General features: G+C 39.0%; 8 protein-coding genes across 13 annotated transcripts in view; 2 read left to right on the top strand and 6 right to left on the bottom strand.

Annotated features, from left to right (window-relative positions):
- Nucleotides 1-1,776: 1,776 nt before the first annotated feature.
- On the bottom strand, nucleotides 1,777-4,926 carry LOC130428820 (tapasin-related protein-like). The gene is made up of 8 exons (XM_056757081.1): nucleotides 4,800-4,926; nucleotides 4,316-4,498; nucleotides 3,963-4,229; nucleotides 3,553-3,882; nucleotides 3,130-3,459; nucleotides 2,888-2,980; nucleotides 2,731-2,750; nucleotides 1,777-2,348 (listed from the first exon to the last, which is right to left on the bottom strand). The coding sequence occupies exons 1-8, from the start codon at nucleotides 4,870-4,872 to the stop codon at nucleotides 2,340-2,342; spliced, it is 1,305 nt and encodes a 434-aa protein (XP_056613059.1). The 5' UTR covers nucleotides 4,873-4,926; the 3' UTR covers nucleotides 1,777-2,339.
- Nucleotides 4,927-5,129: 203 nt separating this feature from the next.
- LOC130428841 (tapasin-related protein-like) lies at nucleotides 5,130-9,921 on the bottom strand. Its single transcript, XM_056757121.1, has 8 exons — nucleotides 9,810-9,921; nucleotides 9,381-9,563; nucleotides 8,425-8,697; nucleotides 7,562-7,891; nucleotides 7,151-7,480; nucleotides 6,575-6,667; nucleotides 6,400-6,419; nucleotides 5,130-5,999 (listed from the first exon to the last, which is right to left on the bottom strand). The coding sequence occupies exons 1-8, from the start codon at nucleotides 9,880-9,882 to the stop codon at nucleotides 5,991-5,993; spliced, it is 1,311 nt and encodes a 436-aa protein (XP_056613099.1). The 5' UTR covers nucleotides 9,883-9,921; the 3' UTR covers nucleotides 5,130-5,990.
- A 270-nt stretch (nucleotides 9,922-10,191) lies between these two features.
- gemin4 (gem (nuclear organelle) associated protein 4) lies at nucleotides 10,192-14,426 on the top strand. Its single transcript, XM_056756964.1, has 2 exons — nucleotides 10,192-10,527; nucleotides 11,168-14,426. The coding sequence occupies exons 1-2, from the start codon at nucleotides 10,518-10,520 to the stop codon at nucleotides 14,344-14,346; spliced, it is 3,189 nt and encodes a 1,062-aa protein (XP_056612942.1). The 5' UTR covers nucleotides 10,192-10,517; the 3' UTR covers nucleotides 14,347-14,426.
- Nucleotides 14,427-15,026: 600 nt separating this feature from the next.
- dhrs13b.1 (dehydrogenase/reductase (SDR family) member 13b.1) lies at nucleotides 15,027-17,161 on the bottom strand. The gene is made up of 5 exons (XM_056756966.1): nucleotides 16,786-17,161; nucleotides 16,542-16,660; nucleotides 16,195-16,318; nucleotides 15,705-16,031; nucleotides 15,027-15,600 (listed from the first exon to the last, which is right to left on the bottom strand). Exons 1-5 carry the CDS (start codon nucleotides 16,907-16,909, stop codon nucleotides 15,338-15,340), a joined length of 957 nt encoding a protein of 318 aa, XP_056612944.1. The 5' UTR covers nucleotides 16,910-17,161; the 3' UTR covers nucleotides 15,027-15,337.
- Nucleotides 17,162-17,465: 304 nt separating this feature from the next.
- On the bottom strand, nucleotides 17,466-26,212 carry phf12b (PHD finger protein 12b). Its single transcript, XM_056757612.1, has 15 exons — nucleotides 25,526-26,212; nucleotides 24,866-25,044; nucleotides 23,959-24,031; nucleotides 22,067-22,484; nucleotides 21,856-21,976; nucleotides 21,602-21,734; nucleotides 21,353-21,517; nucleotides 21,089-21,241; nucleotides 20,026-20,596; nucleotides 19,831-19,938; nucleotides 19,167-19,325; nucleotides 18,943-19,041; nucleotides 18,785-18,867; nucleotides 18,493-18,631; nucleotides 17,466-18,413 (listed from the first exon to the last, which is right to left on the bottom strand). The coding sequence occupies exons 1-15, from the start codon at nucleotides 25,589-25,591 to the stop codon at nucleotides 18,049-18,051; spliced, it is 2,832 nt and encodes a 943-aa protein (XP_056613590.1). The 5' UTR covers nucleotides 25,592-26,212; the 3' UTR covers nucleotides 17,466-18,048.
- Nucleotides 26,213-26,374: 162 nt separating this feature from the next.
- sez6b (seizure related 6 homolog b) lies at nucleotides 26,375-174,081 on the bottom strand. Its single transcript, XM_056757439.1, is given in 18 exon segments — nucleotides 26,375-27,835; nucleotides 30,137-30,236; nucleotides 30,679-30,787; nucleotides 30,874-30,912; nucleotides 31,101-31,295; nucleotides 31,520-31,711; nucleotides 33,916-34,110; nucleotides 36,129-36,325; nucleotides 43,701-43,839; nucleotides 45,143-45,337; nucleotides 48,409-48,575; nucleotides 49,167-49,335; nucleotides 52,426-52,444; nucleotides 52,446-52,612; nucleotides 74,792-74,981; nucleotides 98,116-98,249; nucleotides 100,651-101,385; nucleotides 173,812-174,081. Coding segments are annotated over 18 exon segments (3,057 nt in total). The 5' UTR covers nucleotides 173,897-174,081; the 3' UTR covers nucleotides 26,375-27,805.
- Nucleotides 174,082-187,031: 12,950 nt separating this feature from the next.
- Nucleotides 187,032-197,073, top strand: pipox (pipecolic acid oxidase). 2 transcript variants are annotated; one of them, XM_056756120.1, is made up of 8 exons: nucleotides 187,032-187,325; nucleotides 187,602-187,750; nucleotides 188,619-188,832; nucleotides 189,579-189,761; nucleotides 191,114-191,266; nucleotides 191,979-192,128; nucleotides 194,293-194,368; nucleotides 196,204-197,073. In XM_056756120.1, exons 1-8 carry the CDS (start codon nucleotides 187,056-187,058, stop codon nucleotides 196,332-196,334), a joined length of 1,326 nt encoding a protein of 441 aa, XP_056612098.1. In that variant the 5' UTR covers nucleotides 187,032-187,055; the 3' UTR covers nucleotides 196,335-197,073. The 2 variants fall into 2 exon arrangements, with proteins under 2 accessions (XP_056612098.1, XP_056612099.1); XM_056756121.1 differs by having other exon boundaries at nucleotides 195,019-196,317.
- Nucleotides 197,074-203,876: 6,803 nt separating this feature from the next.
- Nucleotides 203,877-243,793, bottom strand: part of myo18ab (myosin XVIIIA b) — a 91,520-nt gene continuing 51,603 nt past the window's right edge. For 4 of the 5 annotated variants that reach the window (XM_056757703.1, XM_056757701.1, XM_056757702.1 and 1 more), the window contains 22 exons: nucleotides 239,612-239,740; nucleotides 234,741-234,884; nucleotides 233,782-233,871; nucleotides 232,861-232,980; nucleotides 232,055-232,166; nucleotides 228,033-228,160; nucleotides 227,293-227,447; nucleotides 225,435-225,558; nucleotides 225,137-225,337; nucleotides 223,937-224,047; nucleotides 223,010-223,114; nucleotides 221,930-222,076; nucleotides 221,712-221,825; nucleotides 218,431-218,547; nucleotides 216,499-216,582; nucleotides 215,481-215,618; nucleotides 213,624-213,809; nucleotides 213,347-213,486; nucleotides 212,628-212,672; nucleotides 207,659-207,781; nucleotides 205,352-206,831; nucleotides 203,877-204,009 (listed from right to left, as the gene is read on the bottom strand). In XM_056757703.1, the coding sequence (XP_056613681.1) occupies nucleotides 205,364-206,831; nucleotides 207,659-207,781; nucleotides 212,628-212,672; nucleotides 213,347-213,486; nucleotides 213,624-213,809; nucleotides 215,481-215,618; nucleotides 216,499-216,582; nucleotides 218,431-218,547; nucleotides 221,712-221,825; nucleotides 221,930-222,076; nucleotides 223,010-223,114; nucleotides 223,937-224,047; nucleotides 225,137-225,337; nucleotides 225,435-225,558; nucleotides 227,293-227,447; nucleotides 228,033-228,160; nucleotides 232,055-232,166; nucleotides 232,861-232,980; nucleotides 233,782-233,871; nucleotides 234,741-234,884; nucleotides 239,612-239,740 (3,981 nt within the window). In that variant the 3' untranslated portion in view covers nucleotides 203,877-204,009; nucleotides 205,352-205,363. The remainder of the gene's footprint in view (nucleotides 204,010-205,351; nucleotides 206,832-207,658; nucleotides 207,782-212,627; nucleotides 212,673-213,346; nucleotides 213,487-213,623; nucleotides 213,810-215,480; nucleotides 215,619-216,498; nucleotides 216,583-218,430; nucleotides 218,548-221,711; nucleotides 221,826-221,929; nucleotides 222,077-223,009; nucleotides 223,115-223,936; nucleotides 224,048-225,136; nucleotides 225,338-225,434; nucleotides 225,559-227,292; nucleotides 227,448-228,032; nucleotides 228,161-232,054; nucleotides 232,167-232,860; nucleotides 232,981-233,781; nucleotides 233,872-234,740; nucleotides 234,885-239,611; nucleotides 239,741-243,793) is intronic. The other variant, XM_056757705.1, reaches the window with a different exon arrangement.

The raw sequence follows: 243,793 nt of genomic DNA, 5'->3' as shown, positions 1-243,793 counted from the left end.
TCTGGGGTTTGGAAAGAAAACAAGCTTTCCCCACAGTTCTCTTTGAATTATATTACACTCCCTGAGTGACCAGGCCTGTTTGTTTTTAAATCCCATCTGTGGGGAAGACGGACCCACATGGTCGCCTGCTGTGGCACGTGGAGGTCCGTGTAGGGAGAGGGTTAATAAACACAAATTATTCATCAAGCTCAGCTTGGCTCATTAAATTTGCTCTACGACTCTCTTTACCTAATTTTCATAAAAGGTTCGAAAAAATTACGTTGGTCAAAATGTCATTGGGTTGAATGGAAACGGGCAGAGCTAATAACAGATCAGACAGCCACTCATCACTACATTTGGTGTAATAGAGACTCTTGATTTCTCAAGGCATAAGCCTCACATGGTCCCCGGGCATCTGTTTCCGTAGAGCAGCAATGCTTGGCTGGGTATTGACCTTCCAATGGCTGGTGACCCACCAGGCATGCTAGTTTCCACTGAGCCCCTATGGCCACAACCTACAGCATCACAGCAGAGTCCAATGCATTCACACAACCAATGCATACAAAATCAAGCAGCTTGTGCATTTGAAGAAATGGTATTTCTCAGAAATTATAGCCCTGTCATAACTCAAACATTGGTTTAAGAATTAACTGGATCTCAGCTGTTTCCCCTAAAATTCCTCAAGGATAGACCGATAAAGGCAGATTATTGACATCATGTACAGTGGAGTAAAGAGCTATAAAATGAATATGGAGAGCATAGCTCAGATGATTTGCTGTTAGAAATAAAAATATGGCAGCACAATGTTGAAGAAAAATGTGATATGCCATAACTTGTTAAATAATGCAATATGTGGTACAATAATGCAGTAATTTTATCAAATTAAATAAATTATATTTAAAAAAAAAATTATAAATTGAAAATTTTATAACCAAAAAAAAAGTATAACAAACATACATGTTTTACATTCTTTCCTGGAAAGGAAAGCATTTTCTAACCTCTGAAAGCGAGCAGCCATTGTTGCACTACATAAAAACCTTTTTACAAACCATTGCAGTGTGCATATTACAACATTTTGATACTTTCTATATATTGTGCAGCCTTTAAAATCATGAGAAATGAGGAGATCATTTGCAAAAGATGTTCATGGTTTTTTGTGTTATTATGTTTTTATTGTGTTGTGAAACCACAATAAAATAACAAGATTTTTGAAAATGTTAAAAAATTGAGTTCTATCTATTTTTGCATACAAACACTTTATATTGAAGACACAAACTTCTGATTTTTTGACATATGAAAGTTGAGACATTGTATCTCTTCTGAAACTGTTAGGTGTGACCATAGTCCAGATTGAACTACAGTTCAGTTTGAGGCCAGGGAAAAAATAGAATGACAGAGGAGCTACCTCCTAATCTCCATCTAATCTCATTTTTTTATTTTTATTTCTAATGGGTAGATGGTATAAACCAGAATAGGAAAGGGTAAGGGAGAAATGGTTAGGGTACTTTGGGAGAAGGGGAATGTACCAAGTGCCATTTGGGAACAGCTGCCATTTCTGAGTGACGTGTTTATAGTGTGGCTAACTGGGAGTCAGGGAGAAGCCCCACAGTAGCTACATGTGGACCAGAGAGTATTTATCCAAGAATACTTCAAAACCTGACAGGCCTCATCGCGACACTGGTGTTGCCTTTCACTGTGATATGAAAACAACGAGCACTTCGCAAACATCACACCCAACATGTGTCCCCTGAAGATTGATGTATACCAATATAATGCTATAATAATACAAATACAAAATCAATCCCAAATATTTTATTTTGTCAACACAATTCTCAAATGAATGCAAATAGTTAAAGTTAAAGTAAAAAAAATTCAAACAGCAGAGGCAGATTTATAAGAGTTCTTCTTGAATGAAATCAACTTTGAATAGAAGTTTTAAGGAATTACATAAATTAGAATGGTAATTTACAATTTACATTATATATCTTGTTTTCATTTAAAGCAAATAAAATGTTTGTAAAATATTTGTATAAATTAAGATTCATAAATTGTTTTGGTAATTAGGGTGGCAGTCCATTAGGAAGGATTTATGAATCTTCTAAATTGTTTATTATAAAAAGAGATTTAATAAGAAGGCCTCATTTAATTCTTCTGTCAAGGGAGCCTAAAAAATAGTGATGGCTTCACAGCCTTTGTAAACGACATAAACTGTAAGATCTGGAAATATGCTTCACACCCGACTCCTCTTTTCCCATGAAGACCACCTGATCTTGGAATCAGCAGAAAGAGACAGGCGTGAGAGGAGGAGGATGTGTTGTCGGTTTCCATGACGCCGTACTGAAATCCAAGGGCATGAGCTCTCAGAACCTCTGCACACAAGAGACACAATCTAAACATACAGTGTGTGAGACTTTACATTTGGAAAAAATCGCACACACTTACGTCACACTTCAACATAAGTCAACACTTACAAATACTGGCACACAGGCACATATAAAACACATACACACATAACAAACAGCACAGAGAGAGCATTCATCTCATTCAAATTTAATGAAAGTGACCTTAAAAGTGAAAGTGAAGTAGGGGTAAGGTGCCTTGCTCAAGGGCACCTCAGTCGTTACCCGCCGGCCCTGAGAATCAAACCGGCAACTTTCTGGTCACAAGTTCGATTCTCTAACATTAGGCCACGACTGCCCTACAATGTACAATTGGGGTCATTGTCAATTATTTGTCCTAGAAATTCCTCACCTTCTTTGCAGCGTTTCGAGCTAAAAGAGAAAAAAAGAGCAATATAGTTTCAACAGGTATGAAATAATAAGATAAACAACCACAATTATGTTCAAGAGAAAGTTGACTATACATAAATAGGCGAAATGAGGGAAGTGATGAATAACAAATGACTTACCAGCAATAAACTGAGGCAGCAGCCAAAACAGAATCCCTAACATCACAATTATAAATACAAAGACTGTGATATACCACAGAGTTGAGTCAGGTTCTGTGGACAAAATGAATTTAAAAGCATAAAAAATGATGTTTATGGCAATACACCACGTCTGCCACCTAGTGGTCAGAATAAATATTTCATTTATAGGATATTAAGGTGTTTTCCATACAATAGAATATTTGCATTTGCATCTGATTCACCTGTGACTGAGAGAATAAAGCTTTTGCGGATGGGAGTGAGCAAGGACTTATGGGATACCCTGCAAGTGTACTTATATCCCGAGTCCTCCAGGCCAGGCTGCAAAAGAAAAAAAGCTGAGAGAGAGTACGTGCCATCCTGGTGAACCCGATGACTGGAGTACAGAACATTCTTTAGAAACACAGGTGTAGGGCTACCACCGACTGGTTCACGTAACCATTCCATGGTTACATCCAGTGGGTAGTATCCCTCTGCATCACACACAACCTTCTTGTCCTCGCCAAGTGTCAAAGAATACGTCGAGCCCACATTCAAAGACACGCGGGGTTGTTCTGTGGAATAGATAAAGACATTACATGACATTACATTACACATGAAATATTCTCTTTTTTTATTTACAAGCATGCAAAAGTTTGACATCTCACCGCTGAGGGTAACAGGGATATCATGGGTGCCATAGAGAGGGGGGATGAGAACAGAGCAGATGTATGTGCCCTCGGATGTTTTTCTGGTGGGTGGAAGTTTAAAGGAGGCATTTCCAGCACCGATGGCTTTGATGGACACTCCGGTACCCTCAGATTTCCCTGTGCGACTGGAGTAGCTAAACAGCTTGCTGCGTTCCCCGTGTCGCTGAAGTCGCCATTCCACTGTTAGATTAGCCTGCTTGTGATCCACAGCAAACTGACAGTCCAGAGTGGGTTCAGTCAGGAAGCCCACTTCCGCAGAGGGGGTCCGTGTCAGGATAACCATCCCAGCTGGAAAACACATGAACACAGCATTGCTTAAAGCGATGGGTGCAATTCAATGGCCATTATATTGTTATTGATTCTGTTACCTGATGTTTTCAGGAGGTCTTTATCATTTACTGTTAGCCGCTGTAGAGAGTCTCCCTGTCCCCTGACAGGAGCAGAAGGTGTGTGTCTCAGGAAGGTGGTGATGGTGCTTTTAGAATGACGTAACGTACAGGTGAACCAGACGTCATGCTCTTGTGCTCCCGAAGCAGGCCAACGCATAAAAATCCCTCCAGTGTTGTGTCTCCGGATCTCACAGTTTAATGAGTCCTCCCCTCCCTCAAAATAACGCCTCATTTCAACTTTAAAAGCTGCATGAGACACAACAAATGAAAACACACTCTTTCATTATTGAAAGAACAAATATATGAGTTATAGTGAGGTAACGTTCACTTACCTGTAATAAGGAAGGTTATAGTGGGGTATAAAGGACCTTCACCATCATTACCAAACTGGATCACAGCCTCTCTGTGGATATACTGAGTCTCTATGTGGCCCTCTTCATTCATTTGAACTTTCTCATCCACAAACTGACAAGGAAGCCATTGAAGATCAGCAACAGATTGAGATCCATTTAAACCTGGTGACAGAAAAAAGGTTTTGGAGCTCAAGGTTAAACAAAAAACAAAGTACAAACAAGCAATCTTCAAAACACGAGTGTTTCCTTTGTGTTGTTTTTAAATATAGAGCCTGCTTTCATTACACGCACATGATAAATGAATTTGTAATATATTACATAAATGTAACAAAAAAGAAGCTAGACTTGATACAAGTTAACTTGCTATGTTAAGGACTTGAGCGATATCAGATCGTATAGCAACAAGGAAATGAATGATGAAACATTTAGGTGATTCTAAAGTCACCATAAATACATAACTTACGTAAGTTTAAAAGCGCAAAGATAAGAAGCCCCGAACTCCTAATCATGTCTAATGTCGTCCTTAGGACGGCCATCCCAGTTTCCTATAAAAGCCATGCAAGCGAAAACTACTTTCACTTTCGTTTCGCTGAATTAACTAGTAACAGTGACGACAACGATACTTTTGGAATCACAAACTGCATTTAAGTCGTTCATTCTTTGGCCACATGATGTCGCTAGACAGATGCGGTGGCTAGCAAGACAGGTATCCGTTTATCAAATCCGACTTATTCTTTAAAAGACATCACATGTAACAATGTGGGCTGCTAGCTGTGTCAAAAAAAAACACTAGTTTACAGGTAGTATATTTATTTTGGGTTGCATTTATTTAAAGAGACAATAAATCCATAAAATTCCTTTTTTATTTACATTGACCCACAACTATAAATAAATACAAACAATATGAACAAAATTTAGATCATGTAATTTTAAATTAAATTATTTGACAGTCAATATTCACACAGAGTTAGGCTATATATGATATTTTATATCATGGGTATTTATTGTCCAATTCAGAGAGAAGAAACATTCATTGATTCTATAGATCAAACTTTCAAACTTGTTTTAGGAAAAGAATTACTGATACCAAGGCACAACTGTCAAATCAACACGTTTTAATTATAATTTATTGCAACCAGACAAAAAATCAGCACTTCCTAATTCTCAGAATAATAAACAATAATCTACCCACTGGAACACTATACTGGCTGATTTTGGTTTTTGTGATATGGTTCAGCAGCACATAAAGTGCTAATAAAAAACAATGAATAAGAAAAAGGACAATAAATAAAAAAGGATACAATATTCAAATAGAAGCTCCAACATATATTTTGTGCATTAGTTTAAGAAGACGTTTTTGCCTCTAAAATTGCTGAAAATTACAATTACAAATTAAAATTAAATAAAGAGAACTAATGCATACTGCACAAACAAAGAAAAGCCTTAAATTATTCTGTCAATTAGCCTAAAAAATAATGATGGCCTTAACAGCCGCTGTAAAAACGATATAAACCATGAGATCTGGAAATATACACAGCATTTTCCTCTGAAGAACACCTGATCTTGGTTTCAGCAGGATGAGATGGGCGTGAGAGGAGGAGTTGCCCATGTGTTGTCAATTTCCATGACGGCGTACTGAAATCCTCGTGAGCTCTTAGATTCTCTGCACACAAGAGACACAGTATAATTATAGATAATTATAGCATACAGTCTATAACACTTTAGGCTATGGCAAATAAACACAAATACGTAACACGCCAACACTTAGACATTCTAGCACACATATAAAAAAAAAACACACATAACACACAGCACATGTGAGCTCATTCATGGTATTCACATTGATATTACACGGCATGTGGCAAGTAACCGTGTAATAAGAGGGATAATGTACAAGCAGCCTTTAGCGTGGCTTATACTCGTGCGTAGGACATACGCCGTAGCCTACGCAGAGCAGCATACCTATACTGTTATGCACCTCTCCTAAAATGTAGAATCTAAGTCATTTTTAATGTGCACAGGAAATTTAGGTCGCATCATTATTCATCATAGTGATTCCTCACCTTACTAGCAGCTTTTCGAGCTAAAAGAGAGAGAAAATTTACATTACAGTTTGCACAGGGCAGGTAGGTTAGTACAATAATGAAAGAAACAACCCATATTGACTAAGAAGAATAAACAAGCAAAATGATGAAAAGTGCAGTAATCACATGAAGAGATCAACAACTAATGACTTACCAGCAATGAACTGAGGTAGGTACTGATAGAGAAATCGTAACATCAGAACTATAGACCCAAAGAATATGATATACTCCATAGTCGAGTATGGTGCTGTGGTAAGAAAGTGAATTGAAAAAAGTGTTGAAAATGAATAACACTGTTTATGATAATACATAATTCTGCCTAGTGGTGATGTAGAGATCCTTATTCATGTTTCAATTTTACTTTTATTGTAAACCAACAGTTTTACTTGGCATAAAAAATAATAAAAAAATACAACATTAATAATAAACCATCTTGTGGAAAGAAAATCTTCTTGGCTAACTGAACATAAACATCCACGTAAGAAAGGGTGTTCTACTTTAATCTATTGCAAAAGGTCTCATACAACGTAAGTGATGCCATACATCCGAATGCACGAGACAGAAGCATGCTAAGTAAATAAAATATGGCCTTAAACTCAGCCTAAAAAATGTCAGGCATGTAGCTTAACTCTACAGAAAAGCGACCCTCCAGGACTGAGCTTCAAGACCCTTGCTATAAGACAAAAGTTTCAAGAACAAAATGTGTGTGTTTGAATTGCATCTGGTTCACCTGTGACTGAGAGGATAAAGCTTTTTCGAATGGGAGTGAGCAAGGACTTATGGGACACTTTACAAGTGTACTTATATCCCGAGTCCTCCAGACCAGGCTTCAGATAAAAGGAAGCTGAGAGAGAGAATAAGCCATCATTGTCATGCTTATGACTGGAGTGTAGAACATTGTCTAGTAACAAAGGCTTGGGGATGACTCCGACGTGTTCTCGCCACCACTCTATGTTTACATCCAGTGGGTAGTATCTCTCGGCATCACACATAACCTTCTTGTACTCGCCAAGTGTCAAAGATAACGTGGAGTCCACATTCAAAGACACGTGGGGTTGTTCTGTGGATTTATAGAAAAAATAACATTAAACCCATCAAATGTTGTTTTCTTTGATTTACATACAAAAGTTTAACATCTCACCTCTTAGGCTAACAAGAATATTTAAGCTGCCATTGAGAGGAGGGACACGAATTGAGCAGATGTATGTGCCCTCAGATGTTTTTCTGGTGGGTGGAAGTTTAAGGGAAGCGTTTCCAGCAACGATGTCTTTAATGGACACTCCGGTACCTTTAGTTATTGCTGTGTGACTGGGGTAGCTAAAGAGTGTCCTGCGTTCTCCGTGTCTCTGAAAAATCCACTCCACTCTTACATTAGCTTTCTTGTGATCCACTGCAAACTGACAGTGCAAAGTGGGTTCCTTCAGGAGGCCCACTTCCACATAAGGGGTCCGTGTCAGAACAGCCATCACAGCTGGCAAACACATACGGAACACACTTAAATTAAAAATGATCAAAGTAAAATACAATAGCTAATAAAAATAACAGTGAGAACATTTGTCATGATTCTGTCCTCCTTGAGAGGAGTTTAGTTCTGTGGACAGGGTCGTGACAGTACCACGTCTTTCGTGCTTGTTGTGTTCTGAAGCACATTGCCTTTGTTGTTGGTTTGTGCCATGTGCTCTCCTGTCGAGTATCTTGGCCCGCCCCCTAGTCATATCTTCCCGTTAGCTGTTCATTCCCCTCACCTGCCCATTGTTATTATTCCTCGTTAGTTTCCCCCATTTAAGGCACTCGTGTTCACTGTCCTGTGGCGGTTCGTTAAGTACATGTGCAGTTATCTCCCGCGTTAAGTTTACCCTGTTCCAGTCTTGCCCATCTTTTGAAGTGGACTATTTATTCTTGTAGTTTTGATATCATTTGTTTTGCCTCCTCGTAGGAAGTATTTGTTTTGAGACCTTTATTTATTTTCCTCTAGGCTTGACCCCTTCAATAACTTTAATTTACCTGATGTTGTAAGGAGGTCTTTATCATGAATTTTTAGCCTCTGTAGAAAGTCCACCTTTCCTCCGGCAGGAGGAGAAGGTGTGTGTCTGAGGAAGGTGGTGATGTTGAAAGCTCCCTTAGTGTGATGTAATGTACAGGTGAAAAAGATGTCATACTCTTGTGATCCAACAGCAGGCCAACGCATTACAATCCGTCCAATGTTATATCTACGGATTATACAGTTTAATGTGTCCTTGTCTCCCTCCAAATAATGTCTCATATCAACTCTAGAAGCTGTGTGAGGAACAACAAAAGGAAACGAAGTTAAAAATCTCAGTATTTAAAGTCCCCATGCAGTATTTAATTTTATGAACCAAAATTGATCTTTGCACCGAAATAACATATTTAAAAGTGTTTTTCTTGAACAGATGATTTTAAAATAGTATCAATGTAATTCTACACTCTTGTCTCAGTAAGTATACATGGATCCAAAAATATTTAAATACATCAACACTCAGTCACACCAGCTCGGATAACCTGATATGATGAGATAACTTTATGACATGATAGGTTATATATTTGTGATGTAGAAAATGGGTCATTTCAAAGAGCGTTTCTCTCTTTGGTAAACTTAATGGAATACCCAAAAATACAATTCTCTCACTCAAATAATTTATTCATGCAAATATCATTAAAAACCTGTATGATTATCTCTTCTGTGAAACACAGGTCTGGAATGACACGAGGGTGAGTATATACAGTAACAAAAACTGTTCCTTTAAGATAAAAAAACATTCAACAATAGTGTTGACTAATCTGCACATGGTCTTTCTTAAAACATATTAAAACACATCATAGACATATAGACAACACCAAAATCAGATTTTCACCACAGGCGGGATTTTATAGAAATAAGAAATATTATGTTAGTATGCATAACTAGGTTAGCAAAGTTTCATTATGAAACCTTCACTCACCTGTAACAAGGAAGGTAATATTTGGATATAAAGGTCTGTCACCATCATAACCAAACTGAATAATAGCCTTTTTGTAGATATACTGAGTCTCTATGTGGCCCTCTTCATTCAAATAAACGTTCTCATCCACAAACTCACAAGGAAGCCATTGAAGATCAGCAACAGATTCAGACCCATTCACGACTGCGGAAAGACAGACAAACAGACAGACAAGAAAGTAAATTAGCCTACATACGTAAATTACGTAAATTACGTAAATTATTAGCGCTGGTGGATATTATTTTCTGCTGTTAGAGTTATTTAAAAATGTTGTTTCTTCTTTTAATATATTATAAATATAACAAGTCAACACAGCGTCACGCGGTAAAACATCATGTAAGTAAATACAGAGGAAATATTGAGAAAACTCTAAACAGGTATATTAATCACCTAAGCATAAAAGCGTAAGGATAAAACACGCCAAACCCCAAATCATAAGGTATAATTTCCTTGGGACGATCATCTTTCTTAAAACCAGAATAAAAGCGCAGTCTACTTTCAGTTTCGCTTGACTACTGAATAAGTAAGTGACGACAACAGCCTTAAAACGTGATTGGTCTGCCATCTGTAAAATGGCAAATAGAGTTGTATATAAAAAAATACTATTTCTTTCGATCCTTCATATTCTATGGGCGGACTAGGATATAAAATCGCGTCTAAATAAGCGATTAAAAACACATTTAAATTTATTTACATTTAAATGGTATGGGGTATTGTGATTAGTTAATTTAATTAATAACAATATAAGGGACAAGATAAAAGAAAACAACATTAAAGAGAATGATAAAATACTTTTTCAATCGATTATGTAAATGAGACACCGCATGGGGGCGCTAAAGAAACAGCGACGTCCTTCTTTCACTTTGACACGGAAGCACACACACAAGAATTCCTCGTTTGAATTCTTACACGATGGGTGGTTTGTCACGCATCGCTCTTTGATATTACGATTTGCCTATAAACGTAAAACGTGAAAAGGGTTAAAATAAACTGAGACATTACAGAAGCAGAACTTACATTTTACAGCGCGGTCATTCAGTGGAGATGAGTTAAGTTTGCGTTAACTTACTTTAGCTGGTGTCATTTCTTCAAGCAACAATGGACCAAGGTACTTTTCTCAAGCCTTCAATAAGCATGTCTTATATGTAGTTTAAAGTCGTCGTGGTAAAATTTTATTTTCTGCTCAAAGATTCCATACGTGCATTTTTGCTTATAAAAGAATACCATGGTTATCATAATTACTACAAGTATATCACTATAATAGCATGTATGACAAGACTGTTGTTTTAAAACATATCAAAAGGACAAAATTGATGCTTCAGGTCATGTTATTTTATAATTTAATTAACTGTCTTTAAGTATTATGTTATTTAAATTATGCCTGGAAGAAGCGGTGTTTAAAGGAATAGTTCACCCCAAATATATTTTTGCTTATCATTTATTCACCCTTTATTTGCCAGAAGTATGTAACTTTTCTCCAGCTGAACAAAAACTGACTTATTAAAAAAAATCTTTCTGTAGGATGGACTTCACTTTTTGAAGCTCTAAAAAGCACATAATTATAATCAATAATTTATTAAAGAAAATATATTATTAAATGTCTTCTGAAGTAAAAGTAACTGGTTTGTGAAAAAATAAATAAATTATTACTACGAACATTAGTTTTAATTAAGAGGTTTATTCGTGCTAGTCGAGTTCTGAGTCGAGCATGACGACTTACATTAATAATACACCTCTTTTGTTTTCAGAACCATGGCTGAGCTGTGAGAAGACTGCTGTGCTGCAGGGTGGATTCCTACTGGCCAGTCAGATCTGCGAACCTGAGCCACTCTCCTCCCTGAAAAAAGAGGACTGGAATCAGATTGGAAGTCCAATTGTAAACGCAGTCAAAGAGATATGTGGACATCCACTGAAACACACCAAAGACACACTCTTCTGGAGAAAGAAAATTATCTGTATCGTGTGGAGTAAGCTCCTAGAGATTAGGAACACAGAAGACATTGATATTAGATGGAAGGATGACCCATTATTTGCTGTACAGAACAGTCTTCCTGACATTAATCATACCTTATTGTTCGAGTTGGTCAAGTCAATGAGCTTCTCAACTATCTATGTGGAGCTGCTGATGTGCTTTCAACCTTCTGAACGGTGTAAAGAGCTTGAGCTGCTGGTTAATCATGTGATAAGCAACAGCACCGAAGCAGATGTCAAACTTTTTATGGAGGTGTGGTGGGAGCTACTGAAGGGGAGGAGAGGACCTCTTGATACGCTAGACCAGCTTTTTACAATTCAATGTTCACGCTTGTTGACATCCACAAAAGAGCCATCACCACTGGCATCAAAACGATTCAAACCCGACCCAGAATCCTCCTCCACGTGTATGTTAAATGTGCTCTTTGAAGGGCTGAGGGAAATTAAAGAGCGTTTGACTTCCACTGAGTTTTGTTACTTTGCCCTCTCAAATTGCCTGGACACACTCTACACCTGCTACCTTTTAAACAGTGCATCAGACCTCCCAATAGAACTTAAACTCCAAAATGTGTCTTGCACAGTGAAGCTCAGAATGAAAAATGAATCGGTGGATGGATTTGATTTGGTTGAGGTCATACGTGAGGTTGAGAGAGACCTCGCTGCCGCTCTGACTCCTGCTGATACAAAACCATGTGGAATGACATTCATCCAAACCATGCAAATTACACTGGAGATTATATGCTCATGGGAGGTTTTGGGGCTTTTGAAGACGCCCATCAATGATCCGAGTGCTATATCAATCCGTCTGAAGGAAAGCCTGAGTAGAGTTCTAGCATCTCTAGAGAAGCTGTCTCATGCTAAGGACCTGATTGGTAATGGACAGACTTTGAATAATCTGAGAGTTAGTTTAAAAGGATTACTGACCTCTTTATCATTCAATGTCCCTGAAAGCTCTACGGCAGAATTAGCAAATATTTCCATGGTCATCATAGACAATCATCTCAATGGATTTCAAGGCCTTCCTGAACTATTCGCCTCCAAACTCAGCCAAGATTTCAATGAGGCTGAATGGATCGAGTGCCTTGAGAGAAATAAGAGCATGTTCCAAACCAAACATCTCGTGATGACGTTGATCTCCACACTCATAGCTAAAAGTCAAAGCGATGCTGACGTGCAGCACTGCAAAAAGCTGAAGGATGTTATTGTGGACATATTCTGCCAGCTTTCCCTACCCGATAAAAATTCAACTCTTTCTCAAATACTCTCCATCTCCAAAAAAGGCCTTCACGGGTTCCTGCCCAGTTCTGTGACTGCAGGCTTTGCCGAAGAACTCAATTTATCCTTCAACAGTATCATTCAAAGCGGTACAAACAGCAGCCTCGATGCAGCAGTCTCTGCTGTGGCCCAAGTAGCTTTCCAAAACCCTGAAGCCGCCCTGCGTCGATGCTGCCAAATGGCTGTGGTCAACCTTGGATCTCACACCCTGATCGCTAAGATCCTTCAGCATCTCCCCGGTCTCATATCCTCACCAAACGTTCACAAAGACACCAGAGACAACCTCATGTGTAGATGTCTGCAAGACACGGTGTGGAGCAAGTTATCTTCAACTCAAGAGGAGAACCAGTTCCTCCAGTTTGTGACTGAGCTGATGAAGTGTAACCTTATTGGATCTGAAGGAGAAAAGCAGAGTTTTCTTCCTCCCCAAGAGGTTTTGCGTGTGTTTGTCCAGCCGTACCTCTTTTCTGCCAGCTCATGTAACCTGGAGTTGTGTCTGCGTCTTTTGCGGTCCACCCTGACCCAGGACAGTCAGAGTGAATCTGTACATTGGGTAATGAGCTGTTCTCCGTTTCCACTTCTTTACTGTTTAGCACAGCTGTTGAATGAATGCTGTAGATGCTGGGAGCCGCCGGTAGAGGGCGACACACCCCTTTTAATAGAATCCAAAGAGTTGCTTTTATCCATCGTGCACACTTTGGGGACAATCGTTGGGAAGGAGGTTGTCCGTGCTCCTAATGACTGGTCCAGAGCTCTTTTTTGGCTTTACAGTCAAGTCGAGGAACTCGATTGGACCGTGCGTCTTTGCCTGAAGGAAGTTTGGGGAGAACATTTCAAGTATGAAGCCCCAAACTCGCTGTTAGCTGTGTGTGATCTTCCTGAACAAGAGTGGTCTGGCCTTCACTTGCCTCAGTATGGACAAGGCACTGGACTTTTAGCATGGTTGGAGTGCTGCACTCTGTCAGATAGTGTTCACAAGACAATGATGGATGCTCTCTCTCTAAACCTGCTGAAACCAGATGAGGTCAACATGTTTAGCAAAGGCTTGTTAGTGGCGGTGTCTCAAATCCTCCCCTGGTGCACTGCCGGGGAATGGGACAGACTTTTAAAAGTATTACAAGAGCTCTTACAATCCAACAAGCTATACGTACCCTTCTCTTTAGAGTACGTCGACTTTCTCCCATTACTTGATCTCAGATCGTTCTCCGTCGAATTGCGTCTTTCAGTGTTCCTGCTGCGAATCTTCCAGCTACTGTGTAGTCCCAGCTGTTCTGATTGGCTGTTGCCTAAAGGCTGGGTGCATACAGGACGTCTTTATGCCACCGCGATGAGGGGCGTCATCAATGTGGTCTGTGAGAAGTTGCCTATGCCATCCACCACAGGGTCACCTAAAAGTACTGTGGAGAAAAGTGGAGCTTGCAGTCAGGAGGTCCTGTTTGTGTTGGGTCAGTTATTCTGTCACGTACTGCACGTACAGGTGATGATACCAGGCCAGCCAGAGGCACTGTTTCTATGTGCCCTGGAGATTCTGACTCACTATGAAGCCGTGCTCTCTGCGTTTCCAGACAGCTGCACCGCCCTGCAGGGACTCAACACACGACACTTCTTCACTACAATCGCAGACAATTTGCAGTGCACCGATATGAAAGCTGTTCTCCACCAGAAGATAGCTCAGCTATGAAATCACACTTGTACAACATCATTTTGATCTGATTTTCTTTTGTTCATGACAGAATAGTAAATAAACACTTGTGCATAACAGTAATGTGTTTATCATTAATATTTTAGAGGATATAAGATCGTAAAGCTACCGTCTCAAATCTTTTCCCCAAAATATAAGGTTTAGCATGAATTAACTGGATATCTAGACGTAATGTTATGATAAGCTTATGTACCCATTTTCCTAAAACCAAAGTAGATCACAAATCCTCTTTTTTGCGACATGCACGTTATCATGGGTAGCATTTATAGAAAATTGTGATGCATTTCTCTAGAATTTGATGAAAATAAAAGTAACTTTTTCCCTGGGCAATAATTGGTTTTAAGAGAAACTTAGTCAAAATTAATGAAACCGGTTTGTCATTCATTCAGCGCTCCAGCAATAACATCTTCCACAATACATCTGTCAGCCACAGGTATTACCTGTTTATATATGCTGTACTAGCTTTCGGATAGCATAAGTAAACAAAAGGCAGACTCCAATTTGACAATGTGGAATATTTTATTCTTATGAAGTTTATGATCAAACAAAAGCAAACACACAGACCCACTGTATCAATAACGATATGGCAACGTATACCATACACAAATAAATCTCTTGCTACATACATATCCACTCCTATTGTTCTATAAAGTAACCCCTTGGTGATATTACTTTTATTTATACCTGTAACGAACAGTACAATGTTATGAGCCAATATATACCATCAAATCCATCCAAATAAAGAAAAAAATTAAAGACAAGTCCAATGTAACATTAGATAGGTTAAAATTCTTCAGGACAAATCGTTACAACAATAAAACACAGAGACAATGATAGCTGCTGAAAATATAACGTGATTGAAGCGGAATTACTAATTATGTTTAAGAACTATAAACAGTGCATCTTCACATTACGACTGTGGGACCGTGACAGCTGTGTTCACGATCTGATCTTAAGTAACTGAAACCACTCATGACAAACCACTTAATGTCTCGCTCACTTCCCACAGCTTCTTGGCCACAGCATCATCCTGAGCTTTGGCTGCCACCTTCTGCACTGCACAATTGGAGAAATACCTGCCGCTCAGGGATTCGATGCCCTCTTGCAGGGCACAGTGTAGAGTTGTCTGGGCACCAGCTTCTATGTCCTTGAAGAACATGGCTGCAATGGGCCTGTATATAAACCTCCTAATCTTTTTATTCGTGTAACGACCCAGATCAGAATCTACAGCACCTGGTGAAACACGTGCATCGGCACAATTGGTTAGACAATGCCGAGAATATACGTAGGTTTACATATGTGAATGCAACAAAAAATGATGTTTGTGAGATACAGACCTGGATGAAGGCTGTAACAGGTCACATTGGTTCCCTGCAGCTTCTTTGCAAGCTCGTGTGTAAACAGGACGTTGCACAGCTTGCTGTGGGAATAGATCTTAAAGACATCGATGAAACTATCGCCCACTCCAAACTCCTTGTGTGTGCGAAGACAGTCGAAGTCAATGGTACCCAAGTTGTGTAAATACGAAGACACGGTGACAATACGGCTTGGTGCACATTCTTTCATTCTTTCCAGCAGCAAGTTAGTCAGGAGGAAGTGACCGATGTGATTGACACCAAACATAAGACCAAGACCATCCTCTGTGGTGCCCTGCGCATAGACCCCTGAAATATTAAGGGCATTTATTATGAATTATGTTCATTGCATAAGTCATCATCAGTACCATGGCAGTGAATAAAAACTTAAAACAATACTCTGGTATTATTGAAGTAAAAGCATGGCACGTTTTTGTTAGGGAATGAATTGTGGCATAAAATATATTTGAACCTGCGTTGTTGATGAGAATATCCAGTCTTTCCTCCGTCTTAAGGAAAGTTTGTGCAAAGGAGCGCACGGATTTCAGACTGGCTAGATCCAGCTTCATGAAAACCACATTTTTACTCCCGCTTTCCTGTGTTAAAACAAGAAAACACGTGACGTGTCCAACGCTGCGAAGCATGATCAGTGACATCAAGTATCGCGATAGCGTCTCAAGGTCAGACAGAAACGAACGGCTCTCGCGGTACTTTGACGTCGTTCGCCGTTTGGTCAGCGTACTTACAGAACCACATGAACTCAAAACACACACATATTTAGATAAATAACGTTTTGGGAAAAGTAGATTATTTCCATACTCGTTTTACAACCGCAACAGCCGCCTCGCCGAGCACTTGGTTCCGACATGCCAGAATGACTCTCGCTCCTCTCATTGCTAACTCCACAGCCGTCGCTTTACCTATGCCTGTATTACTGCCTGTACACAACCCAAATGGTTTTAAACAACCGGAATCAAACATGTTGTTAAGCTTGACACACGTTTTTGTCATTTTTTAAGTGTAAAATAATACGATCTACATCAAAAAATGGACTTGACGTTACCTGTTACGATGACCGTTTTACCATGCAGTTTAGTCTTGCTTTTGCATTGTGCCCCACGTACAAGTTGACGAAAAAATATCAGCACGGCGATAAAAATACCGGCGATCAACAGAAGCTCATTCATTATTCCTGTAAAACTTACCACAGGCTAGACATGCGGAAGTACCACCACCAGTCGTTAAAGTACGATGCTTAATACGAGACCATTTGCCATTCAAATACACGTTGTGTAATGTTTGTTTCAACCGGATGAACAAGATGCTTTGGTAGGAGCAACGGTGTTAAATGTGTTTGAATAAAGTTCAAATTTATTTCACTAAATAAATTCACTTCAAGTCTGGTTTTAAACTTATGTAAATCTTCACGTTTTCGAAACTGTGTATGTCGCAGTTCCGCAAGTGTACACAACTGTGTGTAGTGTATTTCTTCTTTCTATTGCAACCAGTGTTTTGTTGACTGAGCAAACGGTGTAAACTTAGCTTAAATAAAGTTGACATCAAATGTGGCTTAAGTTCACTAAATAAATTCACTTAAAAGTTTGAAACTTATGTACATCTTCATGTTTTCAAGACTGTGTTACACTTTGGGAAGAGTGCTGTACTTACTGTATTTTTTTACAAGGACCACCGACAAATTCACTTGAACATACCTATGTTCATACACAAACACCATAAAAGTACTCTTATTTAAAAATCTTTATATATTTACAATGTAATGACATACATGTCAGACTTTATCTTGCTGACTCAATAGAACTTCAGTCTCGTGTACATGACCCGAATTTTTAGAGTTGGACAGCTGTCTTTATACAATGAACTTCACAACTAAGGTCACGGGGGCTCTATGACTACAGAGAAACGGAGGGTTTCAGAAGAAAACTAGAACGATCGATGATCCGGTTAGTAAATCCTACAAAGGTATTTGTACGTGTATGCATCTCTGCATATAGTTGCCTAAGGTGCAAAAACTGCAGAAAAAACAACAATACATTCTTATAACAAAATAAAATATTCTGAGTAAATACACTGTTCAAAAGAGTACATAAAAACTTGTACGAACACAAAAGTTTACGGAGTGCAGTGCCGTTGAGTTCCCAAGTTCAAACATCTGCTCCTCAGTCATTGCATAAAAAAATGGTAGAAATGTGAATGTGCAAACACTGTCCGTAACACCAGGACACCAAAATACCTCAGTACCAACTTAAAGTTCTTTCCCCTCCAGTTCAACTTTATTGTCCATTGGTTTTAAGAAGCAAAAGAGGGGTTATGATAAAGACTTGGACTGCAGCACTGGCATTTGGTGGAGTTTCGTTGTCTGTGTGTCAACCACTACTGTCCCTCCTTGGATAGCGGTGACCGTCTCTTCCTTTTTTGGCGGGTTGCTAGCAAATTCTGTGATGGTGAACAGAAACTGCATGCAGCCCACTTTGATGCAGCTGCTGTGGTGGAGCAACGCTGTTCCCTCCCATCCCGCTCCGCTGCCCCCTATCAGACTGGAGCTGCTGGCTTTGCAGTTACAGGGAGACTTGAGACCTCCTTGAGCCTGGCAGCTCATCGTACCGCCTGCAGGTATCACCTTCACCACTTCGGTGCACACCTCCCCCAGTGGCTTCCTTGACCTATTTCCTTCTGCAGATTTACCAAAATTAGGAAATGTGTTGTGACATCAAACAGCATTAAAACAGAAAATCTTTGTGGTGATACTCACTAATGCTGTTTCGTATTTTGGACGCAACCATGCTGGGTGAAGAGACGTTCGGTTTGTTGGAGAAGTCGCACGAGTACAGCACGTTATCCACGGTCGTCCCGTGCTCGCTGTAGTTGAGAAGCTCATAATGCTTTGTGTTCTGTTGAAAGATACAATTACATTTGGCTTAACCAACACTCATCTCTTTTAATTTGGTAAATCTAGACAATTAAAATGGCTGTCAAGGATCATGGAATTATGCATAATTAATAATGTTGCACATTTATTACATTTCTCACTGGAATCAACTCACTTCATCATAAAAGATGCAGGCATGTTTCCCAGAAACATAATTGCAATGACCATAGTTTGTAAGGCACACATCCATTTCAGCACCTGAAAGACAAAACCCATTAGGTTTCCAAGCTCATGCACATTCATCAATCTCCTTATCGCTGTAGTAAACCATACCTGTTCCTATGTAAAGAGTTCTATAGCACATGTTGACAGCTGCCCCCTTCCCTGTTAAAGGACACAGTACTGCTCGAGCTTGCACTTCCCTTTTCTGTACTGAATAAGAGCACAAATAAAGAGGCCATTAGCATAGCTACAGTAAAACAGCACAGCATGATGTGTGGTCTGAAACGAAGTTGATCAGTGAGCTGTGAAAGAGAGTAGGAGTGCTGAGCTCTTACTGTCTGTGTGAGAGGAGGGTTTGGACAGAGCGACGGTGACGGAAGGAGGGATCCCACATTTACTGGTAGGATGAAGCGATTTGGGGGAATAGAGCTGCTGGATCCTCTGCCAGGCAAGGAGTCTGATCAATTCCCCATCCAGCTTATTCATCTCCACTTCTGCAAGAAACACATAGCGAAATAATTATCACACACACGTTGATTTTTATTTCATGGTTTTTCGAAATAATCTGCAACGTACAGTTTGCAAATTAAAAGCTGCAAGCTCAATTCTAAGCAACAAAGGCGCCAATGTTGTCTGTTTTTGAAGGGGTGGTTCACCCAAAAATAACAAAGCTATGTATGCTATGTAAACTTGTATACATTTATTTTGTTCTGATGAACACAAAAGAATATATTTTAAAGAATGGGGAAAGCCAAACTGAAGAATTGGGCACTAATCACTACCATAGTAGTTTTTTTCTACTATAGTAGTCAATAGTGCCCCAAAACTGTTTGGTTACAAACACCTTTCTTTGTGTCAAGCAAAACAATGCAATTTATACAGGTTCGGAACAACTTGAGGGTGAGTAAATGATCAAATTTTCCTTTTCATTTGCTTAAGTCTGACAACCATTCAAAAAATGCCTTAAACAAATCAAATGAGAAAACACATTTAACATACCTCCATCCCCTTGAACCACATTCTTGATGTAGTTATATAAGCTGCCTATAGAAGTGGGCTGCGCTGAGCCTTTTCCAGCAGACATCCCATCGGGGCTCACTTTGATTTCTGAGAACATGAGCAGATTTAGATGAGATGATATAGATTGATCTAATAAAACCGCTGGTTTGACTATAGTTATACAAGATCAAATACCTTTAGTTTGAGATGTCAAGCTACTGTTTGGCCCTGAAGAATTCCCTGTAGCCGATTCATGATGAAGCCTGTTTAAATCTGAAGCGAGGCTGGCGGTTGTATCTTTCTGCATACAGGAGCTATTTGGACTATTACTCTCAGTTTTAATGTCTACGTGGTTGGGCAGGGCTGTTTTTGACAGCGTTAGAGTTTGTAATCTAGAGGGATCCTTAGGCTCGTGTTGTGTTTTGGTTTCAAGCGTCATGCAGGATTTATCCTCACACACCACTGGCCCATTCACTCCAAGAGCCTTTTCCACAGGACCGCCAGCATCACCGCGACAGCTTTCAGGTGTCTGAGAGGGCAGCAAAGGGGCCCCTTGGGGGCCATCCTGTGTTCCGCTGGGCTGGAGGCTGCTAGCGGGTAGTGCAGCATTCTGAGAGCTGAGCTCCTGTGTCTCCATACACTCCTGTGTCTTTACATCCACTGTATCTATTTGCTCCGAGTCCCGGAGGGATGATGACGGCGATATCTGCTTAGCAGACAAATGTTTGACAATACTGCACTGAAGTGCAATGACATGACGGAGCCACTGTAGGAGAAGGATGTATGGAGAAGGCTTTTACAATCATAATACGGACAAAAGTTCAGAGTTTTAGTTTTGCTCGGGGGATTACTAACATAAAACCTCCACTAATCCGGCAAATTCTGTGTTTTTATCAAATTATGTCATCATTTACTCACCATTATGTAATTTAAGACCTGTATGACTTTCAATCTTCTACAGAACACAAAAGAAGGTGTTTTGAAGAACATTGGTTACCGAACAAATACGGCACCGATTGACTTGTATTGGTTTCATGTCCCTACAATAAAAGTGAATAAGTACATCCATGGTTCGGTTACCGACATTCTTCTAAATATCTTCTTTTGTGTTGAGAAAGAAAGTCTAAAGGTTGGAAATGACAAGAGACAAAAATGATGACAGAATTTTCTTTTCTTTTTGACCATACCTAGTGTTTATGGTATTATTTCAATCTTAAAGGAGAGGACATTTGCCATTTTAAAAAATTGAAATGTATACCTCCTCTTGTTCTTCTTGACTAGTTAATTGCTGGGTAGGTGAACACTGTCCTTGCACCATGAAGCCATTTGGGAGCAGCTCTCCATTTCGAAGGCTTACTTGGTCCATCAGCATAGGGGGGTTTTGATAGTGACTTTTAATGGCATTGGGGACCTATTAACACATCACAATGACAGACAATTTACTCACAGCCGTTGTGTATTTGGGAAGGGACTTTCTAAAAAGTTGTGAAGATTCATATCATGTAGCTGTATGGGACTCGACCTTCAGCTTCTTCTTCTTGACATGGCGAGCACCTCTGCGGTTGGGATGGTTTTGCCGGTGAACCCACCGCAGGAAGTCCACTTTTACAGCGTGTTGGGATAGTCGGTCTTGAAATTGATCAAAAAGCTGGCAACGAGTGCTGAGGGTCATGTTCTTTTGGTTTAGCTGGAATGGCAATAATTTGGCTTAAATTGGGATTCTACCTATTCATTTAATTACACTTGGATTAAAATGAAAAAAAAGTCTTACCACCATGTGTTCTACGTGGTTGGGACACATCCATCTACCAGTGGGCATGGCAGTGAGAGGGGGGTCCAGGCAGTCCATGTGGAACAGGAGCATGCAGTAATCACACTGGATCAGAGGGGCTACCCTACAGCTCCTGTGAAGGAAGAGGAACTTGATGTTCAACAATCACAAGGATAAATGGTTTGTCAAATCATGGAACGTGTTTTGATGTCAAACCTTATTTCCCTATTCAAATGTTTTAGTGCGATTCTTACTTGCCACAGGTGAAGCACACTTTAACTGGCAGAGGGACCAGCCCACTGGGATCCAGTTCGTGTTGTGGCCTCTTGACATTCTTGCCTATCGCCTCCTCCTTCCTCCTGCGCTTACTGCTGCCTGTAGACACATGCACAGAAAGGGTTATTAAACACATAAAAATAACGTAACCAGCACACCTTTCTATCCTCAAATGTGCACTGTGCATACCTGGCAGTGAAGTGGTACAGGTGAGTTCGCTGGGAAGTTGGAACTGCGTGGGATTTCTCTCCATGGCCGCAGCAATCAAAAGCTGGAAAGGTTTCTTCAGGTGAGGCGTGGCGCTCTCGGGCTCGGAGCCCTGCACCTCCTCTTCGACATCCATTAGGTCCTCATCCACATCATTGTGTTCTGATGGCGTGGGCGTGTCGGTGGAGGCGTTTGAGGTGGGTGTTCCTGGACGGCTGCTCGCGCGGCGTTCCAGAAGACGAACCTGCGCAACTGCCAGCCTCAGACCTCCTGACGTGGCAGAAGGAAGGCCATCCAGACGCAGCGTGCCCAGCTCCAACTCTGGTGCAGGGGAGGAGGAGCGTTTGGAGAGTTGCCGCTCTAACGTCCCATTCACTTGCTCCGCCTTCTGCTCACGCTTCTAAAGAGCAGAAGAATCACAAACTATAACTTCTTCACTTCAACAAAATTGCAATGTAATTAAACTTCTCTGGTACATCAGCAAATGGTTCAACAGTCCAGTGATGTACAAACAAACAAACAAAAACGTCTACAGAAATATCAGAGAGCATTGCAAATTTAATTATCATTTCTATATGTATTGTGGTCATTCCAGTCCATTTCAACAAAATGATCAAACAGCAATGTGAAAGATTGACAGCATGACAAGATACATGAAAACTGTGATAAAATCCAGGGGCTTCATTTACCAACAGTGCATACACTCAGATGTGTGCATAGTGAGCGCGTAAGAACAGTTTCATTCCATGTGTGGGTTTAACCAATTTGAGCACCTCTGAGCATGCTTACGCAGAAAACCTAGTGGAAGAGAAGTGATACTACAAAAAGAAAGTGCCACCATGTGTTTCCTTTGTCCTTCATTTGCAAATACTCAACTAGTTAATTCATAGTTCAAGCTAGACATTTGTCTAATTAGTGTGAGAAGCTAAAAAAGACGGATGGGAAATCATTTGAAATGATTTTGCTGGATGATTTGGCAAATCTTTTTTTGAAAGCACAATGTAAAAGACACACTTAACAGAACAATATATGAAAAAATAAATAAAAGAAAAACCATTGAAACAAACAGAAAATAACAAAAAGCGGTTTGCATATGAATCATTATTACTAAAATTATATAAATATTTTTTAACATCTTACTGCTTTATCAAATCATAATAACATTGCAATTTCACCAGAAAAAGAACTGCAAATTCGGTTTCTGTTCTGAACATTTTTATGTATGCAACATAAATCTCGTATAAATAATTATTATCAATAAAAACCAAATTGAGCAAAACATGCATTGTGTTTTCAAAGACCACTGTGTTCAGAGCACAGAGTATTTTCACGTGATTTATCCATATATGGTTTATTGGGGTCGTTTCCGAAAGCAAATGACCATGAACGTGAATGAGCTTCGCGTTTAAGAACATGTGGGATTTATCAACAAGGTTTACTCTTTTTTTGTACATAGACACATTATAAATTTCATTCGTAGGACAAAATATAGAACCTTTTCTACGCACTGTTGATAAATGAGGCCCAAGGTTATTACTTAATAAAAAAAATCAACTTTTCCTAAATACATGTACAATGTTACTGTTGTATTGTCCAAAAGTGAATATGAACTTGATTTCTTAGCCGTTTAAAAAGTAAAGTTATTTTGACCCGTTTCTCCAGTTTTCTATTTGTTTAAAACAAATGCAAATACTTTTATTTGAAATTTGGGTTTGTAGTTCAAATATCAAAACAAAAAGCTATCAATCAATTTACCAACCACATACCTATGAATAGCAAATTCGGAAAAACTAAAAACAATTGTGAAAGTGTTTGTTTCTTATTTTTTCCTGCGGCTGTATACAAACTAAGTTAAAGAAATATACTTGACCAACCTTCTTGCGGACACTGCAGCGATGACACATCCATTCACCAGGGGGCAGCATTTCTCTGCTCAATGGCGGATCGCTGTGAAGAGTTTTTAAAAAGAGAATTTAGAAAACCTGACGTCTCTTTCTACAAATATTTTTGTAATTAAAATAATTTCTGCATGGTATAATCTAACAAAAGCTTTTTTGTTATCTCTCAGGATTTCTTCACTGTGCTAGACGAAGAAAAATCATGATATATGCATGTATACATCACATACCTAATCTAAAAGTTAAAACAAGTTTAACCACAGGGATTAATTAAAAGATTTAGGCTATGGCATAGTTCAGTTGTGAAAAAAACAGTGCATTTCCTACTGAAGTATAATTCTGGGGTAAAACTGTAGACAAGCTCTTCATCAGCTAAGAGAGTCTGATACATTTAACACAATGCACAATGAAAAGCATCTCCCTCGGAAGACAGATAATGACAGTGCACTTCCTCTTCAGGGCTAAGCACAGGACAATAGCAGTAACTGGCTGTCAGGAAACAAATATACAACTCTAACTAAAATAAAACATGATAATACCTAACAATAACAAACAAACAAGAAATGCTAAGCACAAATCAGTGGCTTCAGAATAAGACAAACAGCTTTATTGTGTTATTGCAAGCTCCAGTAACTAGGCAGACAATAAGCGTTGGGTTCACGTGGATTGACCTTTGCACTCTTTACGGTAAATGTGCAATATTACATTAATTCAGTTGCAGGATGTATCCAAATATTCTCAAAACATTGTAAAGCCCTTTTCAGTGCCTGTAGATGTTGCGTGAGGAAGTGGTGATACTCGCGTGCGTGACACAACATGCCACGTTTGCAGCCATGCAACTACAGCGATTCTGTGCAATAAGCTTCGAGCACAACACACGTACCAGCACTGCAGATGAAAAGCAGCCGGACAGTGATCGCAGCAAAGGAGATCTCCTCCTTCGCGACAGCTATCGCAGGTGTCGTGGTTTGTGGCTCGACCTCCTCTCCGGGTCTCCCTCTCCGCTTTCCGTCTTTTCTCTCCATCCTCAGAGCGCGGAGGAGCGAGGAGCTGTTGAATTTGCTGCAACAGGTTGAAAAACACATCTTAGAACACGTGTCACTGAGAGAGAGTCACATTTATGAGCTCCTCGTGTGCCAAAACTATTACATCAACATTCACGAGCAAATGAGTTTCATTTCGAATGGAGTATTAAGCACGGATTGCTTCAACTTTGAGAAGGTCATTACAGTTCCGTGCATGTCAAATTAACATCACGACGTCTTTTCAGACCATCTAACTTGGATAGGAGTAATAAATTAAGGCAGTTTTCTCGTCATTTCCTGTTTCCAGTCAGGCACATTTCTGAAACGGGCTGGGAAAGGCCCACAAGAGTTGGCGCTGATTCCAGAGCTGCACAAACTCGCCAGATTTACATTACGCAGCTTACATCCATTCTGACACAGTCACGTGAATCCCGATTAAACATTTATAACCTCCACACGCCCTCACAAGCTATATTAAGCAGTGATATGTGGCGAAGCTGAAGGGCAGACGGGCTTACCTCCATTAGGCCCCCAGACGTGTCCAAATCGTACAGAATCTTTGGGGTCTCCATTTTGTCCCACATTCACGCCGCTAACGTGCAGCATCAACACGCGACCCGTCAACAGTGCACGAATTTCTCCGTTCCGACTCGGTGTGTTTGATGCCTTTGTGTCGTGTTAAAAAATAAACTAAAGTCTAACAAGTGAAGGCAGTGGTGGGGTCGGCTGTTCGGTCTTAATCTAGCCAGCGGCTATCAGTATCAACAAACAAAAGCGCACGGGCAACGTTAGCTGGAGAACTGATTTACCGCAGGAGCTGGTGTATCGCTCAAAGCTCCGGTTTAAGTGCAAATATCGCTTCTATTTTGAATCCAGGTTGCTGTCTGGTGCAGTATTAAAGCGTTTCCGTTGAATGCAAAGGCCTTAGCTAGCTAGCCTAGTAGCATCCTCTGCTTCAGCAGTAGCCGCCTGCAAAGATGCGTGTAAAAATCCACAGCTGTCTGTCCCCATCGCATAGCGGCTCACGAAGCGCGATGCGTCGCAATGTAAGTGTACGCTGGTTCGCTCGTAGGCTGTTAGTTCCTCATGTGCGAGAAGACTCGTGGGTTGTGTCCAGATGACAGCAGCGCGGAGCAAAAGTGTTGTTATGAAAAGCCATTGCTAGAAGCTATGCTAACTGGCTGGCGTTACCCTCCTCTCGACTCAAGCGGGATGGAATGGAGTTTGCGCATGCGCACGGAGAAAAGAAGGGGGAAGGCGCCTTCTAGCGGAACGATACAACACTGCCGGTTGTTTCCAACGAGTTGAGGAAAAGAAGACAATTATATATATTTTTAAAATACTTAAATAAAACAGTAGAGTTTAATGGAATATCGATTTTAATTGAACATATGCGTTGACAATGTTGTGGTAAATAATTACAGTACAGTACAACAAAGCAAAAATAATCTTGTAATAGGATTATTTCAGAATGAAGACTGTCAGGAGATGAATAGATGCTGCTGTGAAAATACTCTACTAAGTATAAAGTTCAAAAGGACTGTTGTACATTTAATGTTGTATAGGCTCCTAAAATTCTGATGCGGAGATGGCGAAGTACTGCAACAAACACTCGCAATGCAAGTCTGACACGTGTCAAATGTTTTTTTGGCAGCTTTTGCTAATTACATTGAAAGACAAGTTTTTCAAATCAGTACAGACAACATTCATATGGAGAACATGTACATAATTGGCTTAGGTGATCCATATCATTGATGTTAACAGACAGGGTCAAATAATGAACAATGATCTATTCTATAATAGATAAACCTCATATATACAGACATAAGCCATATCTAATACAAATTGTATGTACATTCTACTATATTTATAGATTAGGACTGTGCGCTGAAGTGTTATTCTGTTCCTTAATGTGTATAAAAACCATACAAAAATAAACTGAAAGCAAAAAAAACAGAGCCAATTGATCAGCGAAGGATGGATGAACAAGAACGTCCTGTACATGTAGTTGAACTTTTGGCTTATTCATTCAAAGCTGTTGTTTAGAGCAGGTAAACACCACTTGCCCAACAATCTGACACTGTGCACAAAGACTGCTCCAAATGAAGAATAATGTTAATTTGATACAACCCTAAAAAAAGGGAACTATTAAACATTGGATGAACAATGTACATGTTCCCATGAACAGCACTACGTGTGTTTCAAGGGTTGATACAGTTAGCCAATTTTGTAATTACATTTTTTATGTGTACTGGAATGGAATAAAATAATACAAAATGAATAAACTGTAACCCATACAAGAATAGCCATGTTTCACTTTTTTAATTTAGTCCTGCATAGAATTTAGGTGCAGTTATGATTATCATTACATTTGCTGCAATTTCATCTTCTCAAGTCCCAAACCGTATTTTATATTCCAGGTGCTTCAAATTATTTGGGGTTATTTATTTATTTTGAAAAAAATTTGAAGTAAATAAATGAATCTATCATTTTAGAGAGACATCAGTCACCTCAAAGCCTTGACTTGCCCATTTCCATTCATTTTTAACTACTTACTGAATTTGGCTCAGATACGAGTAAAAACTGTACAAGCAATTCTGCTAGGCCAAAAAAATAATATTACGTCATCCACACTCTCCACTTGTGGAAGTCCTCAGAAGCACGACGGTATTTACAGCAGATGGGAAAGGACGAGAAGAAGATTAAGAGCAGAGGTGGCTACAGAAGATGTGAGAAGAAATCTTCCACAAGGCAGAGAAAGGCTTGCGGTCCTCCATGCGAAATGAGCTTTGTTTCTTTTAAATGGACACTTCGTATTCTCTTGTATCCTGAAAACCAAACAAACAAAAACATAAAGTAAAATATACATCATTTCTAAATACGACAGCAGTGTACAAACTTATGAGGGGGTTGGAACACGTAACAAATGGAGCCAGCTGAAAAATGATCTATAAAGTAATACACAGACACTTAAGATGGAGACAGCCTATACCGATGTTTCAAACCTTCTCGGCGTCGTCCATGTGATGCTATTCCATTATCAACTCTCCTTACAGGTTTTTTCTTTACAACAGAATCCTAGAGAGTACTTCTGGTGGCCGGTTTGAATCATAGGTCTCTGTACAAACCAAAAATGCAACTTAAGCGTGAAATTAACTTAAAGAATAATCAGCAATGAAAACATGATGAAGGCTGGAGGAAATACCAACACTTCTGAGTAATTTTGTTGAAAAAACAATGTGTGGTTTAAGAAGTGCAATTGTGATGTCACAACAAATGTCATAACAAAAAGTTGATGACTATGGTAAGCATTAAAATGTGTTAGTACACCCAAAAACTAAAATTCTTGCATCATTTACTCACTTCCAACCTGCATAATGTTCGTTCTTATGCAGAACACAAAGAAGATATTTCGAAAAATGTTGGAAACCAAACAACATTGTGCCCCTTTGACTTCCATTGTATAGAGAAAAAAAAATGTCTACTTTGGGGTTCCACAGAAGAAAGAGTCATACACAGGTATGGAATGACATGAGGGTGAATAAATGACAGATACATATTTATTTTTTGAGTGAACTATCCATTTAAGACCAGTTTAATTAAGCTCATGCCAGTTCATTCTATGTATATTGTGAACCCTAAAACAGGTTAATACTTGCACTACAACCATTAGAAAACCATAAAATCAAAGCCCATCCGCATAAGCAGATGAAGGATAAAGTAGACTTTATAGTGAGTCAACTTTATATATAGATGAGAGAGCTGCTCATGAGCTTCTGTTTGCATCATCTGTCTTTACTGAAATGCTTAAAATGAGTACATGGCTTCAGGGCATTAGTGCAGACTGAACAGTCACCGATCAACACACACACAAACGGACGTACGCACGCACGCATGCAAGCACGCACGCACGCACGCACACACACAAACACACAAACACAGGCCTAGCCACACACTTACATACAGTCTGACAAAGACTGGGCCCCAGGGGCCAGAGACAGTTATTGAGATGTTTAGTATATACAGGCGGCGAGTGCTGCTGGGACTGTGTTATGAGAACTATACCACAGAAAAGTCTGGAGAGACACTAGCACAGCACATACTTCAAGAGGTGTGAATAACCTGCGGTCTGTACGCCAGAACCAGGACCTCATAGTAGTTTAGTGTTATTGACAGATGGTTTTTCAGAAATTCTCACCTCGTTGTTCTTCAGGGACGCAGAAACAAAGAAAGAAATGTAAAAAAAGAAAAAGAGAGAAAAAGAGAGAAAAGCAACGTAAGTGACTGAACAAGTAAAATGAAGCCACTAATATTAAACCTTTTGTCATCATTTACCCCTTGTCGGACTTGTAAGATGTTTCTTTTTTTTCTCAAACAAAACTATTGTGTGGCTTCATTTAAAGGTGCAGTGTATGAAATTTGGTGGCATCTAGTGGTGTGGTTGCGAACTGCAATGGCTCACTCCACCCCTCCCTTTTGGATCGCTAGGGTGGCTGACATAGAACAAAGATATTCTCACGTTTTCACCTCTTTGCTGAAGGAGATAAAGTATTTCCGAAAGCACTCTGTAGAACAGTTTGTTCGTTTAGGGTAGTGGTTCTCAACTCAGGTCTGCGAGATCCATTTTCCTGCCGAGTTTAGCCCCAACTCTGATAAAACACCTGAAGAAGCTAATCAGCGACTTCAGGAACAACTTAACGGGGGGCTGCGCAGATTGTTTGGCATATCACATTAAAGTACAGCGAATGTGATTCAAATTCGTACAGAGAAATCGGCACGTGAATGACCATCACCATTGAATCAAAAATCAAAGCCTGTGACCGCTAATGATAAAATGAAGAGATGATGAGGGTGTGGCTCTGCGCGCCACTTCATTTCAACTCCAGAATGGTTTTTCCAGGTAATTAGGTAACAGAAATGAACCCCCAATATGGTATCACAGATGGTGTTCAAAGTGCAGATGTGCAGCAGTAAGACTTTACACCTGAGTACCTCTCACTCCTGCCACCAAAATCACCACAAATGGATTCGATACGTGTGAGAAGATTCTATTAATAGTAATGAGGAGGACAAGAATGCTTTTTTAGAAATCCTTTGGGATCGTGCCGGGGATCAACCACTGTACTTACTGCTGTGTCGTAAGTGGGGTTTTCGAAAGCTGACTCTCCTCTGATGTGGTCGTATTGTGGTGATGCTGTCAATGACAAGCGTAGAGATTTCCCCTGCACCCTGAAATGACAAATGCATCAACAATAATTTGTGCTTTGGTCTGAACCGGACGAGAGATTTATGAAATGATCTGCAGATTCACATTTTATGACCCCCAAAATTGTCAAGAAAATACATTTGGACACTAAAGATGCACAAAATGTTTCACTAGATTAGATATTAAAGTATTAAATAAATGTAATTAATTTAGAATGGTAATTGTTTTAAAATATGGATATTATGTGTAAATGTATGAATAAGTCCGTTCAGGTGCTAACACAAAAGAAACTTTTATTTTATCATTCAAAACCCAATGAACCACTTTTTGTGAAACATTTTGCTAGAAAAATGGGCTTGTGCAACTACCTTGACATTTAATTTTTAATACTGCATCCACATTCATGCATTTTTTAAGGACAGCATATGTGTCCAAACACATTTGAGGACCACTGTAGCAACTTACCTTGAAAAGTAGAAATATATTGACAAGATGATGATAAGAATTATGGCTACTGGGATGAAAATCGAAACAGCCACACTTGCTCCCTCAATACTGAAGTCTGCATTTGCAACTGTAAGGCCAAATTAGGAAATATACATGAACATTTTGTTTATCTGGAATGACATGTACATCGATTTCATAGGTGGAAGTTCTTACCATCTAACCTGCGCTCATCTATATATTCCAATCTTCCAGCTGGGAGAAAAGGAACAGCTTTAAACACATGAGAAAAGGTGGCCTGTCATACCAATTATACAAAACAAACACCGTCTGAAGATAAAATACTTAAATAACTAAACACACATTACAGAATGGTAAGTAGTTTTATAAATTATATACTATATGGAGCACACAACATAAACGTTGCATTACACAAACTCTACCTTTGCACAGCGGGGGTGGATGGCTCCATTTGGACGGATGCCCGGGGACACAACGGAGAACAGGCTCACCCTGGAGCTGATATCCATTCAGACAGGAAAATCTCACAGTTTCTCCTGCCTGATACACATGTTTTTCTGAGCTCTGGATGCTGTAGGCGGGAGTCCCAGGGTTCCTACATGGCTCATACGAATCAGCTGGATAACACAAATACACAGTCTTCATGTACAAAATAACAAATGTCACATAAAATAACAGGACACATTGTCAAACAATACAGGACATATTATTAGGCAACTACTCATTAATAAACAAAAAAGTTATTTTGATACATTTTTATCATCATTATAGATTTATAGATATTATAGCTCACAATGCAAATCATCATTTGAGGATTGTGTATCTGTAGGTTTGTACTCACACATGCATTTGGGCAGTTTCTCGCTCCACTTTGGTCCAGTGGAGTCGCGGTGATAGCAGGACAGGAGGCTGTTGCCCGAGAGCGAGTAGCCTTTGTTACAGATGAACTGCACTGTAGAGCCCACGATGAGACGTGGCCCTGACATCACCCTGCGACTGTGCTCCACTGTGCCCGGGTCTGGGCATGATAGAACTGGTAAAGCCAAAACAAATATCACACCAACTATTGTTTATCTTGAATAGAAAAACATGATCAGTATTGTTTGGACTTGTCCTGACTGAGATTTTGTATTGAAATTACTTTTTTCTGTTTTAATGGGCTAAAGTGCAGTGGCGGAAAAATTAAGAGTCCATTTCAAAATTATTTTCATTTTTTCAGAATTTCCTATTTATAGGCATGTCTTTAGGAAAAATAGTCATTTCATTCTGTGAACTAGCCTACTAACCAACAAATATTTTCCCAAAATTTTAAATAAAAATCTATTTGCATTTATTTTTCTTAAAAGACAACTGTAGAAACAGTTAAAACAACTTAATAGGTATTATGTATTTTTCACAGCTCAAATACTGAAAAGACAACACGTTCATATACACTTTATGTATTTTAAAGTATTTGAATTTAGGAAAAGCTCAATTTTTTTTTCTGAGATAACCTTGATTTTTATCATTATCATTATTTTGTCTCATTATGCTGTCAGTCTTACACATTGCTGTTGAAGGACTTAATGTCACTCCTGAGTTTTAATTTTGTTGAAATTCAACAGACACTGGACTGGAATAGCCACAACACACCTAGAAATGCTGATATAATGAACATTTTAAAAGGTCTTTTATTTTTGCTTCGTGTCTGTCAATGTGCAAAATATTAATATGTTAAAACCCAGTATTTAAGAAAGATATTGTCGCTGTCCTTCCAGAACCTTGTATGCACAAATTCACAGTTTTTCTTGAAATGGAAAATCACTATACTTTTTAAAAGCTTAAATACTGTGTCGTCAAAATGAACAAGCATTTATAATACTTTTGAAAGGATTGCCTTTTGCAAAACCCAGTGACAAAAATGTAGGGTGACTAATAATTAAGATTTATGACAAAAATAAAAATCACAAAATATGGAGATATGAGGTTTCAAAAGGACTGCGACGATATGATATGACAGCTAAGTTGACTTGTATTGTAGTTCTCCCTTCCACCTCTGGGTGGCAGTAACGAATTAAAGTACAAATGTTTGTCCAAAAGAGAAATGGCTTCAAATCAGAATTATTAAACATTTTTATTTGTTGTATAATGAATATTTAATGCATTTTTTAGTTGAAACTTTTAACCAAAGCAACATCCAGTTAATTCAAGTTAAACCTTTTTGCTTATGTTCCCGTGACCTTGATGTGGACCTCTAGAAGGAATCTGAATCCAAATGATACAATGAATCATCTGTGATAAAGGTGCTAAAAAAACTTGGATCTTACTAAATGTGTTAACTGCTTACATCATGCATGTGGTTCCACAAAATGACAAATGCTTTTGGACAGTGTGAAGCGACTGACATTATAGCCGGTGGGAGGAAAGAACATGTGACTTTGATCCGAGGGCAGCATACGGGCACACAGTGAAGTATAATGAAAAGATTACTACGCTCTAGCTTTCCCAGCCGCAAACCCAATTCTCTCCTCAGCAGTAGAGGTGAAGAGAAAGGGAACGGGAGAGGCGAGCGAGTTAATGATGTTTGCGTTGCGGGTGAAAGCTTTGAACCAGGTAAAGGTCCCGCTGCTTCCGGCTGGTTGTTTTTGCAAGGGACAACGCTGGGGCCCGGGTCTCAGGGTCACCGAGTCTTCTGGTTTCAAGCAATGAATGTCTTTGGATGTCCTGGGAGATAGGCCTCCAACTATTACTGCAGCTGTAACCATTCACACAGAGCAAGTCCAGGCAACACAATAGCCAGGTGATGTGATTCAATTTCAAGCACTCGGGCGACTTTGGCTACAACAAAAGAAAGTTGCGAAGTACAGATTTCACCTCTGATGGAACGCTCGCTGTATCAGCTATGTGCTGTCAGGGCTTCATCGGGGGGTATACAGTGAAATGAAAATTCTTGCAAAACTAGTTCACCAAGGTGTCATGAGGTACAAGCAAAGGGAGAGATGCAGAGAGGCTGTGAATTGAATCAGCATCCGCTTCATCCGTGAAGTCGCACTCAAAATAAAAGTGAGTGATTACCCACAAAGCCCTTGTTCACTCCCGTTCGTTCTTGAATGGGACTGAGTTGGAGAGAATGGAATTTAAAAGCTCATCTCCTTTTGGAGCAGAGCATCTCTCTTGATCAATAGCTATTGAATGCTGGTTTGGTGGATGGGACGAAAATGGATTTGACAAAGAATGTGTGAACGTGTGAGGTGTCACCTCTTTCACAGCTGGGCAGATCTCCACTCCAGGTCAGGTCCCACTGACACATGAGCATTTCGGTGCCCACCAATTCGAAGCCCGGGTAACATTGATAGGTCACCACCGTGCCGTGCACCAGGTCAGGGTGAGATGTGGTCTTCCAGCCGTTAGAGATCTCTGGAAGCTCTGGACACGTGTCATTGCGGGGAACCTCTGAAAAGACAAACACAAAAGGTCAATCAAACTTCAGGAGACTTCTCCCAAAACTAATAATTTATTCACCCTTATGTCATGTATATTGCTCTTTTTTTCTGTGGTACACAAAAGCAGATATTTTGAGAAAGGTCTCAGTGGTTTTGTGTCTATACAATGGAAGTCATTCAGGTTTGAAACGACATGAGGGTGAGTAAATAAAGACAGAATCTCTTTAATGGAGTCTCTTTTAATATTTTTTTTATTATTAACTTTAATATAAATAAATGAGAGAATTGACAGTTAAGAACTGAAAAAAAACTGAGTTGATCAGAATATTTCATTTTGGAGAAAGAGATGAAAGATATTTGAGAAAAAACTGCACATTTTAACCATTTTCTGAGCACATTTTAGTATCCAGGCAAAGCAGAGCACGGTTTCAGACAACGTTGGACCTCCTTTCTGATGGCCTAAAGAGAAATGACTAGGGGTCTTTTTCTCAGGTACAAAATTTGAGAAGAAGGATATTTAAATGAACTGTTCACCCAAAAATTAAAATTCTTTCTTCATTTGCTCACTCTGGAGTTGTTCCAAATCTGTATATATTTCTTTGTTCTGATGAACACAGAGTAAGATATTTGCCACAATGCTTGTAACCGAGCAGATATTGACCACCATAGACTACTATAGTAGGAAACAACTTCTCTGTGAATTTCTTTGTTCTGTTGAACACAAATGAAGATATTTTGAAGAATGTAGGAAAGCAAACAGTTCTGAGACACTTTTGACTACCACTGTAATTTTTCCTACTTTGATAGTCATTGGTGGCCAAGAACTGTTTGGTAACAAGCATTCTTCCAAATATCTTTCTCCGTGTTCATCAGAACAAAGAAATTTACACAGATTTACACAACTCGCCGAGTAAAGGACGACAGAATTTCCCCTCACTGTCCCTCACAGCTTTTTAAGAGAAACAACTGAGACATTAAAGAGATCTCATGCCTGATGCTAATAAAAAGAGAACTAAATTAGTTTAATCAGTGCAACAATAGAGAGAGAAAAGAGAGGAAGGGAGAGACAGAATGTTCAATAATGTATGCAAACAATTTCTTTGTTTCTCATCATGTCCCTGAACAAACCACAGGTGTTGTGTCTAATGACTGATAAATCAAATGGTAGGAATCAGCTCAGCTGTGATTAAAAATGTGAGTGGAGGAAAACAGACAGCTGGCAGGCTTTTCGCTGATGTCCGTTCTAAGTGCGGTAAAGCTGGGGAGGGCACGACACCCAGCAAATGCGGCTAATGAGTACAAACATGCACGATAATTGTCTGTGCCGTCGCAGGGCCAAACCCCCTGCACCTGCGAAAGCTGGCTTGGGTTTTTTACCCGCTGTGCTGCGTGAAGCAAATGCAAAACATTTCATTTTGGCTTGCATTCCAGCATCTTCGCTCTATATGGAACTCATTACATTTTATCTGATATTGTGCGCTAGTTGGCCACAGAGAAAGTCTAGTGGAATGACCTTCCCTTTATCCACAGGAGAGGTGAGCGGGGACTAAACCAGCTGTGTCTCTCTTCCCATAACTCTCTCTCTGTCTCTCTCTGGGGTTCAATCTCTTCACCACCTTTCCCAAGTCTATGATCGAATAACTAGGAGACAGTGTGTGTGTGTGTTCTCACTTTTTGCGATACACTATGGACTGAGATGAGTGATCCCTATGGCGTTTCAAATAAATCTCATGAGCGGCTAATTAATGAGCTTCATCCAGTAACATTTTTGAATAATGAGATGGAGGTTAGCATGCATGCTTGACGCTCTTTAAATACTGTTCCCATAACGCATTTAAGGGTGGATTCTGTCGCATTTCCTATATCTTATTTACTGTACATCTGCATTTCAGTTGAATCAGGGGCATTTAATAATTATGCGTTTTGCACACACTTATTTTTCAATTGACATTCAAACTATATATTCTATCAGTGTTCCCGTCTAGAGATGCTGAAGCAGGGACTAAAAGGGGTTGAATTGGGCATTACCGAAAAAGTGCACCACAAATCCGTTGTTGTAGCCGTAGATGTTGGTGGCAGGGTCTGACTGGAACTGGATGGTGACATCAGCCATAGAGGTGTAGAGTTTGAATCGAGGACGGGAGCCACCGTACTGGCCCAGTATCTTTGCTGTCAGGTCATCACCATCATAGAAGGTCAGCAGGTCATTCTTCCCCAAATGGAGACTGTGAGCAGATAAAACATTGCTGGTTAAATTCCAGTTTAAACCTCTGTCACTGATGTTCAGGGTTTAGTTCATAACAGTACTTCTTTTCATCTCCTCTCTATAACTTTTTATCTTTTGTCCCTGCGGCAAACAATACAATTTCTCTTCTTTAATGTTTTGATACAGCTTTTGTTAGCCACTTTTGGACAGAGTTTGATGTGTGCAATCATCAACCACATTCAATTTTGAGTATAAGAGTGATTCTGCAGCATGGGAAACTATTGCACTGTGTTTCCTGATACAAACCAAGGAGAGAAAATCTGTAAGTTTCCATGTGGCATACAAGAGAATCATGTACGTATTTTTTTATGAAATCATTATTAGAATTAACTAGAAATGCTATGTCTATTGCATAGTATGTAGTGCTGTCAAACAATTTCAAAATAAATGTTTGAAATAAGATATTACATACATATATGAATATATACAACTAATCTTTATTAAATATATACATTTATGTTTGTGTTTGATTTGACAGCAATAAAAGTCTTATATTTAACACTATACAGACACTTCAAAACATTTTTTTATTACTTGATAATAAGTTTTAGTTTAATTAAGCTATAAGTTATTAGGGATGCTGTATACCCCACTACTGTGAACAAAATAAAAGTTTATGTGTGCTAGACACCATCATGATATTTTTACATTGATCACGCTACACAAATACAACCTTTCCATTCAATATTGGCAGGAGTTTTCCAGTCCTTAACTGAAATCAATAACATTAATCAATCTTTATTTGTTCAATACATTTCAGATTACATCAAGTATGAAACAATCTTTTGAACCAGAGACTAATCAAAATGTGATGTTGTAAGCCCTGGGCAATACGTCCTTCAGAACTTTTAGAAATTCCTTGATGAAACCTGACAGCCTTACATAAAGGTGACAAAAGACCCAGAACTACAATTGAAACGTCATTTAATGAAAAGTGGTACCTTGACACGTTCAATTTCAATCATCTTCAGCACCGCCGTACTGAAATGTGCCACAAATAATTGCCCTGTATTACAAAGGCCAGTTTTCGACTACCCTATATCACAATACATATAAGTCCTGTAACTCTGTCTGGCATGTACAAGAACCAGACGTCTGGCCAATCGCTGGCGAAGGGAAAGTGGGATTCAGTCAGGCAGGGAGGTGGCACACACAGTCTATCTTGTCACTAATTAATCACAAGTGGGCAGTAATGGAAGTCATTACTGAGGACAGAGAAATAATTCATCATCTCTGTTCTGCTGTAGCAAGATACTGAATGCTTACATTCAGGCAAAATGAAGACAGGATGTTTAAATGATGGCCCGGACGCGCACACTCATATGCATTCACGCATAGGCTCGAAGACAGCCAGTCATTGCAGTGCAGGCACACCTTAGAACACGTAAAGATTGAATATATATTATTCAATTGTCAACAGGCCCGTAATACTGTTTGCCTCTGGCCGCAAGAGAATCTGCGTATCTTCTTTGACTCCAAGGCACATTTTAACCAGAAGAGCCTTGACACAGGAGAGAGCGAAACAGTGTCAGCCCTTATTGGATTTGTTGTGATAAAGTTAAACAAGCCTTTGAGTAGCCGCACACCGTATCTGCCGAGAAAATCAATCATGCTTTCCATTTGCTGGCAGTAATTTCATTTTGTTTAATCACAAAAACAGGCTCAGCTTGACTTGGCCAACAACACGGCAGCCATCGAAATGCATTAAAGTCTCATATAGAGCTCACAGAGATGCCGTTCTCTGTGAGAAAGAAGAGAAAGAAGTGATAAATGAGATTGAAAAAAACTTGAATCACGTTTTTGTTGTCTGTATCACAGGGGTGTTTAAAACACATTTTGGAGATACTTTACAGCATGTTGCATGGTGCTCCCCTTGAGTGTGTGCAACCCTTTTCTGACTCCACACCCCATCACTTCCATCCCCTCTTAACTGTCCTATACCGACACAAGTATCATTCTGTATCATTCTGTTTGCTGGAGAGATAAATGTGAGTATTTTGCAGGTGATTTTGTGTCTGGTGTTTCTTCAGAAATTAATTCATAATGAGCCATCATCTGTCAAGAAGACCAAGCCTATATCAGTAATTCACATGGATGACAGATAGAAGAAACTCTCAAACCGCATAGAAAAGCTTCTCCTCTCTTCCTTTACATATATATATTTAATAGATATTCATCTAATTGTACAAATGATTGACAGGCTGAAAACTAGAACACTTCTAAACAAATCCCTTTTGTTGAGGGCTGGACACGGTGGACCTGACGTAATATAAATTAAAGCATCCAGAGCATAGCATGTGTTATAAAAAATTGACACCGGTACGTGCGTACGTGTGTTCTTTTATCTTTGTTTAGCTGTATTTATGCCGAATTCTATGACCGTTTGTCATTCACTTCGAGTTTTCACGTACCTATTCTGGTATGACTTTGGCACACTTTAGCATCATAACTTTCTATCTCATGAAACTGATGTTCAAAGAATTCCACAATACCACAATGCAGGCTTTATAAGCTCCAGAAAAAATGTGTGAGAGCAATTCCACACGCATTAAACGCCACCTGAGCCGCAAGAGCCCTGGGCTTGGTCTTTAGTCCAGATCCATTTGTTTAAACTGGACTCAGTACAGAAGTGGGAAATTAACACAGGGCTTTCCTGTGATGAAAGCGGATAAGCTCCAGTTGCTTCTGCACAAAGAGCCATGCAATGTTGGCTCTGGGGGAAGACAGACAAACAGAGAAGACTAAACTATCATTTGGGTTGTCAACATTTTCAGAGAGACTTACAGAGGATGAGGCTTTCTCTAAATAAAGAGGAAAATGAGTTCTTCTGTTTTTGCACAGTTCTTCTTAATTAGAAAGTTAAATATTGGTCTGGGTTCTGGCTCAGCGACCTGGGGGGATGAAACAGCCTTGATTTATTACCAGCCTGCTAAAGGCGGTGACTCTCTGAGGGACAGTGCACACACGCACCATACAGAGACACGCATCCCTATGCCAAAAAAGGGGAAAGAAGACAATAACAGAGAAAGACTGAAAAAAACAGATAGGGAATGGAAGAAAGAGGAGGACAACACATAATTAAAAGCAGTCGCAGTCAATTATGATGATATCTTATTTAGATGGATTTAATTACAGATGCAGTGCATTGTAGGGGGGGTTAATTAAAATCATATGGAAATCAAATCCTATTGAAAAAGTCACATATACACTCACCTAAAGGATTATTAGGAACCCCATACTAATACTGAGTTTGACCCCCTTTCGCCTTCAGAACTGCCTTAATTCTATGTGGCATTGATTCAACAAGGTGCTGAAAGCATTCTTTAGAAATGTTGGCCCATATTGATAGGATAGCATCTTGCAGTTGATGGAATTTGTGGGATGCACGAAGCTCCCGTTCCACCACATCCCAAAGATGCTCTATTAGGTTGAGATCTGGTGACTGTCTGGGGCCATTTTAGTACAGTGAACTCATTGTCATGTTCAAGAAACCAATTTGAAATGATTGGAGCTTTGTGACATGCTGCATTATCCTGCTGGAAGTAGCCATCAGAGGATGGGTACATGGTGGTCATAAAGGGATGGACATGGTCAGAAACATTGCTCAGGTAGGCCAAGGCATTTAAACGATGCCCAATTGGCACTAAAGGGCCTAAAGTGTGCCAAGAAAACATCCCCCACACCATTACACCACCACCATAATTGCATTAATGAGAAATTGATCAGGTGTTCCTAATAATCCTTTAGGTGAGTGTATATATAATTTATAAATAGAATATCTATGTTGCCAAAGTAATACCAGTATTCACATAAAGCAGCAAGCAGCGTTAAGTCTTGTGTTAAGTTTCTCAAACAAAACTGTTATCAAACCACTTCTCTGATTTAAGTGTAACCCTTATAATTGTTCAAGACCAAAAGATGTTGACCCAAACTCAAAACAGGTGACTAAAGCTGCACTAGAACTCCAGTAGGGGGCAGTAGAGCGCACTTATGAGACTGATAAGAGGACTTTGATTGGGTCTCATACACTGAACGTTCCCCGCTGTGCAGCTAGGTCTATGAACGGCTGTGTTCAGGTGTGCCAGCTGTCACCTGTGCATCTTCCTCCCTCCCTTCTCCTACTCACCGCACGGCACGCACAGCGCAAGAACCCCTCCCTGCTAAATGAATTCATCAGCCTTCATTACGGTCCATGTTCACAGGTAATTGGGAGTGCGTGGAACATTGATGAATGATTACAGAGGGCTGGGTGCATATTCATTACCGGGCTAAAATGTTCTTACAGCCCCATAATGAGTCTCCAGCAGAGGACCAGGCCCTCGTATTACGTCTCTCAGATTCAATACGCACCAAACGGCTCTACGGGAGGCCACCGTAGCAATGAGGACTTGCGCTGGGTCAATGATCGCTAGTTAGATGCATGCATGAATATAAGGACAGAACCCAGTTTGCTTCATAATTAATCCGGGTCTAAGAATGCCAGATTTCTTCAACATCTCTCCATTTCTCTCAGGATTGAACAGCTGGGCTCACCTCCCTCCTCGCTCATTTTTTCTGTCTATACATCTCATTTGCTGTGGCTGGTTGATAATGTCCCATATGTCCTTTGACAAATTTGGTCATTTGAAGATTGAAGTGTGGGGGTGGAGAATTTACAGTGAACCAGTGATCCAGACACACCTGAGACGACCCTTCTTGTTACCTCTGCACCTCCATTAAGACCTACACTACCATTCAAAGGTCTAGGGTACTTAACTGAAATGTTTTTCATGATCTTATAAGCCTTTTTAACTGAAGGCATTATGCTTAAATGTTGTATATAGGTTTTATAGACAATAAAATTGTTTGGCAAGCAAATTAATGTCTTCTACAACACATTATTGCGGCCAGAAGAACATAATTTTGAATTCAATAATGAAACAAAATAGATGTTATCGCAAGGAGGCAGAAAGCGAGATAAATTTTGCAACCACTGTCTCTTTTAAGGTGAAACCTTCCTGGGCACCGAATTATTTAGTATATTATCATTTGTGTAGGATTAACAATTGATAAACGTGGATTTTAATATCACGGTTATTGTCAAAACCGGTTGTGGTGAGGAAGGAGGGACGGGAGGCGTGAGGCGGGTTCTTTTACTTCCGTGTTATTGTTTATTAATGTTTGATTAAACTTTATTTAAATGTTCGCCTCCTTCCTTCCTTTTATTGAACCTTGTTTCACATGTATATATGATACATTTTGAAAAATGTTGGGAACATAAAACCGCTGGTTCCAGTTGACTGCCTTTGTATGGACACAAAACCAATGCAAGTTAATGGCGACCAACGGTTTTCTCTTACCAAGATTTTTCACAATACAAAATATCTTCTTTTGTGTTCTGCAGTAAAAAGAAAGCAACTTATGTACATATTTATTTACTTAAAAAAAAAATATATATATATATATATATATATATATATATATAATTAAAAAAGTAAGTGACCCTAAACTTTGGAACGATAGTATACATACTAACATATGAGAAGCGTATGCTGCCTCATCCCAACCAGCAGCGTTTACAGCACACAAAGAACATCCAGCGATCTCTGAATTCTGTCACAACCTCCCTCCATTACCTCCACCGCAAAATAAATGGAAAATTAATTATGTTGACTGCATCTTCTGTGAAAAATCCAGGACGTAATTTATTACACAGTCACACAATGTAGCGCTGCAGTTGGGACACTCAGAACGAGGGATAGAGAAAATATGAAAAATGCGAAAGGAGCCATATGCAAATGAGTGAATCTTAATTAAGGGAGACAAATGATTAAATGCATGAATAATCTATCTGGGTCTGACACGGCAGGGCCTCGTGTTTCCCGCCTCACCTGAAGAAGCAATCACACTCTACACTTGTTTTCCTGCTCGCATAATTGATTTCACATTCACAAAAACACCCAATAAAATAATTGTTTCTCTGTTCAGATTATTAACCTTTATTCAACAGTTAGTTCCAGTCCCTTAATTTGATCGGGCAGGAGGGATCTCAAGAGTGCTGGTATTTAGCATAACAACACTGGGATGCTGGGCAGAAACCACATTTCTTAATTTTATGTTTTATTAATCATTACTATTGGTCACCTTTCATGTTTTTGGGTTTTACAAATATTTAACCTTTAAAAAGTATTAAAACTAACTTGTCACAGTGTTAAATTATTTAATAATATAAAATTATAAAAACGTTTTTTTCCAGGAAAGTAGGTTTTAGAGATAACTGAACACATTTATGAACTGGTATTTCAGTTCATATCAACTTTAAAAAAAATAGAAAAGCACTTTTACAATGACAGTCGTGCTGTTGTACTAAACATTACAAGGTGTGATTTGACATCTGCATCCTCTTCAACTCTTATCTCTTTGCACTTTTTACCATTTCATCACTCCGTTTTAGAATGACCCTCAGTTTCCCTGAGAGCGAAGCATGATAATCTGGTTTATATCTTCAAGCAGTTTGAGTCTCTTATCCCCCATAAGGAACTGCAGAGAAAACAACTCTCTTTACCTATCTTGCTGTCTTTCAATCTCTTTGCCAGCGCTGCCTGTGATTTTCCACAGAGTGTGAACTTCAGCACAAACAACTAATATTTTCAACCTAAAGATGCTGTAACCGTAAATAAAGCCTGAACTTACTTTACCACATTTTCCCACGTAATTATTAATGCAACGTAGAGAAATGTCACATTGTTTTTATGTTTATACAGATGAAGGTTCGAGCTGAAAAGGTTGAACGACTGTGTTGCGGCAGATGTTGTACGCTGTTGGAAATCTTCAGAAAAGCAAATCAAGGTCTTTGAGTTTTGGGTCACTGCAGTTCAAGTGAAATCTCTGAAAATGCCCAGAGCGATGGCGGACATTTCGTTTGGGTGTTGAGGGAGTGAAACAGAGCTGAATCGGTCAGCGGGGAGATGACGCAAAAACCCAAAAGTTAAGGTGTAATCTCAGCCACATCAAGGACAACTAACTAGAGACTGTCAGCCCCATGGTAATACATGTTTCAGGCCACAAAAACAGAGTTACGGTCTGATGGATGAACAGGGACTTTGTGGAAGCTTTTTGTGAAGCCACAGAAGATTTGATCCACACTGTTTTTCCAGCGTTAGAGAAAAACAGAGCAGATGTATCGGCTGTATTCTCTTGGGATGAAACATTAAAAGCTCAGCCACAGTTGCTGAGACACTGTGAAGAGGACAAACTGCAAGATTTGCAGGGAATAAAAATGCATTCAGGCTTGTATACAGTGTAACAGCAACTATTTTGATCGACAGGAAATGATGTTGTTTATATAGACGTACACTTGGATGTCTAGCATGATTCTCTTGTCCTCTTCGACGTGGATCCCCCAGATGCAGTCCTGGCCCTTGTCATAGGCCTCAGGCCAGTTTGGGGACAACACCACACCTGCTGAATCTGTGATCTCTCCACTGCATACAGCTGCAACACAACCGTGGATGAAGAAAGACATCATGTTAACTAACACACACACACACACATTTACCCAGAAATATTTAAACAATAATCTTTTATTACATTTATAAAAATCCCATTAAACATTCAATCCCTTTTTAAAGGAAGCTCAATATAATGCATAAGTATAACGTTCTATCTACTGTATATAAAGACTCTGAAAATCAATTTGGATAAAAGCATATATTAAATGAATAGATGTACATGTAACATCTACTGAACTTAATGCAAATCTGCTATTATTAAATAATACTTCCATCGCTTTAGGAAATTCATTTTATTAGTTTAATAATGTGCAACTACAGTGATCTAATCCTCTTCATATTTACATTTTTCTAATGTAACAGTCAAAGACAAAGTTAAATATTCTTTATTAATCCAATGCTTAACATATTGTCTTTGTTTTTTACGATTCGTGTTGTGTCAACTTCAACAACACAATGTTTAAAGTGACATAAAACCAACTTTTGTCCATTTCCTCAAAAGTAGCTGTTTTCAACATTTATTTGGCAGTCCAAAAATTCTCCCCAGATTAAAATAAACAACATCAATTCCTGTTTTCATTTCCCCTCATTCCACATCTCTAAACTGGCTCAACAGGACGTAAACACATTTTCAAATAGAAAAGCTGTTGTCTTGACCCTCTACTGGAGCCGGTGCGATTAAATCCTTTCAATCCTGACTCTATTGTGAAGCGGGAGAAATGTACTTGAGCACCGGGTCAGATAAGATGCCACCGCATCTGGTTTATGAGTGAGGCATTCTCTCACATTCTTACACCGTGTGCTTCTGGTTCCAGCCTTCATGGCTTAATGCTTTTAGTGCTGCTACGAGCGTTTGACTGTGGGTAAGAGTGTCTGAAACTCCTCCAGGTGACACAGGATGTAGTGGATTATATGGAAAAGGCACTAAAAGGATGTGAGCTGCTTGTACTGTATCTGCACATGATGCCTGTAGAGCTCTTCAGCAGCTGACTAATGCAGTCAAATGTGTCGCAGTTACATGAACACCTGCTTACAATATACATGTATTAACAGTGTGTACGTATAGCCAAGTCACACCGTAGTGCACACTGTTTTAGTGCACAACAATTATGCAAATTAGATAGCAGCACGCCGACAAATATAATGCTGAATGCAATTTTCACACTAAATTTTCCATCTAGGAGGGCTTTGAGTGCTAACTTGTAGAAGCATACATCCATACATACTACAATGTGGCTGTATTTATTCATCTAAGCGTGTAAGCATTCTTGAACGCACACACACACCTCTGCAGGCGGGCTCAGTCTCATTCCATTGCGGGTTGCTGGGATCCATGCACTCGATAATGACGGAGCCCTGCTCCAGGGTGTAGCCCAGGTCACAGGTGAACTCCACAACCGCGCCCACAGCGTGTGCGCTGTCAGTGGTGGTGAAGTTGCCGTACTTGACGAAAGGCTCGTAGCAGTGCCCCGCCGCAAAAGCTGAGAAAACACACAAACAACACCATAAATCACCTGCTCCTAGACAAACATCACAGTCCAAGCACCATCACCGAGCATCTGAGTTCACAAACACATAAAGCACAGAGACAAGGGGTCCGCTCGGATTAGTCTATAACCGCTTCATGTAATAATCTGTCCAAAACACAGAGGACGCCACGAAATCCGAATTTTAAAGCGCTTCGAGGCGGGGGTCTAAAGCAATTTGAGTATGGCAGAGCTCTGTGCACTGCTTATACATTTCTACCTATCGAAATCCTCAAGGATGTAAATCTTAGGTTTCGGTTGTCCTTGGAAGGAGATTGTTGGTTTATCAACCTTAGCCAGACTTGCAAGGCCACTTACGGGCGTATAGGCAATATGAATAAATACGAATTAATAAATCCACGAAGGGGAACAACAAACTGATACGCCTGGCAGGACCGTTATTGGTCGTTGTGCTTGTTTGAGAATGTAGAATGGAGATTAGAAGTGAGGGAGGAGACTGGCGTTGATGTCCCTCTGGGTCTGGCCTTATTCAAGCATGCGCTATTGAGCCTACCGTTCAGCTCTGCTTTCTGTTTACGAAAACAAAAGTGATTTTGCCAATTACCAATGACCCCCCCATCACACTCCACCATTCCCAAATTCCCCAGACACATGCATTATTCAGCTTTGGCTTATTCGCAACAAGTAGGATTGAGCTATTTTAATCATTTGTTCATCATCTCCCACATAACAACAGTATCAATCACGGTTTGGATGCCTTCAACGTGAGCGTGAGATTGATATGGAAATTTGCATTCTAAGTAGTCCATATCTGAACGTGGAATGTACGTTTTCTGTCATTGGTGTAAGCGAAAGCATTATGAAAAGTGAAGGAATGTCATTCGACTACACATTGCATTCTTCGAAGTGAATAAAAATGCTGGCAACCTGATTCTGAAAATGTGTGATTGTTCAATGGTTACTGAAAGGGATACTTTAAGAAACATCTTTGTCTATACAATGAAAGCCAAATGGCGCCTGTGTTTGCTTAACAACATTCTTCTGCAGAAGAAAGAAAGTCATACAGGTTTGTAATGACAAGAAGGTGAGTAAATGATGAACACATCTTTTAAGGGGTCATATGACACAGCTTAAAGGAATATTATTGTTTGTTTAAGATATAATGAATGTGTATGCACAATTTAAGGTTAACAAACGCTGTATTTTCCACATACATGTGGATTGTTTGTATCTCCTCTTTGCCCAGCCTCTCTGAAATGCGTGGATCTTTTACAAAATCGAGGTGTACTACGATTGGCCAGTAAACCAGTGCATAGTGATTGGTCGAATACTGCAAGTGTGTGACGGAAATCAGAGCCATTGATAGAGAGAGTCGCGTCTTCTACATTGACTCCAATGGAAGAGTTTTTTCAATAGTTCCCGGAAGTTATTAGTAACGCATGGAGCTGCGAATAAACAGACCAACTGAGGTAAACATCTAACACATTTAAAGACGAAAGCCATTTAATTAATAAAAAAATGAAAGAAATAGAGCAATTTTAGAGAAAACATAACTTCCTGCAACTATCTGAAGGCTCCATGAATCACGTGACACGGGATCTCAATAGTTCCCCCGGAAGTTACCAATTACGCATGGAGCTGCGACTAAACAGACCAACTGACGTAATTTTGTAACCAATCTAAAGACAAAAGCCATTTATCTAATAAAAAATGAAAGAAATAAAGCATTTTAAGAGAAAACATAACTTCCTCGAACTATCTGAAGGCTCCATGAATCATGTGACGCTCCAGCGTTTGGAATTCCGTTGGAAGAACTCTCACTAACAATGGCTCTGATGGAAATGTAACGCTTCTTACCATATTCGGAACTTCAGGTTCCTAAACAATTGTACTGACAGGTACGCCCAGCTTACTTGCGTATACATTTAGTCAAAACATACCATGAATTGATGTAGATTTGTGGGGTTGTGGAAACAAAAGCCATTTCAGGCAGGTCTGGGTGAGCATTCGCTTTTAGATAGAGGAATATTTTGTTCGGACACTTTTTTGCATTTTTACGTGTCTAATACATGCATGGGCAACTTAAAACAAACCAAAGACACATAAAAACCCATATTCGCGCCATATGACCCCTTTAAATGTCCTGGGAGGTTTGTATTCCATTGCAAGAAATGACTCTGGTCAGATTAAACCCACATGAAGATAATTGTAATACTACGTATAAATTCATCTCGAATAGATTGAATTTGACCTAATATGAACATATTTATATTAAATAACTAGAAAGTTCAAATTCTTTCTGAAAAATTCAATTTTGTGCATGAGCGTGTACTAGAGTGCCAGATGATTATGTTTGCCACTGTAATAAAAATGAGTCAATCTTTTTTAAGATGGCACAGACAGGAGAGAAGGGCTTCACCTTTGAACAGACAGAGAGGTATCAGGAGCAGACAAGCTACATTGTTACAGGCACATTAGTACATTGCAGATAGCGTAATCGGATTGTGCCATGGTAAATGAGATCAGATTGATCTCTCTGGGAAATGATTACGAGGTTCCCTGTGAACAAATGCACCTGAGTGCATTTGACTGACTTGTCAAGGGATAGAAATACGATATTTGTACACAATAATAAAATGATGCTAATGCACCATGTTTAAAGTAAAAACTCATCATAATGACCTTGACAAGTCGCATTTGCCTTCTTCATTCGATTTCCATTTCAGAGAATCTGAATTAATCTAATTTCAGGAGAGTGTTTAGCGAGAAACAATCTTAGGTGCGAATCGAAGCAACAAGGGGAATTTGAAGGAAGAAAGATACTTCGACCAACAGCCCTGAGGCTCAGTATAAGACATGTGTTTTTCAAACAACGTTTGAACCCGGTAACTGTTACCAAGTATGGCCCTGGATGAGATGTCGGATGGTAAGTTCTGTGCTATTTCGTCCATTGACCCTTGCCGTAAGGTAGCAAATGTGATTTTGAATGGAGGTTCACATGCTAAAATCTGGTTCAGTCGAATGTGAACATGCAGATGTGAGCACCTGTGTCCCTGGATCGGTACCTTCATATCTGATGGCTACCCCTGTGTTTGTGCCAAAGCCATCCGTTGAAAACTCCACAAAGAGATGCCTGGAGGAGCCGGCGATACCCTCATTCGGGAGGTATTCCACCTCATACGAGTCGTACAGGATAGTCGAGTCGATGTGGTTCCCATCTTTTATGAGTAACCTGTGGATATGAACAGCACATGAAGATTAGTTTTGTTTTTCCGCTATGGCATTAAATATCTCACAGAGATCTGTTTGGCAGCAGATTTAACGTTCCTCTGAAATCTCGTAGAGTCTTTTGGCAGTTTGCATAATAATTGCCTGATATGATTTTGAATAGCTGAGCAGCAAGTGACCTCATTAAAAGTCCATTTGTTAGCAAAGCCCGCAGAAAAAGCGGATACAGCTAATAAAAATAACTTAATCCCCCTCCTGAGGGCCCGGAGTGTGCTGTAATCGCTCTCTCCGCGCCTGCACGAGAGGATTTGATTCTTCTAAATTATTTTAAAGGGGAGCAAGTGTCTGATCTCAGAAACTTTCATCTACTTTCACCCGCGCTCTCGCAACTGTTCGTATCACGCCTCGCTCGCCGCGGCGGATAATGCCCTCAAGAGGGACGCCGCATTTGGAGTGTGACTGCTCTGTGAAAAGACTCAGCTTTCTGTTTCTCTTTGAACGTCAGATGATTAATGAACGTGCGAATCGAAACACAAAGTGCCAGACAAAGAACTGACAAGCAGAGTACTGACAAGCAGAGTACTGTGGCACAAACCTGTCGTCGTCTTCGGCGAGGGCCACTTTCTCAAAGTGCACGTGAAGCCGTTGGTCCTCGGGGGCCTGCAGCACCCAGTGGCAGGTTAGGTTGTTGCTGTAGTTGCCGGGGAAACCGGGGGACACGATGCGACCGAACGTTGCGTTCTTCAGCATTCCACCGCAAGACACTGTTTTCAAGACATTATTTTTATGGAATGAAACAATGGCAAACAATTTATTTGCAAAAATAAGAAACCTGAATTTACAATAAATATTTAGTTTAGGAAAAATTATCGTTTTTGTTTCATTCTGTGGCCTTCAAACAATATTTATCCCAAATTTCAAATATTGTTTCTATTTACATTTATTTCCAGAAAACGAAACTGGAAGAAACGTATAACTAAAAGAAATAATAGAAAAGACACTTTGTATTTTTTCAGACCTTAAATACTGCAAAGAAAACAAGTTCATATTTACTTTCAAGCAATACAACAAAAATATTTTTGTTGTATTGCTATAGTAAAAAAGTACAAACACTTTTCTAAATGATATTCTCGCATTGCTGTTGTATGACATTGCTACTCCTGAGGTTTGATCTTAATAAAATGTAACAGACACAAGACTCGAATTGCCACAATACATCTAGAAATGCTGATTAAATTAAAATTATTTTTATTCTGCAGCTGTTTCTCCTTTAAATGGTGATTCTGTATCCGTCAACAAAATTAAACAGAAAATAAACTAAAGAAAAGTGGAATAGGGGGTAAAGAAAGCATTGCTTAATTTTAGATATACAACCAGACACAAATAAGACAACTACTGACATACGAAAATAATGTAATCCTTTAAATGTATGTGGATTGTATAGAAAAACGAAACCGAAAGTTACTGAAATCCTAAACTTTTGATTTAAGACTCTGGTATTTTGCTTTGAGCAGATTACTGGGACTCAGGAAAACATCTGATAAACAGAAGAATTGAGAAAACTCCAAATTCATGAGAAAAAGACCCAGTAATCCCTCAGTTGTCTCATTTAGTTTCAGCAGACATCTTCCAGACATGTCTTCAACAGAAAGCAAATCTGAATAAAGTTCATCTCCTCCATCATTTTTCTCGTACAGGTAGACATTTGTCATAAACACAATAATACAACGATATAACAGAAAGAAGATATTAAACATTAACATTTCATCCCAATGGCAAATATGTCAAAGAGAATTTCAGACAAGAATAATAAGAACCTTCAGATCACGGTGCAGAAACGATTTGTACGGGGAAAGATAGCTTTTAACAAATTGTCTTTGTTAAAAGCAACTGAAAAAGAGAGGAACTAAGCGAAGAAGAGGCTGGATGGTTTCTGAGCTTGAAGGCTGAAGGTTAGTCACGCGGGCAGAGTGTAATTAAAGTAAACCCAGAGCCCGGCTCTCCGGCCGCCTGCCCATGCTGATCAGTATTCAGACTCTGATGGTCTGGTCCAGCCCCACATCAGCATGGCAGCGACACGTTTCTTAAATAGCACATTTATGCAATTTCACTCGGAATCGCTGCTGAGACTAAGAAACCCCAGGTTCTGTAGGCAGCGCCTGGCAGCCGCAGGCAATCCGAGCCTCCTCATGATTCACACTGCAGCCGCGCCTCCGAACCGCTAAATGAGATCCTTCATCAAAACATGCCTCCTTCAGGGAGCTCAGCCTTGTTTGGATTCACAGATCTCTGTTTGTCATGCAAGAGGAAAAGTTCTCCATCTCTGGGATTCGGCTCTCCGACGAGACGGCGACACGTAAAGTCCTTATTTATGCAGAGGAGGCAGGATTGTCAATCAGGCTGTCACACCGGGCTGCCTTGAGGGGGCACGGCTGTTAATATTCACCACCTTGAAGCACAAACACTTCTGTTCCAAACATTCTAACTAAAATCAATGATCAAACCCCAATTAACTTGAAAGGAGAGGGGAGCAAGCGCGCTGGGAGATTCTCCTCCGCCAAGTTAAATCGCACCTGTGTGGACAAAATATTTACACAGGCGTGAGATTTGTTTTGCGCGTCGGGCGCTAAGCAGAGTGTGTCTGAATGACACAATGACTTGTGGGTGTATGTTGATGGTGAGAAGCAGAAAATGGGGAGGATAATTGCTACTGAGCAGGTCCAGGGCGGATTCACAATGATGCAAATCAGCTGGTGTGAGAAGGCTGTGTTTATGATTGGCAGGCAGCTCGTCAGCGAAACCCAACATTTACGGCACCTTGCATCTATATGCAAATGAAATAAGGTTAATTTAAAGTTAAAGCTACTATTTTATACACTCGCACGGTCTTGAGATGTTCACATGCTTCTTAAGATAGCAACGCTGCTTGCTTCTGCTGCTGTAAGCCGGATTTATAATTAAATTTCTTAGGGGCAGAGATCATACACTGCAGATTTGGTAATTAAACGTCATTTAGCTGACGCTTTTGTAAGAGTGAACTCAACACATGGCCAATCCCTCCGGGTTAACGTATGATTAAGAGTCTAGCCTAAAGCCAAAATGTTGATGGGCATGCTAGTCTCACATAGCTATGTGTTTGACTTGCAGCAAAGAGTCTGAGGGGCCTTTTACACCAGACCGTTTTCAACTGAAAAAAATGATGTGTCTTGGCTGTTCATTTAGACGGAAACAGCGTGTTGAGGGACTGAAATAGAAAACTTTTGATGACAAAGTGCAAAGTGTAAAGGATTACATTATTTTCGTATGTCAGTAGTTGTCTTACTTGTGTCTGCTTATATATAAAATCAAGCAATGCTTTCTTTTTCTTATCCACGTAATTTAATTCTCATCAAGAACTACCCACCAAGATAAGAAGATGCTGTATGTAAAAGAACCAGCAAATTGTTTGGTTTTACATGCATAACAGTCACCAGATCATTGCCAAAAACGATGTCCAACATTGAAAAACGGCTTTACTTAAACATATTATTGTATTAAACATTTTGTATACATGTTGCAAAGTTGTGCTCAGAGTATAAACCGAAGCTTAACTTTGAGAAGACGTTCCCCAAACAAAAGCAAACGTTTTTAATAAAAAACGAACCAAATATTAATAACTTAGTCATTATACACTGTAAAAGAACAGAAATAAATGGAAAATGTACTTTCTGCCAGAACATCATTCATTATTTTACTGAACATATCTGTGAACCGCAAAACAACACAATGCACAAAATTCAGAATGCTGACAAAAGTGCTATTAAAAAAATGACACTTTAACACAAACAATGGGTTTGATTGCAGTTAAGTCTTACCTAGACATCTGGGCACCTTTTCCGTTCCAGTAGGGTGTGGTAGCATTACGGCACGTCAGGGTGGAGGGACCCTGGATTTGGTATCCATTGAAGCAGTAGAAGTAAGCCTCTCCCCCTGCATGCAGGCTGGTCACAGAAACATCCCCGTATGCCGGTCTGTCAGGAAAGTTACAACTCAACACAAATGCTGGAAAGGAGAGAAGAAAAACATAATGAATGATTAGGCAAACAATTAAAACTGCAGCACTGCGTAACACTTTCTAACACTATCATTAGCTGGTATCTGTACTGAGACTGAAGTCTACTGGGAATCTATGAATATTGCATTATGGTGACTCCAACTTGTTTCAAAAAGACTTATTATCTCAACAAATTCCATCTGTCTTTCTTTTTCTCAGTTTAGTATGGTCTCTGAGGGTCTGTCCACAATGCATGTCTGTTCTCCGTGTCCTTCAGCACTGCGGACCAACGTCAAACTTTTCTCTGTGAATGTGAAAATGACAAGAAAGCCTAAATTCTGAACACTGTCCCTGTCCTTTTCTCCAGCCAGACTCAGGACATCTGAGGCTTTGAAATATCTGACTGAAGCAAACTGCAAAGCTAAGATTTTTCATTTGTTATCGAGTTTTTACTTTCTGCTCACCCCGTAACTCAAGTTAAACTAACAGTCTCAATATGGCGTCTTACATAAGCTTTGGTCATTTGGTTGGGCTGTGAAGTGAGTCTTTATTGACTATTGTCTTTTCAGGCTTTCAGTACTAAACCACTGTCAATACTTCTTCAAGCAAAGGCCACAGAAGACTTTTTAACCGTTATCACTGCTGGCTAGACAGTTCCTTTCCTTTCAAGCCTTCTAAAAGCCTGAAGAAGTTCTTTGAATCGAACATTGCCATTTCATAAAGATTTGAAGTCTGCAGGACTAACCTATGAAAGCCAACAAGCCACAACACAGTGAATATGGATATTGAATAAGATGTGAAAGGCATAGATCATTTCTATGAAATGAAACAGGTCAAAATTCAAGGCTGTACAGGGAATTTCAATCACGTCTGCAAATGTACAGGCTTTGATAAGCAAGTGGCCGTCTTTTCCATCCTTATACCGTAGAAGTCCATGTGCGCCCACTGAACTGTTTCCCGGCATAAATTTTGCTTCCCCTACCTATTCGGAGAATGTTTTCGCAATTTATGACAGACATTTCAGAGCTCATTTCTCCCCATCTCAATATGGTTCTGGCAGCCTTATTGTTAGCTGTGGAAATTCAGAACCGAGTGTGGGCGTTCATATTGTCAAGACTGACAAAACTGAGCCGGAGGCCAGAAAATATGCACAGGGCGATATATTACAACCTTTGACCTGGCTCACATCCATGTCACGACATGTTGACTGGCCACAGGCTGAGCACAAATCTGTTAAAATAGAGATACAGCTGGCACCTGACATGTACATTTTACAATTCGATCACCAAGTCTAAAGAGCTGACATGAGCCCTTGCACAGCTGCACACAGCCAGCAAAAGCTCTCGATGAGCCATCGGCTCCCAGCTAACACAAGGTCTTTAATTACATCCTGTAAAAAATCGGAAAAGGTGTCAAGTAGTACACCACCAACACCGTGATGACAATGCTATCCTTTCCCAAAAGAAACGTTATCTCACATTAGCGGCCATAAGAGCCAGTTATGAACGGGTCTTTTCTGAAATATTACAGCAATTTTTCACTTGTCAGGCATTAATTAAACCGTGCCGCCTTCAGTGACCTCCAGTATTGCTTCCATATCGCAGATTCTTCCTATCTGATCCTAAACCAACAGCAACGGTGAATAACCGCCATGTTTCAGGAAAAAACCACTCCGCTATGCTCCGTGATCCTGTGGTGCTGTTTAGAGAGGTAGAGGGCCTTGTCAAACAGAATTAATGTTTTTGTTTAAGTTTTTTTCCTCCACTGGATCAGGTTGGATTCCCGCGTCTAAGAAAGCCACAGTTTGATAAATCACTGCAATTCTTTTCCTTCACCGACCGGCTAGGAGCTGCGTAAAAGGGTGGTGCACCTTGACAACAATATAGGAGCAGGTGAATAGGAGTTGTACAGTGCGACTTAAATCCACAGTGCTTTTAAGGCATTTTAAAGACACCTTAATTGCAGATTTCTGTTTGCGTGTATTTTGCAGCAATGTAGCTTTTGACACAACTGCAAATGGACCATGAAAAAAAAAATTACTTGCCACGATTTTTTTGTTTGGTATATATTTTGTGCTTGTAACTCGACTGCTTTCATTTCAAGACCTTAAGACAAAAAATGATCACAGCAAATGAAAAATGTTCAAGAATTATGAAGAATGTTGGTAACCAAACAATGCCGGTACCCATTGACTTGCCTTGGTTTTGTGTCCATGCAATACAAGTGAATGGGTACCGCCATTGTTCGGTTGCCAAGTACAAGTACGAGTACGGCAACTGACAGTGCATATGCTGTGGGCACGATTGTGGAGTTCACCCGTGACATTGGCTACACCCTGGAGCAGGTCTCCATTATTCTTCAAAATATCTTAATTTGTGTTCTGCAGGTTTAAAATGACAAGAGTGTGAGTAAATGATGACACAATTTTCATTTTTATTCATGAAACTATCCATTTAACATCAGCGACAGACTATCACTTTCCATTTAAGCAAATTGACCAGCCACTGGAGTTTTATCTAGCCTTTCATATTTCAGCATTAATGTTAGATCCTGTATTCCAGTATTTGATGAGTCAGTTGTGCATCTTCACTCTCTCCTATAGCCTGAAAACAGATTATCTTAAGTCACAGTACTTACACCCTGCTCATAAATGCTGCCTTGCCTTCCATCCTCACACTGGCGCACATGCGTAAGAGCTCAGTGCCTGCAGCGACGGGGCATGCGGAGAGGGTCTCTGGCCCTGATGACTGTCTAATCTCCGCGCTGAGAGGGAGGGGGGCACTCCTCTCACCGACTCAATGAGCCGACACGTAGGGGGCCCTCTGCTGCCTCCGCCATCTATTTTATTTATGGTTTATTAGCGCTGTTTCAGCACAGCGGGGCCGTGTGCCAGCATTGCCGAGTTGTTATAGCATTATTACCCCTCTGCTTCTATTTCAATTAGACTTATACTGAGGGGGCACCAGAGGCCGGTTTAATGTGGAGCTGCTCGGACGACATTAAATCACATGCTAGCTAGTCGCCTCGTGGCATCGAAAGCCATAAAGCCCAACTGCTGTAATGCAACCTGAAGATGACTGTCGCAGCCGGCACGGTCATGATTAGCTGGCGAACGCTTAGACGGCAACAGATGCAGTGCTAATGTGCTCCATTAGCAGCCCTGGAGGCCCATGTTTGGACGCGGTGAGGCAAGGAGGCGTAAGGCCGGCCATCATGATGATCATCATATTAACCATTGACTTGCATTGGTTTTGTGCCCATACAGTTTAAATGATCGGGTACCGCCATTGTTCGGTTACCAACATTCTTCAAAATAACTAAAGAAAGTCAAACAGGTTTGAAATGACAAGAGACTGAATAAATGATGACATCATTTTTATTTTTGGTTGAACAATCCCTTTTAGAAAATGAAAGGTGAAATGAAGACCATGCAGTAATTCAACAGGAACCAACTGATAGATTCATTTGTTCCCTTTCAGTTATATAATATACAGTATAAACATACCAAACTGACTTCCATCCACATAGACTATTTACTACTGGAATACCCTGAAGGGTAGAGTTGAGAGCTTGACTACTGTAGTTGCCTGTGGCTCAATGCATCTTTAACTGTAAACATACCAAAGACTTGAGTGTATGCGGTGTGCTCATAAAAACTCTCCGCACATTCTGAAGGAATGCCAAAGAAAGCTATAGAATGGTGAAAGACTATTCCCACGATGCATCAGAATAGATATTAGCCAAGTGCAGAGGTGGTTGTCTATGGCAACATAAGCTAAGAATGATCGCTGCATAAACAATGCTGGTGGTTTGGGCAAACGTTCACAATACAGGTCACCGCTTGAGAGCCAGATTGTGCATACTGAGCACTGAGATAAAAATGTACAGTAGGTGATTTATTATATATGCTGAAAATCTTTTTTTGTTTACATGCTTGAGTTCTCTACAGAGGTTTATTGACCACCAGTTTTATAAAGAACCACTGAAAGAATAAGTCTAATTACCATAGTAGGAAAAAACAATGGTATAGTCAAAAGTGCCCCAGAAGTGTTTGATGTCCTACATTCTTCAAAATGTCTTCTTTTGTTTTCAACGGAACAAAAAATGTATTCATCATAACAAAGAAATTGATACACATTTGGATCAACTCGAAGGTGAGTAAAGTATGATATTTAAATTTTTGGGTGAACTACAGTATCCCTTAAATTCAAACAATCTTTGCATTTAACTCATAAGGCAACATAATCCTTTAAGTCTGTTACGTTTTCAAGTTCTTTAATAATTTACAAATACAAGCTCAATTTCTTAAAAAAACTTAATAAATCATAAGGACAAAAACCTTTATTTGCATGAGTGTAATTGCCACATAATGGATTTCATACTTCTAGCAGATGCTCTGAGATAAGCTGGCAGAGGTGGTCTCGCTGAGGTGACACATGCTGAGTGAATATTTGCTATCTTTATAGTGGACACTGTGTGCTGTCTGATAAGGGTTCAGTGACCAGCTGTGTGTCAGGCTATTCTGACAGCATGTCAAGAAATACTGGAGCTGCTCACGTCCATAAACTCCTGGACCTCTACTCCGACATCGCTGGTACACGTTCACGGTCTACATAACCGCAAAACTTCACTGATAAGCAGGGCTTCATCTCTGATTCTGAGCATAAAATGTGTGTGTTTATAGACTCACACGGGACACACCGAAATGATGCCACTTCTAAACCTTGCAGTTTTCTCAGTAGCAGTATAGTAGTACGCTAAGTGAAACGAGTGGACTTTCAAATCTCATGTATATTGCAGGAGCTAATAAAACACATCCTCTTTCATGTGAGCTTTTATTTATGAAGTACAGGAAGGGATTGAAGGACGCAAAGCTCATCATGTGAGGGGCTCGATGTGCAAGGACGCGGACGCAAGGGAAATCTCTCTCAATTTAAGACCGCATTCTACATCGCTTTTATTAACCTGATCGACGTAGGGGGTGGAACCAACCTCTTAAAGGTTATGACCATGATGGGAATCACATAGAAATCTGACGCTGGTGCCTGAAGACAATTCAATTAAAATGACAGCCGGGCAACATTTAAGTCTGAAGGTCTAAAAACCTTTAAACTCCTCCAGGATGTACAGCGAGAAAGAGTTAACCGTGTAATAAAAACATTATTGTCTGAAAGCCACTTCAATTTACAGCATTCCTGTTCAATTTTAAAGGTACAGCGATATCACAGGTGGCAGTAAAATAAAAAAGCGAGAGGAGCAGAGAGCAGTGATTTCACCAGCCAAGAAAAATCTGCCTTGTTCCCATGGAAATAAAACCAACCCACACCTTTTTTATTTGCACCGACACCTCGAGTGACAAAACACAGAGACGGTGAAAATCCTTTGCTTCATTAAATGTACGACTCGCTGTCAGACTGTCTAGTTTATAGAAGTGTTGAAGTATAATTCATGTCATCTAGATGTCTTGCGCCAGCACGCCCCCGAAACTCAGTGCCAGTGTGTATAATCTCATAAAAACAAACAGACGGTCGGTGGCAGAGTGCAGATCGCGTTCATGCTGGCATGTTTTTCATACCGTCCTGCTAATGATCAGAGTGCATCGAAAGGGGTCAATAAATGACAAAACAATGGCGTGTCAATGCACGGCTGAACAGCTGAGCAGGAGAGTCATTATGCGGTCGAACTGAAGCACAACTCTCAGAGTTTAACATCCCGTGGCTCTGCAAACATTAAATGACTTCAGAAAATGGTGGGTGAGTATAATAGCATGATTTGATTGAGGTTTGTTCACTGACGCACGCTTGCTGAATGAAGATTTTACATTTTTTCAGAGAGATCACCAGGTCGCTCCAGTAACGCTATTGGTGGGCTGCGCAACTGACATTTACATTTGACATTTATGCATTTTGCAGTAAGTGTCTTAGAATGCTTTTAGCCTATAGAATTCATTTTATCAGTGCTTTCCTGGGTTTCGAACCCATGACCATTGCGTTACTAGCCTATGGTGGAAAGCTGGCCAAAGCTTTCGAAAAAATCTGATCACAAGATCGTGTTTAGGAAAAATTATCATTTTGTTTCATTGTGTGAACTACTTATTTCTTCCTAATTTCAAGTAAAAATATTGTTTCTATTTGCATTTATTGGCAGAAAATGAAAACTGGAAAACAGGTCAAAATAACAGAAAGATGCTCTGTATTTTTTTCAAAGCTCAAATACTGCAAAGAAAAACAAGTTCATATTCATGTTCAATGCAATACAACAGTAATATTTGTACATGTGTTTATTTTTATCGCAGTATTGACCACAATACATGCTTGATCAAATAACAAATTTGGAATGGTCTCTTAACTTTTTACCACCGCAGTATATGAAGACCAGATTTCTGATTCTATCACAATATGAATGACGTGCGTTTATATCACGATATCGTATTTTTCACTACACGGTTATCATGATCAAAGGAATTTTTGACATTGACATCATTGGGATATCTTTTGAACTTTAAACAGTGCTTTCAGTCAAATTCATCTTTAATTGAATTAAATTTTTGAACTTTCTCTTTTTGACCAATGAATCACACTCAAAATATGAGTGTAGCGAGGCAGAGAGACAGTGTTATTAACCAATAACTGTTGTAATAACACAATACAGACAGTCATGATTTTTTATATTAATGATAATCTGAAACATTTGTCAGATGCACTTAGATCCCTTCCTGGAGTGGTCTTTCATTGTGGTTATACAGAGAAAGAGATAGTTATGACACAACAGCTCAGGTTCATTCCTTCAGATCAACTGTACTAAAATGTTACCTTTTAGACAGCCATTCATCTGCATCACTCAACTTCCAGACCATGGGCAGACACTCTGTATAGCTAAATTGCTTATTTCCTTCGTATCCTGAGATCTTAATTTTTGCATGGGTAATATCATTTCTTGTAATTGCTTTGGGTCCTCTTAATGAACGCTGTTTGATAGTTAACGGGCAGATGAGCAGGTGGTCTGCGTTATCAATCAATTACACTGCACGCCCTGCCAACCCCCTAAAACAACTTCAATTTAATTCCACGTGCCGCTGTTTGATTTCACGGTGTATCACTTCCATTAAATGGAAATGAAAGTGCAGCTGTCTGTCTGTTTATAATTGAAATCCTTTCTTAATAATTATCTGATAAATTATTACCAATAACAACGCGGACACATATTCATTTAGTTCGAGCTCCTGCATATTTGTGATTAAGACAATGACTTTATTCATTTTAAATGAAAAGGTCCCTGGGCCCTATTCAAGTGTTGCCAGGGGTTTATAAGCTGTACAAATTCAGACTCGACATTAAATAATCTCAAATTTAACAACTGGTATCTTGAACTACAGAATTTCAAACACCTTGAAAATAGGACAATCATTGTCCAATTGCATTTGCTCATTCTACCATCACATTTTCAAACCAATAATTACAAGCCGCTCGCTACACAGCAAACAATATAATTTTACGCTACAGCAGCGCTAATGGGCCGTGCACAAAATCTCAAGCGAAAAGCACCATTTGGTCCAGAGGAAGATACTGGGTTAATGGATACCACCGCTTTTTTTCGGTTACCATCATTCTTCAAAACATGATGACTCAATTTTTGTTTTTGGGTGAACTGCCCTTTAAAACAAAGTTCTGAATTCACGACAGGAGTGCAAAGACTGTCCTGAAAGATTTGCTAGGTGCACTGTGTATCATGCGGTAGACAGGAGACACTGCCAGACACCTCGACAGCATCCCAGAATCCCTTTCTGTGTCTGACAGGTCATCACAGCAGTCATGTGCTTTCAATAAAACCCTGAACGTTCCCCCAAGCTCTAATAGCACTGCTTGCATTCACTCCCTCCATCATTTCTGTCTGCGTCAGACCTTCACAATACAGCGACAGATTATCTTCAGTGCGCCCAGTGATGTGAATGCATCTTTCTTAGTACGTAGCGGACAAAATTGAACACTTTTTTTTTTAACATCCATTGTATTTGGGATGAGGAGAGACTACAGTACAGAAGGTAGCCTTTTCATGCAATAAGTAAACAACTGTGGCAGTGTAATTGTTTTGTAAACAACAGTGCATGGTGATATTTGAAATCCAATGGATTGTTTCAAGCTGTGGATCAATCCTCAGAAAGTGTTCTAGGAGGCAATTACACGGAATAAAACGTGCACTTCAGAGCCGTACGTGTGCTCATTGAGATAGGATTCACATATGAAACTGGATGTCAAACTTCATTCACGGTCAAGGGGAAAGAAATCTGCCGAGCAGAGGCTTTCCAAGTCAAATATGAATGAAAAGATCTACATCTCACATCAAAAAGGCATCTGAAAACAGCGAATAGGAACGCATGTATTCACAGGCATGGGTCTGCAAACGGGTGCGTAAAAAGTCTTGATGTTTTCTCCCTCCCTCTGGTACACGCTGACATCACGCTCCATTGTTAAACCATCTGCACTGACATGCACCCTGTGTCACAGCCAATCATTAATGTAATTACTGGGGTTTTGCATCATTACTGTTATTCACGGCTCTGAAGTAGGAGGGAACAGCTTTTAGTGGAAGAAGGAAACAATGGCAACCGTAACCCAGACAACCTCAGGGACTTCACTGCTTTTAAATCTGCTGTCAATGATTATGTTGCCGCATTGTACAGCTTGAGGAAGATGTTGAACTTTTGAAACAGGTCACTGTATTTGTTTTGCGCTGCACATATTACATTTTCTGTATTTTTTAATAATTTTATAAATTTATAAAAACTATATTTTTGTGTATATTTGCCTCACCTTCCTTAAAGGAGCCATTCTTTCGCGGATTTGAGGCTTTGATTATGTTTTTTGGGTGTTTAACAATGGATGTTCATGTTTCTAATTTCAAAAAACGCTTTATGTTTCACATATGACACCGGTCAGACCGGTTATATTAATTAACACTAATAACAAAAGCATTAGTTTTGCCTTTTTTAATAAAACAATCAGATTGATCAGGAGACACTTGCAAGCTGGACTTCAAAGGACGTTTCATAGAGGTGTTTTAGAGGAAGGTTAAGGCGCACGCACAGACATACACACACACACACACACACACAATATCAGTGTGTTACACAGAACAGCTTTCCCAGCCGATGTTTAAGTCATGGAAGTTGTTGTTCGACCTTTGGTTGTCTTAGAATATGTCTAGCGGAATTCTTATTACCAACTGTAGCAATGTGATGAAAATGAAAGTAGTTTAGTGCGCCCCTCAGTCAAATGTTTACAATCTCTGATAACCGAACAGTACTCCAGCGGAAACTGGATTGTTTCATGAAATATTGCAGCGTCTATAGTAAATACCTTATCAATGTGGGTAATTTTCATTTTTAAATTCATGAAAATGCATTTCCGAGCTGAAATGAATTTCCATCTCAAATGACGAAAATTAGAGGGCTTTGGCCTTCGACTGGCAGTCTGCTGACAGCTTCATTTCAAAGTCAATCATTTTGGCCGATAACAATAACCGATAATTCTTTAACATTGGAAGCCCGATTACCGATATATGGCTGATATACAGCATCTTTGTAAATATACAATTCCCTAAGACTGAAACAAAAGGGAAAAGGTGGACAACAGCTTTTATTAGAAAACATTGCAGAAAACAAGGTAACCACTAGTTCTCTTTTTTCCCCTGAAAATCATGTACCATGCCTACTTTGCAGTAGTTAACAATTCTTTAACCTTCAAACTTTTCTGGTACATTTTTTTATGATAAACAAATTATAGATTCTTGCTCCAGAGCAACCCAGAAATGTTTTCTTTATAGCCACACGTGAAACAGGTCTCAAAACAGAAAGCATTCAGACAACATGAAAGTGACCTATTTGTCAGGTATGTGACCCATACCCAGGGCCGGCGCCAAGGGGGGGCACTCGCAGGCCATTCCCCCCACAGGGTTGTCGTGCCCCCCACACGACACAGTTTTAAATTCATGTAATACATATTGAAAATAATTAAGAAAAAGCTTTAACGTTTAAAGAATCATTAACAAAGTGGAAATGAAAATGGTAGCCTATGTGTTTACTTTGTAAAAAAGATGAATGTAGTCCCGTTGTTGTGATGATGCGTCATTACGCAACATATTAATGTATCTATATGTGTGGAGTGAAGCCGTTAGCAATTAGCAAAGTTACAGACGCTTCACAAACAGAAGGCTTAGTTGGTTCATCTTTGGAAAAGGAAAAATTTACAACCGAATGGAAGGACACAGTTTTAAGGATGTTTAATGTTCGCACCCGGCGCCTTCAGCTTTTTTAAAAGGTACGGGTGTTTCATATACTTTAACCAAGTCTTGGTGCAAACCAATGATAGAGCAAACTAATGATAGATACCTGTTGTTTCCATAACAACATGCGAGGAACGTGATTGGTCCAGAAGGCTCAAGCTCGAAAAAATAAAATGGAGGCCGAAACGCCCTTCGGAGGATAGTTTTGTATAAATGTAAGTTTAATGTTCAATTTCAGCAACTTCTCTAGCTAGTAAATAAGTATTGTTTGTTTAAATATGTGATTAGTTATTGCAAGACGTACTCTGTTTCTAATTCAAATATACTTCTGTTACGCTGTCTATCTGTTTCTGTGGGCTCTCTTCTCTCAGACCTCTAACCCTTAGGCCACAACTGCCCCGATTTGCCACAATCTATAATTTCCACAATTATAAATACTTTATCAACATACTGTAACTATCACATTTATTTTGCTAATAACAGTAAGTGAATGATCACGACAGAAAGAGACTGTACTGTACTGTACTGTTTTTTAACTGTGAGCAGCGTGCAGCTGAAAAACTTTAACCAGAGGAAATTATTTAGGATTATCGATTATAATATATCGGTCTAAATTTTATTATCGCCGATAACAATAAAAATGATCATTTATTGGCCGATGCCGATATTGCCCAAATTTTATTGTGCATCCTTAGTTTGTTCACATTGAAACTCAGCCAACATTGTGGAACTGAAGTGTGTGAGTGAACGTAACAGTGCTGCTTTCACTTCTGTTCCTTTATTCTTGTCCAATGTGAATGTACACCGCTGCCTTTAGCCGATAAGAAGCGGAATATGGAAAATGTAAGACACACTTCATTTCAATACTTAAAGTCCCTCGCATTTAATAATTGCAAATCATTGTCTGTAAGAGCGCACTGATCTGTTCTCTGTCATCCAGGCACTTCTCTAATTGGCTGCGAGGATTCTGCCTATGTTGTTTCTCATTTCTGTCTAATAAAGCACACAGCGTGACGTACTTCTCGTGAACGTTTTGTTACATTCAGATCATTCTTATGAGATCACTCTTCAAGCGTGAAAGCTCTTCAGATTTGATTGTAGAGGAGGCGTTTGCTGTGATCATTGGTTTTCATGCTTAAGCTCATTTAACATTGATGAAGAACACAGTACTGCCTGACTCTGGAGGACGAACAGCAGGTCCGTGCAGAGACCCTTTAAAGGGGCAGGTGCTCAAAGTGTAAAAGGGGCACATGGAACAAGGCTTTAAATATGGCTGTGCTCAAAACATCAATACAGCAATACTGTATGTGGCGATACATTGATTGCTGATTCGTGTATCGATACGGATGTGCCATGATACTGTTTTGAAAAAGAAACTGAACAGAAAAGACCACTCTAATGTTTAAACATTTTTTTATATTTTATTTGCACCTATTAACAAGTCTGGGATTAGACACTACGTGAATAAAGTTGTGCGAACCTTGAAGTGATAGTTCACCCAAAAAAATTAATTTTGTCATCATTTACTCACCCTCAGATTATTCCAAACCTGTATAAATGTTTTTGTTCAGTTGAACACAACAAAATATATTTGGAAGAATGTCAGTAACCAAACAGGTTACATAATAATCTAATCCCCCATTTACTGCCATGGTATGGAAAATAAATATAATGGGAGCCAATGGGGGATGAGATCTGTCTAGTTACTGACATTCTTCCAAATATCTTAGCTGATGTTGAGGGGGCTGCTGAGGATGTTGCTGTCTTTGCTGTTGTAGAAAAAATGGTTTTGTCATATTAAAAATATAATTCTGTTCTAACCCTATTCTGCATTTTTTTAAATGATAATGATAATAAAAACAGTGCTGATAAGCAAAATTCGGAGGATGAGAAAATCAGAATTAGGCAATGTTCAGGCTTGACTCCATTTTCGAAGCTGCTAGCGTCTGTTTTACATTAAACTCCTATGTTATAAAATGTGTTTTCCAAAAAAGTGCTTAGCGCTTTTTTAAACTCCAGTGCCGGCATCTTTTTCTGAAGCTCAGGGCGTCTTTTGAGGTTGAAAATAAGTTCAACCTTTCTGAAAAAACACCCTACAACAAGCTCCTTTATCACAGCAAACCAATGATAGAGACCTATCGTTTCAACAACAACAGGCAAGGAATGTGATTGGTCGAGAAGGCTCTAGCTCGAAAAAATAAAATGGCTGCCGAAACGCCTGTTGGAGGATAGTTTTGTATAAATGTAAGTTTAATGTTCACTTTCAGCAACTTCTGATTGCATTTCTAGCGAGAAATAGGTATGGTAGTTTTTATATATGTGATTAGTTATTGCAAGACGTTCTCTGTTTCTAATTCAAATAAACTTCTGTTACGCTGTCTATCTGTTTCTCTAGGCTGCCTTAGTGCCTCCGAAGTCATGACAGTATGTAGGCTATCCTGTAAATGCGCTAATCTATTGAAGGTGTTTTAATATTAGGAGTCCTCCCGTTGAGGTCGTCAGGTGAAAGGTCATCACGTGAGTAATTTATTAAGGGTTAATTTATTATTCATTCATTTGACTAATAGTTAGATTGAGCAGGCCTTCACAAAATGGCCTTTAATTACAAAAAATGTTTTGCCTTGACAAAAGGGCACTTTCGGCATTAAGGGCCAAAGAGGTGGGTGCTCAAGGACCCTCCGCTCCCCCACCCCCCCTCTGCGTGTGCCTATATTGTACAGATATTGAGAGCTTTGGTCGTTGAACTGTAAGGACGGATGCGGTCAGCGTTTCATTTAAAATTAAACGCTTCTAAAATAGGCACTTTTCAGATATTAACTAACCTGAGACATGCCAACCTCATTATCTGCTACTGTCAGGGACAGAGAGAAGGACATGTTCTGCCAACGGGTATAATTAAAATGGCTTCTTATATTTTTCCTCTTCTTCTTCACATGGCTGAATCTTCTGCTTAGCAAAGTCAACCATTGTGTATTTTTGTTTGTATGTTATTGTATTGTGACCAAACGAGCAAACAGGACTATGGAGATATGTTTGAAACCAAAAAAGCTGCTGGCTGGTCAGTGACAATGAGAAAAAAATCATGGGACTTTGTTTGACACAGTACGCCTGTTTTATTTCTTATTGCCTGTGCACTTGACACATGTATCTATAAATAAAACATGTGTAGGCCTATGCCACCAGGTTTGAATAGGAATATCTTAATCTTATGAATTTGCCCTCAGTGGCAGATGTAGGTGAATGCTTACACACCCTCATACATTTCTCAGTTCTTGCTGGGCTCCTGAAATTTGATGGATAAGAGAAATGTTTGGCTTCATGCTCCAGAGAGGTGTGGCTGAATTCTGAATGTTTTAAAAGTGTCCTCCTGTCTGGAACATCACAGCAGGTGTTTCAGGGAGGATGGGGAAGGCTTATAAATAAATAGAGAGAAGGTCTGGAGCCACCGCTGCAGCAACATCCTGTAGTTGATTTAGAACTTGTCAAAACACCTTCTGCCACACCTTCATACACAAGATCTCTCTTTGTCGCTATAAACTTTCCGCCACCATCAGCTTGAATGTTACACAACACATGTGATGTGAAACAGCTGTTAAAGTAAAGATTGTGTTTATAATTACAAATATATGGTAGGTGGTATGAAAGTATATAGAGTGGTGACACTATGAAATGTCAGATACATCAGAGACTACTTTGGAAAACGCTGGTGTAACGCTGGTGCAGCGCTTGTTCAGAAGAACCTGATGTTTCAGTTTTTTAACACTACACAAACCAACAGAATATTTATATATTACAGTTATAAAATGTTTCAAGATATTTAAAATATCTTTAAGATTTAACTATATAATATGTAAGATTAAAAAATAAATAAATAAAACCAGAAGTGCTGCTTGACAAGTATCTTAACTTATGACCAGCAATAAATGAGATGCTGTGCGTAAAAGAACCCTCATACATATACACAAATACAGCAGACCCACAAATAATATAGTGAAATATAAGTTCTAGGAATAATTTGCACAGTTTTATTACTGTACAGTGGTGTGTTTTGTCGAATTGGGAGAAGAAACCAGTCAAAAGCAGTTGAGTACCAGTTCTGTGATTCTGATTTTACAGCACATCACATTGTTAATTATTATCAACAGATTTTTTTATACGGGCGAAACTGGCATTGCCATGCTTTCATATTCATAGTCATCCAAATACAGAGCCCCATGGAAACTTTGGTATAATTATAACCCTGGCTGTGGGTTAACTAACAGCTGCCAAAAAGTGTCCGGGCAAGACCGTTATCATCACAATCATCATCAAGTGGATGGGGTGTTACTCAATGGAACTCATAGTCATTTATACTCTAATTCTATTGATCAGCCTCCAAGAATGGCTGGCAAGCATAGTGGAGTGACTGAATAAATGGTAGCAGCACAGTCTATCCTGCCTCTAAAAAGCTATTTGCATGCAATTACTGCACTTAGGACAGATTGACAACTGTACAGTGGAGATATACTTCCAACAAGTCAACAAGAAATCAAAATGTACCCTGTTTCTTTACTTAACATGTTCCTTGGTCTTTTTATGGATGTTTATCAAAAGAAAAACATTTATTTGTAATCTTTTATCCAAATGGACCCATCAAACAACTTTCCTTTAAAGCTGACATCACCAGTCCTTCATTAGAGGTATTTACACTAAACTCACACAAGGTCACAGAGTCTGTGTGGTTTATTACTAGCAGCGGTTCCTACTCGATGATATCAATAATGATATATACTGTACTGTATATGCACACACTCATGCACACACACACACTTTTGGGAAGATGAAGAAAGAACAATGAAGCAAAATGAAAATCCATCATAAATCTCCTATAGACACGAGCACGAGGGCAGTTTGGTCTTTTATTATTGGCTGTCTGACGGCAGCGGAGCACAAAAATTAATGTAGCAGAAATGAGACTGCTTCAGGCAGAGGTGAGGCTGGAATAAAGGTGAAATACAGCAGACGCTTAAACCGGTCTGACACCTCAACCGCCGAACGCTCTGACGCCGCTAAATGTCAAAGCTCTTTTACAGAAACTCCGCCTGTCAAAGACACTGATGCATCCAGACGTTTATCACTGAGAAGGGCGATATTTGTCCCGAGTCTTAGACCTGCAAATTGGAACACGGGACACATGAGACGAGTTCCTAATCAGGTGGGACAGGTGACATACGACGAGGTGAAGATGAGGTGATAAAGAAGGTTCTATAATGGGGAAGAAAAGAATTACTGCCGTTAGGGAAGGGTGAAATCTCCGTGCCCCCTGAAACGTCTCTTATTCGACTAACGCAGAACCAGCATGGCACCATCTTTCTCTGTCGACCCACTGACTCTTAAAATGTTAAAGCAATTTCCAGAGAAGTCGAGGACGAGCGCTTGGCTCTTAACTGTGGAGGCTTTTCACAGGAAAATCTTTTCTTTGGAAATTTCTTATTTCATGAATGGCTCTTTTTTCATCTATCAGTCTGGACGGCCTCGCCCCATTGTTCTCCCTTAAAGCCGTGCTTTGAAATGACCTGGCGTGACTCCTCTTGCGGGTCATTTTTTTCCGGATGACTCTTAGGCGTAACTATGATGAGAGGGCAGTATTCATTAGCCTGTCAAATTCTCAAAAGAGGCGGCTCATTATGTGGAAATTAATTAGCTATTCTCTTGAAGACAGCGTGTCCATCCATAATCAGATCTGGCTCGTCCGCCGTGCCTGTCTTAATGAAAACGTTTTCACTTTCTCCACGCCAGACAAGGTGAACCCTGCGATCAAAGGGAATGGAATATCAAAGCTCCCAGATCTTTCAGGAGTGGAACCTTCTACAACAGGGAATGAAAAAATATCTGATATCACACCGAGAAAGGTTTGAGGGTAAAAAAATTCAATAATTATAGAATTTTGCTTCACAGCTTTTGACGGTATTCCAACTCGCCTGCAAAATGGTTAAGTTCACCCTGGGATCTGTAATAGCTAACTTTACTTTTCTCCAGCGTAATATAAACTGCCAGAGCGGAACTAAAAATAATCCTTTGGGAACTTAAGATAATTTGGCATTCAGGGTCTAAGCACAGGGTCAGTGTCAACATGAGACAGAAAAGTGTGGAAGAGTCAAGGCAGAGAAGATCTAGATACATAAAAATGCCACATTACCATCTATCATACAAAGCATATCAGCAAACAACTTTGTTTATAGGGCATCAATGAAGACCTTGCTGTAGAATAATGTCAAAGTACAAGTTAGCGCATATCTTATCATAAAATGCCTTGATTTAGACTTAACGGCCATGCTGCAAAATAAACTTGTACTATTGAGAAAGCAAGAACATCTGATCTGTCAGTGCCAGGTTATTTTTGTTTTTTTTGTCTAAAATTAAAACTTTGAACATGTTCCTGTTGTTGAAATCAAATCAAATTGAAAAATGTAAATGTTAACTCAAAAATAAACAAAAAAAAGTTTAAAGCACTTAAACTATAATAATAAACAAAAATAAAATAAATAAAAAATAATTAATAATAAATTTACACAAGTTTATGCCAAAATTAATACAATTGTAGTTTAACTAATATTAAACTACAAATCTACAAATAAAAGTTAATTTAAAATTATAAATATTGTTTTGAATTTCCTGACTTCTTTGTTCCCCAAACTTCGCATATTATTACCCGTTACCACCAGATATGGACTGTAGAGGTCAATTTTTATTACAATTAGTTACTCTGTAAATTTTGTTTAGTTATGCAGTACATTGAGGGCTGTAATCTAAAGCGTTACCAAATATTACACAGCGGTTTTTATATATTCATCCAAAACCTGTGTTAAGCAGGCTGGTTTATCTATCGAGTACAATAACAGTCAGAAGATATAGCACATCCCCAAAATGTTAGAGGCGGGGTGTTTGATTTCTCTTAGCCATCGTTGATGTTCAAATCACCAAAACAAACACCCCTTCCCCATCTTTGGTTTCGTCAGCGCTCGGCTCGACTAATGTCTGGCCTGTGTACTGTGCACCTCACTACTGATTGGCTACAAGGTTGTTTTGCTACTCTGCCCGACTTTGTCTAAACAAGCGTAATTCGGAAATCGGACAACCCGCCTTTAAGAGCAGTTCAGAGAAAAGTACAAACAGAGTAAAATAAGAAATTCTTTCACTGAGGATGTGTGTCAGTGGGTAAGAGTGTACATCTCGGCAGGTGATCCTTTGCCCCGCCGGTTAATCTCCTCTGGGAGGGGCAAGCAGCAGGGTAAAGGATATCATAGCGGCTTCCTCCGCCGTCACTGCGCACAGCCAGCCACCCGTCACGCACGACTAGACTCAGCCCAGATCAGCTGAGTTTATCTGCGCTCAGCTACACAACTGAGGCTTTACTGAAGCAAGACTTCAATCCTTAGCTCATAATTCGCCCTCTAAACCATTCTCTCAGTCACTTTTAACACTGCACATACTGTACTGTACACACACGCAGGTAAATTAGGGTAAACTGAGAAATTCCTGCTCTTTCAAATTCAGCGGTTAATTTTGATTCAACCATTAAGCACAAACTAAAAAGACCATGTCCACACATGAAACAATGCAACCGAGAGGTTTTTTACGCAAAGCTGTGTGAGATCAAAGTGTGTGACATCATCTCGGCTTGTGACATTTGAGTGGTGGGGTGAGATCGGTGCGGTGAAGGGGGTTATTACCTGTTGAAAGGCCAGTCTGAACCCACAGCCTCTATTTCTGACTTCACTCCATCAGTCCTGTCTTGTTTGTGTTTAACCTTTATCCAGACTTGAAAGTGGGCGGCAAGGGTGGCCACAGCATCCTTTTATTGTGATCTGAATTATTGAGAGGACTAAATCTTTAATGTGTGTGCCTGTGATGGAGGTACCCATTTGGAGAATCTATCATCTGTCAAATTGCACGGACTACTGCCAGTGTTGATATAGCACCGGTGCCTTGTGTTAGAACCATCCGGCAGGTGGGCAATACAACAGCCTTGCTACAGATACTGTACGTAAAAAGAAATCCGAGGTGGATGTGCCATGCAAACACACTATCGTTTATACGTTTACATTTACGCATTTGGCAGACACTTTTTTCCAAAGCAACTCACAGTGTATTATCCTATACATTTAAACATAGGTATGTGCAATCCCCTAGGATCGAACCCACAACCTTATGTTGTTGACGCAATGCTCTTACCACTGCGCTACAGGAAAGCATAGCACATATGTTACTTTCCATCCTTACCGGGCACATTTATCAAAACTAAGCTCTGAGAATCAGGCATTCAGAAATCAAAAGGTTGGCGAATCAGAACAGAGGACATCAGATACAGAACATATGTAATATCTAGCCAAGGTAATTACAGCTTACTAAAAGTAAAACTATTAAAACATTTCTGTGTATTTAAAAAAGAATAAAACATCCGTGTAAAAATGTGTTTTACACTTTTACCTAGAAAATAAACACATTTAAACAAACAAAATGTTACCTCGGCTATAAACTAAAATAAATGTGAAGCAGTAGAGTAAATAAAAACTACATTAAAAGTAAACTGAAATAAAAATAAATTATACAATTTAAATAGCAAAATAAAAAATATACTAATAATTACAGATCCGATAATAAACTTTTCCACCAATATGATAGCCGATTATTCAGAGTGAAATCTGCTGATACCAATTATGAAGATTAAATTAATATTTCACTTTCTGAATGTTATCCATTAATAGAATGACTATTTCTTAACATTTTCTATATACAGAGCACAAATTCATTGCATTTCCCTGTCCTCATTTGATCGACAGAATACCGGCCCTGATCATCGGCTGTCAGTGTTATCAGTGTAACAGTTTTCCCGCACAATTGGGCTTTTTAAAAATGCAGCTGTGGGAAATATGATGGAGCCGGTTGCACGTTTTTGAGCTAGTTTCTAAATGTGTTTTCATACACAGTGTGAATACCTGGCAACTCAAGGACCAGTTCTTTCAAAAGTGTGGGGAATGAGACAGGTAGCCTACGGGAGGGACGCGTTGTTATAAACTCCATTTTCTACCGCTTTATCCGAACTACCTCGGGTCACGGGGAGCCTGCGCCTTCTCAGGAGTCATCGGGCATCAAGGCAGGATACACCCTGGATGGAGTGCCAACCCATCGCAAACTATAAACATAAATATATTTAAAAAAAAGGGATTGTTGACGTGACATGGCGTTTTCACTGTCACACAAGATAAAAATGAATATGATTATTATTGTCATTAAGCATCTTTATCTTACATGGAAATGTTGTAATAACACTGCTTTGTTGTTAGATGTTTTAAAATTTTGAGCCAAATCTCAAAATGGTCCTATGGTGTGACTGCCTCAAGCATGGTTGAAAAATGTTAATAAATACACCAGGCATAATTGTATTGCTTATTTTAGTACATGGCAATCTTTTTTTTCAAACCATCCATCCATCCATCCATTTTCTACCGCTTATCCGAACTACCTCGGGTCACGGGGAGCCTGCGCCTATCTCAGGAGTCATCGGGCATCAAGGCAGGATACACCCTGGATGGAGTGCCAACCCATCGCAGGGCTTTTTTCAAACCATATATTTCTAAAAGCGTTTTGAACACATTTTGTCACTGAAAACCATGTCCTCTGGAGTGACACCAGATCCTGAATTTAAATCAGGCAAATCCACAAACAAAATTAATTTGCTAAAAATATCCCATTCAAGATCATGTTACTGAAGCCTCTGTGATGCACATGACATGTTTACATGATAAGTTTATCAAAAAACTGTTTTTTTAATACTACAAAAAGTGTTAAGTTGAAACGTCTTTCGGTGAGACAGATATTATTCACACAATAGGACAAGGTCTTTTTTAAGAAGTATTTTTTGCTTTTTTGAGCATTTGAGGTTCTCAAGTTTAATAGTTACATTAATTCATTTTTTTCTGATGTTTTTGCAGAATATGTAATGTTGTATGTGTCATGAAAAAAAATACAATTTGATTCTTCTTTGGTTTTGAAATTAAATGGAAGAGAGAGAATATGGATCTATAGAGAGAAAAATATCAATGATTCACACAGAAGGGAGGGGATCCTGAGAGAATGGCAGCCGTATCTTTTATAAAATGAATACACATCTTAATGAATATAGGTTGAATAACAATAACCTGTGCTGTGCAGTGCAGTAGGGAGACACTTAAAAAGTTTCAGTAACATACTGTTTGACCAACATACTGTTTCAATGTCCTTGTGACATTATGATAATAATCATCACTCATTTTAAAATTGAATAATTTTCAGCAGATTTGAAAGGATAAGAGCAAAGTTCATCTGATATTTATTAGATTTATTATACTAGTCATTTCATACTAAATAAATAACACTTATGATGAGTCTTATGATGAAAATAGATCTCTCTCATGATGTTTGTATATTTTAATTATATTTAAATAATTTATATTTTATAATACATAAAGTCTTGCCACGTCAGACCATAGGACATTTTACTAAAAATGCTCAAACTAATTTAGTGATACATTATATATGTGTATTTTTCCTCAGAAATGGTGTTATATATATGATTAAAGACAATAAAGTGAACCATCATTAAATTTAACTTCTTACATATTAAAATTCTCTCTATGGCTTGTTCTCTCTCAAGTCTGTTGCAATATGAAGAAATACTATCGACATTGTGAAAAATAGCAATTTTATTGTGGTCACATGACTGTATGAAACGATATTAGATCTTACCAATTTGTCAAGGTCCATGTGGTGCAATTATTTTATTTTATTAAAAGGATTTCTAGGTCTTTTGACCAAAGCCACAGTTATGATTACAGGAGAAAGAAAAAAGGATGCTTTTGCATTTGTCATTTTAAATATTGCATTAAATATTGTACCGCAGGCTTTATACCGAGGTATTTCCATACAGCGAGATTTCGATATTGTTACATCCCTAGCAGTTACGGTTCACCAGAATCCTTGTTCTCTGCTTTTCATCCCCCCCTTCCTGAATGTAAACCCAGCAGCAAAATTAGCTGCTCTTGCGTGTGCACATCTACCCGTTCCAACAGCTGGAGCACATGAAATTGAACCGGAAACAGGGAAAGCAGGACATACCGAGAAAAATAATTGGAAGTTTTGTTAAGAAACAGAAAGCCATTATAAAAGATGTGCTGTCTAGCCCTGGCGGATGAACGGATCATGGATCTAAAAGGGGAATGTGAATATGAACCATTAAAAGGCCGAATGCCATCAAATACCCCCACACACAACCATAAAGATACAGAAACACAGGCATGAGTGGGTAAACAACTTTCTTCTTCGGCAGGCATAAAGGATCAGCTATAATGCTAATACTTTACTGCAAACCTGTCACAGTTCATTAGCCCCCAGAAACAAAAATAATTCATCTGTATACAATCATTTGTCACCGTGTCGCCCGGCGCAATGATGGATAAATAATGTCGCTGTACGGGCGGGACGCATCTGCGCTCAGTAACCTTTCCTGTAATGCCAATCTCCTTTTGATGACTCTGTTAAAAGACTATTAGCAGAGAATTATCCAAGTCATTTTCTGTTGTAATTATGTGGCCTATTGACAGCAGCTGTCATTTTCAGGCTAACACGAGCATATTATGTTGACATGAGATAACAAGGAGTGTTTCCCCTTCAGTGCGCAGAGAGGCTATCCTAATGGAAAGCAATGATTGAGAGCTCCCTACTCCCCGGCTCCTAATCGTTTGTGCCAATCTAATCAGTAAGTGTACACTCATAAACAGGTTTGTCTGAAGCTCTGGAGATGTGCCAGCCTGAGATGCTGGCATAGACGCAATTAGAAAGAAGTAGATTCGGCAGATGTTTAGAGGTTGATGTGTAGGACGGCTCACCTTGGTAACGCAGCAGTAAGAAGCTGGATTGAGGCTGCTGGCTTCGGAATTGGATGGAGATTTGGTTGCTCCAGCTGCGTACCACCAGACCTTTCAGCAAGATGGACTCATTAGCCAGCACGGAAGGCTCCCGACCACCCAGGTCTTCGAATCGGACCACGTCTCCTTCAAGCAGGCTCACGTTCATCACCTTGATGATGCAAGAGATGAAGAGGAGAGAAGGAGAATAGGACCACATTAAAGGAGAGCTAAAACACAGATGTGTGTTACAGATACATGTATGCAATACTATTTCTAATAATAACAGACTCTAAACAGTTCAGCATTTAGTAAAATGCTTCATATTATATTAAGTAAGACAAAAGAACAAAACGAGTAGTGGAACAGCAAAAACCTTAAAAAAATGTATAATGCAGAGGCCCCATACAGAACAGTGCAAAATGTGCAATATACAGCAGAACTAGCTTCGATATAAACCTATCTCCAGTACATTCTAAGATCCATCTGCATTTATTTATTTCTAACATATTACTGTGACATTAATCCGACACTGGACTTTGGCATGGAAAAATATGATAAAGACATACAATAATATGTCTTAAATTGATTAGAATCTCACAAATATATGTCCAAAATATATTCAATAAATATTACAAAGAAATCATAGAAATGATTCTCTTACATTCACTGTTCTGATAATATAATGTTCCATTTCAATATAAATACATATGCCACTTTTGTATGTGTATTTTAATAAATAAATAAATAGACATTATAGAAATTATTATAGACAAAAAATGAATGAATAATATAATTCCTGATTCATGCCTAAAGGGAATAAACAAAAATTCGTAGACGTAAATGGATGGCAATTCAAATTCAAATACATCTTTCTAGTTATGCCATACTTATGCCATACTGTGTATTCGCACCAGCAAATACACAGAAATTCTGTAACATCACTGAAAAGTCTCAGTACAGAAAACCAGGCTAAAGTCTCAAAATGAGAGTATGAGACTTTAGTCTGGTTTTCACTAGAGTATGGCATAACTAGAAAGAGGTATTTGAAGTTTTATTTCAAACATTCATTTCAACATGATTTTAACCTTCAACATGACAATATTTAAGATGATTACATTATTCACAGAATGTTCTTTACATTATGACTTTATGTAGAAAAAAATTATTTGGCTGGGTCTTCACACAGGCAGGGCCACATATTGTATTGAGTGTGTCTGTGTTCTACAATGATAAGTCCATTTGCTATTTAAAAAGCATGTCAAGTGATTTTATGGAAGAGTCATAAGACAAGGAAGTCACATGTAAAACTTTGGACAATACCCCCCCACACAAAAACCATTCGAACAGACTGACATGTTTTTGAATATGCTGAGATGGTATCGAGGTGACATATTCTGCCACACCGACTGCACTCATAATGCTTTTGGCCTGTCTTTCTGCCAACCTGCATGGTAATTGCACCACGGACAATCTCCCGTCTGTCGAAAGCCAGCGTGCATATCCTCACCTGTCACTAATAGAAACCCACAGCTACCCATTACATCTCCTTCGGCCCATTTTCCCCTTTAGTCAACACATGCATGAGCCAATACCCCATACAGCAGCGTGGGAGAAAGACGTGACATGGACCAAATAAAATAGTGGGAGTCTGAAGAATAATTACAGCCGAGCTGAATGAAAAAGTCAAATGTGTTCAACTTGTGCGTCGTGCTGAAAAAGTGCCACCGTGGCTGATCTGGGATCAACTGGAATGTGCCCCGTGCTCTTCTCGGGTAATGGAAGTGTCTTTAATCAGATGAAGGCAAATGAATATGACCCTAGCCAGAAACGGGTCAATGAGACCCACCTTGTCATGTTCCCGTCGCCCTCAATCTAGACGCACAGAATTCCATATAGACAGAAAGTCTGACCATCAAAACACGACAGAATTTCTTAAAAGCACAACAATTCAAATCAGGTTTGCTAGAAAATCATGCTTAGATCGAACCCAAGGTCCCTGAGTGCTGTGAAAGCAACAGGTGACAACCTGAGGATGCACGCTTCAGGAATAAATTCACGCTTAATAAAGCCAGAGCCGCGATGTGCTGAAGCAGTCTATAAAACAAAAGTGCATTACAAAGTAATCACATTACACTAAAAGCCCTCGGATAATAAAATGTTTCCAGAATATTGCTCGCCATAATCCAATTTGAGTTGGCACCGGGCCCGTGTGTCTACCCCACGCATGTAATCCCTCGCATAAACACGACTGTCAGTCAAACGCAGAGGTTGGCATGTAAACGTGCAACCGTGAAGTCATTCTGGGTCAGTGTTGATTCACACATTTGTTTCTTTAAACACAGAGCACAACAGACAGGTTTAGAATAAAGGGAAATTACATCAATTATCTCTGCACTTCAGGCCAGCCCGGAGGACCCATATGCCTTAAAGGGGGCCTTAAAGGGACATTACACATAAAGAGAAATGTGAAATATAGATATGAACATTTTACACTCGCATCTTGCAGATTTTTGTCTACTTTTATTCGACTAGTAAGTAGAAAATCATGGATTATTGGTTTTACGTAACTATAAAGCCTATTTTACTATTAAAAGCCGCAGCACAATGAATTCAGGAGGTGAACTCAGTTGTCATGCCTGTAAATTCCTTATGAGTATACAGAACAAGATTAAAGGTCCAATGTGTCTTTTTTTGGAGGATCTATTAACTGAAATGTAATATATTATCCATTACTATGTATGTTTTCAGAGGTGTATAAAGACCTTACCTAATGTAGCGTTATGTTTTTCTATTTATTACCTTAGCATGAGCTATTTCTATCTACATACCCTGCGGGTCTCCTTACATGGAATTCACGAAGTTGTTTCCACATTAGCCCTAAAGGGACAAACTGCTCTACAGGGCACAATACGTTATCTCCTTCAGTGCTTCACAGTGCAACCTAGTCCCTAGATGCTTCTAAATGTCATACACTGGACCTTTAAGCTTTTAAACGATGTGTTATTTCCAGATATTAGCAGTGTAGGCTATATGCAGGCCGTTTTCACACTTTACTTCTTTTTTGAAGCTGCTAGCGTCTGTTTTACATTATAGTCCTATGGAGTGCACTGTGTTTTCAAAAAGTCCTGAATGCCGGCGTATTTTTCTGCAGCCTAGAGCGTCTTTTGAGGTTGAATAAAGCTAAACTTTCTGGAGAAAAAAAACGCCCTACGTCAAGCACCTTTTTCACAGCTAACCAATCACAGAGACCTGTTGTTTTCATAACAACATGTGAGAAACGTGATTGGTCGAAAAGGCTTACGCTCGAAAAAATAAAATAGCGGCTGAAACGCCCGTTGTAGCATAGTTTTGTTTAATTTTCACTTTCAATAACATTTGATTGCATTTCTAGCGATTGTAGTTTTTAAATATGAGATGATTGCAAAGGCGCTCTCTGTTTAAAATTAGAATAGATTTCTGTTATGCTAACTAAGAAGCCTGTCTCTCTTACCTGCATTCGTGCACAAATGCTGACTCTGAAAATTGCCAGCCGCTATTGTCAACTTTTTCTTGTCAGAAAAGAAGTTAAGTGTGAACACGGCCTAAGACAGTCTCACACGTACAGTGACTGTATCAGCACTCTGAGGGCAGGATAATTAAAATAGAGATACATGCTGAGTCACATTAACAGAGAATTAACAAAAAACCCTTCAGCTACGAGTTAAAAAAAGACTCCAGCTCTGGACTCTTCTTCCTGCACTGTACATAATCAGATGTCCTGTTACAGCGATCAAAAAATAGAAAAGTTGAAATGACGCATCAGACCAAGTTGCTTTATTTGTGTGGGTCACCCTTGAGATCTGAGTAAGAGAGAGAGGTGGACCAAAAAAGTCTCTCTAATGCACACTCTCACTCACATAAACCTAGCACACCCCACGAATGTTAACAGACTGACACATATTGAGACTACTTTACAAGCATTTCAATGTGAAATTAAATCCATCTAGGATCAGTGTACTGAAGTGCGTAAACAAATCGATGAGTGCATTCAGCATCAAGGCATCTGAGAACCGCACCAGCAAATACACAGAAATTCTGTAACATCACTGAAAAGTCTCAGTACAGAATTTATGACATTCAGAGGGTGAGCACATCACTGCTTATGTGGGTCACATATGCCTGCAAGCTCTCCCAACAAGGACAGATGTCAATCATGATATGATATAAATTGGTCACCACTCATTCATCAAATTGCAAATAATACCATGTAAACAATATACAATATATTTACAGAATATCTTTAACAGCTACATTACAATTTTTTGTCTTATCTGGGGCTGTGAGTCACTTGCAAACACTACCCTGCATTTCCAACATTTCTATTGATTCCTATTTTTATTGAGAATATAACATCTATGGGTAGTTGACGAATAAATCATACATGTGTCCTATGGTGTGACATAGCAAAACTTAGAAAACCTATCGTTAATATAACATTGTTTTATATTTTTCATATTTATGATATAAAATAGCAAAAGGGATTTATCTTTTAGGGTGTCAACTGCCCATACATATGTAAGCGGAACGCTCGGCACCGCTCTAGGCAGGCCTCAAACCGGGTCAGTACGGCATGGGAGTCGGGCGCTCTAGCGTCTGTCGCTAGAGTGTCTTTGAGGCTGGGGAGTGAGGTTTACATACTGGACAGCACTTCACTAGCTTGCCTCCGTTACACATATATACACTGACCAGAATTATAAACGCAACACTTTTGTTTTTGCCCCCATTTTTCATGAGCTGAACACAAAGATCTAAGGCTTTTTCTATGTACACAAAAAGGCCTTTTTCTCTCAAATATTGTTCACAAATCTGTCTAAATCTGTGTTAGTGAGCACTTCTCCTTTGCCGAGATAATCCATCCACCTCACAGGTGTGGCATATCAAAATGCTGATTACATAGCATGATTATTGCACAGGTGTTATTGCTGGCCACCATAAAAGGCCACTCTAAAATGTGCAGTTTTACTGTATCGGGGGGGTCTGGGGGGTCTGAAAATCGGTCAGTATCTGGTGTGACCACCATTTGCCTAACATAGTGCAACACATCTCCTTCACATAAAGTTGATCAGGTTGTTACTTGTGGCCTGTGGAATGTTGGTCCAGTCATCTTCAATGGCTGTGCGAAGTTGCTGGATATTGGCAGGAACTGTCGTAAACACCGATCCAGAGCATCCCAAACATGTTCAATGGTTGACATGTCCAGTGAGTATGCTTGCCATTCAAGAATCAGAAAGAGCTTTATTGCCAAGTATGTTTGCAAATACAAGGAATTTGTTTTGGTGACACGAGCATCTAGTACACAGAAACAGCAACAACAGTACACAGAGACCATAACACAATAGAATACAGTACACATATGATTTAAATAAGGGCCTATGGGTATAACAAATTAAGAAATAGAATACAATAAACATAAGATAAAGATATAGAGAGTAAAGCTATGTGTTTGTAAATATGTACAAGTAAAAAATAAGAATAGACTATTGTAGTACAAAGGTATGTGCTATATACAGCAAAATGAATGAAATATAATTTACAGAATAAATTGTATAAAATAGATAGTGTATTATCTAGAGGATATTATTAATATTGCACTTAATTATTATTGCACAGAGTTATAAATTGTACAGTGGGTAAAAAATTTGGCTCCTTTATTGCCGACCAGACAGCAGCATTGTGAAGAGATGATGGCTTGAGCCCTTTACCTCTCTCTGGATGTGTACAGTTCCTGGAGGGTGGGCAGGGGAGCACCAATGATCTTCTCAGCAGTCCGAACTGTCCTCTGTAGTCTTCTGATGTCTGAGCCTGGTCTGAGCCAAACCAGACAGTTATGGATGTGCAGAGGACAGACTCTATGCCATCTGGGTAAAACTGTTTTAATAGAGATTGTTGTAGGTTGAACTTCTTCAGCTGATGTAACAAGTACAACCTCTGCTGGGCATTTTTATCAATGGAGCCAATGTGATTGTATTACTTCAGGTTCTGAGGGGTGGTGGTGTACAGGAACCTGAATGACTTCACTGCTGCCCCAGTGCTGTTCATGATGGTGTGAGGGGGGAGTGCAGGGCGGTTTCTCTTGAGGTCCACAATCGTCTCCACTGTTTTAAGCATGTTCAGATCCAAGTTGTTATGACTGCACCAGACAGCAAGCTGGTCAACCTCCTGTGAAGACCAGCTCTGTTTCGTTGGTCCATCTTTTAAGAGTCCTTCCCATAGGTTTGGCAGCTTTTAGTTTCTGCGTGTATGCTGGGTTAAGGTGAACCAGGCAGTGATCAGACAGTCCTAAGTTGCTCTAGGGACTGAGCGATATGCGTTCTTCATTGTGGTGTAGCAATGGTCCAAAATATTTTTGTCTCTGGTAGGGCATGTGATGGGTTGTCTGTATATTGGCAGCTCGAGTGTAAGTTTTGGCTGATTAAAGTCGCCAAGAGTAATAATAACAGAACTGGGATGTTTTTAGCTTCCAGGAATTTTGCACAGATCCTTGCAACATGTGGGTGTGCATTATCATGCTGCAACATGAGGTGATGGTCGTGGATGAATGGCACAAAAATGGGTCTCAGGATCTCATCACGGTATCTCTGTGCATTCAAAATGCCATCAATAAAATGCACCCGTGTTCGTTGTCCATAACATACGCCTACCATAACCTGCCACCATGGGCCACTCGATCCACAACGTTGACATCAGCAAACCACTCACCCACACGACGCCATACACGCTGTCTGCCATCTGCCCTGTGCGGTGAAAACCGGGATTCATCCGTGAAGAGAACTCTTCTCCAAAGTGCCAGACGCCATTGAATGTGAGCATTTGCCAACAAGTCGGTTACGACGACAAACCGCAGTCAGGTCGAGACCCCGATGAGGACACAAGTATGCAGATAAATTCCCTGGAGACGGTTTCTGACAGTTTATGCAGAATTCTTTGGTTATGCAAAACGATTGTTGCAGCAGCTGTCCGGTTGGCTGGTCTCAAACGATCTTGGTGGTGAAGATGCTGGATGTGGAGGTCCTGGGCTGGTGTGGTCACACGTGGTCTTTGGTTGCGAGGCCGGTTGGATGTACTGCCAAATTCTTTGAAACGCCTTTGGAGACGGCTTATGGTAGAGAAATGAGCATTCAATTCACGGGCAACAGCTCTAGTGGACATTCCAGCAGTCAGCATGCCAATTGCATGCTCCCTCAAAACTTGCGACATCTGTGGCACTGTGTGATAAAATGCACATTTTAGAGTGGCCTATTATTGTGGCCAGCCTAAGGCACACCTATGCATAATCATGCTAATCAGCATCTTGATATGCCACGCCTGTGAGGTGAATAGATCATCTCAGCAAAGGAGAAGTGCTCACTAACGCAGATTTGTGGACAATATTTGAGAGAAATAGGCCTTTTGAGTACATACAAGTCTTGGATGTAAATGTTTGTATGTTTGTATGCTTATTTTTGTAAAAAAAGAAAATTATTTGATTTTGAAAATAAACTTTTTATTTCTAACTATTTTGATACATTAGTAGCAATAATGTTAGTTATTTTTGTCTCTGGCCAACTAGTATTAACATATTGATATTCATTTGGGGTTTAGGCATGTAAGGGAAATAAGTTGAAAGTACCAGTTGTTTTTGAGTTTTTAATAATTATTCCCTATTAAAAACCCTTTTGTGTATAAAAAGCACGTTTAAAATGACTGTGGAGTTTTCTATTTGACCGATTTTGCTTGCATATTTAGTTCACTTGTGTGAATTCTCAAGGAGCTTCTCCCCAATGCAAACCTAAGCCGGAATGTAAAAGCCGAATATTCCCTCCCTCCCTTCTCTGCATAAGAATAGAACACCCCCAAAAGCCCTCTGTGTTGGGACTCTTTCTCTCTCTCTCATTGCCTGCCGCTTTCTGTTCATCCAATCCCATGGCTCCAATTCTCTAGGATAAGAGGAAGGAAGAAAATCTCCCCTAATTAGCAGGGTCCATTCCTCAGGAGGCGTGAGAGCGAGCGGAGGGAGAGAGAGAGGACAGAGTATTCCGACTTCTAATTAAAGCCTGCAATTAAGAGTAAACAGGAAATGATGTAGCACTCTTACACTCTGCTTAGCTGTATAGATCTGGGGCATAGGTGTGGATAGAGGAATAGAGTCACCCTGCTCGCAGTGAGAGATCAGGGCGTGACTACTATATTTAGGGGCGCCTCAAGTGTAGAAGAGATGTAGAGACCCATCTGTGCCATCTGGAGGGGCCATACCTAGGCAATCCATCTGACAGCCGTGTGAAAATCCGCAGATGGACCCCAGCTCTGACGGCCCTTATCTCTCACACCTCTCCCCCTCACATATTACCGAGGAAAATACGAGCCTCATACAGCGCATATACCAATGTGCCAGAAATCAGACAATGTCCTTCACCCATCAAATGACCTTCCTTAATAAAGCACCGTCCATACAGACCCAGACACAGTCATGAGATTAACACTCGCTGACGGACAGAATCTTTTGTCAGGCCATACAAAGATGACACTCATTATTTTTCATTCTGTTCACGCACCTCAATAATCCACGATGAGCAGGCACTGTGAATACTGATGTTATTCAGAAGATTCTCTCAGACCCGGCCAACCACGAGTGGACAGGCATAGCGGAAGAGAACCTTTGTGGATAACAGCTAAAAACGAGAGTACTGAATGAGAAATGCTCTCATTATGCAACAGAAAGAGAAGTCACAAATGAGCGGTCAAATGAGCAAATATGCGGTCAGGCCCTTCAGGGGAAGAAGGGACGAAAATGGGAATCGAAACGTTGTTTAAGAGTTATGAATGTTCTTGCTACTGTTATATAAAAACTATGGAATAGTCAAATGACAATAAATTACTTTTTTGTTTCTCATGATTTGCAAAGAGTGAAAAGTTACTACATAGTTTAATAAGGGGGCAAATGAGATCTATTTTAAACATCGACCGTTTCCCCAAAGGAGGAATGACGGAGTTATGACATTGAGAGAAAATAGGCAAGTCTCCTTCTTTTTATGTTTTTACCGGCCCCCGGTCCTTGATTCTGATTGGCTGAGCAGAGTTGTAAGGCGTTATAAAATACCTCGATTTATTATGGCTGACTGCATTACATAGCCCTAAAATAAAACTTAATTTATTTTATTTTGTGAAAGCTTGCTACACATATGGAATAACCATTTAATAAAAGCAATAACCCCTCGAAGCAGTGGGTTACAGTGCATTTTATAACAGCTAAGGCTGTTTTAGGCACTCTGCTTCGCTTTGCATCGTGCCACAAAGCCCTTACCTGTTATAAAATGCATTGTAACCTGCTACTTCTTGGGGCTTATTGCTTTAATAGATTCTGTATATTATATGTACATTTTAGGAAATCACCCATTATAAACTCATCCTAAAAAAGGAAAGCTTTGAAACTTCTGAGCAAGTTTTATATATATATTAGAAAATTCCTACAACCTTTATAATCTCATGTGATGCGATTCAACCGCAAATGACAAATACTGCCCAACAAAATATGCCACCCCCTAATGTGACTCTCAGATTAATGTGACATATGAACCCAAACTATATAGGCCATAATAGCCCTCCACTGTAATGTCCATCCAGCCCTGAAAATATGCATCTCCATATGTGTGTAATATGTGCAACATACTTACGGCACAGACTTTATCAGCTTCCAATTACCCTGCTGTTGTTCTCACACGGGAGGAACAAAGTGTCATGGGGGGAGCAGCGCTGGCCTCCCCACTGACTGTACATTCACACACTCTCTGTGTCGGCGCTTATCTCGTTTTAACATTCACCTCAGCCAGTTTCTTTTTCATTATCACTACAATCCCCCTGCACGCCGACCAGAAATTGGTTTTATGGGATGCGGCTGAATAACGATGGGGAAATTGCAGAGGATGGCAAATCTTGACAACATGAAAACAAGGGCAGGGTTGGAAAAAGGGATTACCCATAGAGCATAAATAAGGGTAAGGGAGGGGTGAGCAGTCTATAATGAAAGTTGAATAATGATTTTCTTTGGAAACAGAAACAGATGAAGTTAATTTGGGTACAGTATCGAGCTCAGCTTTGAAGATATTTTCATATTAGTGGGGGAAGGAGTTTCCGATCTTGGCATTGAAGGAGTCTCCAGAGATATTAGTCAGCAGGAAAAATACTTCATGCAGCAATTTTTCTTTCATTGGAAAATATTGTTTGACTTTAAAGTTTCCCTGAAGATTAATCATCCTCTTATCGTTTGGCTCCAGGTGTTTCATTTAGTCAAAACAACTGCAGTGTTTCGGGTTGAAATGAATAAAACAAGTACAGAATTTCATCATCGGTATCTTTTTCTTTCTGTCTGTGCACAGTCCATCATTTCACCATAAAAGAAAAGAAAAAAGTACATAATCTCAACATTAAAAAAACGAATAGCTTTAAACCAGAACAATTGTGACAGACATTTTCAATAATCGTTGCCCAATATTAGTTAAAGATTCTTTTTGATACCATTTGGAAACCATTAGATACATACTAGATTGAACAAACAACATTTGACTGCATCGGCCTACGTTTTGTAATACAAACCACATCTGCTTTGTTTGTGCAATCTACATGACAAATGATCAAAGCATTCCAAACAGACGAGTAAAAGCTGACATTTCACTGAAATATTGATTCTATTTCTTCATTAGATTTGTCTGCCTGAGCAAAAAAGGGAACATTTATAATCGCGACATGGGCAGTACGGCTAGGAACACATGTCATCTGTTCTTCTAAAATCCTATGAGAAATGTCTCACATGCTCTCTAAAAAACAAATCTGTAATTTGATTTGATTAAAGTAACCGGGTAATTTCTTACTGTTAGGTGTGAAGATAATAGATCATGTATTTGTGTGTGTGTGAGACACACTTTGCTTAATTACTTTTACATTTTTACAGTGTTTTAACAAAATTTGAAAAAATGATTAAACAAAAGTTTTCAAAAAATCTTTCTTTTTTACCTTTTACTTTCAGTTACTAATAAGAGTCAGCTCAGCTCTTTTTTAATGCATTGTATTAGATCCTCACTGACATTTTTCATGATTTGTATTTTTTTATTAATCATCACTATTGGTCACCCTTCATTTAATCATTTAACAAACCTTCATGTTTGTCTATGGGTTTTGTGAATAATTAACCAATTAAACGTATTGAAAAGAGCTTGTCAACTTTGACAACAGTGTCTTATTATAAAAAATAATGCTGTTTATTCATTTTCTGTAAAGTGGTAGTTTTGGATATGCAAGCTTGTGGAAAAGGAGATCAAATTCAGTTTTATTCTATTCATTTCTATTAAATTTCAGCTGTAGATAAAGCTGTGCATTTAGTGACAAATGTTCAGTCTGGGCTTTATTATGTTAACAGGAAGGCCCGACAGGCCCATTGATCTGAAAAGAGTGGTTCAGATAGAAGACAATGAAGAATACCTGGTGAGAGCACCGAGAAACTTCTCAGAAAAACAAAGAATTATATCCAAACAAATTACACATTGATCCTAGCAATCTGGCATGAGAATCTGCACTAAACTTCACTAGAATGAAATCAATTGAATGTTGTACCTAATCCAAGAAAAACTATCGACAAGCTGTGCATATCCACCAAGCAAAAAACATTCTTAAAACCATCGTTCGTAAAACAATCAATCCAGAATTGCATGCTGCCATCAAAATCTGAGGCGTCTAGTGAAAACCCTTCATTGTTTACAGCAATAAGTTTTAAACAATGAACAGCTTGATAGACAGACAGACAGATTCAGTTTGTTTGTATAATACTATGTTAATTGTACTGATGCAATTGAATTTCAACATGATGTCTGCCAATAGCGTGCCTTTAAATAATACACAACAAAGCACTTACAAACGTCACTTTGGCATTCAGTTCAGTCTTTAGTGAAGTCCATTAATCTCCATTGCATCCTTCTCCAATTCCTTTCCATTAATCAAAAGCCTAAGAGTTTCTTTTTGTAAAATGGATTGAATAATGAACTAACAACCCGTTTCCTCCGTTCACACCCCTTTCTCTTTTCTTTCCATCTTCTGGACTTCTCTCTTCAAAAACTCTTCTCATCTAAATTTTCTCTCAGACCAATTCTCTCTTTCTTGCTGAAAAGAGCGAAGATACCTAGATGTGCATTTTAAAGGGTGCAGAAAATTGAGGCTGAAATCTTCCCAAAGGTGACCCTCTGGAAGACCTTGGGCGAGCCCTCGCAACAGAATAAATCAAAGCGAGCCGAGAGGAGCTGCAGAGAGCTGATAGCTGACCTGCCGAGGCCAAATCACCACAAAATAACCCACATACACACAGACACAAGCACGCTCACACCTAAAAAGCTTCTAAAGTACAGCGCTGCACTCTCGACATCTAAAAAACCCCGCCTGGAAAAACTTCAAATCCCTCGCAACAATAACATGCTACAAAAGAGACCTGCAGGAGAGGCGCGGGACTGATGATGAGTTCTGGACTCCCTCATCTTTCTGCACATTATTGTTAAATCTCTCTGTCTCTCTATCACTTTTCCGTACATGCTTTTCTGTATCAACATGTATATTAGGGGTGACCTAATAGTTGAAGATTCGTTGCTTCGATAGGGATCCCTTATTCGACCACCAATCTCACAGAATTGTTAGGCAGTGGGGATCATGCCATTTTGGTTATATGGGCAGTGGTGTAGAAGACGAGCAGAAATATTATTTTTGATGTAGAGACATTGGGACATTTTTAGGGATGATTACCGAAACCCCAGGCGCATATGAGCGCGAGGTCTGGTTATGACCCAGCGCAGGATCGCGTCTCTCCACGCCTTCTGTGCTGTGAGACCGGTAAAGAAAGGCAGCATGTTTCCAAACATTTGTCACTTACTTAAGGTTTAGCCATATAAATATGAATTAACACTTTGTCTGTAAATGCACGTAGTTCGTTACTTAGACTGAACTTTGCTCTGCATGATACATACAAATAATAAAGTAATATATGCAAAATAAAAGCATATAGCAAGCACAGCACAGACTTTCGGAACTTGTCATTCCTGCACTGAAATCCAGCGTGCGTTTCAGGAGAAAGAGTGCGCAGGAAATAAAGGAGAAAGGGACTTTTGACTCTCTAAATGGTAATATACTTTATTGCATTCCTCCTTTACATGCGGTAAATAAAGTAACTTTATTGGTAGTTCATTGGTAATGAAAACCATATGTAAAAATTTATTCATTATTATAGTAGTTTTAAAAAGGTCTGGCGAGATCTGGTCTAGTAAGTGGCACAGCATTTTAAGGAAAATGTCCATTAATTTGACTATTTGTGGGTTGTGTTTAGACAATATCTTCCCCTGCAGTTCAGACATTTTGCCTTAAAACATTTATTTTGCACATTGTGACTTTATTTATTATATAGGTATATTCTGTTCTAAACAAATTTTGTAAATTACGGTTTTATTGTTTTTTTTTGGTGCATCAATGTTGCGCTGCACTTTGCGCTGTACCCTTGTTAAACACCTGGTGTCGTCCCAACATGTCGGTGCACAAAATTCGACTACCAGTCGACTATAGCCAAGACGTATAAATCCTGAATCGACATATAAATCTTTAGTCTTGGACTCCCCTAATCTATAAAAAGCGATTTTTCAAGATTCAAGTAGCTTTATAAAGTAAACATGACAAAAAAAGGTTAATGCTGACAGAACATCATTACCAGAAACAGCAGACATTTATTTGCTGTATGTGATTGAGAGATAAATGAAGACATTGCTTGGAATTTTAAGAGAACATCTTCAAATCTCACTATCCTCCGCGGGATGACTCGTGTAAGGTCTGGGTCGTGCCACGACCCAGCGGCACAAGGTGGAGCTGCTGTGGAGCAGATCCAGAACTCACAGCTGCTTCATGGGCTGCACAGATTAAAACCATTTAATGAAAGTAGATCTGAGCCAGACACAGAGCTGATATGACAGACGCCCGATGTCCCCTGCCAAGTCATCCTTATAAATCTATTATCAAACAGCAGACAAGTGGGTCATTGGTGAGCGCTGAGAAGCTGGTATCCAGTGAACCCTCAAGAGTGTACCAAGCGTCTTCATAAACTATCAATTGTTATTTAGCAATGCAGGTTAAATATACATGAAATGATCATATCACCCTCCACCAGCATCAATGAATGTGTTTCGTAAACATGCTTTAAAAAAACAATTTTGATTCAAATGCATTCACAGAGGCCTTTCAATATTATTAATGCTATGTCAAACAACACACTGAGGAAATGCAGATAACATTTCGCTCTCCTTCGCACCTCATTGCTTGCCTTGTGATACATGTGTGAAGATTCATTAAATGATCAAATGAGGCTTTGGGATTTCACATTTGTATTATTTAATGCATCCATCAATCAAACGAATAAGAAATCTGTTAGGGTTTCCTCAAGCGCAGCACACAACAGAAGCTCTCTCTAACGTCTAGCGCGCACGTCTTTATAGTAAGCAAAGTGGGGTAGACAGTAGTTTTCTCTCTTTGAGCGAAAACGGCACTGAAGCGGTGTCAAAACAGATTACACGCAGGAGAACTCGCCCTTGGTGGCCAGCGACCTTCAGTAGGGGAGGGTGAGAACGGCCTGATGTTCAAAAGAATGACGTGCACGTAAAGAGCCTGCGGGCTCAGACAGGAAAGGTGGAAGACTATAGTCATCGCCGTCATTCTTGCTTTTTTTGCAACATCTCACAGGTGTGCTGGAAAAATGCCGAGCGCGGTTCGCAAGCTGTATTTAGCGGATATCCCTTGTGTGCCTTGTCGTAATTTGATAATTGCATACGTCTGAAACATCGCAAAACCAGAAGCACGATTAAAACACAGAAGTGTGGCGAGAGAGAAGGCATTGAGTAAAAGTGGCATGTGTGGACGCAGGTGATAGAGGTGCAAAGGGGTAGTTGACAAAATACACTATTCATGTGTCCTATGACCGCACAATTTTGAAAACAAACTGTTTAAGGGAAAGAAATGTACACAGGTCTGGAACAACTTGAGGGTGAGTAGATGAAGACATAGTTTTCATTTTGGGGTAAACTATAACTTTAATAATATATTCTTCTTTAGTAATAATATTTATAATGTAAAGACTATATGACCAAAGACGGGTTGGTACTCATGTTAAAATCTCTGTATGCTTACTAAACAGACTATGAGGTAAAAATGTTACATTTAATTGTCATGAATTTCGGTGAGACATGGACAAAGGACCCAAGTGCAGACAGCGGTTATTAACAGATTTTAATAAATAATAAAGACAAAACCAAAAAAACAACGAGGGGTACCATAACAAAACAGGGGACTATAACAACATGACAGGACTAAGACTAAATACACTAAAACAAGACTAAAGTAAAACATGACATAACTACAAATATCTAGACTAGACTAGACTAGACTAGACTAGACTAGACTAGACTAGAATAGAATAGACTAGACTACAATCAACAGGGACTCACCACAATGACACAATAACAAGTGACAATTAACCATCACAGGACAAGAAACACGAGGTCAATAAAAAGGGAGAATAATCAATAGGGGACATGAGTGGGGCTTAACTAATTAACAAAAAATAACGAGATGAAAGGGCGGGAAACACAGACGAGACTCAGAGAGAGAGTATGGCGTTCAAAGAGGCCCAAAAACATCTCTCTCTCTCTCTACAAGAAACAAGGGATCCTGTCCTGGCTCTACCACAAGACCACGAAATATAAGACATGATGAGGCAGAACCCTGACATTTAATATAAAAGAAACGAATTAATTAATGATGTCACAACTCATTACTTACATTTTATATATAACATTAGTAATATTATGACTGCATGTCAGTACAAGATTTTCTTTTCATCTCTGATTAACTTGACCTGTAGCTACTTTACATCACATCATTCATAGAGACAGATAGCAACAGATGTAGGAAAAAGTGGAACGGAGATGATGCACAACTTGTCAAACAGCCACTGATGGGTAACAGAGAAGTGGAGGGTATTTCTAAGATCCATATGCCTGCTACCTACATCCTCTTTGCCAGGATTCACCACCGTCCATGATTTTTGAAGCAAAGTACCTACTAAGTACTTTGTATTTTTGGCCCTTTACTTTGCTTGAGAAACCCAGCCAGCTTGTTCTCATTTTAGAACAAATCATCGCCAGTTGCATAGCTTGTTAGAAAGTGTGTGGGTGAGTGATATGAATCATAAAGTTGGCTGTATGGACGATGAAAGTGTAAGAACACGCTCAAGACTTCCTTATGGTCAATATGCGTCCCAATATGCAACACAAGTTTCAATGAATCATCCAACTCGTCACTTTACTTTAATTCTCCATATGCAGCCATTTTACATTTATCGACAGGTCTGGGCCCGTCAAATACTTTAATGGGCACGAGCGGGTGGATAACACCCATTCAATCACATTCTCTTTAGACCTGTTCCTAGTTTCCAAGTCCCCCCTCCCGTTCAATTTAATGCAATTCCAATTTTAACCTCGCGAAAGCAATCCACCAAGCCAGAGAAGTTTTAATAGGCGTTGGAGAGAATTTGCTGGAAGGCATGAGTCGCTCACGACTGCCTGACTTTCATTCCGCGGCCCTTTTCATTCCTTGCATGGAGGCGTACGCTGAATGAGAGCGGCAATAAAATGAGACGAACAAGACAGTGGCATCTGAAATGTGCTGTTTGCATGCCCATTATGTCTAAAGGCCCTGGTCAGAGGGCACAGAAAGAAAACAGTATTTTGATTGGATGAGGAAGGAGTTAAGACAAACTAAAGGCTGTAATCTAGAGCGCGATGGAGCTGAAAGTATGTGACAAAAAATGCAGCATGTGGGGTGTGTGATTGTTTGTTTCCAAGAGAAACATTACGTATTGCAAGCGGAGCATCGGACACACGAGGCAAGAGTGACCCTGAGTAATAAGGAATCATCATCAATCGGTCCGTCAATGTCTGTTCCCATCTATTAACAAAACACCCCAAGACACATGGTAGATACCATGGAAACAAGAGCGCAGGTCTGCAGAAATAAAACGTTCTTTCAGAGGTAATGCAGGTATGAAAAAAATGAAAATAAGAATAAATTAGAAGCGAAAAAAGGGAGAATGAAAGGAAAAAATGTTAACAAAAAATGAAAAAACATGAATGCTCAATACTTTTTAAATTCACGATGATTGCAGAGTTGTGACATTTTAACACGTTGTGATAAAAACTATAGCTTCAAACATTCCTTTGTAACATTTTAAAGTGTTTTTCAATATTTAATCAAAATATTTTGCCTTAATTTCTGAGGTGAATATGCACTTAAACCTAAAAACAACTAAAACTAGTCATCACCTTCAGGCCTGCAATACATGATACAAAAAAAGTATTCGTGAAAAGGACATTTTTCGATTCAGCTCTTGTTCGCAGTAAATATTTGCTCTCCGTGTGAACAGATTTCAACCCAGAACAGCATTCTGGTGAATATCAGAAAATGAAGTTGCTGAGTTTCCACAGAAAGCCCTCTGAAACGTTGCAGATAAGTGCAGATAAAGCAGACCGTGTTTGCTGAACACACCTCAGTAAAAAGACAAAAAAACACACCATCCTCCACCCAGATGTTCCTCTTCAGATATCAGAAAGACACAGCAAATCGTTCAAAGAAAAAATAAATGTTGTCAGGACAAACACAATTAGTCAAGAACAGAATTGCACGGCGGTGCACTAACACTTGTTTGGGATAAGCCACAGGGCGGTCCGCCTTCAAACAAATGACGCCGCTGTGGGACATGGTGCTCATGCGAAAAGGCACGACTGACTTTCACACTCCGGATCTGTAATTAATTCTGATGGACGCTGATAAATTAACTGAGTTCCCTCACTCAGGTGCCCCTGCATTCTAATGCATGAAGCTTATTGTGCAATAGATGCCCTGCATTAATCAAGGGCAATGGAAGATGACATTGCAGTAAACATTCAAGGGTGTTTTCTAGATGGAATGTGATCCTGCACGCACATCATTATAAGATTTACATGCTTCATGTTCATCATTAGAGTTTATTTAGGTACACACTCGCTTTTTACTGGCTGCAATAAGATAAATGGATCAGTTTGTTACTTTGTCTTTTATGCTTTTGTGTAATTATAAATTGGAACAACAAGCAAATAGCAAAAAAGGAGAAATGTCTCCCCTTCCCATTACCTGAAATCACGTAATTGGGTAAATCACATAAAAAATATATATGATATACAAATATACTGTACAGTATACCAATTCAAATATTTACAGTATGTCGCATATTTCAACCCAGAATTTAAAATAAGAAAATACATATTTGGAATAAATAAAATGCAAACCATGCCCATTGCGATGCATTATGTTTTGCAGTCTAAATTATGAACACATTGATTTTTGATTTAGTCAATATAATTTAAATGCAGATGTATAAGCACTCTTTTTTGCATTACAGTAAATATATTTTTGAAATGAGAAAGTTAGTTGAATAGTGTTTAAAATAAGTCAAAAGAAAATATTTAAAAAGCATCCTTTCCTTTAAGCATATTTCCATCTTTAGATATTCAGGTTATGTATGACACAAGGATGTCAGGTTTTGTATGATTCATGCTATGAGAGAATGGTTATTTTATATGAGTAACAACATAATTTTTGTAGGCTACAATAAAAACCTAAACCTTTCAGTAGTTCTCTTTCTCGTGTTATTTAAACCTTTTTGACTTTATCATATTTTGAAGAATGTGGGTAACCAAACAACATTGATCCCCTTTGACTTCCATTGTATGAACACAAAACCACTCTGTCTTTCGCAAAGTATCTTCTTTTGTGTTCCACAGAGGAAAGAGTCAAATACAGTTTTTGAAAAACATGAGAGTAAATAAGGAATGTCAAAATAGTAACGTTTTGATGAACTATGCCTTTAGCCCACTCCATTCTTTTGTTGAAATGTGTCTAATTTTTAGGCAGTAAAGTAAACCATGCATAAGTATTATAAATGACAGAACACAAAATGAACTATTCCACTATTACTATCATAAAATACTTTGTCGTGTTCTCCATCATGAAACAGAGGAACGCTCCTGGCTGCTTTGAGGAAACAGGAAAAGCCTTGTTATAACCTCATCCCTCTGCTGAAGTGCACTGTTCAAATTTAAATGAGTTTAGCACAAATCTCTCCTGGCTGGTTAAAGTCTTTACTTTATGTGTTAAATCTACAAAAGATTAAGCACACTGAAGTTCACCCTGCAGGGGATAACTTGGAATAATATCGGAGGGGAAGCACTCTGAAACAAAAGGATACAGTTTCAACATATCTACTCGCAGTGCATGTACAGTGTCCTATAAAGGCACCATAACAAACTCTGTCAGCATAGAGGACAGAGCCCACAAAAACAAGTGACAGGCTATTAATAAAGCTTGACCATTAGCCCTCCAGTTATAAGTGAAATGTTGAGGAGGGCAGATGAAATTGTGCTGTCTGAGTTTATTGATCCGTGCCGTTGTGGAGAATGATATCTCAAACACTGTCGAGTCAGGTGACTTGGCTCAAAGCCTCGGGAAGATGGACTGAGAGCGACTTTCAAAAAGATATTAAAATAGCTCAGCTTCACATGCAAACAGGTGTGGATATTTATAGATTGGCATCTTGAATATGGCGGAGGAGGACATTTGATTTTCAAAAGCAAATTATGAGATTCACTCGAACAGAGAATGTAATTTCACTCCAATAGATCTCTCAAAAAGCAAAATGCTTCATAAAAAAACTGTATAGCATCAGTCCTGAACTTTTTGCAACACCACAGAAATGCATGACTTTATTAGCCAAAAAGACTCTTTTCAGCATAGCAAAACTCTCCACGACTTTCCAGGGGGCGATACTAACAGACCTCTGGGTGTTTAACTGTCCAGGATGACAAATGCACCCGGATCAATCTCAGCTATCAGCTCAGACAGGCTGGAGAGTAAACTATATTTTATTGAACTGTACACAGGACCCACTTAATCCAAAGCAGTTGAGAGTATCGACCCCAAGTCGATATCCATGCGCCACCCCATGGTTCTGGAGACGACTTATGGATCTCTCTCACTCCAGTGCACATCTGCTTGAGTTTTGACCCCCACGCGGCTCGCGGCGCTGTTTAAGCGTGCGATCCATATCGCCGTATCAACTCGTGAAGTGCATTGACCGTGCTGAGTTCCGCATGCACTCGGGCATGTCTGCGGTTCCATTTAGGCGAGAACTATCTGGACTCTGGATGCATTATCACAAGACTGATGAGTCAGCGTGAGGGGAGATTGAGTCAAGCGCGGTAAAGAGGACTAAATTGAATGGGAAGCAAAGAAAAGTGTAACTGTAATAACCCAAGTGCTCGACCAAAGAGCAGAGGATGAATTATATAAAAGCAGAAAGATCTACAAACTGTGAAGGAGATAACACCATCTATTTTAATACCGGTTGCTTTATTCCTCACAAAATAGCCGTTGACAATGCATTCAAATAACTATTTCAGTGTTACAAAAGCCAGTTAACTGTTCTGGCTGAAACATAACATCCATTAAATTTCCTGAAAAAATACGTCATTTAATGTATCTGTAATGAATAAATTATTTTTTGCTTTGGTTACCAAGGACAAACCTTGCACAGCTATATATTACATCAGGTGTTGACACCGTCTTATTTTTTTTCATCATGTAGGTGGGACGACAACTAAGACACACAAGAAAATAAAAGAGATTCTGAGTCAACACCTCAAAAGGCTGCATAAACAGCAGGAAACAAAACAACTGAATTGAGGAGCAAGATGTTTTTCAGGCGATAGCCAGACAAACACAGGCTGTTTTTGCACAATTTTTGCCACAAACTAGGTGAGAATAGCTCCAGGTTGCCTTGTGCTCTGAAGCAAGATTAAGATTCATTGGATTCCCAATGTACCACCTTGCTTTCCTAATAACTTTGTAATTGTTTACAAGCAGTGATAACACCCAGAGTCATAGCAACTGTCATGGCTGAATGGACAGAAGTGATCTCGCAACACCGGGGCGCCATATCAAACATCTACTTTGTGTCCAAAACAGAAATGAGTATGAAGGGGAGTAATACATTCTGCTCTGTCCTAATAGAGACGATATGTCTTGCTTGCGGGCAACATCAGTGTAAAGATCATTATACTAAACTGAACGTTCACGCACTGATACTTGAGGAGCTGAACTTCAAAACACTTAAAAGAATAATGCTAGTTTTTATGATTGTCACAATTTAGAGGCATTTGGATAAACAAATTTATGAGGTAGTTTAAGGATGTCATGAGTTTTTTTTTTAAAGGTAGAGCTGGTGAGAGAAGATATTACAACAGAAATAAAACAATTACACTATACAATAAAATATACAATAAACAGTAACAATTTATTAGTTTAAAGCATTTATATCTTGCAGTATAATCTTCATCTACGCAGCAAAAGGACCCAATTTTGAATCTCGAATAAATATCTGTTTCTACTTTGCTCAAATTTCTTCTTTTTCACTTGAATATTTTTTAACCTTATGGAGCTTTTTCAAAAGCCATTGATGAGGCGAGATTGCATTGTAAATCCTCCAAAGTTGTATTTATTTTAAATGTATGTATGTTTATAACACTATACATATTGTTTTGTTACCTTTACATCAAATTACAAAAAATAGTTAACTCTAATGCAAGGGTGTTTCTTATACAGCGTCTATGGAGTCACAGTAAATTTGATATTATTCTCTCTTATGACTGCCGTTCTCAGACTATCTCTATTCTTTTCATTTTCAACAAATACATCCTTGCTTTAAAGTGTTACCAACATTTTTTTTAAACATAAAGACAATCACAGGTGACTCAATGACACAATGCATCAATGACATGCATCCAATGCTACTGAAACGATATGTTTCATAACAAAAAAGGTTAATTCGATCAAACAAGATCAAACTCAATCCAAACATTGATCTTGTTCAGTTGTGGATCCTTAAACCCCAGAAAAACCTAGACCCCTGCCGCTGCTACATTTCATCAAAGACTCATCTCCATCACACAAAGAGACTTCAGTTGGATGTTCCTCTCAGGGGAGATGGAGACTAAAGTTCAGCATGTGGGTATTAAAGGAAGATCGAGGCCTGAACTCCCCCCACTGATCTCAGACTGAGGGTTTAACCATTAACCGTTAAGCCACATCACCTGTAATACCTGACTCCCAGAGGACCGCAGCAGGTGAAGGCCACGGCCACACAGTATGAAAATACCACGATACACATCTTCTAAAGAGCCTTTTCTAACCATTTAATGCTGGTTTAAATGCCGTTTAACTTTCCTAAAGATCCATTGGGGGATCTAGAGATTAAAGCCTTTATCCCCAAAATCTTTAAAACGGCCAGATCACAATACAGCCACGGACCCACGATCAGAGGAAGGCTCAGCCCTTCGAAGCCTCTAAGACTTTACCTTTAGATATATTTGACCGTGTTACCGCAATATATGCAAAGCGGGCCCTCGCATTGTCCGAATTAAACATTATTTTGTCTATCAGCAGAAAGATGAGGCGGCTTTAATTAAGTTAACAGTTGCCTCAGAGACAGTTTAACAGCAGCGCATAAAAGAATACCGTAAACAAACAAAAGAGTGGACAGATAATCCATAAGCAATTAATTAGAGGAGGAACCATGTGGCTTCCGCACATATCAGTCAGGTTGAATAATCGCTGGAAAAGAGAGATATTTATACACTGTTTCAGGTTAACCAGACGTTCCTCCCATCTCTGCGGGTTTAAAGGCCACACCAGCTACCACGTATGGCTGACGGTGATTTGATATGCTTAATCTTTATTATAAAAGATATGTTAGCCAAGCCATCTGGAAGGGCAGAGATGTTATGGCTATTGTAAATTTGATGAAAGAAGCCTGCAGTTAATCATATGGTTAAAGGTGACATCATGGCTCTATGTCTGCTGACTTCCAGTCTATATAGGCAACCACTTTTTTCGCATCTTTAATCATTTCAATGATCTCATTATCTTAAAAATTCAAAATGTACTTAAAAAACTGTCTTCAGGACTGTTTAATATACATTGTGAATAATAAGAACGCTCTGTGTGATGTGTTTTGCTGAAACACTTCTTTAAGGATTAAAAACAGCGAGAGGATTACCACAGCAATTTAGTTCATTTCCAGAGACTCAGTTGTTTTGGTCAATAACAGCACCAGCGTGACATTCATTTACCTGGATTTCCACCCCATAGCCCATGTAGACGGTCACGGTGTACGTGCAGTCCACGTTTGTATTGTAGCCGCTCCTGGCGTGCTGTGGTGTCTCTATGTAGCCCCCCGGTGCTGTGAAATTGGTGCTGCATGGAGCTGCATCAGAAAAAGGTAGAGAGAAATAGAGAGAGAGAGCGAGAGAGACAATAGTATCAGTAGAAGCCAGCCTTTTCTTTTCATCTCCCATCATTGCATTCTGTCCCATCTTTAATTGTTTTTCAAGGTTTTCTCATTTTCTTTCTGAATCAACAGGGTCAGTTCTCCTGGCCTGATCTGTAGGGCGCAGGAGGACAATTCTGGTGAAATGGCAGGTGAAAGAGTCTTTTTCTGGTAGCCTTGAGGTCTTTCTGCTCTGCTGGCTCCTTTATCTCTCCCCAGAGTTAAGCGCTGCTGGTCATGAGATATGCTCTCTGTAGACCATGTGTACTCACTCCACATAGAATCATAAGCTTGGCTCGGTTATGATGGAAAACCGGATCATTTAGTTCTACAGCAATACTTACAAACTCAGCCATCGCCATTTAACACAAACATATTCAGAGCAGGAAAACATGTGAAGAGCAATCACGACATCCAGTTTTGTCATTAGACAAACACTACTTTCAAGGTTTGTAAATCTTTTTTAAAACAGAGTGAACTTGCAAGTCATAAGTAATGTGCACCTGCATTTACAGTAACCTGCTTGCAGTCTGGTTTAAAGGGATACAGTAATGAAAGGGTTACTCTATGTGTGCATTAGTTAATGTACCACGGACAAACATGAATTAAAACAATAACATTAACAAAGATCAATAAATACTGTAAAAGTATATTGTTCATTGTTAGTTCATGTTACTTAGTGCATTAACTAATGTTAAAAATGTGACATTATGCTCTATAAGCGTTTTAGATGTTTTAAATGATCTGTAGGCATTTGTGAAATAATTACATAAATCTATATTACCAGTAGAGTACATGTTAACTTATTCTATGTCAACTTATTGCAAACAGTCACAGCAGATAGATAGTTACACTGTAAAACTTTTTAAAGTAACTTGCTGTAGATTGAATCACTACTTAATACTACTTTCCAATAATACTGTTTTCAGTTTGAGTTAAACTTGACTTTAGTCTAAATTAAAACACTTCAAAATGAGCATGAAGAGACTGGCATAAACACAGCAACACTGTAAACGCTCTTGTTTTCTAGTAAATCTATTCAAAACTTCTTCAATTACGATATATTTACATAGCAAGAAAAGTGACCTTAGATATTCAGTCTTGTTTTATGAACGACAATATAAGAACGAGGTAAGTTTATGTTTAAAACAAAATCATAAATGCAGCCTACAGTAATTTACTGGCAATCCTGCTACAAAATTACAGCAAAGTTCTACAGTGTAGGATTAAAAGATTTCTTAGCCTTACTCAATCTAGTGGGTAACCCTGAATAATAATAACAAAAATCCTTATGTGAACAAGAGGACCCTGCGCCATTCGTGGCTTGAGCCCTAATTAAAAAATTTTTTGCTCTATTTACAATTAACGTTTTGCTTTTCATTAACTTTTTTTAATTGTAAACTGTTTTGTTTGCACGGTAACTGTTTGAATGATTAGTGTTTCATTTGGTGAACTTGGGCCCTGTTTAATTAAAGTCATTTCTTAACACATGAACACAATGCAACAAAAGTGGATTTTGAGAAAAGGTCTTTACCATCAATATCCTCGCTGCTTATAAGTATACTACACCTAAAAATGAAAATTCTGTCTTAATTTATTGAACCTTTTTCTTTTGAGTTCTGCAGAAGTGTGAAAGTCATAAAAGTTAGAAATACAAGAGGGTAAGTAAATGATGATGGAATTTTCTTTTTTGGGTGAACATGCCTATAAGTCAACTTTAAAGAGAATGTACAACACTGTAAAAAAGTATACTGTATTAATTTGAAGTCGTTTTTACATGTTGATTTTTACAACGGCATTGTGTTGTTTTAGAATGAATGGAAACATTCGTCACGTTAATGTATAATGTCCTGGCTGAAAAATACCATTTTTCTCTAGTAGTTTTTTACAGTGTGCTGTAGTTGTCAAAACCTTTAAATTCACCTTGACGTTTTAAGAGTGCTCAATGATGCATCAAAAAGTTGTGCAAAATATACAAGGGTTGGACAAAATAATATGAAAACCGTTTGTTATAGGGATTGATATTAATTGTATGGGCTACTGTGAAAACGAGTTGTGGTTATTTTGCTACTTTTCATTAGATGCCATTTAGCAGGAGGTTACCTGCTCCAACCTCTTTAAAGTAACTGTCAGATGTTCTAATGGAAGAATGGTTTAACATTTTACTGGAGACTTTAAAGTTGAATAAATCTATTGCAAGATGTATTAAAGCTGTATCAAAGAAAAGCAGGGGCCCACTACCTTATTTATAAATCAAAATGTTCTTGTGTTCTCATAATTTTGTCCATCCCCTATATGTAATTATCAGTTTAACTAATGCCAATCATTTAAACATTACCTGGCATTTGCATGTTCGTTATAACAGTTGTTGTGATGATGGTGGAGGTGGTGGTCTCATCATCCAAATCCCTAGACAAAGAAGATGCAGTTCCAGTGACATCACTTCCTGTAGCAACGTGTTCCCCCTTATTCTGTTTCAACTTTTCTTTGCTTTTCTTCGCATGGAAACTTGCATCTCTGGCCCTGACATTGGAGGACACAGTGACACCATCATCTAAATGTTTGTCACTGGAAGAAGAAGGGGCTGCAGATGTGAGCGCATCTGTGGTGGTCAGTGATCGTATAGTCACGTGAGGATCCTCTGAGACTCTTCTTTGTGTTTCTGTTGAGGGTCCATGTCGGATGTTAGACATGTATGGCTGTGTGAGGGCAGCAGAGGATGTAGCCGACGTGGTGGGTCTGGAAGCCCCTACATCTGAGAATGGCGGAGCATCCTCATGTGGGACCAATTGGGTGGAGGCATCTCGGAGATGATGGGATCTAGAGGACGGTATTGTGGGATGGTGAGACGCCCCTCCGCTGTCGTGAAAGTACTCCTCATGGTTTTGGGGCCTTGGGTCATAAGGCAGGAAGGGCTTGAAAGGAGGGTGGTGGTCGAGGCTACTGAAGGGCGGAGCTGTGGTGAACAGGGGCCGTTCTCTCTTAGGGTCCTGTGTAGTGTGATATGAACTGTCTTCTCCTTCCTGCTGACCTCCTCTTTGGGTGACTGCTAATCTCCCATTCATAAAATATCCTGGAGAGGTGTAATAAGAGATACAGATGGTTAGATAAAAACAACCAATTGTCAAAATCTTTCAAGGGTCACAACAATCAGCATCTTGGTCAATTCCAGCGTTATGGATGAAATTTTCAGTCATAAATTGAAATATAAATTCTCAGAGAATCTAATTATCACTATAATAATAGACCATGGGTTTTTATTTTACTAAACCCCTTATTAGTCCAAAATATCAGTCTATGGAGAAGTTTTCTGTTTTAAAAGATGGAAAAATTCATGGGTATGGATGTGACAGAAAGAAAGCACATTTTTAAGAGACAACATATTTTGGAGTATTTCTGTGAATCAAAATGTGCAAAGCAGACAATTTCCTAACAACTGGAGAAGGAATGGCTCTTTAAAATACATAAAATAGTTACTATATAAAAATTTTGATGTGCCCAATTATTAGGAATATGGACTGTTATGGATTTGACAATTCACTCTTCTGAAAATGGAAAACTATGCTTTAAAAACACATAAAAATGCTTTAAAAATGTCAGACTATACATGGATACTTTAAAAACAAATATTGACATCTGACCTAAATAGTGAAAACCTTCGGTAAAAACTTAATTTTTATCTTAAGGGTGACGTTTGCATTGAATTCTCTACATGTAAAACAAGCACAACTTTTTTTAAGTACGGTTACAGTAAGGTCCAGTAAGGTTAAAACTATATCAACTCTCCTATTCAAACAGACCTTTGAAAATATGTTAAAGCCCTTGTGTAAATACCAGACTCGTCCTAAACCACCTGTCCTTTTCTATTGCACACGAGAAGAACGGCATTGAAAATATAAAGCCATTGATGCTTCCTGCCATACGCAACTGCAAAGCATTCAAACCGTGGGGTCAGAACCTTTAGCATATTAACAAAATGGATAAGTATCCACTAAATGGATTATTGGATACTCTTTCAAAGCCCCGCAGAGGGAAAAAGACAAACTCCATCTCTGTAATTGATCATTTTAATATTCTCTCTCCTCCCTTTGCCAATTAACGGGTCCAAACCTTCATGTTGTAATGAGTGGATTTGAGAAGTGTAGCGAGGAGAATGGGTCTCCCCCACCTGCACCTGGTGAGATGTAATCAGCCGGCCTTCAGGAGGCTGCTTTGTGCCGGGGAAAGTTTTCATTTCACAGTGCTTTATTTCCACCCTAATAGCTCTCTCTGTGTTCCTCGATTACTAATAACAATCTGATTCCAACAATGAAGCACGATGTATCGAGTGCACATTCCCACGAGCGAATGTTTTAGCAGCCTATGTTTCAAAATGTACCCTATACCCCTTATAAGAATAAAGAGCCCCAACCCACACAAAAAGAAATGACGGAGGGTCACTTTATATTTGGGTCGATATGAAAAATAGTAACTGGTTTTTATTTATCCAACATTTCTTAGTAGAGGGCTTTGTTTTACCCTCTACTGCTTTCCTGAAGTGCTTTACATATTATTTTAGATTTTTTTACATATTTTCATAGGTGTATTTTAGTAAGTTAGTTTTCCTAAAGAGAACCTGGAGGCAACAGTATAACACCAGACTGCTTTAAGAAGATTGTCTTTAAATTTAAATGGCAAGAATATTGTTATACTCAGTATGCATTTGCCATCCTGAATCCATGTTCACCTTTCATAATTCAAATAGTGGACTGACGAGCATTTTTTCCCTGTATCCTAAAGTGTCAGAAGCAAAGATATCCAGCACATCTTTTCACTGGAGGTGATGTGTGTTTTATCTGAAATCGACGGTTCTCGAAGGATAACATCACATTGACATCTAACATGTCAGTCAGACGCAAATGACACATGAGAGACAAAGCACAGGGCGGGAAGTCCATAACCTCTGTCATCTATTTACAAGTCTAAACATTTATATGGCAAATACTAAAAGCTTTTGTTCTGACAACACCAACAAAGTGTACGTCTTTAGAATTAATTTAATAGCAAAGTGTGAAATGTCAAATTTCAAGGTTGTTAAACTAGACAGGCTGAATGTAAGGAACATTTTTGAACAGCACTGAAAAAAACAGATGCCATTGAAAGGTTGTATCTTTGGAAATACTTTCTTTGAAAAAAAATGCTTCAAGAGTGAGAAACACGATGATGTTCCGTCTATTCATATCTATGCATGTCACACTCAATGTCATGGGAATTTCGTGTCAGAACAACAAGTTTCAAAATGCTTCCGAGTGGAAAGTCCCATATACCCCCTGCACTTCATATATAACCCTGAGTTCAGGCTCTTCCAAAAGACCAAACACACTCGGCGAACCGAGGCTGTGAGTAAAAGCGTCTGTGGGCTCTGTTTGATTTGCACCATTAGTGCTGCTGAAGTATAAACAGAATCTCTCCGACCGACTTTGCTGTCTGTTCAAAGGTCCCTCAGTGCTGTGCTCTTCAATGGCTGGATTTGACTTTTAAATGACCATGAGTCTGCCTTAGAAGCTTTTACAAACGCCAGCGGGGGAGCGCGGGCTTTGTTTTACCCTCTACTGCATTTTCTCTTAACTTGCAAATAGGTATGTTAACTGAACTCCTATTTAAATAGCGTCTTTTATGGGCGAAGCTAAAACTAACCGCAGATAACGACTAGAAAGTGAAGTGGGGCGACACTCCACTTTTAGCCTGAAGAACGCACTCTCACATTACATCTTTAAAGTAGTACTTCATTTAGGAGTCATCCTTTCGCAGATAGTTTGGCCAAGAAACTTATTTGGCATATGAAGACAATCTTCTTTAAGCAGTCTGGTGTTGTACTGTTGCCTCCAGGTTCTCCTAGGTTCTATTAGAGCAAAAGTGAAGGACATGAGTAAAAGACAATACTTTTTGCATTTGTATAGCCACAGTTTAATTACAAATATCAAGATTAAACTATTGTTACCGCAGCAAAATGTAAACAGCACTGATTCACTAGCACTTTCTTGTTTCAGATTTATACCAATAACAAATGTTAGATTAAAATACAAACAACGGATAATTTAGAACTGATACAAAACAGCATTTTAGGCATTATTATATATATAAAATAAAAATAACTGTAACAAGTGCTCACTGTAATAACTCACATAAATATAACTGGCAGCTAGGGGCGCATTATGTATTTTTTCGTGTTTTTCCTACTTGTAAATCTGCATTTTTTTCTGTAATTTAATTTATTTATCCACATTTAAAAAATATGTGAAAATTAAACAGAAAAATTCTGTGAAATTGAAATTGTAGTTAGATCTAATACAATGTGTTTACACGTTTTTAAAGCAAAAAATGATGTATTTTCCACATACCGTGCATGTTTGTATCTCCTCTTTGCTCCGCCTCTCTGAAACGTGTTGATATTTTACAAAGCTCATTACTCTGAAAAGCGACGTGTGCTATGATTGGCCAGTTCACAAGTGCGTAGTGATTGGTCGAATACTGCACGGAATTGTAACGCCTCTTACCCTATTTGGAACATCAGGTTCCAAAGCAATTGTACTGACAGGTATGCCCACCTTACTTACGTATACATTGGGGCGATCTTTGTCTAATCGTGTTACGAACCTAAGTAGATTTGCCGGGGTGCAGCTATTGGCGTTTCAGGCAGGTCTGGGTGAGCATTCGCTTCTAGAAAAATAACATCTTTTGTTCCGACACTCTAATTTTTGCAATTTTACATGTCTAATACATGCATGGGCAACTAATAACAAACCAAAGACAAAGAAAAACACGTATTTCCAGCGAATCACCCCTTTAATTCTAAACCATAGTTAATTTTCAAGGACCTCCACAGAAAACCATACATTAAAACTCTGAACATAATTAAATTTGATTTAAACAAGATACTGGAATTACACGTTAATGTAAACACTTAGCTGGGAAGCATACTGCTCTGGGTGTGTGTTCACGGTGTATGTGTTACACACTGCTGTGTGTGTGCGCACTTGAATGGGTTAAATTCTGAGTATGGCAACTATACTTGGCCTCACATCACTCGCTTATCGCTCACTCACATACTTAGCTAAAATAATGACCCCAAACAATCAATAAACAAAGACCTGAAGGGGAGGAAGATGACAGAACTTTGTAAGAAATGAGAAAGCAAATTCTTTTGTGGGTCTTGTGGGTGCAGATTCAGTGTAGGGCTGCCGCTGACTCATGGTTCTCTCTTCCAATTACCAGCTTAACCTTTATCCACTACACCACACTACCCCATAATGCAATATTCATGTGGCCCCATTTTACTATAACAACATGTGACAGATGATTGTTTGGTGATTCTGAGCTCACGTCTCAGGCAGCTGTGGGGTTACGGAGGTCCGCATGTTTATTGCAGGTCTACAGGACAGACGAAAGATCATCTGTCAGATTATTGCAGGTCTACAGGGTAGGATTAATAGTGCACTGCAGAAATTTCAATGTTCAGCATACATACTATTTCTTCCAAGATCAAATAGAATCCGTTCCATTTCAGCCACTGGAGAACATGGCAGCAAAGTAAAACCCTTCAAGACACCAAAGGAAATTGCTTCATCTCATGTCTGAGAGCTTGTGTGTCACCAACATGATTGGAGGCGGGAGTGTATTGCTTTGACAGCAAAGGTTGACGCGTAGCAGACCGACACTTTTCTATGTCATCTTTCCACTCAGCAAATCCTAAACTCGATTTTTCCCTGGCACCATTTGCATTGATGAAGGCTTTTCTGTGACCTTGGAATGAAGTTTCTTTGTCCCAGTGCCAAATGAGATTTGATAACTGCAAAGCTAGTGTGTGAAGCATGTTTTAAGAGAATGAGGCTGACAGTAGGGTTGTGCTCCATTCAGAAGTCAGATTCAAATCAATTTGAGGTACAAAAGTAAAAAGCAACATTTAAGTTGAAAAGAAATAAATGTGTTGTTTTTAACTATTTTATTTAGTAATGTCTTACACATGTTTTAGGGGTTTCACTGTATAGGAATTAAAGGACCAATGTATGAAATTTAGCGGCATCTAGTGGTAAGGTTGTGAATTGCAACCAACGTCTCACTCCCTTTTCGAAGCATTATGGCGGCTGATACGGGATTAAGATGTCGTCACGTTTTCGGTTCTTTGCCGAAGGTGATAGCGTATTTATGAAACGCACTCTTTAGAGCAGTTTGTCCCTTTAGGGCTACTGTAAAAACAACATGGTGAATTCCATATAAGGAGACCCACAGTGTATGTAGATAGAAATAGCTCGTTCTAAGGTAATCAAAACATAACGCTTCATTATGTAAGGTCTTTATACACCTCTGATGACATAGTTATGTAGAATATATTGCATTTCTGTCAATAGATCCTCCAAAAAATTACAGATTGGACCTTTAATAAATAAGATTTACAAAAAAGTGTATCATGCAATTCATTTTGTCACAAAACATGGATGAATTAAATTTCTCTTTTGTGTAAATTCCTCCGAATTGCTATTTAGTAAATTCTTCCAGTCAATCCAATAGACTACTTGCCACGTGACGTACTTCCGACTTGAAACCGTACGACTCACTTGCTATATTAACTGCTCCCTGTGAAACCTAAACGTTAGATATACGATTTATACGCACATACATTGTCAGTGAAATAAGGAGAAATATTCTAAACATCACAAGGGACAAAATCTTCAACAGATCTGAGAAAGTAATGGCTGGACAAAGATAGCGTTTCTCTTTTTCTCCTCACACACAGCTCTGTTGCAAACATTTAGCGGCCAAACGCAAATCACAGAAGGCATTAAATCTGCTCCATCTAAACAGTGCTTTGTTTAAAATACTCATATTTTGAAATATTTTGCAATGTGAATGAACGGCAAATTAAGTAAAATCCACATCATTGTATGGTATCATTTTATTGTCGTTTAAATGTATGAAATATAATCTACGAATGTTAAGTCGTTAGTAAACAGCGTTATAAAACATATTAGAAGGTGAACTTCTGCTAATTTAAGGTCTGTCATAAAGACATGTTAACATCGCAAACCAGATTTTTTGTTTAAATGAAGTGACCGTCCTAAAAATACGCTTCACACTGTTACCGGAAATGACTGAGTCGCATCGAGGACAACGCTGAAGACTACGTCCAAGTAGCACATTAGATTTCCAATAACACATCCTGCGGGGAGCGGCCAGTACAATTCACTTCAACTCAAAGGGAGCTAATCCACATAATCTGAATTCTGTTCTTTCCTAACAGACAGAAGGGGGGAGATGGAGAAAGTGAGAGAGAGGGAGGGAAAACCACAAGCCAGAAAATAATAGAGAAAACTGTAGAAAAAAGACTAAGACTGCGAGGCACAGCTCTCTTCTTCCCATTGTGTCCAGCATCAATAATGCACCAGGGAAACAAACACAGCACCTCCCTCACAGCTATACGTCTGCTACAGTTCCCTGTATCTCAACAAGGGATCCGCACTGTAAAAAAACACCAAAAGCTCTGTGAAGAAGCTCATTTCCAGCTCAAAGTTAAAGTATGAAGAAGGAAAGAAGAGTCAAAGGCAAAACAAATCAAACTTTGTACTTCAGCCGAAAAAATGGTGACATCCCTCATTTAAGATGCTTCATTAGTTCACTAGAAATGACGGTAGTGAGTTATCGCATACTTTATTGATGAAGGAGTTTTAATGACATGAGAGACAGATGACAGAAGAGAGGCAATGGAACTTCCTCTCTTTCATCAAGACTCTATTCATCCAGCTCTCTGTCGAGCTCTTTCTTTTCTTTCTATTTAGACTCGCTCCTCCTTCTTTTACATGTCTCTCCCTCTATCCTGATACACCTCATCCTTTCAGCAAATGTCAGGAGTCAAAACTCTGAGAGACACAGAAGCCATCTGTGAGCGACAGAGAACCGCTCCAAGAGCCACTTTGATGTTTATCATTGAGCTTTTCAAAGACTGTAAGTGAAAATGGGGCTTATCTTGAACAAACCCCAGAATTCTAAATAAACGGAGCTGATTACATTTCTGAGCGTGGGTTTTCAGTGCAGAAAGGCCCAAAAATCACTATTTGTTCAACATTTTCTCTTATGAAAAATAAAGATTGGATAGTTGGTTTTGAGTTGAATGCTTTTTTATTATCATAACTCTAATTCCATTTATCAAACAAAGTATTACGCAGGCTTTCAAAACACAATGGCATTGATTATTAAAATGCTTTCTAAAGCGCTGAACAATAAAAGCAGACAAAAATAAAAGCATAAACGTTTTTACACAAAAAATGATATTTCTGTCAATATTTAATAGTCCTCATGTTGTTCCAAACCTGTTACTGGTTTCAAAAGGAATAATAAGACTCACTGTGTTAAACATTTTTGCTTTCTGCAGAAAGTAAATAATTGACAATTTTGAGAACCAAAATTTGTGCTTTCGTCTCGAATCCATGTACAAGCAACATGCATCTATATACACGAAACAGCCACACTACAGAGGGAACTTGACAAAATGTCATTCCATTTATGATGAGCCCTTTCAGGAAACACGGGGGAAATTAAAGGGAAAGTGAGATGAGGTGGCTACATAGCCCCCTAAATTGATTTTCTTTGATTCGTGTCTTCCCCACTCACAGTTCACCACTTACACTCCACACACACAAGGCTTCATAATTAATCTATTTGGATGGCAGAGAGCCGGCCATGTGCTGCATGCACACTCCAATTATATGGAGAGAAAAAGTGCAAGAGAGAGAGAGATAAGAGGCTGAGTAAAGGTTTCCATTGCATTTAGTTCTTACTGTGCTGTCTTCACACACACACACAAAGTGAACTTTTGTCACGCACATGCAAACACACAGACACTTGTTTTTGTATCTTCATTGGGACCCCTATTGTTTTTGTGTTGACCTATTACAAGACATTTCTATCCTCTGTCCTTACATTTTTAAAGGGTTGTTGCAACGATGTGTAATGCATTCTGACTTCTTTACAATGTTAAACGTGCTGTCTTCTCATGCTTAACATGGTCAACTTGTCAAAAATGAGTTGGGCGTATTATGTAGTATTTCTGTGCTCAATATTCCCCAGCGATCGTATAGGCTTCGGAAAGTTTTTTCGAACATATAAAACTGTTTTGTAGCAATTTTTCTTAGTCCATTATTGGACAATTCTCCCGGAAAAGCATGCGGCACGGCCACAGGAGAGCAGGAGAAGGAGTATGCGCAGACGTCACTTTCACTTGTGTGCAGGAGAGAGTGAGTTCAGCGGTTTGTTTGTTCACTGCATTTAGGTGATGAATGTAGGCCTAATATAAACGGTGGATATAATGCTGGATTTGGAGATCGTTTGAAACTGATATATATGGAGCCGTCCCAGTGCTAAAAGATGCCGGACATGAACCGTTTGCAGTGAGTGAAACTGATGTCTGTGTTTTGTTGACAATGGGTGTGCATGTGCTTTGGTTCACCCTACCCCTCTCCCCCACACATGCCATATGATTTCGGAAGTAATCGTACAGCTGTATCTATCTTTTATAATTGTGATCAAACTGAATACTAGATACGAAGTATGCAATTCTACTCTATAGGTACTCAAGATTAATATGAGATTGGCAGAAACCCTGTGTGTATTGGCCAGCATAATTTCCTTCATGGGAACTGCTGGCTGCTCCCCAAAATGAAGGCTATAGCAGTACACACACAACAAACAATAACTACATTTTGGGATAGTTCACCCTAATAATGACAATGCTTCATCTCATGTCATTTCAAAACTGTACGACTTTCTTTCTTCTGTAGAACACAAAAGAAGACATTTTGAAGAATAATATACCAAACAACAGTGGTGCCCTTTCACTTCTATTGTATAGAAACAAAACCAATGCAAGTCAATGGGTACCACCCAAAAATGAAATTTCTGTTTCAATTACTCATTGTTACTTCCAGCCTTGCAGTCAATATTGTTGATGAAAATTGATTTTTTGTCAGAATGCAAAGAACCACTGAAAATGATACCAGAATATATCCCTAAAGTATAAATTAGGCCATTTTGGCAGAACTGTGTCACAATGGATTCCATTCACTCTGAAATTTTGAATATGACAATCATCGTGCTTTCATTCATTCCTTTACTTAAGTACTTAAGTAACTATGGTAACTGAAGGGTCTTAGGGCCAAAACATTGAAAGGGAAAATTCACAAACTTGCAGCATTGACATAGACATGGCAATGTTGGGAATATTTGTTAAGTATAGGTGTTCTATACAGTAAAGTTTCAAAATTGATAAATCACAATTCCTTTTCTGTCACTTATTTCTAAAAGTAAATCAATATGTGTTAAAACACTCTTTTTACACACAATTATTTGCACAATGCTCTAAAATAAACATGAATTACAAACACCATGAAAACGGATAACCTATTCACATTCTCAAACAACGGCTGCCAAGGATGCATCTCCAAACACACGGCACAGAAAGCACACACAAGCGCAGACGTTTTAATCTACAAAACTAAATAATGAAGACGTGAAACGCTTTTTCAGCGCGGCACCAGTCTGACAAATCCTGCAGCATCGCTCTGACATGTCCCAACACCCTTCATTATCTTCAACCCCGACACACATAATTCAAAGGCCCTCTGAAACTTCAAGCTGGGAGAGAAAGCATTCTCTTTCAGTCCTATTCTGTCACAACAGAGAGCAATCCAAGTAACCAGCAAAAGCATACCGAGTTGGTTTGACATCTTTCACAATTCATCAGAGATAACAAAGGCAATTTGCAGTACCTGCCAAACACAAAGACGCTGCACAATCTCCCAGCTGAAATAAACACCACGATAAAGTAATATGCGCATTAAAAGGTCAAAGAAAACACATCCTTGGTTGCATTCAACTGGGGCCTTGGTTTTAACTGAGTGGGAACGTGAATAACAGCCTGTCTATCAAACATTCCCAAGACTTAGTTGGGTACAGTATGCTGTGCTTGCTTCTGACAGAATTGTGATTGCTCCAATAGTTTACATTGGATTGCTTCACAATTGTGATGAAACAAGCAGGTATTTGTAAGCTACTTTCATGTTTGCCTTGAGAAAGACCTGTTGTGAATTGGAAGACGCCGTAAAGTGTTGTGGACCGAGTGGTGAGCGTAATGGTGATTGCTGTGGCACTCCAGTAACTTTGAGTGCATCTGAATGGCTCTAATCTTCACATTCTAATAACAAGTAAAAGAAGGCACACAAACAATTCCTCCCAAGGGTCTGTGAAAATCTAATAGTGTGCTAATTGCTTGATCGCTGTGGTGTTTTACTGCACATGGGTTTGAAACACAACCATTTGTTCTGGTTATAATGCAATTTGACAGGGTGAATTAATTTGTTGTTTTCATGTAATTTTTCTACATGTGGAAAGGCATGACTACATCACGTATATCCCCAGTGCTGTGCTGTACTGTACTAAACAACAACAAGAAGCGACATCATATCAAAGGTGTAAAAATGAATCCATATACTGTATACAAGGTAATACTGCTGATTCAAACAGTGATGTTATTTTTGGGCAATTTCTGGTCCTCTAAACTGTAAAAAAACTTAAAACCTTAAACAGCTTAATTTTATTTTTATGCAACTCTAATTAGAGTTAACTTATATTAAATATTAATAATAATTTATTAAATATTCTACAATAACTGAACAAAAAAACTTAGTTGTATTTTACAATTTGACTTTTTAAGTCAGCTCAATATACTTATGTTCAATTGACTCATGAAGCTCATTTTATCTAAATCAAACATTTATGGCAGCTGAAATTGGTGAATTGGTGAAAACTTTATTATTTCTTTCTTCCTGCATGACTTAAATAAAAACATTTGACCATGAAGTACATGAGAAACAAGTGATTCTGTTCCTTAATTTAAAAAAAATGCAACTTCACTCTAAAATCTAAAGAAATAAGACCTGGTAATAGCTCTTATAGCAACTATAATTTTTTATTATGATTAATCGGTTCCAAAATTGTGATTTTATCATATGTGTTTGTGGTATATATAATATATATAAATGCATGCACTTACATGTATACTACACATATTTACATAAATATACAATAATATATTTATATTTATTAGAGATGCACAGATACAAAATTTCTCCACCGATACTAATTATTGAGTGATATCTGCCGATACCAATACCGATTTTGGGTTGTTATATTTACTTGCATTTAATACTTATTTAACTATTTTGAATGTTAAATGAATATTTCTTAACTTTCTGAATGTAACTAATTCATAACAAGACTATTAATATTGAACATCAAATTAGTGATAGGTGATAGTGTGACAATTTTATATATATATATATCGGTGCATCTCTGATATTTACATATAATATAAATTATATATGAATACACATTTATTTATATTACACATATTTGTTAAATATATACATGTATGTTTGTGCATTTATATATACATAAACATACACACCACACACATAGATTATTTAAACACATTTATTTTGGAATCCATTAATCGTGATTTGAGAGTCCTTATATATACACATTACATTCTATTTTATAGGATCTGGAATCCTGTCTGCCCCCCTTTTCCCTCACACAGTGATATCTATCTCGCAGTTATAAATACACATATATCCTTTAGCTCCCCTCCTGTATGACTTCATCCATGATTTAGAATCACAGACACCGCTGAACTGACAAGCACTCAGCTCTTTATCTGTCACTCCCTGGTGACATTGTGAGAAGTCTGAAGGTTCACCTGGTTACATCTAAGGCTAGAGGCTGCACCGCCTGGTTCAGCGCAGTAGTGTGGTCGCCTCCAGCCCATTGCTCTCGGCCTTTATTCCATTTTGCACAGCACCGTGGAAAGGTCACTCTCACATCTCCATAATGACCAGAGACAAAGAACAAGCTGGGAGGATCAATGCAAGGACACCTGGTATCAGTGGCTGCTTATCGACCGGTGGCCGAGAGGAGCCAGCGATGCACTCAGGCGAGCATCACCTACTCTGTTCCAGCAGAGAAACAACGGGAGCAAAAGAGAGAAAGAGAGATATACAGCACTACTCAAGCCAATGTATTGATCGTTTCCCTTTCCTTTATGTGTTAAGACAATCAACATGCCAGATACAAAAAGGTAGAGAAGTGGCAAAGGTGGGAGTATTAGCAGGGATGCATGATTTTAGTCACCTATCTGTTGTCACCAAATTCATGTTTCCATTACTGAACATTATTGTTATAATTCAGATAAAGGAATTAAATAAAATATTTTCATCATCTGCTCACCCTAATGTCAGTTTAAGCAAAACACAAAAGAAGATATTTTTAAGAACGCTGGACAGCATTGACTTCCATTGTAAGGACACAAACCAATGAGACATTTCTCAAAATATCTTCTTTTGTGTTCCACAGATCAAAGAGCAATATACAGGTTCTGAACAGCATGTGCAGGGTACAGACCCTCACCAGTTTCAGTCTCCATATGGAGAGACACATCACAAGCCTTTAACCTTTATTACACTGAGCTTGTCAACAAAGAACAACCCGGAGTACAAATACCTAGTAACTGATGCAATAGATAAACCAGTATGTAAAATATCAGCATCAAACATCATTTTGAGCTATGAGACCTCAATATGTCACATTTTTGAAGACAGCAGTCTGAAAGAGATCACTGTGAAAATCTGACATTGCTGCATAAATAAGAAAAAACTTACTGTCAGAGAGTTGAGAAGCTCACTGACCTGATAATACCGCAAACCAGTGTCCTCAAAGCACTGTTTATACACAGGACTCAGTCAATGAGCTTATCTAGCTTACAAGACAAACAACTGTGGGAAAGCTCAGAGGGAAAAGAGATTCCAGACTGTAACTAACTATGTGACACAATGCAGCTGGATATTGTAAGGGTCAGACTTGTGAAACACTGAAAACAGAATTCGCTCTGCTCGTGCATCTTTTGTACATGAAGCCCTCCAGAGGAAAGCCATGTGGGCCAAAGAGGAGCTGATCCGGAACTGAGGAATGTAGAAACTGAATGATCGGTACATCATATCATTAAATGGATAAAGCTTTTAGGAAAAAAAAACAACACAATTAGTAAATACAGAAGCATAAAGTATTTTATTTTATTTACCTAACAGTATGAATGCTAGTACATCTGTTTCACTAATTCATTCTAGATAAAGAAGATTATTTTAATATTTTAATTTTTGATTAGTTTCATTTCAATGTTTTTTTCTGATTACAATCCTACAGATATATATTTTTTTGTACAGTTAAAATAATAATAATTATTATAATCAATTGTTACATTTATATAGCTCTCAAAGCGCTTTACATGGAAGGGGGAATCTCCTCAACCACCACCAATGTGCAGCATCCACCTGGATGATATATACAGCAGCCTATATGTAAAAAGCTATTATATAAATATAATAATGCACATCTAATGGGAAATTTGCAATAATATCGTGTTTTATGATATCATGTATTCTATAGGTTTTTTAGCCTTTATGTCTGTCTATGCTATTTTACAATAACACAAAAGTGTAAGATTTTACTAAATATCAAGACTTTTTCAAGATTATCAAGATTTTTTCTGTAGATAATTTAGTAGAACATGGTGCTTGTGACACTAGAACTGAAATTTAAACTATTAATTTAGCTTTCCAGGGTTTGACGCCTAGAAAACGCATTAATACGGTATAAACAGTCATGTCAATGTAAATCAGGGTTGTCAAACGATTAATCACATCCAGAATATAAATCTGTGTACACATAATATATGTCTGTGTACCGTGCATATTAACTTTGTATTTATAAACACATGCATGCATACATATTTGGAAAATATGTACATGTATTTATTAATTTATCAACAATTAAAATAATTAGATATTTACCAATAATTAATAATAGAAATGTTCATTAATTTTCATACTTTATATTTTTCTCAAATATATGCATGTATGCGTATGTTTTTATAAATACAAAAGTAATATGTATGGTACACAGACATATAAAATGTTAACACAAACTTTTATTCAGAATGTCCTGTATGAAAATCCTTTTTTGGCTCGAAAACCCATACGTACATTTCACCGATATATAGCTCATTAAAAATAACACTAATATCAAATACTCGCTTCTGGATATTAAAACCGGCAACAATATGATACCTACCTGACCCATCAAAGAACAAACTTTCACAAAATAAAGACGACAGCAGTGATTAATGCCCCCCTTTGTTTCCAATTGACAGCACCTAAAAAAAGGACCTCTCACCCTCATTCACTCAGTCCGTATTTCTCCTTTTACACCCAAGAGAATTTTAGTCCAATTATTTAGACCCTACTGGAATACAGGTTCTTTGTCTTCCTGTTTAAAAATTGCCTTTTGTTTGGATGCAGAAAACATTCACCCTTGAGCAACAGATTAGAAATGCTGGCTCTTTGTGTGGCTGTACAAAGCCAGAGCAATTAAGGCTCTTCTTCCTCTTAACAAGCTTTAATCCAGACATGCTTTCCTTTCATCTTTCTCTGCTTGTGCCAGCAAGACTGAGAGCTACTCCCCTGTGCTTTATATACAGTAAAACGCCTCCTAAATCCATGTCATCTGTACGCTGAGGAATTCTGCTATACTGCATTAACACAGCTGCAATGGCTCTGTTTTACGGTATGTTTTAGAATTTGGCAACATGATGTTTTCTAAGTACACTTAATTATGTAGGGAATTCGGAGCAAGAGTAATTTTTCTTTTAGACTGAAAAAGCTTTAAAGAGACCGTTTACCCCAAAATAAAAATACTGTCATCATTTGTCATCATTTGAGTTCAAATCTGTATACTAACCAAGACTGCGTTTCCCGAAACTTTCTTTTTGCTTTAACATTTACCCATTAACAACCATAGGAAATTTCCTGTATAGAAAGAAAAATAGAAATAAGATATTATTTGAAGAGCAAATTAATGAGTTGCATACACTTTGGAGCAATAATATGTACTGGGTTTCGAAGTTTGTTGCATGAATTGGTGTAGCCCTAAGCTCTGTGTTTAAGTAATTATTATTAAAAGTCCTATATGTCCTTTTTGGAGGATCTATAAAACATGCAATATAATATACATAACTATGAGGTGTATAAAGACCTTACAGAATGATACCTTTTGGTTTTATTACCTTAGAATGAGCTATTTCTATCTACATATGCCGCGGATCCACTCACATAGAATTCACCATTTTATTTCTACAGTAGACAGACAAACTGCTCTACAGAGCGCATTTTGTAAATACGTTATCTCCTTCAGGGAAAGAAGCAAAAACGTGACGAGTATTACTTTGTACTATTATAGGCATATTGATATTATACATATTTACTTTTTACTTTACATGAACTTTAAAATGCCATCCGGTGTCAAAGATTATAACTAGGGGTTATCAATATCCACATTCTTACCCAGTAGTTTTCCACAAAACACTAGCAGCATATCAATTGAGTGTTGGAACACTTTGCGATGGAAAACAAGCTAATCAGCCTCTTCAGGCAATACACAGGAGGAGACGTTGAATGACATTAGACTCTAATTTCCAACCGTCATTATCTCATTACTCTGAGAAGGCAAAACAGAAAAACAAGATCCCATTTCTCTTCAATCCAGGATAAGGAATGCAGAACGCAGCATTATCTGCTCTCGTATAGCACTTCTGCACTTTCTGTGGACTTTGTTCCAACTGGGTCTAATTTATAAACCACCTGCTATCCAGTTTAACCAGGTGCTAAATGTGCTAAAATAGTGCTGTATAGTGAGCATTTGAAGTCACTGACAATATATTCTGGAAGATACTATAAAAAGTTTACAATAGAGTGCTCCTTTGTCCACTGCTACTGTTGTTGTGTCCAATTAAAAAAAAAAAAAAAAATCTGGGAATCAAGTGCAACAAGTATATAAATAAATAAATACTAGTGAATTCAAGGCATTTAAGTGAACCCCTCCTGTGGTAATGGATGCTATCCATTATGCTTGATTTCTGTCTTTTGTATTTCAAAGTACAATTGAGAAAAGTCATGACACACAGCATCTACTACACGGCATATAATACATCTTCCCTCCATCACCTGTTTCAAAGATCTTTGTTTTTGCCAGTTGGATAGTCTGTGCCACCTGACGCCATGTTGTCTCAGTCAGCCCGTTCATTTCCCTTCATTAACAGCTGCTAAAACAGCACTTTAAGCTCCGTGCCTCCATGCCTCCGTGCTCCTCAATCTTGATTGCTTGCGCGGCTCTTCGGGGATTGAAAAATAGCTGCATCCTAATGGTTCCAGTGGGCTCATACACATGACCTTTCGTTAAAGCCAGAAAACCGCCTCCTAAACGCACATTAGCATGATGTAAGTCCTCGCCACCGCTACCCTTCGAAGCCTGCCAAATGCCCATCCCTACGGAATAGCTGTCGCTAATGTAGATGTCCTACTAAAAATCATCTTCAAGCTAGGTGATAAAAATGCAGCAATAGAACAGAATGGCTTCCGTTTCAGCCTGAATAGAGTTAGCCTGCTTATTCAAACGTAATTATAATGAGGTGATAACAAAGACATTCAAAGCAGATATGTCTATACATAAATGTATATAAACATTGTGTGAATGGATAAAATCATAATTCTAAATAAGGCAGTAAAAACTCAAGCAGCTTTTTGATATCAGCATCTCAAAGCTCAACGTGGCTAATGTAATGTACAGTTGGTTATCTCTCTAAAACTAGCTTGAATTTACTGGTCCAGCTTGAAAATATCCCATTTTGAATGATTTAAAATAAAGAAGATTGACTTATGAAACTTTACAATAAGGTTGATGTTAATGTAGTTTAATGTCAATAAAGGTCCGTTGTATGAAATTTTGCCACATCTAGCGGTGAGGTTGCAAATTGCAACCAATGGCTCACTCCACCCCTCTATTTCGAATCACTACGGTGGCTGATACAGGACTAAGATGTTGTTACGTTTTCGCTTCTTTGCCGAAGGAGATAACTTATTTCTGAAACACGCTCTGTAGAGATATCCTTGAACAAAAGTTTTTTATCTTTTCTCATTCAAGTAGCTAGAAGCTGTACTCGCATGAATGGAAACAGCTGCCAAGTGAACTGACTGGCTTTACCCTGCAGTATTAACTAAACAGCACATCTCCGGTTTCAAAAGAACTACAACATCATTCACAAACACAGAACAACGGAACCATTTGGCTGAGTTACATATATTCATCTGACTCTGCAGTCAGGGGCAGATCACTGTGTTCTCCTCTTTCACAGCCCAATGGCCAGGCCACAGAGATCAGCCATCCACCTCATGGGTAACTCTTTCTCTCTGCCTCATTCACTGGCACTGTAAAAGTTAATGAGTTTATTCAGAGAGGGCTGCCAAAACAGCATTTATGTTTTAATCAGGATTAACAGTGGCATGGGCTCTTGCACTGATTTTTTATTAATCGCTCTCTTTACACTTCATTACTCTCTCCCTGGCTTCCTCTCAGAAACTCATTCCCCGCCCAAACCCACAACAGACTTATTTGTTAGAGGGCTCACTAGGATCCAAAGCATTGCACTTAAAAGCCTATTTTAGAACAATGTATCTCTCGGAGACAATCGTTTAAATTGTATCTTCTTATTGTTTCAGAAACATAACCCAGTTTTTGACTCAAATGGTCAAATGCAATACCCAGGACTACACAAAACCTGTCAAGTTTTACACATTCTTATCCCTCATGAATGTCCCAACCTTCCAAACTTTTTATATCATGGATACCTTGTTTCTAACTACTGTAATCTCTCACCTATTCTTTTTGCTATTTAGGAGCAGCAGGCCCTGAACAAAAACAAGTCTCTCCGCTCTCTTTGAAAGCTCATTACTTACGACAGCTTTGCCCAGATACTTTAATGCTGATAAACATGTTAGCATGCGCTTCTAGCACCGCTGAAACGCAGCCAAGCAGACGGCAGATGGAAAGTGTCAGTGAAGGTGTGGGATGCTAGAGGAAACCGCAGCACAATGCCGCTGCCTGTCAAAATTACTACACACATCACATATCACGCTACACAAGCACCCTCGCTCATCCCCGTACGACGGCGGCATCGTAAACACACAAAAGCGCAATGAAGACAGAAGAGACAGAAATATGCACGCTGTCAAATTGAAAGGGAAATTACCCCAATGGTTATTCAAAGTTATTGTAATGGTTTGTTTTAAAAGTAGTCGTGTTAAACCGCTGCGCTTTTGCTTTGACGTTTTCATGTCTCCTGAAAGAGCAATTTGGTGGTAAATAACGTCTGAGGTAATGTGCTGTGAAAATAGTCTAGGAGCATCAAAATCACATCACCGCATAAAAGCATGTGCGTCGTTTAGCAAAATTTCCAGCTTATGTGACTTTTTTAGTTTAATATTAGCTTTTACCAGGATGAAGACCTGGTAAACATATATCAGTTTGTGAAGAAGGGCTTTTTTTAGGCAAAGGGAATTAAGGAACTGTTCACCCAAAAATGAAAATAATGTCATGAATTACTCTGCTGTTGTTCCAAAGCCGTATACATTTCTTTGTTTGGTTGAACATAGAGATATTTGGAGTGATGCTTGTAAAAAAATTGTTCCTGGCCACCATTTTACATACTATACTATAAATTATAATGGCAGTTTTGCCTGTTTTCCTACATTCTTTCAAATATTTTATTTGTGTTCAACAGAACAAAGAAATGTATAGAGCTATTTTCCTACTATGGTAGTCAATGGTGGCCAAGAACTGTTTGGCTACAAAATTTCTTCCAAATATCTTTCTCTGTGTTCATCAGAACAAAGACATTTGTACAGATTAGGAACAACTCAAGAGTGAATAAATGATGATACAATTTTCATTTTTGGATCAACTGTTCCTTTAAAATCATATTTTATACAGTATATAGGTTGGATTAGACAGCAGAATAAAGCAGGATTTATAATTTAGGCCAAGTGTTTTTGGCGCCGTGATCTGACAATTATATATAATTATAAAAAAGAGTGTTTAGTGAAAAAGCATTATTCAGTAACTGCAGGAAAAACTGCAGCTTTGTTGCCCAGAAAGTTGATATGTCAAGCTCGGGCAGAAATAAATGCAGGATAGCTCTGGGTGAACCAAAACCAGTCAAATGAAAAAGGAGGTGTAAAAAATGTTGAACATGATAACAAAACTCCTGAAAACTTCCCTTCAACTGCCAACAAACCTGAATTTCAATATGGGATTTGGAATGAGCTCTCTCATGCATACTAACAAAGTAGCTTTTTCCGCAAAGCATAAACTCTCAAGATTTCTCAAGGCTTTTCAATCTCATGAAGATGATCAGTGATGTTAAGTTTTTTATCACTTGATAGATGGCAGCGTGGGTTATAGGAGTGATAGTGTTAATGCTCTTAGATTAGAGGAGATTCATATCAGCGGCCTTCAGAATTTTAGACCACCTTGGTAGAAAACGCTCCTGAAATGACAAGGCAGAAAAGTGAGATTTATACCAAAGCTGTACAGTGAAACTTGTGTGCCGATAGAGTCCTACTGATGTCAAACATCTGACCAAAGAGATGCTCTGTAAATCAGAAAAGGATCTGTTATCATCAGGATTATTTAACAAAATCGTCACACATGATGTATTAACTTGACAGAGCATGCTAAACTCATGGGTTCGATTCGTAAGAAATGTATGTAGTATATAGACTGAACTCCCCTGTAATTCACTTCAGATAAGAATGTTGCCAAATCCAGAACTGCAAAAAAATCATTTAATAAAAACTGAATTTCAGGGACTCAAAAGCCCAGAACCACTGTGTCCTATCAGGGTAGATGCCTCGGTCATGCTACACAAACTGACACTATTTAGCAGTTCAGTGATGATCTACTGTCTGCTAGTCAGTGGAAAAACAGTAGGCCAGGCATAAATACCAGCACAGTCCGTCTACCACCATTCCAATGCTGTCAGCTTCAATACCAGCTCCCCTTATCACTGCTCAGCAGAGGAACATCGCATAATGACAGAGACCCATCACCAGGTTTACATGCCACAATAAATGGACAGGGCTGGCAGGATGTGGCAGGACCACTGGGCTGTGTCCACAAAGAACTACATACATACAGAAAGCAAAAATGGCCTCTGCAAAGCCAGAAAACAGGCTACCTCAGGACCAGCTCTGGGGGAGATGTTGCCCGGGCTGCAAATTGGATCCTGACAGGCCGCAATCCTATTAAATGAAGAAATATGGAGGCAGGAGAATGGAGATGCAGCGGTGGCTGGCAGATTCACGGAAGATCAAGCAGCCATGGCTCCCTCCGCTCGCCGTCCCCTTCTCTCCACATTGGGCGGTTGATGAATTGTCTAAAGCAGCCGATCCATTTTGCTAAAATATACTGAATTGCTGTCAGAAAACGTACAGAATGGTATTATATCCCAGATTCTGTGCATTTTATACAGCTTACATGGTGGAAACATGATAAATGTGCACATCCTCAATGAGTTTTAGCAGGCGATGGATGTGTGTAATGTCTTCAGTCCTATTCCAGCTAAATGTGCAGACGCAGCGTACACTGTATAAAACAGTAAAAAAGTCATATTCCAGCAGTGAGTTGCAGGAATAACGTAAAATAAAAAAGTAATTTTTACTTGTTATTTTACACCTGACCTTTGCTGTCTTTTTCTATAAAACAAATTCAGCATTTCGAAAATAGGTTAATATTTAAATTGTACTGCTTTATTCTGCAAATTTAAAGCCTACTTTAAATATTACTTAATATTACTAGCCACTAGTCAGACCGATAACCAAATACAAATGCACGTGTGTCCAAACAAACTGTCTATTATAAAACTACAATATAACAGAAACATGGCAAAACAATCACATTAAGTTTATTTTTCATTTCTGTTAGGTGCTACTGAACACAGAAATTACACACTTCCCCTTTAAATTGCGCGTAAAATGTGTGCATTGTCACTCTATAGCACACAACAGTAACATTGAAGGCTTTGATTCTAAACGAGAAAACATAACCAACCTTTAAATGCTCAAATAACGCATGGACTGGATTCTCTACAAGTGTGTGCAGAAAGAAATTCAATATCGGTCTTCTGTCTACCGTCTGTCCCTCTTCACGTATAGGGTAGTGTGATACCACAAGAGCCATTAATTTTCAAGAAAGTGGTGGAGATGAGAGCAGGAGAGAGTGGCCATCGTTTCTCTCCTCACCTGATCCCCACGCAAAGCAGCCTCTTTTGACTGGCGCAGACCCAAGAGATAGCATCTCTGTGCCACAGAAAGCAATTTCTCCCCGCCATTAGGGGATGGAATGAAGGCTTTTGGCGAGACAGGGGCCGATGAAGTGCATCTACTGTTCACGTTTGTAGGGGTCGAGCTGCGAAAGGGGCACTAGCGAAGCTTGCGCAGATGAGCCACTTTAGTTTGGCCTGGATGAAGAGCTGGAGGACTCGAGCTGTAGAAGTCTGATACTGAAAGCTGGCGTCAGACTCTGATTTCAGTCTGCCAATGAATTGCAGCTGAATTCCACACTGTTCTTTGAGGGACAATGGCACAATCATGTAATTGTAGGAAAAGGGGTGTAAAGCATTCAGATTTTTTGCATTTAAACGTTTCTTGCCTGTGTGTAAAGTGTCCTATTCTTTCACATGAAGGTGTCAATTGTCTACTTAAACGAATAAACATTCCTAAATGGGATAACCAACACTTTTGACTAAATAACGTAACTGTTTCTTTCAGTTTTGTTTTACAAAGCTTGCAGCTGTGCAATTTGCTCCTGTGTGCTGGAAGACCACCTGGATTGAAGTGATGCTGTTATAAAGGAGGACAGCCTCCACTTGACAGAGCAATTTTCCCCAGGTCCAACAACACGCTGGAGGGAAGAAAATGTGAGACTTCGTACTGTGTAAACAGTGAAAACTAAATCAAATGGGAATTTCTTTCAAGTCTCAGGAAAAACATTAATTCCTCAAACTGTATGGATCATGGAAGGAAAACAAAATAAGGATAAGCAACACAAAAAAGACACAGTATAATAGATGAACTTAAGGTACAGTCTTGTTCTGTTGCTCTGAAGGCAGGTTTAAATACTGTGGATGCCATTTTCACCAAAGAAGGTGTAGTGGATACGGCCATGTCCCATGCAATGGTCAGCCTTCAGAAAACTGACAGCCGGGAAAATGAAAATTTACTGCTGCAGGCAGAGGTGAGATTAAACCTGCAGATGGGTCTCTGCATTTCAGCAGTGGAAATCAAAGAGGAGTGCCATATGAAAATATGTGGACAAAAGTGTTTCCCAGCCATCTCTGTTTAAAATTTATAAAAAGTGTATGTGTGGGTGGGTGGATGTGCATGTACAGGTTTCTAAACATTGTGGGGACATTTCGAAAAGTCTTAACCACCTTTACCTTATGTAATGGATAGCTGAAGGGGAGACAATACATTTTTTTTTAAATATCTATAATAAAATATAAATGACAATTAACTCTATAGAAAGTCCTCGCAATTAAAGCAAACCAGTGAGTGTGTGTGTGTGTTTTCTATAATACTTGTAAACATGTAATACATGAACATAAAATGCAACATTTCAAAGATATGAATGTTGTATTTTTGAAACATTTAACCAATTAAAATTAAAAAAGATTATATTAAAAGATTATTTTAACTTTTATTTTTGCATTAACTTTTATTAACTTTGCATTGCATTAATAACTGTCAATTAATGTGACTAAGTTCAGTTTTTGTTCAATAAATAAATAAACGAATATACATTACAGTACCACTTAAAAGTTTTTTGAAACACTTGATTGAAATGATCTTAAAAATATTTTTATCTCAAGGTGTATGATTAAATGTGTGAAACTGACTCTTATAGACATAAATATAATTGTGTCAGCATATTAATTTCAAAAATATATTTTTGAAATAGATGACTAAGATAAAGTAATGAAGAAAAAGCAGCCAATAAAAGCCCCTGAATAACTTGAGAACTGAAAATAATTGGGAACTCCTTCACCTTCCCAGGGTTAGGGAACAATTTTGCCAACTCTTATCTAGTGTGGCCATTTTGAAGATGCTAAAATCTACCATAGTTTTGGTTTATTTAGATGCTTTTTGTCACAGTTTCATCTGTGCTAGTTCATAGTTTTGATGAGTTCACAATTATTCCAAAAGGTGGAAAACCCCTAAATAGAGAATGAGTATGTCAGGATATGCATAAGAAAGGACTCAAAGCAGACAGCTCTCAACAAAAAAAACATTGTATTGACATAGAGGACAAAATATAACTCAAAATCCCTGGAGGGGGGAAACAAGAACAAGATGACAAAACAACTAACTTAACTTGACTTGACTTGAAAAAAAGAGGCATAACGAGGGCAACAGTTGAAGGGCGTGAACTGATAAAGGGAATGAACATGGTAACAAGGGGGTGGGGCTATGACGCAAGTCAGGAGAGCACATGGCACAAAAAACAAACAATGGACGTGTGCTTCCAAACACAAGCACAAGACATTGGACTGTCATGATCCTGTCACTCCAACCTAGAAAACAACCACAAGAAGGACAGGATCATGACAGAGCAAGTAAGTGTTTTCAAACTCTGGTAGTGTAGCCTACTAAATAGCAATACAATAAATATTTATTTATTAAAAAAATTCAGCTTCTAATGTTCCTTACATGTCTAAATGGAAACACGCTGAATGTATCCGCAAGTAAGCTACACAATGGCGGATACCCATAGTTCAAGTTTGTCGTATGCCAATCAAACTCTCCCCAGACTCTCCATACATGACTGGTCACACAGAGAGCCATTGAGATGTGTTAGCCCACTGTGTCCACCTTACAGGGGTGGCAGGTGTGAAATCTATGTGTGCAGTGGAGTGGAAGGAGGAAAATATCACCGAGATGTCAAGTGAAATGACAGGAAGGCAGTCTCCGGTCTTTAAATATAAGCAGTACAACAACCTTTGAACTTGAGGAACTATCCAGAATACAAGAGCTTTCGACAGAGAGAGAGAGAGAGAGAGAGAGAGAGAGAGAAGACAGAGAGTAATACTTTTTCCAATGTTGTCGACTGTCACAGTTTTGCTTTCTCTTGATTTTCCCATGTGGAAGTTTAATCAGTACAGTGTGAAAAAAGCAAAATTGACCATGGGAATAATGCAATAACCGCACACCCCCTCCCTCCCTCCCTCCCTCCCTCCCAACAAAGCACAATGTCTAAAGGCACTTTTATGGAAGGCTGATGATTAGAATTGAAAAAAAATGCAGTATATACGAAACTGGAAATTATTCTATTAATGTGATTAAACTTTCCGCTCAAAGTTTGCTGTGCATCAATAATATGAGCTAAGTGACAAACAATAGCCGAGAGAACGCAAGGCCTCGGGGGAGTATTTCTGCTAGGATTTTCAGCATGACCGTGCCTGTCATTTGCACAGATTCACATTCCTCAAAAATATAATAAACGGATTAAAGCACAAAATTTGCATTAAAACCAAATATTTGGATTTTAAATATAATCACATCTGGCAACTTTTTTTGTATATGGATCATCTGTGTACCTGGTAGTTTCACCTAGTGTGAAAGCTACCAAGCTTTTCACCTTATCAATTTTTTTTAAAAAGTATTTTTAATGCTTCCCTGAATCTGTAGATCAGACGGGAGCCCGAGGACTGACAGGGTCCCATCGAAGTGGTGTTAAACCACTGAGCTGTAATTGTGTCGTGTGGCAGCTAGCCATAGTTTATCTGGCAGACAGACGGGTGGGACAAGTGACACCTGCGAGGCCCCGTTTCCCAGACACATCTCGATAACCAAAACAAGCCCGGGACAGATTCAATCTCAGATTTCCTCTATCCTCCAGACGTTTGCACACCCATGGGTGGCAAGACACCCGCTGTCGAGAGAGCACCGAGCTGGGAGGAAGCTTTTTCTACATGCTACGGTTGAAAAACATCAACCGTCATGATATATCCCAGTTGAAGCAGCAGGTGACAGAGTACCTTCACGTGTCTGATTACAGGTGCCAATGCGTTAAAGTGTCAAAATAACAATAAGGTTTAATTTGTCACTTTGCTTTGGCAGCATGCCGCTGATTTTGATGAATTTTTCTGTTAATTTGACACAAATGAAACCCCAGGGACAACTTCTCAAATAAGTGAGTTGCAAAAAGCAAAAGCCTCTAGTGACATTCACTAAAGGGCCCCACCTGGATGTAATCCAAATGTCATCAGAAAAGGATCGATGCTTTAGATGGCTCATACCGCAGCAAATCGGCAGGAGACTAGACACCGGGAGAATGACACTCGCATTTAAAAGTGAATCTGATCGTTCACTTTTTTCCTATTCTGCCAGCAGCAATACATTCTTTATAACACACATTTACTCCATTGTAAGAGCTGCAGTTAGTCTATATAAGGATGTACTTAAAAATAAGAAAACTTTCACTAAAAAGTTTTACCAACTTTTCTATAAACCGACTGAACCATTAATGTTTGCTGCAAATGTCAAGAGTAACAACTGAAGTAATCTTGTTGTTTTAATGAAAGTGCTGGAGTTTTCTATCTACAAGTAATTATGCTAATGAAGAGACATAAAACTGAAGTACTATTGCAGTGGAGGACATTTCGTTACTGAAAAACATATAACTGGCATGGAATTCAACACAAACAGTAAATAAAATTGGTTTTGGGAATTTAAAGGAGCAATATGGAGATGTTAGCGTAGTCTAGTGGCGAGGTTGTGAATTGCAACCAACAGTTCACTCCACCCCTCCCTTTCAAAGCACTACGGCGTCTCTCACAGGACAAAGATGTTCTATTGTAATAAAAACATAAAGCTTCATTATCTAAGGTCTTTACACCTCTGAAGACACAGTTATGTATATTATATTGCATTTCTGTCAATAGATCCAATATTACACACAGCACATTTTAAAGTAATTGTAGTGATATTCCAATCTTGAAACAACTGAATATGCTTTAATATAATTCTAATACAACATACATTTAATCAAATCTGTAATGCAATAACATCATCTTATCTATGCAGGCAACTGTCAAAACACAACGATAGCAACCCCAAGGTCATTGCTTTAATATTGCACATACTTCTATTACTTTAAATAAAGATGTCTTACAAACTCATAGATATAAATTTCACCTGTATTCAAGATTTTATTCTAAATAAATGACTGATTTTAATAGATATAGATATAAACCGATACAGAATTAATAGAGACAGACAGAAAGATGAAGCAGTAACCTAGAGATTACACCAGCACAAACACCTCTCTCACACACGGGCAGAGGCCCATTTCACAGAAAAGATTAGGCGTCACCTCCCGTTTGCACGCGCGTCCTTACCAACGGCCTCAATTAAAAGCGACGGAGGGGAAACTCTTGGCGGGATTGTTTCAAACATCACGAAGAGAGCGGGAGAAGGCGGCAGAATAAATAAACAGAGGTAGAGGGGTGATGGACCGCCGAAGCGCTGACAGTAAGTGATGTGTGGTTTACTCTCTAGAAGCAGCAGGGAGAAGAAATCACTTCCCAGGAAATAATAAACATGATCTGCAGCCCCCAGTGGCACGTCTAGAGCTGGCCTCTCCCTCTCTCCAATAGAAATGTCAAGACGTCCAAGCAGGGGAGGTTATTCCAAAATAGAAGCTCATCGGTCTCACCTCCACACTTTATTACAGTCTGCACACTTAACCCTTAAGGCTGCTTCACATGTGTGCTATTTGCAACAAGCGAGTGTACAATAACTCTATCTACACAGACTGAAATGTGACATCACAATTTGCAAGCTCTGTGTAGTCGATAAAGTAATCTATAGTGTGCCGCTTTGAATATTTTCTTTGAAAGCATTCACATTTGTGTGCTTTAATGCATAATGAGTTGTACTGCGTGCAGGCTTTACATTTCGTCTGAATGTGCATAGAGTGGAAATTGAACCCATGACCCTGGCATCATTAATGCTATGCCCTTGCAGTTGAGATACATGAAAGCTAGTGCTTAAAGGTATCACTTATGAAATGGTTATCAGGAGTAGGGCCGAGATCCCATTAATAACCAAAGGGTTATTCATTTTCATGAAGCCCAATCGCCAACGAAGTGTAAACTGTAAACTTCTCATAACTTCATCTACTAAAACTACTCAAAGGTGTAACTTTTACATGTCAGTTTGTGCTATATGACCATAAGAAGATTTTAGACCATAATGCTTTCATATACTAAGATTTACTTGCAGCTTGTGCAGCACAAACACCTTTTGGTGTAAAACAACTACTGTGTGTATTTACTAAAGACATAGCGCTGAAGAGGTGTGGATACAGCTGTTTTTGCGACTGACCTTATTGTGTATGCATTTGAGTGTCCTCTTCAGACGCAAACTTTATGGGAGGAGAGTATTTCAAATGAATCACGCAACGCTAAGGTTTGCTTATACGCTCATCATTGTATGGTATTTGTGCTTTATTTAACGCCCAAAAAAGCATCCCTGCTTTCCAATCCGCATATACTCTCCGTCCTAACAATATTCAAAAGTACAATTAGTATGTCCCAAATCGAAGTATGTTGAAAATGGTATTCCAAAGATTCCCCGATGGTCCATTATCTCCGGTAGAAATTTTAAAGTGCAGAATGATGCACACTCTAATGCTGATATTTCCCACAACTCACTGCGAGTAGGCTGAGTTTAGTTAACAAATTAACAATAGTAAGTATACAGTAAATATTTCATGTGAAAAAATGAATGAATAAATACTCTAATGGAAAGAGGGGCTGTATCTTGATGTGTGTGACAGTTATTGGCCATAGTGTTGTCTAGGCCAAACGGCCACTTCCGCTTCCTGTTAGTACTGTATGTCTCAGTGTGTGCAATCTCTTTTTCCATGCACTCAAAACTACTATTCCAACACAAAAACAGTACCTACTATTAGGCCTAGAATAAGTATGCGAATTGGAAACGCAGGGCATGTCTTAAACCCTGCGCTACTTTGCGCTGCTCTTAGTAGATTGTGTTGGTCATTATGGGAATGAGATATTGAGCCTTCTAAGTAAATCATCCACAGTCAATTCTCACTCTTTTTGGCTTTTTTTCAATTTTTGCATTGATTGGTAAATCTGGCCCAAATAATGTTATCGATTGGATACAATCTCTCTCTATCACACGGGCCTTTTACAATTACTATAAAGTAAATAAACTTCCGAAATCAAGTAGACACTATTGCTCTCAACTTGCTGTAATAATAAACCCCAAATGTCACACACAGGTGATGCACTGATAAGTTGAGATCTGAAGTGTGCGTTACTGTAATGATCTTTCCAAATTGAAGATTTCTATTTTTGAATGGCTTTGAAGTCATTAAGAGCTAATAAACAACATACTGTGATGATAATTCTAACTCATAAACTATTATCTTCACAGTATGTTGTTCATTGAATCTTAATGACACAAATTTCTTGGAAAACTATTGTTTAAACACAAAACTGATGGCTTTGATACACACAGTAACTTCTGCTCTGTTCTCATTATTGTGTGTAACATCTTGTGCATAAAGATCGCACACTTTTTTTGTGCAGGTCTTGTTTTGTTCACCCTTTAGAAAAAAAAGCAATTCTGTGATCTGCAGGTCTGTCTCAGGATGCAAACACAGTTAAAAATCCATTAACTTATTTTGATTGGCTTCCATTCGTAATTGCATAGCTCTGCCCACTCACGTTTGGCTTTCATGCATTATATTTTTACCTAAAAGGCTGATGGACAGATGGCACTTTTCAATTTATTTGTATTGCAAGTGCACAGCCTTGGTGCCACAGGACACACACATTTTTCATTATATACTGTATAGTGTACATTATATAGAAATGTTCTAAATCTTCTGAAGGTTAGGCTGAAGGTATTTTGCTGCAGATTTGAACACTGTTTTATCCTCACATTTGTACAACCAGTAGTTTTATTAGTAAAAATATTTCAACGGAAAACAGAGACAGGCTGCCAAGGACAGACAAACAAAAGCAGAATCTTTCCTTTCCACAGCGAGTCACGTTCTGCTAGTGTGGGTTGCATGTTAAACGTGTGTTCTGTATGGAGTTTAGTTTCGAGTTAGGAGATTAAATCGTTTTAGCATCTGCACCGCTGTCCTCAGCTGTCAGTGTTAGCCATGAGCTGGCAGCTGAAGGTGAAGCTGTGAATTGTGGTTTAAGGGAAGTAATTTTAAAGAGGGGCCGGAACGGGATTCTTCAGAAAGGAACAGGCACAGAAACGCTGAGGCTCAGGCCCCGTGGCAAACATTTGATTAGTTTTGCCCTTGATGTGCTATAATACACACACTGATGATTCAGTACTAGGACGAAACAAGCTACAAAAATGAAAAATAAAACTTATTTCAGATTACCCTGACATCGGCAAAATGTTATTCTGTCGACATCAGCAGAGAGTAAGGTAATAAGGTATCAGGTGCATGTTTGAGAGCAGCCTCCTGATCCCTTTTTTGTTTTTTCATGTATTTTTATTCCCTATTACTCAGAATGGTAAAACCTGTGAAATATTCTAATTACAGTATTTATTTTAAATACTGACATTAATATTAAACATTTATAATATAATTGATACTACTAAAGGGGTTTTAACTGATTTCCACAACAGAAAATCTATATGCTATGATCAAAAGTACAAAAAGGCCCATTTAAAAATAAAATATAACAAAAAATACCACATGCAATCTGAAAGTCTGTTTGACCTTGATGATGTTCCCGTACTGTAGCTCAATATAAAAAGCAAATGCCAAACTTATGGGTTCAGTTCCAAGTAAACAAACAAACTGATAAGAAAAAAATATTTTCTATATAAAATGTAAAAGTGCTATTTTATAAAGCTAATATCTGAAATCCAGAAAGTAGGGCTTGTAGTCCTTGACATTACAGGGTAGTATGACATTGTGACATTCATTTAATAAAAAACACATTAAAATGTTCTTGTCAGAGTATGTGTGAATGCTAAAAATTTAAAGAATTTGTAATGAAGGTAAAAATCCGCTCACCTGCTTGTTGTGTCCGCAGGCAGTCATAAAACAGCGTGATAGAGAGAGAGAGAGAGAGAGAGAAATTTCATTAATTTCCTGAATACTGGTTTGAATAAAAAAATTGAATCAGGGTTTATATTCAAATAAAGAAAATGCTTAATCCACCCTAAGAATATAACATCATAGTAAATGCTGCCTCAGTTGAAGACCTGATGTATATTTAACTCCTCCATAAATTATCTCTTATTGTAGATTCAAGTACAACTATTATCATTTGTGATGCCGAGAGAGTAGACATGCCGAGCCAATGAGGTACAAAGAGCAAGCGCACAATTGAATAAGCCAGGAGGTGTGTCTGCTCTGTGGCAAAGCTCGTGTTTGTTCATTGTGCCTGGCACGCTGTTCTAAGAAGTGACATCTTCAAGTGAAGAACTTTAGCACACACGCATGAAAAATGCATGGGCGTGAGCTCCCTATTTGATACGAGCCTTTTGAAACGAGATCGCTGGAGAAATGCTCTATGCCTCTAGGGCTGGAAGCCTTTCTCATGTCTGCATAATGTAGTTGGATTGCATATTCGCCTCCTTCGCATAAACAAATGTTGATCTGCGCATTAGGGCAGGCCAGAGGGAACTTACTGGAGAATCTCATACAGGTTTACACTGTGCCATACAGAGTAAGCTTACAGGATAACCATAAGGATTTAAAGGGACAGTTCACCTTAAAATTTAAATTCCTTAGTCTTCATTTATTCATCATTTACTCACCTTCTTTTCATTTAAAACCTGTGTGGCTGTTCTTTTTTTGGCAGAAGATATAAAAAAAAAATGTAGGATACTGACCCGTGGCTGGTACCCATTAACTTTGGCATTGGTTTTGTGTCCATTCAATAGAAGTCAATGGGTACAGCCGTTTTCGGTTTACAACATTCTTCAAAATATCTTCTTTTGTGTTCTGTACAAGAAAATCATACAGATTTGAAATAACAAGAGAGTGAGTCAATTTTTGGGTAAACTATTCCTTAAAGTTGGAAAACAAAATAATATCCTATATAGCGTACACTTTTTCATTTTTAATAAAATTATATATATTTTAATGACTTTAAATATTTTTTCCTCTAATCTCACTGGTCCAGTGATCTAAAAGGGCCGATATGATATTTAGTATAACATCACTTGGAAGCTTCATTGTAAACATCACTCCGCTTGTCTGTGTTCACAGCATACAGGACGGGCTGTCAGTCTGTGCGTTGCTTGGCAACAAACAATGCTTGAAACTGCTTTGGATTCATTTTAACCAATTTTTAATAGTACACCAACAGAACAAAGAACTGGCATATTGCATCTAAAAGCAAAATATTACTCTATTTACTCTTATTTATAGAGCTGTTGTACAAGAATTTAAAAACAGTCAAGCAGAATCTACAGTACACTTTTTATTCAATGAACCACAAACTGAACCAAATTTATACGAAAAAAGAATCAGGGGGCTGAATTTACGAAATGTTCTTAAGACAAAATCTAAGATGGTTCTTTGGAAGTTCTTAAGAATGTTCATGAGAGCGATTCTCATACATACTTAAAACATTCTCAAATAATTCCTTAAGAACATCTTCATTTTAGTCGAAAGAATAAAATTATATGACTACACACGCTTGCTCAAGTGGTATCTGTAGATATTTATTTTATAAACTTTATGTATGTAACAGGCACATTGCATACTTATATAGCATATATATACATTGTAGTAGAGTAGGCGGGGCGAGACCGTGGTTCGAGTCCGGTGAGTAATTGTGAATTAGCGCCAGCTGTGCGCACACCGGGCTCGAATCACGTAGGAGATGGGAGCATAAAAGGAACGAGCGACCGGACCGTCGAAGAGAGAGGACCGGGCCCGAACTTATGTTATGTTTGTATTTATATTATGTTTTGTTCGCCGGCGGTCGTCTGTGAGGGGCCGCCGGCTGTTATATTACTTTATTAAATGTTTAAATGTTTGCCGGTTCCCGCCTCCTTCCTTCCATTTTATTGAGATTTGTTACATACATATACTGTATTAGCATTAAACAGCATTTACGACTGCATATTAGCGAGCGTAAAAAAATATACGTTTTAAAATACATTTAAAGAAATTGTGTTACTACGACATAAGATCTATCTTGAGAATTTTTCTTTAAAAGATTTTTCTTCAGGAATACGTAACATTCCTAACTTCTTTCTTAAAATTGAATATAAGAAAAAACACGTCAGTTAAGAAGAATTTTCTTCTTAAGAATGTTTTGTGAATCCGGGCCCAGAATTATATTTAGAAAACCTTCATCATAAATCACATTCTGTAAACAAAAAGCAGTGACATTTCAAAGTGGAAGATGAAACCAGAAGGCATGTGATAAGGCATGTGCGGGGTGTTCAAATGTGAAGCCCAAGAAAGTCCAGATGTGTTAAGCTTGAAGCAGATGAAAGTAGCTGAACTGATAAGCTGATCGATTTGCCAGATACACTGACCGGCAGATGCCCTTGAGTGATGTGATTTGATAACCAGCGTATTGGATTTTCAAGGTTCTTGATGAAAATAACCCTGACATGGTGAGTCAGTCTGGAAGCAAACAAGTAACAATGATTCGAGTAGGGAGCTGGACGTGTATTCTACATTATTTAAAGAAAAATTACACTAATAATCATAATCTCAGCCAAATTCTCTTTAAACCATTGTGTGAGTTTGACTTTTTAACAGAACAAGCATTACTGTACATCTGCTATGTGTTATTCCTCTACAGTAGATTATTTGTATATACAGACAACTGTGCTTCTATTGATTATTTGTGCTTTTATTGATTATTTGTGACCCTGGACAACAAAACCAGTCTTTTGGGTCAATCTTTCGAAATAGAGATTTTTATATAATCTGAAAGATGAATAAATAAGATTTCTATTGGTTTACGAGTTGTTAGAATTGGACAACATCTGGCTGAGATACAACCGTTTAAAACTCTGGAATCTGTGAGTGCAAAAAAATCGTAATATTGAGAAAATTGCCTTTGAAGTTGTTAATCAGAGGCGCTGTTAATGATTTTTGTCATAAAAGAAAAATATTCAAATTTTGACCCATACAATGTATTTTTGTCTTTTACTACAAATGCTACTTAAGACTGGTTTTGTGATCCAGGGTCACATTTGTGCTTTTTTATTCTTTTTTTTATTTATTTATTCATATTTTGTCTGACTGTCCACAACAGTTGAATGTAGGTAACCATTCAAAAATAGAATAATGATCAGTACTTTAAAAAAGACTCGATTTAGAGGATTTTAGTATGTATTGTGTAAGGGCATCCAAAATACACTTTCAGACTACTATGCAACATTTCAGCAGATAAAAATTAGTAGAGGCTAATAAATAAATGTGAAAATGACATCTGATATATAGCACATACAGAAATGGTTTATCGAGAGATAAGATGAACTAGTTGCATGTTTCTAAACCGAATAAAATACATCCCACAACCAAGTAAACTACAATCTGCTTTAATGTTTTATTTAATCTTTCATTCCGCTGAATTTAGAGCTTCAAATCTGATGTCATCGCAGTCCGCCCCGGCAATAACTGAATTGTTGTTTTGAGACTAAATACAGAACAATGGCCCTCCGTTCTCAGTTTGTTTATTCAGAGATCAAAACCGAATTTGTGAGGATGTGACTGGTGCTACACCTTCTCTGGACATTTGTCCCCTTTCAATGATTTTAATTTCTTCTCACAGATTTGTAAACAGATTCCCTCTCCTTGGCTTGAAGCAATTATCTCTCGTATTAACCCACAACCCGGTAAAGGCTCGGAGACAGCTGTGTGGGTCTAGAGGCAGGAAGCCGTTGCAAGAAGCGAAATTAATTAACATGTAGTTGCTCAAGCAATTTCTACGCTGATATGAGTCACGGAGGCTTCACTCAAGTTACTACAAACTGCTGTCAAATTCAATAATAAACTAAAATAGTTTTCCTATTGATGCTAATGGATGTATCAGATTTTTTCAAGGCGTCTTAATGCTGATTGGTGAATTGTTGCGTTCTGCAGTCGCATATTTTTGTATTTGTATCAATTTGTATTATGATCACTAGACTGTATATTTGATTGTTTTCTCTGGTACACAATTCTCTACATATCTGTGCTAGAAAAAGCTTCAAACTTCTCTAACATACTGCATCCCACAAAAATCTAACACAGTCTAAGTTGGAATCTTTCTACTTCTGTTTGTACTATAGTGCTGCCATCACAAGAAATACATCAACATTGGAGGTATAAACTTAGTGACAGTATCCCTCCACCAGGGTGTTGTCCTGAGGTTCTTAAGGGATATTACTGTGAGTAATGATCCAGCCTATTCTTAAACGTCATATTCATCACTCCTTAAATGATCCCATGAGGTGTCTTCATTTACTCAAGCTAACCTTGACTATCCCAGTATTTGTAAGTGATGGGTATATCTGTAGACAGCAAATTCCCCTGTTTTCGTGAGCAGGACATACATACAGGGTTCAATTTATCTTAGTTACAACTCTCTGACACAAGGAATCCTTGAGACTCAGTATCTGGCTTCTCACAACCACAAATCGTCCATTCAATCACAAAAATATGACCTTGTTATAGCTATTGTAAACTGAATTGTAATGAATAATGTTTAATATATAAATGATAATGCAAAGGACGTGTGTTATAATTCTTTATATACTGTAGAACGTTTTGCATACGGTAAGAGGAATTATTGAAGCTCCAATTCAGTGTTATCTCTCAGTATTTCCGAAAGACATCTAAAAATCACATTCCTTTTTCAAAACCATTAAAAAGAAAGTGGGCTGACCTAAGGCAGATTCCTCTGGCTGTTCAGAATTCTACAGAGACCTGCGTCTGGAGGCAAGTCTCAATAAAGTAACAATTTGTGACAGTTTTGGGCGTTTTTTCATGCCCCCTTAATCTTCGTGGGAAATAACAATGCTGTCAAAGTTGTCAGAATTTGTGCCCAAAGTAAAGCTCTGAGCAAGAGAACAACTGTAATAGTTCAACTAAATCTCAAGGCAGTTTGTGACATAGGCAGGGAATTTGGAATCTTTTGATTCTTGTTCATGGACACGAATTTCCCCCTTTTTTCGTGTCAGTCAGCACAACTTTTTTCATGTCACTCCGCACCACTTTTTTTCGTGTAACTCAGCATGACTTTTCAAACATATTTTAGTTGGTGGCTAACCAACTCCTTACCTCACCCAATCACAGCTGCAAAGGCTAAATACACGAGTTTCATGAGGTGGCAAAGCAATGATAAATGTCTTCTCTAACCCCGCCTCTAAATCTAACATCACAGGGGCAAAGTCAAAACAAAGCAAAACTTACCAATGAGATTGTAGGAAGTAGGAATTTACACAAATAATCCACTTTATAAAAAAGGGTATGAATTCCCATCAGATTGGGTTTGATATTCATTTATACATATGAAAGATACAATGTGATCAAATACGTTAGACTAAAATCGTGCAGGGTGATACAAAAACAGTTTTTGCTGACTGACACGAAAAGGGGGAAAATCGTGTCCATGAACAGATTACAGTTTGTGACAATTTTATGAATTCTGTCAGAGGATGCAGGCGTGTCGTGACTTCCATTGACAAACGATGCATTTTTCGTTTTCTTTCAATTGGATAGCGTCTACTCTGGCGGGAGCTTTTGTCACCGCCATTTGCCGAAAAAACAAGCCATTTTTTGGAGCTTCAATAAGTCAACATCCATTCACTCCTTTTCTATACCGCTTTTAAACGTGGTATTATGATATTATTCTTCAAGAAGAAACCAATATTCAGTTAGGAAGCCTTGAGGGTGAGTGAAACATGGGGAAAGTCTAATTCAGGGGTGAAGTACTGCTTTTAAGTCTCTTCAAATCTCTGCATATAACAGAAAAAGTAGAAAGCACTTAAATTCAATTATTCACTTCCGGCTTTAATCCCAATAAATGGTAAAGCAGAAGATGTTAACTATTTATTTACTCCAACAGCATCGCATTTTCTTCAGGACTCTTTCTCAATCCACTGAACACCATAATCCTGTGAGATTGAGGCAGCGCTGGTGTGTCAACGGGGCTGTCAAGGCCTCACCGTGGCAACGTGCATCACATCCAGTGAAGTTTGTGAGTGGGATCAGTGATGCTGACTGAGATAATGTATGAAGTCACACTGTGATCGATGACGGCGTGCTAATCTGCTTGTGAGATAGCGAGCCCGCTGCCATCCTCACGCTCTCCTCAACCCTCTTTGTTTGAGAATCACAGCCATTATGTATGTGTTAAAGGGTTATTGCATTAAAGGACAGAGGCCACGAAACACTATCATATCAGAATCTATAAAGACATTTAAAGAGTGATTTTTATATCTTGTTTTGAGATTTATCAGGTAAAGGTTTCCTTTAGTACTTACAGGTATTAATGGGCATTTTCACACAAAAGCACACTAAAACCATCTGTTCCAAGAACACTGACCTTATCTTTGTACACGCTTGGACTGTGAAAGAATGAAATCGATTAGATATTTCACAACTGTTTAAGTGAATAATTCTAGATTTTAAAAGCATTTCCAACATCTTGAAGTCAGATCAATGTTCCTTCACTGCTGCCATGCGGCTGAATAAAACGAAGCCCTTAAAAGAGAGAATTTCATTCCGAGCTCATCCGCACTTCATTTACACCTGACACACATAGACGTCACACTGTTGCCTTTGATTATCCACATCCCCTCCCACCAGCTCACCTTCTGACCTTGTGCTGTCCACTTACTGAATACACGACAAGCCTCCTGATGTCTAGTGCTTGCCTACATCGCCGAAACCATGAAGGAGAATTATATCAATGAGAAATGACGGCCCCAACCAGCGCACTTGACATAAAAGCTTGTTCACATGGAAAAGGTGTGCGGATTCCTTTCGTTCCTCTGATGCATATCTGCGAGATTGTAAATGAGATGACAGATAATTTAAGCATAATGTCTGTCATCATGTACTCATGTCCGTCATTTACTAATCCTTATATTGTTGCAAGAGGCTTATACACAGAGATTGAAAAATGGTGGGAACTAGAGACAGCCTATATTGCAATCTTATTCAATTGTTACTTTAAAGGGTTAGTTTGTCCAAAAAGGAAGATTCTGTCAAACCTGTATGTTTCTTCTTCTTCTGGAGAACACAAAAATGATATTTTAAAGAACGTTTTAACCGGCACCCAATTGGAATTAGTTTTGTGTCTATACAAGAGAAGTGAATGGGTGAATGGTTTGTTCGGTTACCAACATTCTTCAAAATATCTTATTTTGAGTCTGGAGAAAGAAAGCCATACAAGTTCAGAATGACAAGATGGTTAGTAAATAATTACGTTGCTTTTATTTTGGGGTGCACTATCCATTTTTTGTACTGCAAGAACAAAAGCCGCACATCTTCGAGAAGTCATTAGGGTTAGTAAATTATAACAAAATATTATGAATTATTGCTTTAAATGTCACCGTCTAATATTTACTGTAGCTTGACCCAAAGCAGGAGTGAATCCCTTCCTAAAGGGACCATTTTATCCAGTCAGGACATTCTGAGCACAATCCCAGACACCACCATCATCCCTTATTTAATCCTCACGTCTTGGAAACCACAGAGGGGGAAGATCTGTAGGATAAACTCTTCGTCCCTGGAATTATAGTTATCCCACGCAATATCCAAAAAACATATAAAAGATGCATTCAGCTGCAAATTCAATGTTGACAGCTGAAAAACAGGGATACTGTATATTTTAAAGACACGTTTATCAAGCAGCGTTATCTCACCAAAACTTATTTATCCTGCCATCCCCTTTTGTTATAAATTTATGCTTAAAGAGACACAGGAAGAAAGCGGATATTTGGCTGCAGTCCTTATCTATATTGGAAAACCATTAGGAGCTTTCATGTGAGTAAACTCTTGATCAAGATTACAAAAACTCAAAGATTAAAACGTAGGGGTCTAAAACATCTAAGTGACCTAATTACCTATAATTTACCACAGATCAGAGAATTTCTCATCAAGACGGATTGAATTTAAGGGTCTTTAAGAAAACCAAGCACTGCCGTCTAAAGAAAAATCAACACAGGTAAGAGCGATCTCCTGCAGGCCTCAGTCAGATAAAGCAGTTTTCTATTGTAGTGAGTATCAGATTGTGTTTGAAACTCGCTGAGAGTCTTTATAAAGTGAGAAATTCATAGACGTTCAACCCCCTCACAATTACAATAGCAGTCTTTCTGGCTTTCAGATCATAATCCAGGCCGCTACAGGATTTGCATGCAAAACTGATGAAAGTATTCAGCCCAAGATAAATCAGGAAAGAAGCTGGAGGGAGTATATTGTTAACAGATCCAAATGCTGGCCAGGACACCCTTGCTCCTTATCTCCTCAAAACCCATACATTTCCACAAATCATTTCAATTATCACCCAGCAAAAAAATCTGTTTAGGTAAATGTGCACTCTGACTGAAAACAGCTGCTGTATTTATGCCATAAATAGGATCTTTCCTTTGTAATTGGCCAACCTTTTCCCACAAAACTGAAAGGTTGAGGTCACGAGATACATATTTCTGTATAATAAGATGTGAAGCATCTTCCAGGACGAGGCCGGGCCTTTCACACTAAGGTGAAGCCAATACGATTAATTAAAATGTGACTTAAGAGAACCAAAACAAAGCACAACATTAACCTCTAATGCCCTATGGTCTTGTTTTCTTTTCAATTCGTGGATCAGTTTCTGTTCCAGTGTTCATTATATAGCGAGTAATAATGGGTGGCGTGGGTTTCAGCCATTTTATTGAAGACTTGAAAGATCTGAGCCGCACAACGTTGAGTTACGAAAGAGTTTTGTCTCAGGAAACATAGGCGGCTTAATGTGATTTTACAGTTCTCCTCTCGAGGTACAAACTGCAAATCTTCTCCACGCCCCTGCGGCGAGACCCAAATGATAATGACTAGACCGAAGAGATACTCTAAACGCATGGAAAAGCCCGCCACATCTGCGCCTATACAGATGCCTGGGCCAAAAGCTAACGTTCAGCGATATACTTTATGCCAACATGATGCTCATTATGAGTGATTACAAGTGCGCAAATTGCAGAACAGCGGCACGATTCATCATCATTGATCCCTGGAGGGGGAGAAATATTCCACATAAGAAAAAAATCAATTTGTCATTCATCGAGAGAGCAGCCATTCATTCAACTATAATCAAAACGTGTTATATTCACAACACTGGGAGATTTGTTCTGGTTTCTTTATGACTCATTGTTTTAGAACTGTTATTTCAGAGTCCCAACGTTCACTGAAAATCACATCCATGCTCAGTCATACAAAAGAATCAGCCATATACTTATTCTTTAATGGTGGCCAAGTTAGTGATTGGATTTCCCTTTCTGCGCTTCACCAAGCAATAAATTGTTGGCCGTCTTTGCTTGGCTATGCTAATTGAAGCATTAAAGCCTGACTTCAGGATATCCGCTCCAGAGGAGTCTCATCTCATTATGTATATATGGAGTCCAACAGGGTTCCACATCGTTGTGGTTTGCTTGCCTAACATGTCTAAAAACAGCACGGTGTCTTGGTTTTAGACTTCTTTTATGCATGACGTACACCAAGACATTTTGATATATTACTCCTCATTTTCAGGGAATTTCAGGGATAAATGGGGCTCAGATGGCCCTCGCTGGGATTAGTGGAGAAGCATTACTCCCCAGAATGGGCTCAACTGGCCTGCTTCTGCAGCTGAATCCTGTTGACATTTTAATGCCGCTCCCCGTTCTCCATCCAAGCCCTGGGAGCCCAGGTCCTTTTGTACCAAAATTATTAATCATCACGTTCTAGCCTGTCAATGGCACCGGCTGTAGTCGGGGTCCTCCATTCAGCTGCCATTTGCTTTCCCCTCATCCATTTCGTTTTCCAGAGGTGCTTTTCGTCATTATTCACCATGAGCGATCCCAGAGAGGCAGATTAGAAGTGGGGCTGCTGAGAGATACTCTTAATAGAGGCAGATTTCTCAATCGGATTTGCTGGTCGGGGGGGAAAGATGACTTACTCATATCGTCAGGCTTTGCCGATGATTAAATTCAGCGGATGGGGGAAGTGACTGAGCATAAAGCTGCATTAGATATAAGATGCGGGTGTTAAAGAGCGCACGGCTACGGATCTGTAACGATTCATCACCGAGAGTGGATTAATTTGAGCAAAGCTTCATCCCGCACATTACGTGTCCATCATTTTGGTCTCTGTTGCCCTTTCTCACTCCTGTGATCGAAAGCATCACTGTTTGTCCCAGGCAGGTGCCTCAGGGAGGCATTATAGTTAAGGCTGTGTTTGGTCGAATTGCTCGGTTCGATTCCATCTCCTCCCGGTACAGGTTCACTGTGTGTTTTTGGATTTTTAGATCATCGGTGTGAATACTGTCATAAGCAGAAGCAGCAGCGGCAGATAGCACAGTACCGATAGACAAACAATTTTAAACGCGTAATTTCAACGTGTAAACTCCCTACTGAAAAAAACATAGGAACCCAATAGAAACCATGACAGATATTCTAATGGTTTCCATTAGAATACCACTACAACCCAATTCCTTTTTCATTAAAACCATTACGAAATGGTTTCTATTGTTTTTTTTTAAGCAGGGCAGATAATCAACAGAATCCATCACATTACCAGTAGATAACATTACAGTTCACATTCCCATTTTAACAATTTTCTATTGTGTTTCGGGGAGCGTTTTCTTTTTTTCAGCAGGTAGGCAACATTTTTGCAATAGTAATTGCTGTGCAGATACACATACATCTCTGAGCTGCATTAATGTCACTTCAGTATGATTTTCTGTAAAGCTGCTTTGAAACTGTTTTGTGAAAGCCCTATACAAATAAACCCATTTATCTCTGGATTTGCCACCCAAACGAAGCTGCTGTCTGTCAGCCACGCCTGTACTGCTCAAGAATTTGTTCATAGACAAACAATGAGACATGCACATCATTTTGAATAACAAAATATTGGAAGCATGTCAATAATAATGTACCTATTACAAACCAGATCACTAACTTTCTAAACTGTCATTTTCTAGTGCACACCTGGGTTCAAAGAAACACGCTTTTTACATTTAAAGGCATCTATAGACTCAAGTCGGCAACTCATGCTCTCGTGTGAAAATGCTCTAAACAACTTCAGTGAAATTCAGCGTCACTTTCATACTCTAAACTATTTAGTTAAGTCTTCCGGTTCGCTCTGCTGGGCAATGATTTCCTCTAATTAAACAACCCCTGGAGCTGTCCATGGCTCCCCGGGGAGGCCAGCCTTTCCACGGCCCACACAGACGCATCTCTTAAACTTTATGAATACGGCTAAGTCATTTCCTCATCTCCCAGAGGGCTATTAGGATTTGGCTCAACTTATTTTCCTCACAGGCTCATTCGGCTTCAGGGTAATCCAGCAGGAAATGCATCCCGTGGCCCTCGTGACAATACAAAAGGGAGCTTATGGTGTCAGACACAAAGAACCAGAAATGTGGGAATCAGATATGTACGGACTATTAAAAAATCTTCAAACCAAGACCATGTGAGGTAACAGGAAGTTCATGTCTAAATGGTGACACAGGTTCCTCTGATCAAGTATGAGCTATATGACATTCCTCAGGGCATTTAGACAGCTCAGCTTCACTATACAGACACGCTTGGAAGTCTGACCCACCCCTATCAAACTCCCAAGCATCTGTCAGGTCTGTTCCAAAGGGCAATCCAAACAACTGACCTTGAGCCGGCTCTTCCAACTAATGCGCAGAGAGAGATTCCCCACCCATAAAGGTTGTCTCAAGGTCTGCATCCGACAGCCCTCTGCATGGACAGCTTTGCAATATCGATCAAATCGTTTAGGTTTGTCTATGTTGTTGACATATTAATAATGCACTGATTTTCCTGTCTCTGATAATGCTGTCTGTTTTTGCCGAATGTTTTAACATGGTGCTTTAAAACTCCACTTTTAATTAACACGCAAGTCAATCATGTTGCCTGGAAACATAGAAATAGTAGAGATTTGGAAAAAGGACGAAAAATTTGATGCAACCAAAAATAATTCACACTTTTATTTAACTCACATTAGATGGATCGGATTGTTATTGGCTAGTTATTTTAACATTTAGAAGATAGTACTGGTTCAAAAAACTGACATGCGTTTAAAGAGAAAGAGCAAGTTTGGCCACTAGGAATCACAAGTCCTTGGAGGGAGAACAGCAATACATCCACATCAGAACGAAAGCTATCTAGTAGAAATTGCTACTAACTTGTTCTAATAAATCTAATTCGTTTCATCTGATTTGATTTCGGAGCAGCAGTGCGGGGACGGCGATAGGATGCGGCAAGATTTGGACAATTTTCGCATATCAAAAGATCTTCGAATTTAAATCCAATTCAGATCACTGTCTCTGTAATTGTTCTTCCACGGCACCCCCAGCATGCGGAAGATTTTAATTGCCCGTGGAGAAAGCAAAACAGAGCCCCATTCCTCACTCTCTTCTCGCGCATGTCCCAGCTTGCAGCCACTCGTGTATCACAGTGATGGAAACAAATGTTGTCGCATGCCGTTCGCATCCCCCGCGCAAATTGGAACCCCCCTGCAGTTATTAATGAAATTCCCCGTAAATATGCGCCATTACTTATGCTCGGCGTATCATAATCAGGATGTCTCTGATTAAAAACGAGCCGCTCCTCGTGAAGTGAGATCCTCGGGATCGTTCGAATAAAATACTTGCCGAGTGTTGAAATGAAATTATGTTTGTTGTGACTCTTTCTGCTTTTTCACAGTATAATGACTTCTGTGAAATTGCAATCTGTGAGAAGTTCTCCAGACTGAGTGTAGTAAACCGTGGACCTTCTCTATACTGCAACATTTATCTTATTTATGGCCTAACAATATATACACTGCATGTACACAAAAACTAAAGCAATCGCTATGATTAATCGTTATTAATATCCGTAAATATTTTCAAATAAAATCCACCCTGAGCCCAGCACAATCCTTTAATCGGTGTGGGTATATTTATCAAGCAGCCGTTTCATTTCTGTAAGCTTTGCGGTGGCTGCATAAACAAAAGCACACAAAAACCTCACACAATGCTGTCACCGAGGAGTGTGTAGCATACCATACTCTACTGTAAGTGTGTCAGATCCCTGCAATAAAATCCAATTATAAACCCGTAAGCACGTGCAGATGAATTGCGTGTGAATGAATGTCTTCACCGCAAATGTGCAATCAATGCCAGAAGCACGTCTCGGTGCCTGGGACATGGCCCACTGAAGGCATTTTGATAAACGGCCTGTTCTCTGGGCATCCGTATCTCTGCGGGGGACTCAGGGGACCGTCTACGTCTCGAGGGGTATGTAGAGACATCTGTGTGGAGGGAGGGGGCGTCTCTGCCGCACCACACCACGCCTTTCTGCTGATTACAGCCGCAAGAGAAATTACTCTGCAGTATGTGGGAGGACTGAATCAGTCTCGTATTCAAGGTAAGAATCTGATTTGCAAATTCAAGTGTTATGTGCCACTACTCATGTGAATGGCTCTTTAAGTCTGTGTCTGACTCTCCTCGTATGATCTAGTCTCTCACTTGCTGCGCCAGCAGAAAAACTCCAAATCCAAGTAAGAGCACACAACTGCTATGTCCTGAGTATAAGTATATTAACATACAATGATACTATATAAATCAAAAATGGGGAATAGGAGGTTTTAAGAGTATAGTATGCGAAATTTCTGCATGCAGAGAATAACTATATTTTTCAATTTGTGCAGTGTTTAGTAGTGTACAAAAATTACGATTTTTGTACAATATGCTTTTAAAAACCCTTCAGGTTAGAAAATAAATAAATAACATGTGAGTTGCATGGTGCAAATGGAGAAAAACACAAAACTTTTAAAGTATTGCACAAAATGATTTGGCAAAAAGACAAATCACCACAGGGAATAATGTTTTTTATACTATACCAAATAATTAACAAAAAAACTAAAAGCTTGCAAGAAATAAAGCAAACAGTGACTATAATTTTACATGTTATTAATATTTCTTGATCCTCTCTTGTAGTAATACTTTAAAACCATTCTGCTGAGCTTTGACCTGATAAACTTTGCGAAGCCTTCTCAGGTATATTCTGCCCAAAAATGAAAATTCTGTCACGATTTACTGAATACTGTAATTGTTCTGTTGAACACAAAAAAAGATATTTGGAAAAATGTTAGCAATTGACAGTTCTGGGGCATCATTGAATAACTCAGTAGAAAAAAATGATAGTCAAAGGTTTTGAGTTTAACAGAACAAAATATTGTACAATATTGTTTCCTACTATAGTAGTCAATGGTGCCCCAAAACTGTCAACTGCTCAAATTCTTCCAAATATTTTTCTTTGTGTTCAACCGAACTAAGAAATTAAACAGGTTTGGAACATCATGACAATTCATGGCAGAATATTTGGGTGGACTTTCCCTTTAAACCATTATTAAAGCTAAGCCTCAGTTTATACTCTTAACACACCGATGCAACATGCGTGCAACATTCTGAATGCATCTTTCATAAAAATTTAAATAGAGCAAGGATGTCAATTGTCAAAAGTTAAACATCACTTTAGGCCACTACAGCGCAAACACGGGATGGATGCTGTAATTTTACTCTGTATTTCATCAGGCTGTGTCTTTTGCCAAAATGAGACCTGGACGCAGCACACAGAATAAAAACGAAAGAAAGAGAGAAAAAGAGCAACACGTGTGTATCAGTCGTGACATGTCTACTCTGGTAATCAATAGCTGTTCCTTACTATCATATCATTTGTTACTGTGGTGGAGTGATACAAAACAATAAAGCACCCGGGTTCTGTTCTTGTCATGCACTGCACTATTGGAATGTCTCTCAGCCAATCAGAATCAAGAACTGGATCTAACTGTTCTATAATGACAATGTATACATGTCAAGACAGGATTTCCCATGTGTAAACATTTGAAGAGCTCTTTTCCAAAACGCATTAAGTGCCAAATTTAAAAAAAAAAGTTTTTCATGCCATTTTGCTGTGTACAAAACCTATTCACTGCTCCCTCAATGTTTCATGCCAAATAGCTATATTTCCTTGTTTAAAATGTACTGCAAGATGCAGTTTCTTTCCAAAACGCTATAAATCCCGAACCTAAATGCGATATATCCTCTCGACCAATCAGAATTCGCTCGTTAGTGGTATTAGTGGTATAGTGGTATGTGTTATTACTAAATTATTTTCTTGTATGTGGTGGAAAATATTGAAAACTGAAATTGAAAAATATTTATTTTATTTTAGTATTTAGTTTGTTACTATATATTTTATTTGGCTGTTATTTATTTCATGCATTTGCATTTATTTGATTTATATTAATTTATAGTATGAGTCCCTGATGGCACATGTTTCATGTTCTCTTGATTTTTTGTTTTTAAAAAGAAATAAACCAACATTTTTTTTAAAAAAGGATGGATTTGTAGCGTTTTGAAAAAAATAAAACAATATTGTTGTTAAATTTAACAATCATTGTTTACATGTTCAGACTGAGCCAACAGTCCATTTTAACAGGATAAATTGAATATTAACAATATGTATGGGTCTAGGTAAAAAAATGAAAACTATTAAAATGGATTTATTGCGTTTTGGAAAAGAGCTCTTCATTTGGACATGTATCTCCAGAGCCATATTAACATGCGGGTGACATGACTATGCTTTCATGTCAGCCTTTGACTTTCCAGACATTGAATTAATATTCCTTGTCATAAGGATTCAATTCTCCAATTGAGTGAATGGACAAATCTCATTTGAGCAACTGCTAATAACCTTAAACTGTCAATACGTAAGTGAGGATTAAATCAGGGGATATTGTATCATTATTATGGATCTCATTAATTAGCCACAATGGCTTTCACCGTTCACGTGAACACATGGACTTTCCACCGTAAATATGCATGTCATTGCCCACATTTATTTCCCTCAGCATTCATGCTGTTTGGTGCTACATTAAGTAGCAAACAAAGACAAATGCTGTTTTCTAACTTCATAAGACAAAACCACTGTCAAACATCAGATGTAAATTCATACAGTGACAACAAGCACCCTCAAAATCGAATTTCTGATGCTCTGTGTACTTGCACTATGTTACATCATCATTTACATTACAAAAAACACATCACTGAATGAATCAACTCACTGAGAACTAAAAAATAACTCCAAATTAGTAAGCAATTATCCACAATCTCGAGCCGAGTGAAGAGGCCATTTTTTCGTCATTAATTGAATTATAAAAGCAATTTTATCTCCATCTCTCTAGATAAAGTGCTAGGTAAAAGCACGGCTCCCTTGTTTGAAAAGACTTGGCTCCTTGACTTCAATCAACCCCGACCGCCGTCCTCTCTGAGCGGTAAAGGGCTTATTTGACGATGTTAATGTTTCAGTTGCATTGCATTCTTTCCCAAACATCCCCCGACTGCACTGCACTGAACACTAAACCATGGAGAAGGAGAAGGCCGTAAAACCATATTATGCTAAGAGGTGATGCTACATTAAGCTGCTACATTAGCACAATCACGCTGTGCTGGCACCTCTTTGCTATGTTCGGTGATCAACAGCAATGATTCTGCCAAAAAAAGATTATGTATGTCCTCCTTATTTCTCCTCGAGTGTGTGTTTTAGCCTAACGCTTAGCTCCTGAGAGAGCAGTCAACACAGTCCATTCAGACAGCACAGTAGGAATTAGATCCAGGAAAGTATTGTCCGAAATGAAGCAAGAATCTTGTTTACAAGCGATTAAAGTGAAGTTTCTTGAACCAGCGGTGTAGTCTGTCATGCTATGGATTTAACATATGCCTGCTGTGAATGAACTGTGTTCAATTTACATACAGCACGCAAACAATAAATAACATGTTTATTGTTAATTACCGTTAAGATTTAAAGTAATTCATCTTTCAGGTTAAAATCAAACATTATTAGGTTAATTTAAATACTACGAAACTACTGCAGGTAAATATTTTTTCAATTAAAATGCAAATTCATGAAGTCAAACTTAAAGGGATACTTCACCCAAAAATGAAAATTCTGTCATCATTTACTCACCTTCGAGTTGTTCCAAATCTGTATTAATTTCTATGTTCTGATGTTCACAGAGAAGATATTTGGAATAATGCTTATGACCAAGCAGATCACAACACCCATTGACTACCATAAAAAACAATGGTAGTCAATAGTGCCCCAGAACTGTTTGCTGTCCTACATTTTACAAAATGTCTTCTTGCGTGTTCAACAGAACAAAAAAAAAAGATTAGGTAATTTATCCTGCTATGGGAGTCAGTGGGTGTTGAGATCTGTTTGGTTATAAGCATTCTTCCAAATATCTTTCTCTGTGTTCATCAGAACAAATGTGATACACATTTGAAACAACTCGAAGGTGAGTAAATGGACTTTTCTGGGTGAAGTATCAATTTAAGTTGTAAGGCGAGACTCATGAAAGAGTTGACAGTAAAGTGTGGGCATGTAGAATAATGTCTGTTTTATAGTACTGACAGTGATTCAGATTCATAATTCTAAACAGAATCGAGATGTATAATTACACCCCTGTTCATTACTTATAGCTTGAGTGCATTCACTCACATGAATAAACTTCAATTAATTCACTTCGCAATTTGATTATATTGCCATTTTAACCGCAATCATAGATAATTGGATACATGACTTAAATGATCTGATATATGCTGACTAGATTATATAAAGACAGCAAAACAGGAACATTTTTACAGATAAAAATCAAGCCACAGGCAAACTGATACCACAAGCCTTTTTCTAAACCTGTGATCAAAGGCTTTACTCATACTATGGTAGTCAATGGTTTCAAGCAGTTAAGAAATGTGGACACATTTGGAAAAAAACTCGAGGGTGAGTAAATGATGACAGATTTTTTTGGCGGGGTAAACTGACCGTTTAAAGGGAAAAAGTATTTTCTTTCAAAGATATTTTGGAGAACTTTTGTAACCCAACAACATTGCTCTGACCATTGTATGAACACAAAACCATCTGGATATTTCTCAAAACATCTTTTGTGTTCTACTGAAAAAATAGTCAACATTACTTAATTACACGAGTGTGAATAAATGATCGTTATAGTTTTTTGGTGAACCATCCCTTTAACATAATGAGTTCAGTAACATATAAATAATTAATTCCATATATCAGTATGCTAAATACCTAAATACTGTCCTAGGACACATTACAGGAACATTATTGCTGTAACATTCAGTTTCCTTTGTGAGTAAACTAAGCAACAAACCTTTGCTACAAAGGAGCGTGTTTTAGTGCTGACAAATGTTAAGTGGCTCACCTAAGGTACACACCACAACTGAGAGGCCTAAAGTCAATGGCAAAATATTTTATTTATCATAGTAGACAATAAGTGACCAGCCTTAAATGAGGTCCCAGCAGACAGGCAGTGTCATTGAAAGACCATGAGGGGGCAGCCCGCAGACGGGTGACAACGCTCACTCAAGACCCTTGGAGGAATGTTGAGTGCTGACTGATTGCTGTTGTTGACAGACTCGCACTGCACCTCAGGTACTGCCATGGATCTGTCAGCTGTCTAATATATTCAGAGCCATCTTCTCACACCTCCTACATTAAATTGTAGCCATAAGCACTTCCATGATCTACAGTAAATAATTCAGACATGTATGACATGGGGGAATATAAATTCTGAGCGGTCTAAAAACCCCAAAAAACAATGAACACCAAAATTGTTTGCCTATTAGCTTGGACTCCATTTGTAAACTAGTCTATTACTCAAAAGATATCACATTTAATTTTCACAGACATATGGATTTTTATTTCTTCTATGAGAAAAAAGACCAAAATTCTTGAACTACGCCAAATGTTGTCCAATCAAATGCTGTCTGGATCCATAATGACATGAACTCCAATGCACTATTAAGAACAATTATGGATAGTTTTTCAGTTTAATTCAATGGAGTAGTTCACTTCAAAATTTGCCCCCATTGACTTTCCATAGTAGGAACAAAATTACTATGGAAAGTGAATGGGGGCAAATTATGAAGTGAACTACTCCTCTAACCTGGCTTTGAGAAACCAAAAACAAATTGGCTCCTTAGAAAAACACCTCCCAATATGCCCCACCTACACTTTCTGCATCAATACAAATGTGTCAATACTTGCCATATGAATTCATGGGGTCTTCAATTGTTACCCTCTTTCACAAAAGACAGCGATGGAATATGATCATTGCACTCACCACTGCCACCACCTTATGTTGGTTGATCCCCAGTTCAAAGGGTTCACTTATACAATGGAGTCATTTCTATGCCTGTCTCCCTGCCCACCCTCAAACCAGTCCTCCTCTTTCCAATATTCCAATCCACAGCTGCTCTGAAACCACACGCTTTGATCTGAGGGCCAACTTGAGGCCAGCACGACAAATGGAGATCAAGAGCAAGCTTTGAAAGTCATTGAGCCTCTGAGACCATAGGCAAAGCCCTACTTCACTTTGATAGACCTGATCTCCATCCCGGGACTCTTCCCTCTATCCAGTTTGAGCGGTAATCAAAACATCTATCTAAATCTTAAAGGATAGCCACTATCAGATGACAACCTTGTTCTGGGGGGTCACAAGTAATAACCAGGATTTAAAAGTAAATATGCTGAACGCTGCGGAGAGCTCGTGTTGACACCGTATTGATCACATTAAGCTACCGGCACTTCACTCAGTTGAACGTGAAACAAGATGAGAGTTAAGATTTCTGAAAAAGAGTAAACCACGTCTAAGTGCATATCAGACCTTATAAAAGAAAACATTATGGCAGAGTTCCACTCCTCAATTTCCTTGTTAGGTGTAACCAATGAAAAGAAAAAGGCGAGTCGCGTTTTCAGACAAATTACATTGTAATGGGGAATTGATAACGCTGTTTGCCCCCCAGTCCGGGTGGACTGCATGTCCCCCCCACACTCCTGTGTAAGCATGGAACTAATGTGGCGTGAAATGCAGGCTAATTGCCGTTTGAATGCAAGTGTGTAAAAACAGCCATTATTCCGCTCCGTCCTCCCTTTAGCACTGAGCTGAGGGTTAAATGTGCTGTGTGCCAGATGACAAGAAATGTAGCATGAAATACAAAGACAACTTGGCCTTCAAAGCTCACATGAACCAGCGCCATTGGAAAAAACATTGCCTTGACAAACATAATGTGTTTCAGCATCATAATAGCATTTTACATAATAGGAACGTTTATGATGTCATATAAATCAACCTCGACATAACAGTGCAAGAGTCCCATGACATATTTTATTATACCCTACAATCGAATCAATAGAAAGGATGCTAATGTGGAACCATCTCATTTCCAGACGGGCTTACGCGCATTCTCTACAATAAATACAGTTTATATACACTGCGGATGTGAAAAATAAGCAGAGTGAATTTCTGGTTGTAAATCATTCGTAAAAACCATCCTTGGGAAATTCAATTCAATGCAGTAATTTACGTAAGAATGGATCTAGAAGCCTTTTGTACGAAGACTTCAGCTTGTGTCTCATGAATGAGTCCCTATGATCATTTTTATGCAGCCATCCTCCATCAAACACACACAAGCATTCGGAGCAGCGCCATAACATCAGAAGTGCCCACATAAAGAGAGTTTGTGTTATAAGGAAAGCGAACGCTGCCGTTCTGATGAGCTTCGACCCTGAACATCTTGCAGACACTAGTAGATAATAGATCCAGAAACCGCAATCTGTACAAACATGTTCGCTGATGGATAATGCTTATTTTTATGCCGCATGCTGAAAAGCATACCCAAATGAATTTCACATGCAGGATGAAGAAATTCACATTGCATCAGCACTCTCAGACTTGCGTGCCTTCCAATGTCCAATTTGCAAATATTTCTATGCCAGCACTTGACAAAATACCTGTTCTGTGCTTTGCATATGAAGTACTCTGGGGACTTGTATTTATAGGCCCATGGCAGGCGGGATATTCAGTTGTTTTTATGTAAAAAATATATTTAAATATCCTGCACCTATGGAGACTCCAGCTGTTTTCATAATACCTTTATTGCTTTATGGCAGCCACTGTAAATATGAGTCCCAAGATGGATTTTGCAGTCAGCCACTAGAAAGACCAAAGAACGATGACTAGGTTTGAGTGCGCAGAAGAAAGTATGAGTTTGTATTCATAAAGTCCATAAAGACAGTTGAGATGATACAGCTGTGACTCCTTTTCAACTCTGTTCTGTAAATACAGAGTTTGCTTATTTATATTTAGAGGGACTAAATAATTATTATAGTGATAAATTTAAGCTTGTTGTTATCTGACTCACCCCAGGTAAAGATCAGTATCCACTGTAACGTTACACTCATGCAATTTCAAGCATTTATGACTTTCCAACTTCGTCAGCAAACAAAAGAAGATCTTTCGAAAAACGCCACCATAAAACACTGGCCCACATTGACTTCCATTGTATGGACACAAAACTGCTGACATACAGTATTTCTCGCATCTTTTGTGTCATACAGAAAAAAGTCATATTCAGGTTTTAAAAAACGTAAGGATGAATAAATGATGTGTGAATTTCATTTTTGGGTGAACTATCCATTGGCGTATTTAAAAATGCATTTGAGACAAACTTACTAAACACAAAATTGACCAGTATGTGGACATACTGGTAAGCTTTCCTATGTAGCAGGTAATGCGTAAATTCATTTTCTCTGCAAACGGCGGTTGCCCTCATACATGGCAAGTGGCATCCCGCCATTCAATCCTGTTCTTATTAAATGAACAGCTTCTAGTGATTGGTAGAATAATGGAGTTAGAGCTGACGGGGCCTCGGGTTAACTTTCTCTCTGTGGCCAGCACTGACACCGCAAAGGAATTAACAGTCGCTCAGTTTCATCTTAAAGGTCAAGCACTGGCTCTAGCCCTGGGAAACTGCTGATAGTACAGAAGCATTCTTACAGTAGATCCAGTTCACAGGAACACAAGACTTCCCACACAATGATACAAACCTCCAGTTCATTAGTTTCATCATGCCTTCCCTATTGTTCGGTTCTGATAACGTTCTGGCTTGGAAACTCAAACCGCATTTAACTCTCATGAACTCTATAACAGTTTATCAACACCATCCTCTGGGCCAGATGTAGTATTTGTTACATCAGCACTCGACTTTCCACGTAGTTCTTTGTGCTCCCTAGGGGCACTTTCCTCTGACTGCATCTTATTCTTCATTTACAACTGGGCAAGTGCCTGGGGTGAGAGGGTCTGAGATTTATTTAAACATAAAATACCCCGGATACTGTCTGGGTAATCGCTATACATACCAGCCTGCAATGTTTGGAGCCTTTTGACATCACTACCTTAATTCTTCGAGAAGCCATTAATTTAAATGACGTTATGAGGACAGCGCTGGCGAGCTGAGTAAGCGTTGCATGCCTTTCTCTTTTATTATGAAGTGCTTTCAGAGATGAGAAGAAAGAGGGTGCACGTGCACCTTCTTTCAAGTTTCAACCTAGCCTAAAACCATCAGAATATTGTGAATTCATGTGGCTTATCTACTGCCTAAAACCCAAGTGTTCGACGTATATGCTTGTCCATTGTTCGAACACACAGCGTCCACCTCAGCAGGAGTAGAGTTTTACAGGACAAGACCACTGTCAGGGATAAACTACAGCTCAGCAAAGAAGCACTAATCCGCATCTCTGGCAGCTGTTAGCCTTCAGAATATAAACTGCTTCACAGAGTTTCAAAACACAAGCCTATACCTGCAGCAGCGTCAAACGTAAGCCCACGTTCAATGAAATCTACAATACGGAAAGCAACAAAGTTTTGCTCGCAAGGTCAGCGGCTCGCTCGGGTATTCCCCCCACGCGCTGTGATAATCCTCAACTCTGAGTGGGGTCAGAGGGTGAAATGGTTGTGTAGGGTGGAGAAGTAGGGCTACAGGAGGAACCAATACTGCGTGGACTACACAGGCTTAAGAGGAGGAAGGCTAGGCCAGGGGCCAGGGAACTGCTAATGCCGGCCCAAATTGTCAACGGCTTCAGATGCTTGCATTTGAAGGCCACGGAAAAGAGGTGAAGAGGTCGAGAGAGGACGGGATGGAGTTAAGCTGGGGAGTTAAAACATGTTCTGAGAACGAAAGAAAGAAAGAAAGAAAGAAAGGAAGGAAGGAAGGAAGAGAAAGAAAGAAAGAAAGGAAGAGAAAGAAAGAAAGAAAGAAAGAAAGGAAGAAAGAAAGAAAGAAAGAAAGAAAGGAAGAAAGGAAGGAAGGAAGGAAGGAAGGAAGAGAAAGAAAGAAAAAGAAAGAAAGAAAGGAAGGAAGGAAGGAAGGAAGGAAGGAAGGAAGGAAGAGAAAGAAAGGAAGGAAGGAAGGAAGAGAAAGAAAGAAAGAAAGAAAGAAAGAAAGAAAGAAAGGAAGAGAAAGAAAGAAAGAAAGAAAGAAAGAAAGGAAGAAAGAAAGAAAAATGCTACAGAAACTCAAGGAAACACAAAAAGATTTTCCTGGAATGGTTGGGATTCAACTGAGATTCTGAAATTGCTTTCTTGAAAGGTGTGCTCACCCATTACCAAACAAGTTACTTCTTACTGTCAAGCTCTAAATAAATTAGTAAGACGCTTCATCGTTTGAGCGAATAGGCTTGAATGGAGTTGAAATAAGGTGTAGACAAAAGCCTGTCTGAAAACATACCTTACTTTTGAACCTTGATGCCAGTTGCATAACCTTCGATGTAAAATGATTTAGCATTTATATAATCACTTAAGGATTAAAGGTACAATGTGTAGCATTTTGAAGGATTTATTTACCAAAATGTAATATATAACACAAAACTATGTTGTGAGTGGTGAAGAAATACCTTACAAAATGAACCGAAATGTTTATATTACCTTACAATGAGCGATTTTATGTATATACACCGCGGGCACACCCTTACATGCAATTTATCAAATTGCACAGCCATGTTTCTATAGTAGCACTACACGGACAAACTGAGCGCGTTTCGTAGAAGGAAGGATGCACGGGACTATGTTCTTCTTCTTCGGCTGTGTTTTGAAGGCAGCTTGCAAAGCCACTACATAGAAGGATTAGCAAAAGAAGAGGAAGAATAATATCAAAATTTACTTATCGTGTTTTTTATTAGAAATAGAAACGGTTCTTTGTTGCAGTAAGAAGTGAAATTTGCACTAATGACGGACCACACATACTCTGCACACGAGCTGACAGAGCGTCGACCTGTGTCGTCAAAAATTTAATATATGATGCAGCAAGGCGAGGTCGAGAGAAAAAACGGCAGAAAACCTGAATAAACATCGGCGTGGTTCTTTTAAAAAAGGTGGGCACTGAAGCAGGAAATGGGTTTGCTATGCGACGCCGAAGTCGCCAACTTTCTGCTGGACCGCAAAATAAGTGTTTATATAATATAAACTGTTTGTTTGATAGATGAGCTGATCATCAAGTGAAGTAGCTATTTTCCTTGTAAATGTGCAAATCAAGTTAGAAATCATGTTAACAATCATAATTTGAATCGGGTGTAAGTTATTATAATACTGCTTAGCTTCCACATCCTCTCTTGTGCGGTCCTCGCGGGTAACGTTAGCTCTTCTGCCTCACCTCGCCCTGCCTGCATCTCCAACACCCCTACCTCTCCGAACTCTATCTCTTACTACCTGTGTTAAGTCCTCTGATTGACTCTGTGATGATGAGTTAAACTTCTGCTTAGTCTTTCGCGTTTAGATTACACGCCTTTAGCATTAGCAAGTCATTTCAATATGCTGTAAATTACGAACCAAGTTACCGTGCCAAAAAATGCTATGCAAAATAAGCAAATAAATCACTGACACAATGTTAAAAAAGTAACAATAACATTCACTATAACGATTAGAGTAAATTTAATTTATTTATCTTTCTTTGTAAATAAACCCCGTCACTTGACTTGCAAAGGTTACTCTCTGCTGTCTCAGACGATGACATCTCTGTCCTGTGTCCGTAACTTCAGTCTGTTGTTCGCCTGTGAGACGTAGATTGCAATTATCAACACCACCGATAATGGCAGCTATCACTTACGGAAACCTTTTGTCCTGTGACGGCAACCGTAGCTTCCCTTACGGGAGGGAGAGGGGGGTAGCGGAGCTGTAGGTTGCAATTTCCTACATCGCCAATAGTGGCCTCTGAAATTTACACACAGAACCTTTAAAACATACAGAATGAAGAAATCCCCAAAAGCTGATATATAAAGGATGATTCTCAGAAGAATCGAAACTAAAGAACAGACAGAGTTTAGAAGAGGATGTGCCGGGTTTGCACGTTTCTTTTTATTTACTCGTACTGTCAACACCGCTGGATTAAGCCAAGCTGAGGAGATTTGTACTCACCCTGTCTGAGAGGAGCTCATGGAGGGCAAGAAAAAAGAGACAGAAACAGAGATAGAGGGAGAGAGAGCCCAACACACAGCTATCTCTCCTGCCTTCACCTAAAGCTCCCTGCAGAAAAACAAGAAGCTGCTGGTCCAGGGCCAAAAGCAGCTCAGCAGGTAGTGTACACTTCATCAAGCTCACTTATCTCTCATGAGCACATCCATTCTCCACAGATTAGAAAGAGAACCAGGCTGAAGATTTTAATGAATTTTCAACAATGCATTTGTTTTGAGGCAACCTGACAATGTAACTCCCAAACATTATTCCCTAACGCTGGTCCGAAACAGCATGCAGTTGCTGATAAATGCCTGACAGGTACACACATACTGTATGAGGAAGACATGCCAATGGAAAATGCCAACTAGGAAAATAGAGAAAAAAGAAAGTAGCAGTCTATTTTCAAAATCTGTGGCTCGTAATAGGATTTGTAAGAATGGCAGTTATGACAAACGTAAGAGGTTGTTAATTGAAAGTGAATGGCTGATGTCCACCCAGACTGCTCTCCGGCTCATTTGCTTCACCAACAAATCCCTCCATTAAGTAAAAGACGGAGGCGCTTCATAATTATGATAAAGCAAATCAAAACTCAAGCGAAGACTGAGGTCAAGGACAATTTCTTTGTCATCTCGAGTTCTACAGTATATGACTGTGTATAATACATGCCAAAGAACGAAGACGATTTTATAGAAAGATGAGCCATTAAAAAGTTGCCCCTGAAATACATTCACAGGCACTGGTTCATTCTCTTCTGTAATATTGCTCTTTGACTTTCACAAATTGATTAAAACCTGCCCAGTCAAGAAGGGCAGTCTGGCAGTTTCCTCCACCTTACAACATCAAGAAGTGTGATTGGAGCATTGCGATAATTTGATTAAGATTTGCTCATCATTTTCAGCTTTTGGTTATGTGGTATTTCAAGGTAAAACGTATAAAAAATGTAAACGTCTGACAAGACATTTCATGTCTGTCAGTATAATTTCATACTACGTTTTTTTATTCAGACATTGTGACACATAGTGTGCTTTGAACAAGTTCCTGTAGGTCAATTGGTAGCGAAACAAAGGTCATCATGGGTTCGATTCCAAGGGAGCACATACGGATAAAACATATATAGCTTGAAAAAAACTGTAAGTGGCATTTCCACGTGAAAAAAGTACACTTTAAAATACACTTAAACATATTTAAAGTGCGTTATTTTCCCATAAAAGGTTTTGTACTTAATATACAAAAACTTCGTCTTTGGTATTTTTAAAGATAAACTAAGTTCACATTTCTAGTTCGGTTCTTTTGGTCCGTACCAAAAATTAAAAATAATTATTTAGTCCTGATTCGCTTAGTGTTCAGACTGGCCTTTTAACAGCAAACCTAAAGATATCGAACCTAACAGCTTACATGTTAAGTCGCAATGTGATTGGACAGCTTTTATGATTCATTTTATATGAACACACCCTTAAGAAGATCTTGAGTGCGATTGTTCCCGCCGCCCCCCGCAGCGTTGGTTGGTTTCAGACTCTACTTGATTCTGTCGAACCCTGGCGAGTTTGCGTTCGTCTTACGTCATCAAAAATGTGCGCTGCGCATGACAGATAACAGAACATTATACTGTATGTGCGTTGCATGCAGACGGCTTTCTGCTGCTTGCAAACAGACTATTTTGAGGAAACAGTGGATTACCATTGACCTGCCACTCTGATTCCACTCGCATGCAGCCTGCACTCTTGCTCGAATCCAATGTAAATCATCGACATCTCTTACATGTGTTATATTGAAGGCTTAAACGCATGCGCAGGTCACTTTACTTCTTCATCAAGAAGCTTGACAGCTTTGATATAAGCGATGTTTCATGCGAACCGAGTCACATTCCGAACTAAACTTCAAGTGTGAAAGCAACCTAAGTGTACTCAACTGTGCTTTTTTGAAACACAAAGTATAAAAGTACTAAAAACGATATTTTAAGTATATTAAAACACTTGTGTGAAATAGAGCATTTTGCAAATGTGTAAGTGCAAATATTTGTGATTTCACAAGGAGCAGCTCCGCCCACTTTCAATTCAGATACACAAACACTGGACACATTTGTGCATTTAATTTGGACATGCAAAATTTCTTGCCGTCATCCTATGCGTCTACCTATAACCCGTCTTAAAGCTATAAAACACTGTCAATGGTTAATTTTCTTCACAATTCTATTTAGCGACAGGAATTCTGGGCCAGTAAAAAAACTCTTGAAGGGGAAGGTGTCACCTCTTTTCTCCGTCCCATTCTAGCCGATTCAAAGCCATGAGCGCCAGTCCATGTCCACATCATCCTATGTGAAAGACAAGCTTTGTCTCATTCTCTTGCAGGTACAAGGACAGAGCACACCGGGGGAAGCACCACATAAGCAAATATGTGCCCGCATAAAGGCAAAACACTTAGTGACAGCTACTGAGTGCTTTTAACACAGTCAGCTTCACCAATGCAGAGCGGCATGTAACCGTGCAGAGACTGTGCGTATGTGAGAACACAGTGCAGAAAGCAAAAGGTATTAAATATTTAGAGAAAGGCAGTGTTTTACTTTCTCTGAGTCATTCTTTTGACTGCAAGGAGAAGGTTCTGAACTTATGGTGTGCTGTTGTACAGAAGTTTATGCAACGGGGGTGTTCTGTTGAAATTTTAACCTCAGGTAAACTGCATATTATACCTCTCCACTATAATAATGAAGTGTGGGTTAACCAACACCAAATCTTGCCATTGCAGTGCAGGATGGTTGCGTACCATATGTGTGTGGGATGGTATTGTGGTAACCAAACCTTAAAATTCTTTGACCAAAAGAGTGTGATATGTAACTCCAGTTCATAGACTCATGACGTACTGTCCCTTTAATGTTTCCTAGATGAACTGTCAAAACGAATCCTGTCTATCCCATGGCCTTGACTGTTCTCACATGTGATACAGCTTTATTCCTGGTCTTCGTGATAGGAGTTCTCATCCAATCTCAAATGAATCCTCAGATCCACGCTGTCATCATACAGTAATGGCCTGTTCCTCTCCTGAGCCACAGAGCTTTACAAACCCAGTGAAGATTTCACTCTCCTCTCATTAAAGCAGCTCAAAAGAAGAACAAAATGACTGTGAGAGAAAATCTGCAGAAAGGCTTTAAACAGTGAAACCGAGAGTACAACACTCTACAAAACTGGCAAAATACATACATGGGAATGGAGGATGTGCTTCACTTGGGAATGTGGGAATTTGCTGAGTTTATTTCGTATTTTATGTGGACACAAATTGTTTTATGATTGATTGTAATGACCAGTTTAATACTCGGTATAGACTAGAATAGACTAGACATCACATTAGTGTGCATGACATTTACAGAACCATATCTGTCAGAACAAACCCATGAGACGGCAATAAAGCAAACTGCACCAATAATACAGACCACTAAACTGACAAGACTTAAAAAATCATCCAGTATAGTATTTACTTGACACAACCGCTGCCATCACTCACCCCCCTTTGTGACTGGTTAAGCCTGTAAGAGGGGAGCTAGATTGAGTTTGGCGGGGTCTCGGTGGAGATGGCTAAGGGTTGACAACGGACACATTGTTTAATGGAGGTCCTACTGGGGCAGGCCTGGGGGGGGTCTGGAGCGAGCTGGCCAATTTCCCTGTGAGCTGAACTGTTCAGCCCCTGCATTTTCAGACTGCCTGAGGTCAGCTCCGTGCCTCCTTTAATCCCAACATACAACTGCGTCACGAGCCCAGCTCTCCGCATCGGCAAATGAAAATCACACACATTTCACCCCTATAATCAGAGAATTGCCATCAAGAGCTTTGTGCCGTAATTATTTCTGCGTTTTTGCTACGCCGCGCTGTCAGAGTGAGTCATATTTAAGCTGACGTATGGAAAAGCCAGTACCCCGACTGTAATAGGATTTTAAAAAACACAACACGGCAGCGAGGCGCGCCAGACATGAACCGTACTTGTTCATGCATTGAATATCTCGGGCATCTCGTTAATGTTAATATGAAAACATCTAACTGTGATGCAGCGTCATGATGTGGAAGGAGGGCGGAAAAGAACCAGGCAAAGCATTGTGGGGGAGGAGGGGGCTGTGCGTACACGGCGTTCTACAGACTGCCTGCATACCCTCAACGTCTTCCTTTATTTAACTCATGAGTGATGGCATGTCAGTCAAAATGTATAACACCGCTTGAATATGGCTGATTTATTTAAAGACAGGGATGTGTCAATCAGCATTGGAAACGTCTTCCTTTGGTTTGTGAAAAAAGGTTTTGTGCACTAAGCAAGCAGGGGAATGCTGCAGAATTGCACAACAGTTTTTTGCAGAAGTTAGCTGCAGTGCATTGTAGCGTAAATGTAGACAGGTATATAGGAGTCTAACAAATATATATATACATACACATATATATATATTTATTATATAAAATAGCATGAAAGAGATTTATCTTCATTGTTAGTTTTTTATCACACCATGGGGCACATTTACAAAATGTTTGTCAACTACCCAAATATACATATACAGTATAAACACACACACACATGTAAATCATTCTATAAGCAAAATAAAATGTACATGTACGTTTACATTATATAAAATATACATTAATATACATGACTATATACATATACTCTGAAAAAGTGAGGCTTATGCAAATCAAGTTTTAATAGGTTAGTAAGACCAATATTTGACTTGTCACATTTTTATTTCAAATACATTTTTGGGTACGAAGACATTTTTCACAATACAGACTAATTATAAACTCTCCGAAACAGTGCCAAAAAAAACGTAACCATGCGAATTCAAGGACATTTAAAAAATATGAAAACGTTATTCTCTCATCTCTCTTGACTGCACACTCTTCCCCTCTGTTATACTTAATAGTGACATTTTTAATAATGCCGTGCCATATTTTTTGTGTCAGTGACATATTGTGAGAAAAGATGCATCACCCTCACAGATTTTATTAAGAGCAATGTCCCCAGAACTAAATGGATCACATTCATTGCTGTCAACCTGATACATTGCACGCTGTTCAATATCATTGCATCAGCAAACATGAAACAAAGTGCAAGATGCTTACCCCTCTATTCAACATCTTCCCCTTTAATTCCATCACGAGCCCGCATATTCAGAAACCACACCATTCATACAACTTTGACTGGATTATGTGGACTCTGGATATTGATTCTTATTTGAATCAGCGTTCCAGGTACAGTATAATCCGATCAGTCGCTAGAACCGCACTACGCTCGCACTGTACACGAGAGGTGGTTTGGGTCCATCAATATGCAGCATCTATATGGCTGCCTCTACGCTAAACTTCCCAAAGGCTAGACATCAGAGATTTCTGTGGAACATGAATGGTCTCCACAGAAGGGCAACTACACCCAGAGGAAATACCACCAGAGCCTGCTGTTCACCAGCTAGGAATTAATTACACCTTCGCCAAGACAAAAAAAAGAAATATAAATGGCAAACACTGAGATTAATATTAATGTCGTGATTAATGCCCAACATCATCATATTGTACCGCTGTACCAAATGGCACTTTACAATTCCTCAACAACTAATCCTGAGAATTCATTTCTTTATAATGGTGTTTTTAGAGAGAGAGGAGAGAAAACATCGATTGGAGCAGCTCACTGCTCATGAATAGAAGCTGGCAAGACTTGGAACTGTAGGTCATTACATTGGAGATCAAAACCCAGAGCTGCTGGCCACAAACACAATGGAATTTGAACAGCATTTGACGACAAAGGTAATCAACCTGACCATCACTGGTCTCTCTGGAATCATTAAAAGCCTGTAGGAGCTGTGATGTGCTCTCTGCATTCAGGATCTCTCAGCTCAAGCATCGGCCATTTTGGTTTCCTTCTCTCATGAAAAAATATTAGGGTCGTTTTATACAAGATCCTAAATACAGAAAGATTTTTTTTACCTTCATCATACCTTAAACCCCAAATGTTTATGATATGAATATATAAAGCATCAAAAAAATAAATAATTTAATAATACAATAGCATAAATTTTGCTTATCTCGTGATATTTTGTAATCAGGCTTGCAAGGAGATTTGAAACAGACATTCTGCCATATTTTGTGCTAGCACTGACATACATTGGTTTTGACTTCAAATCTGCTTAACTTCAAAATATTCATAGTTTTTTCCTCGTTTTGCTCTAGAAGACAGTTGTAAACACACTGCGTTTGGGTTAAATCAACATACTGTTGAGTCGAATATACAAATTTCTGGGTTAATTTGACCCAACCCTGGGTTGAAAAAACAAGGTTATATATATCTTGGGATGGCATGAGGGTGAGTAGATAACTTTTACCCATTTTTGGGTAAACTATGAGTATACTACAATACAATCATGCATTGCGGATCACAACATTAAACTAAAAACGACTGAAGAATATTTTAGGAGTTCATTTGCAAATACAGATAATCAAAAAATCATGTTTTTTATTGTATTATGATGTTTTATTGTGTTGGTAAGCTGTTTTTTTTCGTTATTATTACTTAATCAAAACAACCGAACTGCAGTTTGACTGATATTACTTGGAATGCACAATAAAATCATGACTTTTGATTTTTTTAAACTGTGTTGTCTTTGCACATGAACTCTTGATTTCATTACCATATTATCACCCAAATGTGTATTTTTGACTCTATAATTTAAAAGTCCCCAGCTTTATCTTCCATCTTTACGTTCCAATGACTTACTTCAGGATCTGCACGTCCCTTTCAAACATGCACAGAGGAAGTGGGAAAAGGGTCTGTAATGAACGTCTGCGTTTGAATGGATCAATCAATTAATGAACAAGTGCTCGTAAGTAAAAAGGCTCCAATCAGGATCTGCCATGCTGCAGCTGGCTGTACAGTGCAGAGCATTTACTCTATTCCAGTCTAGCATCTGGTCCTTACAGACCTCAATGCCTGCCGAGGTAATGTGCCCTCAGTAAGGAGCAAATAATGCCATTCACCCATTTCCTGCTCTCTCCTACATACCACCTATTCTGAGCGCAGCAAATTTCCAGCAAAAACTTTTGTCACTTGCAAACAAAAGACATGTTCAGCTCTAATCATTAGAATCATAACGGGCAGTCAGAACACTGTGACCAGGCCTGTTAGCGCTTCTGTGCCACACCGCTTCCTGTGCCTCAGCAGGAGAAAAACCAGTGATGAATTGTCAGATTAAAGCCTCGAAAAAAACAGCAAATGGGCATCTTTACTTCAGCTTTTAGCCTTTTCGGTTCCTTCGTTGTCTTTGTTTTATTTCTTCATGTAAAATGAGACCTTTTTGTGTGATTAATGTAGAAACAAAACGTCTGGTTATTTTTCTTTTTTTAGCATCTCTGTACCCTCCAGAACATCTGTTTAGCTTTCGGTGCGACGTGGCATTGTTTTCGACAACAGAGTAAAGGTAAATAATGAGCGGAGTGATTCATAGCGACCGAGTCTTGCACAAACACGGTGAATTTGCAAGATTCATCTTGATTATGCCGATGTCTGGAACTCTTAAGGGTCTGACATGAGCTTTGCACATTGGCTAAGTTCATTATCTTGAGCTCTGCAGGACGAGTTCTTTCCACTGCACGATCTGCATCAGGACACTCATTATGACGTTCGGACGAAAATAACCCTTTGCCTTATAGACGAACAAAAATAGACCAAGGTATTACAATGTGCCTGATTCAAAGGGTTGTGAATGCAGTTCTGCAGATGAATCAGCTTTTCACATAGTTACAGAAAGAGACACAGAAACCATTGTAACTTTAAACCAAATTACACATTTTTTTTTGCGATTTCTTTTTTTTTGAAGTGATAACTGTATTTACATTTCTTTTGTCATGTTGCAGTAAGACTACTTTAAGGTTAAACAAAAGCATAGGTAGCATAAGGATATGTTTAGCATTGGACCGAACAAACATGCAAGTATATAAACAATAATTTCCCTCTCAGCAAATCAGTAAGGACATTATTAATGACTACCATTATTATTCATGATGTTAGCCACGCCTTGCACAGTCTTTGCATTGAGACAAAATAAATGGGAGACATGAACAAAAGAGCTTTAAAAGAACTACACAAGTGAGAAGGGAATATTGTAAAAACAAACTATGTAAAGGTGATGTGTTTAATATTTAGGTGGCTCTACTGTCTGTAATGCAATATAATATTCATAACCATGTCTTCAGATTTGTAAAAAGACCTTACATAATGAAGCGTTATCTTTTTATTACCTTAGAGTAAGCTAAATCTATCTACATACACCGTGGCTCCCCTTGCATGTTGTTTCTACAGTAGCCTTAAACGGACAAACTGCTCTACAGAGCGCATTCCGTAAATACGATATCTCCTTCGACAAAGATGCGAAAACGTGATTACATCTTAAAAAAGCTTTTTAGGTATCAAATTAGTTGTAATTATCCCTTTAAAACCTACATACAGTAGTTAGGCTGTACGCCCTTCACTTTTTGGCCTAGTGCCAGCACATATTTTCACAAAGCCATATAAAACACTAAAATGTGATTTCGCTTTATTCTTAAGCCTGATGGACAACAGAAGAAGGTTTCACCACCGATCTTATAACTTAATTTAACTGACAGGCATTTTCTTCCCTTACTGTATCGTTGATGGCATTCAATATTTTGCGCCCTGAAGCACATCTTGTTACCCCCTTTAAATCTTTCAGCTCATGTGAGGCCTGTAAAAGCAAGGGCACGGAGCGATTTGAATATCCTTAAGCACCGGGGGTGCATGCTAGGCACAATCCCTGGCAAGCCATCAATCAGTCTTTTATGGAGAATGAGCGACTTTATGGTAAATGCTAAATGTGATGGGAGGGAAATTACTCTGCCTTCGCCGTTGCTAGCTTAATTCGAATCCCCCCTCCCTCGTCCTCCCTCAAGTAAGATACAACAAATAATACATCACTCGTGCCGCACAGATGAGCCAACATTTTGAAATCCCAGCGAAAGACAACTTATGGAGATTTGTTTCGGCATCTTCTATAAAACCTCTCCCGAAGTTATAATTTGATGTAGTAGATCAACACATCATTGCTATTCTTCCCCCGGATCGGGCGGCTACAATGCTGTCCACATAAATACATTGCATGACATGAGACGTTCTGCTCAACGCTTTGATGCGAAGAAACCAAGGATGCACTCCTGCTCCGATCCAAGTGTTCCTGTGGTGATTATCTGCCATCTCCCCGACCGCCGTGCCCTGCTGAGGAACGCTCTAGATAAGGTAGATTCTAGATGGGAGCTGGCACTTCAAACACAAAGAAGGGACTGGAAGGTTGTCTGACGCCTAATTGTGGTGGAGAGCCTGTGGTTCTGCATGCACCACAGACGCCAGACCCAATTAACCAGGCGTACACAGTCTGCCAATCCACCAGGGATGAGCATCGGCTGATTCGCCGTTTGCTCTCCTCTGACTAACAGATCGATTCGAAGACACATGCATGCGCCTGTCGACTACGATGCAGTCTTAATACGCCAACAAACGCTAAAGTGCATTTTATAACAACGTGGAATTTTTCTAATATTCTTTTACACTGGGTAAAGAACAGTCAAAGTATATTAGTGTGAATAATTATGACGTAAGGCCAGGTAAGGGCAAGTTTTGCAGATATTAGAGCAAATGAAGAGAGCAACAATCTCTTTTTGCCCACCAAAATATGGATAACATTAAGGCCTTTCTCTGCACAATACTCTATAGACCTGTATGAAGAGAGTACTTATGTACTGTTTGCATCAAAGCCAACCTGCTCCGGCTATATTTAACTTTCACAAGCAACACAATACACTTACACTTCATATTTAGTAAACCTGACAATATGAACTTTAAACCGTTGGAAACTGCACTCTGGGATTTGAGATTAATTAATTTTAAGGCGCGATACGTGAGATTTTACAAGTGACAACTAGCACATTGTTATACTGTATATTTTGTTCTCCCGCATTCAATGTTTAAATCAAAAGGAATACACAGATTTACCTAGTGTAATGACCCTCTTCATTGTGTCGCCTGTCATTTCAACTTGGGCTATCCATCAACTCTACCAATAAAAATCAGGGCAAAACAGAGTCTCAAAAAATTCAAGATGAATGATACGTCAGCTTTTTTGCCAATTAAATTGTTGGCACATATTGTGCCTTTAAAAATACAGCCATGAAAAAAATTATGAGATTTCTTTTATTTAATTAGGATTTCTAGATGTATTGTCTATTTATCTATTACTATTCCAGTGCAGTGTTTGTAGAATAAAAAAAAAATCAAACCTCAGGACTGACAAAATCATCCAACATCAATGTGAAAGACTGACAGCATGACAAGAAACATGGTTGTCAAATAAAAAATAATTTAGAACTTTTCATAAATACAAGTACAGATATTTCTGTTTTGTTGCTAAAAGTGGATATGAACTTGTTTTCTTTGCAGTATTTGAGATCTGAAAAAATACAGAGCATCTATTCAGTTATTTTAAAATGTTTCTCCGCTTTCTGCAAATAAATGCAATTTTTTTATTGTATTGTATTGTATCTTGTATGTATTGTATTGTTGGTAGTTCACAGAATGAAACTTATTATAAATTATAATTTGAAGAGTCTAAAACTATTTTTAAATGGTCTCTTAATTTTCTTTCGCGGCTGTATATTCTCCCCAAAATAAGCTGAATCTTAAGCCATTTTCAAGAATCCCTCTCGTCAACACAAAATACTGACACTTATATCTGTTTCGTTTCTTTTCTCTCTTTCTTTGACACTCTTCCAAAACACCGTATGTATTTATATAACTGTGATCTGAGTTAACTGAGACCAGCTTCACAGCACATTTGGCATTGTTGCCATTTTCTTGCTCAAATTGCTTCTATTATTTGGATAAAAGCATCTCCTAAATGACAAAATGTTAATTTGACTAAATGTAAATATTCTTTAATGTGATTTTGTGATTAAAGTAGTAACAATTCTCCCAATAATCATCTAATAAATTAAAAAATACACAACAAAGTGACTTCACTTCAGTTTTCTACACCAGAAATAACTACAAAGGCACATCTTTGAAACACATTAGAAACAACATCAGTGTCAGCACAACGCCAGCCTTCTGTTTCTGTTAAACTCCTGCACTGAGAAACCCTGCAAATTTAAGAACGTTATAGATCACCGCTATAAGCTAAATGAAGCTGGTCAGACAATAGCTCCACAGAGGTGGACACCAGCCGATGGCATGGGAGATTGGCCAATTGATTCGCAATGAATATCCACCAGTTTCGTCATCCCCTGGTTGAAAGCCCTGTAAGGTACACATTAACAGCGTACTGCTAATGTACCGCAGCCCACTTAAGAATATCACCGACGTCAACTGACTCGTTTAGGTGGATCCCTACCACTGCGTTTGAGCCCAAATCTAAATGCAAAAATAGGCTCAGTAGTGTATTATTGACACACTGAGAGGTAGCCAAACCTGCCCTGTTGTAAAATTGCATAATCGTGTGACAACCTGAGCTTTCGGTTCAATAACATACAGTTGGAGCTTTAAAAAATGGCAGTTCAAATAAAGTGGAAGCTTGTCGGAATATAGAGGCTGAAAGGGCAAGCAGGTGCCTTTGAGCACCGCAGATGTTTAGCGCATCACACGAGCCTTCGAGTGAGATGAGGAGAGAGCGCGAGAGGCGAAAAGCATATGTACACATGGCAAAATGGAAAAGGGCTGGCGAGAAGAGCAAACACAACCCTAGAGAAGAGGCGCTCTGGAAAAAACGATTGGGATGCACACTTCACAGGGCTGTGGAAACATCAGGCATGCCTCAGAGACTGTTTTGGCAGAGAGAGAGAGAACGATACAGCTTCACCATCCCCTTCGCACCTGGGAACTGTCAAAGCAAAGCCTGATTCACAACTTCTGTCCTAAAGGAGGGGTAGAGGCGCAGACACAATAACACTCATTTTCAAGCAAGAGTTCTGAAAAGGAGGGTTGAAGGAAGGTTTGCATGCACTGAATAGCTCTTGATGAGAGTCTAAAGCACATTGCAATAGGTTAATCACCGCTAATCACTAAACAGGTGTTGAATATTTTCAGTTCCGGCACACGGTCGTCACAACTCGTGCGGCTTAATTAATAGCAATGTCCTCTTTCTGAAGTTTTTTCCCTTTCTGTTTATTTTCCCCCTCAAAAGCCATGAAGCAAAACTGATTGCATCGGATCACCAAGAGCAAATTGCTTTTCCTCGGCAGAAGAGACAGGCAGAGGGGGAGGAGGGGGAGGAATAGAGAGAGACTTTGTCGTTTATCAGCAGTTCAAAACATTTGGGGCTCTTCAGTTGAGTTTGGAACGGCGGTAGAGACGTACTTTACGTCTGGGCCTGAATACACTCACAGGTCACTTCTCCTCAAAGTGAGAGATGAAATGCTGGATGTTACGCAAAACATCTCGGGACGTTTTACTACCTTCTTACACATCTTTCATAACATGACATCTGACAGCTGTTTTATTTAAACGCATTCGTTATGATCTCTTCACAAAATAATACATTTCATCTAGTTAAAGGAACTGTTCACGTAAAATTCTGCCATCACTCAACCTGTCGTCATTTCAAACCTGTATTATTTTCGTTCATCTGCAGAACACAAAAGAAGATAATTTGAAAAATGTTGGTAACAGAAAACCCATTGGTTTTGTGTCCATACCATAGAGGTTAATGCGGACCAACGGTTTTTGTTTACCAACAGAAATATTTTCTTTTGTGTTTAACAGAAGAAAGAAAGTCATACAGGTTTGAAATGACAAGAGAGTGAGTAAATGATGACAGAATTTTCACTTTGGGGTGAACTATCCATTTAATCTGTACAAACGTCTTGCCTCTTTCCTTGACACACAACAAGCATGTTTTGGGGACAAATTTGTACACAAAAGTAAACAAAACCGTGACAACCTGAACAAAACCTCTTTTTGTCCTCACTAAAAATAAAGTAATGCTGTTTTTGACATGCAAATTTTTTTAAAAGCTTTACCATCTGTGTACTTTATAAAAGCCTTTGCAATGTTTTCATTCAGATAAGTAAAGTGTGTGTGCGCGTTTATATGAGGGGCATTGGAGGTTGAAGAGGGGAATCGGCTCAAACAAGACTCTGGATTTATCTAATAAGAGGTTTAATCTTTAAAACACGCTCTCATCGCCAATTTCTACCCATTCATTTTCTGTAGAAGGACAAGCTCGAATTAAATTGTGGGCCATAATGTGTGTCCTAGAATACTTTAGAATGTGCTTTAAAAAACAGGGCTGGCTGAGTAATGGAGGGGCAGGGCAGGCGCATAAAGCAACATTACACCCAATGCTCCTGCCACAGCCTGTGATTAAAACAGACCATAAAGACAAACATATATACACTCGGGGTTAAAGGATGAGAGCGCTACGTCAAGGTCTGCCATTCGTATTAAGGCTAATGGAGAAAAAAGCTAAAATGGCCAAAAACATTCTACCTTAAATAATTTAGAACGCTTTTTGTTGTGTGTGTGTGTGCATGATGTTGCTCTACAAACCAGCATGGAGAATAATTAGAGGAGGATATAGACTATGGCATATCCAGGTCAATAGCAAACATAAAGGCTAGACTACAAATGGCAAAGGATTTAAAAAAATGTAAGTTTTATAATAAGACACTCACAGGACTACAGAATCCCCTCATATCATCCATATAAAGTCTAACCATGCTGTTTCAATCTCATCTCTCCATCTTAACTTCGTACATTACCATCTGGCCTCTGGACGCCTGACAAAGTCATTGATCATCACGATTACACAGATGTTCAGATACGGCAGCTACGAAACGCCTTCAAATGATCTTGAAGTGGGTTAGTTACTGTATCACGGTAAGAGTGGGTCACCGGAAGATTGCATTTTTTTTTTTTCTAGTTAAGATTTTAAGATTGTGTGTGTGTACAAACGTACACGTTGCTGAAGATGGGAGGTAAGAGGGAAAAGCGCCCAGATTCCTCCCAACAGTGCTGTCTGCTGAGCGGTACCCCAGTTGACCATTCATCAGCATTACAGAAGTGGCAAGCCTGCCAGTGTGGTTCTGGGAGGCCATCCAGCCCAGTGCCCGACTCATTTATCAGGTCCGTAATAAAGACTAGAAGAGCAGAGCCCTCGTAGCCCGGGCAAAGCCTCGACCGAGCGACTGTGTGCACTGCATGGGGGTCAGGGGGTCAAGCTGACAATCACCTCCCCCTCCATCCTTCTTCTCAGGCACAGCCTAGCTCGACACACAGGGGAAAGAGGGCACTGATGAACTGCTGATTGACTGATATTACTTGATACTACAAGACATGGTGTTACCCTGATGGCACTTCGAAACCGGATGAGTTGGAGTGGGTGGAAATGGGGCTGACTCCACCCCCCAGGTGCTTCAGGTAATGGAGTCAAACTGTGGAGCTCACCCTGTTCAAGGGCCGATCACGGTAGGGTTGAATGGCATGGTGCTTAAATCACGCCATAACTAAGACTCTTATTCTCTCAGTAGAGATCTGAGATGTCTGACTGTACAAACTGACTGAGCAGAGACAAAAGCTCAGATAACGGCGCTATCTTGGTCTATTCCGATCTACTATATTTATTTTAAGAATGGGTCACAAAGGTCAGACGCTTATATCTCTAGGTATTTCAGAATTAAGATAGAATGACGCATGGAATAATTAGAGAGAATAAATTCATTTACAAAGAATTTACAAAAGTTGTTTTGCATATCTCTAGTATCTTAAGTCTTTAGTTTCATTAAAAAAAAACATTCTTAACGCATTGTAGTGCTTTGAAAAATGTGTACTGTGTGTCACCTTACATTTAAATTCATCTTTACCTGCACATTTGCTCACATAAATGTATTTACATTGTCATCTATCACAGCAGGACGCATGCAATTGACCTGCTGACCTTCCTCTGTGTCTTGCATATGCCATCATTTATTGGTGGGTGGTGGGCTCTGCTTTTAGCATACTGTTTATGCTCAGGGTGAAATAATAGAGCTGCTGTGCATTAGTCAGAGTGCTTTTCAAGTTAAGAACAATTCATAAGACAGGCCTGGATCCTCATCACACACGTCCTGACGGTGACCAATCAGAACACCCTGATTCATACACCTCTCAAAGCGAAAGGTCAAATACTCAATTCATCAATACTTTACATAATCAATAATGCACAAGCTGCATTTAGTAAAGACAGACTGGATGTGTCTGAGACAACGAAAATGGAAAGCGAAAAAGCTTTGCATCATTTAATAAGTCGCAACTATGAGGAGCAATTTAAAGGCTGTCATCTAAAACGATGAAGGATTTGACATTGTGAATAAAAAAAATCTGAATTATAACTTGTAAGATGATTGCAACGCAGGTACTTCAGCGGTTGACAGGTGAAAGTGTGAGGATTTTATTCTTGATGGAAGGGAATTTTGTGAAAATTATGCATGAATGTAAAACAGTGTAAATATGAGCTACTGTACGTCTGTCAAAAAAAGAATACTGACACACGCATCTTGTACAACATTCTAGTCATCCATAATTTTAAAGAAAATGTCACTTGATGGAAAATTCACAATTGAAATAGTTCTGTGGATCTCATTTATTCATATTACAGTTAGACAGATGGTAGCAGTGTTCGATTAAGTGTTTGACTATATTTTCCTTTTGTATTTCTCACGGAAAACAAAAGGGTGCTTTTACAGCACAAAAACAAGAATCACAAGAAATGTCAGATACATGTTCAAATATTGAAAAATGTAATGCAAGACGGACAAAAGTGTATCTGGAAAAATCCAGTTTGACATATTTCAGTGGGTTATTTTTGAGCAACATGTACATGACACATTTAATCTTTAAAGCATTTAATATTGTATTTTTCAGTTTTATTGGTGGTGTGATTAAAATAATTTTCAATGTTTTAAAACCAGCATGCACATTATCATTTCTATCAGCTCTAAGTTTCAAATTTTATAGACAAATGATAAAGAAATCACGCCCCAAAGCAAGGGGACAAAATACCAGAACAGTCTAAGTGAACGAAAGATGGAAACTTTATCCCTGTAAAGGTGTGTGGTTCATTAAAATATTTGGTATCAATAAATATAGACATACAAATAATCATTTAACATTTTACCTTAATTAATACCATGTTCCAAATGTTGTTGAACTATTACATTAAGACAGCATTTTAATGTGAATACTCCATGTGATCTTTCAGAATAGTTCAACTGTATTAGGTGTACATTATTCTTAAAGTAAAATGCAAACTCTAATCAGATGTGTTTAAAAGATGTTTGAATACTTCAACTTCACATATGACAAATTCTACCAACTTCTACAACACTATAATTAAAAATGCAAAACCTGTTAACCATAAACTTTTCACCGCATCAGACATGATGAGCTTTTCAGATAAATCTGCACTTAAAGCACTAATTAAAATAGTATTGCCAAGTTCGTCAAGAAAAAAGAAAGAAAAATGTGAACACCAAGATCGAAAGGATGCAAACGTAGAGCGTAGAGAAATCGTTGTCTCTTCGTGCTTTATCACATTTCAACCGATTACTTTGTGATTTACGAGTCCATCTGTTGTGCTATACGCGATATGAGAACACATTTATTCTCCCGCGCAACCGAAGTACGTGTGAAATCTCTTAAATAACCTTCTCAACACGAACCTGCTTTCTCAAATAAGAATTGTATCTATAAACAATCGTACAACCAATATACAGTAGGCTACTACGAGAAACGGGTCTCGAGCGCACATCATACCCGTCAGGGTCCGTAAAACCGCGCGCACCCTCTTCCGAAATTCGCAACGCAGAACAAGTATTTCAAAATAGCAAAATATTGAAATATAAATTCTTACCTTGCCCTCGTGCGTTCACCACACTGGCAAACACAGCCAGAACCAGGACGACCACGTTTGGTTTGTAATTTCTTGCCCAGTTCATCGTTACGGCAACGGGCTTCTCTTCACTGAATATGTCCTTGTATTAAAACACTTTCCGAATGATTAAAGAGGAGCAGGACACGGACGAGTCGCTAGACCTCCGCTGCACGAGCCGCGCGGTACAGGAGCGCGGATGAGCTTTGTAATAGTGGACGGCGGAGAGGCAGAGAATGTGAAGAGGTGTCAGCAGCCCTCAGACTGAGATGAGCGGTTTCAGCACCGCGGACAGCTCCTAGCGTCAGACACTGGAACAACTTCAGGCTTCGCGCAAAGTTTGTACCGTACATAATCTAATAGTGCCCTCGATTAAATCAATCGAGTATTACAAGCATTTCATTTCAAACTACACACTGAGACGAATGCAGAATGGCATTGTGACCTCTATGTGACGTTTTATTGTATCCAAAATTATATTGTATAAAATATTAGCAAGATTATAACCAAGACATAAAATAAACATTTTGTATTATTCATTTTTATTTACAAAATGTTTCTGAATATTAAATTAAGTTAAATTAATAATAATTATGTGTTCACTTTGCTACAGAGCCACTTGTAAAGATGTTTATGATTGCTTTTTCTTTGGTCCATTTTGCCTCCCTCTGGAATATATCAATTTGGTGAATAATAAATTCCAATTATAAGCAAACCATCTCTATCCGTAAACAATGAAAATCTGAAAACACGCCTCTCCTGAAAGTACACATACAATGACATCCTCATCAGTTTCCAATATTTGCACTCCACGTAGAACTGAATGGTACAGAAAAGAGCAACGCTCATAAAATATACATGAGGAAAGTCAGAAGACTTTGTGGCAATTCTTAAGAAATGCCGCAGAGCACGAAAGTTATAAATGTTAACCAAATGTTAATGGAGTCCTCATCTGGAGGCCATTATTGGAATTATGGGAAAGCCATCATCATCACCTTTTCATTCCCCCACATTCCCTCCGAGCCTGCTTATATGGAAATGTTCTCTCTCCTCTCTGCGTAATAATTACTATTTCAAGCTCAGTGGTGAAACAGAAACCTGTAATTATAAATGCACGCAGCAAAAGAAAGAATGCTCAATTTACAACCTGTTTAGACACAAACTTAACAAGGAGAAATGATTGATTTTTTGATTACGGCTGCTTGGTCTTAACCAGTTACACCGTTGCTTGTCTGTTCAAATGCATATGTTTCGCAAGAACAGAGTTAGTCCCCTGGAGCCTGACTGAGGCTGAAGTTCACTGAAGGATTAAGGCTGCCTTTGCCTACAAGCCAGTATCCTGAGGTTAAATTATCTCGCTAAGAGCCATGTTTCAGTGCTTAAACCAACAATCGGTCAAACCCAGAAACCAACTGTACAGAACTAGTGCAGAAAAGCACAGCCGTTTAAAAAATTACTGATGAGAGGTTGAGAGCAAATGAGAACATATGTGACCCTGGATCAAAAAAGTCTTAAGTAGCACGGGAATATTTTTAGTAAAAGACAAAAATACGTTGTATGGATCAAAATTATGGGGCCACAAATCATTAGGATATTAAGTAAAGATCATGTTCCATAAAGACATTTTGTAAATTTCCTACCATAAATATATAAAAACTAAATTTTTGTGCATGGATGCCCTGCCACTGTGCCTCTGATTAACAACTTCAAAAGGCAATTTTCTCAATATTTAGATTTTTTGCACTCTCAGATATCAGACCTTTAAAAGGTTGTTTCTCAGCCAGATATTGTCCTATCCTAAAAACCCATACATCAATAGAAAGCTTATTTACTATGCCTTCAGATTATGTTAACATCTCCATTTCGAAAAATTGACCCATAAGGTTGGTCTTGTTGTCCAGGGTCACAAATATCACACCACAAGACCAATTTTACACTAGGTCATGTCTTAATCACTGTAATACAAATTGTTAAAAAGTGTTAATATAGAAATATTAAATAGCTTTCGAACTCAAATACAAAAAAATTAAGTGTTTTATACAGACTAAATTATCAAGTTAAGGTTAAAAAATATATATAAATAAAAGTCATAATGACAACAATTTCATATGTAGCTCTATTAATTCATGTAATAAATCAAGAGCACCAACATTCTGTATTTAAAGGGATAGTTCACCCAAAAATAGAAATTCTGTCATCATTTATTTTCCTCACCCTCAGGTTGTTCCAAACCTGTCCAAATGTCTTTGTCCTGCTGAACACAAAGGAATATATGTGGAAGAATGACAGTAATAAAAATAAATCTCATTCCCCATTGACTCCCATGGAATTTATTTTCCCTACATTGGCAGTAAATGGGGGATGAGATCTGTTTGGTACTGAGATTCTTCCAAATATCTTCCTTTGTATTCAGCAGGACAAAGACATTTATACAGGTTTGGAACAACCTGTAGGTGAGTAATGATGACATAATTTTCATTTTTGGGTGAACTGTCCCTAAAGTAAAAGTGCATGCACACTTATCTCAAACCTGGATAATAATGCATGAAAATTAAATATTAAGGTCATCGAAATGATGCAATTGTGGGCTTTTGCACACAGCAAGATTTAAAGAAAAGGCCAAGCTTTGTGAATTTGTCATGCCTTTAGGGAGGTATCAAGCAGCTCTGAGATCTGTACTGTCTACAGGCTTTCAATTCTGATCCGCGAGGTATGTATACAGCACAGTAGACTACGTGGGCAGCCTTGACTTATGTAACACAAGTGTGAGATGTGAATTCTTCAGATGTACAGTAATTGGTATTCCATGCTGTTAGCAAGAACTAATGACAAGAAATACTTTAGATGATTCCTGTATTTTAGGGCCTCAGTCGTGCCACTTCAGAGGAACTCTGGCACTCAGCAAAAAAAATATTTTAAGAGATAGTCTGCCTCAAAGGAGGTAACTTTCATTTCATTAGCGTGTAATTTATTTTTAATAGCTGGGTCACTTATTTCATGTTACAGGACAATATTTCCATTCTCTCGCTTTTTGAGATTACGGCCAAACAAATTGGAGAGTTCAGGGTTTAAATGAGTTTAATAAGAGTCCTTTCTACACCGCTGAGCCAACCCAGATAGGATGTGAGACTCATTTCCTGCCTGCTCATAACCTGCCAATCACCCTGTCACACAGCGGCCAGATCTGAATGAATTTTAAATACCTCCCACTGTTTGTTCTAGAGACGAGCCAACACAAGAAACAGAACCAAGCTGACAAACGTAGTGGAAATATGAATCGCTAATATAACAACATTCTGAATCAAATTATTTAGAGAAGAACTTGAGAGCTATGCGGGCACAGTCCTCTAGAAGAGATAGTGTATCGGGTGTCATTCGTGTTCAACAAAGCTTGTCTCAACATGCCTCAAAAACAAAACCTCCATCATCCTTTTATCAGCAGTGCCGAGAAAGGCAATAATACACTTTCTACTCGAACCGTAATGAAATCTGTGTTTCTGATCTCTTTGCAATAATTTAGAACAGAGTTTCTAACTGTCAAGACACCGCATCACTTTCAACATCTGTTCTGTACGATCTCATCGCCGTCAGACATCCTTATTCACCCAAGCAATCGACTCTCATCAAGCCTTACCACTCCATCTCTTCTGTTGAAATTTTCCCGACCAAAACCTTTCTGTGATTTGCTTCAGTTTTGGTCTGTATCTGCATTTTTGCTGCACTTGATTTTGTAGGGCCTAGTGTACATACCACAATCTGAGCAGATCGCACTTGTTCTTGATGAGGTAATTCCGTCTGCACAAGCCATATGGCAAAGCTACAAAAACAAAACAACACCCTTGCAGTCATACAGTATGCTTTGGGTAAATTTGTACTTTGTGTACGCCATGAAGTGGCCTTCTTGTCATGGCTTATGACATAAGGCTGAGTGAATCTGCATTCTGTAAACTACATTTGTCGTCTTGTGAATGCTCAAGGCAAAGGGAATGGCTCGTGTTGAGAACATTTTTGGAAACAGTAATCCCAGTGGCCAGGCAAATTTTTTTTTTGATTGCAGTTATGCTATTTGTTGTCCTTATGTTGTCCCAATTGCTTTCATTGTTTACCCCATCTGTAAGTCGCTTTGGATAAAATGACTCAATGTAATGTCAATGTAGGCTACTAAAGCAATATCACACAAGTGACCGTGTATCAGTACAGCTGTGGTTAAGTCATAGGCACAAGGCCACAGGTGATCTCGACAGGCTTATGTATGGCCGTTGCGGGACATCGGGGAGTGTGATATTGCTTTTAAACAAGAGCACAACTAACAATGGAAAATATGTGAATAAGTTAAAAAATGGATGTCCCAGAAAACCTCTTTCAGAACTATATACTTACGGAACAAATTCAGGGTAGATGCATACAAGCCTCCATTACTATTTTGAAATAATAACAATGTATCTGAAATCTACCATAGAAAATAAATTCTTTATAGGAATACTTTTTAAAGGAATAGTTCACCCAAACATTGACATTCTCCTAATCATTTACTCACCCTCATACAAATCTAAATATATCTGACCTCCTTTATTTTGAATTAACAATGTCTCTAAAGCAAACCAATTGGTGTGTGTGAAAAACAGTTTATATTTTAAACTCATTTGGAAAAATTAAAACCCTTAAGAATATTAAATACAAACATGGCACCACATCAATCTCACTGATTCTCACATGCCTCTCTTGCCATCAGTTAGAATATATTTATGATGCTCTATGTGTTATCAATCTGCATCCGATACAATACATCCTATATGTGACCCTGGACAGCAAAACCAGTCTTATGGGTCAATTTTTTGAAATTGACATTTTTTATTCGTTGAAAGCTGAATAATTATGCTTTCTAATGATGTATTGGTTGTTATGATATGATAATATTTGGCGGATATATAACCGTTTAAAACTCTGGAATCTGAGGGTGCAAAATGATCAAAATAATGAGAAAATTGCCTTTGAAGTTGTTAATATCAGGCACTGTTACTGGCCAACGACTCACAAAAATAAAGTTTTGATATATTTAGCATAGGAAATCTTGTCATGGCTTATGACATAAGGCTGAGTGAATCTGCATTCCGTAAACTACATTTGTCGTCTTGTGAATGCTCAAGGCAAAGGGAATGGCTCGTGTTGAGAACATTTTTGGAAACAGTAATCCCAGTGGCCAGGCAAATTTTTTTTTTGATTGCAGTTATGCTATTTGTTGTCCTTATGTTGTCCCAATTGCTTTCATTGTTTACCCCATCTGTAAGTCGCTTTGGATAAAATGACTCAATGTAATGTCAATGTAGGCTACTAAAGCAATATCACACAAGTGACCGTGTATCAGCACAGCTGTGGTTAAGTCATAGGCACAAGGCCACAGGTGATCTCGACAGGCTTATGTATGGCCGTTGCGGGACATCGGGGAGTGTGATATTGCTAATTGTTATGATATGATAATATTTGGCGGATATATAACCGTTTAAAACTCTGGAATCTGAGGGTGCAAAATGATCAAAATAATGAGAAAATTGCCTTTGAAGTTGTTAATATCAGGCACTGTTACTGGCCAACGACTCACAAAAATAAAGTTTTGATATATTTAGCATAGGAAATTTACAATATGTCTTCATGGAACATGATCTTTACTTTATATCCTAATGATTTTGGGCATAAAAGAAAAATCGATAATTTTGACCCATTAAATGTATTTTTGGCTTTGACTAAAAATGTTCCCACGCTACTTAAGACTGGTTTTGTGATCCAGGGTCACATATGAAAATCTCAAACTTTTTAGATTGCATCACGGTGAATAAATTATGAGAGAACTGAAATAAAAGAGATTCAGTCATACACAAGGCTGGGAAGTGATGTTCAAGGGAGGACAGAGTTATTCCATGAAAATCGCCTTCAAAATTACACTTTTGATACATACATAGTGTCATTTTCTGCATCTATGGCTGAAAAATATAAAACATGTCCCAAAGAAGAGGGTCCTCGGGTAAACTCTGTGATTTCATCCATTGGTCATGCATGTCCTATACATCCTTCGTTTTTAGCAACATTATGTGCGGAACATACAACTCTCCAAGAAGTTTATGAAGAAAACATCTAATATTTGTACTGAATAGTGTAACATAATTCGAATTACAATATACTATAGGACATGAACCCAAAAAATGCCAACACAAAAGCCTCAAGGCATCTCTATGAGTCTCTGCAGTGTAAACCCCCTCAGTGTCCTTAACTAACTGTTCATTTCTATGCTATCAGGTAGTTCTGTTCTTACCAGTCCCAGAGTGCTTTGCGCAGTGAAGTGTGGCCATGTCAGAGCAGACAGAGGCTTGACTAGTCACCACTGTTCTGAAACTCTTTGAAGAGCGGGTGCGGGCTACAAACAGACCACAGACCCGGCAGCCATTCATTCCCACCGGGCAGGGATCTATCAAGAAATCCGCCTGCGTGCCCGGTCTCACGCATAAATGCAGGAGCAAGCATAAAGCATCTGGCATGGGGGGAAATAAAAGCCTTGCACTGTGGCGACATCTGTCTAGAAAAAAAATTGTCAAGCTTGGCATTTCTGTGTTTTCTGACCGGTTTAACAAAGCAGCACAAAAAAATGGGGATAAATAAAAACCCTAAACTTGCAAATTTGCTGCACCAATGCACATGTTTCTCAGAGTTACTATATGCTGATGCATTCTTCATATATGTTCTTCAATTCACAAAGGCTAACAGCATAAGCTATAATGCATTGAAAGACCTGTCTAGACATAAAAAACTAACTTAAGAGCAGGATTAGTTACCTTGACCCAAAACAACATCAGACAAATATTTCTAAATACGCAATTCATTAAAATCTGAGAGTATAAATTCAGATCCCTAAAGGATGCTACGAGAAGACAGCAACTTAACTACATGACAGTATTTCCTCAACCCTGTACACTCCACAGTACTGAACTGTCAGTAGACTATATTTTGCTTTTCGTCCCAGTCTAATTATTCCAGCAACCCATCTGTGAGTAGATTGTGACCCAAAGCTCCTTAAACCGCAGTAGGCAGTACACCAGGATACATAAACGTCATATCTAAAGTTAAAGGGCAACGCTCAGCAGAGCAGATAGGAGTGCCTCGGGGTGAAGAGACCTGCTCTTTCTTTTCTAAGCACAATGATGTGGTCATGTTGTTGAAAAGACTGCGCTTCAGACCGCCCTATCGAACTAGCTTTGGCTTCCTGGGGTCACTGACAGTGAGTGTTGGATTAACTGTATCATAGGACAAACCTGACTGTTCAAAGACTAAGACTGGTGTCTACACATTCTGTATTGAATTCTATTGTATGGACACAAAATCACTGAGACATTTGTCAAAATATCTTCTGTCATGTTCCACCGAAGAAAGAGTTGTATAAGGTTTCTGAATAACATGAATGTAGTAGTTTACAGAATTTTGTTTCTGGGTAAACTTCAACTGTTTTTAAATACCCCTTAAAGCACTGGTTCTCAACGCTGGCCCGTGAGGTCCATTTTCTTGCAGAGTTTAGCCCCAGCTCGCCTGAACAAGCTAATTATTGTCTTCAGGAACAGATGCGTTCAACTTAATGCGGCGCTGCGCAGATCTGTCGCCATACTACATTGAAGTACAGATGTTCAAGTGCATACTGCTTCCTTATGCATTTGAATTGCTCTCGCTGTATTTTAATGCTATACACAAAGCCATCTAAAAAACAAATCAATTTGAACATCTTAGGAACATTATATTATAAACGTATTAGTTTGTTCATCCGAAGAAAGGGAGTCATATACTGTACATTTATTATGGCACGAGGGTGAGAAAATGATGAATGGTCATATTTGGGTAAACTTCTTTATGTAAATACACAAGTTAATGACAATCAATGATAAGGAAAGAAACAGTAATTCTATTTTAAATGATAAGAGCCTGGCCTTCAACTCTATAATTTAGTTTGTGCTTATCGCTTTTTGACTATTGTGGAGAATTAAGTTATTCATTCCAGTTACACTTTTTCATCATTATTTATTTATTAATCAATTTATGTTTATATTTAATTATTAAATTAATTAATTATTTATTTATTCCAAAAACTAAAGAAAGTAGAGTAGAAATCTTACAATGGAAAGGTCATGGTTAAGAATAACAACAGGCATTAGGCAAGCCCTGGCGCACTGTAACTAACTTGCTGTGCTATTCACTTGGCATTTACTCCCACCGATTTTTTCCATGCCATGTTTAAATATCAAGTCCCCTGTAAATATTCATGGTCTTCCACGCCTACAGAATGGGATTGTGCCCGGTTTTGTCTAATGAATAACTTAAGACCAATAAATAATGCATTAGGAGTAGCTTACTATCCTGTGCATTACTGTGGGTCCTTCAGGGTGTCCAGGTTTCCTTTTGAAGAATAAACAGAATTGAGTTCGGAGTATATGCGGTTGATCATAGTCGTGTGAGGTTCTCTGAGCTCTCGCGTACGTATGTTATTGGCTTCCCAGCTGTTAATGAAGAGCTAATGACTTTATTTGACTGTGTGCTGTGTATAAATTGCTATGGGATTAAACTATTTAATCTTCTTGTGGCCTCATTGGTGGCAATTGAAAGGGCTGTTCTTTTTCGAGAAAATGTCGTGTCAGGGATCACCGGGATGGGGATCAATGGGATTAACTTGAATCTTAAAGGAGAGGAATTCTCTTCAGAATAAATAAAAAATATATCCCATTTATGCTGGACTGTTATTGTTTTTTTAGTATTATAGCCCTTTTTGATAAAGTTTAAGTTTTGCTCTGAAAGCAGTGAATATGTGGAAACCTGTCTATTTTCTACAAAAAAAATTGAAACTCAGGCATACTGTATTCCTTCAGATCAAACCGTTTAAGGTTAATCTTTAATCTCTTTCACAGCATTTTTTTTTTTAGCATTGTTCACATGTTCTAATGTATTTTTTATGTGTTTGCATATACGCAGGCATATCCGGTTCACTTATATTCATACGTGAGGTGAAGTGCAGGCAACAGAATCCCCCCGTACTGTGTTGGCAAATCCTAAAAGAAATGCGTGTCTTCAATTATTTAGGTACAGACAGTCTCGACATGCACCGATTAGAAATATCTCAGGGTTAAAATCACCCCTACTGCTCACACTATGGCTCTTACAGAGGGTAGCAAGAGTCCCAGGGGCAGAGGGGTGTCAAACTGAAACGTGGCTGGAGGTCCAAAAGCTTTAGTTCAGACTCCTGTTAGTTTCTTCCAGGGGGCATTAAGTCAGAGATCTCGCTGCTCATGCTGAGTTTCGCGGTGCATTTTCAATGCCCTACATTATCCTAGTTTGCAAACGGTTGTTTTCCTTTTTTTTGTGCATGCTTTTCGTTTTGCAAGAAATTTGTGATATAGATGCACTTGTTGCTTGATTGAAGGTTTCTGGTAATGAAGTGAATTTTCATTCAATTTCATAAATTCATTCTTTCTAACCAGGGTATAATATTTTGTTAAGTTCTGTCATCTACAGTAGGTGCCAGTGATGTTGGTTGCCATTGTTCATCAAAATATCTTCTTTTGTGTTCTGCAGGAGACAGGTGTGGAATGACACGAAGGCACTTAAAGGATTTTCATTTTTGGGTGAACTATCCCTTTAATCTGTCCTGGTCAACAAGCTTGTTTCTTTTTTTTCTCAATGTGCTTCCACAGAGCCACGAACATACAGCAGTTCCCTGATGAGTGTGCATATCAAGAAGCAATGTGACAGCCTTTATCCCTCAGGCAGTAAAATCAAGCAGCATCGCTTTCTCCACTCAAATAGTTATTGATGTTGAGACATGGTGATGTTCATGAGATTGTCCTGACACTGCAGTTTAAACGCTTCTGTACAGCCAAGCAGTAAACCCTTAAAATGCTTAAGAGCCTTGTGATACATCATGTCAGAGGGAAACTGTACGTGCCTGTACCACAAAGGGCCTTACAGGAAATAAACTTTCACTGCCTGCAGATGGTGGTTCTGGGGTCCCAGCAAGGGTCTGGCTCATAAAGAACATGAGGCACCATTTTATTTCACTAGCTGTGTTTCTGCCCAGCTGTGTGCTCAGTCAGCAAGCTTTACAGTCACAGATGTAATTATACAGCAGCTTAGCAGCTCGAACAATGAAACAGCCTGTTTACCATTTACAGCCTCCCAACTCCCACTCATAAAATAATATGCCAAAATCAATACACTTCCAGATATGTCTCGGAAGGCTGATACATCTCGGCGAGAGCGCCGGTCTGATGGCGCTCAAATCCAGCCTAACAAGCTGGGGGGAAGAGAGGGGTTAATTGGAGTGTCGGAGCCATCTTAAAAGGCTGAAGAGCGAACAGTATAAAGCAAAGATGGATGAGGGGAATCTTGATCATACACAGACAACATTAAAAAACAATATCTCTGTCAGACACCGGTCGTGCTGCCAGCAGCTTCCAGTTAAGGTCGACCAATACTAATTATATAGGCTAAATAAATGTTTGAAAGTAAAGTCATTTTAATCGTGGATTGATGGATTGCACCATAGTGGAGTGAAACTACTAACTGTTAGCGTTCCTCCTATTTATCATAATGGCTGTACCTGGGGTGAAAAAGTCATACGACTAGAGACAGCAGACAAAAGAAACAGTTATTTGACATTTATAAGAGCCCTCTAAAGGGCACTGGTTAAACGTCTACAATAAGAATCAAATGCTTGTCTTAATGAAACTGTCGATCCTCGTGATTTTCAATAAAAGACAATTCTACAGACTTCACAAATAAAAGCATCTCTGTTGAAATAAATGTACTTAAGAGCTGCCTTATCTAAACCTGTTATCTTCCTGTAAAGTGGAAATCACCAAACACTCTTCCAGAATGTCTGTGGGGAAGATCAGACTACATCTGTCCATGACAGGCCTCAGCAGCAGGGGAGGCAGGACCATCTGACCCTCTCCAGACCATACCATCCACAGGATCCATCTGCTCAGCCTGCTACTGACTCCACAGTGCCATGTCACACCCGGCCACAACCCTGCCAGACACAGCACTTCCTCATTGTTTCATCAGCCTGGCCTCGTATCTATCTACTGCAGTCTTTTATATTTATGATTCAACATCAAGCAATAATTTATCAGTGTAGCAAGCACCATTGCAAGCCACTTTATATATAAGGTATAACGTCTGTCTGAAATGAGGTACTTGGATGAGTACTGAAGCTTCTGGCTTCTATCTCACTCCTCAATATCACCTGTCACTCACTCCTGTTCTGATATGATCCACCAACTCCTCCTTTTTGACAAGCATTCGATGTTTAATCATCAAATAAATTTGCTCCAAATAAGGAGCTAAATCAGAAACAAACAATTTGTAGCAGTTTTTTACAATAAACTATACAGTTAAGAATGATATTAAATGGAATATAATGATTTATTTACAAATAACAAAAAAATCAGGCCTACATTAAACTGCTACCTTCACTTACTTTCAGCATATACACCACTGAATATTTTATTAATAGCAGGCATCATCAAATTTATCTAAAATGTATAGATTAAAATGGGTAACTGTACATGCATAAAAGGTCAATTAAAAACTAAACTATGACAAAACGTAACTTACAAGATAGCAAAAACCGCTAGGAGGGTGCTCGTTTCCAGCTGAATAAGGCCCGATTCACATTTCGCGTCTTTTCCGCGCGCATAATCGTTATTTTAAATGAAGACGCGCGGGAGCAGAGCTAACACATGGGGCTCGTGAGCGTCTGCGACGCATCGATGAAAAAATTCTCAACTTTCAGAAAGACGCAAACGCACCGCAGGTCATGTGACAAGAACCAACTAGCCATCAGTGCATATAATCCAAATATCCTTTGTTTTTACCTCCTCGTCTCAACGGCTATCGTGGCCCATGGTTGCTTAGCGACGACAGACGCCAGGAGAGCGCAATGTCCACGTGCTTTCGAAAGAGGAGAACCCAGTGCAGCTCGCGTTTTCCGCGCGGTTTTAGACGCGAAATGTGAATTGGGCCTACCCGAAGAATCCCGCCCACAATGCCAGCCGTCACATTGAACACTGTACGTACTACACGGCGTAGCCACACGTAAAAGTCAACGGGGGCAGTGGAATTTCTTATAAAAAACCCTTTGGTGTTTACACTTCTTAATCTATTTCAATGTTTTACAATCTACAAATGATGTTAATGGTTGACTAACGATTATATAATAATAATTAAGACACACATAAGTAGACAAAGATTCTTACTCTAAACTAAAGGACATCCCTCCACCTCCCCGGCTCCTTGAGCTCTTGTTGTCCGCAGGATTCCGGGGGGTGAGTTCTGGGTTCTGAGAACGGCGCACTCGCACTTTTGGGGGGAGGGAGCGTTTCGGGGTCCGGAAGGAACCGGCGCGCTCGGAACCCGCTCCCCGGACAGCACGACATACTTTTACTGCCCTTGCTATCTTCATTATCTGTTCAGGTGAACTCGTGAATAAGATATGTAAACTACATACATGTCTGTATCCACTCACTCACAATCTCGAGCTAGACCTGTAGAATAATTCATTTGTATTAAGGATGTGTGTAAGCCCAAACTTGTCAAGCACTGATGTGGATACGTCCCTACTGTTATAAAATGTATCATTTAAAGTAGGCTGTATCAAATATAAACTAAAACATACAGTTCATTTAAGATGCACGCCTCTCTCGAATTAAAAAATAACTGCAGTTTAATTTTAGAGTGAGTCGAATGTGGTTATTTCACACACTTTAACAGCGACAAGGTGTCTCGATATCCATCACTCTTGAGTCTTGCGGCACTTTGATGTCGAACGCCGATTGGTGCAGCGCCGCATATGTTTTGTCATGTGCAATACTGAATCTTAATTTTGGCAGTGATGTGACAGAAATACAAAGACTTGTTGCGTTTATTTATTACACAATTAGCGCATTTGCAAATGAAAAAAACTGTCTGTACACAACGTCAGACTCATATCTTCCCACATGAGGAGGCGGAGAGATGTCTTGATTATGACACATCAACCATAAGAAATCCTTTTTATTTTTTTCCCAGATTTTAATCTTTCTGGATTTTCCGTCCTTTACTATACAATAGTAAAATATTTGCCCACATGAAAATATAATTCAGAATACTACACTACTGCTAACGCAAGGCTAAAGTATGAACGGGTTAATAACCCGACGATGAAACTCAGAAGGCGGGGCGCGCTATGTGTGCTACATTCATTCAGCCGATCTACATATGTAACTGTAACCGAGAACTTTGAACCGAGAGCAAAAGTAGGTCACGACAACTGCGTCTGCGGAAAGTCCGAGGAATCAAATAAGGGAGAATCAAGCTTTAAAATGTCAACTGAAGTGTATGACTGTATCGTCATTGGAGCTGGGATCCAGGGTTCGAGCACAGCGTATCATCTGGCCGAAAACAAACAGAAAACATTGCTGCTGGAGCAGGTCGGTAGCATGGCACCTTCAGGTGTAACGGTTCACCCAAAAATGAAACAAATGTGTCACATGTACTCGATCTCGTTCCAACCCCGGACGAGTTAAATAAATGTCATTTTCATCACTATATTTGCCATGCATTGCTTTATATAATGAAAGTAAACGTATTGTTGAAATTCACTATCTGAAACAATTATTCCAGAAGCCTGCAACAGTACCACCCAGACCAGTATAGTTTGTCAATACCATCAATACTGTACTGTTGTTTTTCCCCCTTCTTCCCAGTTTGTTCTGCCCCACTCCAGAGGGAGCTCTCATGGCCAGACCAGGATCATACGGAAAGCTTATGAGGAAGATTTCTACACAAAGATGATGCATGAAAGCTATGAGCTATGGGCCCAGCTTGAGAAGGAGGCAGGTGTTCAGCTCTTCAGGTGAGAGAAAGAATTATGACATGTTCTTCTTTCCTGTAAGAAATCCTTTTTGCATGCAGCACTTGTCATATCCCTCTCTATAACTTTAAAGGGGCATTCTATGTCTCTACGAATCACCCGCGGACTGCGAAGAGCCCTTGTTTTTACAGTCTCTGAGAGGTTGTAATGGATCACAAGTGGGTCAAGCCCACTCAGCATCGATGCAGAGCCCCACAGTCATCTCCCTTTTTCGCCTGCATCCATCTAAGCACTCTGACGTATGGGTCCTGATGAGAAGCCACCTGTGCTCCTGAGACACCCAGGCAGGGAGAGAAAGATGTATGGGCGTTTAAAAAAATGGATTTGTTATCTCGTTCCTGTTTTAAAGAGACATTGCGCATTATTGGCATCAAGAAGGCTCTCGACGTGACCTGTCTTTTTGCTATTAGGAACAAGGGGACTGACAATGTGCGACATGGAGTCCTTCTCTCAGTGTCCTCAATCAGACACACACGTACAGTCATAAAAAACTCTGATGAATGACTTGGACCTGTGACTGGTGCCGTCCATGCATCATTATGGCTGGCAGATGGAGTGGGCCTTGGAAAAAGTATCCACCGGAATCAGCACAGCCATCTATCACACGCATGTACACGAACAGACTGTTGATTTAAAGGCTGTGTTTTTGACCTCTCGTCCATAGTGCCGTTACTCCCGACTACGAGACACCTGCATCGAAAGCGGCGAACATTTTAAACATAAAGAGCCTTGGTGCACTTAAAGCACTTGTACCTAAATCAGGGCACAGTTCTTTATGATGTAATGTATTTCACAGCTGTTCAAGGTGGAAATGTTAATTAAACGCGGCCTTTAAAACATTCCTTTGCAGACGCACAGGCTTGCTGGTTATGGGTCCAGAGAATGAAGGGGGTTTTTCAAACGTAAAGGCAACATTGCAAAAAAACGAAGTTCCAACTGTGTTGCTGGAGAGGGAAGAGTTCAGCCAGCACATTCCTAATGTGAATCTGACGGAGGGGAATGGTGCTCTCGTGGACACCACTGCTGGAGTTCTGTATGCAGACAGATCACTCAGAGCTATACAGGTCAGCTAGTAATTTCTAATAAAACACTTGATCAATCTTATAGGGAATATTTAAAATTGAAATAATCATTTTTATTTGTTAGGAAGTGTGTTCGATTGAATTAAATTTCAATTGTGGTCAAATTGTGAAGATCAAGAATACATTTACATTTAGTCATTTGGCAGACGCTTTTATCCAAAGCGACTTACAGTGCACTTATTACAGGGACAATCCCCCTGGAGCAACATGGAGTAAAGTGTCTTGCTTCAAGGACACACTGGTGGTGGCTGCTGGGATCGAACCAGCAACCTTTGATTTACCAGTTCAGTGGTTTAACCCACTAGACCACCAACTCCACACATTTAACAGTAGCAGCATACAGCCCTGTGTAATCTTTATCTTTCAGAGTCACAAAGGTATTGGATAATGGTCTTTATGTAACTGCACTTTACTGTCGCCTTTAACACACTTTTTAAAAGCACTTAAAGATATGGCGGCAGACTAGCTTGTTATAGCCTCCTTACACCCTATCTAGGGAATATGGCACTGCACTTTGGTACACAATGCCTCTTCTGACTCAATAAGCTCTGTCTACACTGTACATTCATATGCTCCCTGTTGGCTCTCTCTAAGGAAGCTCTTCTGTTATCTGTTTCCTGAATCTGAACTGCTTTTTCCAGTTTTAACTGATCCCTGCTGACATCCATCCAGCCCTGTTAAAATATAACTAGCACTCTTCTGATCTTTTTCTCGTCTTATTGTTTCAGGGCCTGTATCAGAATAATGGGGGTGTGATTAAGGATGCGGAGAAAGTGATTGACATCAAGCCTGGTGAGGTGGTCACTGTAACAACTGAGTCAGGAGCGTATAGAGGGAGGAGCCTGGTGATCACAGCAGGTCCCTGGGCCAACACACTACTGAGACGTGCTGGACTGGAGCTCCCATTGAAGGTACAGAGTTGGAAAAACACTAATGCCACGGAAACACTCGATTTTTTTTTCAGTCATCCATTTTTATGCATGCACTTAATAAATTCAGACCAGAAATGCAAAGGTCAAGTATGGTGAACTTGACCAGGTTAAAGGGATCGTTCACCCCGAAAATTTTAATTCTGTCACACTCGTCATTTCAAACCGGCATGACTTTCTTTTCTCTGGAGAACACACAAGAAGATACAATATGTTGATAACCGAACAACGTTGGTACCCATTGACTTGCATTGGTTGTGTGCCTAAACAATAGAAGTCAATGAGTACCACCGTTGTACAGTCACTAATATTATTCAAAATATCTTGTTTTGTTTTCTGCAGAAGAATCAAAGTCTTTGAAATGACGAGATGGTGAGTAAATGATGAACGAATTTTCACTTTAAGCCGTGTGACCAATAGAAGATCTATATGTCATGGAGGAAACTTTTCAGTCAGAGGAAATGCTGATAATAACACTATTGTACAATCCAGTATGATAAAATACAACTTAATAGAATAACAGTGCAAATCGATCATTGATGTGTGAGTAAAAACCCAAACGTGTGCCTTGGTGTGGTATTTCATCCAAGGGTCTGCAAGAAATTTCACATGCAAGTCTAATGTGACCGAGGCATCATTTGTGTCATTCATTCAGTTATTTTTTTTTCTGGATTGAATGAACAATGGGAATGAAGTCGTGATAAAATGTGCGGGGCTGGAAAGCAGTTTATGAAAACTGGAAACGCATGAAGTACAGAATATTATCTATGGGTATATTTTTTATACTAAACACTGCAACAAACAGTAGATTGATCTGGATTACAGACCTTGGCAGAATAAAAGATTTGTGAATATAAACAAACCCTATACTCACCTACCAAGCCTATAAACTGGTCTCCAGACCACAGAGAGTTTATATGTGTCACACACCACAAGAGACATGATGGAAAAAGTATTCTGTGTTAGTTAAAGTTAGAATTGGACCTGGAATTGGAATTGCATTTTCCAGAATAGCATGGACTTGAAAGTCTGCGCTCGGTTGACCACGACAATATATGAGCAAACCATTTGTGCACTGGTGAATTTTGATGGTTTCTGAATGAGAAGGCAGGCTGAACAATTCTTTAAAGTTAAAACTAACTTAAAAACTAACTTAAAGTTAAAACTAACTGAATTATATTTCAGTATGTGTTGTATTAATGTCTGATTAATTTTTATAATCCCACTCTCCCATGATTTGACTTGAGAAAACCTGCAAACGGAACAGATCAGAAACCGGATATTTGAATTTAAAAGATTTTAATCTGAGTTTCCCATTGTTATTTTTGGGACAGGTTGTTAAAATAAATGTATGCTACTGGAAAGAGAAGATCCCAGGCACCTACAGTGTCAGCCATCGGTTCCCCTGTTTTGTTCAGTACAATCCAAAAGAGGCGGAAAATATCATTTACGGCCTCCCGTCCAATGAGTATCCAGGATTGATGAAGGTAAGTGGTCAGAGATATTGTATAGAAGTTAGGCCACAGTGCCCATTCGAGTCTGGCTTTCTAAATCTTTGGAACGTTTAACCAAGTCTAGCCTCTTGACTAACATAAAATAATGAAAGAAGGTTATACAACAATGCTTTTCCTCATTTTCATTTGTACGGGCAAATTTCTCCATGACAACAAATGCTTATTCTAGATACAGCAGACCATCACATTAATGCAATATTCTGCCCACACCTCATGAAAAAAGCCACAATGTTGTTATTCTTATGTGTTGATTAATTCACAATTCCCCTACGTAGAGATGCACAATAACATCTCTCACTCTGAAGCTTTCGAGAGTTTGAGTACATTAGACGTAAGCACAAATTCTATACCCCTTTAGAACGAATCCATGTTTCTTGATGCTTTTACAGAGGCAGAGGAGTAGCACTCTCCTCCGGTCTGTGTTCTCTTGGTACTAATGGCTCGGTTTCAGAACGTGGCAGGGCCCAGCAGGGATCTTCAGTCTCATCACACTTAGCAAGTCTGAATGGGCGAGCACAGATGGCTGTGTCATGTTAGATGCATTATGTCTGCTTCGCTCTCAGGAGCCCAGCACATATATCTGCCATTTCCCCAAGCATACCGACTGATGGCTCACAGATCTGCAGTGCATCATAGGTCAGATTTTTTTTAATGAATCATACTGTGTACGCATGTGTCTGAGCAGGTGTGCTACCACACGGGCAGCGAGACCGAACCGGATGAGAGAGATAAACAGAAGGATAGAGGGGACATCGATATACTCTCGCGATACATCACCCGTTGTTTCCCTGGGCTGGTGCCAGTGCCTGCTGTAGTGGAGAGCTGCTTGTACACAGTGAGTCGCTTCATTGCTCATCCTCAGGTGCTGTCACTAGTTAAGATCTGCTGCTGTGTGTCCTGGACCAAACTTTCCTTTGAGTCTTACTCACTTGAGGAGAGGGAAAAATATGTTGTATCATCAATTCTGTGATTTAATTGCAAAGGAACGGGTTTGCAAAATTCATACATTGGAATTTAATTGTATGCTCCATAGGAATTCAGTCGAAATAGTGAAGATTTCCAGCATTTTAACTTGGGCACGCAGTATGAAAAACATTTTCAAATATATATTGACCAAAAACAAGTCTCTCAGAGCTGGGACCAGTTTAAGCAACTGGTTTTTAGTAACTGCATACACTTCTGTATGAAAGTCTCCCATCCAGTTGGAAATGAAAAATAATACAAACACAGCTTTCATAAGCAGGTTCAATACATCATGAAAAGTCACAATCCTTTATAAACAGCCCTTGACTAAACCCTACACTGTCCTGTCAGGAGATCTGCAGGTCAGAGTCCAGAATGCTGGAGAGCATGCAGAGATAAAGTTCTGTATTAAAGAAAGAAACCGTGTAAAACGGTTACCTAGTAGCATGCCGCGTAGAGCTGCCTCCATCGATAGCATCTACAGAACAAAGTCTCAGTCAGTCTTGCACACTATTGATTTATTTCAAAACAAGAAAAAGAGAGATAATGCTGGAAGTATACACACGGCTCCAAATGCTTTCCAAGGCTCTTAAAGAATCATTATTTATCCATCCTCATGTCATTCAAACCTGTATAGGATTCTGTGACACACAGATGGAGATATTTTGAGAAATATCTCAGTGGTTTTGTTTCCCGACAATGGACGTCAAAGGGGGGTAATGTTGTTTGGCTACTAATGTTAAAAAATATATTTTGTGTTCTGCAGAAAGAAAGTCATACCGCTTTGAAATGACATGGGGATGAATAAATAATAATAAGAAATATTTGGGCAGAACTATCCCTTTAAAATACATAATTGGGTTGAATATGTCTCTATGGCCCTGTCCCAAATGGTTGTGGACCTCCTCCAAGTCCACACTTGGTGACGTCAGGAACTGCAGACCTATAGGGCACTAGGCACGATTCCACAAGGGTACATGGGAGTGCATTTTGGGACAGACTTGAGGTCATCACACCGGAAAGAGCAAGAAGTGCTTTCTCACTCTCGCATTACTTAGATATCATCCGCTGATCGGTCTGCGCAGCGCCGCATGAAGTTGACCACATTGTTGTCCTGTTGTTGTTATTTGGGACAGGAGCTAGAGTTTTTATAGTTCAGTATTTCATATGTTGATATGCCACCCGAGCATTATGCAATAGATACTTATGTTTGTGATGCAACTGCTTATTTATATTTATTTGTACACACATAATGTGCATGATGTGTTCTTAATATGCATATGTTGTTATTTTATATTTCCCAATAATACAGAAGCTGTGTTGTTCAGCGTTACAGAGCCCAGATACAATTAAATATAAATCCACAACAAAACATCAGATGGTTATTACCTTAAGTAAGAAAATGCACTGCATTAACAGTTTTTAGTCTTGAGTACTTGGCTTAATAGAAATAAATAAGCAATATTGTGAAACTATTTGAATTTAGAATTTTATCAAAGCATACATTTAAAAAATCTGTCATGTTTACGTACCTTATATGTCTGACGTCCACCACACTACTCCCATTCCGTTCTGTGATTGGTCATTCGCAAGGATTCCTTGGCAGGTAACCTCCATCTGAACCAGGGCACAAAAGAGGTGCTGGCGAACATACTTCTGAGCGCTAAAAAGATGAATTGGACACCCCATGGACTCGTAGGCTTTGCGAGCACCCGCAATTTAAGTCCACGAGACCGCAAGTCCACATGCGCCATTTGGGACCGGGCCTATTGACTTACATTATGCAATGATAATATTTTCTTAAGTGCAACTGAAAGCATCTTTGCATTTGTTTTACCTCTGCAAAACATCAAAATAAATATTTGACATGTGAATGAGATCATTACCATCAATAAGACTTTTTAATTTTTAAGTGCAGTTCAAACATTGTGCATAATTCATATGTATGTTCAGAGTATGAAAATGTCAAATATTTGCAGAAATAATTAAAGTCCTGATGTTTAACTTTCCAGTGCTTCTATCATCATTGTTCACAGGTCACACCCGATGATAACTTCGTCCTTGATTGCCACCCAAACTACAGCAACATCATCATTGGTGCTGGATTCTCAGGTCAGTATAATTGTACAGTAATTTTACCTCTAAAAACACACACACACACACACATTAGGTCACGCCAGCTCAAAGAGTTCCTTAACTTGTTAATGAGAGAATGGAGCTGGGTGCTGGTGAAGGAACCGGAAGTAAAGCCCTCAGTGCAAGCGCCTTTTATCCTTTAATTACAGTGGGCTGCTGGCTCCCCGGGTTCCTGTGAGCCCTCCAACCTGCCCCTCAGGGAGCCACTGGGCTCACCTGGCATTTGTTCCATCTGCTCCCATCACCTCCTCCTTAGACTAATTATGGGGCTAATTTAATTCCGCTGATAATCACTTCCGAGGAGCGGCGTTTAGTGACACGGAGACTAGCGTTTTGGTTGGAATGGGTTAGGTGGAGATATACAGTACAGCTGGCAGAGCGGTTTTGCTGCATCACCACTTAGCCATTCATCATGTGATGTATTGTTCCTGGTTTAAGGAGCTGTCATAGGAAGCTTTGTGAGGCTGCCTCACTACACCAGCGCCATCCCCATGCTCTGACATGTGGCACGCTAATGATTTATGACATATATTCTTCTGCCTTAATAATACATTACAACTCTGATAGGAGCGGAGGAGTTCTCACTATTAACCTTTTTTTTATTTTATTGTCTGCTGTAATGACAGCGGTCCGCCTCCCCGCAGCTCTCCCGCCTTCTGTGCAGCTGTTGCATTTGTGCCTTTGGAGAATCCAAATGTTGCAAATTGGATCCATTTCAGGGGCAAATACATAAACCACCGCACCGGATGCGAAGTTGCCCCCCTTCCACTCAGGATTCGTTTCAAGCCATGCTCTGAGCACAGGGTCCTCCGGTTGCCATGGATACTCGGTCACATCAGCCGAGTTTGAGGCAGAACAGAAGACCCTCCGTGCACACGACTGACGGTCAAAGCCATATCCACTCGTAGCCCAGGCCTTCAAGACTTCAAAAGACCACCAATCCACAAAAGCAAAGAGCTGAGAGTGTTGGAGAATGTAATGCATTTTAAACACCAGCTCCAGTTCTCTCTTAAAGGGATACTCTATAAAAGAATACAGAATTGTACTGTTATTTTTTACAGATTTTTCACGTATAATGTCCAAAAACTGTTTTTATAGATATTTCACATATTTTTGAGATACGATCAAATCACAAAAAAAAGACTACAAATTTACAAGAAAAACATAAGACAACATGTCATTTTACAGAGAAAACTGTTATTTTAGGGTATATTTCCGGTGCCCCAATGGCCATTTTTTTAGGTCATGAAAGTGTGCCATTAATTCACGCATGTAGTATTCTTTCTCATACAACAAAGAAAGCAAAACGTTGACTCTGGTTTCTATACAATTAATGTAAATGGAGACTGGGGGATTCAGTCCCTACCATTGGGTGCAAGATCTCCTTTTGTGTTTCAAAGAATACAGAAAGGAACTTGGGAACATCAGACTGATTAAATTATAACAGAATTTTCATTTTTGGGTGAATTGTCCCGTTAACACACCCATGAACACATAAAACACTGTTCTGTGATAAGCCACTCTATTCAATGAGGAGACATATTTTCCTAATTCAGCATTTAGCCAAAACCAACCCGGGAAATAAATGTTCTGTGACAGCGGGTGTGATTGTGCCAGCGTGATTTCTTTTTTGTCTCCATGCTCTCTCATGCAAAGGCTTTGTGAATCAGACAGCAGACGGCAGATAATGGCTATTTATAGAGGGCTATTGTGTTTGCCCACAAGGTGCAGTTCTTTCGCTCTGGTATATTGAATGAGTGTAAACTCCCTCTGTGATGATTCTCCTCTCTGTGAATTTTCTTCCTCGGCAGGTCACGGCTTCAAGTTCGGCCCTGTGGTAGGGAAGGTGCTCTGTCAGTTGGCCATGGGGCAGGTTCCCTCTCATGACCTCTCACCGTTCTGCATCAAGCGTTTCAAGTCCCATACTAAATCTGCTCTCTAATAGCTCAATCAAGAACACGGTACTGAAAGAGAACAGACAGCTGTTTGTGAACATGAATTAGATCTGCTAAAGATCTATTTGACATGTCTAATACAAGTTCATCACAGTTTGATACAAATCAGTTTGATGCTCAAGCAAATTAATTCAGATCTGAAATTTAGAACTGTGTAAATTATCTGACAAATCATAGCATTCATTTATTCACTTAACCATTTTCCCTCTAACAATGTCGCAGAATATCGAGATAATAGGGAACTGAAAGTGATACCAAAATGCAAAAATTATTATTACTTTAGTCAAAAGTGAAAAACTGGAAGAAGGGGCACGATTATTTTTAAAGAGTATGCACTTACAAAGACAATCCGAAATTCGGGAACTAATACATAAATTTGTACCAGAAACCCAGTTAAGAAGCTACTGGGAAAAATTGCAATAAGGGAGCAAGATTACATATTTTCATGAATCTTTGAGAGTTAACATGGAAAATAATGCCTTGGGTTGATCTCTCCAAAACAAGATTTTTTTTGTCTTGCTTTCTCTAATTAACATTTGAATGTTTTTGAAATCTGAATATTAAATATTGTTGTACTGCACTCTTTCTATAAAAAATACATTTCTGAAAAAACTTTACCTCTTTGTCCTTTTTCCACACCTGAAAGGGAACTTATGTGATCATATACAGTATATTGTGCTTAATAACCAGTTTGAAATATACAAACATTTCAAAATGGATTTTATATTAACCATTAGGGTTTGTATCAAAAGCCTGCTGACAAGGAGCTCACATTTATCTAATGTTCTAGACGCTGAGTGCCAAATGCCTTCGAGAGGTTAGGAGAAGAATGACAAATCAATAACCTCTAATGCTGATCACAAGAGTAACTCCGGCAGAGACGCTGCCATGTTTCAGCATCTGCTACACTGACAAGGGAACCATTAGGTTCCTGCAATGACTTTGCAACAGTATCTTCTGATATTGTCGGATTCTAAACGCGTTCATCTGAGGCCAGCAGCATTAAAATAAAAGTGCACACTTGTCAGTTTTTATGATATTATGCATTACTCCTCCTCGCTGCTTTGGGGTGAGGGGCATTGCCGGAAAATGAAGCATATTGTTAAAAAGACATCAACCGTCGTGCTATTTGTCTCGGAGAAGTCAGCTTCATTTGTTATCTTGCTGCTCGGTCCCGTTTTCTCCGTAAACATGTTAATCACTAATCGGTCGCCCTTTTACAATAGACGTCCACCAGCACCATCAGAGGGAACGAGGAAATTATACGATGTGACAAAAGCTTACCAGAGGCCCATTCATCCTCCTGGCTAGAATCAAGCGTGCAGCGATGGTATTAGTGTATTGATGGCTGTATTAAAGTGCCATCAAACATGCAGAAGCTAATATTTACCTCTCCTGATGAGAGGTTGGAGAGGTAACCTGATGTGATGAGAGCTTTTTAACAAAAACCATTAGGAGCTATTGTGAGTTGTGCTTTGGATGCCTGCAGGAAGCGATTTTATTGCGGAGAGGTCTAATGAATGCAGTCTCTGGCATCTTTACTGGCTCGCTTATGCACACACGGCTGAGCCAAGGGTCATTTTCATGGCTTCAGACTGCAGAGGTGAGTCTTTTTTCTCTGAAAAAAGCTAAAAGAGCTTTATAATGATTGGAGGAGAGAGAATCAGGCCAGGCGGTGGTACAGTAAATGTGGTCTCTTGAACTATTCAAGTGTGACAGCCTGAAGGACGATATAAATGCAAAGACTTTACATCTTTATGGACGGACGTGCGTCTGAATCCCAAATAACTTCCGGTTTGTGTTTGGCTAGTCTCTTATGATAGCTATATTTAATTAATGTTAATATTAACATTCATTTTATTAAATAAACCATTTGTTGCATCGGTCCTGTAGTAAGGTCGCATTTAAACGAACCGTATAGGTACATTGACTTCTAGCGGTTGAGGTTGGTATCGCACTCTAAATTCAAAATAGTGGAGAGACAAGTTTAGCCAAGTAACGGATCTTCTCGGTTTCTTTTGATTGTTATCAATAATAATCGACAGTCATCCTTGGGAATGTTCCGGAAGTTCACTTTGAGGCACAAATGTGTGCATACGCAGTAACGTTTTATTTATGTTGATAAGATGAAACCGTCTATGAGACACTTTGAGTAGGCTATGTAGTATCACTATCAGTTTTTACCTAGATAATAATTCAAGAAGCAATTTTCAAAAAATCTAAAGTACCCCAAAATACTGTTTTTACTACTGTATCATACTCTATTTTATATTTTTATTCATGGGCTTTTTCCCCCATGCAATGACGTGGTTATAGGGATATAAATCAAAATTTCCCTTGTTTTACTCTCCCTCAAGGCATTCTGACTGAATATGACATTTATCTTGAAGAATAATGCCGAAGAAGGACTGCTGGGGTAGAGGTTTTGTAAGCGTCTTTCTGCTCCTATTTTTCCTCTTTCTCTTTGTTTTTCTCAAATAAAGCCCATCAAAATATCGAAATTGGCCTTCTTGAAGATGCTAGACATTTGAGTTGACAACAAAACCGCAAAATAAAAGCCCTCATTAACTGATAGCTGAGATAGAGAAAGGCTTGGTTGCTACGGCGATGAAGGATTTTTTGCTCGCGTGAGGGTCTAGGATTGTAAACACAATTTTACACAGACTCTCTGGCACTGAAGATCCACCATGACATTGCATTACAAATGTATTTGTTCATATGAACAAAAAACAAAACATGACGTGTTTTACGTGGTGCTGTCATGTTTGTCTTCTTGGGAAGTGTTGTTTTGTGTTTTCTCACTGGTCTGTTGATAGTCGACAGACTTCGGTGTACTGAAGTTAATTAAACAATGTCACATTACAATTTAGCACACAGGGATTATAATGAGCAAAGTTTTATTTTTTGCTTTAAACTGAAAAAATTTAACACTCCTACAATTCTGCCAGAATTCTTTCTGCCAGAATTCGTTTTTGATGCTAGCTTTTAATAATTATGTAAAGGTTTAATAAACTACATTCGAGATATCATACCCTTACAAAAAATGACACTATACACATATGTTTTTAATGTAATTTTAATCCCCCCAAAAAAGATTTTCCACCTATACTGAACCAATGATGTTTAAAGCTCAAGCAACCCAATTATTTTGAAACTATGACCCTGCACACACCCTGATGCTTCAAATCGAGTCTCATGAACTTTAATGATTTTTGGGGGGCTTCTGTGATTTTACAGCCATAAGAGTGTGTAATAAAAAGGAGGTCAATCTTCGCTGACCCCTGCCAGTCAAACCTGGAGGTTTATCTAACACCACATACACAGCCTCAGGAGTTAGACATTAATTAGTGACCGACTGTCTACCAAAAACACTCCTTCAGACTCCAACAGAAAACAAATGCTCGCTCCCAGAAGTAATCTTTCTTCGACACTCCAAGTGCCCGCCTAAATCCAGACGGGGCTCTTTGCAGGAAGACATACTGAGGGTCAAGGGCCAGGATTGGTTCCAGCAGGGGGATCAGAAAACATGGCAGTGCAGACGGGGATGACAGTACCAGCCAAGATCAATAGCTCAGGGTTATGACAGAACAGAACAGAGCAGCACATGAGCCTCTTGGGTTTTTTTTGCGCCTTTTAGGTTTGAGTAGAAATTTTTGATTTAAATGTTGCCAAATTAACACATGAATGAAAGAAGATCATTTTAACTCATAAAATGTATATAAATATAATTCATATTGTGGTTCTTTGGGTGGGAAGTTATTTGGTTTTGCTCTAAAAATACACAGAAATCTTTCAAACCTGACCCCTGGGAGCCAGCTAAAACCCATCACTCTGATACTCATTTAGTTCCACAAAAATGTGGGCTACTCGGTGGTTTTCTGGCCCCTCAGATATTTAGGCATCTGTATCAAAGCAACAGCAAAGTGGCTCATGAACGTAAGCATCAGTCAGGCAGGAGCGATGCTGTCATCTGGGAAAGAGTTTAGATGATGACAGATACATTTGGTAGTGTAATGAGCTTTGTGTCACCGTCGAGGAGAAGGAACTCTGGGGGTATCAAATGGTTTTATAGCCTTTCCTGGTCACAAGTTCTCTGCACTTACCTCCACCTCTTTCAAAACATATTGAGCTCAGCAGGATGATAATGCCCCCCCATGAACATTACATCACTCCTGATCAGCAGCTATACAGTAGAGTATGTTCACATGGTATCATAAAAAGGATTGATCAAATTCTTAACCAAGACTGGACATTTACTCTACAGCTGTGATCAAACTTCAGATCAACTGTCATGAGCCGAGCTGATGATGCTAAATCAGTAAATAAAATATATTTTTGGAATGAACTCCAAACTCCATGTTTGATAATGATAACATTTTCCAGTCTTATGGTCTGAAAAGAGACTAAATTTGACCCAGAAACAAAAATGTGTATCAAATGCGCAAAGCACACTTACTCTTGCACACACACAGCGAGTATTATATCCTCAGCTGCAGTCACAGAGCTCTGCTTGCATGCCGTAATTGGAACACACACATGAAGAAGTGCCCCAGGACCGCTGCAGGGTGTGTAGCTCTTTGAGTTAGTCTTCACATTCATGAAGTCTGTGGGAAGAGACTGACAGCTGCTGTTTGTTACAGGCTACAAAGACTTGAGTGTAATTGATAGCGTTTCCACCACAACCATCTTGAAACCATTTTTCAGTCATTAATTGGTATTATATGGTATCTTAAAATCTTTGTATGTGCAGAATGTCAACTGTCATATTGCATCCATATATTCCAATCTATTTTTAAATTCCTTTATATATAGTTCAAAAACAGCAGTGGTCCCTATGGATAGAACCTGTGAAGTTTAGACAAACATTGTTTTAACGTGCATGTAAATTATAACTATTTAGCAAAGTTCAAAGAAAAATGTTTTTGAAATAAACGTTTTAAATACAGTGTATACACACACTAGATAAACGAAGTGAGTGTCCTTTCATGTTAAAATTCAATTTATTGGCACAGCAGGTGTTTTAATTAAAGAATGTGAAGACTTAAATGAAAGGCACTAAGCTCAAAACAGACACAATATTTTTTTAATAATCCAGATAATTTAAACCCATGTTATTCTATTCAACTTGCTGTTGTCTTTCTACAGGTAATTAAAAAAAGTTTGTGACAAAATCAACCAGCAACCGGTGTTGTCAATGGGTTAAATCTCAGACTCTTGAAATAAAGCGTAACAACTGTACCTGTACGTACCTTTGAGTAGGAGATTAAGTGGCTCGAATAAATTTTCATGTGATCTACAAAAGTATGCAGATGTCTATTAATAGGTATTTTCAATACAGCAATTACTTCTCATATAGGTAATGGGGATCATAATTGAACCATTAAGCCAGTTTTTTGTGATAGAATTGTGGCCCATGGCAGTATTTATTTATAATTAAGGTCAAATTATGGTTTATTAGGAAATCATTTTGCAGATATAGAATGCTGTTAGGATAAGTCCTCAGCTTTGACTGCACGGAAACAGTCAATGGAAATCTCAAGCTGTGCCTAAGTAAGCCACCTTTCCCATTTTCAGTTTATAGAATTACAGCAAGACTTTCTATTGTGCACTGGAACATTCAGCCAACAGAAAAGAACAGCTTGTTGAATATAAAACATAAGTTGAGTTTTCCTACTGCGTGTCATTTGGTAGCACATTTTTATTTAAATGATGAAAGTGAAGACTGCATTCAGACACTTTACAAGATCTTTGGGAAATATAGGGTAGACACACTACAAGATTTATTCCTTTTCCAAACTCATTTAATGTAATTAATAGTTAAGGGATGGATAACATATTTGGATGGAAGTGTTTAAAGTTCCCTTTGATGCCGCTAATCACAGCGATTTCACATCCTTTAACCATTTGTTTTCTCTAATCTTTGGTAAAATTTGGAATTCTGAACATTTCAAATATTTGGTGAGGTATATTTTCTGCAATAAAAAAAACATTATGAAATAAACATATTGCAAAAGGTCTAAAACAATCCCCATCATTTATTTACAATATATTAAGCTGTAATGCAAAATTTTTATCAAGTGGTCATTTATTCAATAAAGAAAATAAACATTAACTATTTTGAAAGCTACAATGAATCATACAGATATTTATATTTTTTCATATGAATGTGTACAGCCAGCAAATGTTACGTAGCCATGTGTTTCAATGAGCCAAAAACAAACTCAACTTTCATATTAAAATCAATATCGACTGCATAGAAAAGAGGTTATTGACCTTTGCAGAGGTTTTATAAAACCACGTAAAAAACGTGCCGTCTCCCTTTAAAAATCAAAGAGAAGCAATGAGACTGTCAGCCCTGTGCTGTTGCTGATGGTTCAGTTTGGCAGCTCATTCTCTCGTTCAATCAATGCTAGTTCATAAATACTACAATGAAAACATACAACAAATGGAGGCAACAATGGAAATGTGATGGGTGCTCGCCCCCACCGGTTCAAGTGCACCTTTAACTACTGAGTTTCAAAGTCATAGGGTAAGGCCAAAATACTGATGAATCCAATGTGACAACATGCTTTAAAGAAGCACGGATTTCACAGTATCAGTTCTGTCTCCATATTTACACTGTTGGTGCTAAAGTAAATGTTCATTGTTTGTGTGACTGGAATAAGATAAATTACCACAAGTGTGAAAATAAAATGATCATAGACTACTGCTTAGAGCATAATAGAAAGCACTTAGTCAGTGAAAACAAAACAAAATGCATATAACAGAAGTATCAGAGATCCCAGCGATGAATTCTGGAAATCACTGACCTGAAAGCTCTTCCCACATAAAACATCAAAAAGTCAAGACAGAGGAGAATTAGGATCTATTTTCACTAGGGGGCCATCGCAGATGGTTTTCCTCGTCCCTCTCTCACATACTAAGCAAAACGCATTTGAAAGCAAACAGACAGTGAAAAGAGAGCTACACGCTACACCGTCATAATGTGTGTGTGCAGTTGGAGAGGTGCCCAAACAAGCTTTTTTGGTAATATTTCTATTAATCGTACACAAATGAAAAAACACCCAGAAATGTAACGTTAACACAAGGAAACGCAAAGCCTTGTTTCTTGGGCTCAGCCTTGACCATGCAAAAGGCTTTAGCACGTTCCCCCAAGTAATATTCATCACTTAATCTTGACCGTAGTAACAAGTGCAGTGTTTCTTCAGAAGAGAAGCGGAATACTTTCAGAAGTACAAGCACACAAACAGTGCTGTGATTCAAGATGCCGTACAAACCATTTAAAGCACAAACCGAAAGTTAACAGGGAGGGTGATAATAATACTAATAATAGCAAAAGTCAATAGAAACGTGGGCTTTATTTTCGCAGACTATAGGAAGACCGCGAGAACACGATGCATAACATCATGTACTCCTCTCGCTGACATCCTCCCAGCTCTTCTGGATCCGAGTTTGAGGAAGAGGTTCAAACACGTGAAGGTTAGTACAAGCGGGGGCGGTTATGTGGTGGTCTCAGACAGCTTGCTCTCGCCGTCGTTCAGGTAGCTGCTGCGTTTGTAGCGGGAGCGGTAGGAGCTTTGGCCCGCGCCCCCTTCCTCTTTTTCTTCTTCCTCTTCATCGTCTGATCTGTCAAGGCAGAAGCGTCTACGGCTGGAGGGTGGACTGGAGGGGGGAGAGAGAAGCTTTGGTTAGGATCAGGTGTGTGAGAGAGGGACCAAAGAGATATGTTGGGTTATCAAACTGCAGGATGAGGGATGAAGATATTTAACAGACACTATCATTTTGCATTAGGGTGCAAAACACGTCATATAAATCGCATGCAAATCACACTTCCACAACAAGAGTTCAGTGCTCTTAAACGACACCTCATTAAATAGTTGTTATTGAAGTTGTGCAAACAACATAAGGCTAGAGTTGTGAAAATGCCAATATGACAATGCCAATGTGTTGTGACGTCAATATTGTAGATACATTACAGCGCTGATTTTAAATATCCAGTGTATGAAATTCAACGGCATCTAGTGGTGAGGTTGCGAATTGGGACCAACGGCTCCACCCCTCTCTTTCGAAGCACTACGGTGGCTGACACAGAACTAAGATGTCGTCACGTTTCCGCTTCTTTGCTGAAGGAGATCACGTATTTATGAAATGCGTTCTGTCGAGCAGTCCGTTTAGGGCTACTGTAGAAACAACATGGTGAATTCCATGCAAGGGGACCCGCAGTGAATGTAGATAGTAATAGCTCATTCTGAGGTTAACGCTTCATTATGTAAGTTCTTTATACACATCTGAACACATAGTTATGTATATTATATTGCATTTCTGTCAATAGACCCTACTAGAAATTACACACTGCACCTTTAACTTTACTATATGTTTTGTTCTATATTCCTCTAGAGATAAGAATCAAACTATATTCAAACTCACTGTTGCACAAATAAATGGTCCATGAAACAACTTTTAACGTTCTTGATGGGTACTCCGAATCTTATCAGTGAATTAACATATAAATGAACTGTGTACTCTAATTATATAAGGGCAAATGGAGTAGAGAAAGTATTACGAATAAAGTAATATGTCTTCCTCTTCAAAAAGTAAATGTTAACTTTTCACATCACTGAGTCTTATCATCATATTGTCATAATAATACAAACTTCAGGTTAATTTTGGGCCAGTTGCGCATATCGATTTTCTATTTTAATTATGTACCTGACAGAAAAATCTGAATTGACTTTAGTTACAGATTTTTAAGATAATACATCGCAGACATTTTAGTAAAATCTAACATGCACTTATTCCTTCTGAGTCAGACTTTTTCAAAACTTCCCCATAAAAATGTGAGAGTAAATAAAAACTATTTGCATACAGTAGACATTTTTTTGAAAATGTCAAGTCAAAAAACAGGTCAAGTGAAAACGTAAAATGCAATGAGAAAGGTAGTGAATATTGAGGATTAGTCAAACATCATGCTTGTAACAATCCTTCACTCCACACCGAGCATCACCTACTGCCATCTTTAGTCACTGTCTGGTCTGTATAGGTATTTCATCATCAAGTTGTCTACTTTCTTCCTCCTCTTCTTCTCCTCTTTCTTCGACGGTGGCGGAGCGTCTTCAGATGGGCCTTTGGGCTCTTGCTCTCCGTCTGATTCTGAATCCTGACGTTTGCCAGGGGCTTTCTTGATACTACTAGAACTTCTGTAAGAAATCGTGGACGCTCCTGAACTGTCCGACTCTGTGCTGGACTCGGACTCTGAGGACTCTGAGGACGAAGATTCTTTCTTGGATTTCTTCTTGGACTTCTTGCCCTTCTTCTTGGAGCTCTTCTTCCTTCGTCCGTCATCAGAACCGTCCGAGCTATCCGAATCCGAATCATGACTCTTCTTCTTCTTCTTCTTGCTCTTTCCCTTCCTGCTGCGACTGCTACGTGTGCTGAGACTGCTGCTGGAACGCATGAAGTCTACGGCTGATGCAGATCGACGCAGGCTGGAGGAACGTCCGCTGTCTCTGCCCGTCCTGGAGCTGCTTAAACTTTTCCTCTCATCCTCGTCCTCTGCTTGCTTGTCTTTCTCCACTTCGGACTCTTCTAAGCTGGTTCGCTTGAACTTGATGGGTTTGAAGCTTAGTACTTCATTAATGGCAGCCTCGAGGTCAGGGTCAAGGTAGTTGCGGTGACTCACCGGCTTGACATCAGAGACATCGGGGGGGCTAGAGTCGGTGGTTCGGGCTTGAGGAGGCATTGAGAAGCTGCGTCCGGAGGAGGAATGGGGGCTGAAAGCACTTGAGCGAACCTCACTGTAAGCTACGCTGCGGCTGTCATCGTCCGCATCAAACTCACTCAGGCGACAGCTGCGTGCCAAGGACATGCGGGAGTCGGCGCGGCTCACGCTGCCTGGGCTGCGACAGCTCAGACTGGGGCTGACGGCCGAACCGTACTCGCTCTGGTGGTCGTCAAGACGCGGCATGCTCGGTCTCCGACTCAATGGACTAACACGACTCACGCTTGAAATAGCATCATCATCCAAATCCAAAACAGAGCGACGGTTTGAAACTCGACTAGGGGCTACGGAGGACACGACCGACTCCTTATCGAAATCAGACCAGCGGCTGTCTATACCCTTCCTGGCCCGACTAGTAGCTTCAGAGTAGGCTTGAGAAATAACAGAACCCCGATCATCAAGATCATCTCCCGCCTTCCTCCAGGAGCTGACCGAGTGCTTGTCATTCTCAATTTCTAGTTTAGCTTTGTTCTTACGAAACGTAGAGAGATCCTGCGAGTCAGATTGTTCTTTCAGAGTGTTGAGGAGAGAATTCTCATCTCCCTTCCCTCCGATGGAGTCCTTCAAGTTGGAGCGTTTCCTGTAGCTAAGGGAACTCATGACAGACACAGGCCTGTGAGGTTCTAACTCTTTACCTTTGACACTGTCTTTCCATTCTTTACCTTCTCCCCATTCTTTCCCTTCTTGTCCGTCATTTACAGCGTATCTAGATGAGGGAGGGGCAGGTAGGGAGTGTGCACAGTGTAGAAAGACAGAATGGAGAGGAAAGGACAGAGATGAAAAATGAGAATGAGAAAATGCATGAATAGAAACTTAAAGGATGATTGACAACCAAGGTGAGAAATAATAGCGAGGGTTTATCTTTGCAGACAGGTCAGATTTTAGATGAAAAATCTGATATGACAGGGAACGCAAGACACTTAAAGAAAGAAGAAAATGTGATGGACTCCGAAGCACAGGGATTTTAAATCAATAGTTAATTCATATACCCGTCCATATGTATCTATGTATTAATGTAGACGTAAAAGATCCTTTTAGGCAGAAATAATTTGGCCAAGACTGACATAGTCCTTTCTGACTATAACTCCTGTACAGAATAATTTATGGTCAAAATGGTTAGAGCCAACTTTCAATAAGTGTACACCCTTAAATTAAAGGCTCCTAAAGTTCCTAAAAGGTGCAAATAGCTCAAGAGCCAAACTTAAATCTTCTACTAAATAGCATAAAACAGAGAAAATCGAAAGTGTCTGCCAGTGGAAGGACCTATTCATCACTGGGAGAAAAGCCGAGTTAGTCAAGCCAACAAGCCAATGGGCATATCCATAAATCTGCCTGTGAGGCCATCCCCTTTCATAGAAACCTCTATTCCCTCATTGTTTATAGTTCAATAACAAAGATCAGTGACAAAAGAAGAAAAAGTCCCTTAGCGCAGACTAATTCCCTTCTCCAAACATCTTGTTACACTCTCCTACATTCGGGTTGATTTAAACTTTTCAGTAGCGCGACACGGAGGAATGAGGTTGCGGTACCGACCTTGAGCTCTTTAAGCTTCCATCATCTGACAGGTTCTTGGCAGAGCCCTTGTTTTTAGACAGCCATGACTTAACCCCGTCGACACGATCCTCCACCTCGGAATCCGTATCGGAGGCGCCATCGCTGTGCAGGAAGAAGTGGAGGAAACATCAACACAAGGAAAAAGAAAACTGTATATGAATATAAATACTGTTAGTAGAGAAACACAGGAGGAATGCAGGGGTTTGCGTTGGAAACACAACTGCACGGATGCATGCATCCAATTACTGCATCTGGAAAAAGCCACTATGTTAGTAAATCAGACCGGTGGTCCAGCAACAGTATCCTGCAGCGAATTGGCTCTGTGTAACGCGTGAGGCATCCAAAAAGGTGAGGTCAGTACGACTCAAAGCCAAACCAGAAGAAAAACGCATTGAGAAGAGGATATAATTCAGACTGTGGAGTAAACAGACAATCTGGGGTTTGCTATCAATTTAAAATAATTAGTAAATAGAATAATGCAATAAAAATGCAGATAATCCATTTTTTATCTATATATCAATTCTTCAAGACTGAATTTTCTTTATACCATTGGAGCAATTTAATTGTGTGAATAGACATATTTGGACAAATTGTCTATAATATCCTGGATTACTCTTGACTGTAAATCTCTGATAAACATAAAGGACAGTTCATGTTCCCTGTAAATAAAAAAGCATCACTGCATATTAACATCTAAAGTCAATTTTTGTTTATTTAACACTCTCATCAGCCACTGCTAATCCAATGCTAATCTCATTTAGTTATGTTTATTTGACGCCTTTTCTGCAAATATTGATGCATGTAATTAATTGTGATTAATTATGCGCCACATGCAATTCATTCACGAAAAAACGTTAATCCATTGACAGCCGTGTTTAATTATAAAAATGCTGTGATGTAGAGCTGTGTAAAAATGCCTGTGAAAGATCCTCAAATAAAGCATATTCTAAAGACGGCAGGCTATTTTAGCATCGGTCTACACCTGCTATAAAGGAACAGGCCCTTGTGGAGCTACAATTAATTTAGCTCAGCATGCTAATAGCATGCATCTTTGAACAAAAATGGTTGTGTGTGGAGGTGTTGCGATGCCAATAAGATCCAGTAAACACAGACAGAAAGTTCCCGGGAGCACATGCATTAGCGCCTCACTTGGAAGAGGAGGACTATGAATCCCAGTCCTGTTTGCTTATTTCTCTGGACCAGATAAAACCATTGGATTTATGTTTAGTTGGATTTGCAAGTCAATGCTTCCCTGGCTCTTCGATTACTCTTATCCTTCACTTATCGCACGGCACGCCGCACTGCATAACTATGAAACGCTCTTCAAGCCCGTGGGGAGTTGTAAAAGCTCACCTGCACAAATACAGAACTGTCGAATGATTTTATGACGGCTGATGATTTGGATCTTTTATAGAATTTAGATTCAATTTTCATTAACTTTTAACAGCTAAGATTTCATGAACTCATTGATATCATGAACTATGTGTTTACGCTAGGTATGTGTTAATAAAATCTAAATTAAAAATGTTTTTGTGTTTTACAAAATAGTGCAAATCTCTAAAACATCCTCTAAAAACCTTATTTGCAGTCACATTTTGACATTGTATCTCTGTCGTATCAGATACTGACAGTAAATAATTTCTGCAAATGTAAAACAATCCTGTAATCCTGCATCTTTCTCAACAGAACAAACTAATTTATACAGGTTTGGAACAACTTGAGGGTGAGTAAATGAAGATAGAAGTTTCATTTTTGGGCGAACTTTCTCTTTAAATATGCAGGATTGTTTTACAGTTGCAGAAATTATTTGTCTTTACTGTCAGTATCTGATAGGACCAAGATAAAATGTCAAAATGTGACTGCAAATAATGTTTTAAGAGGTAGTTTGAGAGATTTGCACTATTTTGTTAGATACAAAAACATTATTAATTTCAATTTTTGGAATATAGAAACAACATAACTCAGAATTGCATTTGGGTTGACTATCCCTTTAAGTCAGCAGGAAACAGTTTATGATTGGTTGTCTTTTGTTGAAGGTCATCCTTACGCTGCATAATTTCACAACTTTTTAACTTTGCAAATTCAAATGGTTTGTTGAATTGTCTGTTAATTTTGTATCGTTCTTCAGCTGGAATTTTTTTCCCAATAGTTGTTTCCCAATATTGAAAAACAATATTTTTCCCAATATTGTTTTTCCCTGTATCATTATAGTTCTGGTGTGGATAACACTGTTCTCCTAAAGATTTATTTAAACTTGATAGTTATCGTCCTTACTATAAACAGGCCTTAACTAAAGACCCGGGCTTCAATAAGAAGGTTAAGTGCGATGCTAATTTTCAAACGTGAATCATTATCTACCCGGGGTTAAAAGTAGCTTTAATCTAGATTTTAAAAAGATGTTAACCCAGGGTTAAGCGCAGAATGAAAAGCTTTAAAGTCAGTATAAAATGATATATTGTAATATATCGTGGCTCATTATCCCGAGCGCAGAGAGAAGGTTAACTCTAAAGCAGCAGCTGCTTTTCTCTGACATTAGGGTTCCGGTCCACTTAGCTCTCCGTTTGTGGTATTATGCATATGAGAACATTATATATGCATGGACCCACAAGATAGCACAGATGTCACTAAACTCCAACCGTACGCTCACAGTCAGGGTGCTGGAGAGGGTGTAAATTAGACGTTCTGATACACTCAAGCGTATACACTCGGGACAAAAGAACTCTCCGTCAAATCCTAAAACGAATAGTGTTCTGTAGCACCCTCAAGTTACCCGTGTATCGTCAGAATCAGTTTTTCTTCGAGAGTCCTTTTGGCTCTTATGTAAGCCCCAGTGCCTGGAGGTAAACTGAGGTGAGGACGTTGTGTGAATAAGCCCTGAGCTTTGCCAGCCTGCCCATCGCTAAACAGTGCGACAGCAGGGTCTTTGTAATGAAGCGCTAATGCAAAATGTCACACACAATTTATGTCCTTGACCATATACCATTAGTTAAGCTGCACCTAAGCCCAGGGGAACAAACAAACAACACAGCGAGAGAGAGGAGACATTAACTGTCTGTGACAACATGCCTCCATTGGTTGTACATCTCTGTTACAGGCTATTACATTTATCATTAACACCTACAGAACTCCCAATCCCTTTATTTTCTCTCCACTCGCAGTCAATTTATGCTTTGCTTTCTCTCTCTTTGCTCGCTTTCAGCTCTGACTGTTAAATGCCGTGAGTTTGAGGATACTTGTAGTAAAGTAGAAAGTGTTGCGTTAATAGAAAGCTGCCATCTGTTACTTTTACGGTAAAAAATAAACCTGTTAATATACTTTACCACGATTCGCAACAGTAAGCTCATAATAATGACATTGAGCTGTCAGGTAAATTTGCAGATAATGTCAGTTTACAGTGGTTTAAGGTTCAAATCAAAAAAGTTACATCCCCAAATCACTTTCCTACAAATGTTCTTTATCTTTGATCAACAGTTTCCTTTTCATTAATTACAGAACAGCTTTGCCTTAGAACAATAAACAACATAATTGAGGAAATTAAAACAAACGACGGTGGCAGGTTCTCTAAATATAAATTAATAATTCAAAAATAATTTACCTTTACAATAATTGCCTTTCAGGACTAAAGCTAAATATACAGTACAGAGTTTAATAGACCGCTACCTATTATTGCCAAAAACCTCTTATTCAATTAGAAGAGCATAAGATGCACATCTGCTCTGCACATTTTCCTCTGAATGTTTTTAAGCTCAGTTTATGTTCACTTATACATGGTAATTAGATCATTGAACTTTCCATTTAACAATTATTCAGGAATTAAATATTAAATAAATATTTAAAATGTTTCATTTTTTCTACACGCAACCAATGCGATGTGTTCTGGGAAAATCAAAACAACAGTGTATTTTCCTTTATTGTTCATGTTAAGCTAGCAAAGCCTTTGCTTAGAAAAATGCATCACAAACTCCCAAATTAAACAATTGGAGCAGATAGGTCAACAACCTTCTATTAACTACAATAAACACACATTTCTGCCACAGCATATTCTTCTAAATCTAACCAGTAATGCACAGAGCGTCCATTAGCTTTTAATACTTTTTCACATGATGTAATAAGTTTTAAAACTGGAAAATGTTTTAAGTGCATTGCAGAGTGAGCTGAGATCTATTGACAGGGAAATTAAATGGCTCGGGGCCAAGGGCGGTTGGTTCGTTGTAGGCCGTTGCCAAATGTGTTGGGGGGCTTTTTGTAGGACATTGGGGGATAATTCATTATTTAGCCTTCGTGATTGAAAGATTGATGAGGAACACGCCTTCGTCTCTTGCCTTAAGAGTCTTCTAAGTCTTAGGAACAGAAGCGTGAATTATTCAACGTGAAAGAAGAGTGAAAGAAAGTAAGAGAGCGAGAAAGAGAGAGAGAGAGAAGGAAGAAATTAAGAAAGCAGGTGTACATGAGTCCCGTAGCATCCATCATGTCTGCAGATGGTTCTCAGCCCTCTGGATCTAAAACTACACCGTTTGGTCCTGATGTACAGTAAGCAGTCCAGGCCACATTCAGATTTACACTCACCTGCCGCCGGATGCTTATCCCAATACCAAAGTGTTAGAGTTGCTCAAACGTTCAATGTTATAAAGCAGGTTTGAGGGAAACGCCTCTGGGGAGGGTAACTCAGTAGGGAACATGCTTGGCTTGGAAACGCATGCAGTCTGTGGTACGCATACACGACAATAACGTGCATACAAAAGGAAAAAAACGTGTTTGTGATGTTAGCAGTCATGCCTGGAAGTGTGATGCAGTATTAGCAAGACACATTTGTGGGTTTCAAATACAGATTTATATCACAGAATATTCTGCATGAAGGTCCCATATGTGTACTGTATACTGCATCATCTTCCTGGACGGGCGAAGAATCACAACCATGTTAAAATGAGTTCAAACTCAAGTTTCTCACATTTTATTCTTTCGTTTCTGATACTTAGTCACCATGTCTTGTAAACTGGAAGTTGGAGGGAAATAAAAAACAAACACAAAAAGCACAAAAAATGAGTTTTAAAATGAAAATAGAACAAGTGAACGATGGCTAAAAGATAACAAAAAACAAGTCATGGTCTTAAAGGCACAAATGCAGCAAAAGCAAAATCATTGAATGATTGAATATTTATCATGCCTGCTGTCTAGTGAATATTGCTCAAGATGTTTACCAAAACCGCTGACCTTTCGCTGACTTCTGCTCTTCAGCCCCAATTTCAAAGACTGCAGCGCACTGCTATTTACTGTTATTAGAATGACTACAATTCCTCTACGTGCACAAACAGGCAAATGAACTTGCTCAGCGCGGGTCACTGAGAGAGAGTCGGAGCGTTGTGGAATGAGGGCAAATGGAGATGATTCCTCTGACTTATGAGGCAGAGTACATAAAAAGGGGCTTCGAATTATGTGCGGCAGTTTTCGAGGCATAAATATTTAAGATAGTGTGAATAAGAGATGACTGAGACCGAGGCTCGCTCAGTGATTACAGTCTCCAAAAGCTCGGGGAACAGCGCATTCATCCAAACCGTGTCGACTCTCGTTCGCTTTTTCGTTTTTTTCGTTCTTTATCTGTGTACCGCTTACATAAACAGATACAAAGTCAGCATGAAAATAGAGCAGCTTCAATGGAAGAATTGTTACCTGTTGATGAGATCTTCATTGTCATCACTTTCCATCTCATCCTCTATAGCGGCCTGGAGGTCTCCGATCCTCTTGAATGCGAGCTTGAGGTCCGCCTGGAGACTCTGGTTGGCTGCTTCCAAACTCTCAATATCCATATCCTATAGACACAGAAATATGCTTTATATTAAAAACCAAGTAAAGTCTGAATTATGAATGTTGGTCACCTTAAACTAAAGAAGTAAATTAGGTGTTGCTCATTCATTTAGACATAAGAGCAGCAGATGGGGTCTCTTACCAGCTCATGTTTCTTACGGCTGGCCTCTGATTCTTTTTTGGCTAGCTCAGCCATCTCCTCCTTGATGTCTCGAATCTGCCTCAGCAGACGCTTGTTCTGCTCCTTCTCCCGGTTCTCGCTGGCGCTACGTTGGTCTCGTTCCTCAGTTAACTTCTCAAGGTTCTCCTTTAGCCTTGCTACCAGACCCTGTGAAATAAATGCACACCGACTGAATCACTCGACACAGATATACCCACCAATCCACTAGCTAGTTGGAAAGAAAAGTTAATCCATCACTAGTCTCAGTGGTTTGTGATTCTGATTCAATGTGACTTTATACCACAAAGTTTATTCTCAAAGTTTGCTGTTAAAACAAGCAACATTATAGACTGTGAAATTATCCATAACGTGTGAAACTGAAACTTCAAGACAGCGCTTGTGTGAGATGTCACACCCAGAGTGGGCTGTGCTGGTTTAGAAAACACGCGCAGAAATAACAGATTATAAAAACACTGATTTTATAGATCTCTGACAGGATGAAGTTTAAACAAGTTGATCGCTAGAGACGACATTGCTTTGGTCTGCACTGAGCTACGTGTCCAACAAATCAGTGCAATACTTTCAAAGCACATTTGTCGGCAGATTTTGCTCTGAACACAGCAGACGTTTGTCATTTGTGCAGAGCGCCCATTGTAATTCTGCAGGTGAGCTCAGGAGGCGTCCAACAGAGATGAATGATGAAGAGAACCGGCTACTGGGAAATGTCAATATAGCAGCAACCAAAAATATCAAATCAAGAAAAACAAAACACGGAAATAATGCGCACGAGAGAACACAACTCATTTTAATTACATGCACAATAAAAAACTGATGATACACTGCCTGCAGCAGCATGAAATATAATCGAAAATCAAATGAAATGTAAATGTAATGTTTTCTAAAAGGGCACTAACAGTGTTAATTTGAAACAAAGGCAGTGAAGATCATAATCATGTTTTAAAATATATTTTTGTGATTAAGGGTAAGATTAAAGTTTATATATGTTGATGGTGGAAATGTAGATTAGATGGGAGATGAAACTGTATGTTTTATTTATATCACATGATATATTTGAGGCCAAAATATCATCCTATTGGATGATAAATTTATTATATATAAATACATGGCAGCGTATCAATAAATGCATATTGTTCTAAAAATAACACACGTATAAATCCACTTACAACCTTACAGAGACAGGTCACCCAAGAATAAAACTTGTCATCATTACTCATCCTCAAGTTGTTCCAAATCTGTGTAAATTTCTTTGTTCTGATGAACACAGAGAAAGATATTTAGAAGAATGCTTGTTACCAAACAGTTCTGTGCCACCATTGACTACCACAGTAGGCAATGGTAGTCAAAAGTACCCCTGAACAGTTTGCTTTCCTACATTCTTCAAAATACCTTTCTTTGTGTTCAACAGAACAAATACATTTATAAAGCAATTTTCCTACTATGGTAGTCAATGGGTTGGTTAACAGCATTCTTCAAACCATCTTTCTCTGTGTTCATCAGAAGAAAAACTAAAATAACACAGACTTGAAACAACTTCTGGGTGAGTTAATAAAGAAAGACAGAATTGTCTTTTTTGGGTAAATTGTTCCTTGAACTATTTAATTTGAATATATTTTTCATGAGACACTTCTTGGGTTAGAGGTCTATAAAGAAACCAAGCCACGATACAATAGAAGAGGTTGGCCAACACAGAGAGTCCTTGTGGGTGTGTAGATGAATTTTACTCGTATCTGATTCTTCAATGCCTGAGCGCTGACCTCTCCACCCCTCCAGCGCTCTGCCTGCTCAGCCCACATACGCTCATGCATCCCGCCAACTCACCTCCAAGCGTTTGACCTGCGTCTTCTCGAACTCCAGCTTGGTCTCTAGCTCACGGATCTTGGCCTCCTGCCGGCTGACCAGAGACTTCTCCACCATGGACTGCTCTTGGAACTCCAGTTGACTTTGCAAAGCTGTGAGCTACCAAACACACAAATATACTACATGGTTACAATTCACCCACACAACTGCTTTTAAACCAATGTGCTGCTTTACATTGACTAAGTCAAACCCAGACCGGAATAGATTTAGTTAATCAAATCCGTTATTTAAAGCCCATCTCTGTGCCTCTATTTTTTATGTCTACATAAAGCCAAAATATTTTGAATTATGATCTCTCATTGTGTTTACTGGTGCCCAGATAAAGTTCTCACTGAAGAGGAAATTACCAAAATTCCAGACTGCTCCCTACGGTGTGGGAAAATAATAAGGAGAGAAAAGTCAATCACCTTGCAAGTACCAATTTCCACATTGAACTATAGTAAATCAGAAAAATATTGAGCAACAACAGTATCAGTCATAAGAAGTGCTGAGGGGCTGGAGTTTGATCATTATTGCTCAAATTGCAAGTGGGCGGACTCTGACCGAAATCATACAATGAGTCAAAGGCTGAACGGGTGGAGCCTGATTGTGAGCTTTAAGGTAATTGCTTAGAGGGGCGGAGTCTGATCTTAATCTCGTAAAAGAGTCGATTATGTAGAGTGTGATTATCTCAGGATTGTAGCTGTGTAGTGAATTTGTAATACACAAATCTCCTGAATCCTGACCTAATCTCACCTTAAGCAGAACGAAGATAAAACAAGAGCAGCTCTGTACTTAATTGTTGTATAATTAATTGCTCTACGCCGACCCGCTAAATAAACCAGCAAGATAACAGGAGCACTTAGTAAAGAACTGACGCTTGCATAAGATAAACTACACCCTAATTATTCAGAGCACTTAGGATGCACCCTGAGACCGAAAGCAAATATGTAGGCTTTGTAGACGTGCCAGGTGTCCTCCCTCCACAGCGTGAACTCACCTTCTCCTGAACGTCCTGTTTCTCCTTCATGGCCTCCTCCAGCTGGGCCTGCAGGTCACTGATCTGGGCCAGATTCTGTGAGGACTACACAAGAACACAGACCACAACGGTCAGATTCTGTCTCCCACACATGACACACTAGCCCACATAATCAGCCTGAATCTACTGTACAACATCCTCAAGTTTTTAGTTAAACAGATTTTCTTGTACTGTCCATTATGGAGCATTCAAATTTCTATTTTTTGAGTCGTGATTTTAATAAACATCATCGAACGACAACATCGGTATATCTAAAATTTGTATTGTTGCAAACTGTCCTGTATTGCATTACACAAATAGCATGAGTGAGCAGAGCACCGAAGAAGCAAGTTATTTTGGTGATGTATCTAACAGCACATAACAAACCACTTAGTCTCTGACAGACAAACAGTCTTGTGGCCCGTTAATGACATCTCGCTGAAAATGGAGCGAGGAGAAATGCGAGATGGTCCGAGCGCGCGGAGCATGAAAGTGACTGATGTGAAGCGTTTCGAAACCTTCGCGACGCTCCTGTAAATGAAGCATGGAGTCGGTGAAATAAGCCCAGGGGAAGATATGTTTACTCATGGTTGGTCTGTGGAGACACATCGCTCACATCCACATCACTTTCACAGATATGTGTTTTAAACATTTCTAATGGTTCAACCCACCCGATAAAACAAATAACTATCAGTCCTTTGACATCATCAGAATGCTGTGAACAACCAATCAGACGGGAGAAACGGAAAGTGGTTGAGATGTCATCCGCACAAGCTCTGAAATAAACTGATGATTTTATTGGATGATAAAAGCATGTGGCCAAGGAAACGCAATTGATGGTTACCAAGTCGAGTCGAGTCTGTCATACGTATGATTCATAATGGCTTTTAGATTTGTCCGTAAGCCTATTGGTCTCATCAACCTGTCGTAATGAGTATGCTTTAAGCAGTCTGATCCATAGATGCGTGATGAACACATTTAAATTGAGTGCTGAATAAAACTTCCAAAGAACCTTTAGAAGCCAAGCTCTAAGCATCAGTGATAATAGCGAGTTATTACTCACAACATAGACAGTGTAACAGCTAATTTACGCCACACGCGAGCAGTGTGACGAAATTAGTTATGTGACAAAACGTAAATGCTAATTAGAATCGAGAAGCGTAACCATGGCATAAACAAGAGATTTATTCAAGAAAACTAATAGGCAATTATAATTTTTTTTTCATAATCGTTCTGCCCTACTTATTAATATTTTTTTCCCTTAAAACATTTGAGTCTGCGCAAACAAGCTCTCAAACATAATCTTCAATGCTGTATTTCTGTGAGCAGTCTTAATTCTCCGGATGAATGTATTGACGGTTTCATCTTTCGCAACATAAACGAACGTTACTGCGCATGCTCACTTTTGTGACCCCAAATTAACTTCCGGTACAAATTCACAAACAAGAGTGCCTGTAGATTATTTCTGATAACAAACAAAAGAAACCGACTTGGCTAAATTTGTCTCTCCAATTTTCAAATTAAGACTCCGATACCAAGCTCAACCGCTAGATGTCAATACCATACGGTTTGTTTAAATGCGACCTTACTACAGGACACTTTCAACAAACTGTTTATTTCATAAAACGAACATACAACTAAATTCAACCAATCGTTTATTTAGTAAAATTATTATACAGTAAAATAATAAAACAAATGAATATTAACATAAATTAAATAAAAGGTAAACAGTTATATAATTAGACATTAGCCAACTTCAAACCGGGGGTCAGATGCGCGCGTGTCCGAAGAAAAGGTCTATTGAGAATGGTTCACGGGTCTGTGTATGTGATCTGTTGTAAAGAACTGTATACAAATGCAAGCGAGAGGCTCTGTATGTTGATGGGACTGGCGCGCAGGAGAGAGTTACTGTACCTGGGCAACAGCTGCTTTGTGTTTCTTCATGAGTTCATTCAGGTCCTCCTGGTCCTCCTCCATGCGAGACTGCAGGTCATTCTTCTCTCTCTGAAGGCGGCTTAGCTGTTCCTCGAGCTGCAGGAGAACCAAACAACACAGTCAGAGCAGAAACATGCACAAAGGTGCCTTTAGAAAAATTAGAGCGGTGCAATATATTGAGATGATTTAAGTATTACAATTGTGCATATCCTGCACTTGTCAAATGTCAACCTTAAGATGAAAAAACATAGGTTTTAACCATGCTGATAGATCAGATGTCAACATTTGGTGGTATCCATATTCCTCATAAATGGACATGAAAATTTAAATAAAAAACTGCTATTTCGTGGGCTATGTGTTGGGTATTATTGCTTCTGGTTTGTACTTTTGAATTCACAAATGTTGTCTCTCAGAAGTGCATCTTTTTTTGTTACATCCATATCGCATCAATAAAAAAAAGCTTTTTAAATAGAAAACCCATGCATAAACTGATTTTTCTCTAATGGTTGGACTATATCATTAGGGGGTCATATCTGTGTAATAAATCATAATCATAAATCATTAATCATATAAGATTACACCAATAATGGAACCTGAGGTAAATAATGCTTATTAAAAAAAGTTACGATTTGATAATGACTGAATTCTATATTATAGTGCATATTATGAGATCATGTTAATCACATTTCATGCAGTGTGTGAATGTAAGCAGTCTGGCAAGTTGTAAAGCAATAGGTGAATGAATAATAAAGTTATTGGCTTGGAAAAAAGGGAGTCGACTCTGAATCGCACAAACGAGTCGTGCCCTAGTCCGATTTGAAAAACCGCCACGGGTTAACGTCACAACATATAATCCCCGCCTACGTTTTTGCTAGGAGTGCCTGCGAAAACTTCACTCTTCTCCCCCAAATACTGTAGCTCGTGAGCCTCATTCGCGGTGGACCAATCACAGCAGACTAGACCATCTGACCAATCAGATCAGAGTAGGGGGGGAAAAGGATCAGACGGATAATTCGTTGAAATAATAATTTGAGAGTCAGTCAAGAAGTAACGTAAAAAAAACCTGCCTTTTATAACAAAGTTATAGTGTTTTTACACCGTGTGTGTATGTAAACTTGTTATTAGACATTACATAAACCTTAAAATCAAGGAATAATAATAATAATACAGACAGCACAGAGAAAACAGATTACTTTAACCTGAATCTCACACATAATGTATGGCTAGCCACTAAGCCACAGCTCTGACTTCAGCACTCATTTGTCTTTTTAAACAACCCAAGTTCCCTAAAGAGGCCCGAGACATCCGTACTAAACAGTAGCTCCAATGTTATAAATCTCTCAGAAAACAGCACAATTATACTTCTCCCAATTACAGACTTAGTCTTGACTGCCTGCTCTGTCACACAGTCTCAGAGGTCTAATTCCATTTGATATAATTACCTCAACAACACAGTCTGCTAATCTCTGAGGACTAAAGCTAGAAATGTAGACATCACACACCACTAATGAATTTGTAAGCATAAACACAGGAAATAAAAGGATTTTGTACAAATATTATTTTCTATCTTTGTTTGTGTAACACACTTGATGGTCCCCACCAAATCGTTTTCAGTCAAGAGAAACACTTTCATTGGAACTAATTATTTCCAATGATCTGGTGATTTATTTTTAGCCTGTTTGTTATTTGTTTATTTTTGAAGCCCAAATGGATGAGTGGAAAACCGAAGCAAGGAAAATCTTTAAATAAAAATGATCACAAGCAGAAACTGCAGCCCTAGTAAAAAAAGAAGCAAAGTTCCCTTCTGAACTTTCAGTCCATCTTCTCTGAGCAATGAAGCAAGACCAAGTTCTCATCTGAGAAGTTCTGTTAAAACAACCTTTCTTTTCACACTCTCTGTCACACATCAAAATTCATTAATATTAAAGGTCAAACATTCTGCTTTTTGTACCATTTTACTTTTCCCCTGAAGTCCACTTATAATGGTAGTCGATGTATTTGCACTATTTTTCTTGAAATGAGTTAAACTGTAAAAAAGTTTTTATTTTGTATTTTCCACTCTCTCTTTCTTCAGCATTAAGAATAACACTGGCCGTTCCTACTGCCCCTTTAAAAATGTATGCAAATAACCTCTGTTATGATAGGCTAATCACATCGTTCCATCATAGTTCACACTCCCACTCGTCAGCCAAGTAGCTACATATTCTGAATAGGTGTTAAAATGTATCTACGGTATTTGTACCCTTCAACATGAGATACAGATGCAGATCCCCTCTTTATTTTAAACACGCTCTGTTAGGATTATTGCATCAAAGTGATGTGTCATCTAATCCTCTAATGAAAATCCATGAGCTCTCGGGAGGACGACACCCTTTAGCTGATCATGACCAGACCTTTTATCATGTTCCTACTAATCAATATGACAATATTCAGACAAGAGACCAGGATTAGCTTTACCCAAAAAAGATGACAAAAACACTTCATGGCACAACAACAATATGTGGGCACGGCTGAGGCTGTATAGAAAATTTAATTGCTCACTGCGCTCTTCTGTCAGAAGTGTCTCTTGCTCCAGAGAACTGAGCAAACACGACGGGCAGGAAAAAACAACGAAAAGAGACAAAACAATATGGCGACAGTATCTTGAAAATAGCACAATTTGGCTGGAGATAACTGTTTTCTGCCCCGCTGGAATAATACAGACCTAGTGACGGAGTTATTAAATAAGCCGGCTCAAGAAACGCTCGGTTTTGCATCGGAGACTTGGAAGTAAATGCCCACTGCTATGATTGGATAACAGTTCCAAAAGACAGCAGTGTGCCATGTGTACATGGATTAAATCATTCGCCAACCAATGGCCGGGGCTACAGAAGTAGTCTTTGATATATTTTTCTGTGGAGGCAGTGTTCAACGACCTGCTGTTCGTACATTCCTGGCGTTCGCTGGGCCTGGTGTCAATTCAAGTTGTAATTAAACGACTTCAGTTCTGACACTTCAGTTCGTTGAATACGATGAGATTTTATATAACAAAAGCTCAGGTAAAAATTTCTTAATTCATGACACCTTTGAAGGCTAATGCATTTTGATGTGTTTTTTTGATGATATATCCTCTTCGAATTAGATTCAGGCTCGGAAACGTGCCATCATGGGCAGAAATCATTTCCCTTTGGTAAATAATTGAAATGACTGCCTGTGAAGGTGGATGAAGACAGGTGGTCTCATCAAATTGACTTATTAAGACAGCCATGGTTTACACTTACCGCCTGCTTAGATTTGGATATGTCGTCCATTTGCACATGGAGGTCTTCGATTTCAACTTCCATTGACTTTCTGGCTTTGACTGCAGCAGCACATGTGAATTCAGACTCTTCAAGCTGTAAAGAAACACACACTAATGAATAAAATGTACATACTGGGAGGTTTATTCACTAATGAACGTCACACATGATGGATGTCCGCCGAGGAACTGATATCAGACCTGGTTTTTGAGCTGGGCGATCTCTCTTTTGCTGGGAGCGTTGTTCTTCAGGTGATCCAGCATGATCTGGGCATCAGCCAGTAGAGCCTTTGTGCGCTTCAGGTCCTTTCTCAAACGCTTCTCTGTCTCCACATCTCTGTGGCTCACCTGAGGAACATTATAGGCCGGGATTAATATATACACCTCTTTTACAGGTATAAATTGTGATTGTGATTACATTTACGAATTTGATCGATCAAGAAATATAACTTTTGTCAAATAGTTTTAAGGCAGAGCATGGTGCCAACAAAGCTACAGTCATGGTTTGATTCCCATCGATATATAAGCCCTGGTCAGCGTGTCAAAATTCACTGTTTTTCAGAAAAAAAACGCTGTACTTTGTAAATGATTAAACACTTCATGTCAAAGCTGACAAGCACATTTTATGGGTAAGGGTTATTTGCAAAACCCAGTGACAAATATAAAGACTTACTAACAATAATGATTTATGAAATATGAAGATACAAGGTATTAGAAGGATATCGGCCATAAATTGATAATTTATGCGCATTTGTGATTATTTAATATGTAAAACTGAAAACTGGGCTAAAATTTCCAATAAAGTCATGTGCTACAAGATATTTTTTTCTATGTAAACATCTATGTAAATTAATTTATTAAATATTATAAATATTTAATAGTAATAATTAATAGCATTTAAATAAGATTTAAGATTTTTTTTCCTAATATTTATAGGTAAAAATATTTCATATTTTAATATTTAGAATAGGTTAAAATGTGAGTGAATAAAAACAAGAAACCTTTTAAATGCATTTATTTATCATATATAAAAATTGTCGGGGTCAATTTAACACCAATAAAAGCATTCATTGCCAAAATTTTCACATACGGGGGTTAATTGGTCAATGTCTATTTTTAAAAATGTTAAATCATATAAAGTACCAATACTCTCATGCTACACGTTAAAGTCAGTATCTCCCTTTAGGATCAAATAAATATACACACAGTAGCGGGTGAGGATTATTCCCTCCCTTCAGTTTAAAAGTAAAGGCTCTGTGTGTATTAGGTTGAGTTATGTACCTGCTCTTTAGCACTCATAAGCTTAGCTTCCAGGTCTCTCCTCTCTCTCAAGACCTTCTGCTTTTCTTCATACTCCTCCTCCAGCTGCACCTCCATCTGCTTGAGCTACACACACACAATCATAATAAAAGGCCATTATGGTCTTTGTGAAGTGAGTGTGTTCGCAAGAGTCAATCCAATTATTTACCATAATTTCAGACATGAAAATACATTCCATAAAAATGTCTTTAGACAATTCAGAGCACCTTCAAGTGTCAATCAGAGACTCAGCCGTGAGTCGAAGGGTAATTATGGGATGTACTGTATTGGTTAAGTAGAGAGGAAGAAAAGGTGAACCATACGTGAGAAAAATAAAAGAGGACGCCCATGAATTATACATCCAAACAAGACTGAATGAGTTCAGCTTATCTGCACCTCCACGGCAAAGACACTTTACAAAAGCACGGCCGTTATCTGCGGCGAGAGGCTGCGCTGGATGTACTTAACAACCCTGAATTAACATTTTTATTCAACCCATGGCTGAATATGACTTGTTTATTTATGTTGTACGGGAGGTGAAACGAGTTCTGCATAAAACCAAACATCAGCAATTAAAATATTTTAAATGGAACAAACTTGCCATTCTGAAGGCGTTCGGCTTTAATCTGTTTCAAAGTTTGAGTTAAGCAGTGCTGGCTGGTGGTTTGCACTGAGTTTATTACAAATAACGTAATGAATATAACATGAAGATGAATTTTATGTGCTCTAGGTTTATGCTTGAGAAATAAAATAAACTACAATATGTTTTATGGTTTAAACAGTATTAGTAATATACACTATGTAATCGAAATGCATCACAAATAACTGTATATAAATTACTTCAGAATGAATGATTGCAAGCACATAGTTATTGTTGCTGGCTTGTGTGGTTTGTTGAACATATCGTACCTTCTTGCTGCAGGACTGCCTGATCTCCTCCACTTCTTCATCCTTGCTCTCAATCTCCTTTGAGTGCGTCTGTCTCAGTCTCTCCATTTCCATCTCAAGACGGAGCTTGGCCTGCAGGTCACAACATCAACACCTTAGCCCATGCAAATCCACACTTTCAGTGTCACTGTGCACATTACTTGCATACAGATGTGTTTGTAAAACAGATCTTTGTGTAAATAATTTCTTATTAATTATTAAAATTTATACAGACTGTGAGTATTGACAGTTTCTTCATCTACATACGTTAGCATATTATGCGTGACAGGTGGAAAATTCTGTGCATGGACAATGTGCAAGCAATAATCCATTAAACATCAGCCAACTGAATACAATGAAACCTGTTTTCGTTTAACCTGGTTGTTATCCAAAAATACAAAATGTTGTGAGGGTGAGGTAAGGATCTGGGATAGTCGGTAAAATGACAACTAGTTTTTTTGTAAAAATGTAAACAATTTATAAATCTAATATATATAATCTATGGTAGAAAGATTACAGTCATACGTCTATATTATAAAGAACATAGTTGAAGCCCAAAGTAAGATGTATACAGTTTAAGTGGCAATTCACATTTCGCGTCTAAAACATGAGCCGGAACGCTTTCTCTCGTCACATGACGCACGGTGCGCGTGTGTCACTGAGTAAAGTTGAACTATTTCCATATCAATCCGCTGCCTATTTGCGCGCCTGCTGCGTGTCTACATGCAAAAAGGCACAAATGTGAATCACCTCTAAGTCTATCAGAAGTCTTCAGTTTTAAAAGTCTATAGTATCTAATCTATAGTAAGATGTGCATAGTATTTACAGCAAGCCTATAATAAGATCTGCATAATATATCGGTCTATAGTAAAATTTACTGTATATAGTTTACAAGTCTATCAGAAGTCTACTGTTGATAAATCTAGTGTATATAATCTAAAAAGTGTACAGTTATAAGTCTATACTTGGAACTCTACAGTTTATAGTTTTATTGTCTATAATCTAGAGTAATCTATAGTAAGATGTTTCTAGAGGTCTCTATCCATTGTATGATGTCTATAGTAGAAAGTCTATAGTATGAAGTCTCCAGTGTATGAGTTTATAGTAAGAAGTCTATAACAGATCCTCATATAGACAGGCACATAAACATGCGTGTATGGGTTAGGCTTGACTATAATTTACCTGCTCCAGCATCTGAATGGTGCCCGCCTGCTCGTCAAGCTCCTCCTCCTGGTCTTTGACCTTGGCCTCAAGGTCACGCAGCTGCTTTTTAACCTTGGCCAACGAGGCATCGTCCTTCGACTCCTGTGAGTTCAGATCTTGAAGCTCCGCCTCCATCTGCTCCAGCTTCAGATTGACAGCGCATATCTCCAGATCCTTATCCTGAGAGAGCAGAGAAAATCTCATGTACGTCACAGCTGGGTGCAGCCTATGAGAGCGAAATATCAAAGTAGCAGATGATATAAGGGAGGTTACTGACCTCCAGTTGCTGTCTGAGACTGAACACCTCCCCGGTCAGCATATCCTTCTCTCTGCTGAGTTTCTCCCGCTGGCTCCTCTCTCTCTGCACCTCCTCCTGCGACAGGGTCTGCTCCGAGTCAAACCTGCACATATTACAAACACAGTTTCAATCTCAGGAAAAAGGAAATTGAAGATTTATGTACAGACCATTGAAATGATGCTTTGCTGATCTACGCTGTCACGAGAAAGTCTAGCTTTACAGTTATTATTTACTAAACAAAAACCCAAACATTAAAACCCAAAATATTAAAATAAAACCTACCTGCTTTTTCTGAAATAGCCAAGCATAGCTGACTGTTGTAAAATGGTAAAACTCATCTAAGCCTAACAGTATTTTGTGTGACGTGCACGTCAGGAGGGGCATTAAGGGAAGCTTTCTGATTGGGTTGACTCTTAAGTGGGCAACAATGCGGGGGGGGGGGGTGTTTGGGATTGTTTGTGGGGCAAACCAGTTCTTTCTTTTCCATTGTTTCCTAGATCCCTCTCAACCCTCCACTCTCCCTATTTTCTCAGAGGCCCTGTTATGATCCCGTAAATGAGTCTTATGCAACTCTCGCTGTTAATCCGAGCCCCACACTGAGATGGAGTGATTCTCTAAGCCCATCCCCTCGACTAAATCTGCCCTGTAGCAGCTGGCTGATCATTACATACAAAGTGGACTTTCACACATTGCCTCCGCAGTCTCCGCCTGTTTATTCAGCCTAGAGAGGCTTAGCGAATGTAACTTCACGCATTAACCGCCAGCCAAATGTTTGTGGCCTGCCGCTCCGAGTAATGGAAGTCATGCAGCTTTATTCAGGGCTATCTCACCCCTGGAAGGACAGGCAGTGGGTAGTGGTGCCGGTTTAATTTTGCGGCCTGTTTTGAAGGTTCACCAGTGTGTGTGTGAGTTAGTGTACACCAGACAGGTGTGTTTAAAGGAACATTGATATTAACTCTTTCACCGCCATTGACTAGTTATCTCGTCAATAAAAAAAAACCGCTTCCCCGCCAAAGACGAGTTATTAAGGCAATCAGTTTTTTACTGTTTTGCAGCAGGTGGCGCTATTTCACACATTTGGGAAAGAGTTCAGAATCCCAGAACGTATATGTTTTAGCGGTTTTAATCAGAGTGTAATCTGGGCGAAATCTTTGACAAAAAACGTTTATTATCTCAGCTGTTTTATCAAAATGATGCATTTTTAAAGAAACCTGCCCTCATATACGGAGTGATAAAAAATGAACAAATGAAGATAGAAGAATACGGTTTCTTTTGTTTAAAAGCTAAGACCCTGTTCTTTCATTTACATATTGTTTGTCCATATATTCTTTACAGAAAATGTACTGTGAGCCATTAAAGTTGGGTGAAAATGTTAAAAAACACTGGCGTAGGCTCGCAACTTTTTTTTTAAAGGCTGGCGGTGAATGAGTTAAGCCATTAAAATGTATTAAAAATGAAAAAAAAATTATACAGGCAACTATTTTAGTTCCTAGCAGGGAAATGTGTATATAGACAATATAATATTATACATTTGATGATTGATGTACAGTTTTAAACCAATGACTTTGCTGTTAGATTAAGAAAAGGATCTGAAGACTGACAAGACTTTTTGTCATGCTGTTGACTGTTACGGTCACAGCTGCTTGAAACAAAATCAGATCAACACGGATGGATTTCTCACTTTACGTATTTATCACATTACGCCTGGTTAGGATAAAATGCCACCTGGTCTTCAACTCATAAATAAACCCAAAGCTGACACTACATATCATAGGACCCAAGAACGCCCCAGACAGCCATAAATACCCATATCATCCATCATTATAGGGTGACTCACTTGCGTTGTTTCTTCTCCAGGTCATGGTTGCGGCTCTGTTGACCCTCCAGGTGAAGTTTGGTGTCTTGCAGCTCTGCTGTCAGTTTCTGGCATTTCTTCTTCAGCTGCTGCGCCACACGCTGAACTTCCTCATTGTCCGCCTGTAGGTCTGCCAGCTGCACACGCACACAAATGCACACGGATTCTCAATGAGTCTGTACAGATGCATTTGTCAATCTGGATCCAAAGCAGCGTGCATCTTTTCTTGTCTAGATTTGTGAAGTTTCAATCAGTTCATACGTGTTTGAGACAGCACATGCTGTTGTGCGAGTCAGCAATGACAGTTTGAGTCTTTATGATGTATGGTACAGAACACAGAGGGCATTTGCACAGCGAGGCATAGCGATGACGTTTATTATAGATTCCGGCCACTGTTAAAGGTCATGTCACATATTTAAGTCAGAAATAAAAAGATAAAAACCTTTATCAACGAATGACAGCAAAATAAATAAATAAAAGCAAATGCATTACCTTTAGACTAACTATATAATTGATCAATGAACGGAGCCTCACATTACCCTCACAATTATATTTCTGTTCACATAAACCAGAAGACGATTAAATATTGTGTCTGGGTTTGTACAACTGGCCTAGTATGAAAGAATAAAGTCAAACATTTGCAAAGGTGCCAAAAGCTGGAAAAAACTATCATAGCTATTAGCATTGAAGTGTGAAACGAATGTGTATGTGCGAGTCCTTACCTTTCTCTCTAGCTGCCTCTTGTTTTGCTGTTCCACCTCTAGTTTGTCGTCAAACTCTTGTTGGAGTCTCTTCTTTGTGAACTCAATCTCTCTGATGGCTCGCTCATACTTCAGTCTCCATTCTCCTCCTGCACACGAGTACACAGATAATCACAGATTTGATGACTAACCTTTTATACAACCTCTCAAAAAGAAAGACTAGAGTGTCTTTAAGAACATAGGTTGAGGCCTGGACTGTTGAACGTGAAAACCACAATCTTGTTGATTTTGTGTAAAACGTCAAATAAAATCACCAAAAAATATCTGATCAGCTGCTCACAGAATGTGTTTACTGTGTATATTTCATAGCATATGTCATAGCAAAACTGTACATAATGTGACTATCATTTTCCCCTATTTTCAACTAACTTGTATATGAGAAAATATGAGCGTTAAATGCGTCAACGGAAAAGATTAAGAGACCCTTCCAAATTTTAATTTAATCAGCATTTCTAGATGTATTAAGGGCATACCAGTCCAGTGAAATTCAATAAAATCAAACCTCAGGAGTGACAAAGTCATTCAACAGCAACGTGAAAGACTGACACCATGACAAGACGCATGAAAACAAGTTTATCACATACAAATATTATTTTTTTAATATCTTTGGTCTGATAAATACAGCGCACATTTTCAGTAAGTTTTGACTTGTTTCTACAGTTTTAATTTTCTGCACAAAAATGAAAATTGAAATAAATTCAATTGAAATTTGGGAGAAATGGTAGTTTTAATTTTTAGGGCTATCAAAAGATTAATTGCGATTAATCGCATCCAGAATAAAAGTTTGTGTTTACATAATATATGTCTTTGTACTGTGCATATTAATTATGTTCTTATAAATACAAACACATACACATGTAAACATATTTAGGAAATATATTTTATATATTTACCAACAATTTAAATTATATATAAATGTTTAATAATTTTAGATTTTTCTTAAATATATGCAGGGATGTGTATGTGTTTATAAATACAAAATTATTATGCACAGCACACAGTTATATATTATGTAAACACAAACTTTTATACTGGATGCGATTTAATCTTTTAACAGGCTTAATAATTTTATCTTAACACATACCTCTCGACATTGAATATATAATAAATAATTTTGAAACATTCCCTTAATTTTTTCAGTGGCTATATATTATTTGCTTGTATGATTATTTCTTTGAAACACCTACACAGCTTAAAAACATACCAATGACTCGCATTTAAAAATCAATTCAGATCTATAAAAGGCTCCAGATATGAGAGATGGTTTAGCTGTGCTATACAGAGTGCAGGTCAGTGAAAGAGAACATAATTACTGAGAAAAGGACTAAATCAAACATTCATGTCTCAGAATTAAATGTCCGAGATAACTGTGTGAGGTCAGAGATGAGAACAAGCCATCACCTTTCTGACACATACATTAAAATGAGCCATATTCATAAATCGTAATACTGCAATAAAAGAGCAATACTGAGTATGACCTCCATCAGGCGTATTGGAGACCAGGTTCACCACCAATAGCATGAGACATGAGAGCGATACATTAAAGGGATGCAAAGTGAGAAACGCAGAACAAGGTATAGGAACAACATTGTCTGGATCACTTGCAGAGCCATTTTTCCAGCTGATGAACGATTAAACAATGACAACAAATCACAATCCAATTTAAAGGGATAATGCATAATATGATCACCAGTTAAATGTTCATGTGATGATAATGTGTGACTCATTCTTTTGATCTGGTTCTTATAAATAAACTGGTTGAACTGCAAATCAGACCGAATAATTTCTTTGCAAATCAGACTAATGTGGTCGCCACAGTTTTTGAGGTAACAGCTCACCGAATTGGTTCTTACGGTCATGTCCCGGAATGAGAAAAGACAGGGAAAGTGGGCGAGCGAGACAGCATGTTTTCTGTGCCCCCCGGCATTTCCATATAAACAGCTTAATGAGAAGCAGCCGCTCTGATGCCACAGATTATTTTCTCATTTGTCTGGAGGAGCCACGCTGAGGACGTTCATCGCACCTGAAGCGCTGCTCCTCGCTGCAAAGCTGTGTGGCGTCACACTCCTGGAATCCTTTCAGATGACCCTTCAATTCCACCTAAATGATGGAGGGGATGTCTGATAGTTCTGAGTCTTTGCTCTAAGCCCAGCCATCATAGCGGGATCTATTCACTCAGATCCCATTATACGTCTGATATTTCCAAACTTTTCGGGGGTAGAGGCCGCAGCACCCAAGTAAAGGTGGTTTGGATCTGATAGGTTCAGAATAGTGCTATTCATACAATTAGTATGCAGTATAGCAGTACATAACACATAGTAGGTAACAATTTACAGTTAAGTTACAGAGCGGCTGCGCAGACTCTTTGTAGGTCCTGCGCAGTGCAATTTTAGGTTGCCCACAAAAGCTTAATATCTACAGAGTAGGCAAACGTCTGATCAGGAAGCAGCAGCAAGTAGCTTTACATCATTTTAAGAAACAGGTAGATCATATGTTTGTCTTTCAGTCTGGAATTTCAGAAGTCTCTCTCTCCCGATGAGTTCAGAGTGCATGTGAAGGCAGTGGCGTGTGAATACTGTAAAGGGCATTTTCATATATTTCTGAACTTGGACGGCTGTTTAAAGCTCTTGACAGTTAAATGATGACACCACACTGCGTCTATATTGTAAATTTCGAAGTTAAAATCAATGAAACGGAATAAAGTCCAAAACACTGAAAAAAATGTAGGGTTTTGATGCAAAAAGCTAATGGTTTACAATGTTTTTTTAATGGAAACCATTCATTTCTGTGATGGTTTCTCTTGTTTTTATCAGCAAGGTATGTTACATTTATAATTTGATCAATCTGTCATGTACAGGTTTTTGAATGATTCTTAATATATATACACAATATATATAAACTATATCTAACATATTTTACACATTATCTTATCTATCCTCAATGCACAGTATGGGGCGCCAGTTCTTTAAATGGGCTTACAGGGGGACCCGCGACCATGAAAAGGTTGAGAACCACTGACCTATGGCATATTGTTCACAGATTTAATTTTCCTTTATCACTTTAATTCAGATATATAATACATAACATCAAAATAAGTGTTTTTATAAAATCTGTATTTCTCAGTAATGTTTTTCTGATCCTCAGACTCTACAGGATTAAAAGGCCTTTCTCAATTGACATATTGATAGGCCTTTTAGCAAACAAAGTCAAAAGAAAGAAAAACATTTTTATGTCTATTTGAAAGGGATATAGGCTACATGACATATTTGACATGTGATTGGGCCTAACATTTTAAATCTCTACCTCTGTCACAGCAAACCTTCATCCTTTACTCCAAATTAATCATACTTAGTGTTGTTTACTGAAAAGCCTTACACAAGTTTTTCCAAAATGATGATAACTGTAGCAGTTTCTACAATTAGTCTCCATTAATGACTCCATCAGCAACTGTTGAAAATAAAACTGATACAATACGAAGTCAGCAAACCAAATAAAGGTTGATTTTTTAAGGAACGTACAGAGAAGGAATAAAAAAGAGGTTTAATACTGCCTAAAAAAGTAGCAACGTTCTATATTTGAAATGTTTCAGTGTAAAAATAATACATATATTTTAACTATTATTATATTTAATTAAATTATTAATTTATAGCGTTTATAGTTTTATAAACATATAAATCAAATAATATGTTTCTTTTAATCCTACACTGCAAATTTAAGTCATTGGGGGAAAAAAACGTTGTTTCACTGTTTAATTGTTAAACTTTAAGCTTCTCGGCTGTTTCCATGGAGACTTGTGAAATCTGTGATGCATTGACAATGTCTTCATGTTGTCCTTGTGAATTAACTCATGGTATCTTTCGTGAGGTTGATTAAACTTACTCTCCATAGCAAGGTTTGGGTTAACCAAGAGCTCCGGGTTTAGCTGATGGTAAGTTAACCCTGCTTTCTAGAATACCCCCCAGAAAGAGATGGCAAAAACTCACCGGTATCATCATCATCCATTTCCCCATTGAGCTCCGATGCGCGAATGAGTCGTGCCTCCATCACTTCCATCTCCATAGACTCCATCTGCTTCTTCGTAGCATCGAATTTGGCCTGAAACGTACACACAACACATCAACTCTTAGTTCTTCGGGGAAATATTGAGAACATCTGCTCAGACCGGCAACCCTGAGCCTAAGAGACATAACAACACACAACACATACACACACCAGGAAATAGAGATTAATACCTGCATTGTCTCTCTTTCACACACACAATCTGTTCATACCTATGCACTTGTTGAGATATTTATTAGACAACACAATTTTAAATGGCTCATGTCTAATAAAGCATAAAACGTTCTGAAGAGAAATTGTAAAATTGTGGTGAGGTTTAAAACACATCACACACAAATCTTGAGTAAAATAATTTATAATTACACTAAACTACCTTTAACACTACTTTTCTTTATTGCATGAAATTAAAATATATTTCCATCAGTTTGCTAACTTGCATTTGGTTGTTCCCTCCCAATGCATTCTGGGATTGCTTTCTACGTCAAGAATACATGTGTTGCCACCACAGAACATCACTTACACTCTTTTTTTGTTTTGATGCGTCCATACGCTGAAGATATTTGATATAAGAAAACACATTTTGAAAAGGGCTGATGCTCTGCTGCATGGACAACTGTACTGTCTCTGAATTTCCTAAAAAAATCCATTTCAGGCATGAGGAGTTTCCTTATAGAAAACCATTAAGTCAAAACTCTAGCTGTGTGGAGAAGGATATGTATGTGTGTGGTACCTGCAGATCTTTCATGTCTTTCTCTATCCTCAGTCTCTCAGAGCTCTCAGACTCCAGGAGCTGCGATGCAGACTCGCCTGTGTTTCTCTCATCGGCGAGCTCGGAGGACAGTTCTGTGATCTGGAATGCATGATACGCAGGCGTGAAACTTGCGCGCAATACCGAGCATGCATACTCAATGCTTTTATTTACAGTATTAGCTCATTTCAAATGTACATGTCACACTTCACATCTATATCGTCTTGCATATTTCACACAGGGTTGTTTGGTAACATTGCACCATTTATAAGGTCTGGGTGTTCGTGATTGCTTGCAGTTTCTTGAGAATTTTCAATGTTAACAGATGCAATACTTACAATAACATGGTAATACTTTAATATGCATAACAGTCTGTAGACCAAAAACGTGGATGGTCCTTGATCATTTATTTAGGAAATATATGTGTTTGGGAATTATTTCCATTAGACTTTAACATGGTTGCAGGAATTTGCTTCTATTCAGTTGCAAGGTCAAGCACTGATGTTTGGCAATGGGTTCTGGCTCAGCTTCATCCCAAATGTGATTGATAGGGTTCAGAACTGGGCTTTGTGCAGGTCAGTCAAGTTCTTTCACACCAGACCCAGTAAAACATATTTTACAGACCACAATTTGTGTTTATTGTCATGTTGGATCATTTAAAGTGCGCTCTGTAAGTATCGGTCACAAATTTGGAATTTACAAAATTGTGTCAGAAAATCTAGGATTCGTCTTCACCAAATTTACTAAAATCATAGACTGGGATGTACACATACTTTTGCCCGTGTTTTGAGTTTTTAAATGGTTTACCATGCCAGTAAAACTTATTTGAATTGACAATTTATTATATTGGAATTGAATGTGAACAGAAAGTCAAGTGAATTTAAAGTGAAGTAAATAACAAACCTTGCTTTCCAGTCGGTCGCTATTGAGTCTTAACTCATTCCTCTCCTTCTCCGTTTTCTCCAGCTTTAACTTGAGCTGTTGGATTTCCTCCTAAAACAGGCGGTCAGAGGAACAAAATGAAAAACACAAAGACATAAAGACACTGATAAGAAACCCATCCAACAGAAGAATAAACTCAGACGATCACAGTGACAGTAACAGATAACCTAACATAGCATGTGTACGTTAAATTAGAAACACAATGACAGAGAGAAGAAAATATGCCCAGTTTTGAAGCCCAGTCGATTTATTACCACAAACACTTCTCCAAACTTTGCTAACTTGAGAAACTGAAACAGCCAATGGGTTGAAGCTCCGCAGGCTGTTTGTGAAGAAGAGAAAGTGACTGTTTTTTTTCAAGGCAGGCAGGCTGTTTGGAGGCAGCGTCAGCATCCGTCTGTCTCTCGCAGGAGCACGCCTGACTGCATGGCTACACAGCACTCAGCGTGAAGCCGGCCCAGAGGACGGCACGCACACAAACACGCGTGGCCCAACGCACAAGCACAAACTTGGTGACTTTCTAATGCAGCTCCCCCGCAGGGAGCACGGATGTTTTTGATCCGACGGGCTACATAGGTAATGTATGCATACACACAGCCCTGCCACTCTGCGCACACACAAACACACGACTCTTCACAAACACTCGGATTGAGTCGAAGCCGCAGAGACAGTAATCAAAGAGACGGGCGTATTGGGTGCGACCGAGAGCTGCAGCTGAATTCGAGAGGGACCCCTGGGGTAGAAATACTGGGAACATTAAAAAGCCAAGCAGATGGGCTTTAAATTTTGCTGTAGTATTGTCAAAAGGCAACACCTGTACATGACATGCTGATTTAGAGAATTTGAAGATGTTTGTGAGGACCTCGGAGGAAGAGAAAGAGAGAGAGTGAGGTGTGAGATGATAGTAGAATCATGCTTACGTCTTTCCCGCGGATCTGCTCTTCTGTGAGCTGCACCTCAATGAGAGGACGGACAGTTGTGAAGACCTTCCACCATGGCCATCCCTTCACCCCCCGGTTCTTCTTAATGTTCTTCTGGATGCAGCGGATCGCCAAGTCCTGTATCTGAAAGGCAATACGGACATGAAGATTTATTGAAGGAACAGAAGTAAAGTAATTCCAAACTTTGCTGCATGTAGAGGCAAATGACACCATCTCACATCTCCGTTGTAGTTCGTGTGCTCAGGATTTATCAAGCTAAGACAGTGTTTTCTGTTGTGGTAAGTGATATGGTAATAGTGATTGTTTTGTTTTTTTACACTACACTACACTTCACATTTCTTAAAGATATATTTTCTTCATTAAATAAGTTCACTGTAATTAATTGTTACAAATTAACAAATTATTAATTGTCAAAGCTGTGAAACAGACAATCAATTACAATTATGTGTGTCGATTAATCCCAAATGTGTGATTTGTGTATAAAATTATGCGATTTATTTTACCAATATGAATATTGTTGTTGTTAACTAATAATAATTACAATAACAACAACAACAATAATAATAACAACCTTTAAATGTATTGTTTATGTAGGTATTGTTATCATCAACATTATTAATAATAATACAATTTATAATAATATGACAAAAGCTTTCAAATAGGACAAAATCATTCATAACTTTGGATATTTATTATTATTATTATTACTGTTATAAATAATACTACTAATAAAAAAGACAAATATGAAAACTTCAATAAAAACTTAGAATATTTGTATTTTATTATTATCATCAACATTCTTCTTCTTCCTCTTTTCTTCTTCTTCTTCTTATTAAAAGTAATAATAATCATTAATCTTATTTTCATCAGGTGCAGTAAGCTTACACCAAGCAGATCCCGTATGCACAACAGCAGGCCTGTGTTTGAAGGTGTAAGATCTTGCTGTCAAAGAGCATTCCCTAGTTGAAACCTTCTATGAATGGGTTCCTTTCATCTCCAGTGGAAGGTCTACACTTGAGTCTACTGTCAGCCCAGGGGCCGGACTCTCTACTCTATCAGACGGAAATTACTACGGCTTACATATTCACCCTCAGCAATATAGCTATTGATGGAGTCAATCACAAGCAGAAAAACCTCAACCACAAACACATTTTCTTCAATGGGACCATTAGAAAGTGATTTTGGAGTCGTACTAACTGCCTAGAAATACAGCTAGGAGCAAAAGCCCCAAGCTCCTTTGAGTAATTCAATTAAACTTCAATACTACTTGGCAGCTGATTTAAAGCCTGCATACGATTTACATGCCGCAGAAACAGGGATGCTTCAAATAATCAAGGATTATCTGCAAACCCAATTAGACAGGCGGAATTCAGCATGTTTATGTTGGCAAGTCAGGTTAGAGCAACGTCTAATTTGTCACAGCGAGGGAGCTTTGACGCAGCACCGAACAGAGATGGCTTGTGCCCGACATATGCACCGAGCTCATTTTCCACGCTTTGACCACAACAAACAGCCATCTAAACAGCTTGTAAGAGAAGGCGAATCAGGAAGAGCTTCCTAATTAAACGGCGCGTCTGGAGAAACGGCACCTTTGAGCCCTGAAGCCTGGCAGGAGGATCCGAAAATCACGAATGAATGGATGCTGTAAACAAGGTTAGCCGCAACCTCACCAACAGGTGTCTTCTGTTTCCAGTCAGGTGCGTGGAGTAAATCTGAACACAGATCCGCAGGCTTGAACGCACAGCTTGCGGGTTAGGACGTGCTAGCAAACATGTGCACGTGTTTGCGGGCACCTGATCACACTTGGTGCAATATCTTGCATCTTCAGGATGTAATTAGATGCACGACTGGCATCCAGTAAAATTCCCAGCTGCATCTAGTGTCGTTTCCACTTGATGTCAAAGGAACCAGGGGAGGAGCAGTCCAGTGTGCTTCAAAGGAGCCCACGTGGAGTTGGATCTGTGTTCATATGCTCCCCCCTTTAGAGAGCAACAGAAGGAGAGAAAGACAGAAATCATGGGGGAATATGAGCTTTGTAGTAGCATAAAACTGGAGCGGACTTAAAGGTGCTGAGATCCCTCAAGTATCGATCTCTAAGAGAAACAAGCAAATTGATTTTGCAATGTGGCAACTGTGGTTTGGGAGAGGAAGTCAAGTCTCACGTGTCTGTCTCACAGGGAGGCTGTAATGACTCGACATGGCACTCCTTGTATTGACATTGTTAAATACATCCTTCACAACTTCAGTAGCAGAAATTACTCAATAGTGCACTAACAAGTATGTCCTTCCACTTTCACTATTTGTTCTTTATGTTCAGGCTGACAACAACTAGATAAATCTAACCAATCAGAGTTGAGCTTGTCAGATCTAGAAAAACTTTGGCTTTTTAAGCGTGAAATAGCATCAGACTATGTGGGGTCCTTTGGTAACATCCGAGACTTACCATGTCTAGAAAAAAAGCTGTGAGTTCTGATATATGCTTGACAAAAGATTCAGCTTTTCAAAAAAAGGCCTTTAGAGACAGGTAGCTTTGATTTGAGTCGTGAAGACAAGGCCTCTTGTGAGGGACAATAATTGTACAGAGAGCTGGAAATACGAGTGAACCTTTCAACTAACAACAAGACCTCAAAGAAGTCAAACAAACCTAAAGAAACACAAGAAATCGTGAGGTACATTCAAAGCGACGTCTACAAAACAACTCGCCTACAAATCACAGTTTTGCCCTGTTAGGGTCAAACAAACTCCACGGAGGCTCTAAGGGAAGAAAACACAATCCCTATCAATGTCTCAACGATACCAACAACAGCCTAGAAAGAAAAAAGCTAATTCAAACAGCTACAGCTTCTTTTACTTACAGCGCAACATCCAGACAACAGTGTTGACTCTGTCAAGAGCTCTGTGGTAAACCGACAACAAAGTCTCGCCAAAGAAACACTCGGAGTTTGTGTGCTTCAGTGAAAGGGGAAGAGTACGTTGATGAAGCTGTAATGCCGAGACAGCTGACCACCTAAGGGCCAACGGCAGCGCGAGTAGTTCAGTCTCCAGTAGAGCCCTCCCCCTTTCACATGGACTTTTGTAAGGCAAAGGCTGCTCTTAGAGAGAGAGAGAGAGCGAGAGAGAGAGAGAGAGAGAGAGAGAGAGAGAGTGAGAGAGTGAGAGAGAGAGAGAGAGAGAGAGAGAGAGAGACATAGGGCAACTACAGCTGTCATGATGATGACATTTTGGCTGATGATTAAGTATATATTAACTCTATAGCTAAATTATTAACTATACAAATTGAATGCATAATTGCATAAAAGAAACCAAAATCAATTATTGAGTTTTTAAAAAGGTTTTCTTACCTTATCCCAATTGTCAACAATAAGTTTAAAATAATGATTTAATCTATTGAGGGTTGCCTCAGTATGATGTAAAGGTAAGTAAAGAAACCTGCCATTTTTATGTTTTAACAAAGATGGCGATAGAGGGGCAAAAGTTACACATTGTAGCTTTAATACACAAGGCGAGAAAAATGTATTCACATTGAATTTACAATAAACAATCATGGAATAAATTTGTAAAATGCTTACATTTTTGTGGCTTTATAAACAACTCTTGCACAATTACATATGGGTAATATTTTTATTACCAAAATATTATATTAAATCTGCAATCTAACCCTTTTTTGGTTAAAAACAAACAAATCACGTTAATGAGCAAGTATATGGTGTTCAAAATCAGTTTCTCTACCACAATTCATATTGTAAACTTACAATAATGCTGATTTTTACATTAAGCTGTAGGGTTGGACTTTACAGGTAATGTCAGTTACTCTTCAACATGTAAGGACATAATACTTAAACTTTGTATTAAACAGAAATGGTGATAGGGTGGCAAAGATTACGATTGCACACTAATGTTACATTAATATAATTTAAAGAATTGTCACTATCATACATAATTTGAAATACCTGTTTTTAATCTTCTATGCATTAAAGGTGCAGTGTGTAATATCTTGAAGATCTACTGACAATAATGTAATGAAGCGTTTAGTCTTTATTACCTTAGAATGAGCTATTTCTATCTACAGTACATACACCGCGTGTCCCCTTACATGGAATTCGCCATATTGTGCTACTGTAGCACTATACGGACAATCTACTCTACAGTGAGGTTTGGCTAATAAGAGAAAACATATTTTTACCTAAATTCGTTATTTGGATTAAAGAAACGTGTTCAGAATTTAAAGTGATCGACAAACAGAGTCATCTCATTTAATTGTAATCATGCCAACAGGCAACTCTAGAAGTGACTCTCAGTAAGTGAGCCAATCCCACTGAGGCAGACTGAATGTGACAGTAAGAGAGCAAGAGAGCTGCACAAAGGATCATGGATTCAAAGGAAGTGAGAAAGACAGAAGTGAATAAAAGAGAACGACGCGGGGCAGGACATTGAGACGGAGGAAACGGAAGGGCTTAAACCCAGAAGAGAAACCGAGAGAGTGGCAAAACAGAAATTAATGGACATAGAGGGCACGGGCGAGAGTGGAGGGCGCGCGGTGGCGGAAGAATCGATAGGCCTGTGATGGAGGCCAGTGGGGCAGGTGGCTTTTTTCCCCCAGAGACGTGCTGATTGAATGCTATCTATCACCCGAGGCCAGAGCTGAAGCACTTTACTCAAGACAGCAATGACATTCTGATGAACTCGGGGACAAACTTCATCACGAATGGAAAGCTCTCACCAAGAGAGGGACTGCAGCTTAAATACTAAACGTCGCCACTAACATGTGACACAAAAGGTTAACTAAGGCAGAGACTTATATAATTACACGCTCCATGTGAGTTCTCTTTGACAGGGGAAGCAGGACTTACCTTTCTCTTCTTAAAGGCTTGTCGGGCCAGATAGCCCCTGCAGGCGGCTTGAAACAGTGTGATATTGCGTCTGGTCTGGATGTCTCTCTGCTCCTCCAGTTTAGCCAATACACCTGCCCTGAAGAACACCTGCACACAGAGCACAACTTTATATATATATACAGTAGTATAATAAACATATAACTATATTTGATAATGTACTTGGCGATGTACATTTGTGAAAAAAGTATCATACTGTGTAATTTAGTTTTTACAGCAGTCATTTTGTACATTTTCATTCTTGAGGGTAGAAGTTCAGCAGACAACACTTGTGGAGGTATGATGGCCTCCTCTAAACCCCTGTTCATGCTCTGTTTACTGTCATTTTCCGCTATGTGATATATGTGTTAGACCGAGGTTGATTAACACTTCACGATCCTTCCCCCATTATGCCATTTAATCAGAGAAAAATGAATGAAGCGGATGTCCTGGTTTTTCAGACTTAGATTTATCACTTTGGACATGGTCTAATTGCATTAGCATTCTATTAGTTTAAAAGATGGATTAATCCAGATGAACAGCATCTTAATTAAAACATCAGTGGATTGCCAGCATACCTGACAATTTGCACGATAGATAGATACGGTAGATAGATAGACCGATAGACAGAGAGAGAGAGAGAGAGAGAGGTGTTTTGTGTAAAAGAAAGTCACATTAGAAAATAAACGGTTATTTACTTTAATATTTATTTAAATATAGTATTTTATGCATTCATTCCTTATTTGTGACCAAGTTCCATTAAAACCCAGATAAAGTCATTGTTTAAGTGATTTACTGTTTCTACAAAAAATCATCCTACATAATATAAAGAACAAAATGTAAAAATATGACTTAAAGGAACAATACTGGGTTTTTAGGAGGATTTTTTGACAGAAATTCAATATAACCTTAGAATATAGATACAGTATATATCCATACAGAGCGGCCCACATACATTGCATTTGCTGCCATCTTTTGTACAGCAGCCCTAAACGGACAAACAACTCTACAACACACGTTTCCTTTCCCTCTCCCTCTCCCCTGCAGTATAGTGGTTAAACGGATAGCGGATGATCCGTGATCCGTATGGATCATACTCTACGGTTTGGAACGCATGTGACCCACAGATTAAATATAAATTTATTCATCATTGAGTAAGAGAGTTAAATACGCTCTCTCTCCAGTTTTAACGCCAACGCACTCTCGCTCTCTCTCTCTCTCCAGTTATTGGATGAGTACAATATTAAAGCGGTTACAGATAAACAATGACGCTCAAAACTGCTCCGTCACACAGCTAATATTGGCACAAAAACAACAACATATCTTGGTTCTAACAAACAGAAAAAACAGTAGATATATTTGAGTTTTTCTGCTAAAAGCCTTAGTACCACGGGTCCAAACGCGTCTCTGCTGGAAAGACTTTATAATAACTCAGGTCCTAGCTTCTGCCTTCTGATCTTTAATACAATGCTAGTGGCCGCTGTTCATCCAAAGACTGCACCTTTAAACCTTTAATATTGACTAAGTAAGACCATGTCAACAATTGAACTCATAGTGAATAAATGGTTTAAATCAAACTTTGATGCTTTGATTCCTTTCGTAATTTTATGTTAAATTGGTTTGATTGCTCAGTGACAGCCTTTATTTAATTAATTAACATACAGAAAGTTTTACTTAATAACTTCGAATGCTGTCAATTTTATGTCAAGTTGTATGTACAACAAAAAATGTTATAGAAAATGTTTTGCAATTAATCTGTTCTTGCATTTTTGCTTGTCTTTCTACAATTTTTTTCAAAATATAATACTGCCGTATCAAGAACCCAGTATGCTGTATCGTATCAAATTGTGAGCTGAGTGTTTCATTACACCTCTAAGAGAGAAATTGAGAGAAGGATACTGAGAGAAAGTAAAAGAAAGAGTGAAATGGGGGCTGACGAGTCACTGCTACAATTACTCCTCATTGGAGGGAATGGCAACAAATGTCTCCTGATTGAGCCTTTATCCAGAGCTGCTCGGCAGCATTATCTTCCTTTTCAAATCAAAGGCAGCCAGAGCCTTTCCGTGGTATAGAGCCTCGCTTATTGTAATTACAGGAGGCAATCTCTCTATAGGACCTACAAGCATCAGATCATGAGGGAGAATGGAGTATTATGAAATCATTCCATATTCACGCTCAGTTTGACAGCGCTCAGACCCCGTGGCATTGAGCTGCCGAGCCTACGGTGCCGCAAATACAAATAAAAGATGATACATTAACCTGCATCACAACCCAAATTAGAACATCGAGGCTGAGCTGGCCCAGCTGCTAACACAGATATACACAGAGCCCAACACACACACTTATCTGCTTTCAGGCAGGTGTAATATAAGAGTGGGACCTCTCCATCTCAGGAGAGCAGCAAGGGAAAATTGAGTTTCATTTCTCAATGTCAGTGAAGATGTGCTACAAAAAAAGATCCGATTTCACCCGAGCGAGTGCTTCTTCTTAGTTCTCTCGAGTCAAATGTAAGATTAGGTAGAGATGCTAAAAAGACCACAACTACATTATCCATGGCATCACGCAACATGGTACTCTAGAGAATTACATCATCCTCTGAGACTCTACAGTCTGTTTAAACCGTGCTTCTGTATTTCAAGACGATGACGATACTGTTCATAAATGTCTCTGCTGTGTGTGGATGCTGGGATGTGCTTATTAGCCAAGTCGCCCCATGACATTCACCGAGCAATGAGGGTGTTCCGCTGGGGCTTGTGATCGGCCCATACTTTCCTCACGAGACAACCAAAGGTCAGTTGAGTGTAAAGGTTCTTTTAGGGGGGTCAAATGGTGGCGTTTCCCGTGGAGACCCAGAGAATGACATTCCTCGCAAAGAAAAGGGGGAAGAAATGGTGACGGAGGATTGTAAAGAGAGGAGCTTGTGTGTTAGTCTGTGGGAGAGTGGGTGATTTAGATGATGTTTTGTACTGAGGTGGCAATTGTCAAACAAAGACGGTTTTCAGAAAGCAGTGGACATAGTTCAAGTTTGTTTAGATCTCATTTGCTTGCATATTAGGATAATTGTGTGTCACAAATCGACAATCGTAAAGACCCAAAATAAAATCAGTTATTGACATACTGATTTATTCAAACTGAAAGTTCTTGAGGGTTGTTTCAAAAGGCCTGTCCGATTTTTAAAAGAGCCAGAAGATTATAGTTAAGGTATAGTACTAAAAGGCAGATGGCATTTTGGGACAGGGCATTATCCAATCTGGAAAGCATCAGATTGGACAGACAGTTTGATATGGCATGAATGCAGGATGAGTCATCAATAATGATCAATCACTTTCATAAAAGGGAAAGACTGTCATCTAGATACGCCACAAATCTCCAATTCTGATTTTGTGGGGTCTAGATTACTCTCTCTATCAAACTGATTTTCATAACTGCATTTTACCCTCCCCCTGACTGAATCTCCATTTATCATCTGCATTCCAAAATGATGGCAGTCAACAAACCATTTGTGTATTTCTTAGAAGCGGTCTGCCACATTCCCATTATCAGCTATTCATCAGAATGTCATTATTTTGGCTCACCCTGCCGGCTGCTGTTCTTTGTCTGAAAGCACAATATCTTGCTGCGCTGATCAGTGTTTGTAGTGAATTATCGGTGTGTGCCAAGCCAGAGTACACTAAACAAAGAAAGTCGCCGCCTGCCAAAATCAATCGCTCCTATGCACAGGTTGCACAGGAAAAAGAAGTGCAAGATTTTGCTTTAATCATACAAAGTGCGGGGAAAGAACCTTATGGCTGGCGCAAAGTTATGCCTGCTTGTTCTAGGGAGAAAACGCAGAATAATTGTCTTTCTCGCTCCGGCACGCCCGCCAATGAGGCCTGCCAAGAGTGGCAGCCATGTCCCATCTGCAGCTTAGCATTCTGGGTAAAACGTTGTCCCAGAGCAGAGAGTGTTTCGTGTCGAGAGAGGAGGAGACAAGTCCTTTTGGCCAGAGCCCACCCTGCCACGCTTGAGTCCAGATGTGTGCACAGTGGCACAGAGGATTAAAGTCTGTCTGTGTCTAAGAGGTGTAGAAGAACCGAACGTTTCACCAATCTAAATGGAAATCGTGCCATCTGGTTGGAACTGATCCTCATGGCTTAGGCCGAATGTGCATGCCACAAAGTGATT

Source organism: Triplophysa dalaica, chromosome 9 (genome assembly GCF_015846415.1).
Source record: "Triplophysa dalaica isolate WHDGS20190420 chromosome 9, ASM1584641v1, whole genome shotgun sequence".
NCBI classification, from domain to species: Eukaryota; Metazoa; Chordata; class Actinopteri; order Cypriniformes; family Nemacheilidae; genus Triplophysa; species Triplophysa dalaica.
Note: the sequence above shows the minus strand (reverse complement) of the source record. Positions and strands in the feature narration are given on the sequence as shown.

Excerpts from the sequence above, each read along its gene's own strand:
- LOC130428820 (XM_056757081.1), bottom strand. The coding sequence starts at position 4,872 with ATGGCCGTCCTAAGGACGACATTAGACATGATTAGGAGTTCGGGGCTT. Across the intron at positions 4,499-4,799 it reads CTTTGCGCTTTTAAACTTAC|GTTTAAATGGATCTCAATCT; the intron begins GTAAGTTATGTA and ends TTCTGTCACCAG. Across the intron at positions 2,751-2,887 it reads GCTGCCTCAGTTTATTGCTG|CTCGAAACGCTGCAAAGAAG; the intron begins GTAAGTCATTTG and ends TTTCTCTTTTAG.
- LOC130428841 (XM_056757121.1), bottom strand. The coding sequence starts at position 9,882 with ATGATCGTCCCAAGGAAATTATACCTTATGATTTGGGGTTTGGCGTGT. Across the intron at positions 8,698-9,380 it reads TATTACCTTCCTTGTTACAG|CTTCTAGAGTTGATATGAGA; the intron begins GTGAGTGAAGGT and ends TTCCTCACACAG. Across the intron at positions 6,668-7,150 it reads CTTTATCCTCTCAGTCACAG|CACCATACTCGACTATGGAG; the intron begins GTGAACCAGATG and ends TTCTTACCACAG.
- dhrs13b.1 (XM_056756966.1), bottom strand. The coding sequence starts at position 16,909 with ATGAATGAGCTTCTGTTGATCGCCGGTATTTTTATCGCCGTGCTGATA. Across the intron at positions 16,661-16,785 it reads TAAAACGGTCATCGTAACAG|GCAGTAATACAGGCATAGGT; the intron begins GTAACGTCAAGT and ends GGTTGTGTACAG. Across the intron at positions 16,032-16,194 it reads TATTCTCATCAACAACGCAG|GGGTCTATGCGCAGGGCACC; the intron begins GTTCAAATATAT and ends TTAATATTTCAG.
- phf12b (XM_056757612.1), bottom strand. The coding sequence starts at position 25,591 with ATGTGGGACAAAATGGAGACCCCAAAGATTCTGTACGATTTGGACACG. Across the intron at positions 22,485-23,958 it reads GCTGCAGTGTCCGCAAGAAG|AAGCGTGAGCAGAAGGCGGA; the intron begins GTTGGTCAAGTA and ends TCTGCTCTTTAG. Across the intron at positions 20,597-21,088 it reads GTCAAGAAGAACAAGAGGAG|TGGCTCCGTCATGTCATTGC; the intron begins GTATACATTTCA and ends CTTCTCCTACAG.
- pipox (XM_056756120.1), top strand. The coding sequence starts at position 187,056 with ATGAAACTCAGAAGGCGGGGCGCGCTATGTGTGCTACATTCATTCAGC. Across the intron at positions 187,751-188,618 it reads GCAGGTGTTCAGCTCTTCAG|ACGCACAGGCTTGCTGGTTA; the intron begins GTGAGAGAAAGA and ends ATTCCTTTGCAG. Across the intron at positions 189,762-191,113 it reads GACTGGAGCTCCCATTGAAG|GTTGTTAAAATAAATGTATG; the intron begins GTACAGAGTTGG and ends TTTTTGGGACAG.